Source organism: Ips typographus, linkage group LG4, assembly GCF_016097725.1.
Source record: "Ips typographus isolate SLU linkage group LG4, UJ_Ityp_2.0, whole genome shotgun sequence".
Taxonomy (NCBI): domain Eukaryota; kingdom Metazoa; phylum Arthropoda; class Insecta; order Coleoptera; family Curculionidae; genus Ips; species Ips typographus.
Genome location: NC_138425.1, coordinates 4080420 through 4313509, shown reverse-complemented (window position 1 = coordinate 4313509; position 233090 = coordinate 4080420). Strand labels below are relative to the sequence as shown.

Here is a 233090-nt window from a genome sequence, read left to right as displayed (position 1 = left end):
AGTTAACTGTTACGACCAATGCAAAATGTTAAGAATTCTTGTGCATAAACGTGACATTCTATTTCAGTCGTTTACTATAAATATTACATGTAATTTGAATATCTAACTAGTTAAGAAAATGAAAAATTTAACTATAACTTTTTGATGGAACAAACTTATAGGAAAAACACAATGTTGAATTGCCTTTTAAGATAATTATTAAACTAGAAACTTAACAACTTCATTAAAAATATTTGCTTAGGGTTGTTTTAGAAACTTTATTATTCCTTTTCCCTCGAGTCAGTTTAAGGGTTTCAGAGAAAATTAAGTGCAGCTGTTGTTTGAGAACTTATTTATAGCCTACGGTTAATCATGGTATTAATCTAACTTTTTTCGTAATTACACTGTAAATCAATCAAACTTTATAAGCAGAAGATGTAAGTCAGTCTTGAATGAATATGTAAGTACGTGTATTTTTTTGAATTCTATTACAAGATCCACTTAAGTTGTAACCTTGTAACAGTTCCAATCAACTAAACCTATAAAGCAGATCTTCTTTCAAATTACCGATTAAAAACTACGCTAATTAAAAATGTTATGGATAATACTTCCTGCATAAAAATGCAAAAACTAGAATCGTTATCTATGAAAAAAGTAGAAACTTTGTCACTGCAACGTAGCACAACAAAATAACTTATTATATGATTATTAAAGTTAACGAAGCTTAAGCAAATTGCAAGTATTTGTGTTGAGCTAATAACGTAAAATATCACGCTTTTATACGCTGCTAGCTGAAAATTAACATAACTCAAGTCGAATAATGCAAGTAAGTTGGGTAAATGCAGTTCCCTGGTGCAAGCGAGCTTTAATAAGTTTTAGTTGAGTTCTCTGTTATATGTGTCATGCAAAAATTAAGAAGTTTTAATTTACCGGTTGTCCATTAATTAGGTAGAATAATTTGGAAGTGAAAATATGGTACAAAGGTCACATGTGTTTTTTGTTGTTGTTTCGAGTTTTCTTGTACTTTAATCTAGTAACTATTTAAAGTTTTAATTAATACATGGCACAGTTTAACCTGAATCCTACCTGAAAAAAATTTCAATGTTTGTATAGATAACATTTTTCTTGAAACTTTTCCATATAATTCTAAGTGTAATTTCCACTTTTAAACATAAATCAGATTACTAAATTTTGTTGCGAGCTGTCGAATCTTCTATCGAATGTGAATCACCTGGTATTACATTAACTAATAAGTTAAGTTTCCTGACAGAACAGTGTCAGGAAACTATTCTAAGTAAAAACCCGATGTTTCATGGTCACTAATTTGGTCTGATATAAATCTCCAATTAAAATAATGGATTATTATTGTTTGTTTTTCTCAAAGAAGAGAATTTGACAAAAAAGGTCTCAGCATAACAATATATTTTAATTCAATCAAGGTTTTTTTTTTATGTTATTAATTAATTTCTATTCTAAATAATGGTTGCGAGTTTTTAAGAGTTTAAAATAAAGGCAAATAATTAATTGTATATTATGTTAACAATATTTTTGTTTCGAAAATTTACCGAGTGTGAATCGTTGAAAATGTTAACTATGTAATATAATAAATTAAAAAACAATTTTTTTATAAACTTTCTCAGGCTGACTGATTGCAGTAATTATGGCAAAATACTTTCTAATGCTAAAGGACTGTAAACTACAAACATCTTTCTGAAACAAAAAATAAGTGATAATAACGAAGCCGAACAAATAGAACGACTAGGACGAATTAGCTGGTTTTACTACAAAAAGATGGGGGATTTACTACTTTCTGACAAAAACTGTACATAATTACTTCAACAATACATGAAATGACTGAAGTGCCAAACAAATTCCAGAAACCTCAAAGATGCTAAAGGACAAACTAGAGAAGTTTAGAAAACTTTCCTTTCCAATTTTTTTATCATTCATTGTTAGTGCACAAATCTGTCGTATCCTTTAATATTAATTCATCATTAACATTTCCTCTAGTAGAAAGTGTTAAAACCTGAAAGACTGTGCCACGTAAAAAGCATAAAAATCTTTAAAAAAATTTTACTTTCAAAAAATGATATAGAATTTAATTTGTGTTTAATCATAATTTCTAAGACAGTTTTATATCATCAAGTTTTAGAATTCAAGTCAAAATACCTGTCTAGACAGCTCTCCCTCTCACCACATCAGACTTGCTAATTCTGTAAATTACAATTTCGTCTTCACAACAAATTGTCTTAATTTAAATGTTAAAATATTATGGGACAGTGTTGCAAATAATTTTATCTACAACAGTTACATAATATCGTAATTTCGCACTATTTTCAGTGTCATAATGACCTTCATTACCGCACTAGTGCTTTTTTGAATATATTACCGCACTAGTGCGTTAATAATCGGTGAACAATTTGTTTGTACATCTGGAGTTCTGTTGCCTCCACTATCTTGCTTGAAAATTCCGTTCTTAACATCGAATAATAGCACCAAAGAGATGATGCCTTATGTTTTTTGCTTAAATCGTTGAAATATACTAGTAGTCCTTTCTCGCTGGTTATGTTGAGGATCTTTTTTCACTACACCATTTTTGGTAACGTTCAAACGCATCGTGATATTTTCTTCTTGATTTTTGTGGCGTAAGGTTTGAAACAACATTGAAAGCTTCGTTTTCAATGTCTGATGGCAGATCTTCGCTTGAACTCATTTTAAAATGTAAACTTTGACTACGGTTGACATAAGCAATTTATTAACAATCGTACCTACGCCTGTTGCCACAGTAATCCAATTTTTTTTACCTGTATTCAGTATTCTATATTTAAACTAAATAAATTTACTCAATTAATCATTAAAATTATAACCGTTGTAGATAAAATGTTGTACGTAACACGTAGGATATGTTATTGACGCACTGTGTGATTACACGACTTGGCCTGCGGCCTCGTCGTGCAAATTTTCACATGCGTGCGTTAATAACATTCATATCCTACTTGTTACGTAAATAACTATTAGAATCTATTTATCAACTTAGCTGTCAAAACTACAAAACAAATTTCCGGAAAGGCATTAAAAACCGAATTTTCCTCAATAGCTTGAATGACTTTTGTTCAAGCTAAAACTTTAAATAGTCATCGAAATACACAATTGGCACCCTTAAGCATCTAGCTGGTGGTTGTTTATCAAAACCTCCAAACTTTGCTTATTACCGGCTTTCCTAAAACACTTATTTCAGCAGGAACAACTCTGGTACACTTTGCTTTTAACTTTTAAAAGGCAGCAAGGAATTGGAATTTCACGAAGAATGCGTAGCGAGTCGAAATTATCCCAATTCCGGGATTCAAAACCTCAAATAAGTTTACCATTTCGTTTTCGCCTTCCTAATATGAGACGAAGTATGCATAAACGAAAAGGTAACTTTATGAGTTTGAGGTTTCGGAAAATGCCAAACTTGAAAACAGCGCTTTAAAGTTTCTTCATTTTTATTTAGGTTGATGGAGTTTAGGAGGAATTGTTATTAAATGGTACTTTTGGGGTAAATGATATTTTGAAATTAAATAAAGTTTGAATTTATGTTTCTGTTTTTTTTTTAAATAAAAATTATATACAATTTTAGTTATTACCGTTTTTTTACCAAGAGAAAAGCAGTGTATATCACTCCATCTCATCAGTTGAGCCATGTCCTCCACGTCCTCGATCCACTTCTCAACAGGGTAACACTTTCCTCCATCAAAGAGACGAATAGATTCCTCAATGTCTCGAAAATTCATTGAAAAATGTGTCTGTTCAAATCCATTTTCCAAAGCAGTACGAGTTGCTTCATGATCGTCACTACTAATATTTCTAGTTAGTTTTTGCTCAGAATTACCACTGGGTACATTCAAAGGAAACGTAACCTATTCACGGTGTTGAGGATGTACTGAAATTCTGTCATTATCCTCTTCAATCTCTGATTTTTCTTCTTCATTTTCCGATTCATCTTCAGAATAAACAACTTCCTCCAAACCTTCAAGTTTGATAAAGTTGAGCAAATATTTTCAATCAGAGGTTCTTTTTCTATATTATAGTCAATATGCAAAATATTTCCAATACCATTTAAATCATTTGTTGACAAATTATCCTGTTTCAATTTCAGTGTCGAGAATGTTCGAATTAAATTGTCAAGTCCGCGTCGTAAGTAATAAACAATTTAATATCGATCTACTTCATTCACACTCCTCGTTATTGAACAGTTCATTAAATACAGTCTTTAAATACACAACATTACAACTGCCTATAGTCTTTTTAGTCTACCATTATAACTTTCAAACAAAACGTATTGCAAACGTTTTCAACTAAATCAAGGCCACGTACCTTAATCGTCGTCAGCGTTGATTTCTAAACGTTTACCTTCCTTTTTGAAGTCTACTTACAGCTTTTCTATCCTATGAGGTGAGTTCACTTGTTCATCGTCGTAAAAGTCCACATCAAAGTCATCAAATTAGGTTAAATAAAAAAAAAACAAACAATGCCGTTATTTTCCATCAAAATCCCTTGCAATATCACAGTTGAATCATCGTCAAATCACAGCCCAGTCCTGATTGAAACCCGGTAGAAATCCTGGTTTAAATCGCGGTCGAGCTCCCAATATTTGTGGGGATTTTAAGTAAAGGCAACACGGCAAGTAGTTTTACTGATTGTATTAAATAAGATATGTAAAGTGTTTGCATAAAAAGAAAAGAAAACTCAGAACACGTGGTTATCGTCGTTAATCGTCGTGTAAACGTCGTGTACCGGACGTTAGCTCAGGCGCGCCGGCTAAGCTGTCTTGCTTCGTATCTTCGACTTCGCTGTTATTCTTAGTATTCAATTAATTATACTATAGCCATTTACAAACCCTACAATCCTAAAAATATTTTTATTTTCACCTGCTATAGAAGCTTTAAAACTACCTACAAAAAATAATCCAAAATTTGTGGACGCCGAATAATAACAACTAGACCCAAAATAATTAAAACTATGGACATATTTCAAGTGCATATTTTTGACACCATCCTCAAAAGTTCAAAGTTCTCAAATAAAAATGATACAAAAACTACTAATAATTACTTATTATTTTCTGTCTTATTTTGTTGAGAAAATGTAAAATTAGTGCTTCTTCTCTAAATTCAAAATTGTAATAGATAATACCTATAATGCCTATTGTAATAAAGCCTTCAACTTCTAGTACAATTGTACTAGGTGGAATAACACTGACTCCTGAAGTTTAACAAAAACTAATATTACTGGAAACCTCCCAAAAATTGTTAGAAACCTATAAGAGCGTCATAAACCTTCTGCATTGTCAGAAACATCTAAACACAAAATGTATTTAAAACTACCAGAGTCCTCTAAAATCATTTTGGCAATTCGAAATGCTTATTAACTAAGTTTGACAAAAATAAAAAATTACTGAAAACCTCCCAAAAACTGTTAGAAACTTTCTGTTATGTCAGAAACATCTAAACACTACTGAAACCCTACCAAAAATGGATTTAAAACTGCCAGAGTCCACTAGAATTGGACTTTGACAGTTTTAAGGAAATTCCAAATGCTTTTATGAACTAAGTTTGACAACCTCCCAAAAAATGTCAAAAGCCTATAAGAGCGTCATAAACCTTCGGCAATGTCAGAAACATCTTAATACTATTGAACTGAAAACCCTTCTATAATGTATTTCAAACTACCAGAGTCCTCAAGAATCATTTTGGACATTCCAAATGCTTTTATAAACTGTTTGACAAAAACACAGCAACGTCAAAGATTTCAGCTATATGTAATTATATACATAACATCGCTCATTACTATCATTTTGATGTATTCAAACAATAGTGAGGTCATACCAATTTTATTTTTTAATTTCGAAAAACGTACTAAAAGCTTTGACTACAATTTTGTTAATATTAGGTTAAGTTAAAAACGTTCTTTCAATTAAATTTTGGTACATTGTATGCTGCACATTGTGAATAACCTAATCAATATGATAAATTATATCAACTTGACTATACGAAATGACCCAATAAACCATTCTTCCTTCACTGTTCTTTTTTATTGCAACATTGTCAATATAAGTTTGTGTACGTGTGTATATTCAGCTCGCCTTAGGGAAATAACAGATATATCCAGAACACCTGCCTCTATTTCCTCCATTTCAAATTGTAACCTTCAGCGGTAAAACGACAGTAACTTATGCTGAGCATTATTCATCAGTAAGGTCAAGTATATTTGTTTTGGACAGGGTATTTTATCAACGATTATTGATATAACTTTCGCTTGGAAAGGTTACGGAATTTTATTTATTTAGGAACCCATCCAAAGTCAGCGTTCTGTATGAAACTTTCTTGGAAATTCAAACTTGCAGGAATATTTTACAAGTGCTCCAACCTAACCTAATTCAAAATTACTATTTGTCCTGAACTCTCTCAGTGAATTTATAAATCAAACAGAACAACCAACTTTGATAATAGTTGAACAGGTCGTTTCGCGTTTCAGGAAAGTGGCTAAGAAGCTGCAAAGCGAGGCTATTAAATTCGTCTATTTGAATCTACACAGACCAATGCTAAATGAATTACAAATTCCATGTAGACTTCGAATCTGATTAAATGGAGTACAAATTTACATTCGAAATAACGGAAATCGTCTTCTGTGCATCCCTCGGCTAGTTTCCAACAAAATTGCATACGATTGCCTGCACTAATTTCACAGAGGAATTGATAATGCAAACAGAGAACTGACTACAGTAATATTTTAAAACCGTACGATTTTTGTCGAGAAATTAATGCGTGGCGAAATATAAAAATTGCATTGTGTGCACGTGTGATTTATTGTCGATGATAAAGGTTCTGACAGTAAAAGAAAAGTTTATTAGAGCGCATAATAAAAACAAAATGCGAGAAATGATAAATTACAGAAATGCAGTAGGTACTTTTCGAGTTTGCTCTGGTTTGTTTTTGTCTTGTTCGAGCTAATTTATCTTAATTTAGATATATTGCCAGGAAATATACTATAGAGAATATCAACGTTGTTTTAAGACTTTTGAAGTTTTAATTGTTGTATGTAGGTAGGTAATTAATAAATTGCTGGTTATTTCCATTCGATTATGCATAACAGATTTTACACTTTTTTTACAATACAAATATGACATTAAAAAAAGTCCGTCCATCAATTTCAACACTCTAAACTTCAATATTTTTCAAGAAAAAAAGAGAGTGCATCTTTAGCATCCACTTCAATTTAGACCCTATAAAGAACCCCAACCTGAGAAGATGGTTTTCATTACCCTAACCAAAAACCACTGAATAACTTAGATTTTGTGTTCCAGTTTTCCAAGTGATTGATAACCTGTTTGCAAGCTGATTTGTAAAGCTAGATCGATTTCCCTCAATATTACTTAATGGAACTGAGGGGTAAAACCAAGTAGCCCCATTGAAATTGTAACTTACGTAGTGTAATTAGATTCTGCAGTTTCTTGTTCATGTGTCCACTTTTTTGAGTCTCTCACATTAATCATTTTATGGTAATGTTATAACACAAGAGAATAACACTCTTTCCAGGAAATAATGAACGAACAGGTGAACAGCTTAATTACGACCAAAATTTATTCAGAAGCTTCTAATACAAAAAAAAACTGGTTTGTATAGACTAAACCTACCTGAATAATTACCTGCAAACTGATGCGAAGAAAAACTTGCTCAATCAAAAATCGTTTATAAAACCATTTTTCAGTTGCTTTACTTCCAAAAGGTTCTTTTAGTGGCAAACATCAACAGACAAACCCACTAGAAATCTTGAAAGCGTCGTTTTCCTCGAGTAATCTGAAAATATCGTCACACAACGGCCAAAGGGTTGTTTTTTGCGGTCGTTTCGCAATTAACCCTCATCAAGGGTAATAAAATTGACAGCTGCCCATCGATTTTCTTTTCTTTACTAAAGTAGGGAATCGTCGCCGCTACTAATGGAACTTCAGTTGGTCCTTTTCAATCATGGAATCGTGCAAAGTAGTCTCCGCAGGCATATTTACGAAAAGGTGTTTTTTCTTTGATTTATAACAAGACCTGTTTGCCAAAATCTTCGATCGAAGCCATTTATTTTATATTACACTCATTAACTTGGGACAATAAGCCAAGGGGAAATTAATTAACTTTGGTAAACTTTCACCAAAAAACAATCGATAAATTAAAGAAAATGTCTGGAAGTGGAAAATAGATAATGAAATTGGTCTAACAACAAACCATTGCATAGAGTGTAAACTTTTCCGTATAAATTCATTAAAGCAATATCAAGTGGACCTCAGGCGTACAATTACGAGTTCCATAGTAAGCATTTAAAGTTTCTGAGGAATAATTGCTCGAATTGCAAGTTAATTTATCGGCTGGGTAACTGGATGTTAAAGCTATTACCACACACTTTGAGAACCCGACCTGATTTAACCACTTCCTGCTAGAAATTTAGAATTGCTTCCCTTTCCAACTCCCATTCGTTCTAGCAACTACATCCTAATATTTAATCCATAAAGTTGACCAACAATTGATTAATTTATCACAAAACCGTTTGAAATAGAACGTAACGAGTTTCAGATAATTGGATAACTTGAAGCTTACTTTACTAATATTCTTAATGGATTTGTTCCATTAGGTGGCAGTTTCTTTAATAAATCTTCCTGCAAGAATCTCGAAACGCTTGTTGCTTGAATTAGGGTTGAGTGTAATCTGAGACAGCGACTTTAACACAATTTGTTCTCCAAAAGTAATGAGCCAAAGTTAGGAACAAATCGATTGCTGACAAGGTCACTTTAATACTATTCCGTCCTTTAGTCGAACTATTTGGGTTGTTATCGAACTACACAGGAACTTTGCTTATTATCTACTTCCGGAAATAGTTTCTTTCTCAGCACTACAACTATAAACATATTTAGTTAACTTTCAGGAGCGAAATGAAATTTGAGGAAGAATGCGGTTACAGTGTATGCAATTTAAGCCTAAATCACTGTTTTAGTTTGATGAGAATCTAGTTTATTACTTTAGACAATCAACTGTGAAAAAGTTCAAGGTTTGCCCTAGTTATTTAGTTGTTAAGAAATCTTTGAGCTGTGATTTTAGTCAAGAGAAAGTTCCGCACGAGATTTTAGTAATTCTCAGAACAGAGACAGGAAGAGATTTAGGTGCAGAGGCATAAGTCGTAGAGATAAAGAGAAAAATAAGGACAAATACAAAAAATTAGTGAACTTTAAATAAATTTCCTTTTAACACTGTCTTACATACTTACTTAATTACAAGAAGTAGCAAAGAGATAAAGAAGTCAAGCAGGAAACACTCAAATACAAAATTTAAATCACCTCAAAAGAAAGATGATGACAAATAGTCAAAATTTACCTTTTTACTGTAACTCTTGATAAGGTTTGTAAATTTAAGAAAAAGAGCATAAAAACAATAAAAAATCACTGAAACTTTCAGTGATGATGATAATCCTAGAGGAGAAATTGAAGAGAAAATAATTGAAATTAAAGAATATGTTAAAAAATGCAAATCAGAAACGGTAAAAAGTTTTGATAAGGTTGATCTTTTACAAACGGTATTGTATATACCCTTTTTAAAAGATTACATATTGTATATGGTAAAATGTACTAAGGATCCTATGGTTATTTTTCACTATTCTACCTAAAACTGAATAACGTTAAAAAATACAAAAATCTACTTATTATTATTAGTATAGTACCCGTAAAAAATCTGCTGATAATTGCAAAATTATTGATGAAACGAGATTTCTTCAGCTTAAATGGTAATTTTTGTCTTACGTCCATTATTCTCAATGTTGGATGTTTGAAGGATAATGGTAGTTTAACGTTTCCTGCTTTGGAAAACATAATAAAAGCAAAGTGATATTTTTGTTTTGTATGTATAATATACTGTGGTATAATCTAAAATATGTGTAATCAAAACATTTCAAAAGGGAGAGTTCAAATATTTTTACATATTTAATATTATTATGCCGTTTGATTCGGAACAAAAAGAAATAAAATAAATCAACATCACCATATATTTCCATTATCAGCCTCCTTTACAATGTCTGCATTTTTTTCTATTCCGTCTTCTTATCTTAAAAAATTGCTTTTTCACTTGACTGAATTCTATAAATTGTCGTCTAAATATTTTGACGCACTGAGATAAGCCAAATAATAAAAGAAGTAAATAACCTACTACACAAAAAGATGCACAATCTAACATAACCAAGATTACAATAATTATAATAGAAAATAGAAAAACAATTTTTTCTATTAACAGCAAGAAGAGTCCAGTGACCGTCAAGATTCCATTCGATGCTTGAAAATAGTCACGTGACATTTGTAGGTGAATTTGATAGTTGAAATCAATAACGTGACCTTTAGACATTCCTGTCAATAGTAAAAATGGTCAGAACAAAATTTTGACCTTAAATATGGGCATCTGACTACAAGAATACTATTTTAACCGTAAGAAGAGTCAAGTAACCATTAAGATTCCATTCGACGCTTGAAAATAATCACATGATCTTCGGAACTGAATTTGATAATTGAAACCAATCACATGACCTACAGAATAGTTATTTTCCTAACAAGTGCGGAAAGTGATACCTTCCCGAACTCGAATGTGTCGCAGTCAGTGCGGGAAAATGATTTCTTTACGCACTAGTGCGGAAAAGTCTATATTTCAATAACAAAAATTGCGCAGGAATGTTATCATTCACACACGCTCGTAGAAAAAATAATTTTAGTAGTAAAAATGATCACGTAACCTTCAGAGTTTATTTTATTCTTAACTTTAGTGTCAGTCTTAATTCATATTCTTGCTATCTTTAAACTAATGTCAACTCAAAAAAACAATTAAATTGCAAACAATTTTAAAATAAATAAAAACCGACGTTCTTTTTTGCGTTTTAGTAAACCTTTCTAGGTTAATTTAGAATAGATTGTATTTGCAAATTATGCAATATTTGAAATTTAATAGTGTAAATTCTCAGAAATTCTAATGGCGCTACATTATAATATTTAACAAGAAACATGGCATTTTGCTGTAGTTTCGCAACTTCCAAGCGCAGGAGTTCTGGACCGCTCTTCTGTACTCTGGAATCGAAAATGCCGAGCAGTTGACGCGACGAGCGCTTATTTTCCACACGGAAAATACGAGCCGGAAGTTTTCGGACGCGGGAAAGTTTTGCAAAGTTTTCGTGTTTTTCTCTTGGTTCGAGTTATTCGATCGCGTATCAAAGTGCAAACGGACATGTCAGTTTAGAAAAAAACCAACATGACTATGGTAATCGAATAAATTTTTTCTGGTTGTTGTTATTCTGAAAACTTTTTTTTACAGGTAAGTTGGTTTTACCATAAGTTTAATTAGTAAAATTGTTGACTAGTAAATCCTCTAGTGCTTTAATGAGCTTCTAGAGCAAAGGGAATTAGTCAATATCATGTGTTACAAATTAAATTGGAAACAGATTAGCTTCAGGGTGGAAATCAGGCAATAATCTGAAGGGTGATACAGCCACGTGTTTATGGCTTACAAGCAATTATAGTAGAAGATATTAAAATCAAAGCTACTGTATTTAGTACTTACAATATTTTATAGAAAATAGTAATGATTATTTAGTTAACACAAAATTTTAAGATTTACTTGATTGTGAAATTGAAAGATATGAACGTGAGCATCGAATTAAACTTTAGTAAAACGTGACCAGAAAAAGGAACGGGTCTAAAATGTGTGTCCCTTATAGGTGTAGAGCCAAAAACTTTTATACGTATCAACAAAGTTTTTAATGACTTTTCAGCTTTCTGAAAAACTGAAAAAATGTTTTAACACGGTGAAAAGTTTCTCGGAGGTTAACCTAGTCTTAGCGAGTCAATCACTTTCGACTGGCTTTGACAAAGATAAATTACGTCCTCGGAGGACTGAAACGGTTTCTATGAAATGCAGTAACATCAAAGTTTTGTTTTATGGATAAAATGAAAAAATGTTGAAATGAAATTTAGTTCATTCATCAGTTTTAAGATTTCAGTTCAGTCAGATTGTACTTTAAATCAAAGAAAATAATTTTGTTTAGATCTTAAAATTACCAAATTGACTACAAAAGCATTTGCTGTCTTGGAGTTGTCAAGTGAGGTTACAAATGGTTTTTCCTGTCTTATTTACTTAAAATTTTTTGTTTGTAGCTGTTTGTTTTAAAACTATTGTAATTTTTGATAAAGTTGTAATTCTCTCCTGGTTGGCTAAAACTACGCGTTTACGTGAAAGTGATTGGCTATTACCTCATTGAATGTCATAATATGAGTTTTGCAACTTAAAAAAAATACATAATTTGTTGCAGTAGGACACACACTTGATTGTTTCAGGAATATAAGACGTTTCCAACCATTTTGCAATTACATTCCTGGCACAATTTTAATACCCAAAAAATGTTCATCTCGCTCAGTTCACATGTAATAAAAAAGAAACCAAAATTATTACGTCACTGCCACTAGCTCTGAGACGGATTTTACATTACTCAAGTTATAAAATTTCTCGGCCTCTTCCTCTTACAGAAATACTTTGTGTATTTACCTAAATAAACTTTAACCTAATATATTGATCTATCCAAAAAGCAGACACTGAAGTAAAACTGTTAAAAAGCAGCCACATTTCAAAAGTGTAAACTTTTCAGCAAACTCATCGATCTAATTTACCCTTGCCAAAACCAGTGAAATGTGATTGACTTGTTTGATTCCTCTACACTTTAAAACTTTTCGTGTTGGCAAAAGTAATTTTAGATGGCGTTAGCCACTCGGAAGTTTTCAATGAGTATAGGTGGGAACCATTTATAAAGTTGGTTTTTCCGTTTTGAGCCTTCAAAATGATAACCACATATTTTGAATTAGGTCAGAAAGTTCTGAAGAGTTTGGTAAAACTAATGTCTATTGGCACATTTACAGAAAATTGTTTCTGTTCTTAAAGTTTTTTACCTTGTTTTGGTATCACAGTCACGTTTATCCAAGAATTCATTGACATGGACACACCTTTTCTTGAATTTTTTATTCAGGTCAAACGAAACTACAACATTTTTAAATGTTTTAGGTCAAACTTAATAAAGTATATTGGAACATTAAATTTTGAATTATTAGATAATAACAGCGTTGCAGCTTCCGACTACTAAAAATTCAAAAGTTGTAAAACGCCTGGTGGCGGAAATTTTATTGGCCCAGACAAAGTAACACAAGAATGTGAAAAATCAATGAATATTCTTAATATCGCTATGATTGCCTGACTGGAATATGAAACAGTATTTTATCTGAAATTTTATTTGAATATTACACCGAAATGCTCAATGCAGCGGGCGTGTTGAGTTCGTACCTATTTCAAATCGCTCGATCACAAACGAGTTTTGGGAATTTGTCGAGCGAAACTTTGCAGAACGTGAAAACTAGGAATGCAAAAAAAAAAGTCAAAAGTTTTTACTGTGGGTTTTCATCAATCATGTTGGTAAAAATGTCGGATGCAATCCAGTTTAGCTGAATAGCCTTACTATGCAAGCTAATCGTTTGCTTTACATCCAATGCAGAAAACTACTGTCAGTAACAAAAAAGGGATTATTTTTAAACCGTTGACTAAAACAAGAGTAGATGATAAGTAATGGTCTTCTATCAGGACTAGAATGTTCCCTGTAACTATAAATCGGTGTAAGGTTATTCAAGATAAGGAGGGTTGAACTTACGTAAAACTAAATGATAAATTATTGGGGCAATGGGAGAAGTTGAATATCTGGAACTTACTTTAAGATGAAGTTCAATACGACTGATTTGAACTAACCCTTTTTATGAAAAACTCTTTTATTTGACATCAAATAATATGGGTAAATGAACTTTGTATCAAAACAGGACATGACACCAAGATTGTGTAAGAAGCATTTCTTATATCATGTATGTCGCGTTTTTGCCAGTGTATCGAGGATATAATACGGTCCCAAAATTTATTAGCTTCATACATCAGTACACCCAGCTTCAACAAAATCGATTCATTCACAATCATTCACTTTTTCATAGCGAAACAGGATGATATATGATCGAACTTTTGCGGTTGCCTCAAGAAAATCACGAGGACAAGTTAAACAGTTCATCTATAGATACTTATTTTATTATACTGGTTGTGCTTTTATAAGTATTAATGGCAATATCTTGAAATTTATAAGTCTATTAAAAATTCATCGTAATGAGAATTACGATGCTAAATCCATGTCTTTTATTTTCTAGTGTTTTTTTCAGGTTATTGAAAAGGAAATTTAATGAGGATTCCAAAAATGTAATTAAAACAGTCAGTTTCTTACTCCAAATGAGTTTTACAAGCGATTTTGTTCCTGACTTTCAGGTTATTGAAAAGGAAATTTAATGAGGATTAAAAAAATGCGCTCCAAGTGAATCACATGTAGCTAAAATATCCTATAATATCACGTAATATCTGTTACTCAGAACTGTCAAAATTCGACTAGAATTTACAATTTAACACAGTTTTTGAAACGTGGCGTGTTTTTGAGATTTATGACAGTTATTCCGACAATTGTCACATCACCGTCTGGCTAAATAGTGTTCTCGAACCACGTGAGCTGTCTCTAACGTGAAAACTGTCAAACTGTGCTTAAAAGTTGAAAAAATCAGGGTTTAGAAAAGTTTTCTTGCAGTAATTGATATGAAACTTATTTTTGAGATTTATGACAGTTATTTTGATAGTAGTCACGTGTGACTGTCTAGCTAAATTCTCCTCTAAAACCACGTAATATTAGTCACTAATGTTAAAGCTTAGAAAACAAGTCATAAGTTTTGGTTGACACATGGCAACCATCGTCCATAAATCCAGATTATAATTTATTAAAACATTCTGTTTTGGTTTAAGAGAGTAATTCATTTTAATCGTTGTTCATAACAAATTACAGCCAATCTGGACATTTCAGCCGTGATTTGAGTAAATCCAGTAAAAACATGTTTCCTCGCAAATCATAACGACCATATTCCATTAGGATAGGAGTTAGCGGCATTCATATACACGATTTACGTTTTGTTTACCCAAAAATTCGATCCAGTTTGCTGTAGAAAGGACAACAAGGCTTTATACCTCCAACTAACAAAAACAGAATATGAGGACGAGGGCTTGCATAAAATTATACTCACTTTTTGTACCGTAGTAATTTGGATTGTGTTTTAATTGAAGTATTCGCTGAAAAAGCTTCTTTTGTCACTAACCAACAATTATTGTCGCCCAGTTTAATATTAAATTTTTCTTGCCGGAAAATACGAAATATGTTGTTTCCTAAACCAATATCCGGGGTCTTTTTGCTCCGAGATCCCACTGAGCTTAAAGGAAAGTTTCATTTTGATTTTCTTGTTTTCAGAGCTAAAAACTACGAGATCAGCAACTCACGTCTCTATAGGATCTAAATCAAGATATTGATCTGCGATTGGATACATAAAATAAAATGATGAAAATCTCTCTAGAGAAAGTAATTTAATCAAATTTATTTTGTAATCTCATCAGAATTTCTATGGTTTGCATCAACATATTAGTAATCACAAAACCAGGTCTTTTACACTGAAAAGTCATAACTTACATTCCTAATATTTCCTTGATAGCAACTGAAAAATATGGTTTTTGGAAGTTTATACGGTTATGAGAGGGAAAACCGTAATATAAATGCATTTCCTTTCCAAGACTATGACGAGAAAATCGACCATTTATTTCGCTTTATCTTCAACTGCATGTCCATATAGTAAACAGAGTGGAAATTGTCATTTTGTGATAGCGATAAACTTGCATATTTTACATTGTATTCATATATCAAAGTTGCTTTTATCCATCAAAATACATATACATACACGAAATTTAATAAAATTCATAGTGAAACGGGAAAAAGATAACATGTTCAGAATGCGACAAATAAAGAAGCAAACGTCGTTCAAAGTGACGTACAGTGGGGCAATATTAATTTCTAGATTGGTTTGTTCCAATTTTTACGGTTTTTTGGGTTTTTGTAAGCTACAAAACGTTTAAAGCGTTTTTTTTGGAGGGGTGTTTTTTGTAAGGTGTTGTCAAAAAAAAATATGGTAAATCGGTCATAATTAATATTTTTCGATTACTAAATTATTTCATGTTTTGTTTTTGAGTTGAGTGTTATTTACAGTGTCTTGTTTAATTTCTAAGAAAATGGGTTTAGTACAAAAATGTGAACATACCTACTTGTTGAAATGTGCTCCTATCAAAAAAAATTACAAATTGAGCGTTTATAAAAAACGATTTTTGAGAGTTACAACATACATGCATTACATAGTTAAACCCTTATAACACACTTTACTATAGTTTAAAGTATACGCACCGAAAAGTAAACTAATGATAATATCTGACATTACTTCAAATACCCGAAAGAATTTCAAATATTTAACGGTATTTTAAGTAAGCCAAATAGCGGTAATTGCTCAATGGTAGTTGGTATTTCAAATATTGATACTGAATATTTTGTCTAGCTGTAAACAAATAGAGCTTAGATAACTGGCAATAATCCTAAATAAAATTCTTATTTATTTTGAACATTAATCGGTATGGCGAATAATAGCAAAATGTTTGAACTAAGTATATTATTACAATTTTATGTACTGATTTATTTTATGTAATTTTGTATTGGAATTTGTGAGACACCTTACTTTATTTTGATTCTTCATATTATCTTAGAACAAGGAAATTCCTGACAGAATTGGAAAACATGCAAATTTTGATGAAATGGCTTACAAGACCTTCGGAACGAACTTTTCTTTTAATTATTATGAAAATTAAGGTTAAAATCTGTTTTTTTTTAATATAAGTCATCGAAATGCATACGTATACCACTTCAAACCGACAATCTCCTGTAAAATGGCAATATTACCCGAAATAAAACCCCCCAATCTGTCGCAATTTGCAGTATTAGTTCAAAAAGCTCGTGCACTCGGAAATGCTTCCATGCAACCTTTAATGGATCCGACTAAAAAGTTGGAAAGTGGCCATTGTTTCGTACAGTTGATAGCTGTGGAAAACCCAATCAATATATTGAGACAGAGATGTCGTGCTAAGCCGTAATTTACCGCCAATCTTATAGTTTTTAGTGTTGAAAGAACGAGGAAATGAAATTTTCTTTGCTCAATGAGATCCCGAGCACTTTAAAGCGAACGACGGCGGATATCGCTTTAAAGAACATATTTTGCTTTTCCAGTAAGAAAAACTCAAACCTTTAAAAAGAAACTGCAATGTAGTAACACGATCTGTTATAAATATTTTTTAAAAATATTCGAAAATCAAATAACAAGGATGAATTATTGATTATATTTACAGACTTTTTAGCCTGCTAGCCAAGAGTGAGGCAATGCAGAAGCTCTTTAGATGACAAGCAGTTTGTAAAACTTACGATAATACGTAAAATATTATCAGAAAACGATGTTTTCCACTCTAGTTGCGATATGCACATGCAGCCACGCAGATAAAGCAAAATAGATGGCTTTCCGATCTTCTCTCCATGAGGTAAAACATTTCTTGCCAACAGTAAATTTGAAGATCCATTAAGGAAAACTACGTTGAGTTACCACGGAGATGGGCTTAGAACTTGCATTCTACTGTAGATTGTAAAATGTTTGACTTTATTGAACATTACTATTACTAACAATTGAACTTGAATCATATCATGTCAATTAATTTCACTTAGTTTATACGATTGAATTGCTTTTTTTTTATAATTCGATTGGAAACACTCGGCAGATCAAAATGATCTAGCAAACTTACTTTTATTTTACACTTAAATGCTACTAAATAATAAACAACGATAATTGTACCAATGTGAGAAACGATTTCCGAAAGTCCATATAAAATTTATATCATAATTTTGAACTCGAGAAAACAAACAAACTTTAAGTTTTAACTCAATAAAATGTGCAACATTTCGAAAATAGATGGCAGATAGTTTGATAGTTTGTTTGTTGATGGTAAGTTTCTTGAATCAATTAAATTAACTCATTCTTGTCATAATTTAACTTTATTCCTTAGAGAGGTTTGAGAATGTGGCAGTTTCTATAATTCTTATAATTAGTTGTGAAAGTGAAGTTTAAAATCACTTGTTAAGAGACCTACAGAACTTTGTATAATTTTTGTAATAAATTAAACTATTTCATTTTTTACCCATTTTTCGACTCAACTAGAAGTACACACTTTTCTATCTCCTAACCCTAAAAGTTATATCAGACACAAGTTGTTAAATTTTCTTTTTAATTGTTTAAGCATTCCTAATAACAAAGTAAACTGTGTAGTTCATATCTGAACTTTAGCCAGTTTTTGTACCTAATTGAACTTATAATGTAAACTTGTACCTAATTGAGCTAATAATCTGGTTAAAACTGGCTTTCAAACATCATCATTTAAAACAGTGTTTTCAGTTGAAAAGTTAAATGAAGAGTTAAAGACGTCTTAACAAAAAGTAACACAAAACTTAATTAAAAATAACACAAAACTTTATGAAATCTGGAAAATCGAGGTATGTTGTACAAAATTCATAGTGAAGCAAGATAAGGTATTAATGTCATAAAAAAAGATTAAAAATTAAACTTGTCTTGTTTGGTTAAATTTGGTTAATTAAGCACAGATTGTTCTACGTTATACATTCATATTTAAATTCTTTATTGAAGAAAACTACAAATAAATGCACAAAAATTGAACAACTCCTAAATTAATAATCAATATTTAATATAAGAAATTCAAATTCAAAGCTGGGACTGCTTTGGCACACAACCAGATTTCTTCGCCTAACAATTAAAAATTCTGCCCAAAGCTTACTTTTTAACACTTAAAAAAAATAATGTAAACTTAATTGCAACTTTATACTTGGTCAAAGGTGTGTTCCAATTTTAAAATTCGTTTATTACTGGTAATGTGACTTTAAGTTGCAAACAAAGAGTCTTTTGTCAATAGCATGTTAAAAGTTTATCAAAACTTAAATACAGTAATGTTAGGGTTTTGGCCTACCACAATCCTACTAAAAATCAGGATATTATATAAAAAGTTAATATATAATAAAAAGTTAATTTAAGTAAAGTTTCAAACGAGTATTAAATTGCATTTCCATACAGTCATTTTTGATGGGCATTGGCAACATCCTTTTCTTTTTTACTAAAAACCATAAGTTAGCCTTTCCAGGTAAAAATCTAATAGAGTTAGGTCACGAGCACTTGGAAGCCAGTCAAAACCAACTAGTACTTGCTAATTCCATCACACGTGTCTTAAAATAGCATATTACTAAGGTGTAAACCATCACTTGCTAACACTATTTTACATATGATAGAACATCCGACACGTTGTAAACGCAATTTCAGATGCGTAATTTAGTTTAATTTAGCTGGAATATTATGAGCTTGTCGAGAACTCGGGAATTACTCGTAACGTGATATTTTACGATTCAGATGATCTTTCAGCTCGAATAATGTTCCTACTGTAATTACATGATCTTAAATTCACTTAAAATTTTAAATATGTTACTATTGTAAAGTTCTTGCAGTGAAAAAGAATATTTTTTTTGTGCATTCATGTAATTTTTTGTATTCAGGTTTTCCTAAATAATTCTTCAATGAGTAGTTTTGTTGTGCTACTAATCCATGCAACATTCATATTGTTCTGGCATATAGGGCTAATACCTGAGTGGCTTTGGACTAAATGGCCTCTATTGTTCAATTTATTCGGATAATAAGTGGAGCTCCTCTATAAAACAGAGTTTCGCTGTCATTGTAATATCAAAACATGCCACATATTCAACCAACCTCGAATTTCCCGTATCTAGAACGGAAATATCACGTTTTTCTTTGGTGACGGTAGAATCGAGAGACTCATTCTTTTTATTTTATCTCGTAGCTGTGTGCTCGTATAACAAGGAAATAGAGTGGAAGACATCTTTTTCATTAGAAGTTTAAACATTTCCAGATACAATTGCAACTTAACATCTTCAACATTAACTACTTTTAAGATATTGTTGCTTACTATCTTCACATTCATTAACTTTTCCCTGAGTTAATCTCATTATAAGAAACAAATCAAGTTTTGAAGTAGAATTAACATGGATAAATCTTTCCAGAAACAGACATTTCGTGGCTGTCTTCAAAAAGACAACTTTTAACCTCCGTCAAATTCTTTGCAAGCTTTTTACTGGCAATGTACGTTCGAACAAAAGACCCGTTCCAAACGTTTCTCACACGCGACATAAAATATGGAATTAATCCTCGAGTTGTCATACATCTTACATAAAAAAAAAACTAACAAAAACTCGGTTGATTGTTGTAATAAATTGCAGACGGTCGAGCTAACAAAAAGTGACCCACATAAATTTCAACAGGGGATCGTTTGTTGTATGGCATAGTTTCCGACGTTTTACGTTTATGAATCTGCTAAAGCATGCTCAAATTGTCCTTGGAAATTCTTAGGATGGATCATACTGTATGATTTATTATAAGTGATGTTAAACCAGGAACTGGAAAACAGTTTTTAGTCCAAAATTACTTTTGTAATGACATGGGACAGAGGAACCAGCAAAACAGTTAGTATTGTCAAGTAGTATGTCATTAAAATATGTTTCAATGACCTCATAATACAAAAGCGACCATTTTTTCTCTTTGCTCAACTGGGACAAGTTAGGGAAATGAAAATTATTTGTTTGCGTTGTTTCAAACTTTTTCAATTTCCTGTTTTCTTCAGTTTAGTGACTTTGGGCGTTCTCCAAAACCTGTAACAGACACATGACAAGAGAATTATCTTATATATAAATTGTGGACATTTACTAAGTATTCAGCATAGAAGTTCATTCCCAAATTTTCTGCATTAATTTACTATAATATTAGCTAGCCTTTTCAGCTTATTTTTTCAAGTCAGAATTTTATCGAAAGTTTGCTCTGATGGTTATAAAATTCATTACATCCTAGCAATTAACATTTTGACATACATTTTTCATCTTCAAGATTGGTCATTAAGGTTACTTTCTGTTTTTTCTAAATTTAATTAGATCTAGTGTTAGTCAAGGAATAGAATTAAATCCGAAAATGCACAAGAAGTTTAGGTTTAAAGAGAAGGGAAAAACTCTACTAAATCAAGCTTGAAGTGGGTAACACCACTTCGGGGTCGTAAAGGGGACATTTCTTTTAAAAACACAACTAAACGCCGTGGGATATTACTGTGGGAGGCATCGCACACAAAGCACTCCATTCTGCTTTTAGGACATGTTATATTACGTTCGGGTATATTTCAACACCAAAGTCCGATGCTATTTTCTAGGTTAAAATATTTAGATTTAAAAATATGTCAGTGACCACGTCGGATCCTGGAATCGGATTAAGCTCTATCCACTTGAAAAACATTACAATTCAGTCCAATACTCTGTCAAGTGGATTGGACCAACGGATTGACGATCATGATTTCAGCGATGTGTACAGGTTTGAAAACTAATCCGGATTGAAATGACAATAATCAAATGTGACCACCACAGTAGTAAATAGATCACACCTATCATTTTCCAACCTAATTTAAAGAAAAGAGGGTTCCTGGATCGGATTGAATAACAAATTCGATACCATACCACATAGACAAGAATGAATCAAGATAATTTCAATCCAACTGAAGAATTGGATCGAGTTGTATACGCTGTGTAGTGTGTATGGTCTTATAGATAATAAGTCAGTAAATTTTATTGGTTTTGCAGTCTTGTAGAAGTGCATAGTACTGTGTGGGTACGGACTGCCGTTTCCCACTATTTTATCATTTATTTTAATTATATAAACATTTGTTAGCTACTCCAAGATTTTGAAAATGTATTATTTTCTTCTTCAGATACAATGTAGAATCAAAAGCAGTATAAGCAAATTTCTAAGTTGTACAACACGATAAATATTTAAAGGATGACTGAAAAAATTACAAAGATTCAGAAGCAATGTGGCATGCCTTCAAAGCAACTATTGAGGCCAAAGTGGAAGAAGAACAACAGAGAATCACAGAGACCAAAAAAAGCAGTGAATGACTGGAAAACAGGAAACAGGAATTTTTCTAACTACTCTAGCAATGAGAAATGGAACGCTGTAATCATGTTCGTTTACCACTCTAAATTCTATATCGGAATCATAATTATTGAACGCAGAAAGAATTTTATTTATTTGTTTAAACGAAATCGCTGTGATTAAGTAATTAACATATTTTTTGATAAAATGAAATGTGAAGCTTAATTTAGGAATACAAGAGTCAAGAAAATCATCCATTACATTGTTGCTCCTATAGGAGTTTTCTGAATTTGTAAACACAATTTATCATCAAAACTGAAAAAAGTAGTGTTAAAAACGAATGCTAACATGACAAGAAAGTGTAATTTTAGTTGTAAGTTGTAAGTGATCGTATGGGTTCTTGATGATGGCTTAAGCAGCAAAATCCGGTTTACGTTAGGTTAGATTTTTACTACATCCATCCTGGAAAGAATATAATTATTCTTCTCATCTTTGTGGTTCATTCTTTCAGTATTTCCTTGCTTTTTTTCTCTTAGGGACACATAAGTTCTTACAGCAGTCCTGCCATTCTTTTCTCTCTAACAGTGGATTATTGGTATATTATTTTCCTCTTCACATTTCTTTTACTGCTAGTTTCATTACATTTTTCCATTGATGTTTTGTCTTAGTTTACGTCTTGTATTACATCCTTGCTCAGTAGAGTGGGAAGTCTCTTATAAAGAAAAGACATAAAAAGCAATATAAAAACGTCTCTGAACAAACAAGACACAAATCTATCAAACATCAAAAAAAGTGCAAATTTAGCTTGAAACTTACTTCATTCCATTAATAAACTAACTGGTAAGAAAACCTATAAGTCAACCACTCTACATCATTCGAAAGATCCCCAAAAGATGAGATGAGAAAGCCCAAGAAATTTTCCTCTCCACTTAATAATTTAGAGCGTTCATTTGGGGTCGAAACGTTCATCGAGATCAAATGGCATCGGCTTTAATGAGGATTAACACGGTTTTCCGTAATTTCTTTTTAATAAGAGTGGTGGCTCGTTCTCGCAATCAATTTCCCATTGTCGTAAATTTTCGTTTAATCAGGCACGAAATTAGATCTTATTGTGCGAAATTTTATTGTGCTTATTGGAAAATCTCATTAAAAATTCGAACAAGAGAAATAAGAGGAATTATTTGCAGAGAAACAGTTTTTGAGTGTAATTGAAATTAACTTCAATCACCTCTCAGAGTTTTTACTATACGAAAGAATTGCTACAAAACAGAATCATGCTTAATCATTATACAATCTCCCCAAAATAGGTTACCAAATAAATCACGAACCAAATTATATTGCTATTCTCGAGAAAGTCTTATACTCGACCAAATCCTCCAAAGATTTAAAGGAACAAAGCCGTTTATACAATTGTCTTTTAGGAATGCAATTTGTCTTCATATACGATAGCCCAGTTATTTCTCCAATCTCCGAAATATGTTCTTTAAGTTTAATATATGATTTAAGTGCATGGTTATCCATAAATTTTGATCCACCAGCAAAAGTAATTTACAATTTATAGTTGAAGAATTATTATCTCCTTCATTTGCTAAAGGTAGAATGTGGATATAAAGACAGAGAATAAAAATTATGCAACTAATGGAATGATACTTTTATTCAATTTAATTTCTTAAAAGGAAATCTAATGTGCCAATCTGTTTACCTAAAATCCGCAAATTCTACATCCTTTTAGAAAAGGACCAAACTATATAGTAGAATTACGAAAAGAGCAAAACCATGTACCCAATCCTCAGCAAGAAAATCAGTTATATTTATTGCGTAGTAAGTCACGGGGCTGAACAAAAGCACGAAACAGCCTACATTTCAATATAATAAGCGACTTTTCCAAAACGGCAAAAGAAACACACTAATAGGCTGTTCTGAAAAGGCCTATTCAAAAATGTAAATAGTCGCGCCACATCTCGCTAAAAAGCAGCATTTTCATCTTGACAAATTGAACATGTCGTCGTGATCGATGCTCACAATTTGTTACGTCTTTTAAGACATTTCACAGGACGACATTAAAAAGCGTTAAGGCGATTTAATAGAGGTCTCGTCAACTATGGCTAGACGTCTGTGGCTTTTACTGTCTTCTGCAATTCTAGAATAATTGAATAATGACCAAATTAAACTCTGTACAAGAGATGCATTTCGTCGTTTACTGATTAGTATTGGCATGAGTAATTTGCAACAATTTATTAACTTACTACCAAAAATTGACATAATATAAAACAAAACATAGATATGGCAATTTGAATTCGAAATAAAATGATGATAGAGTATAAATCTTTGGGCTAGCAATTTATCGAACTCCTAAATCGGATTTCCACCCGTTTTGCCAACAATAAATTTCCTACCTGCCAATAAGTCTGGAAAAAATTATTTTTTAATGCCCTTTATTGAAATCGTGAGATCGAAACCATATTGGCAAAGAGATATTGGAAACGATTTACTAATTTTTTTTGTTATTGTCATGTTTATCGGTTTCGTGAAACTGGTATTGGAAAACGACATTCAAGGTTATAAATCAGTGAGAAAAAACCATATACTATAAATAATACTTTTTTTATTAAACGCATCTTGCTCCTAGAATTATACTAAGTTCAACCAAACGTAAATAGGAAAGTGTTTTACCACGTTTACTAGCTGTTTCTCAAAAATAAATCCTTTGGACCCCAACCCTTCCGGATTTAATTTATCTTCATTGCTGTTTTTGACAGAAAAAAATGGCCGATAAGGACACAAATGTCAGCGAGCAGTTAACAAACTTCCTAAAAAGCAATCTGTTTAAAAGGACTTGAAGATTAAACTTGGCATTGGCATTGGCTTACCGAAAACATTTTCCTAAATCTGTTGGATGGTGCGTTTCCCCTCTATAAACACAATCATTTTGTTCGTTTTACAAAAGGAGAGCCGATCATATTTTTCTTGTTATTCACAGAAGAATGAATTTAAGTTTTAGATAAATCCATGTAGAAATTTACCTCATTTTGGTGTAGGTATAAAGACAGGAAGTTTATTATGGTGGTTATCCTGTTCTTTTGTGTTATTGTTCCAGATTCAATATTTGTAAGTGTGTCTACTTAAAGTGAAAATATAGAGTTATGAATTTTTATAGCATGCCACCACTCTTTCTTGAAAATTGAACAAACTCGATGTGTGGAAAAATGGATGAAAGTTTCATATCTGCTTTGCATTTGACGAGTTTCACGGCAAGAATGTTTGCGTCCGCAAAAATGAATAAAATAAGTCAAGACACAACTTCTACTCTATTCTAGTTCTATTTTAAAAATGTAGTCAAATACCTTTATCACTCAAGTGTTTTATATACAGGGTAGTCCAAATTTTCTGCAACGGTCTACCTTTTTCCACAAAGTAAAAACTGCAAAGTTGGAATTTTGGAATATTACGTAATTTAAAGAAGTTTTAAAGCAAAATGCTACTTTGACTTTAGAAAAAATGCCCTGTAGCAGAATAAATTCAAAAATTTATTTTTCTAATTGAGGCACTGATTAAAATTGTATCCAAGCAACAAAGCATACAATGTTAAACAGAATACAAACCAAATTTGATGAACACATTTGAGTTTTAATAACTTTTTTTACCGAATTAGCCCATCCCGTAAAGCAACATTTCCATATTCTCATTAATAAAACAAATTGAACAGCGTTCAACCTATTGTGCCAAAACATTGGCTATCAAATAGAATTATGCTCAGGATTTGCTATCTCTGTTTGACTGCTGTAAAATTATTTATTGCCCAGTTTCGTATGGGATTTTGTGTTCAATTTAAATAGGGATTTATAGTTCATATTAGATATTATTGTTTTAGCGTCACTCTTTGTTTTTAAACTTGTGAAAACAGACCTCAAAAAAATACTAAAACCCTTTAGTAATTAAAGTCATTTAATCCAGCAGATGGGTAACTTTCCTGCTCTGGCTTTGTTACACATTATATGTGATAAAGGGACTATTTCCACATGCCTTCACTTACCCACGTTACAGAATATATGTTTTAGGGAGACTGGCTTTCATGTTGACCAAAACCATCGTGAGTTTTATTTGCTAAACTAGCTTAATGGCTGTACCTGATGTGTTGCTGGTGATACAGCAAATACGAGCCAACACACATGGTCATGCAGCAAAAGTGCCAAGTCTTTGAATTCTTTTGCGTAAACAGAGCGAAAAGCGTAAACTAGATAATGGTAGCAGGCTCAAGGAAAAAAAGCATCTTTTAAATTATTACGAATGGGGCGAAAAAGCTCGGCTCACAACAGCCGAGTTCGTGAATAAAAAAGTGCATGAATAAGAGGCTCGTTTTTCTAGGACTACTACGAAATTCGACCTACTGAAAAGTTGCTAAAAGATTGTTCCAGAAATGTTTTATTCAAGTTCAGCCTATGCTGTTAATACTAAATGAAAAAGTTCCAAGGTGTTTTAGAAAACCCTGAATTATAAAACTTAAATTACAGTGTAAGAGTTCAGACAAATTAATCATTATTTTAGCGATGGTACGTACGATATTTATAGCCAAAACACTCACCCGGAAAATTTTAGACCATAAAGCTTTGTCAATACCTTTCAAACCCATTAATCATGAAGTTAGAAGATAATAAGAACAAGCCTTCGTGGCCGCGATAACTTGAAAAAGTTACTCGACTTTCGTAATGTGTAATAGAACAAAATGTGAGAAAATACTTTCTGACATGCAGGTAACTAAAAACTTTGAAAAGTTTCTAGTTTAGCTGTTGTTTATTGCAGAAGTTGCTTGTTTGATTTATTACCACAATATCTATAGAAGATCAAAATTGATCATTACACAGACTTATAAAAGATAATTTTGAGTGCTTCCTGTTACAGAAACGTTTCGACAATTGATTGTTTACACTATTAAGAGCCTTTGGCCAAATTTAAATATTTAACTGAGTGTTTTTAAGATTTTTAGACATGGCTTACACAGTTTTAACATGTTTATCTAACTAAACTTCCATAACTCCCTAGTGAGTTATAGATTACTCACGTTCCTATTTAAAGTAGTATTCTCTTTATTTATTACTATTACAAGCAGAATTTATCAAGCCACTTTCATCTACAGATTTGACGATGAGTCTATTTTTTTGCAAATGTAAAATATCTGTACATAAGAGTAACTTTTTTGTAAGTTTTGTTTCCACTTTATATACATAATAACGATTTCTAGGCAATTATAGACAAAAAATTACATTTAATCATTTTGGTATGCATTAGTTGACCTGTTTATTGACAGAAAAAATAAACATTTTGAATGGCCTTGATTAGTTTTTTGCTAATAATTATTGCAAGTTTAACATTTTGATGGTTACTGTTTCCCGGAAATTTGATAGCCATAACACATTTGGAGAGAGACTTTTTACAAGGCAAGTATTAACAAAAAAAATTGTTTCGTTTCAAGCAATTTTCGACTTTGTAGCCAGCAATTAGGGTGCAGCAGGTTTGCGTAAATTAAGTTGAACATAACAGTGATTTCCAAAATGTTTTGATTTTGCCTTAAATCATATAACAACAAGCGACTAATTTACTAAAAATGGTAAGTAAAAACCACACATTTGATTGTCATTTCTACTAAGCAATATATCCCAAACCAAACTGGTTTCAATTCATATTTGGAACGGAATAAAATTGGACCATCCTGTAGAAATCAATTTCCTAGTGACATTGTAATAAACACGAAATTGCTTTGTACCAAAAAACCTTGACCTGCCCTATCCAGCTGTATAAAAATTCATGTAATATTTTTTGCTGGCGGTTACTATAAATTGTAATAGGAAACAACGACAAAGACCTTCCTTATCCGGCCTACTCCTTTTGAAACAGAGAGCAAAAGCAACGGTGGCATAGTTATGGAATAATTATGGAGCTTCCCATTTTCGGCTCGGCATACGAATAACGTCATTTTTCAAACTTGGCATTTTATGAAGTTTGCGCTTTAGTCGCTACTTCGTATCGTACTGTTCTAAGTTGGGACAGATTCTTCTGGTTTTGCGATGAACGATCCATTTAAAAATAGAGCTGAAAAAATACAGAGCAAACACGGTAAAACCAGATAAAGGTATTTGACATTGAAGCGTGCTCTGGGAGTATCGATTAACTCCCATGTTATACGAGAAAATTAAATTAAACGAATCCTGAGACACTGACGGAAAGAAAATTGGATAATCTACCTGCGACAGTCACGATTGGCTAAAATTCGGATGTACTAGGGTAGTTTAATTCGGTTTAGATTGTATTATTATAATCTGGATAAAATGATATGCAGTAGGTAAAAGATAATTACAAGATAAGCACAAAGGAAAGATAATCAAGTTTAAAATCGCCAACGTTTTGGCTTGTTTTTGCCAAAAACAGATTTAAAAATATTTACTTTATATACTACAAATTGTCATGAGATAGACATAACTTACTGGAATTTCACGGCGTAACCTTTGGAGTAGCTTGACTAAAATTTCACATCAAATTTAAGTTACACCTGAGGGAAGAATTATCAAGTCAAATCAAGTACGTGAGTGTAGAAATTCAGGTAGTGTAAATAATTGTCAGGATATTGTAAAATACAAATTGGTTTTCCACGATGTTGTTTAAAATGTTTCCCTATTCCAATTTTCTTATTAAGTTTTTTTCAAATTACTTTTTCTGTAATATATTAAGCAGGAGTCACAGTTGTACGTTGTATGTATTGATCCATTTTAATTTTCATAAGTACCATTACTACATGGCTGTCTTAAGTGAATAAAAATACGGTGTAATCCATTTCCTCTTACAATCCGTTAAGCCCTAATATATTTTGGAGGCAAATTCGACCCTTTAAAAGCAAGTCCTACATAATATCCCCATAATTCCCTTTCAAATTTGAATAAAACACTCTTGTAGGGAAGTTTTACCTCTAAATGGGGTTTTACGAGTTTACAAAACAAGGATTCTCTATACTGATTTGTCTTGAGAAAATGCGGCATTTTAACCATAAGTTTCGGGGTATTTTGTACTGATCAATAAAAAAGTTTTCTTAAACCCAAATAATCCGCGGCAACGACTTTGTTTAGGTTTGTCACATACTTTGCATTTGTAATCGCCCCAATCCCTGCCACTATCTTGCTCATGGGAATTTCAACACGATTGTCAGCGGTTTGACCATAACATCCAGGGATGCATTTAAAACTTTATACATAACGGTTTATGCGTTTAATCCACTTTCATAACATTGAAGTACGCGTATATTTCGTAGTTGAATCAGTATTCTACACCTACGTTAATTTGATTCCACTTATATGTCTCAGGTAAGTTTCTGTGGCAAAGCGTGTATGTACTGCTAAATTGGTTATTATTTAATAATTTTATAAAGTAATAGTGGAAATAATATTTTATTATTAAAGCTTGAATTATACTTCTAATAGGACTGTTATGGTCTGGAGTAAAATATAAATTTTTCTTTAACTGCTGCCAAACGTTATGCCTTTAATTTTGCTTGCTCTAAAATATTTGTTTTAACTATCAAAGTTTCCTATTTAGGAATTCAGGTGAGAAAATTAGCAAAGAAGTTACAACAAACTTTTCTGCACGCTCTATGTAAATGAAAATGCAAACTACATGTAAAAACTCTTTATTAAACACTCTGTTTAGTCCTTTCCTTCTTTAAAAAAGTCATATTTGAGTCCCCTTCAGGGCGCGCTTATATTTGCCCAGACTGTTACTACACATTTCACCTTTCCATTGGTTTGCCTAAGTGTGTAAAGCAAGCACTCACCGCCTTTTGTAATAGCCCCAAAGCCCCAAGATATTTTAAGCTCCGTTAATTATTCAGGAAGGTTTGACGTCAGAATATTCAACGTGATCAAACGACTTGAATGGATGAAAAGAATTACTAGCAGTGTGATTTTTACATTTGCAAAAGTGCAGAATGGCTTAGTTGAAAAGCTTTTGTTTGCTATTAAAGAAAATTAATGCAGAAATGCAAGAAAAGCAAAATTAAAGAGTGCTATTAGAAAAGTAACTAATTACTGTCACGAACACAATTTAGGTCTCTTAAGTGGTTGCAATTTGTTTTAATCCCAGTAAATGTAAGATTTTTAGGGTTTTTATCCCCTATTAGTAAACATTTATGATATTTTTTAACTTAAATCTCCTCTACATTCACGAATAATTTAGCATCTTGAAATTAACACTAAACAGTTAATGTTACGCCTTCCACAAATAATTCAATTTATTGTAACAACAGAAACAAAGTTATTAGGAGTTAACCAAAGTATTTTTTCTATGACTGTTTAATAATATGCTTATTACTCACTAGTTTTGAATAGATAATAACACCCATTACCTACCTTTCTTCTGTCTGTCTTCCACTCAGTTCCCATGCAGACACCACCAATATAGGTATAGCAAAAATCAAAGTAAAATGGAGTGACGTTACAGTTAATAGTTACATAAATACTTTGAATGGAACGTTTGCTTCTTCATTTGTCAAATTTAAAATATCACCTTCCTGTGGCGACGTTACAGTTCTGTCTTTTGTTCTGTTTTAAACCTGAAAACTGTCATAATCCCATAAAAGTACAAAAAAAAACATCCTTCCAAAGTAACGAAATCAGTTTGACTTTGGTTGAATGCATTTTATACCTTCATCAGTGTATTTTTGACATTTAGTTTCTGACTTAGCATACTGCAAATGATAATAACTAGTTACAAACCATTTTGTATAAAGGAAGTAGATGTAGAAAAATCAAAGAGGAGCTGGAAAAACAAAAATATAGAACAAACGGAAATAATAAAAAAGCAGAACAAGAAAAAAGTAGAGAGGACAAAGATAGAAACGATATTTAGAGAGAGAAAGAGGTAAAAGTTTGAGAGAAAGGACAAAAGAAAAGACCCCAACAATAGAGTTAAGGAAAATAAAGATGTGTGTAAAAAACCACCAAAAAAATGGAAGCAAAATGCTATTTCACAGAAACTCCAGTGTAAAGTAACAAAAGCAATAAAAAACTGCGAATATTTTCAGAGTGACCAAGGGTGCGAGTTTTGTAATTTGTTCAGCGTTCTGCACTTTTTTTAGGTGCAAAAATCCGGTCAAATTTTTGCTGATTTGTATTAAAACTTTAAGCAACAAAATATAAAAACTATAATTTTTGATTGATACGGAATCTCATAATTTTGGCAGTCTTCTTATACTTCGGAAATTACGATTTAACAGAGTTTTTTTATAGAGAAACTGTGGTTAAATAACGAAAAACAGCAGAGTTATTCAAAAAAACCTGATTTTATATTCCTTCGTAACAAGTGTATGGTCGTTACCTACATAAATCTTTCAAATGTCCTACGACTGTATTTTCGCTCTGTCGCATTACAATAGTTGTTCTCTGGAATGAAAAATTGAAGAGCTTATTTCAGACATGTCCGTATTCGTTCAAAATATTTTTGGCTTAACTAGCAATATTTTCGACACTTACTTGACATAAAAATAGCTTTTTCCCATAATACTTGCCTTTATGGTCTGCTACGATTTATTCAGTTCAACACAAACTTCGATTTGTCTTATCTAACAAGACGATAAAACAGGAGCTATTCATAAATCAAACGTGCCATAAATACGGGTTTAATCTATATAATATGTAATTCCTGGAGGCCGTTCTTCGGGATTTGGCTTCCGAATATTGCTGATGCTCTCTATTCCTATCTGGCCTTAGTTTAACGATGCAATCAAAACCTTGTTTGCCTTATTAAGATCCAATCAGTGGCCCTAACTGCAAATTGTTGACTGAGTGGGTCCATCTAATCATCAAAGGACGGAAGTCTAATCCCTATCCAGATTGACTGTAAAAATAACTTACACTTTCACATCAATGGAAAGTCAGTATTAAACGTAATATGGATGTGGAATGTTTTGCATACGGTGCCAGATTAGCCGGAGCTTGAAGCTGATTTTTATTCCAGTTTATCTCAGCCACAAAAACGATAGCGAGGCTAAAACAATGCCAGAGCCAAGCCAAATGGGTTTATCTTTAAACTGTAAATTTTATTAAATTTTGAATGCCTTTGTTGTCTGGTTTGCTGGCGCAAATTTACTTAAAACGACGAGGATAAAGAAAATCTGATTGACAGATGAATAATATTTAAGAAGTATTATGCAATCGAAATTATTTGGCTTTTCACATAAAATTTTATTATCTGGATGGTACTACCACTTTTAGTTCTAATGCCAAAACCCATTAGAACAGCGATTTATTTCAAGCAAATTTGAATCATAACAATTGTTGTTTCTGTTTTAATTAAAACTTTTTAAAGAAATTGAAAATCTGAAAGGATATAAAATTGTTAAACCTGCTGAATATTACGTTTATAGCAATCTGAAGAAATACCACAAATGTAAACATCATGATCCCAACTCCTGATCATTTCTAAACTAATAACAAAATCATTTTCAGTATTTCTTCGATATCTCAAAAACGAAAAAAAATCGATAAATAATTTGAAGCCAAATTTGAAATCAGCACTCAAGGGCTTCTAAAACTTTTTCGGTATCTATTATAGTTTTTGAGATCTCAATGAATCGAATTTGAGACATAATTTCAGTTCATTGAGTAATATGCAGTACTGTTGAAGCAGGCGTTTAGACGATTAATTGGTTTTTATTTTTTTGGCTTTATAAGTCATCAATTAAGACGGAAAATCCAACTAAATTAAGATTACGAAACAGAACAAATTAGCCTATCAAATTATTTAAAAATTTGACAGAAAATTTTAAAATGCTTCAATCTTTCCAGGAAAGTTTTATTATTGCCACATGCCTCTAAAATTATTGTCAGAGAGATATAAAAACCTGGCAATGGCATTCGATAAATTTTTTTTGAAAAACTGAATTATTTATGTGTTTTATTTAAGATGTAATGTCATTTTCCGTATGAAATATAACCAGTTTTGTGAAAACTAAATTTTCAGCACATAAAACACCTAAGCGTAAAGTTTGACAACACTAGAAATTTACCCGGTTAAAGTCCACTGGGTGCAGAAAGTCATTCTGAACATTTTTCGTATTTTGCAATATTTCCGTAACTCTAACCGTTTCTCAGATATTTGACTTTATTTACTTTTCATTGAAAATGACATAAAACATTTGAAAATTTTGTACCTTTCGTTCTTTCACTTCGTACTAACCGCAATGCGATTAAACATATATACAGGGTGTTCAAAATACAATTAAATTTGAAACTAATGCACTTCTAGTTGTGGCCGCATTTACCAGGTTCGCAGTAAGAATGATGTCTCCTAGGTGCAGTAAGTCGTTTTGAATATTGTTGGTTCCTTGTATAATTTTCGTAACTCTAATCGTTTCTAAGATATACGATATATTTTTTTAAATTGCATCAAAATTTAGAAAATTTTGTATTTCCCCTGTTTTAGGGGTTTCAGCGTCGGTAAGAATCTCAAAATGTTCGTCCTGCTACTTTATCACCCTGTGCTAACCGCAACACGATTAAACATACACAGGTTGTTCAGAAAAACAATAACAGTTAAATAATTTAGCTAAAAAGTTTCTCACTTGAGACAAAAAATGAACGTTATTCTTAAAATCCATAATGATCTCGGCAAGATCTCTCTGGTATTTGTCCTCCAATTGGACGTGGTGCAAGACAGAGTTTGTAGAACGATTTCACTTCTTTTGGATTCAGAATTTAAATAAACTGACATATCAGTTGTAAGGGATATCATGATAGCATCTAAAACAGACTTTAATCTAACGCATACGTTATCAGACAGAATCAAATTATTATGCTTAGCTATTAGTGCGGCACTAATCCTGCTTTCAGGTCGATCCATAAGCAAGAACCATAATTTGTCGTGCATATTGCAAATTTGAATGGATATTTGATGAACATGCATTAATTGTTCATTACCGTGATATTTCCTGGGTTATATAGTGTTGTGAAATATGCAAGCCGTTGACCTGGACTTAAATCGCTGAAAGGCAAAATATGAAAGTTATATTATGCATCTAAAAGTACACAAATTAAGTTTGTGGGTCAGCACGTATTAAATGATAAATGGAACGTCAGGGTTGTGATATGTCACTGAAGCGTGGCAATTTAGCTAGACGAAAATGATATGCCCAATTTGCATAGCGACATACCTATAATCGTGTTCTCGTTCACTTTTGATCTTTTAATGGGCAAGTTAATCACATTTTCCATATAAATCTCCACGGGAAGGATAGTGCAAGCGGATTAATCTTTAAAAATACTTGAATGCAACCTCATCTCATAAATCTCTTGCAAGTGTGGCCTTACTAAGGAAAAACCTCAATAATAGATCTCCATCTGAATAAAGTACAACCTTGCTGCAGTATTATAATTCTCTCTTGCTCTCACGTACCTCGCTCGACAATTCGTGTCTAAATGAGAAAAGTTGATTCGTCCATGAAAGCGTCATTCATTTTAATCACAATCATGACGGGGGAATTAAAGTTAGAGATGAAAAATGATGAATAACTTGAATCACACGCCTTGCGATTTTATCATCTGCTATCTGAGTGTTTTAAAGGCGCTTGGGGAATATGCCGAGGGACTGATTGACTAATTGAGTTTTCGGTGACAAAGACCGTTGTTATTGGTAAATTTTTTTCGCTGATTTAACGTTACCGTAATAATTGCAGCAGAAAACTGCATATTTTTATTACTTTCTTCCTCTGTTGTCGCAATGCATGAATAATTTAAATTTACATAACCTAGACGCATTACTATAAATTGAACGTTTACACAAAGTGTTGGTTCAAAATTGAAGAGGAATAAGAAATTGATTTATGAAGAGTTTTAAATAAGTCGCAGATATCACTTTATAACTCGAATATCAAAACATGGAAGGAAAAACTAACAGATTATGGCAAGAAAAATACTTCACTGATGATGATAATGAATTTAAAGAGGGTAATTCTTTTCCATTTATAGTATCCAAAACAGCTTAACATGATCATTGGAGCAGCATCGTTGATGATTTATTTATGCTGCATTCTTTAGATTTTTGGCAAAGCAAGGTGAGAGGCAAATGTTTTGTTGGTCAGAACGTATATTGTAATTGAGTTTTGGTTAAATTGAATATCTTGAACCAAAACAGAATTATGCTACCAAAAATGTATGGCTAACCTAAATTAACCGAGTATCTAGTTCATTTCAACCATTTTAAAACTGATGTCAGAAAATATTGTCCTCTATCAAAAATCACCATTGAAATATACTAATAAAAAGGTTTCAGATTGATCTAAAATCACTAACTCGCTTGAAAATTTGTGAATAGTAAACAAATGTGTATTAATATAAATATATATCAAATGTAAATTTTACCGGTTGTTACAGTTTCTTTTAGATATTAGAAGCATCAAATTGTGTGAAGTAAGTGCTTAAAACTACTTGTATTTCCAGATGTATATTCCAGACTTTTTGGACACCCTGTATAATTATTAGAGACACAGTCCAACTATGAAATTGAAGCAGTAACTTGCAAGCAAAAAACCGAAACTTGAGGAAAAATCAGTTTAGAATCCTATACTCAAAAGGATTGTAAAAAAATATTATTTAAAAAAGTGCTTAAGTTCGGCGAAGAAAGTATGATGTATTGAAGAAAAAAATAACCCTCTTTTTTAATAGAAAAATGAAAAAACGTTCAAATAAACTGAGTTATTGGTCCAATAAAGTATGTTTGGCGATTGATATACACCACTAAGTTTTATTTATCTAATATATTTACTAGAAAAAGTATGAGCAGATGAAAATACCGTCCTTTGGAGTAATTAGAGGAACAGAGCTTTGTTATGTTTAAATAAGTTTGGTTTTTCCATTTAATCAAACACAATTTGTAAAACTTTCTCAATTACGTGTACTTTTAATTACAACTTCATTTACACGACTACCATTTCCTATTTAACGAGAAAATAAATTGCAGGTTGTATTCTATGCAGCCGTCAAGCTAACAGCTCAGTATATCTTTCAAACAAATAGTTTATTGGCCCCCATGTAAAATTCCTATTTCTCATAGCTTGGCACTAATGAAATACCATACATTTAGCATTTCTCTGCGGAAATTTATTAAATGGATTTGCAATCCCCCAAATTCGTATCGCGGAATGCCAAACCCAAATTCTTCTATTCAGGTATTTTCCCACAACTCGCTTTAATTGAGAAATAATACGAATTTCTTTTTAGGACAATAATGAGAAGGGTGCGTATCTTTAAAAGGGATTAGTCGACATGAAAAAGCTTTCCACAAGGAACTTATCTGAATTGAAAAGTTATTTGTTGTATACTGTTATAGTGAGTAGTGGATAACGGTGTGAATAACGTTAGATGGTAAACCTATAAAGGAAAATTTATTAGTCAAGGAAAGCTGTACGGTTTTTCTTCGACGGATGCTATTGTAGTAAATCTCCTTGCCATAAATACGCCTATAAAGATTGCAGCGTCAAACGTCTCCCAGCCAGCTCAATGTTATCGCCTTTGTTGATTTTAAAAAACTTTGATAAAGCAATTAAACAGCCAAACAGTTTGAGTCAATGTTTCTGTAACAGATTTTCACTTCCCTCGTGTTGCTCGTTCAACACTCTAATTGGATAACTGAGCTTTAATGGACCTTGTGTCCTAAAAGTCACTTTATACAACAATAAATTACTCGGGGAGTGTTGAAGTTTAAATTCTGAGCTGGTTACCTCTGTTTATTCTTGAACATCCTTACAAGAAATAAATCCCTTAACTTTGTTGGGAATAAACGTTATAGAAAATTAATCTTGTGTCTTGGAGGATAATCTATCTTGCACTTTAATCACCCATTACGTTATAAAGGAAAATGTATATACCGCTAGTTTGGCAAAGCCCCAAAATTGGGTTATCTGCGAGTAAATTAAGTTTTATTAGTAATTAGCTAGTAATATTTACTGGTTTATGATGCTAATTGATTTTGTTGATGGTAGCTAATTATGAAAGCTAATTTTGTGCTACAGGTGAACGATGTTCAAGATGTTCAAGCTGAATTTTACCCTTAAATTATGTATCAACAATAATCTTCTTAAATGCAGCGTTCCTACTGGAAATGAGTTAGTTTCCACCACAAGTTTCTAAATAAAGCTGCTTTTTGCTCACCCAGTGATAAATGATTCCTATTCTTAAATCCTTTTTAGAAATTTATTAAACAGACAAAAATTTTGAATCCTTTCAACAGCCAAATGCTGCATCCGATTGCTGTTTCCTCACCTATTTTGAAAAGCGTAACATGTCACAAGCTTTGCCAGTTTATATTACAAGAGACTCGATATCAATCATGGGCTTTTACACGAATTGAAACTGAAACCAGTTGCCTGTATAGGCAATAGTGTTCCAGTTTGAAAAAATTGCAAAACCGATTTGACAATAGTTCAAAGACTATTAAATAAAACGGATTAGAAGCCAGATTGCTTTGATGTGTTTTAGAAGTGTATTTGTGTGTGCTGCTATACAAATATTTGTTCAAAACATAACTTCAGTATAAAACAAACTCACTTACGTAATAACCTGGCAGAAAAAACACACGTTTTTTACTTGAAAAAACATTGATATCTCTAAAACCCGAGCAATATGAAATACTAAAGAAAAACCAATTAAGGTAATGATTTCAATATGAAATAACGCAGAATGTATAAGTAATGTCAAATCCCTTCTTTTTTAGGGTATTTATTCAAATACAGTTTGAAAGCCCTGAACAGGCATGTTGGTGTCGAAAAGGTCCAGAGATATTGAAATGATGTAAAACGAAGATTGAATGTTAAGCAGATTTCGAAATGTTTGTTGGCATTATTTTCAGTCAGTCAAGGAAATTCATGATACTACCCAAAAAATTGCAAGGCCTTAAAATAACTTATGGAAACAATTTGTATAGATTATCTTAGAAACGTTTTACGATATATAATTAATATTTTAGAGAGGCATAGTGCATTAAAAATAACCCAAGAAAATTGATTGTGATTGATGATTAAATTGATAAAACTAGTTTATTTGGCTATTTAGAGAGTGATTACGAGTATAGTGAACTATTTTCTGTTAGAGGGAAAAGTAGACTTACTTGGCAACTGTAGAATAAAATAGCAAGCGATCTAAAATATGCTTATTATTGACGTGTGTGATTTCTCTACATTAATTAAACTCTTCATATGTGCTTCATATACATTTTAATATACTCGAGATAATTATTATTATAGCATTGTACTTTTTGGCAGAATACCACTATTAAATTAAAATAATATTTTGTTTCTATTAAAATAATAATCATATTTTGGTAAGGAAGCATTTGCGTACCCATGTTTATAGGATATTTTTGACCCAAATTTACCTAAAGAACACATAGTGAAATTTTGTCCCTTACCTCGCAGGACATCCTGTATATTACAAAATGTATTTCAACATTCAACATTGAATTCAAATTCTAACATTTAATTCAAATTTATTTTCAAACAATTTTGTTGTCATCTTTATAGGATTATATAGGTCAAAATTTGAGTTTTATACCATCAGAAACAATGACATACAATTTGTATAGAAAAAGAAATATTTTAGAGCAATTGATATGACATTATCAAAGCTATAGAAATTTATGTAGAATCCAAATGTTGATTAAAAAGTAGGATGTTCCATTACTTAGAAAAAATTAAATAAAAATTTACGCTCTTTTTAGATCTTCTCGATTTATGGAATTCTCACATTTGGTCTATTTTTGTCAAGTGAATTTCCTTTAAGGATATAATAATGTAACAATTTTCTTTTAATTTTCTGAACCACGTTTTTTATTTAATAATAACTAATCCAACAGCATTAATAAACAATGTAGTTTTAAAATAATGTTTTGCAGCTAAATGATGATATCTTTTGGTTATAATTTATTAATATAATCATGACATCATTATACGCTTGTTGAAGAACATACTCATCGTTAATATGCATGTTTTTAAAATTTCAACATGTTTAAACTGTTGATGTCTGTGAAAATTTAGTAGTCTTTCAATTATATTATTTATTGTTACTTCTTGGGTTTTTTAATCTTTATAACTCTTTTTTTTAAGTTCTATTTAATTTCCTTGCTTACAGTAATTTGTTACAACTTGGATAATTAGATTATCCGAGAGTATAAAATCTATAAAATTTCCAAAACTTTCGCACGAATACAATACTGGAATGAACAGTTATACAATGTGTTTCCAATTGGGTTTATACCGCTCTATTACAACCAGTAAAAATTACCTTAATGAAAAAAGGTATCACAGAAAACTAACAAGTTTTAAATTGGTTTTAAAAAGAGAAAAAAAAAACAAAAATTGACTTTGTAAAGAACAAACGTAATGTGAAACCCACAAACAATTCAATGTTAAGTGTTATGTTACTTTTTTCCCGGATGTCGACTGTTCATTCTAAAAAAAGCTGACGCAGTAATCCAAACAAAATTTGCTGTCGACAGTCCCGTGGTTTCAAAAATAATTGCCCTTTTGGTACACTGTTGGAAATTGATTGCAATCACTTGCTCACAGGTTAAAATCGTTTTTTTAAATTTCCGGTCGTCCTTCAATGTTTAGCTGGACAACTGGATTGATGACAACACAGATATTATTTTGGCTTTGCATTTATCGATTTGGATAAACCACACTAATTTCCGTCATCCATACAATATACACATACCGTGATTATGTGTAATTTCTAGTTGGCACAGAATTTCCATTTCCGATAATATCAACATGTTTTGGTAGTAAGGTAAACCTCTTCGCAATAATCACTTAACCTAAGGCTGTGAAATTCAAAGGGCAGAAAAATCTCGACTTACCCAAGCAAATAAATTTTCTTTTATGCCTTCGCTTTGATAGGTTATTCGGTAAGCAAGCCCATTTTCAATGTCGGAGACGAGAGTTTACGATTTGTGAGGTCGTAACTTTTTTTGGGTTACAAACCGTTTTGAATTTTTTATGGTAATACAAACTGGTTTTATAGTCAAATCATATTTTAAAATTAAGTTTATTTTTTCAGGAATAAAGATGAGATGAATCCTTTTTCAACAAACCAAATAACAAGATGATGCGCCTTGCAGCTTTAGTTGTAATATTTGGAGCTGTTCTAACCATTTCACCATCAAATGACAGTTCTTCCATTACCAGTCCAGTTGAACAAGAAACTGTTACAGAAAGTTGGACGGAAGAAGTGACTAAAGTATTTTCAACTCCAGATAAATTAGGTAAGTCATTTTTATGTCAAATTTCTTTCTATTGTTGTGGCCTTTTCATAAACTAGAGTTATAGGAAGACCATTAAAACTTTTATTATAATAAGCCTTTCCATAACTCAAACTTTACTAATATCAGCTAGTTTTCAATCATAAAGGAGGACACTCAGCAACTTTCCTTTGTACAATGATGGACCTAATATCTCATTAATAACCTCACTCAACAATGCCTTAAGTCTCATTAACCTAGAAAATTATTTGATAGCAAATTAAACTGCGTCGTACTGCGAACGATGAATATCAATTACCGAACTATTTGCTTTTGTCCCCCAAAGTAATTAAGTTGGACATCAATTTTTTGGGGCGTCAAATCTCAGACGAGAAACTAGGTCATAAAGTCAGAGCCCACGCGTAGTTTTCGGCAAAGACCTGGTTCGACACAACATTTGATTGCATAAGACATTTCCGTCGTCTAATGTAGGCTGAGACATAATTAGAGCAAGAGCAAATTGGGACCAATTAATCACAGAAATTAAGATGCCTTTAACACAGTTTCTCACTCACAGAAAACGGTAATGGCTTTTTTGCGTGAACTGGCTCAGTTTGCCCTCTAATTTCGCTTTGTGGGTTGCCTCTCTTTTTTTTTGTTAACAATGCTTATCCGCCTATTTAGAGTCTTTTACGCCTTGTCAGTGTTACTTACGTTTTGATGTCATTCTTATGCCGGATTTAAACTGCTATTATGAAGGCAGTTTTTATTAAAAAAAATGCCCAATATTTTATTAAATTATTTGCATTATTACTTTCTATAAACGACCACAAGTCAGGCTGAAATTGAGTAACTTTTAATAAATTACCTACGTACCTTTACCTTACGTACTTACATAAATTTAACAATTACTAATGTAAAAACTAAAGTTATGCTGTTATACTGATGACCATTAATAGGATTTACCTAAATAATAAATTAACTGAACAGAATTCAGGACATTACATGATTAAAAGGTAATCTAATCACCCTGAGCGAATGCTATTCCCTACATAATCTATTTACTAACTATATAAAAACTGTTTTCCAGCCCTTCAGCTATTTACATTTTATGGTCATTAAGGCAGCTTTATTCATTTATCAAGAGGCCTAAAAAAGTACTTTAATACCTCTGCTTAGTATTTCGGCATGACTTTTTGGCAATGAATAATGGGGTTTCACAAAGTAAAGTTTTATTGCATTTTTTCCACTATAATCCTATCTCGAGTAAACGATTTTACCCGAACTTTGGTTTATTCAAAATCTTTTAACTTTGTTGTGTTGTGAAATTATCTGCACCGTTCAGCGTATAAATTAAGTGGTAAATAGGTCAACGAGAAACCGAAAACTATAAATCTGGAATGCTTAAGGGCGCTTGGAAAGTTATGTGCTGCATTTAAAATATCACCGTCCTCTGTAGGGGTCAGAAAAAATATGAATTAAAATCTCGGTGAGGGATTTTGGCGAGTTTGCCAAAATATGTTTAATAGCCCATTAAAAATTCAGACAAGACTCTCAAAGTGCTTTTAGTCTTGTGGTAACTTTGTTTCATTTAAATTTGAAGTCATAAACTGCAGCAGTGCTTTAAAATGCATGTTTTTAAGATTCTTTTAAAAAAATTATGGGAAAGAACAGTAAATTTAAGTAAAACTCGTTTTATCCAGTACGTGCCTCATAAATACATCGAGTATCAATGCATATGTTGACAGTTTAGTCGAATCCACACTTATATGCAATATTGGCAAATAACCAACAATCTACCGTTAATAAGAACAACGTTTTCACCTGTAAATGCTTTTTTTTAATTAGTGACGACTGAAAAACCCTTAATAATTTTCATGAGGTCAATCAATGCCCAAAGTGATTTGGAACTCTATACATACTACATCCACGTCAATAATATGCTTTGCACACACCTCATCACATATTCAACAGAATCATGTAAATAACGGGGATGGGAAGAAAACGTATTCCATTCAGCACAAGATAATATAATAAATTTACATCAACTTTCACTTAGGACCAGGGCCATAAATTTGATGTCCTAAGGACAGACGTTGTCATGATATTTATTTTCTTGTTTTGCATTTCGTTTCTGTAAATGGAGAATATGATTGTGTTGTGTTTGAACAGGTCTATTAACTAATTTTTTTATTTAATGTGTTCAAAATCAAATACCTACTTGGTTCTAGCAGCTCTCAGGACAACGGCTATCGCAAACATGATATTGCGATTCTGACCGATATTAGATTATTTTAGAGCAATACTCAGCTCTAAAATGGTATGGGAATAGAAGTGAAAATTGAAAAAAAAAAAAACAAAAAGGTAAAGTTCTGGGAACAACTCTCGGCATAGGCGCACCCAAATTTCTTGAAGGTTGCAACCCAGAAAGGCTTTTACATTCTCTGACAGATTGAGAGGTTACTGCCCCTTGAAAGGTTAATGTAAGAAGATCATCATCATCTTCAGCTGATTTCCGTCCATCTCCAGACATAAGCCTCTTCAATTCGTCGCCATTTGCTTCTGTCGGTAATCTGACTTATACATTGCATATCCACCAGTTTCTGGATGTCATCTTTCCTCCTTGTTCTCGGTCATCCTGGGTTCCTTTTAGTTGTTCTTTTATCTTCCTGGTCCATCTACAATCATCTGTACTCATCAAATTGCTAGCCCACTTTAATTTTAGCCTTGCCACCCGTTCTGCGATATTTATCACTTTCGTCTTTCATCTGATCCATTCGTTTCTCTTCCTGTCTTGCAGTCGTATTCCTAGCATTTTCCTCTTCATTTTTCCTTGAATAATCCAAGCATTTTTCCTCATTTAGGCTCCATGTTTCTGTGTCTTACGTCAAGGTCAGTAGGACACATTGGTCAAAGACCCGTGTTTAAAGGTTTTGTAGAAATTCAGTTTTTCATATGTGTCTATCCAACCTGAATTCTTCAGGAGATCTCCGCTCGCTGGAGGATAGACCTAGAAAATCACGGAGACTTCAGATTCTCTGACGATGAGAAAAACCACCTAACTATTTTGGTAACATCATCAATGACAAGGAGATTCCTGGTCTAAAGTAGACTTAGTTGCTAGTGGAGCTAACCTCAGTCAAGAAGAAACTGGTAGATGGTCTCAAATGCCTCAAAGTACTTTTCTACCATCCTACAATGTCTTACAATCTACAGTAATGATAAAGACTTTCACTAAGAAAAGTCTGGCAGTATTTGTAACGTGATATTGACACATGCACAAAATACCGCATACAGCATGTTTCGTGTTTGATGCATTTTTGTTGTTCAACCGTTGGTCGCCAAACTGACAAATTTTTGAAAGTTTTTTTGTCAAATAACTTAAAATTCTAGCAGTATAAGAATTTTATAAAAGCTTCTACGTCGAGACGTAAAAAACATTTCAGGACTGAAATTTTGCGACAATTTACCGAGTTCCTCTTAAAAACTTTAAGCGTTTTAGTATCACCAATAAATCGAGAAAAATTCAATTTTACGGCGTCGTTCACTATTATCGGTAGTTGGAAAAGACGACGGAATAATTTATTTTATCCAATGGACCTATAAAAGGTTTAAGTAAATAATTACTTGGAAAATGTTTTCAAACTTTTAATAGATTTCTCCACCGTTTCGATGATCGAAAGACGTTTGATAAATGTGTATCGAGTTGCATTGGATTCAGAAGAATGCCAGAAATTCGTCAAAATTTCGCCAATTCTGCGAAGGAGAGAGAGAGAGGCAAATGGAAGGGGAGCTGAATTGGTGAAAGGCACGGAAGGAGCACGATAATTAGTGGAAAGCGAAGACGCAATTAATTTTTTTTCAGCGTACGTAACATTTTCGAAGACAGTTTAGTTTACATCATTACTTCCCAAAAGAGGATGTGTGAGAACCAGGTCAGAACGTGTGCTGCTTTGATACGTATATTTTGAGTAGAACTATTATGTCAAATGTGTGAAAGTTGAATGATAAAGGATGTCAAAATTTCCCTCAAAAATTAAAAAAAAAAATTAACTGATACATTCCGGAATAAGCCAACAAATCTGATAGTGTTTCCTGCACTACAATCTCATAAACTGCTCATTCGAGAATCACTTTTCGCACTTAGCAATAACAGTAATTTTCATTATATAAAATCCTTTTATAATAAAATGTATCGTAAAATTTTTCCTGCTAAACTTTTAAAGGCAAGATATTAACTCGTTAAAATCCTGACCCTGATGTTTATCTCGTTTTAAAAGCATATTTGCCTTTACGCCTCCATATCCACGTCCCCATTACGGGTCGCTAGATCGCTTTAATGCCTCCCTTTCCTCAACAGTAATGTTAAGCGACCGTGATTCAATCAAAATGACTTCTCATCAACTTAATTGCATAAAATTCCCCTTTTTAACAAGGTAGAAAACATGTGGTAAAGATCATAAAACAAAGCGTGAGGTGCAATTAAAATAACTGTCTTGTAGGAACAAATTTTAGTTTAATTACCGCTATTTTTGTTAATTTTTTTGTATTCATTGAAGGTTAAACAATATTAACTGCAAAGGGTGTTTTCACGTTTAGTTCCAGTTCCAAGTCAGAATAAAACATGTTTTTTTCGAAAAGTTTTGTGCTGAAAGGCATACGCCCCCAGCAATTTTAACTCCTTGTTTCATATTCCGACCAAGTTTAATATGGTCTTGAATATTAGAGTCGCAAAATTGCGTGCTAATGACGACAACAATAGAAAAGTTACAGAATGGTGCGAACGAGCAAAACAAGTTGACGTAGAAATGGACAGTTTGTCTGTAGTTTGCCAGGAATGTTTAAACCAGTTTTGTCACCTGGAAACCAACGAATTTTTTGACAAACTTTATAATATCGTCAAGTCAAAAGTCTAAAGTAATATTAGTGCTTTGGGTTAATTTTTTTATACAAACTTTTAAAACTTTAATTTTGAGTTTAGTAGGTATATTGTGCCAAAACTAATAATCCCATGTTAGCAAAATATATTAGCTGAAACGAGATTAGTCTTCTATTATATTCATTTTTAATCATGTTTTAATTCATGCTTGCTGTGATGCATGTATGGGGATTATGTTTATTTTTAGAAAGTAGGTTAAATATAAAAAGTTTTAGAGAACTTTATGACAAACACATACCTGGTTTCCAAATTAAATTATCTTTACCAGATTTCTAAAAAAAATGAGATATTATGCAGCAGTATACGTATTGAAGTCAAAAGCAGTTTTAAAGTTATTAAAGCACTTGCCTACATAGAATTCAATAACGTTTTCCAACAAGATATGTTTCCTAGTTATATCTGATTTGACTTTTTTAAGTAGGTTTTGAAAAGTTGTCAATTTATACTAATTTGTGGTGCAACCTCATAGTCATACACTCAATTTACCATAAAGTTTAATGCACTTTTCAGTTGAAATTAGTTTCATTTAGTTTTGTTCACATTTCAATTAACTGCCATAAAAATGATAAATATTCAATTGGTGGAACGTCGAATTGATTTGCTAATTTACAATGTGCAATAACGGCAAAGTATACAGCGCAATCCAACATATTAATTTGATTTTGTAGATTTTAGCTATAACTCTACCAACTTTGAATGTTTACTTTCACGCCTATGCATGTACAAATAAAACATAGCGTATTGCTGAAATTTTCAACAATAATTTAATCAGTCAAATGAAAGGTAATTGAATAATATATCTCTGATCAAACTCGTGTAATACGGAATGAATTATAGTAGGATTTACAAAATTTTAGAGTTTGGATAGCACTACTAACACATTGTCATAGTTAGGTTGACCGTAAATTATTTCAGACAGTTTACACAGTGTTTTAACAAAAAGGTTTATCTTGTATTAGGTGCTTTAGTTTCAAATTACGGTGGATGAAAATGATACAAGTGACTTGCCATTTGAAATATTTTTGCCATTAAAAATAATTCTTTATTTGACCGAAACATTTTTCGTTACAGTAAACAGATTTTGAGGAAAATGTTACCTGGATTATGACGTGTCATGGAAAGATTTAGGTAAAATTAATACATTTAACAGATTTGAGCAACAAAGTTTTTTTATAATATTAAGTCTTTTTGTTGCTCTACCTTATAATAACTTTCTGGCAGTTCCAGAAATGCAACAATGTTAGTCATCTTTGTGATACGTTTCTGAGATATATTTCTACCGTTTCATACTTTTGTTACACTTTGTGTAACAACTTTTAAAACAAACAACACTTTCCTTCATTATACCTATCTTAATTCTTATAAAGACCTTTAACAACTTATATTAACGACAATTTCCAGTTACAAGGGTATAAATGTAAAGTTCCACCTATACGTTGAACAGCAGTTTATTACAGAAACCTTACCTCAACTACAGTTATAATATGAAAAGTTTTGCCGTCACTGGCAGTGGAAATTAATTAAAATTAAAACTTATGTAGGACTTTATTGTAAAAGCAGTGGGTTGGTTTATATGGAGTACATTTTATAATGGCAACGGTTTCGGAAAAATTCAGAGATAAAACAGCTTTGAAGTCTCTTACGTTAAGGATTTTCAGAAAAAAAGTGGAACTTCTGGCAATTGAGAGTTATTGAGCAGCACTGTATATGTATCCTTTTTCTTCCTGTGTTCAGTTTTAAAAGAAGAGTTAGTTTCTAGTTTTTTCCAGTCTGGCATAGGTAATACTAGCTGAACGTAACGATCACGTTTTTTTTTTAAATCACATTATATCATAAAATATTTGAGAATCTCGACTGGTCGAACTTTTTTATGTCTGAGTATGTTACGAGAATAATTTGCTTTCTCATATAAAATTCAAAGTTAAAGCCGAATTTTCCCAACATTTTAAAATTTTAGCCACCCTAAAAGAAAATAATATTAAAATACTTAAATATGCAAACTAAAAAAAATATTAAATTAGTAAAACGAGAAGCTGATTGGGGTTGTTCTCACTGAACCTAGTGAAAATAAGTGTTTTTATACAAGAGTATTTTATTTCAGTCGCATAGTTAGAATGGAAGGTAGGACAAAATGTTGGAAAATTAAGTTTTTTTGTTTTAAGTGATAACTGATCAAATTTAGCAAAAAGCAAATTATGTGATACCTATGCTTAAATCTGATTTACTCTACTACATTAAAAATTAATTAGAATAATTTCCCTCAAATTAAACTTTACAAAGAATGCACTAAATTTCCATACAAAATGAAAATTGAAAAGCATTTGCCAAATAATTGGGTACTGTGCTTAAAACTCTCTACTAATCAAAGCTAAAGCAGAACGAAGGTATATTTTATCAGCCACATTGGTTTGTTATGTATAATTTAAATTTAAAACAATTCAATTTTGTCAAATGTAGTTGATGAGTGTTTTCCATTGAATTTCCTGTTGGTCCAAATCACGTGGTAATATTAAATGGGGCTATTTAATTTTGTTATTAAGCTTGTAAATTCGCTTAAATGGATTTTGATTAAATTAGTATTCAGAGTTGATTAGTTTTTGTTAACTGATATGAACAGGACAAGAGTAACTGAGGATGGTGCAAAAACTCGGATCGAACGTGATTAATGAGTAGCAATTTACTGGGTCAAGTTACGACTAATTCAAAATTGCATTCAGTCGCGTGAAAAACAGCTTCAATCTTAAAACGAAAAGCACATCACAAAATTAAATTCCAGGATTTCCTGAAACAATTGAGTTAACGATATTGTGAAGTTGAACGAAACTCAGACAGAACTCAGAGAACAAAATTGATTTACAATTATGGACACTTGAGTGTAAATAAATCTTTAAATTTATTTAAACAGAAACATTTTTTATTATTTTTAGATGTATCTGTTATGCCAGCCTCAAGAAATGTTAACCAGACTACCACAGGAATAAGTTATGAAAATGATACTGGAGAAACACAAACAGTGGGGGTGAGTTACTTAATGAACCATTGTTATACATAAATTTCTTCTGAAAAGCATTCTATAAGGGATGGTTGGTATCATCAGACAAATTAAATCCAAATCCCAAGGCGTGAAAAATTCGATACATCAATTAACTTCCCAAAACAATATCCGTCGTATTTTATTTCCGCTCTCCGAATTTCGCTTTTCTAATGAAAAATCTATTGGCCAAGTAAACAAAGGGTATTTTATTTAGTTTGCTCTGTCGGGTGCTCAATCTGCCCTAATCAGATAAGAAGGAAAGCCCGGACGTAGAAATGCTCGAAGATCCTTTATTGAAATATTCAATAAAAGGAAACGACGGGTTATTATTTTTGTTTGCCAAAGTTTCATACTTAAGATTGTTATTATTATTATTTCTTTTCAGGCAGCGTACTTAATAATCCGTTTATTTTAGATTTTGCCAGTGTACGAAAATACGGAATTTCCACAATCCACTCCCTTTTTCCAGTCTTCTAGTGGAAGCGTCAAAGATTCCTGGCAAGAGTCAGGGGATATTATGTCGACAACCCCGAAAGCATCTGAAAACTTTGTTAAAGTCAGGAATGGGGACGAGGAAAACCACTCTTTGAACAGGAAAAGCAGAATACACGACATTTTGAAGCTAGTCAACGGTCAGTATTTGCGACTGGTAACCAAATTTTCTTTCAACCAAAAAGTTGGAAAGTTCTATAATTTGAAAACTTTTTTAAAAGAGTTTTAAAACTTTTATAAACAGCAGTAGGGTCAGAGGACCTAAATATGATTTTCATAGCTTTACCCCTGATAAAGATCACTTCTAGATAATTTTTCTTAATCATTGGGAATTATTGTATTAATTACACTACCCAGGAAAAATGTCCACATTTCACATTGTAGAAGTCCTCTCTTAATAAACCACACAATAAATTCAGAAAATTTTAGTTGATTTTGTGCTCATTCACACTACAGTGATAAAGATTACTTTTTAATGAGGTAGTGGAGTGAATTTGAATGGTAATTACAGTTAAGCTACTTAAATAAAATTCTGATATCAAAGCATTTGTGATGAGATGTTATTGCAGTATCGTGAATATCTGAGTCACTTAATTCGATTACTCAAGTTTCCCTCTATGCCGCCTTACATTATCAGATTAAACTTACACAGTTCTGTCACGTAATTCTATTAGAACTCTCCCACTAACCTCGCAGGTGTTCCTTCCAATATGGAATTAAAAATTACCTTTTGCAGCTCGATTTCAAATTTCTTAATTTATCTCCTTTTGCACTTTTTAGCATAACGTAAGCTCACGTTCACGTAGGTACTCAAATGATAATAATTTAAATTGCTCCACGCTCTGTGTGGAGCTCTTTTTAAAACTTTTATTGCTGTGGAACATAACACACTTTAAAAAGTTTTGAAGGCAGCGAAATAGGCCCCAGGCACGATTATATTTCTTCCAGTCTCAGGTTAGTAACTTCTGCCGTATTATTGTAAGTGGTGCCCCTTTCGTTCGACTCGTTCTATTGAAAAAGTTTCAGCCAGAAAATCTGGCGCAAGTTGTTTTTTGAGAGAACTTCAAGTTATTTGATGTAGGTGTAGTTTTTGGCTTACAACTTAACTAAATATTTTTTTTATAGGTATTTTCCTAAAGAAGCTTTCTAAATTCAAAAACCTGTGTCCGTTTTATCCACTGTTAACAAAGTAATGGAGATGATAAATAATTGTAGTGATAGGTAAATTATTACTAGTAGAGTAAATATTTTACTTTAGCAGAAAATTTAATAAGGATTTCAAAAATAGGCTTAATACAGTCAACTTGTTACTCCAAGTGAGTTTTACAGGCAATTTTGTCTCCGACAGTCCTCTTAAGCTGTGTTTCTGGCAGTTCAAACTTTACCATCTCTTTTCTTACTGACTGTGTCCAAATTTTGTGGTGTTTTTTCAGGTTAATGGATAGAAAATTTAATGAGAATTTAAAAAATGTGCTTAAAACTGACATTTTCTCACTCCAAGTGGGTTTGACAAGCAATTTTGTCCCTGACTGTCAAATGGTCAAACGACTGCGCTCAAAAGTTGCAAAAATCAGGGTTTAGAAAAGTTTTCTTGCAGTGTTCGATATAAAACGTATTTTTGAGATTTATGACAGTTATTTTGACAATGGTCACGTGACAGTCAAGCTAAATTCTCCTCTAAAAATTACGTGATATATATCACTATGGTCAACTGTCAAAATTTGCAAGAATTACAGTTTAAGACTTTCTTCCAATTTGCTTCCAGTTTTCGAAACAGGACGTGTTTCTGAGATTTATGACAATTATTTTGACAATTGTCAGTAAATTACTGGTAAATTACTAATTGTTCAAATAATAATATCATCAGATTCGCGTCATTTTTCTCATATCAAAAACATATTAATTGTCATAATTTAAACAGGAGATAATAAAGAAAAAGGACAAAAAGCTGAAAACGCTATTTTTTTTTAAAAAACGCAACTTTTTCATAAACAAGTTAAAAGATTGTCACTCATTTGGAACAAGAATCACTTTGTCAGAAAAGTTTTACTTTATTTACTTTATAATTGATAAACCAAAATCTCTAAAACATTAAATAACGAATCAAAACAGCCTTTTTTCAGTGTTTTTATTTTTTACGATTCAGTCTTGACAATATTGACCAAAAATGACTTTTTATAAAATCGTGCAAAAAATTACACTTTTTTAATGATTTTTAGTTCAAAAAGTTCTTTTTTTTTGCACTAGATGTTTTTATTTTTTAATGATTTTAAGTGCAAAATGTTCCTCTTTGGTTGCAAAGTCCTTTTTCGCACTTCGGTTTCGTATAACAACTTTTACTTGTCTGCAAAAAAGATGTACTTTTTGCACTTGTTGCATAACTATTAATGGAATTAATCAGCCATAACAGGACAATGATATTTTTGTAGCAAATTTCAATTAGACCCTTAAATTTACTGCACAAATTTAAATTAAATTTTACTTTTTAAAAATGATGTTTTCAGACAGATAAAATGGATTTTGAAGGAAAAAAGTACAACTATTGTATATTCGATGTTTTGAGCACGAAAAGCTATAATCTTGCACTCTAAACCTTTCAAAAGCGTTCGAAACCGTAAACAATAAACTTAGAGAAAATGATAAATATGAATTCTAAAGATGTAGAAAGAATATTTATCTTGCAGAAACGATGTAACAATATTTTATATAGACTTTTGCAGCAGTGCTTTTATTCATAAAAATATATTAACTGTGGCAAGTCTTTGTATTTTTGCATGTGTAGGTAATGTTTTTTGCTAGAAACTGGCACTTATTTAAAGGATGTCTAACTCTTCATAGTTACCCAACCAGAAATGTGTCTAGGCTTTATATCTAATCTTGTCCTTTTTATTTAACAGATAGAGCAAGTGGACAACATTGTAGGTGCTTTTATAGGAAGACGCAGCAAAGATACAAAAAAACATAATTATAATACTAATACAGTGCTCTTTGATTGAGGTGAGGAAAATACGTCTGTTATAACCTTATTCAACTTCTTTATATAGGAAAATATGAATTAAAGCCATAATTTAAAGAAAACATTACTAAAATAAACCAGAATAATCGGATTTATTTTGCAATAATTAAATAAACTAGTATAAATTGATTTTATTAAATATAACAATAACAACTTGGTTCGCTGGATTATTTCAAACTTGGACTGCGTTACAGAGCATCCAAGTTAGACTGACAGCTGTGAATTACACATGTAGTGGACTAAGTTCAAAAATTGCTTGTAAATTACTTGTTTCCCACTAGTTCTGACATTATTCGTAATGTCTTTAGTGTCAGTTTTCCGGCCTCTCAACTTGCTGGTGTGTTAGACAATATGTTTGAAGGCAAACGGAACTAAATTCCAAGTAGGTACGTGCCAAATAGAGTATATAATGAAGTTTCATAGGTTGTTGGTTGGTATTATTCAAATTAGTGTAAACCACTTACTAGCATAGTTATCAAAGTGAATATTCAAGTAATTCAAAAATAATTCAATTTGGTATATTTTAATCATCTAAAAGTATCTAAAGATAAACAACATTTTTCTACATTTGATTTTCTGACACTGTATAACAAGGCAACTTTAAAAAATTGTAATAAAAACTTAGGATTTTTATTTCTTTCAACCCTTCTGAAGTAAACCGCAGTTTAACGAACTAGTTCAGAAAATAGTATTACACACAACTGGCGGTTTTCTTAAATGTGGGAAATGTAATAGAGACCGAATGATTTATTGCTTTTAATTTTGTTTGTTTTAATGAAGTTCCGAATTTAATTATCTGAAAAGGGCAGAACAGCTGCAATCTTGTGAGAAAGTTCCGAGTCCAGTGCGCATTTTGAAACAATACATTTCCGGCGTAAATCATAACAATTATTTCGTGTAAATTTTTGGTTTAAAGACTGCCAAAGATAAGGTTACAGTGACGGCATTACGTTATTTATGCAATACAACAATATATTTATTATTCTTGTGGGTAGCATATTGCTGCTGAATTTGTATTGGTGTAATAATTGTTTCATATAATCTCAAAAATTGACAGAGTCTTCTAGAATCGTTTTGGAAGGACAGAAGCCTCTAAATACTACAGAACTTTCGAAAAATTGCCAGAGAATCATTTTAGAAATGCCGGAAACCTCTAATTACTAGAGGGAACTTCCCAAAAAATGCCAAATGTTTTTACAAGTGTCCTATACTTTCCAAATTTGTGTTTAGATTGCCACAGGGCTTTAAAGTAATTTTGTAAATATTTAAGGCCTCTAAATACTACTTAAGACATCCCAAAAATTCCCAATGTTTACCCCTACAAGTATTCTAAACCTCCCAATTCCTTTAAATGGTAGAGGCATATTCTTCTAATTGGAGATGCCCTACATAACAAGTAATCCTGACAATCGCAAAAGTATTTTAAACCCTCCCAAGAATTTGTAACGTCATACCAATTTCGTGTGAATTTTGGTATCTAGTCACGTGTACAACTTACGTTTTAACTGTCAAATAAACCTCTTCGCCACAACCAGGTGCGCATTTATTGGTTATTATGTAACACAGTATTACAATCTTAAATATGTTTAATTTTAACTATATTTACGTACATAGATATTAGAATAAAAAAGGATTTGATAAACTAGCAAGTAACTACCTAACTAACTAAGCTAGCCCAACCTACATTTCCTAACAAAGTTGTACTTCAAATCAAATCAGAATCAGTAAATCCCTAGAAACTTTCAGCTTCGAATCTGTATTTGAAATACCTCTTACTGTTAAAGTAGAGTATATTGTTTGAAATCAATAGGCTGAAAAGGACTTATATTGAAAATTCAGGTTTCCTGTCAGCGAATATTTTCGTGCTACACAAAAGCACGCTTTCGCTCCCCAAATTGCAATTTACGCCCTTCTCGGAAACTTTCCAGTTTGATTTATCCCGTTATGAAAACGTAGTCACTGTCTCTTTTTTTGATTTGGTACCTATAGTATGCCAAGGTAGCAAACTATATCTCCACTAAAAAACCCTTTGTTATTTTTATTCTTCCTTAGTTGTGTCAGAGCAATTTCTCGCAACTAATCTTAAAAGTAATCTTAAAGTGCACTGAAACATTTTCGCTCGAAAGTTTTCAATGCGGCTGTTTAACTAACCGCTTGGAAACTTTCAAAACAAACAATATCTGTCAATTGCTCAAATTGTAATTAATTTTGCTCAGCAATTGTTTCCTGAAGCATTAAAATGGAAGTTGTATTTTACGGCTTAATTGAAACGCATTTTCAGTTTCGGAAATGGGTAAATTGGAGAGGTATTGCCGCATTTCAAGTCTAAAACACCAGCTGCAGACTATTTTAATCTCACTTTATAGTGTTGCTTTGATTTTCTCATATTATTAAATATTGATCGTCTGTTGTCAAGTGAAGTCTTATTTACTAAGATAGGTAATTAATTTGCAGTTTTATGGTTCAAATGTGTTTTTATGGTTTTTTTTTGTCAAGAAATTACTATTTAGACAGCATTGGGGTCCAACTTTGAACAAAACAGTGCGAAATAGTATCAAATTGACAAAAATAATCAAAATCAAACCGATCAGATGGTTCGTTTATTGATAACATTTGAGAAAATATCAAAAGGGGAAAGTTGTAAGAATTCTCTCCTTCAAGAATTCTGGAAAAAGTTTTAGTCCTAAAAGGTCCTGAAAGGAAACTATGGCCTAAAATAAAAATGCTTTGCCTTAATCTGATCCGCAGAACTTGAAAGTATTGTGAATTCCGTAAATATTTACAATTTGTCTATTCACAGTTTTAATGAAATGTGACTGGTTGGTATAGTCTTCTACCAACTTGTAATAGTCTTCAAAAAATGCCAATTTCAATTTATTCAGCTGAATCTGGATACTAGGCTCTTTTTTATAATGTATAGTAACCCAACAAGTATTTCCAACAAGAAAAATATTAAACTATTTTGGTTTTTTTCCTGAATCGGAGAAAATCTTGTAAAATATAACCTAATTTTTTTCAAAATTTATAGCGTTTTTGATTTACAACCATCGGACTGCTAGAAAAGAGATCATGTGACGTCAATGATCAATATGAGATTGTTTACGATTAGTTCTCGACCTACTTGATATATGTGCAGGAAATCGAACACAATTTTGATGAATCTGACAATCATCAGCGAGCGCAAAAAATTCCACAGGTGGGCTAATTAAAACAATTTTCAATAATAAAAAAGTTGGCAGTGGTGCGCACTTAATTTAGAACACCCTGTATATTATCTTTGAAGGCACTTTGTCACAACGAATTAAGTTTTTTCGATCAAAAGTTAGATTGGAGTGGTAAGTATAGCTGAAAATTTTGTCTATCAGTATTTTTAAAAAATCCTTTATGGGGGACTTAAAAGTTCTAACACGTCTTGTTCTTGATTCATATTGCAATTCTCTTCCAAAATTGCGTGTAGAGGTTCTGCGGATTCAACTAAAAATAAATTAACACTTTGAATATACATATAGGTTCTTTGGTTGGGTAAATTAAATTTGAAATTGTATTGCTTGTTTCAAATAAATTTAAAATGGGCCTTGATCCTACTAGCAACATATTTTCAGTGTTGTTGACTTCATTAAACCAATTCATGTTTCATTAATTGGTTTAATGAAGCAAAGTTGTTGTTTCAGTAACGTGTCGTTTTCATAATAAGTTCACAGAAATACCATATCCACTCCTTTCTGAATTATTTAGTTACATGAATACTATTTAGTTATCAACTATGTAATTAAGCACTTAAACAAGTTTGAATTGTTTACAGGATCAAACTCCAGTCCACGTCCGAATACGACCACCACATTCGGAAAAATAAAATATTCGCAACCTCAACATACTTTCGCCAACTCCAGCTCGTTCAAGAACGGGTCAAGCATCAAAGTTCAGTCGACACTATCTGAACTTTTTTCCACACCCAGACCGAGTCACGAAATTACGATCAGCCTGGAAAGTTCTCTGCAAACTTCCACGGTCGCCGCAATATCCGACTTGGCTACGTTTAATAACTCGAGACAAAATGGGACCATTGATAAGGTGAGTTTGTAATTTTAACACCCTGTCTGCCAAACAACACTTAAATCTTTCCAAACAAACTTTACCGATAGACTTTGAGGTCAATAAGACGACTGTAGGAATTTATCTGTAGTTTTAATGGAGCGAATAAATCGGTTAGGGAGTGATATATGCTCATGCCCTGTGTCATCCAGATAAATGTAGTTTAATGGAAAACTCCTAGTTATAGGTCGTCGACTTTTAGGTTTTGTCCTCTATATTGATCGGGCAAATCCATCAAAATATAATCTGAATTTCGTCCTCTTTTACAATTTGACAAAAATAATTGTAGTCTGAAGGAAGTTTACTTTAAACATTTATTACCAAACTATGTGTCAATAAAGTTTAAATCTCTTTCAGTAGACATTCAACTTGATTTATATTGAAACTTTGTCGACTCCGTTTTCGATAAAACTAAGTCCTTCCTAAGTCAATTTGTCGTTAGAAATACTAACTTAACTATTTTCACACGTTGCGCATAAGGCAAAATTCAAAGTAAAACTAGATGACTTAACAATGCAATGCATTTTTTAACAGTTACGTACGTAATGCAATATACCACGTTTTGTGCATAAATGAACTTTGAACGAAAAAGCAAAGTTTTACTTTACCGCCCGTTGTCAATAACAACGGGATTTTTTGTAACTTTACAGCCCATTGTTCAGAGAGGCAGGCCGGAAAATGATCAAAAGCGCTAGGGTATAAAGCCATGGTTTTTGCAATAAAAACAGACCTAAATAAACATTACAGAGAATAAAATTATTTCCGATGTTTACGATTTTTGGAAGTTTTAACTCCCAAAAACCAAAACTACCTATCAAGAACAAAAAAACAATCATTATTTCTGTTGGTTATCGTTAAACTTAATTATTCTTTTTTTTTGCTGTAGGTGTGTTCCCTTACTAACTTTTTTCTTCTTATCTTAATATATTAGTATGTTTATTAGAAATTACTATCCAAAGAGCAACTAATTTTCCGGTTGTTTAACAAAACAAATAAAAATTCTTGTTTGTACGTACAATAAATAAGGCTTTTAGTGCCATTCGTAGCAAAGTATTGGAGTATAATGCTTCTAGTTTTATGGTCGTATAAGTGGAATATTTATCTCGTTTAAGTTTTCCCTAATTCGGTTTGTTTTCCGATCCAAAAATCTTATTATTGCTTTAACTCGAAATCACTTAAAGTTCCTATTACCTAAATTATTGCACGTCAGTGTAACTGTTGTAGTATTTTATTCAGAAAAAAGTTTTTCCCTGTATGCACGGAATTTTCTCCGTTTAATAAAATTATACAACATCTCAAAGCGTCAACATCTTTATCTTCCTTTTAAAAGTTTCACCTTGTATATCTTGAGAACTGTATTGTTTCCAGAAATTCCAAAAAATGTTAAATACAAGAATGTTAGAGAAGTTTTAGATTCATTATAAAATACTAAAACTTTTTTGTTATTAATGTCATATACCTAACATAACCTAAGTTTTTTCATAAAAATATTAGTTTTTACTATATTAAAAAATTGAAAAAAATACTCATTTGATACAAACGTTCCACAGTAAACAAACGTTTGATCCTACAGAACGTTCATTATTTTTACATATACAGCGTGATTCAGAGTTAAATGTATATACTTCATCAAGTATTACTTTCTCATGATTGGAAATCACCCATATATCATATATCCATCTCGATGCAAGTGTTGTCATACTTGAGAAATAAGTAAGTTATAGTAAGTTTAAGCTTTGTTGTAAGTGACGTACAAAAATACAACAATTATGGAATTTTTTTAAACTGAATTATTTCCATATATTTTTCTAGAAAAACCTAAAATATACGTTATATTGCGTTTGTATTTACAGTTTTGCTATTGTAAAATTGTTATATTATGATAATTAATGAAGATTTACTTAATAATTTCAAAAGTCAAATCAGTAAAGCCGCATTGTATTTTGTTTTAGCAAGAAATTTGCAAAATATTGATTTATTATTAGCTTAATTCTACATACAACTATCTCAGGACTGAGAAAGGCTCAACGTCCAATTTTGGACGTTAACTGCCCAAATCACTAATTTTGCCCCTAACGTAACTATTGTTAAATTAATACATTTAACTCTGACGTAATTATTTAATAGCAGAGAAGACACTGAGTCAATACCTAACTTTGATGACTTATTAAAACAATTATCATTACTAAGGTTTTTCTAATTTGTAAAAATAACTAATTGACAAAGACTTGTGAAAGAAGTAAAAACAAAATGATAAGAAGAAAACTGAACCTTACATGCCCTAAAGCACGAACCGAAACGTTTTCACGCCCGGTGAAGCTACAATTTGAAATGCTTTCCAGGCTATTAAACCTTTGTCCAATAGAATTACTACTGGACATTTCGTCCACAGCTGCATTAGACATTATCAAAGACGATAAGGTAACGGTCGAAGTGCTCTACCTTGCTTCAATGCATTGACGCAAGCGACAATTCGATTGTTTGGAGCAATACAGTTGAATTCGATTAGTTATTCAAGCTAAAAATTCAGAAAAACATTAGATTTTTAAGTAGTAAATTATGTTATCAATTAATTTAGTAACAGACATTTCGTAGTAATGAGGAATTTATTCTAGTTTTATTATATTTATTTAAACCAATTGCATTTCTTTTATAATACACTCTCTTTGCTTTCCAATGTCAAAGCATCTTTTACAGAGCATTAAAGTCCAGAGTTCTCTTGAAAATGCATTAACGACAGGAAAACTACCACTTTAAACAATGCCAAGCACATAAGAGCAAACTACTAGACTCAGGAAGTCTGCATTTAATATCATTTTAAGTACAAGCCTGTATATCTTCAACAAGTTTGGCACCCAAATCTTTACGTAACTTTGTATTGTATTGCTTAATTTGAGTGTTAAACATATCCCTAGTTGGAAATTAGAAGCTGTACTTCCAGTTACTTGCTACTCTGAATTGGCGTTTTTCCAACGTCATTGAACGTTTAATTTCGTATTCGTTTTATAAATTCAGTACCAAGAAAGTTGTACAAAACAGACTGGCTAAAATGCTCCTAGAAGATAATAAGAAACCACTTTGTAAACTAAAACAGTAAACTGCTTCCTAAATGGCTATAAAAACGAGCAAGTTCCTTAAATGGGACATAAACTGTGGAAGCCGTAAGATATACTTCAATCCTGATGGTGCAATGAAAAATGCCTTTAATGGAACGCGTCTTCCGGCTCCAACCCATTAAATTCCTTCAATTTTCTTTCGTTTATGATGAGTGTCTTATTGAGAAGCAATTCAAAATTGGAAAAGCTTTGTCGCTTTAGAGTGATTTAAAATTGTCTTCAACGTTTAATAGACGATTCGAACTTCTAGGACTCTCATTTAGCGTATTCAAGAGTTTTTTAAACTAGATGTGACTTGCATAAATATTTACACTCCAGCTTCATAAATCATCAAAGCGAATTACGATGTTGCGTATTAATTAGCAAGTAGCATTAATCAATCACCTCTGTAGTACACGGTACATAGAAAAAAAGCGTAAATGTTAAATAAAAGTTTTGATGTTCGAACTGGAAACGAAAAGTATTAATCTTGCCAAAACTGCCAGATGAGGAATTGATCGTTCTCGGTAAGAACTATGACAAAGTGGAACAATTTTTTAGGATTACAGCGTGGAGGTAGGTGATTTGGTAAATAGCCAGGTAATATTGGTGTTAGAAGGCCTATAATTTCGAAAATTGCAACTCAAATGTTTTATTTCGTATTACTACAGTTCTCATAGTGTAGTAAGTGTTTGAACAATGTATTACATTGATTTTTATTAATGGATGATTTTCTTGTTATCCAACTGAATTGTTACTGTATGTAATGTAAAATGCTTTAACCTAATCAGCTGAAATTGCAGTACAGTACGTTTAGTGTGTTTGTCTAAAGTAAAAAAATGAACAGTTCATAGTATTTTGTGCATTTTCCTATATTGATTGAAAATTGTCCCCATTTGGGAATATTATAAATTTACTACTATTCTCTTCCAAACAAAGTTATATGAAACTTATTTGGTGCACTCAAATCAAATCTATATATACCAATATTTTGTAACATATTCCATTATTTGATTCCATAAACATCGCCTCACGAAAGCGATTTTTCAATTTTTATTACCTAACTATGAATATATGAATTGTTCCTCAATATTTTCAACCTCGTTTTCAACCCAGTGAAATAGTTAACTTCCAAAAATATATTTTTATGATGTAAGTTCAATATTGACAATTTTGATTGAATAATTGAATTACTGTTATTACTATTATTGACGTAAATACCTACTACTACTAATAGTAATAATAATAATAATAGCCGTCAGTAATACAGTGCTGGTATAATAAAACTGTATTGAGAATTCAGACCAAGCTAACAATAAATTTTTAACAAAATCTTACTTGAAAATCCGTTTACTAATAAAGTGAATTTTGAATGTCAGTAAAGAAAACGTCTAGAACAGTACATTTACCAGGTTTTATACTAAAAGCACGCAACAAAAATTAGATCAGTTATAACTTCCTAAAAGAGTTTAGACCTAAGGAAGAAGACTTAAATTATGTGCTAAAGCTGGCTAAACTTTTACCACAATCTGGTATCTATTTATTAATCCAAGTAAAACTACTTTTCTAGATAATAAGAGAAGGCGAAGCCCAAAAGTTATATACTAAGTTTTCTTAATCGTTATCAGATGGATTTAATTGACGTTAGAAAATAATTTGAATGTCAAATATGATATTATCAAGAATACTAATGGCCAGAGCTGTAAAATATACTATGAAAAAGTATCTACATATTTGAAAGATACTGGTTTTAAAAATGTAACTAGTTAAGATATTTAGTTTTAACCTAACCTAACCTAACCTAACTTATTTCATTTAATTAGGCACTCCAATGAAATGACAGTTGTGATGTATCTGACAGATATCACGTGACATTAAGATTGCAACAGTCAAAAAATCCCTCTCATAAAGCTGCGAAATGCATTTTACTCTTAACAATTCAAAACAAGCTGACACTTTGATAGCTCTACGTCCTGAATGAGGTCCAATTTGACAGTTGTGAGCTAATATAAAAATACAATAATACTCTTCAATATTATGCCTACGTCCCAACTGGCAAAAAACCCTACCATGACGCTATAAAGTCCATTTTACCCTTCACAACTAGAAAAATTTGAAATTTTTACTTTGATAACTCTATGTCTTGAATGAGGCCCAGTTCGACAGTTTTTGCGTGATGTTAAGACACTTTTGCCCATAAAGCTATAAAACTCATTTTATATGTCAGTACAGAACTAGTTAAAATTTTCACTTTTATGACTCTACCTCCTAAGGGAGGGAAATTTTGACAGTTATCATGAAGTACTAAGACACTTTTTAATCTAAGAATTACGTCACAACTGTAAAAAAATCTTCCCAGGAAGCTCTAAAGTCAAGTTCAGAATTCAGAAACAAATTTTGACAGTTGTGACGTACCGGACAGATGTACACTAAAATAGTTTTTAACCTGACAGTTACGTCTCAGCCGTCAAAAACTCCTTTCCATAAAGCTGCAAGGTGCATTTTTTCGGGGGTAATATCCCTAGTGCATTTAATTTTTTCCGGAAAAATTCGGAAAAACGAGTTTCTAAGTAATTTGTTTTAACAAATAGCATTAGCGAAAGTGGTTCATCATCCGAGTCGAAGACGAGGATTTTTAAAACCACTCTCGCTCATGCTATTTGTTAAAACAAATTACTTAGAAACGAGTATTCCAATTTTTCCACAGGAAAAATTAGATGCACGAGAGATATTTGGTAAGATTATTTCCTGAGTTAAATAAACATTATATTTTAATTAAAACAATAAGAACAATAATTAATAAGAACAATAACTTTCAAGCTAGAAAGGGTAACACTATTCTTTATGTTGCTGTGAGGAGTGTGAAATTTTTTCGATTTTTTTTCCGGAAAAACTGCTGACAGTTGTCAAGTGATTTTTCCACTTAAAATTTACATTTGTTATACTAATTCTTGATAGCGATTGGTCAAAATTGATAGGAAGGAAATAATCCTTAAAAATTGAAAAGAAATTGATACTTTCACTTTGATAGCACTACATTCTGGATGGGGCACAATTTGACAGTTGTGACCTATTACTATGATATACTCTTCGATATTATGTCTACTAACTATCTCTTTAAAACTTGTCCCATAAAGCTATAAAAATCAATTTTTTTACCAGTACACTGCTAGTTAAAACCTTCACTTCTATGGCTCTACGTCCTAAGCAAGGTAAATTTCATCAATCATATAAACTTAAATTAAACAAATATGCCATAGTTACTAGGCCGATTTGTTTTACAACATAACTCATAACATTATTATTAAGTTCAATAATTATTGAGCAAAATATGGTTCTATTCAGATCAAGAATAAAAATGAGATTCTAATACCTCATTGCAGTTAGTAGGGCAGTTATCTATTTATAACTCGATGATTAAGTTAAAATTTGACTTGATACAGTCTTTTAGTCAAATGTACAATAACTATGTAATGACAAAATAGAATTTTAGGACTAATTAACTTAATAATATCACCTAACACCAACTTGACTAGAAATCGACTTGATTACTGTATAAACAATACGATACATTCTAGAATCTCTAAACCGTAACACTAGTTCACTGTCACCCCGTTAATGTGGCAATAAATACATGGTTTGGTAGGACAGTAAATTTTCCAAATTGCTAATAGCAACGACCAGAGCACCAGATACTCCAGATTTTATCGCGGTAATTAAGGACCAGCCCTGTAATAGCCTTAACACTCTCTGACACCATTGATAGTGTGAACTTTCACCGAACACGAATTGTGCTTTTATTTGTCCCATTTTTCCAGCTCAATCAGGAAATCCCTTGGCCTGTCAAAAAAGAGGCTCTCGTCGAGGGAGACATCATTCTAGGTGGTTTGATGATGGTCCACGAACGAGAAGATAGTATAACGTGCGGTCCGGTTATGCCCCAAGGTGGAATTCAGGCTCTTGAAGCTATGCTGTATACTTTAGATCAACTCAACTCATCCCCGGAGCCTTTACCACCTAATATTACTCTAGGAGCCCATATACTTGATGATTGCGACAAGGATACTTACGGTCTGGAAATGGCGGTGGACTTCATTAAAGGTAAATACATTAAACCACAATTTACTCATCGTAATTCCGTGTTAAAACGTGAGACGTTTTAAAAGTTTTCCTGCACTCAATAATTACATATTTTGCATACGAAGGAATTTCTCCACAATTCTAATTAAAAATTACTGTGCGCTTTGGCCTTTCTACCCGGATAATGCACAACTTCCTTAATAACTCCCAGACCTAGTAGCAATAATACCTAAAGGTGTGCAAGAACCAAATTACTCCAGCAGCATATGTAATATGTAAAGAATATGCAAAGAAAGAAATTCAATAAACTCGCTTTACTCCAAGTGTGCACGTGGGTATATGGCACTAGGATAAAGTGGATTCCGCATTCAACATGTTTGCTCATAAAATTTCAATGCACTTCTACCTAAATATGCAAAGAAAAGTTCTTATATCTCTACATTTCAAAGTTATATTGAACAGTTATCCTGTAGTCACAAAGCTCTTTAACACTAAACTTTTTTATTGCTTTACTAAAATAAACTGTCTTAAACTGGGTAAATACACGAAAACTGTCTTGGAAAATTTCTGGCTTAGTGGCGCCATCTATACAGTTTCCACTTGACAACCGGCCATCGATTTTCCGTAATGGAACACGCCATCTTCTGGAAGCTTTCCGACTTTTACCGGATTTCCATTTCTGATATTCTAGTTTTGACGTGAACGAAAAGTGGTAGTTTTAACAGAGTGTTGCAGATGCTGCTAATAGTCTAGTCGAATAGTAGTTATTAATTTTAAAGAATAAATTTAGCTATAAAGTAAATAATATAAGTAAATAGTACTTTTTCCAAAGAAACAAAAACAACCAAAGTATTCTTGTATTTTGGGAAAATGCAACAATATTGAGTATCCTGAGTAGAAATACGACATCAATGCCTCAGTTGATTGTTGAAATCAAGTTTTTACTTGCAGTTGAATAATTTTTAGAGATTTTCCAGCTTTGGTAAAATTTTTTCAACACAAATTTTTTCTTACCTAATATAACCTAAAGTATAATAAGAAGATTTACGGTACTTAATTAATACTATAAACATTCATTATACAGGATGGTGCAAATGTATGGAATATCTCCAATTTAAATTTAACTGTTAGTTTTTTCAAAAAACTATTGGACACGATGATGGTTATTTCTGACTGCGTTTTTTTTTCTGAGAATTTCATGTAGGATACAAGGTAGTCCAAAAAAATAAGTTACGGTCATCAAGTAAAGATTTTCAAATACAAACCAACAAAATATATGGGAGGTATCCCATACATTTTCACCATACTGTATACATAATATTATTAATAAATAAGAAAAGGGGTGTTCTGGGTAACAAACGTAATTTTTGGGATTTCTACTGACTGGAAGAAAAATAATTCATAGCTGGACTAGACTAGTTCTACATGGTTGGTACACATGATTACAGAAGGCAGTTTAGCTTAATTAGAGGTTGATTGCAATTCTGATTATACAAAAGATACAGGGTGTATGATTTGAAATAACAAAGTTTCTGCTACTTTTAAATACCAACGTTGCAATAAGGAAAGTATTTTAGCTTATTACTTAAAAACGCCAATTTTCAGAATTCCATGATAGGCACCCTGTATGTCAACCAAATAGTGTGGCTTTTAATATTTAATTAAAAAATATCTGATTTGATACTTATTTCACTCTATAGGAAAAGTTTGATGATAGACTAGATACAAAAACATAAACAGAGTACTTAAGCAGGGCATTACATAAATATGTGTTTTGTATGGTTGAAAACTGAACACTGCAGTAAAAATTATATTAATAGCAATGGCTGAACTAAACACGAACTTAATTAAACATTATACAGTAAGAAGGTCATTTGTCGCAATTACGGCTTAAGAAACCCCTTATCAGTACCTGATTTATGGCAAGCAAAAACGTTAACCTAATGGTCCTAGGTTAATAACGCTTTCTCATCAGTTTCATGACAGTTTCACGTTAATTTAGCTTTTAAAAAAACTTTACGTTAATCAAATCCGAGAAATTTGTCTGGACTGTTCCATGAAGTTTACCTTGGAAATTATGAGTAAGTTTCCAAACTTACGGATTAAAGATTAAGTTTTTTAAAAGGTTACTGTTTGTGAGATTAAATAAAGCAATCGAAGAAATATTGATTCACATCAAGAGCAGAACAAATTTATTGCCGGTTTGTCAGAGAGAGTTTGAACATTCAAACTTTCAAGATATTTTATTCGTTAAGTTCAGTCAAGGAAATTTACAAACTTTTTGTAAACTCGTTGCGAACAGGAAAAGTTTATTTTTTATCAAATTAACTGCCGTATAAAAATCAGACGCAACGAAAACACCGATAACATTAAAAAATTAATTAGGGTTTTTCTTCAGTTAATTGGACGTCGCTTCCATATTTTTTGAATTTACCTTGAAGAACCTTTATTCTCCCGCACATATTTCCTTCGCAAAATCTCATCGGACTACTTCGTTCCGTATACTTAATTAATTTTCTAATAAAGTATGACAACGTCTGCAAAGAGCGGGCAAATACACAAAGGGGGAGCTTATCAAATTTTGTCATCTGGATTTACAGCTGCATTTATAGCTGGGAAAACTTTCCCGGAAAGGAGTTAATCTAGAATCATCTTTGACAAGGAAGATTACTTGCATTCGCACTTGAAAAGGTCCTACTGGCTTGGAAAGTTTATTAGACGGATTAGGCGAGTTTTGAGTTTCTTTTATCTTCATGCTCACTTGATCAGACGCATTTTCACTATATAATTGTGAATATTAGTTACTCAGTTAATAGTGCCATATAATAATCATATTAAGCTTCTGAGAAAAAATATACTTTAGTTATATACAAAATTACATAATTTAAGTTTACTTTACCTATATAAATCTGCAACTAGCCATTCTTTCATTCATCAAAAAGGGTGAGGCATATTTGTTTACTGTTTTAGTTCAATTATTGTGGTCTGCAACATGTATGTATACAGGGATGACTAAATAATTAAGCAATATGGCGTGCTAGGTTGCACTGAACCGCGTGAATATGCCCCTCTAGGGAGGTATAGCACATTGTTCCTGTTTTGGGTGTGTGTTTAATTTCAAAAGGTTGGAAACTAGACAAACAGACAAATTTTAAGGTGTTTAGTATTGTACAGTTGCATGCAGTAAACGGATTAGGTAATAATAGTAAAAATGAGAACATTGAAGGGATAGTTTATAATTTATTATTACTAGACATGAAAGAGCCTAGATTTGTTTAATCAATGCGTATATTTTACATTTTTTTATTATTTTTTTATTAAACACGTTACGCCTGAAATGTTTAAACGTCTGAACGCTCTGAGAGTGTCAAATTGTCACTTTTTTGGCTACCAAACACGTTATAGCGAATTACATCAAAACATAAATGCGACAATCATTCAAAACAAAGCTCAACAATGTTTTAATGAAGCTAGATTCAAACAAAAGTACGCAGAAATACTAACGTAAAAATAAAAAAAAAATCAAAAGTAAAAACTTTATTTGTATTTGTATACTACTGTTAAAGCAACAATCAAACCAGAGATTATTGGGATTAAATTTCACTTCATTTCTTTCTTTTTTTTATTTTTTCAAATTCCAGTATTGACTTGGCTGTACAATTATTGTTTCAAGCTTACAAAATGTATTGATTAAGCTAGATTTGGTCAACGATTTAGCCAAAACTTGTAGGAATATAATCACGTGACCGTAATGATTTACTTCCTGAATTGGAAATAGCCCTTTTCAAAATTTATGCAAAAAAGGTTGACTTTGACTTATTAGGAGCTTAAAAAATCTGCAATTAAAACTAAAATGTTATATAAAGGTGGTGTGAAAGATTTCAAAAACTTACCTGATTATGGAGAAAAAAAAAGCTTCAAACTATCAACTAATTGTAGCACTAAAATAATTAATTAACTAAACATTACATTGCCCCCGACCTATTACATTTGGTAATGTTTAGTTAATTAATTGTTTTAGTGCTACAATTAGTTGTTAGTTTGATGCTTTTTCTTTTCTCCATAATAAGGTACATTTTTGAAATCTTTCACACCACCTTAAGCCGATTTACTGAAATATGATAAAGTTAGGTTATTGTCAATAATGGGGTTAATACGTTTTTGTCTGACGCCAACTGTACTTAGATTCGTCTGATGGAGTATTCAAAAATCTCACAAAATATAGTGTTTTATTTAAAATAAGCAAGTTCCTACCTCCAATGAAAGTATATATTGAATAATAATGTTTATTAATGGATGTAGGCAGAGATGGATTACTTCAATTAAAAAATGTTATTTATTACTTTCAAGTATTAATACTTAGACTCATTCATCTATACTTTTCAAATAAACGAACTACTTCAAAAAGCTTAACAATTCGTGAGTAGTTTAACGACTTTACGCAAGTAACTCACTAGTAGTTGTAGTAGTAGTAGTAGTATTACAAAACTACTTTTTAAAATTACTGATAATTGAATTCGCTCACAATTTTTGGAGAAATTACATTCACAATCACAATTACTTTTTTTGAGCAATTGTGGTAAGCAAATGCCGGATGTGGGTTAGCTTCTAAGTAAACTGTCAACTTCAAGAGAGAAGGATCATATTTAATTTGTCCGTAGAAAGTTGTAGTAGTTGAAGAAAACCGTTAAAAGCGTCTTGAATAGTGTAGATACACAAACAATCGTGAACAGACTTTTTAAAAGCGCCTGCAACATATTTTATAAAAATCTGATTTTTTACTTTAATTCTTATCTCTTGCTAACTTATAACTTGACCCACCAAGTTCATTAATTTTGATATAAACTTTATTTACCGCGCAATACATATTAGGCTAATGACTTTATAATTACTTCAAACACACACGAAACTTCTAAGACCCTTTTCTAAATTAATATATTAATGTGGGTGTGAGTCCTGATCTAGAAGACTATATCAGTAGATTGGATGATTCCATTAAACTTATCTTATATAGGAAGTGCATAATTTAGTTACTCTAACCTTAAATGTTGTTAAGTTGTCGAAAATTCGTACAAAACTTTAGAAGGTCAGTAACTTTAACGTATCATTTACGTTATGCACTTAAATATTTAACATGCAAATGGCAAGGGTTACTCGTAAACACGTTACGTCTGAAATAATAAAATATTTTGATTTTATCGCTAAAAAACTGGACAAAACCATAAAATTATGACGAGTATAAATCAGTTTCATTACAAGAACTCATAAAATATTAGAGCCATACGTTAACCTAGTTTTAAGAAAAGGTATATTTCACAAAGAAGTATGTACCATATAAATTCTTATTAAAACTTTGTTAATTACTTCCACACTTTAATCCTTTACTTAACAACTTCATGTTAATTTTGAAACTTTACCAATCCCTCGACAATAAACTTATCAATAAACAAATCGATTTGACAGGAGGCCAGGTCTGGACTATTAAGCTGTGATATTCGGGCATTAAATTATAATCAAAGTCGTATTGGAGGCGCCTAATTCCAGAACTAGGATATCCAGACCCTTTGCTCCAAACTTTGGCGAGATTAATCAGAGGTTTGCGGACGAGGGTAATAAGAAATAATTTCCATTTCTCTGTTGTGGTTTATTAATTAATTGTTTTCTTGGACATACACGTTACGCATTTGATAAATCATCCCACAGTCACGTAATAATGTGATAAAATTCGTGTTATCTTGTTATTATTTAAGAAAAGTTTCAATCAATTTACTATTTGGTGCTTGAATACATATCACAGAATTTGAAGAGTTTCAAGCATTTTTGATGGTGTCAAGAAACAGGCTGTAAAATTGAAATTATTATTTTTTAATCGAGTTGTGTAAATTCTTTGCTGTTTTCGGTGCTAAAATGTAATTTCATAAACCAGAAACTAGTCGTAAAAAACCAAAATCTTTTATCGGATTATTGCAACTTCTAACTGAAATAATATACAAAAATTGATTAGAAAAACTTTCTCTCGGTACTTTTATTGGTCTGCAAAAACAAAACTTTTTTCATTCTAGTAATTTAAGTACTTAAAACTATTTCTTACAGTTTACAAGCCACGTGTACGTGAAAAATTACCTACAATATTATTATCGACAGAGCAGGAAATATTGGAAGTTTCTGAAAGTTGAACCATGCATCAAGGCAGTCACCGTAACAAACGAGGTTGTTTAAGGTTACGGTTATACTTGACTTTTTTGGAGTTTTTGCTCTCGTATTAATTTTGTTACTGACTATTTGGTTTCTGATTGTTTCTTAAAAGAGTTCAGTTCAACAGTTTCTTTTCAGAGAATTATAATGAGATTTTTATCAATCATCCAGCTAACTTACAAATAATGACTGATTAATTATTTAAACGTACGACAATAACTGTGAAATCCATTATCTCCTCTCCTTAAATTATTACAAAATGTGTGTACGTTTTATGAAATATTTTTCAGTTAAACATCAATTTAAAGGCTTATTATCAAATAATAAAACAACAGGGTGATTCCAAAGTTGGGGCTTTCCTTTCACCTGCGAATAGGACTTTTTCGAAATATGAACAATAACGAAGATACATACAAGATTTTCTCATTATATACCTTTTCTTTTTTTCTGTGTTTTGTTAATTGTTAAAGTAACTTAAAAACTCTGAGAAAATCATAAATCATCTTCGTTATTAGTTACTAATCCTTGGTTGATAATTGTTAATTTTTGATTATGTTTTTGCAAACCAGCAATTTGTGCTTAAAATACTATACTGTGAAGAGAACCTAATAATTTTAAACACTTTTAAATAACCGAAAAACCAGAGTTTAGGTTACAAAAAAATAAATAAGCAGTTTCAAAGTGATGAGGGATAGGATTTTTATAAATCTATATTATTAGCATACAAAACTTGAAGTATTTTTTAATTTGTCTTTTATCAATCACTGATATGAACTTATCCAAACAGTTAAAACAAATTTATTATTCATTAAAGGTAGGTATTACAAAGTTGAGGTAATATTTAAGTCTCAATGACATTCAGAACTTCATGACTTGAGTGTGAACATTATTTATGCTTTTCTCCTCTAATTTTAACCAAAATAAATATTTTTTAAGTTTTATGTGAGAGTAATTAAAGGGCAAAATCGTCCACTAAAAATAATAAACAAAACACTGGCTGAATATGCAACGTGGTGGACCACGTTGGCAAGGGGGCGTCGCGACGCTCCAAGGGCGCGCAATCTCACGAAGAAGTCGACAACTTCCAACTTCCAAACTCTTCTGGCGATGATTACAGTTGTCGGCGCGGTCCAACCTGAACGGATCTCCTTGTTTGAGTTACCTTTATAAAATCGACGAGCAAACCGCGTAAACTTTTACAACCCTTACCTGTTACGTGCCGATGTTGGTTGATGAGTTTTGAAATGGCTGAAACCTTGGACTTTTATGCTTTTTGAGGTAAATGTTAAAGTTGTTTTTATTAGTCATCACCAATATTGCGCATCGAGAAGACTTGATTGTATCCCCTTAAAATTTTAGTGGTCACTTTATTCTCAAAAATGGATTATCCTGATCAAATTTTTGAGAATTAACAAGCATTAAAATAGTACACTAGTGAGGTCGTAAATTATATTCACCTCTCGTAGTACCGAAAATCTTTAAGGATGACTTTGTTATGGGATTAAAAATTTACGCAGACGCCCTCTGAAGGCTGCTAAGCAGATTAAATTATTAATAACGGCCAATTTTGTTGCGGGATTCTGTCTTGGGATTAAGAAGGGTTTAGGAGTATAATTTAAATTTGAAATTAAAAAAAAACCTAATCTTTTTTTGCAAAAATTAATTTTCAGGTCTTGGTTATGCGGTAATAAAGCAGGCCAGAAAAAACTTAAAAAAAGTAAATAAATATTAGCACTAAACAGTTTTTGGAATTTCTTGTATACGTGTGTCAAAACAGTCAAGTGAGGCAGTTTTTGCTGCAGAATTGAAAAAGTAAACAAAAATGTATGTTTTTTTTATTTTTTGTAAGTAGTCTCTACAACGGATCATAGAAAATATCCATTTAATTCTAAATATGTTACAAAAATGTGTTTAAAAAAATTGAAACCAATAACCAGTAATACATTCTCTTAAGACATGTTTATCGTCGGCATTTTGTCTGTACAAACTTTTTTTCTCTCAGTTTTTGCAGAAAAAATGCACCACATGCTCTATACTGAACAAAAGACTGAAGGCTGTCCTTTATACAAAGAAATTTAAAAACAACGTTGAGTTTTCCAGTCCATCCAATCCATTGATAATCATTATTAACATTGCTGCTTTTTTCAACGCATATTATGTTACGTTTCTTTGTTTTTCTATATTTTTCAGATCGTTTTTGTTCAGCGTTTTTCCGCATATTTGTTGTTTTCATTTTAATTTAATTTTTCCAAATATTTTCTCCAAAGTTGCACAATAAACTGGTTTTTTTAATTACAACCAACATCATAAAATAGCTGAGTCAGAATCAGTGTTCAAATTCATCAAATTTTTCAACCCAAGTTAAATTTTTCCCCACAATTAATAAGATACACAAAGTATTTGTCAAATTAAAGCTCGCCAAGACTAGTGTAACCAGAAAACATTTTGTAATTTAAAATTAAAAAATATTAAATTATCATTTATAATAAAAAAATCCGTTTAACAAATTTAATGAAAATTATTTTAGGGGTCGTCAATTTGTTGAGAGTAAAATAAAGTTATAATGTAGACGAAACGTATTTCAAATTCCTGTTGTGACTGCAACTTGATTAATTCACTTCAGCAGTCTAAATATTTGTCTTTAGAATGTAATTTAACTTTTAAAGGCTAATTAAGATAATTTAGAAATCGGAACAATTTTAAGTGGAATTTTACTTTATTTTCTTCAGAAATCGTCAACGTTGAAGACTGTACTATTTAATTCAAAATACTGTGCATTAATTTTAAAAACGTGGTTTTTATCCGAATGAAAATACAGAAAACAAATATTACAAACAAAGGTAGACAAGGCGCCTTGTTTTTAACATACATTTTTTTTTATTTTTTTTTATTTAAAGGTTAGAGTTATAGAAATATTTGCCTATAATAGGAAGTATAGCTAATTATGCCAAATTAATCACTTTACAAACGTGTTAATGTTTCTAGCGTCATACTTAATGTAAAAATAAGCCAGTTGGGAGGTTTTCCCAAACACCCAAAATTAGGTAAAACATAACACATTTTAAAAGTTTTTCAAAATATACAGGATTCCAAAATGTGTAAACAACTGGCCCGTACGTCCAGAGAAGACGGGAAAAAGCTACCAAAGAAGAACAACGAAAGGAGCTGTTGAGTGCTCCTAGTCTTAATAACGAAGCTACGCTCAGTCGAAATAGAGTTCGTAAAAAAGCAGTTTTGTGCACCCTGCCACTTTTTCCCTTGTAACTCATTGAAACGGTCCTTAATGACAAAAACACTTAATAAAATCTTGTAGAGGATAAAATTTCCTACAACTTTCCTTATTCACAGATTTTTGTAACCCCTCAAATTACGGAGCTACGCTCAGTCAAAATGGAGTTAGTTGAAAGCAGTTTGATGCATACTGTCACTTTTTGCCTTGTAACTCCTTAAGGAGGCCCTTAAGGGCAAAAACACCTTCATACAATCTTGTAGATGTAGAGGATAAAATTTCCATTTTTATTTCTAAAAAAAAACTCAATACAGTCCACTCATAAATATACAATGTACAGTACTAAATCAGTAATTTTACCTCAAACAAAATACTGATTAATTTATACAAACTAAAACCAGGAGGCTTAAATTACAAGCTATTGAACTGATATGTAAAATTTTGATGATTTGACCAAAATGTAGTATGGTGGCCATAAGAAAAGTAAGGGCTTTCTACAATATCTGAAAAACCGATTACTATAAGAAAAAATCACTGGTTGTTCTTGAAAATGCCCCATTTTCTTTAATTCGTTTTTGAATATCAGATCTCCCTAAAAATATCTGTGACCTTTTGTAGTCCAACATTAGACTGAATGGTCCACAACTTTGTGGAGTCTGGAGTTTTTGAAAATTCCAGAAAATTCTAAAAACATCAAAGTTCAACTCTCAAGTGGTCACTTTCTTCCCAAAAATGGGTAATGTATAAGAGTAAAAAATATCTAATTTTAAAGTAATTTGCAATTGCCGAAAGCATCCAAAAGGGGTCATATATTTATCTACAGTATCAATTTTAACCACCATTTAACTTAAATTGACCAGTGTTTTACTGAAACGCAGAAATGCTTAACACTTGGAAATGTCAGAAGCTGCAGAAAACTTTTCAATATACTTTTAAAAAAGCAGAAAAAGGACTAGACTGATTCCAACTGACCATACAGCTATAACCATCTATAGTTCCACTAAAAGCTACAAGTGTTCAACATTACAGTCATTCAGAAACGCCAGAAGCCTCTATAATAATCTCCAACAGATTATTTATCTTTATTATAAAAATGTAGCATCAGAACATCTTAATGCACCTATTTGCCTCATTTTAGTTAACTCGGTAACTGTTTCTGATATTTATCTACTCATCTTCAAGTTATTTCCGGAGTGTCATGTGAGTTCTCTTCTTTAGTCCTGTGACCAAACTTATTAACACATTCACTGAGAATATACTTTGAAAAATTTATTGAACTTTCTTGCAGGCAAACTTGATCCCCACTAAAAATTTATTATAATCAGACAGTTTTATCAAACTATATAAAAAGTAATTGTATCTACTTTCCAGAAGCTGGCAACGTGTATTTCAAATTAACTGGGTTTTATCGTTCGCCCGTTTCCAATTTCTCCAACTTCTTTAGAACTATAGGAAAAAGAATCATCACCCTCTATCAAAGTTGTCGAACAGTGTTTTAAAGTAGTAAAAGTTACTGTTAAGCAGTCAGAGAAACGAACTTCCGATCTCAGCACGTCGTTTCTCATTTGTTAAATCTTTTTACTGGCGCTAGACAGATCAAAGCATTTCACCTTCTTCACTTTTATCTCATTTTCCAAACCGACGAGTTAAGAAGGCTTAGAAATAAAAACCATCTGCCCCAGAAAAGTATACAGAAAGAATGGATAGTAACAGTCAAAAGTATTCTCTGTCAACAACCGCTTTCATTCACCAAATATGATATGAAATATGTATACTATGTGGGTCAGTGTAATCGATCCGCTTACCTTTTGACCGTGTTTAAAAGTAATCCCAGTCATTCCAAGTTTGTTTTTTATTCGTGTCATTTCCGAAATTAATAAAGTTTATGTAGCCATTTATAAAACATTCATTACAAACGTAACCAGCTTAATTACTTTTTTGATGTAACTGGATTAATTAAATTAGCAAAGACATTCAATTAAACTAATGGATTATCTTAATCAATTTTACTCGTAAGCTGAACCCGACAGAAAATGTCAATTTTATTACTAAATGCATTTATTTTCATTGCTCCTTAGTGACAATGATAAAAACCCTGGAGCGAAAGTAATCGCGTTATTATTGGATTTTATAAAAAAAGTTTCAATTTGTTTTCGTTTCTGTGCTAATAACCTGAAGTAATAAAATCCTGTTCAATGAAAGCATTTTGCACAGGGTTGCGTGCAAACGCCTAATAAAATCAGCTGTCGATACGCTGATATAGTGGCGATAAAATTCCAATTATATCAGCCAAAACAAGCGGAAGCTTATTCAATTTTCTGAAGGCCGTTGTGATAATGGCGAAAGAAAACCTATTTATAACGGGGGTTGGACAGTCGTAGTCGATCAGATATCAGATTTATCAGTAAACGTTTTCTGCTGTGTTTACCCTCTTAATGGACACAATGTGGCACTATCGTAAAACGGACTTTTCTGCTGATATATGGTGTCTAATGATGTTCATTATATTTTTTTCAGTGCAGTTATAATCATTTTGTTGTAAATGATTATGTAGAAAGAATAAAATTGTCAACCATTTAGTGTGTAGGAGACCTAACAAGGATCACAAAATTATGTTCACTCACCCACACCTGAATGCGTTGAAACTTCTACAGTGTGTACAAGATAAAAACGATTAATATAGGAAATAATCGCGTAAATTAGAAATACTGTGTATCTGGCAGCTCAAATTTTGACATCTCCCTGACTGTACCAAATTTTGTAATATTTTTTCATGATATTGGATAGGAAATTTGTGATAATTGTGCTTTTAACAGTCACAAATCGGTTTTGCAGGCAATTTTCCCCTTCACTGTCCTTCTGACAGTAAATACTTTGACACCACTTTTCTCCCTGACTTTACCTGATTTTGTAGTGCTTTTTTATTTCGTTAGATAGGAAATTTAATCAGGATTCCAGAAATTTGATTAAAAACATGATTCGGTCACTCCAAGTGGGTTCCTGTCTATCCCTTAAACCGTGTTCAAATTTCAGACCATAATTTCAACTGATTTAAATATTTGTTGCACCAAACCAATTTTTCTTAAATAATTCAGAAACGGTAAAAGTTACAAAAAAATTGCAATATATCAAAAATGTTCCTAATCCACTCCTTAATTCAGCATTGTAAGTTTACAGGACCGTTTTTGCTTCTAGTATACAAGGTGTGCATGAAAATTATGGTGAATGACTGTTTTTGATCACCCTGTACGCAAATTTTAAGTTAGAATTTTTTACTTTACACCACTAGAAAGAGGAGCTCAGAACGGTTACTTTAAGTGGTTTAACTACTCTGAATTTCCAAAAATAACCGAGTTAGAGGGTGTTCAAATTTCAAACCACAATTTAAACTGATTTGAAAATTTGTTGCATCAAACCAGTTTTTGCTAAATAACTCGAAAACGGTGAAAGTTACAAAAAATTTGCAAGAGACCAAAAATATTCCTAATCAACTCCTTACTCAGCGCCGTAAGTGGCAGGATCGTTTCTGTTTAAAACATACAGGGTGTGCAAGAAAATTATAGTGGTTCACTATTTTCGTTACCCTGTACGAAATTTGTAAGCTAAAATTTTTTACTCTACATTACTACAAAGACGGGCTCAAAATAGTTCTTTGAAGTGGTTGAACCATCCTGAACTCCCAAAAATAACCAAGTTATAGGGTGTTCAAATTTCAAACCACAATTTCAACTGATATCAAAATTTGTTGCTATGAGGCCCCTCAATTTTTAATTAGGCCATTTGAAAATTACATATTAGAGAGTAGTCGGAAATCGCCAGCAATTTGAACAAATAATTTTATTTCATGGAGAACTTACCGCAAACTAATCACTTAATTAAATATTATGTAAATGGTAATTTAGGAATGTCCCATTAGCATAATTAGTTAGGTAGAGTATATTCGACAAGTTTAGATAAGCTGGTGACAACGCCGCAGCAAAATTCATGGCAAACTTACTTTTTTGACTAGTTTTCCATCTTTTATTCGTGCATTAATTAGTAATGTTTCTCTGTCTGTTACATGGATTTCCTTTAGCCAGTTTTAGAAGTGAATCAGGTAAAGAAATTCAAGTTTAACATTCAATTTTTATGTTTATGTTAGTTAAACCTTTAATATAACTTTCATTTATCTAACCTAAACATCAACAACCCTACGCCAATGTCACCCAAACCCATAAATAAAATCTAGAGATTTTCTTTAACCTTTTTCTTGTGTAAGTATAGTAAGTCTCGTTTTCTGTTTCAATTTCTCTAATTTATGCCCATTTTTCGAGCTATATTTCGAGAGATATTTCGAAAACTGCAAATAATACCTTTTTTGAAAAATTTAGTAATTTATTTCACCCAAAATATGTTTACTTTTGAGGTATCACCGTAAGTTCCCAAAGTTGGTACCAGCTTCACAATTTTAAGTAAACCACCCTATATAATAAACTAAGTAATATCAAGACCATAAACCCTATTTATTTTGTTTTAATCTTAGTTAATGTGTTTTTTTAAAATAATTCAAATTTAAATTCTTGCGTTTCTACATTGCCTTGACGGACTGTTTTTTTCCATTTTTTAAGAAGGCCTTAATGAGTCTCGAAACGTCAGTAAATAATTCTACTTAACCTGACTATATTAACTATTACCACAATTTTATGTATAAAATTGCGAAGAATACTATGACAAAAATTTAAATTCTGTCAGGGTAAAAAACATTGAAGCGCTTACTATAAGCCAGTTACGATATTGCTTAGTATTCAAAATGTCTACCCATCAACCCTTATCAACAGACGCTTTGTGCCTGTTAACTGTTAATTTTTATTTCGTTAACATTGCCTGCCTGACGTTCGGAAATTAAATCCCGGTTTTTGCTTTATTCGCCAAACGATCTGAATTATTACATTTTGTTTATTATTTTTTCGTTTAAAACTTTCAGCAAAAAACTTCTCAATTCACTGGATTGTTCAAATATTTACCAACCTGTACGTATCTACACGTGGTCTATTATTAAAATACGAACCACGAAAGCTGAGTTTATTCATTCCTCTTGAGAGTCGGAAGCTAAATTTGCATAACAATAGGGGGTTAATTATGCATGCTGGTGATTTTTCCTTTTTTCGACAATGACCCGTTTATTCTGCCTCAACTTTCTTTCGACTAAATGCATGTTTGCCTAAGCGGCACTTAGTGAATAATATTAAAATCAAATTCCCTCGCTAAATTACTGTAAATTTTCCCAGCTCACGAATTTGATACCGAATTAATGGGTCCCGAGTTTCTTCTTGCATGCCTTCCACTTCTAAGATATTGCAAATTAGGTTGCATTTAATGCCAGCAGGCTACTGGCAGTTCGTAACGTGATATCGGTAAACATGTCGAGATTTATGTACAATTGTTTTGTGGGACAGATCAGCCGCATAAAGATAAAGTCTCATAAAATCTAATGGCTTTAGGTTATTTATGGTAACGTAAACCGGGATTACACGTACGCGGTAGGATATTAGTTATATTGGAAATTCATAAGCATAATCCAAACTGCCTGCAGCGATAGCCCATTTTAATGAAAAATGTATACAGTGATAATGAAACAGAGTTTTTTAATAAACAAATATAAGCGGATTTTGCTGTTTATAACCTACAACGTTATAAGGCTTTAAAGGTCAAATTTAGAAAAACATGAAGCATGGTTTGTTTTTATTTTTGCTATTTTAATTATTGCTTCTTAGAAGTAGATTAGAAAAAGTAACATCATGTCGTAGCTTCGAAAGCTTATTGTATTGTATTTAAATATCATTTAACTTATTACTTGAATTTCAAAATAAATTCAGATAAATCCTTTGTAATTGCAAATGTACCCATACATCTTCTCGGCATTAATAATTAGTATTATTGAAACGGTAAAATTGTAACACACATTTTTCCATAAAAATGTAAAATTTTTAAACACCAGCCATTAAAGCATAATTAAACAAAATTTTTACTGGTGCGGGTCAAAAATAAAACTGCATTTTGTATGTCCTACTTTGAAAAAATACATGCACGCTTTCTAAATTAGCGACACACTAGTCGTTTCACATTGCACCTAGCACAAAGTGCTCTTTGATGTTTTATTCGGCGAGAAAAAGGGTTTTAAAATGTGTTTTCCTCTTCAAAATTCATATCGCCACTTACAAGGGCCGTTTACCGGAAAAATTGTTTAGTTTACCTCGTAGTATAATACAAAGTAACAGATTTTAGATGGAAAAATATATATTTTTCCAACCTTAGCGCTTTTAAAAGGGTCGTCTGCGAACTGTAAGGCTCTGCAAACTAAAATGCAATAAGCGATAGAATTAGATTTTAAATTGAGTTTTCGTTCCAATGCGTACAAACTTTGTTAGTAATAGTTTTAGCTAAACACTTGTCAGCGGAAATTTAATTTCAATTCCATTCAATTAAATATCCATTTCAATTAAATGCTTTTGTTGGTCATAAAAATATACAAATTTAATTAGTTACATGGTAAATATATTCAATTAATTAAATTGCTGCAGAATCCCGGTTTGGTTGAGCTTTAAAATGCAATCAGTAAGGGATTTGAGATGCGTTTTGTTCAAACTAAATACGAGCGAAAAAGCAAAACTAATATACTGAACAAAAAAATTCTACATAATATCGGTTGTTGACCAAAAACTTTGTTTTGCCAGCTATTTGCTTAGGTGAATTTTGTTACAAAGCGGATGAAAATTAGTTACAGTGAAACTGGGATTGTCAAAGCTGAAAGCTTTTAATAAATAATTGCAAATAAATTTTGGAGGTAATTTGTAATAGCAACAATTAATTCGATTAATTAAGTTCTAAAATTTTCCTGTTTGCACACAAATGTTTACTCTGTGAATGATATTCATGGCGTAGTAATTGGGTAGATTGCAATATCATTCGTTTAAAATGGTTATTTATTTAGTGTGAGTATCTTTGTTTGTTCATTTTTAGTACTACTTATTAGATATCATGTTTTGCTCAGCTGAACGGGAAGTAAAATGCAAGGTTCGGATTTATCTTGAATCCAAAATTTTCAAATTTCTATAAATATTTACCTAACCTAACAAAATTTTAATGGATAGTTTGTGTGGCTAATTTCTTAAAAACTTTTGTATCTATATTTTCTGGCACTGCCATTTACAGTTATTTTTTAGCGTCGGTTATAAGTCAAACAAACATTTCTAAGTAAAAAAGTATAAGCTTGTTTTAATCCAAGAGTAAAATCATTCCTGCAATCAATCGAGTAAATCTTACAAAATGTGAAAAATGTCTGCACAGCTCAAGAACGTATTTATCACAAACTTATTAAAAGGTTACTGAATTAGGTCCCACAAAATTTTAGATTAGAGCAGATCATCCATATTTTTGCTGACTCGATGATTTCCCTTCTCGATTTTATTGAGAGATTATGTACTCACATTAAGTAATATGTAGTTGTTCAAAATATGTGGTGGAAAATAAAATATTATACTATATTCGATGATAATTGTTTTATTGTTTAGAGAGTTAATAAATGAATTTAATGAATAATGAAACATTTTCTAGCTTGTATTGTAATATTCTATTTTACAAAGACAGCTCTTTCAAGGACAGCTATAACCACGTGTCTGAATAACGATGTTTCATAAACACGAAACCAAACTTACACTCCAGAAAATCATCAGATCCACTTAGTGGTCGCTTAATAAAACGCCTCAGGAAAAAACTTAATCAAGACGATCCAGGAAAATGGCAAAGAGCTACCAACGTAGCCAGATAATTAACTTTTAACGTTGGATGATATGAGACCCTGAAAGCAGCAAGGGACTTGCAGCAATATGGCTTGTGACACTGATATGTAGGTGGGCAAGCAAATTAATTGGACCCGTATATGGCATATTAAGTTTGTCACAATAAATTTATTTGTACGTCGAATTTAATATTTCCTGTATATGTGGTGATTCAAACGTGAAGAGTGTCACTGAAGGTTAGTGCCCGAAATTGGGCAATTTATCATTGGCGAACAACATTAATCAGATAAGCTTTATCTAATAAAGACCTAGTTTAGTAAAGCCAAAGGGTGACATTATGTGAATAAATTGAATTTAGAAAATGCACATATTCAATCACTGGCGTTAAATCCAGTAGACCCGCAAATAAATCGAACCGCTTTAAAAACAGAACTCGATTACACAAACTGCATGTCCATCCAATTAGTCCAAAATTGAGATTTTAAAACAAATAACCACATGCTATTATAGTTACATTGACAAAGTGAGAAAAACTACACTAAAGACGTACTTTTTCGTGACATCAGCTCAAACGCTTAAGAGCTTAGAACTGGCTTTATGCGGCTTCGTTTTAACATTCTCAAACAACAGCTATTACTTCGTGTTAAGGGGAGTTTACGTGAAAAAGATACCATGCAGAAAATGTGATGAAAAAAAGTACATAAAAATCATACAGTCTATATTAAAAATAATGTGTTCTGTCTCCATTCCGAGAATATACGATTCATATCTGCACAATATGTCTTTTACGACGTAGAAAATATATATTGCACTCCCTTGGGAAAGTATTCAAAGAATTCATAGGTGAGATAGCTTAATTTTAGAAGTGACGTACGTGTGGGGTAATAAAAATAGTATCTACTGGGTGTTAGTTCGAAATTGTATAGTATTATTGATGTTGTTGAACAAAATTTGAATTTAATTTGTACTTAATTTTTTTTTCAGAAAGAAAATAGTTATTTTTTATATTTCACTCTAACTTTTTTGTACATGTTGTTGAAGGGAAAGTGGTTGATGATTGGCTCATCGAATCTGGATATAGTATTGAATTTAGTCTTAATACTTGAGAAGTAGCAGTTTATTTCGAATCATTTTAGATGACCACGATTGGCAAATAAATCATATTTCAATTCATCCTAACCTAACCACAATCAGAAAGAAGCATTAACTGACAACTTCTGTATTGATAAAATACGCAATAACTTACCAGATTCCACTTTTCATAGAAGAGAAAGGCCTTTATCAGATTTGACTGTTTATTTTATAAGTTCGATTTAGAATTCTTTATCCAGTCCTCCTAATTTAAAGAATAGACTTAATAAGAACTGTGATACTGATTAAACGTTAATCACAGATTTCTATTTTACATCTTACAATCTTACAAAACTGTTACGAGATTTTGCCGATACAAAATGAAACGAGTGCATGTTTTTCGTTAAAAATGTATCAATTTCCTCAAATAAATGTTTTGAGTTTGAATGAAAGGAAAATGTCTAAAACTTGCAATTTACTAACAGAAAGTTTTCTTCGTGTTTTAATATACCTCGAGGCTATCACCGAACCATAAGTCGTAATTATTACAGGACATAAGTCACTATACATTTATCATTCTTTTACATTGAATTGGAAGACTATTGTGCTTATCAACACTTTATTAATATAATAATACTTCTAATTTATAGAAAAAAACATATTTTGTTGTTCAGGAATGTTTAATTTTCTCTTATTTTATAATTAAGGAAAGTTTTCAGAATAGTGTTTTACAATTTAATTATGTGTTTTCTTGGAAAGCATTTTTTGAACATAATCGTTATTCCCCCTAATTTTTCATTTGAAAAACAAAGTCATATTTAACAATAAACCAAGTTCAATCAACTGCAAACAACCTTGACTGTAACATTTCCATAAATATTGTTGCGACAGTAAAATAAAAGGGAATACGAGGATGCAGTGAAATAACAGACGTAAAATAAACTGGCTTTCAAACTGTTAGTTGCAGATCTGAAAGTCTGAACCAGAGCCAGATAGTAAGACACGTTAAACAATCCAAAATGCAAATAGTTTCCAAGTAGATGTTACACGAGTACCTGCAGTCTGCAGTAAATGGCTTTAGGCTAATTTATCGTGCATTTACTCCTCAATGTAACTTGAATAAACCTTTTAACAAACAAAATGAATCTCCTCCACGTCACAACTCTACATGGCATAAACCTCTTGTTTATTGGCTTAATATGATCTGATTTACAGTCATTTTAGCTTGACGGATTATGTCAGGTGGGTGTATATCTTGCTTATGCCTGGATAAAATCTATACAGACCGAAAGGTTTGTGATTTATAGCACGCATTTGGTTGTGACGTTATTAATTGGACGTTATCCATTAAGTGAATATATGCATGGATTCAAACTATGGAGTTCCGCAGATTTATCTCTGTGGTAAAAAAATCAGTGTTGGTTGTGACGTGACGAAAAATGATTAAGACGTATCTTTATTCATTTTTAGTGGTGTGTGCAGGATTTCAGTATGATACATTGCTCTTATGTTTTGTGTGGGTATTCAAAACACATTTCGTAAAGAATATATAATAAGTGTCTAGATTGCATTTGCTCCATATTTTTATATTGCAGTGGTAAATTTCGTTTGACACTGAGAACAGCATTTACTTTGAAAAACAATTCACTAAATAAACAACAAGTATATTACTTGAACTTAAAAAATTTAATCAAAGTTTGATGTAACGTTGCAATGCTTTAGTTTGACCAACCAGTTGAAAACCAGTTGAACTGTAAATCGTTTAACTTTAACAGAGAAAAATAATCTTTTTTGTTGCAGCTATAGAAAATCAGTTTTTTATACAGGGTGGCCCATCGAAAATAAACCACGGCTGTTTCAAGAAGCTCTGTGGATTAATTTTTGAAATCGTTATTGTCGAAGGTGACATTTTTTATGAAGTATCCATTATACAGGGTATTAAAAAAATCGGTTCTTACATCAAAGGAATACTCCTTGTAATTTTGAGTTAAGTATATTTTCTGCAATCTAAGCTGCAAATTACCAAGTTAAAACCAAATTGTAGACCTTTATTGTAATTCTGTCAAATTAATTATTTTAAAGGTTGAAAGCAGAATTTGTATTAATATAAATCCGCTTAGCCTGATTTGTCTTCCAGTCCTGGCACTTAGTTATTCAAAAAGTGAAAAAGTCACTGTAAGTAATCAGCAAAGCTAGCATAAGCAGACAGGATTTTTAAAGTTGAAAACTAGTTTTCTTATCTATAACAAGCTCTTCGTCTGTTATGCAGATTCATTGTAATGTGATTTCCATAACGCAGTTGCCTTTTAAAATAGAGATGATATTTGGATCATCTAGTTTAAAAATGTAGTCAGTGTTAGATAATATCAGTTTTAAAATACTGGATTAATCTGAAAGGTCAAAAGGTTACTAGGTTCTGGTTTTTTTAGCATTTGTGTGGTATGCCAACGTATTGCCCCATCTCATGTGTTGACAAGAGTCTTCCAGTAGGCCATCAATATTCGTGGCAAGTGCGTGCTAAAATTAAATAAAATTCGCAATAGCTCCCTGTCAATAAAATAGATAGGCTTACGCCTGGGTTTCGTGAGGAGCAGAAATAGACCCTTATTTATTCAGGATACAGAGACAGGCGTCTGTAGATACGGCCAAACTATTCGTATCTATCAACAGTTTTTGCCATCACGTCTTTTACATTCCATTAAAATGATATCTATCAAAGTTGAAGCTATTTAAAAACGTATAATAACGCTGACAGTATACGATTATACTAGATGTCCAGGAGAACCCTGGACATAGGAGATTAACATGGGAAATCACTTTTTATTTTTTGCGCCTGTACGGTACATTTAATAGAAAAACTTTTTAGATAAAAGTTGTAGAGCACCTTGTTGGCTATCAACGTATTTTTTTTAATATTGTAGGTTTGACCATTAAGACGCTAAATGGCTCTAAAATTCGGAAATTTAAAATCTCGCCCCAAATTACGGTATTGAAAAAATGGCACAAGTTTTTCAGGACAGGCGGTATGTAAATATACAGGGTGGTCCAGTTTTAAATGTCAATAATTCACTAGCCGATAGTCCATCAAAAAATAAGTTGACATGCATTATGTCGTTTTGCTGAAAAACGATTCCTAAGGAAGGTACAGTCCTCCAAAAAAATTTAGTTTAAAAATCGTTATTTTGCTATAACTGTCAGACCGTTGGAGCAATTTTGATCAAATTTTAAACAAGTACTTACGAAATGAATGTTCGTTATGTGATGTGAATGACGTTTGTCAAACAAAAACAGGCAAAAATTGTGAAATTTTATTTTATAAAAATAAATCTACAAGAAGTGGTTTCTCCTTCAAAAAATAAGTTGACATGTATGTTGTCATTTTCTATAAGGCCTCATTCTAAGAGAAACAAAGCCCTCTAAAGTTCAGAAAAATCGTGGGTGTCATAATTAATTTGTCATAATCTCAGACCATTAAAAGTAAATACCGATCAAATTTGATACAATGGCTTGAAACTGATGCTCTTTACCGGGTCTTAAAGCCCCCTACAAAAACCTTTCATTATAATCAATTATCATCCTTTTGAACGAAGTCCAGAGGTATAAAAGTTAATGTAGCTCAAAATAAGTGAACCAATTCTCTTATACCGACACGGACAGCTTAGAAGAAAAAAAAAGAAGCAACATTTACAAAAACTGTCTCTCAACTTATTTTTTGATAGGCTATCAAATCATTAACATTTAAAACTGGACCACCCAGTAGATATAATAATGCGTATTGTCAAATGCTTATTCGAAAATTTGCGTATAATTTTCATACGTTTCTAAAGGTGGTGTATGGTCAAAAATAGGCTCCCTGCTGCTATTATTGGACGTGACTGTACCAGATAAAAAAAACATGGAGATTTTGAAATGTAGGGGCTGTTCCAAGTGGAATTCGGCTTTATATTTATTCATGTAAAAGTAAGCTGTGGCTTAATTAAGTCAATCCCAAAGAGATAGAAGACGCTATAAATTTTCGAGAAATTAATATTTATTGTGCGTGCTGTCTTTGTTACGCTAATATATGGCCTCTGAACCTCCCTCACAAACCATCTAAGTACATTTTTATGCCCCCCACGGCATAATATCCTTAATCTAATTTAGTTTTATACGGCATAACGTGACAAATGTACTACCGTCTTTTTTTCGGTAACATTTTTTCGCAGCGTCACATTCTCCTCAATTCGATTAGTTTAGGCACAGGATTTATTCCTTTTCTCTATCGATTTGTTTGCTTTGGGATAACCCGCGGCTTAACTTCATACATAACACACTTTATTGGCCGACCAAGTCGTGAAATTTAACTCTCTTATTAAGTCAAAACGGGAACGTGGTTTTAAGCTTTCCTCTCCATTAATGCAAACTGTTTCGCTTCATTTGATAATGCTCTTTCTCGATATTCAAATACTGTTTGGCAGATTGCTGTTACTCCATTAGTGTTTGAATGCAAACGCCTGACTGGTCTCGGAAAGTTTTTAAATATTTGAGCGTTCTATATTAAAAAGCACTTAAACTGAATTTTATTTAAATAATCAGATTTTAAAATATTATGTAGTGATTTTTTATGCACCAGCCACATTTACAAAATGATAGATGTTATTCTAAATTTTCATTTAGGTGATGTTATTTAATGCCACAATCGTATTGAGGATGATTCAACAGAACTGCGTGCAAAATATCTTGTGGTCCTTTGTGCACCGGTCTACTAGGTCTACTAGGCCAGGAATAACGTAGTTGAGCGTCACGTGACAACTGTCAAACAAGTATGAACTGTCAAAATTTGACTGAATGACTCAGCAGTATAAAATTGTTTTTCCAAATAGTAAGAAACTGATCAATAAATCAGTAGTATTTTACAGCTTCATTGACTGAATTTTGACAGTTAGCCAACGAGCAGTCTAGTGTCACGTCATAACTATCACTCACGTAAAACGTTACGACTGAGAGTACGTAACATAGAGCTGTCAACCCAAATGTAACAAAACCCAAATAAATTATAAATTTTGATTCTTTACAGGGCAAAATTTTGACTTCAAGGACAGGAAACTAATAAGTATTATTTTATAGCTTCATGAGCGGGATTTTGACAGTTGTAGCATCCACGTATAATAAGCGAGTAGTCCAGTGTCACATGATAGCAGTCACTCAAGTGGCAACTGCCAAAATTTGACAGTTGTGGCATGCTACTACTTCTTACGTGACAAAATGTAACTGGAAATACTTAACATAGACTTATCAACCCAACTTTGACAAAGTCCTGATAAAATATAAATTTTATGCTTTACAGACAAAATTTTGACAGTTTTGAAGTATCTTAGTGAATAACGTCAAATGACAACTGTCAAACAAGTACCACCCAAATCGTCAGGTCAATGTACAGGGTGTCCCGAATTGTACTTGCTTAATTTTAACAGCGTATTCTATATTAAAAAATAATGCTAGTTTGCCACATAAACTATAGTAGAAAAATCCATCGTTAGAGAAATACAGGGTGTTAAAGTTTGAATAGAAGAAACACTAATTTTTGCTTATTATTCCAAAACGACTGAACGTGCTATAATGTGTCAATAATCACAAATTTCAATTATACTTACATAAGTACAACGTAATAACTCAAAAAATTAAAAAATCAAATTAACAACACTGCTATCTAATTTTGATTTTCCAATGTGGAGTGCATGTAAACTTTTATTTTTTACTCAAAAATTGTGCCTTTATAAAAAAAGAAAAGAGAACTTTTTTCAGCTAAATTCAATGGAGAATACAAAATTTTGTAAAAAATCAGTGGTGTACCTACTTTGTAGTGATTTTGGACTTAAGTTTATGTAGCATTAGATTTATTTTTTATGTAGAATATATTGTTAAAATTACGCGGGACACCCTGTATATACCGGGTATACAAAATGTCAATTTGCAGCATTTCGACCCACTACATTTGCTAGCTGGAAAAAATTTAAACCCTCCGCTTAGATGATATAATCCACTTGAGGGATATCTCGAGACATGTTTGCCGGCTTTTCAATATTTGGCTTACCAAAAAAATAGTGTTTTTTACGGAATTTATCCAAAAAACGTTTTCCTGACATTAATATTTTATTAAACTATCCAATAATAACTGTTACACTTCAGTGTAAGCTAAATGGAAATCGGAGTATCTGAAGTGTAAAATTGAATTTATATCAAATGGAATTCATTTCAGATATAATTATTCCATAAATCGCATTCACTAAAAATAAATCTCCTGAATATAATTTTTCGTAATTTATAGTGTTTTGAACTCTTAAAATGGTAATTTGTAATAAAAGCTCTTTTCATCTAAATGTTGCTTTATAATGCGGAGTATTTGGTAAGGGACTAAAATTATCGTGATGTTAATAAAAATGGGTAATATATGGGATATAGATTTTGCTGCAACTATTATGGGACTTTAATATTTTTAGATAATATTGAGTATTATGTAACATAACTAGTGTCCGAATTGTAGGCCAAATAACTTTCATAGTTCAACGCTCATTTATTTCGTCCTAAACACCTATTTTAACCAAAAACAAAATTTTACCCCTGTTTCGTAGTTTTTTAGCCCGTAGTTTGTTAGCATGAACAAGTTTTAATGCCGTGCAAACGGGTATTAATATCTATTTAAAATTAAAAATACATTTTGTATTCAATTATTATTTTTTGCAAAACCTAATTTTGTAATATTTTACTACGGATAATAAATAAAAATTTACCATTTTTTCTGCCTAAATTAGCAATTTTTTATGCTATATTTGGCTAGTATTCTAATAGTTTTGGGCTCTAAATTCGGTCCTTAATGATATTTTAATGTTTTTAAGAAACTTAATTATTAAATAAAAATGTTCATTCAATTTATATAGCAGCTTAAATCAATGGCTCTCGTAACGCTTTTAAAATGGCAATCCAAAATTTACAACCGGTAAAACCATAAATAATTTTATGACTTCTGCAAAGTTTATTTATTGTTTAGAATTTGCCACGTTTTACAACTTTGTACATTTACAACTGGTTTAAGTCTAACTTGGTAAAATTATTATTATTACCAGCTTTACTTAAACTAACTTTGCTAGAAATACATTTAATTGCCGGGCTATTTTGCAAAATAAAGCTATTTTCCGGCTAAATAATAATGCTCTCCACCGAGATTATTCTAAAGGAACATTTCGGTCCTAGTTTGAAGTTTTCTGATATTAATCGTAGGGTTAGGACCCCGAGACATATTTCTTGTAAATCCGGCTGTGACCCTTGAATTGATTGCCTCGGAGATTCCTTAAACTTCCACTCGGTAAACATTTGCATTTTGTTCTTTTCCTCCGTCCGGAAATCTCTTTTAAAAATGTGACATTACATTAATTTTCCAACGATGAGAGTGATATTTCTAATGCTATCCGAGGTTTATTGCGGCATAAATCCGAAAGAAAGTTTCAGAAAATTAAAACTTACAAGGCAGTAACTCTCACGGAGATAAAGACAAAAAAATTGAGTAATAAAAACTTTGGCGCTTCCGTTGTGGAAAGCGTTAAATTTTTATTGCTCACAATTTGTTTGAAAGTCTCTGGAAGGTGCCACTGAACAAGTCAACTTTTGTGAAAAATACCACTAAAAAAATTACAAATAACATCGAGTTTCCAGTTTAATCTTCGTGCAACTGAAGCAATTTACTTAGACGTTGACTAAACAGTTGCAAAATTTAGGTACGTAGTGTAATATTTATGGAAAAAGTTAATCTACCAACTTTGTATACACTTTTTAAGTATTAAGAATGTTCTATCAATCTCCAAGCTATCCTAAAACCACATAAACATCACCGAAATCAATTTTTCCATTTCAAAAACGCCAATACTTAAAATCGTCCCGGAAAAAACGATTGACCTGGTTAATGCGTCAAACAGTTTGTTATACTTCTTCCAATTCTGAAGATCGAAACAAAAAAGGAACTCACAAAATTAATTACCGTCAGGACAAGATAGGTATCGGTAATAAAATTTGATATCCGTTGCTTTATGTGTTTCAAAGCATTTTATTACAAAGTTTTATAGCCTTGTTGTCAAATGTCAATTTATAAGTGTTGCTCGTAAAGTCGGAAATCAATGAAAAGTTAATCTCTTGATCTACAGGGTGTCCCTAAAATGTGCGGAAAAAATGTTATCACATGGTTCCTGAGACTTAAATATGACGATCTAACCCAACATTAGTCCCAAAGTAGATAATATCGGAGATACAGAGTGTCTAAAATACAAATTAGTTTTAGTTTTTCGTAAATAATTTTTTTAATAATAATTATCGTATGGTAAGATTTAGAGAAAGCTTCGTAACTTTTTTGAAACACTCTGTATTTAACTCTAAATTAAAAATATTTATTTACACTTTACTCTTTACACCGAGAAAATGCGTTTGTGGCAATGGTAAAAATATGATGTAATATGCCAAATAGGGTGCCCTTATAAGGGAGCCACGCCCTGAAACTGTTAAAAATCGTTTACTTTCAAAGTCACTCCGAAAACAGTGGTACCTGGAGCAATTTGTATACCAGATTCGAGTTTCTAAGGTCCAAATTGCTATATAAAACTAAAAAAAAAAACAAAAAATACCATGGAAAAAGCCTCATTTGGACAAAATTTTGGTGCATCATCCATTAAATCGTGAATTACTCGATTATTTGAAACTTTTACTATAAACAAATCACATGTTCATAGATAGGTAATCAATAGGGCTATCACATGACGTTGAACAGGCGTCGCTGTCTCATTGGCCGCAAGGATGCCTCAAAATTGATTGATTTTTTTGTACATTTTTGCAGATATCTTGAAAACTGTTTAATGAATCAAATCATCAACAAGGTACACTTTTTTATGTAAAATTAGAGAATCATAATTTTTCATTTTAATTTTAATTTTTCATTATTCACCATAGAAAATTGGGCTGAATTTTGAAGCCAATCTTCAGATATAGTTAGATCTTCATATATTTAAGTCTCAAGAACATTGTGGTAGCATTTCTTCCGCACATTTTATACAGAAAATGAGCTCTGGCGTATGCTTAAAGGACTTTAAAAAATTCACTTTCTTGGAGTTTGGTTATACAGTAAATTTTAATATACTCTTAACTGTTATTCCTTCCTTAAGTCTCTATTTTCTTTAAATCACTTCTTATAGGTTACCGCAAGGGAAACCTTATAAAGTGCCATAAATTCAAATAATATTCAGGGCTATCACGTATACGTAGGGGACTACTTTAAAATTCGTGTTCTCCGTAAGCAAAGATTACTTCTTTAGGGCCAGGTAGGAAGTTAGTATCTTTAGAAAAGCTTGAAAATATTTTCAAGAGAATTAGTAAACGCGATATTCATAATTTATGGTCTTGGCTCAAATTGTCTGCTACATTAAGGTTCGTTTTGATGACTAAGATATAATTCTTCTTCAAATTAGCCTTTGTACGAGTGATGCGGCATTATGTTGACCTGTTATGGTGCGTCATACTCTAATAAGTTATGCTACTAAATCTTCAAAATCACTAAGTAAAATTTAATAGTGTTTTTGCTTCAATGAGTTCCTTACACGCCAGTACAATTTAAGAAATTGCATATTACTCAATTACTAACAATTTTACCGTTATAAAGCATGTGTTGTTACATTTCACGTAGCTAACGATCACTTATTAATAACGAGGAAAATAATTTTAATGAAGGAAAGTTACATGCTACAAGTAATTATTAGACCATCGGCCTTCACCTTCTTGCATTTCCAGCTACGTTTGTCAACCGATCTTAATCTATAGCATTTTTAATGAGGCGAATAATTTATACCCATCGGAAACAATTTTCCTGTTCGTGAGGCAACATAAATAGAATCGCAATATCATGGTTAGACCACACGGTTTTGTGGTAAGAAATTATTAAAACACTAAGCAAACTACACTTCTTTTAGCTATGCTAATTATCTGTATATTAAATTCTTCGTCATTATGTTTTCTACTTGAACTGATTGCATTTTTAATTGATCGTAATTTATTCCGGGTAAGAGCACTTGGTGTAGCCCTGTGGGATTCAAGATAACGAGAGAATGATTAATGACTGGATTCCCTTATTTCATAGGGTGTAATTAAAAATAGCATTTCTCTCGATATTTTTCGCTTTTAATGCACTAATATTAGACTTTTTGTATCAAAATCAACTGTTGTTTTGTTAACTTTATTAACAGTTAATGAAAAAAGTTACTAAACAGTTTAATGATTAAAAAGCCCATAAACGTATATCTTGTAAATCCTTAAAAGAACATTGAGACTGTTTTTGCTCGAGAATCTCTTTATTTGCAATTTAAATACACCCCAATGATTTAAGATGGATTTTTACGGCCTTCCAGACGACTTGATTTCTATTTCAATTGCATTAGTATAAAAAGGGAATCAGGGAAAAAAACCTTAAAGACGTAATAGTGATTGTAAAAAAAAATATTTGGTTTAATTGACTTTTGCTATAAAAAAAAGTCAAAACAAACATTAACACGCATTAATGTGCGAAATTTGGAATATACAAAGTGTTTTATGTACGTCTATATAAACTATATTTCAAAAATGCTTCGTACAGAAATACAGAGTGTTAAAGTTTTTATTTTCTTTTTAGTTTTTTCTTTATAATTTTTACAGTTTTTGAGATATTTAGCTTAAATTTGGACTATATGTATCTTGTCATGAATGTGGTTAGAAGAACTTTTTTCAAAACTTTACAGGATGTTATTTGTTGGGCTCCATTTTTCCTTCCAAAACAATTTTCTGTTGCGCCAATGATTTTCTTAATTATTTTTTTCTGTACCAGTCACTGTTTTCGAAAAAATTGCAAACTTTTGCACTAAAATTAATAAAAAAAGTGTACTCTTTTGCACGATTTTATAAAAAACATATTTCAAAGTAATTCAAATCAAACATGGGCAATCATTTTTGCATTTTCATTCAATATTGAAGATATTAATATTGTACCAATATTGTCATAACGTATTAATATTGTTACAATGTTTCAATATTGTTTAAGTATTGCAAAAACAATTTAGCAACATGAAGTGCTATTAGGGTGCCTTTACGATAAACGCACATCTTTTAATAAAATCTTGTATATTCATTAATTATTGTAGTGGATTAAAATAATGTGTTTTTGTTTATTGAATTAAAAATAATGTATTTATTTAGAAAGCAGTCCTTTCTGAAATTGAATAAATTTTAATGGTCTGATTTGATTATACCCTGTAACGGCTAAGAGAATAAGAGATTGTTAATTTTGAGATAATTGTTTCCATTTCCAATGGTTCTCTCTTCTTAGAACATGTGTAATTTGGCAACTTTTACACCTGTAAAGGCTTGTATGGATTTCAGGACATACGCGAACATTTATGAAATCAGCTTTCTCTCTTACTGTTAAATCAATGACATAAGTCTCTCTTATTAGCCTAAACAATACAATATACTATTAAACTAACTACTAATACAGGAAAAACTTGTTTTGCAACACGATACACAAAGTCTTTAATATTTATTTCCGTAAAAAAACAACTTTCTTCACAATTTTTCCCCCAAGTTGCACTTTATGGGCACTTTATTTTAACTGTTTTCAACTTAGTTAAAGCACAGATATCATCCTTCATTTCAGATCCGTCAGTCTAATACCTAATAGGTGGGTAAAGTTTTACTCTTAACATCTAAAGTTTAAAAGTTGCCGTTGCTAAAATCACAACCCAGAAAGTTATATTGATTGAAATTATTGTTAAAGGGAAAACAGTGTAATTTCTGTTTCCGGATTACGAGCTTTGTGGGTTTGACACATAAGGTTATAGATTTTTTAGATGGTAAGAGTTATTAGTATACTCTAGAGGAAAATGTTAAGTCAAGAGATTAGAGGGAAAGTTGTGATTGTTTCAAAGTAAATCACATTTTTAAGATAAACGTTAATAAGTATCATGATAGTCAAAGTGAAGACTATTTGCGAAACCACTTCAAAATTAATGTCTACTATACAATAATTAATAATTCGATTTTATACTCGTTTATTAACTTTTTAGAACCTATAAATTAATGCAGCAATCGGTTTCACACTTGCGGCTAATGGTGAATATTATAATTAATTTTCATTAAGCCTCATAAAATATAATACAATCATAAATTATTACGAGTGTTTGGATTACCGACTAGCAGAATATTTCTCTTATTAATGAACCTCATTATGGCAAATTGAAACGGTAAAATAATGCATTTAGTTTACTATTAGGCATAGTTTTGTTTTTTAATTTATTCCCACCAGAAACATAATATTAGTCGTTGGAGACACAATTATGCATGGTGTCTTCTGTGAATTCTGTGAAAATATGGCTATTTTAAAAAAAATGTAGAGCTCAAGAAGCAAAATATTTTCATAGTTTTATGGAAAAACTATGTGTTTTTAATACAAATGTATGTAAGTGTCACTGTTTTAGAATTGTCCTTAATAATGGCAAGCCAATATGTGCAGTATTTACGTAAATCTTAGTACAATGCGTAGTTGTTGGTGATTGGCCAAAAAACCAGCTTTCAGCTTGCTGCTGAAAAAATATTGCTGTATTACCATTGTTATTACCCAAGTCGTTAACGTTAGTACTCTGAAACCCGAAACAACCCTGCATATTTCTATATAATTTCCTGAAATTATGTAGCACAGCTAGCGGTATTTTCATCCTTAAACATAGCGAACTTACTCCAAACAAACTCTAATTACCTTCCTACTTAAAATATCAATTTCTAAATTAAATATACCCCATTATGGTAAGAATAATATGGTAGTAAAATATTCCATTCGGGTGCAATGTTTGTATACATGTTTTGCTTTTATTCGGTTTACGTTTGATACAAAACAGAACTCGAACAATGGAAAACTCGTTTTGCCCAAACTCGGTTTGAAGCTCATTTTCGTAGTTTTGACATATTTCATGGATTGTTTAGGAAACATTTTAAAATGCTCTAAAATGTATGTCTGTTATGGTTCACTTTTGCTTGCTAATAAGCTTTTAGTTCATATAGCAAAAATTCTTTGCACAAATTTGGACAAAAATGATGTTTATTTATTGTTTAAATTAAAGCTATTTCGATCTTAATATCCAAACTAAAATGTTTATAATTACAAGCTACCAAGCAAAGATGAACCATAATAATACTTAAAAAAATCAAGTTGTCGCTGCCACTTATGTCAAAATTGTCAAAAATTATAATAAAAATACAAAGATCAAGGAGTCTAGTATCCAGTACTTGCAGTTTGCATTGTTACAAAATGTTTTCTGATTTGCACTATAATGATCATCAGTTTGACAGTTGTCATGTGACTATTATTTCTACATGTAAATGGTGTTTTAGTCCCGTGACAACTGTCTTATACGTCAAAATGTTATGTACTTTATAATTTTATGGTTTCATTTTGACTGCTGGTGAGGTCTGAGGTCTGAAATATCCTGTGATATGTGACAACTGTCAGAATACCTTTCCATAAAGTGAAAACTGTTACTACTTGATGTTTCTATACAGATCAAATTTGCATAGTTTTTCAAGTCTATCGCTTCATGAAAAATATTTATTATAAGTAAAATAAGTAAATTATAAGTAAATGGTGTTCCAGTATTATGTGACTTTTCCAGAAAAATTTCATGGAAAGTCTAGTCAGTTAGTTTACTTGCAAGGCAAAATTGCAGCAAATACACTGATATCTAAATAGAGTGTTTACTATAGCAGATTTGAATATCTTAAATCTTGATAGATCTCTCAGAGTAGGCAAAGTCTTTACTCAACATCAATAAACTTTATATTGTACTATTACAACTAAGATTTTATTGTAGGTTTATAAGAGCACCCTGGTATTTCATAGAAGCACTGAACTTTTAGTTCAATTATCTAATATGACGGTTGGAAACTAGACCGTGCTGCATAATAATCCACAACGAGTCTTCTCGATGGGCTAACCTAAAATAAATCAAATAGCGGAGCAACAGTTAAATTTTCTTGCAGATGAATTATACACATTATCCAGTATTCAACCTGTAGGATCGTAGGCAGTAAAATGGAAATGAACAGCTACTTTTTTTGTACTATAATTCTGCTAGTCCACTGCAGTTTCGGAAAGAAGGGCTTAGACAAAAACTATAGACATTATCACTCTTTAAAACATATGCACTTCAGAAGTGATAATCCATTTTTCAATGAAAACTACGAGTATAGCAATCCGTTAAACGAGTTCAGAAACGAAAGGCACAAAATACGACACCAACACGAGGAACTGCATTGGCCTATAAAGAAAATTGCGGTAGTTGAAGGAGATATCATACTTGGAGGACTTATGATGGTTCACGAACGTGAAGATACGTACACTTGCGGACCAGTAATGCCTCAGGGTGGTATACAAGCTCTCGAAGCTATGCTATACACATTAGACAAACTAAATTATGCAGAAAACAAGCTGCTTCCGAACATTTCGCTTGGAGCGCACATCCTGGACGATTGCGACAAGGACACTTACGGACTGGAAATGGCCGTGGATTTCATCAAAGGTAAGTCCAATTAAGTAAATTAGCCATTAGGGAGGCGCACTTTTCGGCTTAAAACGTCCGGATAATTCTTAATAGAGTGCGCGTTCGGTATGCAGAACCGCCAAGTTTCAGACTTAACCAAACCGCAATACACATAGATTAAGTGGTTTAGTGCGCTAAATGTTAACCTCAATATTTGCCCGACTTAAAGCGAGGATAGGAGTCGACAAATATTTGAATATGCATGTGGGGCTCTATTTTCGATGTAGCTTCGACTATGAATGGTTTAGGACGGTTTAAGGGACCTTCTGTCAATAATAGTAACCCAATTAGGCAACCTCATAGATATGGAGATTTATGTCGCGTTGATCTACGGTCAGTATCGAAAGGTAAACAAGAACCTTAACCTGGAGATTTTAGACGAATAAAAGCCAATTACTGACAAACGTGGAAATGTATAGAGCAGTAACATACATCTATAGAGTAAAAATTGATTTTTTGTTATCCGGAAGCCAGTTCAAAACAAACCTCTTACATGTGTTTCCTCAAGGAGTTTTATAGGGTCGATATGGTTGTTTACATGTTATGAGAGGATTGACCTAGTTAGAAACATTGTCTGTTAAAACTTTCAGTATAAATTAAATATAAATTGTCACAGTTTGATGGTTAATCCATTGTAAGAAAAAGTACAACGAAACTTTGCTGCTTGATAATTTAGGTTAGGTTACAGTTCTTTTTAATGAACCTTTAAATTGTAGAATTTGTTCGGTTAAAGCATTTATTAAATTTTTATACATTTATCTGTAATTTAATAATTTTCCGGTCTTTTAAAAGGCGTAGCACACAATAAGGTATTTCAGATTAGCAGAATTATATTTGTTAAAATTTTTGGTCACACCACAGTCAGTAATAAATTATAGTCAATAATAAAATAGTCAATAATAATATTTTTTTTTGTAAATCGTTCGAACACTTTTGACGTAGGGCGCATGAAAAACGCATTGAAGAAATCTATTCAAACTTCAACATTTCCACAATTTGTATATTTACAATCATCTTTTAAAGCACATGTTCAATTGATTTCAATTATTTGCTTTCACACATCATGGAAATAAAAACTGCAATAATACAAGAACTCTGAAGAAAACTAAAACTTTCTTACATCATTTTGTAGGAATATGTCACAGTTTCCCATTTCAGAATGTGTCAAGTTGCCCATTTTTAACAAAGAAAAGACAGAAAAATCCAAGTTGTTTTCCTTTTTGATAAGCACTCATTTTACACAGTACAACTAAACCAACCAAATATACAATACCACATTAAAATATGTTAATTACAGGTTATTACCGGTTTCTCAAACTTCGAAACGAACTGATCTAGTTAAGTAGCTTATGTAGAGTTCTAGATTTGGAAAATTATTGTCATTGGGAAATATGCGACCCCAAAGCGCATCGTTGCGGACATAGTTTTCAGGACAAATTAACCCCAACCCTGAGCACAGTTGAAACAATAGATCGCAGTTTATTTTAGAAATTAGTTTGTGCGAAAGTTTGCAGCTTGCTTAATAGAAGCACGTAGCAATGATAGTCTTTATTCAAAGTAGTTAATAAACGGTATTCAATAACCGTATAATCAACACTGAATAAAATATGAATACTAACTATGAGCTGAAATTACAGTGGTTTTAGAGGAGTGGATATAACTAGTTTTCTGCATTACAGATTTTCAAATATATTAACATCAAATTTTTACTAGAAAAAAGAGGCAAAAAAGGCCATTTTTATGAAAATTTATAGGTTGCCAAGTTCTCTACGGAAATAGCTTAGTATTGATTTATTGTTACTAAATATAAGTAACCCTTAAATTCAGCAAAAGATACGTAATATGAAGGACAGTTTGGCTCTGCCATTTTAAAGACCAACAAATTTATATCAAAAATATATAAAATTATGATAAAAACAGGTTTTTACTTCTCCTGATTGTGAAAGCACCGCCTGCATGTTACATGAAAATCGTTACCAGCGAAAATGTCATTTCATTAATTATTGTTTAAAAACATTTATTAGTAGACATGAAAGCAGAGTAAAAAATTATTCCGGTTGCAACGATACTGCAAATATTCCGCAAATACTATAATTGGCTAGAACATAAATAAACAAATTATCAGTCCAAATTTATAGCATTTTAATAATATGTTCATTTATTATTCATGTGCATTAAAACCATATTGAAAGGGGTGTAGGTCCTATATCTGGTAAAAAAAAAATCTGAAAATTTTGGTCCTCTGTATGGTAACCAACCAAACTTAATTAACTTCGTGCATATTCAGTTTAACAAAAATCTCCATGATTAATGTTTATCTAACATGACAAACTTCTTGCATACAGGTTACAGCTTTCACAACATTATTAATTTACGTAAACTGTTACAATCACTAACTACTTTCAGCTCTGAACTGAACTAAACGTGTGTTGACCTATTTATGACCGAAATTCTCTGTGTGTAAAGTTCAAAGTCATCTAGAGCAGTTTATAACATTTCCGTGAAAACAAAGAGTATTCTGAACCACAATTTCTGTTTCAAGTTTTTCGGTTACAATTTCAAGCTTGAATGTTGTCTATTCCTTGATTTTTTTAACACTTTTAAAAGTTTAAAAAATATACGAGTAACAAATGTATTTTAAATAAAAAAAATCAAATGGATAAACACGTTTGACATTTCGTATTGGTAATAAATTCTCTGATATTGAATGCTAAACACTCGGATTTTGCTGGGGGCAATTGATTTCTGAACGTGATTGACGCTTTGACTTCCATCATAACATTTTTATAGCTGCTCATATTTTTGCTGCGTTTCATTAAACAGATGTTTCATAGATTATTTTCGGGCACAAAACTCAAAAAATAACATAAAACGAAAGCTATTAATAAATGTTTCGCAGTTTTCTTTTTTGACGTTTTTGCACAAATTTAAAACTAAACATTTAATAAGACTTTTATGATTGTTCTTAAACGATTAAGCAAAGTTAAGTAGCAAATTGAATTTGTAGAAAAACTAATTTTGCTTATTTACTGGCACAGTATACAAGAATTTACCCGACAGAATAAATACACTTTTAAGTAGGTCATGTGACTGGTTTGGACCAATTTTATCTTGATAATTTTTAGTTTGTATACTTTAAAAAGGTAAAATTTGTAATTTTGAATTTCACTTTTTTCAAAAGTTTTTCTTTCTGTTTTACACTGGATTTCCCATGTGTGCCTATTTAAAAACTGCGCTTTGGATTCCACAAATGACATTCATGATATCATTAATTTTGGATTTGTAGATTAGTAACTTTTGAAAATTAAAAATGCTTTTTTGAACTCATGTGATTGATTTTTAACAATTTTTTGCCACACGTGACTGATTTTACAACTCACCATACATTTTACTATACTATAAAGTCGCGAACTTTAGATTTACAGATATCACTATTTTTTAAATAGAAGTCTCGTGAATCTTCTTGGTCAATCCTGTTTTCGTAGATTAGTACAATTGCAACCCAAAAATTGTAGCGGAGAAAACGTGACTGACTTTCCGACGCCACTTGAATTTTGCCATACAAAACGCCCATTTTGAGTTACTATACAAATATAGAAATGTAGTTTTTATGGTCACGTGACTGTTTTAAAGCAGTTTGTGACCTGGATTTACTTTTAGGCTAACATAAAAATAGCATTGTGCTGGTCAGTTGACTTAACTACTAAAAGTCAATATAAATTTGTCTTGCAAATTCGTTAAATTTGGATTTGTAAATTTTGCAAAATTAAAAATGGAAATGTTTTTGACCAGATTTGCTTCAGATTGACAATTATTATACTGACAAGAAAATTCCATTTTGAACGTCACGTGACCGATATTTATTCCAAATCATCTAAAATTTTGCTTTATAAAATTTCTTATTAATTTGAGTTATAAAGTTTTAATTTTAATAATTTAAAAATTTAATTTAATAAAGTTTTTAGTTTTAAGTTTTTTAAGTTAATTAAGCCTATAGAAAATAATTGTATTTTGTAGGTCACGTGACTGATTTTGCTCAAAAAAAAATCGGAAATTCCTAATTTGTAAATTTTACGAGCTCAAAATGGAAATTTTTAAATCACGTCATTTATCCAATTTTAACTCGAATAGTGCGAGTAAAAAGAATGCATTTTAGAGGTCACGTAGTTGATTTTACTATTTACCTTCAATTTTGCCTTAAAAAATTGCTGGTTTTAAATTTTTACACAATCCATTCTCAAAGCTACAAAAAAATTAAAACTTTATGTTAATATTTTCCTCTTATTTAGGAGTAATTATTCATATTATACTTGTTCATCTCTTTTGTATTTATTGCTTTTTTAATGTAAAATTTTGAATTTTAAAAATTTTCTCCTTGTAAAAATCTAAGATAGGTTTAACATAACTCGTATATTTAAAAACAATAACATCATTTGTATTGTATTTGACTTCAAAAAGGTGTTATTTGAAGGTGCAATTAAATTTATGAAAATTTAATATCAGAACACAACGGGGCCTTCGCTACAAAAGCTGTCACTCTGGGATTCATATTATTTATTAGAATCTGGGATTATTAAAATTAAGGGAATTTTGTTGTGAAAGGAAACGTTGACATGTTTATGAATAGATGCTAATGCTGATTTATCGATGTTTTGTTGAGGTTGGGACAGACATCAATTGATTTCAGGTTACGGTAAAGTTGATTTCTAAATTGAATCAGTTCAGTCCATTGTTGGATATTTAAATAGTGCTTTTTGTGTACAGTACCGTATTTTAATGGTGCATTTATAAAGAAAGTCACCAAAAAGAAACAAAACTAAAATTCGGATTAAAAGTTGCGCTACTATTTCCGTTTAATGACATTTTGTAAAATAAGGTATTTTGAAAATTTGATTTTACTGGTAAGCAACATGCTGATGGACCTTTCAACAATATATTTTAGACTGTAATGTACAATAGAATTGAAATGGTATATTTCAAAGTATTTGTATATTCAAACATGTTTTATTACTGTGATAATTCCACTTTTATTGAGTTTTTCTGTTATTTCAGTGAAAAACTGACAGGACGTTATAAAATATAATATTATTGCTAAAATGCATTGTTTGACGTAAATTCTAAAACGATATTATGAAAATAAAATAAAATTAACTCGGGTGTTCTACTTTGAAAAACTCAAATATGGATTGTCAGAGTTTTATGAGATACCCTGTAACTATCCAAATATTTGATTTAATCACTGTTTACTTATCTAGATAAATTGCTACAACTTTTGTATTTAGTTGATTCATTATCTTTTTGGATCTACCCTATTCCTGGAGTTTTGACAGTATTGCTCCTTGTATGTTTGTAAAAATGTTTTTTTTAAGGTTATATGACAATTTTTTATGCCTGATTGTCAACTTTCAAAGGAGATATTGAATATTATGAGCGCTACTTTTCTCTTACAAAATTATAAAATCAAAATCTGTAGGTAGTTATGTTATAATCACAAAACTAGAATCATTATGTCTTTATAACGTGTTAAATCGATAGTTTATCAAAACGATTAAAAATTTATCTTTATATTATAATATCCTTTGTTTAAAAAGTAGACAAATGCACTTTGTCTAGGAAATTACACTAGAAATCCTTTAACGGCCAAAAGTACATTATTTTAAATAGGCTACCTTGTATATTATTGCAAAATTAGATTCAGATTAAGATGACCTACTTTACAGCCTGTTATATTCTGTGCAAAGAACGTACAGATCTCAAAATATACAGGGTGAAAGCTTTTAGAGGAATTTAGGAAAGAACACAAAAAGTGAACTATTTTTAATGGGCACTCCCTATATTATTACGTCATTCAATTTAACTGGTCATGAGCTACGCTACAGCCTATCATGTGAGTAACAAAAAATGATATACAGGGTGAAAGTTTCAACTGGAAGCAGTAGGAAGAAGACGACAACGTTCAGAATGAAAAGCGCAGAATGTACAGGAAAGTAAAATAAAGCGAATCACCCTGTACAAGAATTATCCTTCCTCATGTAATCAGTATTAATTTATCTCTAGTGAAGCTTTGTAGAGCAGTTTGTATAGAAACTGAGATTTAGAGTTATGAGATTCATGTCTAGATTAACTAAGGCTAAGAGTTTTTAAACAGATGCATATGAGAAGTTTAATTGTTGTGTGCGATTTTCGAGTTGATATTATAGTCTCAGTTCCATATTTTGGTGTATTCCAAATTGAAAATCAATGCTCTTAGCCACTCAAATCATACCTATTTTATTATACACTCTCCAAAGCTATTAGGGCAATAGTACCAGCAACCAGTGTCATATAAGGTTTAATGTTGTTTTCACCCAGGTTCTCTCATAAAAGTAAGCAAGTTTTATAACACCATAGAGAAAGAGTTGTATTTTTCTCGCATTATAATAGGTATTATTCTCTCAGATGCAATTTCCATCTTCCGGAATATTTGTTATCATTATATGCTCGTTGAACAATATACTGTTACTCGACAATGTTAGATCTTTCCACAATAATCTTGCTTCCTTTGAAATAAAGTTTCACCTTTTGTAAGACGCCAGAGTACGTATGCTTGCAGTAAACCAGGAAAAACTGTTAGTCTGCATCATTGCGTTCTCATAAATCCAATCTTAAGCAAAGTGATTAATCACGCCCTGACCTATGCCATTCTCAGATATTAATTTAAGAATATTAATGGCGACAGCGCCACAAACACCAGTATTTGTAACCGGCATACCCTAATTACAATTTCAGCTGCCAGCAACTTTGTTGCTGAATGAAACATCGAGTGGGGGGCGATATAATTTTGTGTCAGTCCGGGCAATTTCCTAAGAAAGCTTTGTTTGTGCCGGAACAAAGCTTTCAAGAGGCGTAATTGCTTATCGTGCTATTGCTCGATAAAATTTCTTATTTAATAACTTAAGGGTAGCATTTAGAAGGGTTGACAATCTAGACTATAATGGAGTGCACCGGAAGGGTAGATTCAATTAAATGCAGTGTATGAAGCCTGGCTTTTTTCACTAGATATAACATATTTTATAGTTTAACAAAATATGTTTACATGTAAAGACATGGTTTAATAAAACATCCTGGTTGAGGCTTAACGATCAGTTACATGCAGCCGGTATATGTTGAATGCCCATACATACGAGATTAATGTCACGAGTTTATCTTCAATTATAAATTACAGTTCTTTGTAAAGTCCGAAGTTATGTATGATCGCTGAACTGAAAGCATGAATTATAGCGTGAAAGCAATAGCCACGTTTGCACAAACCATGACAAATCGAGGATCGCCATGACATGTGCTTTTTTCGGGATTATTCCCATCCGTTACCCTGAAATCAGATTAATCCAAGATACTTTGTTAGGCCTCACTTCATTAAAGTCTAATCCTTTCTTAATTAACATTGGGTGACGTTTCTCCTGGGTTGCGTAAAAGCAATTAACTGGATAGGTTATTGATAGTGCTTGAAAGTAACAGTAAACAATTGAGATAAAAGCACTTTAAAGGTTTGTATATTTTTAAATTAGGTATGAACACCGTTGAGGTTAATAGAAATTTATAAATTTGAAGTGTCTAGTCTAAAATAAAGTGTTTAATCCTGATAAAATATTCAAACTTTAACATTACAAAATTAATTTAAACAAACAGATGCACCTCTGAGAGATTTAATTCAGGAAATTTTATGTATCAGCACTTCAAAAGTGAGATTTATCAGAACGAAATATCCAACTAGTACAGGAATTAAAAATGACATGTCTTCTTACTTACTTTAGTGACTAAAAAACTAAGAAAAATCCTTCACTATTGTTGTAATAAAAACCCTACTTGTTATAAGTATAATGTTATTAATGTAGGTTATTGCAATTTTTTGATATTTTAGTATCAGTCAGAGTCTATTCATATCTTCTACAGCTGTTGTCCCTTTGTAATAAATCAACTGTATCATTATTTAATAAATAATTCTGGTTTCATAAAAAACTTACTTTTCAAACTAGCCTGGAGGGAAGGAAGAGAAAAACTTTAGAAAGCATAATCAAAACCTTTGATTACCTTTCTAAATAAACAAAAAAGTTATTTTACACTGCACAAAACCTTATATCTTACAAATACCGTCCAAACAAAATAAAAATGCTTGAATATATAAAATTTAGAGCATGTAGAAAACGTCGTAAAACTTTAAACAGTTTACCGTCATTTTGGGCTCTAAAAATGTGACCTAGAATGTAAAGCATTTTACATAGCTTTACACCATGAAATGTAAAACGTCGCTTAAAATGCAAACGGTTCTACATGAATTAATGACCGCCAACCACAGTGATGATAAAGTGTTCTGAGGTAATGTAAAATTTACAAGTTTTTTTGGTGTGCCAAAGTTTTACAGTAATATTTTGAGGTTTGCCCTTTAAATTACAAATTATCATTTTGCATGCTCAAGCCCGTAAGAAATTCGGTTCTTTACATTTAAAATCGATAGTTTTAACAAGTCGCCCCATCATCATGTAAAAGAATTCAAATTAGGGCACTAAGGGCTGATTTGCCTGACTCGACAGGAAGATTGACGATAATTTTAGAGATTGTTACTGCTAATGTTCAGTTTTTAGCATAACAAAGAGTTTGTGAGACCCATTTTCATTTTTCACCCAAATCTTTATCCATTTCCTGGAAATTTTTGAGGAAATTAAAGCACTCACTAGTATCGCTAAAGGTTTCTGACGTTAAAATCCGGTGGAGAACATAACAACAAAGGCGGTATGCATTCCTCCTCCAAATGCAATTTCGAAACGGATGCCAGAGCAAAACATACTCGAATATGGATCGTAAATTCCATATTTGTGCAACACATTATTTCTTTCTGGCTCAATTGACAGGGTCTACATAAAGAAAAAGATGTACACGTATATTCGACATATATACTTCAAATATTGTATCTATAAAATACATTTCATGTTATCCAGAGATAAACTATTCGGGAAGCACTTGGGTTGTCGAGGCCCAAACTTTTAAAGTAAACGTATCGCTACCCTTAAATTCAGTCCACAGGCTGATCTTAAATTGGAACTTTTCCGTTAACTGAAGAGGAGGTTCTATTTAATTAAATACAAAATATAATCCAATTAACGATCGAAAGTCATTAAATATTCTACTGATTTGGGACGTAATCTAATGTAAACGTATCTCTAAGATAAAACATTGGTATAATTCTCAAGATTGTCTCAAGGGCAATAAAACACCTATTTTTCTATTTCTACAAGGATATTGGGTAATTCCTTAAGAGTTTAGAAAAGGGATAAGTAGGCAATTGCCACCGGCTGAACGAATATGTAATCGTAGACTTTTCGCAACTGTGAGATATGAAATAGATCAATCACAGACAATCTTCAACGTGCGATATGAAATACATCATTTACAGCTAATTGTCATCAGCGTCAAAACTGATTGTAAACACGCCGAACCTTTTCATCATTTGAGTGTTTCACCATCATCATCATCATCATCATCTCTGGCATCACAACCCTAGTTGGGTCTTAGCCTTCTGAAGCATCTTCCTCCATTCCTTCATTTTTTGCCCTTCGCTTGTATTGTGTTTTAGTACCTTGATTTCCAATTGTGTGCAATAGTATTTTTGTTCATATTAATACAAACAACCACATTGACAAATTTTCTACTAGTCTGGTTTGAATAATGATAGAAAAACTGTATCAAATCATGTGAAATATATGAAGCACTTGCTCGTTTGCACGTTTTTAAAGGAAAAGTTGTCTCTTGCGCTGTTCCTGAAACTTGGTTTTGTATAAATCCATCATTTTCAGTGTGATTTGTTTACTGGATAATAATTTAGCCAGCAAGGGTAAAGTCAGTGATCTTATTGTGGTATTTTCAAAAAATCATAATATAGAGAGGCCTCAGCATTGTCAGACAAAACAAAAATACTGGAATGCTAATCTGCGAGAATGGTTTAACATTGTCTTCTGCAGATTTATTCAAAGCAGACGTTTCTAAGGTCAATTTTGCCACCATGTTAACAAACCTTTGATAGAAGCTACATGAAAAAGAAGATAATGAGATTGGATGACAGTTTTACCTTGAAAGAAAGCAAATTCGGTTACCAGACAATAAATACTAAGCAGTTAATTGAAGCGTATAGCTACTATATCGGGTCCATCGAAGCATAAAATGTAGTTCATCTTAGAAGATTTGAAACAGTTTTATTTAACAGTTAATCAGTCTCCGATAGCCGTGATCGTCTAGTGGTTAGGACCCTACGTTGTGGCCGTAGTAACCCAGGTTCGAATCCTGGTCACGGCAATGTGTAAGTAAACATTGTCACGGTGGAGCAATTTTTTGACTTTTTTTGCTAACTAATCTATTTTTTCTGCATTTTTCTAAGTCAGCATAGCTTTTACAATCAATTTTCAAAGCATTGGATAATGCAATGGTACAATAAATTGAACCCAGAAAACTTAAATGGCACTAAATGCTGAATAATCTCTTTCAAATAAACTTTACCAAATTGATTGCTTGTGGAAATCCTGTATAATAGTCGAATAAATTCCTCGTTAAAATCAATGAATGCCTTAATCAGTATTATACCATGTAATTTTAGACATTAAGTTTAGAATGTAGCTGAACTGCACAAGTTGCACAAACTGAAATTTTGTAATCCTACAGAGGGACTTGAATTGATATTGCAGCTACAATAATAAACTTTGTGTTTACTGAACAATTTCATAGAGAAAATACAATCTTTAGATCAGGATTTTGAGAAGATTTTTAATTACCTACAGTTTAAAAAGTTTTAACTGTTAAATAAATCTGGATTAGAGTGAAAAAAGAAAGAAGTTATGTACAGAAGTGTAGGTTGAAATCATCCTTCTGGATTTCCTGCAACTCTTGTTCTTAACCTTAAATCTAAATGATTTCTTACAAATGCTTTTTCAGCTTTATTCTTTCGTGTATTTTCTTGAACTTGTTTATTTTTACAAAAGGCTCCAACTTGATAAAGCAAACATTGAAACCAATCTTTTTAGATTTGAATGTTCTCCTAAAACTTGGGAAAGAATGTCTCTATTACCTTATTGTTGCTATGATTTCTTAGGTGTAATTTTTAAGATACGCACTCATACACCAATTTGTAATTTAATTCAATATGTTTAATTTGTTTCAGGTAAAAGCTTTATACTTAAAACTCCATGAATAAAAATCGCAGACAGGTAAGTTCCCTTCGCACACTTCTCTAATAATTTGTCCAGGAATACAAGATCATTTTTATGAAACAAAACTCCAACACATTTGCCAGCATACACGCCAATATTTGAAGAACGAAGGTTGTAATTATTTTACAGTTACCCTCCTTTGTTTGTCAGGAACTGCAGTGTAATTAGCACACCATTTTTTATGCACTTTAGCACGCCAAGATTTTGGTCATTAAAACTATTAACGGTGCAAAAAGCCGTTGTCATTATAGATTTGACCAAAAAATTTAATTCACTTTTTAGTTTGCGTAGTAAAAGTGAGCCAAAAATTGTTCGTTCTAAGCTGATTATTTTCCATAGAAAAAGCCGCTACATGAAGGAAACCAGACGATGAAGTGGCAGGAATCAATATTCATTCAGACACTCGGGCAAAGCTGAAGAAGCCACAGGCTAATGGCAAAAAATATGCATTGTCGGGAAATTTTAATTAAAAGGCAGTGCGCTAAATTACAAAGGCTTTTTAATGGTTAATTAGGAAAAGTGTTGATTACAATAGATTTCTTGCGGTCTTGGAATAATCGTTGGGGTTGCTCGCTGAAGGCCCATTAAGTTATGTTAGAATTCATTATTTTAATTTTAGGGCCGTGATACACTTGACGTGAGTTGGTTGATTTAATTTATTATTATTACCGGAATATTGTTGTCTAATAAGGTAGTGCTTACTTACAGTATAGAAGCTGTAGTATGTTAACGATTCAAATATGATTGACAAACATTCCCTTAAGGCTTTTTCTAGTATGTATTAGAGAATGCAGCAAAAAAGCCTTTAAATTTAGATTCTTTTAAACAGAAAATTAGTAACAAAGACACAAGCCAAAAACTTCTCTCCTAGTTGCATTGTGATGTTTTTTTAATATAGGTATTTTAAACTTGCAAAACTAAAAATGTACATTCTGCTGTAGCAATTATAAAAAAGTTTCGATTTCATTCAATAAAGTTAATTACAGTTTCCTCTTAGAAACCCACCACAAAGTGGAAAATAAAACCTTAAAATCCCCTACCAAAAAAAAACGGAAAATAAATTATCTTAATAAAGCGGGGCAAAACTTAAGAACAGAAAAGAAAAGCACCGAATTCAATAAATCTTGCTTTGTAACCCGTCTGCCAATTCTCGCATTCCCGAATGAAATCTATTTTACAAAGTTTAAGCCGTTTGATAAATTTCAAGTGCAATTTAAACCGAAACCTTAAGAAGTTGTATCAACAAGCTGTCGCGAATTCAATGAAGAACGGAAATACTCAATACTGTATATATTTTAAAGCAGTATTTCTGGAGAGTTTTCTGCGGAATACGATGATAAATGAATGTTCCAGTCACAATTTGTAACCGCACCGAAAACCAATAAATCTTTCCCGTTTTCGCTTCAACAATGTTTGGATTTCTTTGATCCTAATCTTGGAGAAAAACCTCTACACTCTAGATGCGAATTTGAAATTTTCCTCGAACCAAACACTCGCTTTATAACCAAGTGATGACCACAATAAATTTTCGTTTGAAGAAAAGTAGCAAATTTGATCACTAAGTAAAAATCTTTTAATATCAAATGCATCAATTTTCCGTTAGCCTGCTAAAAAAATAGCACTGACAACGTTGCAACCAGTAGCACAGAGTGTGAATATAAAGCTGTGTAGAATGTTCAATGTCTAACTAAAATTAAGGTTTACTAGTGATATCTATTACGAAAAAAAGTATTATTAAAACTTAAGAATATGCCAGGGCGGGCTACTGTTAAAACGGTATATTTACCGTTTTTGTTGGTTGATCTACCGTTCTCCTCTTTTTTTTTCTACACAATCTACCGTTTTTGTTGTGAAACATTTTATGTATGTACTGCGAATTGCCAAATGTTAGAGGATTTTAAAAATTTTATTAAAACCGTTATTTTCTTACTACAAGCTGATTTTACCAACGAGTCAATGAATATTTTTAAAGTTATTAGACAGAAAATTAAATGAGGATTCTAAAAATGTGCTTAAAATAGTATTTTTTTACTCCCAGTGGGTTTTGCAGGCGTTTTGGTATCTGACTGTCCTTTCAAACTATGTTTTTGGCAGTTCAAAATTTAATACCGCTATTTTCCCTGAATGAAATTTTGCAGTGTTTTTTTTCAGGTTACTGAATAGGAAATTGAATGAGGATTTCAAAAATATGCTTAAAACAGTCATTTTCTTACTACAAGTGGGTTTTACAGGCGATTTCTTCCCTGACTGTCCTTTCAAACTGTGTTTATGGCAATTTAAAATTTGACACCGCTTTACTCCCTGAATGTACCAAATTTTGTACTGTTTTTTAGGTTATTGGATAGGAAATTGATTGAGGATTGTAAAAATACAACAATAGAGGGACAAAACCCATATGACACTTGTTAATGCAAGCAGATCAAAAATTCGTTTTTTTAACCGCTGTCTGCTTCTCCCAAATAAATAAGTTGAGTTTCGTAGATACAAACTTTTCCAACCATCTAAATTTGATTGCAACTTCCCGCAACAATAGTCATAATTGCGTTCAAAATCAAAAATTAGTAAAAATAGGGTTTCTCATTATTTTATTGCACAAAATGTTTTCAAGACATTTTTGGACTCAATCCTTAAAAATAACAAAATTCGTGGTGGGTTCAAAAAAAAATACTGAATTATTTTTATGCCAGATACTAAAAATATGCTTTTAAGTTACTAAAAAACGAATAGGCTGTTAGTGTTTATTACCATCGTTCCATTTACTCTTATTTACACTTACCTAGTTAATTCTAAAAGCATTACCACAGAAAATGTAATTATTACGGTAGTATCATATTTACAAATTATATTAAGTGCTAGCTTGGAAGCATTTCAATTAGGGCTGAAAAGATCCTTCTATCTCGGCTATTAATTTCCATGAAAAAGATGTCAAGAAGGAAAATATTTACTGCTGTTGCATTGTATTACCACCCACCTGACACGGAAATAGACGCATTCTGGGAAATCGAATGGATAATAACGAAAATTATTGAAAAATGCAACGTTATTGTGTATGTACAGTCACGCTGTTTGATCATTAAACTAGTGGGTTTATTATTTTTGTGCAATTTTCTAACCTAACGCAAGCCAGTTCATTAATCATCAAAGTACACGTCTTTGAGTTGCCACGTTCTCTGCAGCTTTTATGACTTGAAAAGTTTACCGCATGCATAACCATTAAGTGGCGTTTGCAGACTCAAATGACAGCTTGGAAACCAAAATTTTTAAACACCAAGACAATAAAATATTCTAGGTTTTAATTAAATTGTTTAACGGATTTAATGCCTTCAGGAATGTAATTAAATTTTCCAAGAAATAAGTTTTCATTTCGAAACCCTGGAACTGTCCCGAACAAGAGCTTTATGATAATGAACTCTTCACTTTTTTAGCTGAAACGTCTTGGAAACTGATTTACTGCTTTTTAAGATGCATGTTGCTTATTCAGAATCAGTCGGTTTGTAGCGAACTATCAGAAACTTCGATCCTTTAATACCAGTTTCTCCAATAAAGATCTTTGGGGTCCACTTCTGGATCGGATTGCAATATCTAAAACCGATCCCTGGTTTATCCCTTTCAAATACCTTTTAGAAGTTTGTCGGATGCAAGACTGAAGAAGGGATTAGCTTTTTAGTGGGAAGCGGCAATGTTCCAATTTTTTGTTTAAAGCTCTAACTTTAAAACTATTGTTTGTGTGTCTCTAGAAAGCGTTTAATAATGAAGTTTAGTTTAACGCTGAGAAAAGTCTATTTGTCTACAATTCTATAGAGTTTTATCGTTATTAAGAAAGTAGGTCAAAACTGTGTTTCCTTTACACTCTTAAGGTTAAACTCTACTAAATTGAAAACGTCTAAATTATTTTAACAAAAATAATATAAATAATAAGTTTGGTAATTTCAATGAAATCCATTGAAAAACAACAAAAAGTTATGAATTTCGTAATTTTACTTTTAAAAATCTTGACGCTCTCTAGCGGCGAAACCGTACCACTCATTTTATTGGCTATCCATTGACATATAAAAGTTCATACAAAGTGTTGCAAATAAGCAAGTTATTGACGATTGAACAAAAAATGCACCAAAAACGTCATAAAAAATGAGTCAACTTTACCGCCCTCTAGCGATCAAATCGTCCAACCTATCAACCCAAGTTGGGATACTTTTATAAAGCTCAATTCATTGGATATCCATTGGCGTATAAAACTCCACTAAAAATGATGCAAATAATCGAGTTATTCAAGATTGACCAGAAAATTGGTCTGGTCATTGTTGACGCCCTCTAGTGGCCAAACGGTACCACTAACTAATCGACTTTTATACGTCAATGGAAAGCTCATTTCATTAGCTGTCTATCGACATATAAAAGTGTATCCCAAGTGTTACAAATACGTGCGATAATTACCGTTTAGTAACAGGGTGCACCAAAAACATATATTTTGACGTTTTTCTGCACCCACTCTTAGAACAAAGCGTCAAACTTGTTTGACACGACAAAACACAAAAACCTAGAAAAAAGCGCTCCCTGATATGTGTAAATTAAAATTGTTTTGGAGACTGAAAATATTAAATTTCACATAAAATGGTAAATATCTCAAAAACGGATATCTACAAATAGGCGTATGACATTAATATACGAAATATATCTAGAATTTGACGTAGAATCTAAAAATGAAAAATATTCAGGTTGTCCCATTTAAAAGAAGCATTAGTTGATATCTACTTCCGGTTAAATCCGCTTAATTAAAAAAAAATTTAAATTCTCCAGTCGTGACTCGTGGTAATTCAGAAAATTAGTGAGTAGGTTAGGTTAGGTTAGTTATTGGGAATTATTAAGAATTACTGGGCATTACAAGAAATTAGTGGGCATTATTGGCATATTAGAAATTACGGAAACGGTTTACCCGTCGACTGTAACAATAATTAATTACTATAAAACTTAGTGACTGGACATAGCATTTATTGCGATATTGGACTGCCAATTACGAGATATCCGAACGGACCAATCAGCAAATGAACGTATGAAACGAAAAAAATGAACGGCACGTCCTATTGTAAAACTTCACAAAAAATAGGAAAACAGTATTAAAAATTTGCATTCTACCAATGGCTTCATTAATTTTCCGTTTTTTCGAATAAAAGGTGTAGGTAAAAATCAGGTATTTATCATTCGTTTGATTGTCCATTATGTTCCATTATGTTGCTTCTAATTAAAACAATTACAAGCTACTCTCAACAGGAACGTAAAAACAAAAATTTAGATAGAAACTGGCATTTGTAATTAGCCAAATGGATTGTCCAAATAATTCCCATTTATTAGAGTAGTTCAATTTGTTTATTGAAATTGAAGGGGGAGTTAAAATTGTGTTTTATAGTTTGAACGTTTTTATGGTAAACTCTGTTCGTTTTGTTTTCTTTCTAAAGTGATAATTAAATATTTGCGGACAATTATAGTCATCATAAATGCTGAAATTTGTACAGAACATAATTTGAATTTAAGGTCACAGGTGAGAGGCTGAAAATGATTAACAGCCACAATAAGCAATTACAATTATTTTATTAATTTTATAGTGTAATCATAATGTCAATCCTAAACTAATGCATTAAGCTTGATGAATAAAATGTAAACATTTGCTTTGAATTTCTAAGCAAACGCTTGATTTGATATGAACAAAACGTTAAGGAATTGCTTAATTAAACTCTTGCTTATAAATAGAAAAATCTGCAAAATCGTGATTTTTGAAGCTTATGCTTTTGCTGAAAAAAACATTTACTTCAAGCAATTACTCAAACTTTATTTATTAGACTTAACGAGTTATCAATGTAACGTCTCTGATCTTAAAGTAATTGAAGCAATCTCATCATCAGTTTCTGATATTTACGTTCTTAACAAGCAAAGATAATGGAGAACATGGAAAGTTTAGATGGAAATCATTATTTAAATGTCTGTTTTAACTGTCCGAAATTTGAAGGGGCACACAAACGCAGGATTTTAGATATTAAATGAGGGAGTAAGGGTTTAAGTTTTTGGACAAATAATTCCTTATTGAAACTAAGACTTATGAAGGTATACACCAGCTTGAAACCTAATTAATCACCTGGAATGTACCCTAATTTAAAATAAAATATTAAATTTACTAAAGTGACCGTCATTTTGTAAAAAAAAAAAAAACGTTAAAACCTGGCAAGTGGCCTAAAACCGACCAAATTAACCAACGTTATTAACATCACAATCTGTGGAAAGAACCTTGTTTTAGTACGCAAACTCGAAAATGCCCAATTTAGTCTAAATGGAAACTTGTTTTTCCTTGATGTGTTATCAAAACTAACTAAATATGATATCAGATACTAAAATTACCGAGTCACTGACCGGCAACTACATTAACGTTATATCCATAAACCCTAAATTTGTTCCAAAAGTTTTCTCATGAATCACGTTTCACTGTTCACTTTGTTCAAAAAGCTTTGTCGGCACGAACTGATAGGTTAATGGAAAAGTTGCTACCGGAATTAATTGATTAGGAGTCGGCACAATTTATTTATCGTTAGAACGGACGCTACCCTGCCAAACTACCAGCTAATTAGGTAGTTTTTAGTGTTAGGTTCACTGAAATATGCATTTGAGGTATAGGAAACAGTTTGCGGAATTCGGTTTTAATTTAAATTCATTCGGCGGCTTTCTGTAGAGCAGAAACAGTTGTGTCATCCAACAATTGGCCGATGTACAGGCAGTTAAATTGAAAATATATGGCAAGTGCAAAACCAGAATGAATATCGTGTTTTGTGCGCCATACGGGAGAACAACAAAATTGTACTCTATTTGTCTTTAAAGAATCATTGTAAATATCAAACAAACAAAAAATTTGGTAACCACTGAACCTATCAATTCAGGTTTTCTGCATTATATCGGAGTAAGGAAATCGTAATTTCAGGGTTCGACTCCATCCAAGCAAAACTAGGAGCACATTCGGGTTTCCGGATATAAGGCCATGACAATTTTTAATCAATCCTCGAACATATCATTCACTTCAACGGAAAGTCCGCACGTGTGTGAGGAAACGTGCAGATGACATTAAATTTATTTTCGGGTCGATTTGAGATGCTGAAAAATTAGGAGAATTTGGCAGTTGCCAATAATTTTCATATACACTGAATGCAATTAATTTATGAATTGATAATTCATACAAAATAAATAGTTCACGCAGGTGTAAGGTGTAAGTTACTGAGAGAATCAGTAGATTTTATAAAATATGAGTAGCATAGTATTGGATTTATGACTGTAGATAAGTCCTTGTGACAAAGAGTTCTTGAAGAACAATTTCTCCCTCAACTTATCTAAAAGTCGTAAATTAGTCGGTTTCTGTGTTTTCTGAAATCTACTGATGAAGAGGCCAGTCAACCTGAAAACGTTTGTACTTTTGTAATTTCCACCTGTTGAACCTTGTTTATTTCTTTCACTGGACCTGTACTGTTAACGTAACCATATCACAATAGTTGGCTAAAATGTATGATTTGCACTAATAATGGCTACAATATATTGATTCAGGCAGTAGAAATTACCAGGAAATAAGCGTAGAAGAGTAATGACACTGAGACAGATTTTGTCTTTTTTGTTTAAGAAAGTTCTGTTGAACTATGGAATTTCATTTTCTTCTCACTCAAATTTGTATGGCCCAATGAAGCAATTTTCTGTTATTTTGGTTAAGTGTGTTGCTCCCCAAAAAAACAAGACTTTTATAAAGTTTCTTTAGCACAATCAATGGTTTAGAAAGTTGTAGTGTTTTTCTGATCTACTGTCAAATGAGTTCGTTACTTCCTAAAGATACTACTACATAAGTACCAGAACTTGATTATCGCAGTCTACAAGTATCTCATAAAACTTTCAAATAACTACTTTTCTCGTTCAAAATATTCACCTTGGACAAGTTCTTTATGTACAGCGTGTTTCATAATATATGCGCAGGACTTCAGGATATGGTAGCTCGTCCAAAAATATGAAACAATGTTTCTTTGTTTCTTCAGAAATGGTGCATTTTTTAGATGCAGAGTGTTGATTAAAATAATAAGTAAATATCTCCAAAATCAACTTTTATGTTGCATAACATACATGGTAATGACAATGTCATACTGTATCTCTAAACTGCACCAATTTAGAGGGTAAGTTAGTCGAAACTTTTTTCATATTTTTGAACGAGCTACCAAGTCCTGCGCATATATTATGAAACACCCTGTATCGCAACTCTAATTGGTGCTATTAGTACACTGGAAACCAATGAAAAAGACGTTGACAAAATGTGTAACTGAATGTTTCGACAGATACATTAAGCAAGAGGTTAAAAGAAGTTAGTATGTATAAAATAGGAATAATTAGTTTAGGACAGTATAATCTATAATAAAATAAAGTAAAGTAAGTAAGTAAGAAAACTATAATTTTTAACTTTTGTATACAAAAAAACAAAATTTTTACGCATATAAGCAAAAAGGTTAGATTAGAAGACGTCAATAATACATGGGACTAAACTGGAGATAATAAACAAGAAACATTTTCTGTATAATTTCAGCAACTACAACTCTCTTCTATAAAGTAATAAAAGCCGAGTCAGCGCTTTGGCAAACCTTTATACCCATAAAATCTAAAATATCCTCTAAAGTCTTAACCGAACCTTAATAAACGTACTTTACCACCTCCTAACAGCGAACGTGACCAGAATTCTTTACATTTGGGCATGTCTGTCACCCAAAATTTTAACAAAGTGTGATAATGAAAGGGCCATATTGTGGCCAAGTTTTAATTAAAGGCAAACCCTTACACAATGGCGGTGGCTGAATAAAAGCAGACGATAATAAAGGTGTTTTTCTTTAGGTATGTTCGAAATGACTATTAGATTTTATCAGAACAGATAACGCTTTACTGTGTTTCAGCCCTTAATAGAGTTTTCTACTAGAGAAAGTTACCGTAAGCAGAACCCGTGTGAATCTTGATGTAATAAAAGATAAGAAAATGTTCACATTAATCTTAATACAAAATTAGCTTCAGTTGCTACATCCAAAGTTATCCAAATCAAATTGCAGCTTTTCGGTATTCTCTCGACGACTATTTATTTCTATTCCAAACAGTTTGGCATGAATCTCACGTATTCGCTTTCGGGACATGAAGTGTTTCACTATTTTAGAGTGAAAAGCGAAAATTAAATAGAACGGGCAAACACGGGATTTAGGTTGAAAAGAACCGAAAATTTTTATTTTGTTCGAGTGCAGTTTGAATACTCACCACTTTTTAAAGTTTGTTTAAAAATTTGCAGGGAAATAGAAGCGTGACATTGTTTGAGGCCACCTTTGTGTTTGAGGTTATTTAGTTATGTTGATAATAAAAGTAAACTAAATTCCAACTTCAATTTAAACTAGCTTCAATCGGAACTTATCAGGTAAAAATATAGTTTTGGTAGGATTGTTAATAGTTCACTTTAATTAATACAAGAGAGCAATTAACGTAATAATTTGATGTTTCTAACCCAAAATACCAACTCATAAGACAATTTGTACTTATAGAAAGTGTTTGGTGGGATCCTTATTACAAAGGGTCGCTGTAAATACGTGATAGAAGAGCAAAGGGCTGAATCTATTTTTGGCAAATTACCTACAGGCAACACTCGAAACCAGTCAAAGGAAATGGAAATTGCTAAATTTGAATCTTGGGAATGTTTATATCAGAAAATCTGTGTTTTTTGTTCGTTGATTCACTGCTTTATTTCTATCTTAGTCATTTGTGATCTACTGCTGAAACGTCAAGTTTAAAAATTAATTATGTATGAGTAATAAGAAGTTTGGTATGGTGGCAATTGTGTTAATAAGCTGTGAAACTGATAATTGAATTAATATCTAACTTTTTTTTATAAAAAGTAGGGTTAGTAAGGTTTTAAAAGTTTAGGATATTCAAATTTATTTCGGATCCTTATTATATAAGGAAATTCATTAAATATTACTAATATTACATTAACCTTAAAGTACGTTGCTTTGAAATAGATTAGATTAGACAGATAACTTCAAAGCCTTTTAGAGCATGTTATACAGATTGAAAAGACTTAGGCAAATTTGGAGTTTCCAGCAAGTTTAATCTACTTACTTAATTAATGTAAATGTTTCTTTTATTAATAAATATAATTAACGTTTTTTATTATTTTGGCATTTAACATGTGATTTTGTAAATCATGGATATAAGAATAGCTGTCTTACAACAATCAAAATATAGAGTGTTTTTGTGTGCTGTTTTGCTTCAGAAACAAAAATAGAAATTAAATCATGTTCGTGAAAATGTAAGAAGAGAGACAAAGGCAATTTCCTTAAAGGATCCCACAGAAAATGGTGATACAGTGAAGGAAAGATCAATGTGGAACATTGCGAGCATGTGGGACTTAATCTCCTATTAGTTCCTCCTTCAGACAGTCTCCGTGCCGTCCAGACTTAGTTCCATAAAACGTTTGACTGTTTTGATCATTATGGCGCAGTCTTGAGGATAATAAAACTGGCGCATTTACCGAAAAAATCCACTAAAACTCCCTCAATTAACAGGGGAAACAATCAGACACACAGTTGCCAGATTGTGGTGAAAATTAAAATCAGTTCAAGAACAACCTTCGTAAATATCCAATCTATATTAATATTCTTTATATGTAATATTTTTTTTGGTTTCATATTATTTTTTAATAATGGTTTAGAGCGCCAAAAATAGTACAAGTTTCAGCTAATTTGACTAAAACTAAAGTGATTTCTGTTTTTTTAAGAATGTCCGATAAATTTATGTAATTACGTAATAACTATTATTTTAAACATTACAAGAGCTCTAAAGTTCTTTTGTAAAAAGTATAAACTGGTTTGTTAGTGTGGGGCGCAGTTTGACACTTGACACTCTCCAGGGAGCAGACAACCTGGAAGAAGTGAAGCTTTTTGACGTTTGGAGTCTTAAATGGGCAAATGTGCTTTACTCTTAGCCTAAAAAAGTCTTGGTGTTACGTGATAACTGTTAAATACGTCATAATTGTCAAATTTGGCACATCAGTAGACTAAAAAGTGTCTTATAGTGTCAGGTGATAATTGTCAGATACATCACAACCGTCATAATAATATTAAAACTAAGCCTCAGTCAGCTTTGTCACTTTATTTTAAACAAAATTGGATTTATAACTTTATGGAAGGGTTTTTTGAGCGTTGTGACATCATCATCAAAGTGAAACTCTACTCTCGTTGAAAGTCTTAAAGGAAAAATTACTGTTACCCTTTCATGGCACTTAATAACTTTATTACGTCTATTTTCTGCTTCGATTGCATAAAAGGGTTTTACCAAAAGCTGAAAAAATATTGTTAGATTGTTTTTAATTATCAATCATACTGTTCATAGTATGGTCAGCACGAACTTTGAATCTTAGTCATCACTAATTTCTTTGTTGCTATTTTAATCAAAATAATAAAACCATCTAATAAACATTTATTGTAATGTATTCGACGAAAATAATTTGGTCTGGGAATAAGCCTTTATCGCTGAGATCTAAACGAATGGCAACAAATCGGGCAGTCCGCGGGGAACAGAAATTGTTCCAGAATCCTCAGCGGCGTTTGTTTTTCTTGTTCCCAACTCCCCTCGGAATTAAACCTTTCCTTTTAGCGACTGTTTTGAGGTTTTGTCCTTTTCACCAAATGAAAATACTTACGACGGCTTTTTTTCATCAGCAGAGGTTGTTATTAAGAAAAACTCACCTTTATAATGGTAAAACAATATTGTTCTGCTTGAATATTCTACGCACACTGACTAAATTCATTCAAGCCAATATTCAGTCCGCATTTCAATTGATTGAGTTTTAGTAGTTTGTTACTAGAACGTAACTGAATAAAATGATGAGAAAAAGCTTTTAGTATTGCCTTTATAGTAATTCATTATACTGGGAACTAAGGTTTCAATTTAAGGCGTCATTTAGAAGAACGTGGCAAGAAATATTTCTGGCTAATCTATTTGCAAATTCGAGCATGCGATTTGCAAAAGCTTTTAAATTCAACATCTCAAGGCAAGGAAAAACGGCCCCGATTAAACCTGGCATTTCATTATTCATTGATATTTTTTATTCTAATTCCAGTTGAAGGACGCGAGAAAGGCACTTCATAATGCTTGAATTTTATGATAAAACTTTGTGAGTCCAGCAATATTCTACTATAAACCCTTTATATTTCATTTCGAATTGGAAATTTTGATTCCGCCATCAAAATCAGAAATAGAAACTGTATTCACGTATGCTATACATAGAGATTACTGTTGTCACTCCGGAACTTGCTCTTCTGCACTAGCGTATGTTCTCAAAGACGTATTTCAAAGTGCTTGTAACGTTTTGCAATTCAATCGAATATTGATCGTTTCGGATAAGATACTGACACTCGAAAGCCAGCTTTCGAAACGATATTAAATTGTAATGAATGAAAGCCCAGAAATCCAATAAACACTTCACGGAAATTGAAAAGGACGCTAGACTTGTTTTATTGCAAGCACTTTTAATTTTTAAGGGTAAGCGCGTTTTTTCAACAAGGTAAGTGCTCCTCACTTGATGTTCGGTACCGTAATTGAAACTGTGGCCAAAGAGCTCGGTTCTGTTCATTGTTGTTATTTATACATTAATTTTTTTACTGGTTAGAGCAGGATGTTCGAGTTTTAAATTGCATTTGTCAAGTGATTATGTTGGTTTGAGGGTGGTTGCACTCGAACAGACAGTTTTAAGAACGCAGAAACAGGTTGTTTTTGAATGCTATCATGATTTTTAATTTCTACTTTTTTTGTTTGTTTATCATGTTTTAATGCAAATTGTATCTGTATACTGAAAATCAAACAATATAAAAATGATGTCACAGTTACAAACTGGAATCGTGTCGAGTTAAGGAAAACCAACAAACTGCTTATTTGCTTTTTTGTACAGTAAAAACGGCTTTTAAAAAAGCATTTTTTTAAGGTTCTAAACGAATAAATTCCTTTAAGCTTCGATATAAGCCTAATAGAAAATTTAAAGTTTTTTTACGTATATTTTTTTAAATTTAAATTTTTGATTTCCAACATAAAATAGCACTAAATTCAAAACAAAAATAAAAAAAATATATTTTGACTATCTTTTTTTCATTCTTTACTGCTTTTTTAACCTAGCTTTTTGGCACAGTTCAAGGTGATTGTTTATATTTTTCTCAATAGCTAACCCTGTTAATTTTGATCTGACAGCATAGTTTACATTAACAAGGTTACAGTATTTTTACAGACATATGCCAATCACGTGTCAAATTCATGACACATGTTTTGATTATTTTAAATGGAACATCCTATACAGGGTTAACCACCCAAACCGTTCATTAAAATTTTATTAGGATTCAATATTAATAGAAATTTGAAATTTTGGAATTAAAAGAAATGCTATGAAAAGTGCTATGGTTTTAGAATATTTTCATTTTTCCGTCACTTCCGGTTTAACCAGAAGTTGACCTCAACTTGCTTATTTTAATTGGAACACCCTGTATAATGTTGTAGTATATTGTAGTCCTATCGATTTCAAATATGTTTTGAATTTGAATTTGACACGTGTTCATAACCTATATCTATCTACAACGGTTTTCGAGATATTGACGTTTGAAAAATGACACTTTCAAGTTTTCAAGTGTTATAAGTCCTAACCAGAATAAGATAGAGCAAAACGGCTTGCATGTTCTTATCATAATTTTTTGATATCTATCATTTGGAAATATTTTTAATTTTGACAGGTGTCAAAAATTTTATATCAGTTAAAAAATTGACACCTTTTAAATTTTCTAATATGACGGCAATAGATCTCAAAAAGTTAAAATAAGAACATGCAAAACGTTTTGCTCTATCTTATTCAGATCAGGAGGTATGACACTCCTGATCTGAATATGATACCTGACTTAAAAATTTTAAAATTTAAAAAATTTTTATATTATTATATTGTTCTGCTATCGATTTCAAATTTGTTTTATGCATCAGAACCTATGTCTAATTGCAACAGTTATTGACAAAAATAAAAAAACATTTTTAGATTTTGGAGTATCATAGCTCCTAACCAGAATGAGATAGAGCAAAAAAGCTTGTATGTTCTTCAATTTTTGAACACAAAACTTATTTAAATTATACTGGATGTCCCAAAAATGTGTGGCAGAGATCAAACTTATGGTTTTTTAAAGCAACACAATGTATATTATTCAACTGAATCAGTCGAGACGATTTCAATGATATAATATTGTTGGATTGGCTTATTTTTATAATTTTCTCAAAAGAAAAGAGAAACTGCTAGTTATTAACAAACAATTCAACATTTTCCATCAAAAACACCTTATTCAATATTATTTCTTTATAATATTACCTTATTTCATCAGTACCTAATAAAATACCCTTAAAAATTCATTTTTTACTGACTTACTATTAACTGAGAAGTTTTACTATAAAAAAAGAGGTTTTTATGTTACTTCCAGGAACAAGACTATATAAACTATAAAAATACGTTTTTAGCGGATAAAACAAAAGTTTTGTTAGTCGTTTTAGAAACCAGTGTATTCATAAACTCTACACTTTCTAACTCCTATAAACTTAAGCCTATCTATGTTTACCTCCTTTAAGTCTTAGAGACATTTAAAAGTTTGTACGTAAAGCCAGTGGGTATAACAGAAAAGTGTCAAACTTACTTGCACAAAACTCTTAAGGACTAGTTTTAACTAGTCCTTAAAAATGTGGGTATTTACATGGCCTGCAACAAAGAAGGACGCATTATGCTATTCTTAAGCATTTTGTTTTTTAAATTACGGTTAATTCGGTAATTTTCGGTTATGTTAGATTAAATGACAGCCATAAATGCTCTCAAATGAACTGAGAAAAATGTAGCTCTCAATGGCCGAATTGCTCAGAAATTTTAAATGCTAATACATGATAGTGAAGAAAGAGATTAGTTTCCCTCATCGAAGAGACCAAGATTTTTTGTGATATCAGATTTTTCCTTAGGTATTGGAGGGGTAAAGACAAAGTTATTAAATTCATAAAATAGTCGTTTGTGTCATTTGACTGTCATCATGGTTTTGCCACTTCCTAATATAATATTCGACTGCAACATTTTATACTGTTTCATGTAGTTAAATAATAATATAAATGTTCGTTTTTTATAGCAAATTAAACAATCATCATACAGAATAGTGATCTTAAGGGACCTATCAAAACTTTTTGAGCCGTAACGATCATCTAGCAAAATATGGTGAAAGGATAAAGACGCCCATATTGCCAAAATGACGATCATTGTGTGAAATCGGTGACCCAGTAAAGACTTGGGGTGCGAATCATTGAAAACGCACGCCAAAGCGGATAATTTATTGAACTACCGAAGGGACTAAGGGAGTTGATTCGAGTTATGCGTGAAAGTCGGTATATGTATTTCCTCGTTTCTTGTTGTTCAAAAACCACAAATCTGTTTTCCCGGGCAATGTTAATATTTCAAATTCAAAGATTGCGGTATAAGCGAATTTGCATAATCGCATTTCCTCCCGCGTGATCCGAACATAAAATAATTTCCTTTCTTACGTTTTCTCCTTCGTTCGCTCAAAAAATGCTTGTTTTTTACATCAGAGATGCGGTATTAACGTTTTTGTTGAACATTCTCATTATGGACAATACGGTATCTCTTTACAAAAGGGTTTGTTTTTTGAAGCTTGTTTGCGTGGCTTTAGTTTCGAAAAATGTAAAAGAATTCGGACAGAACAAGTGAAAAATGTTATTCATGTGCCGGCAATGGCAGGCACGTGAAAAGTATGTAATTTCCTTTGGTTGTTAAACTGAATTAATGGCAGTGTGGCTCGTTTTAAAGTCCTTCCGCGTTACGCGAATTTTCGCGTAAAGTAATTTGAATATCATTTCTCTTAGTTGTGACTTTATCGAACGTTTTTGTTGTATGCAACATTGTACCCCTTATGCAGGAAACAGGAAGTTAATTTGAATGCACATTGGTCAAAACCTCATCAATTACATTTATTATAACCGGTAATGTGTTGTGAATGCAAATCAGGTCAACAAAGTAGGCAGTATTGATTTTTGGTTTACCAATTCACATCATTTATTTACTGTTTTCTTTTAAAGCACAGATCATTATAGGTAGTTTTAATTTTTTTTATTATATTTTAATTAATTTTTACTAAAATTCTTCACACTGCAACTTTTACAACCGTATACAGGGTTGATAGTTGTTGTGCAACATGTTTTGATTTTTTTTACCAAATTATTTAGCAATAAAATGCGCAACTTTGCCTCCATTTAACCAAAACTCTATCAACTATAGTTTCTGAGATAGCAATGCTAATGCCTCGAATTTGTAACACCCTGTATACTCTTTGAACTTGCTTCAACCTTTTTACGTCATTGCTGCTGATTCTCAGAAGTTCTCAGAAACAACGTATTTCTCTAATTTGATCATAAATGCAAAACATTTCAGGAAAAATTAGCCTCTATAACAAGAAAGGCAAATACCAAATCGATATTGGATAATACTACAACTAATTTGAATCCCAAAATAGTTAAATAAAGGCAATTAGTTTAGTTATTAGTTAAACTTTTTTGGAGCAAGTTTTGCATTTACCAACCATTGTTAATTCAGACAGTTGGACAATTACCATTTACGATAATAGTCAGGAATATTCTGGATAATAATAACAATAACGTTGGCTTTAATGAAATGCATATCATATCTCTACAAAGTATGAATCTACTGACAACTTTTGCAATTATATTAGTCAACATGTTTTCCTGAATTGACTTCGAACATCTGGAATATTTACAGTAAGATCAGTGACAATGCTCTTTATTTACTCCAATAATTAAATTGAATTGTTGGATTATGTACAGTTCAACTATTACTAATAAAGTGAAATTAATAGCGCTCTCAATATCTGCTAATGAGAAAAGTTTTAGTACAAAAACCTTTGGAGCAAACTGTCAAATATCTCTTGTTGACTACATCTAAAGCAGATAATTAGTTTAGGTCTGGAAGTTCAAAGCAAACTTGCCTTTAAATATAAATATTTATCTTTAAGGTTTTAGTCTGGTCTGACCCAACCTTTGGATTGAAATATAACTAAGATCAAAAGGAGAACTTAATCGGCTTTATAATATTACATGAAGGTAGAAATGAGGATGGTTTTTTTATACTGTAACCTATACATGACCTAGAAGAGTAAAATTGATTCTTAGCTGATTTCGAATTCTTCGCTACTACTTAGACCCTTTTTAAACAGTTGTGTCACGTTTCCTTGTTGGCGGCATTATAAAACACGACTCTGTTTTCCGACGTTTGAACGTAAATTTAGCTTTGTAAGGAAATGGAGGACCGAATGCAATGTTGCGGCCAAGAAAGACACGTACAAGGTTTACTAATTATTCTAATTTGCCAACCTCGTGTTACGAACGTAACGGTAAAAACTTGTTTATATTCTCATTCAGTCGCAATTATCCACATAAACCAACGTGATGGAATAATGGAGAGGGTTTTAGTATACGGATCTAATGAAGAAAGTTTCTATTATGAGCTTTTAATTACTTTATATTTCAACTCCACGATTTTCTTAGATATATCTGGAAAGTTTTCTTTTCATTGAAGCACTTTCTGTTTACTAAGTAAGTCAAGTTTTGATTGTTTCTCTAATTCTGTTGTTACAAGACAGCCATCTTAAAGTTTGTAACATATGTAACTTTGAATATGTTCACTACAATCAAATAGTGTCTCAGATCTAATTTAACTCAATCCAAGTTAATGCATTCATATTTATGAACAGGATAAGTACTCAATTTTAAATACAAAATATCATACAGTCCCAAAATAAAGCAAGAGAAATGACGGTTGCAAACTCATATTTGTTTTTAAACAAAATTGCAGTTTTAAATTCCACTTTATATGGATTTAGAATCTTGTTTGCCAAACAGAAAACTCTATTTATTTTTTAGTATAAATGCAATATTATGCTGTGCATTGTAAACACGTGTATTAAATTCAGGAAAATTACTTCAATAATATTGTAAAAATTCAAATGTTCAGTAAATTGATAACAGAAATATTATAGAGCAAACTGTTTTGTCTAGTTGTGAACTAGATGATAGTTTGATATTAATTCTACTACAAAGTATAAAAAACACAAATTTATTTGTTTAATTTATTATGATTATTATATTTTTAATTTAATTTGTTTGTCAAACGCTTTAAAGAAGAGTCTATTTAAAGTCATAATTAAGAAAGTTAGTCTATCGTGCTTAATTCTTATAAAATTTGGTTCAATTGCCGGAATATTGATAAAAGCATATCTTATCACATTTTCATGGAAAGATTTTCGAGCAGGTAAGTCTTAATGAGTTGCCGAACAAACTTTAGGTATATCCGGGAAACGGAAGTTGCTTGTAAACATTGAAGTTTTCCCACTAGGGAGTCTTTAAAAAAATTTAAAAAAACTTAGGGTTGGATGAAACGAAAACCTTTAAAAAAGAAGAAAATTTATTCCGAACAATATTTTGATCATTATACTGAACGTACAATCAAATAAGTTGTAATCTTCTTACTACGTATTAAAACTTTAAAAGAACATACAATAAATCCAATTACGTCAGAGTACTAAGTTTAAATCAGTTTCTATCATTTAAGACGATCCTTGGAAAGTTGCATCTCACTCAAGTTACATTTAAGAAATTTTGCTAAATAAACTTTTCAGATAAATCTGCAACTGATTGGCTTGAAACTTATGTTCCGCTTGTTCGAATTTCAATTAGTTGCTAAACATTACCGCTAAACTGTTACGCCGTGTTAAGTCAATTTGGACAACAATTATAGCACCTGATTTGACAATAACAAATCTATGTGAAACCCTTACCAGATTATGTTACAAGATTGAATAAATCTTACTTTGAACGCAGATTAATGTGTCTAGCTGCAAGCGGTTAAATCGTAATTTGAAACGACTCTAATAGCTAACTGCGACAAATTTCGTTTGCTAGACTCAAAAGGAATTCCATAGTAACACTTTGCGACATCACCCTTTGACACTCTCGCTTCAAAATTAATTATTTAATTTCAAATATTTGAGAGCCCTACTCTAGTATTAAATTATTTTTACCCAATAGGAAATGTGACAGTTTGTGGTGTAGGCTGAAGTTTAATAACTACATCATAAGTCTTAAATTATTCTCGTCATATTCCCTTTTCTTTAAACCGCACTTCCTGCTTTAATTTCACATTCCTCCTTCCGTAGTTTTAGAGGAGGCTTTAAGTTGGGATTAATTTGCATAACCACGACCGGTTGCACTAAAAACCTTATCTTTAAAAACCTACAGGTGAGATAGGCAATAGGCATTATTATAAAAGCCCATTTATAGCCAAAAACAGTACTTGAATCTACTGGCTACAAAAACATTTTCCTGGAGAAGTCTGACTATATTTTTCCTTTTATTTGTTAGCCAGACAAGCACTTTAAAACTCCGCATTTCTTTAACTCAAAAGTTCCGGCATTTCTCGACCTCGTGCTATGCATAGGTACACAGTTTGACCTAGTTGGTAGCACTAAAAGCCAACAGGAAAATCTATTATATAACGGTTTTAAATTGCGATCATCTGAAATCAAGTGGATGCACGCAACGACATCGCGGTTATCTCCGTTCACCAAGCAGTCTCCCTTCTGCTTTATTTATACCAAAACTTATTTTATACTCCTTTCATTTATCGAGCCCACTTCATCAATTTCTCTAAAGTGTTTCGGTATTTTTATCGTACACTTTTCACGGCCAATGGATGTTTAATGGAAAGATGGGCGTAACCGTGATTCGCTTTGATGTCAGTTAAATCGCATTGTTTATGAAAATTTTCGATTTAAATAGAAAATCGGTGAATTGGAAAACAATATGCCAGTATTAGAAATCCAAGTTGTGATGAGGGAAAGTTTTTGTAAAAGCATAAAATTCAGTTTTAGAAAGTCTGCAATATATGGATTTTTAGTTACATACTGTAAAACAACTGTTGCAAAAAATATTAATGTTACATATGTATAGAACTGTTTGCAGATGACACGATGATTTATATGATTGGGAAGAATTTACATGAAATGCAGTCAATAATGATTCAGAAAGACTGTTCGTATGGCTTTATAATAATAGTTTAAGTGTTAATGTATCTAAATTGAAATAGTGTTTATTTGGAACAAAAAGGCAAATTGATTAATTTTAATTACGTTAACCTAAGAATAAAAATTGATAATGAAGAAGAAAGAAGATTTTGTTCCGGTTTTTTAGATCGATAGCCGCTAACGTCGATACCACTGCATTTGTGAGCAGTGCTAAAAACAAATAACAAAACAACCCTAAACACAGTTTAAAATTTGAACAAATCGGTCAAAATGGTTAATAAAAATATTGTTTTCTTTGAATCCTCTGATTCAGATACTGATTTGGATGATTTTTTATTACTGGAAGTTTTAAATTCAAATATGAATGAGAATAGGGCTGAATTATGTGGGGTCTTTGATTTATTTAGAGAACCTATTTGAAAATAAATGTAAAAGGTATCTTGGCTTTAAAAAAGATGATATTCTAAATGGCTCAACTGAGAATCCCTGAGAATGTACACATCACAGCCCAAGAAGGACTGCTCGGCCACAAAGACTCTGCAATCTCTTAAGAAGACTTGCATACCCAAACAGGCTGATGGATTGATTTGGAACGCTTGTTTAGCAGATCAGCACGATCTTTATCAAAAAGGATTATGTGGTAAACCACACATATAATAACTTTGGACATTTATTATCAAACTTAACAAACATGCAATGACTTAATCTGGGAAGGTTTAAACTTTATGCCGGCGCAGTTGAAGCAAAAGGAGGACCAATTCCAAATCGTTTTGGTTTTATTGATGGTTTTTACCAGTGGTTTGGCAAAAATTTGAATGTATAAATCTACATAGAGATTGTTTGCTACAATTGGCATTAGGAGTATTTGAGCATCTTCGCTGAATCTGACTCTGCACCTTTTCGGACTGTTTAAGACACCAGACACCAGTCTTGAAAAAAGTGTGTCCAACCAAAAAACAATGTGTAATTTAAAAAACATAATCTGATTAAATTTGTAATATTTATGATTGACCGCTGAAATTGACAGTCAAGCCAAGTTGTTTGGGAACGGATTTGACTATCGTCCCTAATGTACTGACGGAAATGATAAACGTTAATCAACATTTCATAGGTTCAAATTGTCGAATAGTGTTAAGCGGATTAATATTTAATTGGTAACGAAAACTGTCTATTACCTATCTAAGTATTAAGTAATGTTGGTTCATTATTTTTCATGACAGATAATGTAGAGTTTATCTAGCCACGTTTGATATGGTTTTTTTGAGACGCCCCACAGTGGGGTATTGTGAAATCAGTCAGTAATATTAAATATATTAAGGACCAGTACTTTCACTTCAGATTAATTTTATTTCAAAGAAAATGTTCATAGAAACCTTGAAACCAGACGCTATATTGGTCAATTCTGTCATTTCTACAAAAATTATCCAAAGAATAATTAATATTACTGATTATTATTCTTCAAATTATGATTGTGTTAACAGTCTGATCATAAGACTCATTTTTACTTAAGATTTAGCTAACTTTGTTGTAGATAGAACAGGTTGCAGTAGCAAGCTTTTAGACTATTCTAAAAGCTTTTGAAAGCTTCTATGCTGTTTTAGAAGCAGTTGGCAGCTTCTAACACAGTTTCGGAAGCTTTTGGAGTTTTTATAGTGTTTATGAAGCTTTCGATATTTTTTAGACTACTTCAGGAGAATTTAGGAGGTTTTAGGACAATTTAATGAGCATGTTGTAGGTTCTGGACTGCTTTGAAGGCATTTGGAAATTTCAGACAGTTTATGAAAGTGTTGAAAGCTTTTAAACTGCTCTAGAACCATACGGAAGCTTTTAGACCATTTTGAAATTTTTTGAAAGCTTCTAGACTAGTCAAACAGCATTCGAAATCTTTTAGACTGTTTCTAAAGCCTTTGGAAGCTGACATTCTGCTTCAGGAGCATTTGAAAGCTTCTAGACACTGTTTTGGAAGCTTTCAATATGTTTTCAGATTATTTCAGAAGCATTTAAAATGTTTTAGGACAATTTAAAGAGCATATTGAAAATTCTGGACTGCTTTAGAGCCAACTGGAAATCTTAGACGATCTTAGAACTTAGAATCGCTTTTTTAGAGTGTTATAAAATTTGTTGGAAGCTTCTAGACTAGTTGAAAAATATTTGATATCTTTTAGACTGTTCCAAAGGGTTTTGGAAGCTCCTATACTGTTTCAAGAGCATTTTGGAAGCTTTTAGAGTTTCAATAGTGTTTTAGAAGAATCTTTTTAGATTACTTCAGGAGCATTGGAATATAGGCTGTTTCCGCAGCAATTGGAAGCTTCTAGACTGTTTTGGAAGCATTTTTGTATTTAAAGAGTAGGTAAAGGATTATTTAAACATTTAAATCATCTGCATGATGCTTTGATTCATTACTCAAATTCACTATCATATTCTGGGAAAACAGCCCTAACGTAAACTTGCTGTTCACCCACCAAAAAGTTGCACTGAGAATTGCATTTAGAAATCTACTAACTTTGCCAGCAATATCTATTGTTGAACACATTATGTTTCTGAAACGAACGATATTTAGTTAGTAATTTTAAGTGAAAAATAGTGTACGTATTTTCCAATAAAATGCTTTAATACTTTACCCAGAAAACTCTGTGAAACACAGTTAATGTCATTATTTATTTTAAATGAAAAATGTTATCTAACTATCTTTATTAGAACTCCATTCCATTTTTTGTAAAAACTCTCTGTTGATTGGCAGTTTTACATGACAAATTTATTATATTGCACGTCTGTCAAATTTCAATCAACACAATGTGCCGTCCACATGCAAATATTTTAAACAATATAAAAACAGGAAATGCATTACAAAATTGCAAGTATAACATTGAATTAATTCACAGCGTCTCTCTATTGATATCTTCGTTTAAAGTTAAGTTCGATAAGCATACGTACTAAACCGACGCTTCCTAATTAATTCAAAATTTACACGAAATAGCCACAAGTGTTAAGGTAATCGAACAAAATATCTGGCAAACCAAGTGAACATGAGACTAATTTAACCTAGACATGCTATAAGGCATTGCCCTTCGTGCGGGGGTGATGTAGACAACGACTGGATAACAAACACACTCAACAAATTAGAGGAGCTTCAAGCTATTTATAGAATTGTAAGTACTAAAGTGCCTCTTTTATATTGGCTTTTTATAAAATTACATGTTTATTTAGGTGTAACTCGCTTTTAATGAGCATTTTTAAAGTGAAAGTGACTGGTTACTTAACGTAAAAAGTTGGATCTATATTTGATGAGGCACTAAACAAGCTGCTCGAATTTCAAAGAAATAAGCGAATTGAGTGTTTTCTACCAAAGTAGCATTAATAATTTAAGGCAGGGAATATCCATTTTCCGTTTTAATATACTCAATTTTGTTGATCTAAAATTTCAATTCCTTATACGTAGGAGCGGAAGAGATGAAAGCATTTGTTGTGCTTCTCTACATTTAGGCTTAAATTTAAACCCATCGAATATTAATGTATTTTGACAAAAATTTGCTCCCAAAACACTGAAATCCCTATACAAATGAATACGAAGAACCTTGAACAGTCTAATTCGCAATAGCTGGAGCATTGAAATTTTAAGTCAGCGAACGCGAGAAATAATACAGCTGATGATTTATCGCTAAATCTGAAAAACGTCGATTTCTCGTAGGAATATTTTATTAAATTTGCAAGATATATGGTTTTACATTTCGCTTGCCCTGTGTTGCTCGGTTAGGAAAAAAAACCGTAATTTATTATCCCGGCACATATTGACACACAAAACTGAAAAATGTATCAATTTTTCCACAATACTTCAAAGCTTCAACCTCATGCTTCGAGCTTATAGTGCGGATATGCAGCCCGCTTAACCGAACATTTATTATAAATCGTTTTCTAAATTTGATCACTGATGCGTTTTTAGCTTAAGATAAATTGTCTTGGTATTGACAGATTTTGTCTGGAAAGTTATAATCAAAATGTGATTTTTACTATTTTGTAACTACAAAGCACTTTATCAAGGAACCAATTATTTGTAGTAAAACTGTTTGTAAAACGTGGTACAAGTTAAAGCTGATAGAAGAAAAAATCTATTATGAGGCAAGTAATAAAATCACAACAAATAGAATAATTTACGTAAAAGAACATGAACTGGACATGAAACTATAACACCAGCTGGTTAATATTTAATTATAATATATATCTAAGTTATAAAAAAGTCAAACCTTAATTTATGAAAACTGTACATCTATCAACTATAGTTTCTGAGATAGCAATGCTAATGCCTCGAATTTGTAACACCCTGTATTCATACATACAACATAATACTGTTTTTATATACAAAAATATATACAGGTATGGAAATTTCAAAATCCCATAAGAAAATAGAACTATTGCAAAACAATGTTTATCATCAAATCATCAGATTACTATGTAAAATTTTGAAATTCCCATACCTGTATCTTAAAACTATACACTGTACTATATCCGTTGTCACATTCTGTTGTCTCCTTTATGTCAAATCCCTCTACTACTTCCCTGTCAAAACGAAATAAAAACACCTTAATAATTATCTCACTTCTAATAAAGTATTGATTTGCTTACCTTAACCTCCCTCCTATCTGAAAAAATTTCTTCGTCACTCAAATCTAAAATATCATCCAAGTTTTCAATATTTAAGTTTTCGAAGATTTTCCATCTCCTCAAAGGATGGTCATCAAATTCTTCTTCTACTAGATCAGCGTTGTCTTCCTCTGATGACTCATACGATAGAGTCAATAAATCGATACAGGAAGATGTGAGTTGTGGTTCAAAATTGGCATAGTCTAGTGAAATTAAGCTAATTTGTGAACCACTGTCTTGATTCTCGTTGGCCTGTAGAAAGAATAAGTAATTTAAACAATTGATTGAGAAATATTTTGTGACTTACACTTTCCTTTAAATTGAGGATTAGCGTTTTCTGCAGCTGTTCCATCTACATATTGTCAATAAAATATTATCAAGGTCTTGAAAGCAGACGGTTATTACCTCAAAACATTTTACTTCTACTAGGGTTGCAAACTGCTTATCTGCAGTAGCCGATTCAACAAAAACATGTTCTGGATCATGATTTTGGTTGTGGCAGATCTTTTGACGTGAAGTTTGACCTAAAAAATAATTCGTATTTATTGTAGTTCTATAAAAACTATCAATTCAAATGTTTCTATTGTTCACTTGTGCAGAGTCTTAAGACAAGTAAACCTAACAAAAATTTTACAAAAAGAAAAATCAGATTTAAGAAACAGTATTTAAGTTTAACGTAATTTTTTTAACACTATGAAACACATTTTTTGTTCAAAACATTACTTACCTTGGCTGTTTCCAAATTTTCCCAACGATTCACGGCTAAAGCAGAAATTTTTTACGATATTTTTAAACATTATCACTAGAAGTTCCATTTTATTTTTTTAAAGCAAGTAGTAAATGGTGTGCTCACTACTAAAGTTCAGAACTGAATAACAAATTTTAGACTCCATAAATACTTTTATACATTTTAGACTACATACCTTAATAATATAGGTACCCTACTGTGACTAAGTTATTTTTATTAGGGTAATAAATAGTCATCTTTCTTTTGAACCAAACTGGATGACTAGTTGGTAAACAGATTATTTAGCAATTTGCAAGGGTTTTCAGGTAAAAAATTATTCTATTACATAGTAAACAAAACTAGAAGTATGATTTGGTCAAGAAAATATTTTAAATTTATGGAACCTTGAAAATCCATCTAAAATCTACATTTAAATTCCAACCAATAACGATTTAGACATTGAAAATTTATAAAAGAACTTCCACTCCATAGAGTTTCTCGATTGGATTGCTGTCATGGGCTGAATATTGCTTCTATCAAACTTTTCAGACGATTTCTTTTCAACAGACATATGAAAATATAAAAGCTATTTAAGTACTATCGCCTTCCCCATCGTCCAGACACAAAAAAATAGAAGGCAAATTAGTTTTTATTGCGCCGGAAAAGTTAATATAACTTTCTGTGTCTCGAATCAGAAAAGTTTTTCTTCTTTACAAGAAGTTTTTGCATATTGTTGTGCTGTCGTACAGGTTGAGAGTAAAAAGATACAGTTTTCAGGAAGTCGCATTAGCCAGGGTTTTCCTGACATGTTTTGCTGAAAAGCCAAGAGTGAAATCAAAAAGTTTTAGTTTTAATTTTGATCAGCAAGTTTGTTCTAAACTTGTGTTGTGTTGGGGTATTTATCTTTGATACTAGGAAAACTGATTTGCATGTCCATAACTATTGACTGATATTTCATGCTGTTAGGCAGCGAAATTGACGCATTACTCTATTAAACCCATGACCCATTGCTTTAGGATAATTAGTTGATTGGATTGGTAAACTTTGAGCATTTAATCTGGATGAGTAATAGAAACAAACGGGTGACATTGTGAACTCGTCTATCTAGTTTTAGTCTAATTGTACAGGTTTTACGTAAAAAACCAAGCCTTTTTTACCTATCTAGATTTAGTTCGGTTCATGTAACATCTTACGAAACAAATGACTTATGGTAGTTTAATAGAAGAGCAAATTATTTAGGGGAGTAAATCAAGTGGCTAAAAAATCAAAATTAGAGCACTTGCAGAATTCTTTGGAAATTTTTGGGAGGTGTGTCGTAGTATTTAGAAGCGTCTGGAATTTTCAAACTAGTTCTAGATTATTCTGTCAATGTTAAACAGTTCTTGTTTAAGACACTTGTGCCAATGTTTGGGAGGATATCAGTAGCATTGAGATATTTCAATCTAGATGTCTGTGCCATTTGATGGGAAGCTTCCAGTAGTAGGTATTTAGAGACCTCTGGCAACTCTAAAATGATTCTAGAGGCCTTTGAAAATTTTAAAAAATGCTTCAAATGTGTATAACCTTTTTGGACGTCTCTGACAATTTTCAGTATTATTTAGAGGCCCTCGGCATTTCAAAAGTGATTCTAGAGATCTCTGGCAATTTTCTGAGGTTTTGATCTCCAAACCTTAGGCATTTCTTAAACGATTCTAAAGACCTCTGACAATTCTAGGAAGATTTTGAGTATTCGACTAATTCAAGAATTAGCAGTGATGTACACAATATTAAACCGTTTCAATCTAAGTTTTGCTCTATACTGTCTCCACCCTTTCATATTCCAATTTTATCACCACTTGGTTTATAAGGTAAAATAAAAATCATCCGCATTAAGTCATAAATATTTAAAACTTAAAACCATGTGTACAACAAACATAAGGATTATCCCCTTGGTAAACGTGCCATAAAACAATGTGTTTCAGTAAAAATCTGGCACATTACATTTGTGCATGTGAATAGTGCATTTGGATTAACGACGTTGTTTAAATGTGTGTAACTATAAGCTTTGCTACATCTGAACTAAAGTAAAATAAAGCTTTTGCAAAAAATCGATATTCTTGCTATCATAAAAACCCTTTAACCCATTTACAACATCGTTCCTTTCGGCATGAAAGTGTCTTAAGTGAAAAATTGCACTAAGAAGCAAGTGTTTAGCTTTATTCCTAAATTGCAAAACAACGGAAAAACTAAATTAATCAATTCCACAATGGTAAAATTCACTTTTGTATCTGATTCTTATTTGACTATTCTTAAAAATACTTGAATGTAAATAAACAAACTTGTTTTGCATGCCAACAGCACGTTCTTTGTCGTTAAATAAGATTTTCTAAGGAAGTTCTTTATAAATTAAATTGTCTCTTTCAAATTCAAAGAAGTCATACAGCAGTTATTACCTTTACCAAGTAACTGAAAAGATTCAATTATGCGACCCTTTTCATAGTTCTTTTGGTAAAAATAGACTTTTCAAATTGCATTACCACTAGATACATTTTTCATATTTTCTTGTTGGGTATAGGTATTGTGAATAGAAGTTTGAAAGTAAATTTCTCTCTGTCACTGTTAATTTTATTTTCAGGGAGCATAAGTAACATCGACGGAGCTGAGTATCACTGTAACAAAACTCAAGTCCGGAAAGTTATATCCGGAGTAGTTGGAGCAGCGTCCAGCGTAACTTCCATCCAAGTGGCTAACTTACTTCGACTTTTCAAAATACCCCAGGTAAGCAGATCGAGTTTTACGTATGCACCACAATATCCTCGGTTATCAAACTGAATTTCGTCAATCATAGTTACGAAAACGACATATAAATAATTCCCTATCATAACAGCCTTTACCCAGTTCATAAATTTTTATTTCGCCCACACCGAGCTGTCTGTTTGAATAAGGCGAACAGTCAGTGCAAATTGCTGGCACGTTATTATCTGGAAAAAAAAGTAGATTTTCGCGGAAATGTGCGAGACAAACATTTCAACAGAGTAGAAGATATCTGAAATAAGGTGATAAATTCGCATTTTTGAAACGAGAGGTATAAATTAAATCAAAACCTCTTGCCAATTAAACTTCGGTTATTCATACACAGAAACTCCCCAATTTGTCGCTTGCGTTTACAGCACTTTAAATAAATATTTGAAAAAGCGTCTAATTACCGGTTTCAAAATTCCCACCCTGAATTGTGGCAAAAGTAATAATAACCCATTTAAAACGTGGAACATGTTATGGAGCGTGAAATTGCGAATTTCGCGTTAAGTGCAAATTAGGAAATTTATACTCGCGTATAGCATTTAGAATAAGGGTATAATATAGTAAACGGAATAATGGGACTATCTTGTTAAAATTCTGCTAACTTAAGCGGTTTAAAAGCATGGGGAAAGTACTTGCTGCTCAATTAAATTCACAGCTGATAAATCGTAATTTTCTATAATAATTACGTTAATAAGGCATCTAACGAGCTTTTATATGTCAACAATATTGATAATTAAATAAATTAAACGTAGTTAGTAGGGCTTTTAAAAATCATTGAAGATGCCTTTAAAGCATAATAGAGCCCTGTTGACATTAACCCTTAAGGCTTCAAACTTCTAAGCCCGCTTCGCTCGCCTAATTCGTCTTTTCCTGAAGAAACAATGTTTAAGTCACTTTTTGTATAAATAACTAATTTGCCCCGCCTTTACAAACCATCCTGTACACAGTGTCGGCTTGGGGTGCTGATAGTACTAAAAGCAACCGGCAGCAAATTGTAGAATGCGGTGTAAAGAGGAAAAACAGAAATTAACTATAAATATAGTTAAAAGTCATATGAATAATATTTCTCATTAGGCCTCATGAGAATGTAGAAATATTAAAATAGTACAAGAGAAAACAAGAAATGTCACGTCTTATAGCTATTTGTGTACCAAGGGCGTTACAGAAAACATAATGTTCTGAAGGCGTCCCTCGGGCTGTTTCGGCCTGATGGACATTATACTCTCCCTAACGCCTGTGGTGCATACAATGTATGTTTCACCTAATTCAGCAATTATTTACTGTTTCTGGCATTAGTAAGTAAGGTATACTTTTACCGGTATGTTGTTTCCTGTTTATTTTCTTGAATGATGTGACTATCGTAGTACTGTGGTGGTAGTGTCACTCAGGGAAAATGCCAAAAGCTGGACAAAATTTTAGAAAACATAAAAGAAAATGGACTAACGAAAATTTATTACCTAAAAAGTCAAGAGCATCCTGGGAAAGGAAATATCTACGTAGTTTTTATGGCATGGAAGTATAAAAATTCCATTGTTATGTAATATAAAAAAAGGTTTCAGGGCGTTATGATAACGCCAGCCTATAATACCCTCAGGTTGTTATAGACACTACAACCTCCACCGTTTTCAAGGTATCATTTCTTCATAATGTTTAGGTGAAACATAACATAAACTATATTACATTAAAAGTAAAGGTGATAACATAACTCTACTCTGCAGTCGAAATGGAGTTAGTTTTAAAAAAAGGAGTTTGGTGAATTTTGTCACTTTTTGTCTTATAACTCCTTAAGAAAGCTCTTAAATGCAAAAACATCTTATACAATCTTGTAGAGGATAAAATTTCCTGCAACTTTCCTTACTTACATTTTTTTGTAACTCCTCAAAACGCGGCTACGCTTAGTCAAAATGGAGTTAGTTTAAAAAAACAGCTTGGTGCATCCGGTCACTTTTTGCCTTGTAACTCCTTAAGGAGGCCCCTAATTTAATTTTAAAAGTCACGCGAGACTTTTTTAACGTCAAAAGGGAATCTGAAGATCACGTGATTGATTTAAATCTCAGAATATTATTTGAAGGGACCGTTTTTCAGTTTAATCTGATATTTTCAAAGTCACGTGACTGTTTTTACAGTAAAATTAATTAATAGTTATTAAGAAAAATTAATGTTCGAAAAAAATTTAAGAATAAAAATGGAATTTATGTATTATGTATAAAATTTAGCACTTTTTTACATGTTTTTAGATTATTTGAAAAGGAAAAATTTTTTTTTTTTTTCATTCTTTTTGAATAGTTCTGGAAGTTTCCATATAAAAACAAACAAATTAGGCCACCCTGTACAGTCAGAAATAATTAACTACACATCTTGATATTCTATAATTTTTTTGTATTTCCCGAAACAAATGAGATAATAAACTTTACTCTATCATTGACTCACCCTGTACAATAAAAAGTAATATTATTTTCCACTGTTATGCGTACGACATCGAGCTAATTAAATTAGCAAAGTGTAACCAGTTTCATAATAAATTGGTTAGGTCTAGCAACTTTCCCTATAAATCATGACTAATTAAATAAAGTTGGAAGTTCTGAAATACATAAAAAACTATAATAATGAAGCAGCTGGAATATACAAACTACTTACAAAATATTTATTTTAATGCCTTTAGTTTCATGGTTTTGGATGAGGTTCATTACGAACTTGAACCTACTTCAGAATACCAAAGTGAGTAGGTTACTCCATGGTCGTAAAACGGGAATGACCCTCATATATTACAATATCTCTATTGCTCGGATATTTACTGAATAAACAGGGTTCGGTAAGAGAATAATGGCAAAGGCAATTATAGGCACGCAACCTGGATTTATCGATGATTACATTGCTTTTGAAAATTCTGAATGTTTGCTCAAAATGCTACCACGCTCGTGTATAACTCTCGGCTTAAGAGAGGAAAATAATAAAAAAAACGTAGGAACATAATCATTAAGCGGAAATTTGCAAGTAAAGCTCGCGAGGCAAATTGTAAAGTTATACGAGCGGTATAGTATTTTTCACTACCCTTATTGCACTTAACACGTACAAATTGCATGCGCCCTATTATGTTTGCAGTTAACTTAATGGCCAAAAGTATTTTAAGCCGGGAACAACAGCGCTCGGTCAAGTCTCGGGAAAACTTACGGTGTATTTGCTCATGTTCTTAAAGCAGACACTTTAGACTGATTGATGTTTGTGCATCAACATGTTAAATCGAATTCGGCTGAGGCGATTTAGTTTACTGATCCGGAGGGCCGATTTAAATTGTTTGCAGGTCTAATGTTAGGGAAATTATCTGAAGTTGGTAGTCGGTTTAGTGTCTGTTTGATGTAATCCCGCAATTTAGTTTACCAATTGCAACTTGACCAAGCTAGCTGAAAAGCAAAAGTACAAAGAAGGAAGCTGAATTGATTTAATAACATTACCTTTTTGTTTTAATTAATGATGTTTGTTTCTATACAAAGTGAGCAACCTTCAGTTAAGGCACTTTATCAAAAATCTGTTCAGTGACATCATAAGTTCGGCTGTCGATTGAAAATCTGTATGTAAAGAAGTTTTCAACAAGATGATGGACTGGGTTGGCCACCACTATCGCCAGATTTAACACCTTTGGATTTTTTTATGTGAGGTCACTTGAATTATAATTTATGTAAGCAAACAAGCAGTAAACTAGACGAGGTTCTCAAATAACAATTTCTTGCATCCGCTTTAACATCTTCAAGATGTTGGGTTGAAAGTGTTTTCATTGGATTCAAACCCTAAAAAACCGTTATTTTAAATGGGACAACCCTTTTATTATTAGGTCATTTTGTAGTACAAATTTAGAGCTGTTTAATGAACTAATAAGGGCTACTAAATATTAAGGAAGGCTGAGATTTTTCAGGTCTAATTTGTCGCTTTACCTTCTTTAAAAAGTTGCGTTGAAAATGTTTTTATTAAGATCAAACCCCGAAAAAAACCGAATTGATTTAGAATATTCATTTAAATAACGCAATTCAAAGTTTTATGGTGAATGTCTATGGAACAGTTTATAGGAGCCACAAATATATGTACGTTTTAACTCATAGAGTTAAGAACAAATGTCACCAGTTGTTGCACAACAACTATCAGCACTAATAATACTAATGGAGGAAAATTGCAACTTTATTATTTACTTTACTATTATAACTCGGTTCATGCATGAAGTAATAATTTTTTTTTTTAAATTGTTGCTCAACTTTTTTGACTTTTCCTATATATTTATTTTTAATCAACTGTTAATGTATAAAATTAAAACTATAACCAACCAATTATTTTATTTATTTTAGGTTTTTTTAGTGAGTATAAGTAAAACCCATACCTAATACTTAGCAATCCTGTATAGTAACTAACAGTGAGTTTAAAAAGTGAAAGAACCCTATTTACAAATTACATTGTTGCAAGGTAAAAAATGGCTGGTGCGACGTTGTCAGATATATATTTTGCATCCTTAAGACGACAAATTGTTATTTGGCATTATTATTGCTTTATATTTCTTATTCTCTGTTTCTACAGGAATTTTTCCATTCCTGTATTCTCACGCTAGTAATTGCAGACAAAATCTAAATTAACCCGTTAAGCTCATATTCAAAGCTGCAATGCCTAAATATCAAAGAGCTGGGATCCATCCACTTGTTCCTAGCGAAATTTGCTTTAAAGCGAGTGGTAAAGTTGAGATGTGGCGCAACACCTTCTAATCTTTATCATTCATAATTAGCGCTGCACAGTAAATTGCAGACGAATCCTCATCCAGTCTTTCTTTAAGAGTTTTAATTAGTTCCCGACCTTGTTAGTGGAGTAAATGAATTATTTAGAATGCTTTGGTCCATAAATTTGGTGCGGCACCCGCTTTACTACAGCTTACCTTTAACGAGGAAATGCTTCAATTAAGAAGGAGTTTGCTCTATGCGTAAAGCTTATAGGAGTACCACTTAATAAGCAGATTATTTCCTATAGAACTGGTAATTTTAATTTGGAGTTGAACGGTAATTCTGTGGAATCGGCTTATTTTTAAGACCTGAAAGTTAACAACTAAACTGTAATACCGCATGGATTTGTTCATAGCAAACGCGTAATTCATAATTTCAATTGACACTTACTAATTAGTTTAATATGATGGAGTATGAAATAATGAACAAACAGTCAAACCTGTGGCTATTTTCGTATAACATCCATTAATAATTTAATTACAGCATGTCCCTACATTTGAACCTAAATATTAGGTGATACATCAAGTTAATAACTTTGTCTGACTGTTTATTTAGTACCTGCTGGCAAACTGTGAGTGGAATGTATTTTAATTGAATTACTTACATTTGTTTTCAAGATATTTTCAATTTTAATATTGCATAAATTTCTGTATGCTAATACAATTGTAGGGTTCAAAAGTAAAGTAAATTTAGGACACTTTTTAGGTAAATCACATAACAAATTTCGCATATTAAAACGAATTAACTGTCTATTGCATTGTTTCGTCATTCTATTTTTGTGTAATTTTTGTTATACTTATTAGGAATCTAATGTTCTGTCAGCACTCAGGTTATTATAATACAATAGAGTACATGCAGACAGTTTAGAAATAAATATTTTAAGTACGTATAGGTATAACTAGAGCTTATTTTGAGTGAATTTGGAGCTCATTTGGTTTGGAGATGAAAATCCTGGTAACTATGTTATAATATTTCAAATACGTAAATATGCAAGCTGGTTCAGACCTCACTGAATAAATTTAAATTTTCTATTAAAGCAAATATGTATAATTAGATGAACAAACAGATATGTTTATATTTGGTTTATTTTACATATTTTAATTACCCGCCGAACAAACGGACAAGTTGTGCTTTGTTTGACTGAATGTTTAACTACTACTAGGTCCTAAAAGTTGATTGTCTACTAATAATCTCTTCAAGACAAATCTTCAAAAATTATCCAAGACAAGAAAAAGTGCATTTCAGTGGTTAAAGGAATTAGATTATTGACGAAAGTAAACACTAATTAGCAGTAATAATGGCACAAATGACTATCATAGAAAATTATATAGTTTAGAAACCACTTTTAGCTTAAGAAGAAATGTCTAAATACGAATTTGTAAATACTGATACAGTTCTACAAAATTTTTAATTGTGCTGGGTGTTTCAAAATAACGTGGTCAATCATCTTTTTTTAAAAAATAGACTTATTGATTAACATGTTCTGTATTAAAATGGATTTGTTTTGTCTCTAATAAGCTCTATTGATTAAGCTTAGAGCACCCAAGCTTTATTTTTAGTTTTAAAAGAAAATTTGGAATAAGGAACTTGTCCACCCGAATGTCTTATATTTTAAAACACATTTTAGTTATACAGGATATCTCAAAAATACAAATTTGTATAACTTGTTCAATGGAAGACACTGTTGAAAATATTAAACAATGGCAGCAACCTGAATTTAATAATTATTATTTTTATTTTTAATTTTAATAAGTAGAGCTTCTTAGACAAATAATAATTTAATATTGATACAAAATATTTGCAAAAAAATAGGGCATTGTAAGTAAGCAAAACTGAGTTTTGTTGAGTACATTATTTTGAGACAACATCCAAAATTTTGATTTTGATTATTGAGGTTTTCTCATATAATGTTAGGTAATTTTGTTTTTCAATGTACTATTTACGTTCTCCAACGTCGTAGTTCATCTGTTTGAGGAAGAGAGGAACTTATGTCATGGTTTGAAGGGTGAGAGAGAGAAGGCTAATTTTATGAATATTAATTTAGTGAAGCAAACAGAGACAGCAACTTAGAAGAAACGAAAGTAATTAAAGATCAAGAGATAGAAAAGGTAACAGTTGGAAAAGATGACAAGATAAAAAAAAATGCTCTTTGAACCAAAAGGCAACAAGTTCAAAGAAGACCATTTGGTAGAAGCCGTAAGTGAAGACGATAAGTTAGAAAACACAAAAGTAAACCAAGACGAGCAGTTTGAAAAAATGAAACAAGCCAAGAAGAACTGGAGGAAAACCCATATCGTAAGTTTGAAGAACCGAAATTAAGCCAAGTAAATCATCAAGACGAAACGAGTGACGAAAACAAGTTCGAAGAGATGAAAATATGAATCATGGAGTGTATTGCTAAATTTTAATAGTAGTGGTAGATTTGGGCTTATTGATATCAACCAAACTGTGACTGTGAAACTTAAGATGAAGTGAAGAAAGATCCCAAAAGGCAAGAAGTAAAATATAGGAACGCCTCGTTCACACATCAAACTTCCTGATTGTCGTGGACGTGCCTGCATGATTTTTTGATACCAACACCAGCCTGTTTTATGTTCTGAAAACGGTTTTAATTGTCGATGGATCTCAAAATTGAGCAACCAAACTACACTTTACATTAAAAGCTTGTTGTCGAGTTTGGAGTCGCGTTTGGAGATGATCCATCTGGATTAGTCTGCAAGGATTAGACTAAAAGCTATGACATCCGAACCAGTAGCAGTGAATTCAAAGCAAGTGATCGAGTGTGCTTAAATCATCCGACCAAACCAACGTAAACCACTTAAAACACGAGAACGAAAAAGATCTCAAAGAAAAATGAAACTTGTTCACTTTTCCGCTCTTCCAAGTTGGCAAAAGTAATAGTCGGAACAATCAACTTTATGAGGGAGGCAGTTTTACAAAAGTAGTTAGTAGTTCCGTGTATAATGTTGGTTAATTTGACGCTACTCTGCATTTCAACAGTTGGTAAAAGAAAGAAACTTATGTCATTGTTTGAAAGATGATGAGAGAGAGTAGAGAAGTTGGACTAAGACGAGAGCCCTAATTCTTGAAAGCAGAGAACGGAATTCTCAAGAGAAGTATTGATACAATGAGACAGAAAAAGCTGACAATGGCGGGTTCCTATCACATTCTACACACCTTTACCTTGATGTCCAACTTCCTTCAAAACAATGTTATCCACAAATGTTATCCGCTATACAACAATGAAGTAAGTTCAGCTGATCTATCTTTTAGAATGCTTTTTTCAATCTATAAATTAAACTTGATTTGCCAACCAAAAACTTCCTGATAATACATTAACTGTAATTAACATAGTTAATTTATAATTTCTAAATTTGAAGGGCTTTCAGCGAAACTGCATTTATCTGATGCTGTTCATGTCATTTTATTCATTAACTCAATAATTAATACTTCAACGTCTGGCATTGATTTAGTGAAATTTTGATATAGCTTTCAAATTAAATTGTATTTTAAACTGGAACAATAAATCTTCTTTTGCATATTGTCCCAAAACGCCACCAGCATAGCTCGGTGAGAAATAAAGGAAAACATAGTTTAAATTTTGCCGGAATTTGTAACCCAGAAGAGAAACAGCTGAAAAGGGTTTCTACTATCAAGACATTTCTATTTTACTCCAACTTTTATTTATGGTGATGTGGTGAGTAAAAGGATTCTGATAAATTACCACGTTTTCCCGCAGCTTTGATTTATCACTATGTTATCCAGAAAATGTCGCAAGAGAAATAGAAACACTAATTATTATGGCGTGTGTAGGATGTACCATATATGAAAACGTTAATAATTAAAAGGATTATTATTATTATTATTTTAATAGGAAAGTTTTGGTTCTACTATTGTGGCCGATACGTTTTTGGTTCATTAAACTCATAACGCTTACACAAGGCTTAATAAGTTTCCTTTATTGTTGCGGCTAAATGTGTAAGCCATTCAAATCGTTATTATGAATGTGCTGTTTTGCTGCTGGTAACGACCTACACCAAATTTCATCCATAAATAGAATTGGAGAGAGTGTATTGTTTAATACAATGTTTGAGTTACGTTCATTCGAGTTGTTTTACCCTACCAAAAGAAATATTTGGTAAGAATTTCCATTGTTCAAAACACTCCTAAGTTCTCCAATGTTCTCTATGTAGTTGTAGTGGGGTATTAGGTTAGTTTTATTTGAACAGCCCACCAAATTGAATGACAACGTCAATAAAGTATTGTCTCAAAAAAACATTGTGTTGCTTTCACTTGAAATTCTTTACCCAATTCAGAATTAGCAACAAAAGACTGTAAACTAAAACCCCTTATTATCCTTTTCGCTTCGAAACAGCTTGAAGAACAATTTAAACTTTCCTTTTATCGTAAATTTTCGCCACTGAAACTTATTTATGTATACTTTGGAGTACTATTACGGCTTGAAAAGATAAAACTGACTTACTGTTACAATTATTTTAACGTTGTTCAGCTTTGATTCCAGCTTTTAGAGGATTACGGTCATGCTGTAATAAAACTGCAAAGTGATTAGCGGTTAAACCTTACAAAACAATCCCCATCATAGTGGGGTAACGGAAGTTTTTTTTATGTTCAATTAGAGAATTTAGTTCTTCGTTTGAGTGCCTTAGAGCAAATTGTTCTTAATTTCCTCAACAGAGGGTAACAGGATCACGTTGCTAGTTAAACAGCGTTTCCTCATAATGATGCGGGCTAGCAAGCACTAGTTTGATGGGAGTTTCAAGAATTACTCGAAATACGTACAGTATAAAAGAAAAGGGGGATTTGGAGATGTGCCAAGTAATGTATAGCCAAAATTGCTTGCAGCACCCTTAAATTTTTAACCTCCAATTACGAAGAAATATCCCCTAGTTACTAATACTCAATAGTAGTTCTGAAATAGTTATTTACATTACTATGTGGTATACCTATACATTTTTATAGTCACGAGTGGAAAGTATTGCTGTGGTGCCTTTCTGCCATTCCACACGAGTAATGTACAGGGTGTCTCAAATTCCTCGGTTTTACCGGGTAACTCCAAAACTAGGAAAGGTAGAGAAATGAGGTTTTCACGAACCTGTGCTCGATTTTTGTAAAAAGAACGATGCAGCAGTTTCTGAGCTACAGGGTGAATTTGAAAATATGACAATTTGGAACCCCCTAATATTTTGTTTATCATTAGCGCCACAGAAAAGCTACAAATGGCTTCCAATAAATATTAAAAATAAAATCCAATTATTTACTCCGTTTTTATCTGGTGCACATCGTTTTTAAGATATGAATTAAACATACTTTTTTTAAATGTGACACCCTATATCTATATTATTGCAGATTTCAAATAAGCTAAAAATAATCATTTCAAAAATATATATAACACTATGGAATTTAATTGAAAAACAAAGTAGAAATCGCTGATTTTAATTTGCAATCGAGCCAACTAGTCGCATTCACGTTTTCACGCTCCATGGATAATTTTACGGAATATCTCCCGGAGGAGGCCCTTTAGGGAAAAAGTGCCCTAATGCAATCCTGTAAAGAGTAAAATTTTCTACAACCTTAATCTGTTATACATTTTTGATATTTTTCGAAATAACCTAACACGCACGATTTGGTAAAATGTCACGTGACTTTTTACAGACATTTTGACTTTTTCTTTTCATTATTACCCAACCATTTTTTCTACGTGTTTTCTAGATCACTTAACACAATTTGCTAAATTTACGTGTTTTGAAACTTTTCATGCTCTCTTTCATTCAATCGTGAATAACTATCATTTGACTCATTATACATGGACTTTTATATGTCGATGGGTAGCCAATGAAATGGGCTTTTCGACGATTAAACTACTTTGTTTGACCGGTTGAATCATTTTGCCACTAAAGCGGCTTGAAAGTTGCACAATGTTTTCTGTTAAATTTGTATGCACTGTTTTGTTTGAACCTAAATAACTTCCTTATTGGACTGACATGATAAGGACTTTAATACGTCGATGGATAGCCAATAAAATAGGCTTTGTAAAAATATGACAACTTTAGTTAATTGGTTTGACGGTTTGGCCGCTAGAGGGCGTCAAAATTGACCAAATTTCTTTTTGATGCATTATTTCACTCAATCATAAATAACTCGCCAATTTGGTACACTCTGCGTAGACTTTTATATATCAATGGATAGCTAATGAAACGGGCTCTCCAATGATATGGCAAACACTGGTCAGATGATGCCATATCGGTTGGGCCGCTAGAGGGCGTCAAAGTTGATTTGACATTTTTTAGTGCAGTGTTTCATTCAATCGTAAATAACTCGCTTATTTGTTCCACACTATATAAACTTTTGTACTTCAATAGATAACCAATGAAACGGACTTTCTAAAGATATGACAACACTGGTTAGTAGGTTATACCGTTTGGCCGCTAGAAGTCTTCAAACTTAACCAATTTTTCTCTCAACCTCGAGAATCTAAGCAACTGAAAACAGTTTTCAAACTTTTGGTGACATTTTAATGGATCAGAATGCCATTTTGGTGTTTCTGACCTGCAAAAACCCTTTAAAAACCTCTTGTAATACTTTTAAGACTCAAAAGACCTTTTGTTATTTCTGAGCTGGAAAACTTTTTAAATCTGAAGACAGTTTTGGAGCCACTAATACCATTTTGGTGTTTCTGAGCTGCAAAAAAACCTCTGCAAAAAGACTTTATATCATCAAATAATAGAAAAACCTTAACACGTTGACACCTCTTAAAAGATTGTTTGCTCCAATCAGGAATGAAAGTAAATATTGTTATTTTAACATAACATTTATTTGAAACATTCAAAGTTTATAGCTTTGCATAATTTTATTCTTATAAACAGCAAAAACAAGACTACCAATCCAGAAAACAAAACTAATTTACTTAAAAAAAAAATGTTGTTTTAGTAAGTTTTTTAATTCCAATCTAAAACTGTGTATTTTTTGTTAAACAAAAAGGCTCTTTGTCTTAAAATTGCCATATGAATGCCTCATAACTTACCAGAATTAGGATAATAGATCTCAGCCAAGTCAAAAAATTTAGGAGCTAAAGCTCACACGCATATCTCCTTTGACTTGGGTTTAACCCCATTAATAACCTCGGGATGATTCATGGAATGCTTTAACTTAAAAAGCCTGACATTCCCTAGACGCAATTTCAATTTAGGAATATTAATTATTTCGACTGTTTTGCTCGAAATAAATTAAATTTGGTTTAACTTTTTTCAGTGAGAGACTGGAAAAAAGCCTAATCAAGTCTAAAGTAAACATTTCTGGAACTAATTTTAGCTGACCCAGACTAACATTGTTCTCTCCGGCATAATATTGGCGGTGAACTTCTCAAAACTTGAGCTTGGGCGTTTCGTGGGCAGAAAATTAAGTTATGGGGTACTTTACTCTGTATTCTTAATAAATTCGGACTTGAAAGTGTTTTTACAATAAAGTGTCTCGATTGTATGTATTTTTCCTTCAAGTTCACTACCCCTAAAGTATGGAGAATGGAAAAATCTTTAAATTTAAAACAGCTCTTAATAATACACCATTTAACTGAATATTGTAATATTACTTATGGTGACAGTGTCTTATCAAAGCTATGCATGCTACGGGGTTATCTTAAGCTTCAGCTACATTATTCTAATAAGCGAAACGAGGTTCGTTGCTTTGGGGATGCTGAATATTGTTTTTCCTAAATAACGAATGGTTCTGAATCATGAATGATGAGGTAATTTTCTTAAGATTGCAAATTTAGATACATTTTTCTTTCTGCCTTGAATCAGTTATAAATTTCAGGATCGCCAGATTGGATAAGTTTGTCAAAAGTGAAACAATTCAAGATTAAATTGATCAAAGTAGTGCTGCTCTTTTAAAACCTTGCCATTTAAAGTATCGGTGTTACAATAACTGTTAACCAGAAAACATTTTATCTTTGTGTCATGGATCTTCAGGTAATATTATGTTACTTTAATTGATATTTTATGGAAATTTTTCCTATGCACCTACAGGGACATCCTGTATAAGTCTGAACTATCATGACTTTGAAAAGTAAAATTTTTTAACCCTGACGTTGTTTCAGCACGTTTCACGAAACAAGTTGAAAAACTAGAAAGAAAACTCGGTAACAAATAGTGTTGACACGCGATACGTATAAATAAGACCTGACATTGTTTCCTCCCAAGTGAAAACTTAAAACTTTTAAAGGTTTCCTCTTTAAAGTTACGTAATAAATTATTTTCAATCAATTGCAAAACTTCAAAAGCCATATAGAGTAGTGCAGCTGTTTTTTGTTGGAAAATTTCATGTTTCTGATTTAGCCAACCATTAGAGAATTTTCTTTCTGGTAAACTGCTTCATGAATAACGCAAAAATCAACAATAAGAAAGGAAATTGTCCTGAAATTTTCTACAGCATTGCAGTAGTGCACATACACAAACGTGGAGTCAATAAGGGAATAATCTAATACCTTAAAAAGCTATTATCGACTAATATTTCCGATACATCATATTGTCGATAACTCTCATAGTAAACAAATTTATCACGAAAACCTGGCACTCTCGATACCTAATCCCACCTTAATATATCTTCTAAAAATACCCCCATATTGATATTAAAATTTGTAACAGCAAGGACTATCGATAAAACAGAAGAAGCAATTTACATAAAATGGCTACATTGGAAGTTTCCATAACTTAGTAAAGAAGCGTAAAATATTCATTTATAAAATCTTTCCAACTCTGGATTTGCGTCTATTAAAGACGTAATATCTAACAGGAAACTTTTAACTGCAATACTGAAGACGAATTAACGCAGACGAAATCTGCTCGCGAAGTCCCTTAATTGATTTTGTTAATGAAGAAATGATTAATATTTAATTCCAAAAAGAACTAAATCAAGCTGAAAGAAACCAACCATTAAAGTTTCATGTTTTTAGGAGTAGAATAGTTTATTACAGTTAGAAAATTCATATGTGAATATATTACAATATCTGCATAGCAAATAATAAAAGTTTATACTTTAATCTAATACGGCTCGGTTGGTTGAAACAAATTTATGATGCCATTAGCTTTATAAGAGATTTTCCTTACAGAAAAAAAGCTAAACAACTCTCAACAAGCTTTAGGTATATTACGTTAAGACCCTCAGCTAACATTGTGCAATAATTCTTCATTTATTTTTGTCGTAGTCTTAAAAACACCTGACACGTGTCTAGAAAATACGTTATAAGGTATAATGTTAGGTAAAAAACTGTTTGCAGTAGTTACTCTGTTAAAGCAGAGTGCAAAATTCTTAAAATCAGTTTCATTGCTAATAAATTGTATATCGTATTGTATTGAATTATGTTTTATAGTCATAGATAAATGGTTGTTACGTAGTGCTTTTTGCTTTCTTGTGATTATGTAATTATTAGTTAAAAATTATTAGCGAATCTAACCTAAATTTAACCATTACTGACATACATGTACAGGGGGATTGTTTATATTTTACTCAATAGCTAACTCCGTTAATTTTGATCTGATAGTTCTGTAAATACCATGGTTTGATAATTGCAATAATATAATCGTTAAGCATCTAGTGTGCAACATTGACGTTTGAAGTTTCAAATCTAGCTATTCCCACTTTTACTTTAATTGTTCTTTGTTTTCAATTCTTACGAAAAAACCTTTTTTTTTGGGCCACCCTGTATGAAATTAGAGTGGGATTTTTGTCGCTTATTGGCCGTAATCACCTTCTCCAGAAATTTTTCCCCTTGAACTGTTTCCATTTTATCTACTATTTTCGGAGATATCGATTTTGGGGACCAAAAAATTGATTTTTTTGAAAAAGTGCCTCCAAATTTTATCTGTTTATTATGCTCCACTTTTTTTGAGATGCACCAACGGTAAATTACTCAAAAGTACCGTTTTTTTCTCTTTTTTCAAATATTGTGCTATAAAATCACCTTGGTAGCTTTTGGTGTACAGGATGAGTCAAAAAAGTGAAGGTTGTTAAAGTTTGGTCATCCTGTACGCAGGTTCAGTGAGAATTGGTCGGTTTAAAGTTTAGATTTAGTTTTCTTGGCTTTTTCTACGCAATTGTTATCCTGTGCACTTTTTCCGTATCTCTACTAGGTTAGGAATTATTCCACAAAATCTAATTTTAAAGACCGGAAAATTCATTTTTTTGAAAAAGTACTTCCAAGTTTTTCCTGTCTGTTATGCTCAACTGTGTTTTGAAGTACAGCAACGGTAAATCACTCAAAAATACCGTTTTTTTCCTTTTTTCAAATATTGTGCTACAAAACCACCTTTGGTGTACAGGTTGAGTCCAAAACTTGAAGGTTGTTCAGGTGTGGTCACCCTGTATGCAGTTTTATTGAGAATTTGTCGGTTTAAAGTTCAGATTCAGTTTCCTTGGCCTTTGTCAGCAAATTTTCATCCTTTGCACATTTCCCGTATCTCTGCTAGGATTTATACCACAAAATCTAGTTTGGTGAACAAAAACTCCTTTTTTATTATTTAATTTTTTTTTAAATGTGCTTCTTATCAACAATTTTGACACTTGTGGCTTTGGCCTTGAATTACTTGCGTATTTGATACACTTTGTTATAAATTTTTGTCTATAGCCCATAAAACGGACTTTCCATCGACGTATTAAAGTTGGTTGGTTGGCTTTAGAGTTTGTCCGCTAGAGAGCGTCAAAGTAAAGCGAGTTATCCAGCTCAACCTTAACACTCTTTGCTAAGACTTGCTTATTTCCTTTTAACAAAACACTTTTATGCATCAACGGATAGCCAATGAAACAAGCTTTCCATTGATGTATAAAGGTTGGTCGGTGGGTGGTAAAGTTTTGCCGATATAGGGCCTCAAAATCAAGCGAGTTTTCCGAGTCTACACATTTGACACTCTTTGTTTTAACTTTGAATAACTCAATTATTTCAGACACTTCTCTAAGACTTTTATACCTCTATGAAGAGCTAATAAAACAGGTTATTCAACGACGCATAAAAGTTGGGAGTTTTATTGGGAGACATATTTTTTTAAAAGTAAATAAATATACTTACTTCTAACATTAATTTAGGTTAGCATAGGTTAGTCAGATTGAGAATCTCTTGATTAAAAAAATGATGTTTCAGCATGATGATATTTTTTTACGACACCAACTCGTGGATAAAACGAAGAGAGCTGATTGGCTCATTGGTCTTCCAACTATAAATATCTAGGATTTTTTTTAGAAAGTACCTCAGAAAAAAAACAAACCCTCAGCCTTTTTTATGTGCCAAATAATTTGGAGTGGTTGAGAGAGAGAATCTGGAGGAAAGTATTTGGTGGAAATCTCCGGAAATGATTGAAAATATACAAAAGAAAGTTTGTTGATCGTCTTGGACATTTTCATGCCTGTCAGTGGCTCCAGTTATTGCGCAAAAATGAATGTTAGTAGTAGAATAGAAATAAATTAAAGTCACTGCGGCAACACCGCAACTGCTGCCTGAACGAAACGAATGACGATAGGGGCCGCGAGATGTCAGAAACGAATGCGAGAGTTGTTGTTGTTCAAAAATCAAGCATGTAACTTATCACATTTTTGTAAACCTAAAGTTGTGTTTTATTAATACATAATAATGGTGTTATTAGTAAATGGAGTGTTTTAATCAAGAAGAAAAGCAAAATTCTGCAGCTAAGGATATATTCCTTACAATTAGTAAGTAAGTAACTTATCATTTTTTTGAAAACGGTTAAGGATACCTATTATGCAAGATGAAAAATATTCAATAATCTAATCAAAATACAAAAAAATTAAGAAATTGCATTTGAGAAATGGAAGTTATTGGTTGTAACCTTGTATACATGATGGTAAACAAAAATGTGATCTAAAAAAAAGAAACCGGCGACTCCGACCACCGCCTACTATACTAGAAAACCTAGAGGGTGCTTGTCAAAAATTCCAATATGGCGGAAATAGTGGTGACAGTTTGCGTTTGTTTGTATTGTGGAAATTGAGTTTTTTGAGGATTAGATGAATTTTTACGGTTTAAAATCAGAACTTGAGGTTATTTGCGTAAGATATTTTTGTTTGCTGCCGTTCATAAGTGTTTCAAGCCACATTGTAAGAGCAATTTAGGAAAAAACCTAACCGTGTCAGTTTTACTTTACAAAAAACCGGATCTAACTCAACAGTGGTTGAACACTTTGAAGTGGGATGATTTTACTCCAACACTTTACTCAATGGTAGGTACAAGTGCTTTCTAGTACAGTAAACTTATTAGGTACTTGTTACATGCGCAGGTATGTGAGTTTTATTTTAAAGCATCCTTCATTGTGAGAGCAACAAAAATAATTTTGAATGAGTGTTCTTGGTAATAACATAAGAACCATTTACCAATTTTGCTTATCTAGTTTCAAGGATTTACAAGAAGCAGAGCTTTTTTGACGTCACAATGGCGTAATTTGACAATTGGTCAAATTATGGTTTTGCCAAATTACGTCATCGTGACGTCAAAAACGCTCTGCTCGCTCCATGGAGCTTGAAAACGAATGCGGCTTGTATAAAGTTTCCTATTCTTGATAGTAAACAAACTTCGTATACTATTCGGACGTAAATCGTGGACAAAGCATAGTATCCCACTTTTTTTAAGGCTATAATTCCTTTGATGGCTTACACCATGTCACCTGCATGTTGAATAATATACTATTAAATTACATATTCAAAAGAAAGAAACTAAAAAAAATGTGATTACCCTTGGCATATGTTTCAATTCGCCCCTTTCACGTCCAACAAAATACACATTTGTGTTATGCTCCACACAAAAACCCGATTTTTAAAGTAAAACTTTGGAGGGCAGACCAGACAATATACTAAATGGAAAAATGTCTGCCAGACTGAATACAAGATAACCTTTTCAGTCAATAAAATCCTCCTGAAGTTTACAAATGATCTTTGACAGAATGCGTGACCCACGTAAAAGTCTGGCTACCTCCAGGGGTCATTATTGGACAAAGGGTAAATTTAACAGGCTAAACGTTTACTCGTCTCGATTAGTAACGCATAGTTGATTAGAATAGAATTTGATCTTCCTTCTCTCTTGATTACAGGTTTCGTTTTTCTCGACCAGTCCCGAGCTAAGTAATAAGCAACGTTTCGAGTACTTTGCCAGGACTATACCTTCCGATCATCATCAGGTGAAAGCTATGGTGGAAATTGTAAGGCGAATGGGATGGAGTTACGTGTCTATAATATACGAAGAATCCAATTATGGTATTAAGGTGAGAACTTCTCAAAACATGAAAATTTGCATTTAAATCAAACTTAAACTCTTATGTGTTCAGTTTTCCGAGTCGAATCGTCTCTATTGAGAGGTATGCACCTATATTATTCGAGAAACCAAAATGAAATGTAAAACAGTTTCCAGGGAAATACCCAATCTAAAAATTTATTTTCCGCAAAGAAAATCTTCGACTCGCATTTTTAGAGTTTTACGTTTTACACCAGACTCGTTCGTATTGCAGATTACACATATTGTTTGTCTATTACCAGCTATCTAAATTTGCATGATATTGGATAGTGAATTGAAATGTCGTTCTTTTCAAGTTCAAACTCAAACGATACGACATTGTCTATTTCAGCAAATATTTAAACTAAAATGGGAATCTTGCATTCACTTAACCTGGACTCTTTTTTCTCTTGACTTTAATTACCAGCGATTTGCATTTTAAGTAAAAAGTCGCCCATTTCAATATAAAAGTTATAATTTTTATACGGTTTCAGACGGATTAAGAAGTGGAAACTTTAATTACTGAGCCGCTTCAAGATTTCATAGCAAAATTAGATTTGCGTTTCGTGTCCACCAAAATCCCAGTACCATTAAATAGAGCTTAATACGAAATTTATTTTGCAATATTCCTTTGTACTCACGCTTTTTAACGCTCAAAGATTAATCCTGCAAAAGATATTCTAAGGGAATAGCGATTCTCTTGGTATAACCGAATATCTTTTTTTCTTTCAGGCCTTTGAAGTTCTCGAGGAGCTTTTGACAAAAAATAAAATATGCATCGCCGTAAAGGAAAAACTAGTTAAAGATTCAGGTGTCGCAAATATATCAGTCTACGACCACATTGTGGAGAAGCTACAAACGAAACCGAGAGCCAAAGGTATGTTTTGTTAGTTTTTTCTTTTACTTTTTAGTGACCGTCATGCTGTTATTATACCTACGGAATTTATAATAAGCGGGGTGTATTCAGAAAAATTGTTCGTTTTTTGAGCCACACCAAAGGAAACTAAGTTGTTTGAAGTTGAGAGAGGTAAAATAAGGGCAAAGTTGCACGACTTAGTGAAATGCCGCAAGTTTCAATAGTATTTAGAGGCCTCAGTGATTTACAATTTGACTCTAGAGGGCAATTTAAAAAAAATCTTGGAGGGTTTAGAACATTTGTATGGTAGGTTCTCTGGCAAATTATGGGATGAGTTCCGTATTTTTCTTCTTTATCTTTAGAGATCTAGACACTTCTGGTAATATTAAATCTTGGATGGTTTAGGACACTTGTACAGGCTTCTGCCAATTTTTTCCAAACTGATTCCAGAGGTATCAGGCTATGCTATACTGGTAATAACCTCTGACAGCTTTTTGGAGATCTTCAGTGATAATGAGAAGCCTCTGGTATTTCCAAAATGTTAAGTTTTAACACTCTTGGCAATTTTAAATAATTCTTGGAATGTATTTAAGGTTCTTGCAAAAACCTTTCTCAAAACTCCGAATTGTCCAACTTTGCTCTAATTTAACCTTTGTTGTATCTCTTCAAATATCTCAAACAAACCTATATTTTGCGTATCAAGAATAAGAAGAAGCATTAATTTTAAATTATCCTTCTTTGGAGACGAGAAATTAGAAATACAAACATAAGATTGGCCACTGGACAAAAACGGTCACGTAGACTGAAAATGGAAAATCCACTCTGAATTTTAAACGACGATTGGAAGGATTGTGGTAAAAAGTAATCAGGCTTTTACAAAACGCTCATCAGAATTTTCGAGACTAAATTGGAATTCAAATGATCCCTAATCGAAGTGTATAGTGAACACTGACAAGGGTTTAGCAACATTCATTTTTCCATTGCGTGTATCCAATTAATGTTTTAAACTACAAATCGAATTAAGTGATACATTTTGACACAACTAGTAAACAAAGCTAGAGCACAATTCATAAAGTGTAACACAAAACTGTGAGCAGCTCTAACTTTAATTTTTACCATCCCTCAGGCACATTAAACTAAAAGGAAAGCTTTTTCCATTTCTCATTAGATAACATAAAAAGTGAGTTTTCCATTACCACTCTGAAAGGTTGACCGGATATTTTTTTTCCTTCAGGCTGAATTAATTTAATACTGGGGATTGATATGTTTTTTCAATTAGATTTTATTCAGTTTGGTGACCCTTTTGTTTCCTCTAACCACACTCTCAGACTGTCACTTAAATTGATTAGCTAAACTCTCCAATTTCGTTACGTATGGATAAAAAGTTAATCCATCTGATGTAAAAAATGATTACAATTTATAACCGGGACACCAAATTCCCAGTTTAATTTTGAAAAATCCCAAAGGCGCATCAAGAGAAGAGACAGCACTTTTGTTATTTGTCATAGTCCGAGGTGAATTTATTGCGTGTCTTCCCTACCTGAGAACGTAGCAAAAGTTAATGACGTTTATAAAAGTTATATCAAGAATTTGTGGCTAGAAGAAAATAATACTTTGCAGTGAATAGAGTAATATAGTTGGTTTTAAAAATTTAGAAAGGATTATGTTAATAATTCACAGAATATAACGCAACTGTACTTAAAGTGGGTCATTACGTAACTGAAAACGATACGAAATTGGCTATTTACACTAACGGTCGTATATAAAATATAGTACATATTTGTACCGCTTGTAAATCAATACTACCATAACTATTAAGTATAAATACCAAACTAATTTCTAAAATAAAAATTATAAAAGTTTTTCAAGCATTTGGAAACAAAATAATAAACCACAATTTTTAACAATCCTCACTTTTAGTGAAAACTTCTATTTTTTTTTTGAAAATCACCTTTACGTACGTTCTTTTCTTTCGATATTAATAAAGAACTTCCAGCTTTACCTATTGTTTTTTTTTTTTTCGGGAGTTTTTAATCTTCTGTCCTATTGTTTCGTACGTTTGACACTCGGATAGTTGTCGGACAAATAAATATAACGGTACACTCCCACTTTAATATCGACAAATCCCTCATTATAAAGAAAGCGGAGAGTCGCTTTGTCATTTTTGTCAACCCAAAGCGCAAAAAAGATGATCATTCTGATTATAGCACCTCAAAATTTGGCACTGAAAAACCTCCGGAGAAACGTAAATAATTGCCCTTTGTTCGTTTGCCAAATGTAAGAAAGGGACTTTTTTATGTACGTTTGTTTCTTGCAGTTGCTGAAACCTGCAAATAGAAATTTACTAACCGTTATGTAAGTGGATCACGTTTGGGTAGTACACTTTTTAAAAACCTCGTAAACTGGCTGAGGTTTAGATGAAAAACTCACTTTATTCATAGGTAGTTAGATCCTTATTACGGCTCTTTTCAAGTCGTAAAAAGTGAAGATTTTTATCAGGAAATTGGATTCCAGTTAATAATATCTGACCGTATTGGACGGAAGCATTCCATGAAGAAACGAGAAAATTCAATTTCCTTAACTTCCTGAAATTCGTCTCTCCATAAGATATTGTCTCCTATATCAAAATAATCTTTAACATTTAAACCGGAAATTTCTGATCTTCCAGGATGCATAATTTTCGGTTCGGATCAAGAAGTTGCCGAACTAATGAAAGCAGTACGAAGACGTAATGCAAGCGGTTCATTCTCTTGGATTGGTTCTGATGGTTGGAGTGCTCGTTCTTTGGTTTCTGATGGGAACGAAGCGGAAGTTGAAGGAACCCTTTCGGTTCAACCACAAGCCAACCCTGTAAAAGGCTTTAAGGACTACTTTCTCTCACTAACTGTAGAGAATAACTTACGAAATCCCTGGTTCGTCGGTAAGTTTTTACAAACTTTTTTAATTAGCAAAAATATGTTAGAATTATGCCGCTGTCTAAAGGTTGAATTCTGGAAATTGAAATAACCCCAATAACAGCTTGTTTGAATTTTAATTTCAAAATTAGGCACTCGACTGTAGAATCGGAATCTCTCTAAAAAATGTTTCCAGTCTGCTCGAGCGGATTATACTTTCGATATCCGAACGTTTTAATTAAAATTTCACCTTAGGGTGCGTTTTAAGGCGAGCTTTCTGCTCAGTTCGCGGAGATTATGTGTCTAAAAGCACGTGACTACGGCGGATTGAACACTTTTAGAATTAAAATGGGGATTATCGGTGCTTTGTCGCGAGTAAAAGTGATAAAGTCAGTCAGAATATTAATGCAACCTTACATATTGCGGACAAAATCGATTTCTTTGATCTTTTCCACTTTATTCAAACTTGTATCTAAAACCAAACGCAAGTGTCGTACTAATGACCTAGTTATGTAAATGTACAGGACGCAATTTAAGCTCGTGGATTCGACTTGGCAAAATAATAATTGCGAAATTATTCAGGCCAACGGATTTCAAAACCCTTTCCAGCTTTAAAACCTATATTTAAAATCCGTTTTCCACCATTCCGGTTTTTATCTGCTCAAATTGGACTGTCGCTTTGAAATAGAAAAGTTTTACTACCTAGTGTGATGTAATTTATAACTTTCAATCTGTTTTTGCAACTTCCATATGGGAATATACTATACACACACAGATAAAAATATTGCATTTTATTTCCTCTTTCAGTCTTTCCTTTAAAATGAGGGTTTTCAATTTAGTTTTATATAAAGTCATGTTAGTATATTTCTGTAGTTTTTCTTCATGTGTTATGTAAAAGTCAAATAGTTTTTCTACAGATTACACTCATTTTGTGTAATTTCCAGGTAATAGTGGTTATACGGTTCTATCACACAACTTTCATGCCACAAGTCTAATCAGTGGGTAGTTTGTCAAAAAAAAGCAGCTTTTAGCTTGCTGCTTTTTCTTGACCAATCACAAAGTCAAAGTTTAAAGAGACGAAAATTGTGATATTTGAGTTTACCTTTTAAATACTTAATAACATATTAAATATAATAAATGAAGGTATACGCAGAGTAACTGCACTTTTTGCTTGAAATACACGAAAAAGTAAACCTCGTTTTCAATTTCCTCAATTGACCTTAGAGCTACTAAGAGCATGAAAATAATTTGTACTAAAAACGTTGAAGTAATTGTGAAACCTGTGTAGAACATCTAGTATAACAGAAAATTTTGTTTTTTCATCGTTCATCATTACACAGTGGAACATTTGAAATATGTGTAGTGTATAGAAAGAAGTTCCTAGATTGTTGGAAATTTAATCTATAGGATTCATAGTATTTTTGAAAGTTTTTCTTTTTGTGAGGAAAATCAAACTAAGATGACGCTTTTTTTAAACTCTGAATATGTAAGTATATTTTGTAATTTCTAACAAAAACATTTCATTGTAAACAAGTATCAGCATTTTAAATATAACTAAGATTTTAATTAAATTGCTTTACGTTTATGTTTACGTCTTTCTTATGTTAACGTCCATTTTGCACGAAATGAAGTTTTAGTGGACAAGAAACTGAAATTCAATTACAAATTGTAAAAACAAAACAGTCAAAGTTAACCAAAATTAAGACATTGTGGAGAAATTCTCGCATATATTCTTAAAGCAACTCCATTATTCCAGGGGTTGAAATTACCCTTGCTTTCATCTAGGCCATAAAAAATCCTTAGTTAGGATCGCTTAAGTGCGAATGTCTCTGCAGCCATTAAAATGTTCATACCAGTTACCACCTTAAGTTATAGGCCACTTAAGCTCTAACTTTCAAATTTTGTCCCTTTTGTGATTGAAAATTGTTGTTTGAAACTGCTGGTATTTAAAAACAGAGCCAAAGACTATCTTCTATTAAATTTAACTTTAAAAAACCTTAATTTGAAACTAAAGCAGGTACAATCCATTTGAGGCTAATGTGGCTTTCTAGAACAGTAACAAACACATTCTGGATTAATACTGCACTGGTGCATTAAGGCCATAACAAAGAAACTCAGGATTGAATGCAAAGACAAATCAGGCTCATTGTCTCTAATTACGAAGTTCAAAGAAGTACAGCTTCTAAGTAGACCGTTATTTACTTCGTCAAAAAAAATGCATTCAATCCAGCCTGTGTATTAATTAAAGCAGCTGGTAATGGATTTGCTGTTTTACAAAGAGATTTATGAGTTTGTGGAGTATAATGCATGGGAATTTAAGGACTGTAGTTCGTTTTTACGAAAATGGACGATTTGGCAACATTGCGATAATTTCGCACTAAATTAGAAAAATTGTTAGTTTTGCAACACTGGAGAAATGTAATTATTGTTTGTTGCCTTGAAAATGGTTGATTTGGCAATATTGCAATTATTTCTTATTGCATTAGATGAATTGTTCATTTTGCAAAACTGTAGAAATGTAATGTTTGTTTCTTTCTACGTAATTGGTCGATCTGGTGGCATTGCGACCATTTCTTACTAGATTAGGAGAATGGTTAGTTTGGCAACACTGTAAAAATATAATTATTATTCGTTTTTTTTTTTGGCAACATTTTATACTAAATTAGAAGAATATAATTATAATTCTAAAATTAAAAAAAATAGTTAGTTTGGCAACGTTGTAGAAATGTAATTATTGTTCGTTTCCACAAAAATGGTCAATTTGTTAAGATTACCCTTAATTCGTACTAAACCAGAAAAGTTGTTAGTTTGGCAACATTGCAATGATATATTACTTATATTAAGTTAGAAAAATTGTTAGTTTGGTAGCGTTGTAAAGATGTAATTATTATTATTTTCTACAAAAGTGGTCGATTTGGCAAGATTCAAAAATATGCAGAATATACACGGTTACTTTAAAATTCCTGAAAAGATGGCGGCTATTGTAACAACATCCAGTTTACAGTTTAGAGTAGACCAAAAACCCTGTTCAAACCTAAAAACTCTGTTTAGGCCTCACTTAAATTAATGGCTTCTCTTTCGTTACTGGCTAAAAACCATTATTTCCAACATTAAAACTTCATTTTTACTCTAAAATATCACAACATGTACTATCCCAATTGACACAGTTCCTACAAAACGTTGTCTTCTCGTCCCCATTAAACAGATTAAGTTACATTTGGCAGCAGCTGCTCGGCAATGTAGTAATTTGAATCTATTTGAGGCGGATAGGACCAATTGGTTAAAAATTAAATCAACTCGATCCCTTCACTGTAATGGAAAGCCCGGATTTAATTAACAGGAAATTCAGTTTATAGCCCAAATTTAAATTGGACACTCAGCTTTGAAGTTATCGGATATAATTTGTCCAATTTTTGCTTTGTCAGTATTTTCATAGTCAAAGATAGGTCATCCGGTGATGGCTGAAAAGCACTAGACTCGACTTAATTGGCACTCACTTCAAACCTACACTTATAACGTGTGTTTTTTTTAAATATCACACGTGTAATAATCAGAGGTTTGATATTGATTCCTTGTGCTTCGATTGAAAAAATTCTATTAAACCCCCCCCCACTTGTAAATCGATATTTCAATTGAACTGGAAAAATACATTTAAGTATTCCAGTCCTATTACTTTTCTTTGATTGGGCTTTATTGGCTTCAGAAAATTTATTGGGTTGTTTTTTATTGTTACAAGGTCTTGATTAACTTAAGGAATATTTCGATTCGATTCGATATCTGCATAATATGGGCGTGATTATGCCGAACAATCATTTTGGCAATTGCGGTGAGTCCCTAGTTGATTTCCATAATTCGGCCATCACAAACCTTGGCAGCTCAGTAATGACTATGAGAAAGTTTATCTAAATATTGATGTTATTCCTAATTAAGAGCAGTTTGCGACACAAAATACCTCTGCGAAAAGGGAGGTTGGGAAGGTTCAACTTAAGTTATTAATACGGCAAATTATATACAAAGTGAAATGTCTTGAATACAGAATAATATCTACCCTAAGTTGTTATACAGATTATTCTTTAAATATCTAAAGTTTGTAAAATTGTACAAATGTGACTGAATAATTAAAAAGTAAAGTAAAAAATTGTAGAGTTTAATGGGGACAAAGTGTCCTGAATGCCCACTTACAGAACATCAATCCTATATATTTTTGGTAAATATTTACAAATATACGTAAATAGAGTATGTAACACAGGTTTACCATATGTAACTTATTTGCAAGTACCTAATCCATCGATTCCTGAGCAGGTAAATTAATTTGAGTAGTTTATCAACTACTTTACAGAAATAATTGGTAATTCAATTAATTTTTTGGAGTAATCGCGACAGTTCTTTCACTTATATTATCATCAATCTGTCTTGGCCCAAGTCAACCTATCATCCCAGTTTTTCTTTAAAACAATCCTAACTGGCTAACCAGAGATTTACCCCTTTGCTTCCGAACCATCTGGTGTTGTCACAAGAAGCCCCAAACAGAGCCTAAACCCTTACGAGGGTTGAGTTCAAAGGACAGCAACTATAAATTTTCATAACTAGAGTAATAGTTGTTTGCCTTCAAGTTTTAGATCCTAGATACATTTTAAAAAAGAAGATATTTTTTTAATTAAGTTAGTCAGTTAGTATAGTAAGCTTTGATGGAACATAAGAATTATGGAAAAAGTGTTTTTACTTCATAGTGACCTCTTTTTCTTTGTGCTTTTTAACTTTGACATCTATAGAGATTAGAATTAGCATATTAGCCATTTCGGGCCATTGGTATAGCGAGAGATTGAAGTAATGGAATAAAAATATGCTTAAAAAAAGTTTCATTAAAATCCTAAAAATAATCAAATGATATCGAAAGCCTTGTACGTTAAATAAACCGATTTAATTTACTTACCCAGAATACTTTATTTTTTGGTAACATGTTAGACGTTTTGACCAATATTCTATTAGATACATAATATATTTTAGATCACAAACATGTTCATTTGCTCTTGTTTGTATTTGATTCTACATTTGGTTTAATTAGCAAAGTCAATAATAATGTAGGGTCGTTTGTTCGTACGCAATAGACAAATGAACTAAATTAACTTTGGCATCAGTGGTTTCTGTTGCAATACCGCGACTACGACGATCAATTAAAATTAATAGCCGAACTGTTTTTAATTCAATATCGCTGCATTGGTTGCCCTAAAAACCATACTCCCGAATGAATTAATGCGTTTCGATGCCCAACAATATTTCACATGGAAAATGAAAAAAATTAAAATCATTTTTTGGTTGTTATTCTAATTGGCTATTGTTGACGATGGCCATATATTTCCAATTAATAAAACAATATTGGCACGCTCAATAGATTACACTGAAGTTTAATTAATTTTTTTGTAATAAAACTCGTGAATAATATTTATTATGAGAAAATATGAGGTTTATCGACATTTGATGCCCTATTTAATTAAAACAAAAACAGGTTACAATAATAATAATATTGTGAGAATGTTAAGTGAAATGAACGTAATAATTATTACAAAGAACACACATAAGTAACTATATGTCTACCCAGGCAATAAAATAGTCAACTACAAGTTATGAATATTCCAATATTGACAAGTGCAAAGGCAAGTGTTTAAATTTGCGAAATAAACTTAATCAAACCAGCGAATTAAACCAACATAACCTAAATTACTTTATGCACATGACGAATACATTCCCGACAATGTAAATCGGTATGTTTACACCAACAGACTCAAGCTGGTTTTATAAACTCTGTTGCTCCAAGTAATCTATTACTGTAAAGAGTAAATATTCTGAGTTAACTGGTCGATCACAATAGTGATATATTAACGCAAATGGGCATCTTAGCCTAACGGGGGTGGAAAAATACAAAGATACAATAAATGTAGGTTCTGCCACTACGAAAATGAATTTTTGACAACAGGAGGCACCAAGTTATGCTAAATTACCCCTGTCAAGTTTATGGTAAAGTCATGTAACTAAAGAAGCACCATCGGATACTAAAGGATCTATATTAAAAAATGCATTTCAACGTTGGTTCTTTTCCTTTTCACTAGTCAAATAAATCAGTAATTTAAATTTTTTACAATAATTTTTTATAGTAAGTAATAATAAACTCAATTGCTTTTTAAACACACAAATTGTTCAATTCTGGGTGGCACTAAATAAAAATGTAGATCTAAAACATCACTTCCAAATATTGGATTCGTTTTACGCTTTTTTTTCTCCTTTCGCCTTGGGATGTTTAGCCGGTTCGGTTACATTTAGGGAAAGGTAAATTAGCTTCCACAAACTTCGTTTGGGATAGTAACCGAAATATTACGAAAACGTTGATTATGCACGACCCGCAAAGTTGATACAACAAACCGCATCACAAGGTACCATTTCAATTAGCGCTTGTAAAAACAGCGCTTTTCCATTAAATTAACGAAGGTTGTTTTTGTTACAGAGTTTTGGGAGCATCATTTTTCTTGTCGATATCCAAACAGCTCGACGACCCCGTACAATAACCGCTATTCCAAAAATTGCACCGGAAAGGAGGAGTTAACGGAAGAAAATACAGTTTTCGAAGATCAGCTTCAGTTCGTTTCTGATGCAGTTATGGCTTTTGCATACGCAATTAGGTAAGAACCATTTTGTTGGACGTTGCTAGTTTCCAAACCAGAACCGATATATAAATCTTGTTTCCGAAATGGAAACTTTTAACGAGATTGCACAATTTGTATCTCGTTTTACGGTTTTCGATTCCAGGCACCTTTCTTTCACGACCAGGTTCACCGCGGACAAACCTAAACTAATTTACTCTTCGGCCGTTACGTATTTGAAGGAAATTTTCAATTTTTGACTTACGTAAGTTTGCGAGAAGCACGGTAAATTTTTTAGTGCCGGTAACGCTGTACGCGAGCTGCTTTTGCTTTTTTTAGAGCTTTTTTATTACAACATAAAGAGCCGGAACAAGGGGGAAATCGCAATCCCCATTTTTTCGTTCTTTGTCTCTTGTCAAATGTTCTGCACCATGATTTTAGTACCTATTGTTCTGACTGCTGTGTTTTTATAAAGAAGTTTTTTTCGATTTCTTGATACCTGAACAATAATAATTGATGGTGTGATAAGTAGTATTACATGAGATTTTTCTATAATTTCTCACGATTTTTTGCTTATTACCAAATGGTAGATCTCAAAAAGTTAAAACAAGAACATGAAAGCCGTTTTGCTCTACCGCATTCTGGTTAGGAATTATGACACTCCGATATCTAAAAATGTAATTTTTCAAACCACCGATAGACCGCACCGGAGGTGTCATAACATTGAAAATATTTTAGTTGAATTTTTCAAAACATTCGTATCGGTAATTTTTCTTGCATCGTTTGATATTTTTCGTCGTTGGACACCCTGTATAACTATGTATTTCAATTCTCATGATAAGTTTTACATGTGTAGGCAACAAGCTCTCATAACCTCAAGAAAGTTCTTTCGTAATTTTACTATTATTCTGAAAAAGATGCATTAAGATATATTTGTCTACCTTGAACACCAAAATTAACTGATGTCATTAACCAAGGATCACATTCTTTTATTTCTACAGTCCCAACTGAAAAGTTCTGCTTCAATTGGCCAGAATTTTATTTGAAAAATAATTATAGAAAATATTACTCTACCAAGTTCAATAAGTGGAAAGCAGTAATAAAAATTTATATAAAAGCAAACGTCAATACCAAAACCGTGTCCGATAATAAAACTGAAACGCCTCTGTAGCATTTTCCTAAAGTTTCCCGACAAATTCGAATAAAACAAATTTGCCTTCGGGACTTAATTTCCGATATTGCAAACATCCTTCTGAGAGTTTTTTTCTTATGCTTTCAGGCTGGTTTTTCACTTTCAAAAACATTTTTATTATTAATACGGCTTTAGGGAGCAAATGATGAACCGAGTCTATATAAAAATATTAAACTGTTTTGTTGAGGGGTGGAATGTAAACGTCGCAGAAGATAAAAAAGTTCCTTAACTGTGCCGAAATTTATTTTAAGCTGACACGAAAACCTGTTCGATGGGCGCTAAAAAGGTTGTTTAACTATTTCCCACTCTGGGGCGATATTTCTTCGCTGATATCCTGGCAATTTCACGTTTCTCGACGTTTCCAATATCGCCCATAAATATTGCGGTTCTTTGCTTTATCATTTAAGACGGACGCAGATTTACTGCAAACTTATTGATATGGGGACGGCCATAACTTTTCGTCCGGGTTTAAGTAAAAAAAAGAATTTGTCAGTCGATCAGTAAGGACGTTTTCATATAAATCGCTTATTTGGGTTTTTTCATTTATATCGAAAAAATATTTGTTTCAGGGACCTTCATGAGGATTTTTGCAAAAAACCAGGACTATGTGACGCTATGAAACCAACCAAAGGAAGTGATCTGTTGAGATATCTCAATAAAGTCAGTTTTACAGGTAAGACATTTCAATTTTTAATATGTTAAGTCATTATTCACAGGGACTTTTATTTGTAAATAAGAATTTTTTGCATCAGCAAAGGTAAATACGGACTAACCTAACGGTTTTTGCTAACTTTTTAAGCATCTGGTATTGTCTAACTAACACCAGAAGGTAAATGGGTTACATTAACAAACTCTCAAAAATTCAAGTATTGTTTCTATAAAGCCAAACAAGTAAAGTACAAGAAGAATTACTAAGCAAAGTTAGAGAAAATCATAAATGGTATTAAATAAACCCTTTGAAAGGAAGTTGGTACTTTTGTTAATTGAAGAGTGTAGAGATCATCAAAAATAATTTCACATTAAAAAAAAAATTGTTGAACCGCTCTCTAGAGACTTCTAATTATTATTAATTAAGCCTTAACATTTTGGTGCATATTATATTATATTAGAAATGTTGAAGACTTGAAGCAAAAGAAAACAAGACATCTTCAAGATTTTAGCAAATGTTTTTAAAGAGAACGATATCAAAAATTGCTCGAAGAAAATGTATATATCGTTTAATCCGGAAATGACTTAATAATCAATCAATCAATAGCTAAATCTGTTAATTTTGATCTGACAGCAATAATTTAAATTAGCAAAGTTGTAGTGTAGCAGTATTTTTCCTGAATCAATCTGACTTCAGAATTGACATAATATGTCAAACACGCTGTATTTTGTATTTTGTTAGCTCAATTTCTCACAAATATATATATTTTTTTGGCTCACATTGCTTACTTTTCGAAAAATATCAGGTTTTATCAATTTTTTCGTCTATATACCTGCCAAACACTAAATGGAGATTTATAAAAGCTGTTGTTATGCAATTTTTTTTTTAACTTGGAAGGTGTAAAGACCAGTTGACATCTGACAAATTAGTCAGGAAAAATATAGTTTAATCGTTGAAAATATGGTAAATTAACTTTAGACAGTTGCAAAAATGTTAAATGTTATAGACATGTCACGTGACTTTAATAATCCAATTTTCAGCTTGCAAAACTGTAAAAGCCTGTCAAAACACGTCATGTGACCATAAAAATAATTTAAACTGCGAAAATGTACTAAATCAAAATTAGACAGTTGTCAAAGTTGAAATTTTAAAATACACGAAGGGTAACCTTGATATTGCAATTTTAAACTTGCAATACTGTAAATGCCAGAGAACCGAGAACTGCTTTTAATGGGGTTTACCCTGTAACTCTAAAGATAAAACAAATCCCCATACATGCATAACAAATTTAGCCCACCCTGTATTGTTTGTTGACGTTTGTAAGTGTTCTGGCTCAGCTGCTTGAGAAAATTGCTTCCAAGTGTTTTTTTTTGTGGAGTACAAACTGATGTCAGAAATGAGATGAAAATGCAGAGACAAAACAGAAAAGAAAAACGACAAAACCAAAAAATACCTAACTGTTAAATGTCTCTGTAAATACAGACCAAAAAAAAAGGCAAATCATGGAAGGTCAGGAAGTCAAAGAAGTTAATCATCAAGGTGAGAAAGAAACGTAGCAAAAATAAAATTAAGTCAATTTAGTCAAGAACATGATGGAAGCGAAATCTGGAGAAATGCAAAAGCAAGCCAAGATCGCCAGTTAAATGAAAAGAGAAAATGAAAAGGAATGAAAGAGAGAAAGTAAGTCAAAACCACATATTAGAAGAATTAGGAAAAAGTCAAAACAGCATGTTGGAAAAAGTGAAAAGTCATGGAGAACCGTTGGCAAATTGGTCAGAAGTCAGAGAGAAAGCGAATGACAGATTCGTCAACAGTAGTAGACCATTTACAGATAACCGGACATGAAGAAAACTAAACTAGAGAAAAATCCACTAAAACAAGATATGAGCCAGTAACCAGTAGCATCGGATTGCAAGCAGGCCACCAAGTATCTTTCATATCGGAAGCAGGAAAAATTGCCCAAACTAAAAAAGTTCCAAGAAGAAAACTTCCAGCAAAATTAAGTTGGCTCGACTTACACTTTACCGCTCATTCAAAGCTGGTCAAACTGATGATCAACTTTCAAAGGAGGATATTGGAACAAAAGAAAAGTTTGTAGAAAGGTGATACTGTTTACGTCATGAATGTTCTGGCTTAACTACTTCGAAAATATAGGACAGAATTATGTCTCTGTGTATGAAAGAGAAAGCCAATTTTGTGAAATTTTCAATATTTTTGACAATTTCTAGGTTGGATAGCAGTTGGTCTAAAAAAAGGAATGGACAGAAGAAACGTCTACATGAGTACAACGCTACAATAATGGATAGAGTTACAAAGGGAGCTGCAGATGATCTATCATTAAGTTTTACTGTTAGGCACCAAATACCATCGATTTAAAATAATAGACTTGAAATAACAAAGAAAGAGTAATCATTTTTTCACAAAATAATTAATTACATTTAAAACGACAAACATTTAAAACTTGCAGATTTTTCCACCGCTTGATAATAACTCTAAATAATCAGATTTTCTTTTGCCGCTACCTTGCCCTTTTTATTTTGCGCTTCATTAAGCCGGGGTCAAAAACTTTTTCCCTTGAATCCATTTATAAGAATTGCTGATCTGGGCTAATCTGCATTGACTCTGAAAAACGACTTCTTAATGCTTTCGCGGAGGTTTTTTTTACAAAAAAAAAGGGTCGATGTTTTTCGGGCCTTAATATAAAATGAGTTAGGCAAAAGCAAAATTATGTTATCTTAATAGCTCGAAGTAAATTTTACAGGACCATATTTTGCATACTGATGCAAGTCATCAGAGAAATTCCCACAAGGACTGAAGTAAACTAGTTCAATTACTAACTTAATTTAAAGTTAATCTCCTTATCCGTGAAATTGACCAAGTGAATGATATGCCAATTTGAGAAGTTGCGCCAAAAGAGCAAAAAGTTTTACCGTTGCGTATTTGAAAGTTAATTATATTTCTACTTAAAATGTCTCAGATTTCTCTAGGAGAATATCAATGTTATGTTTCAGGTTTACTGTTCAAAATGCTTTCTCCATGGAGACAGATCCCCACATAATGATTTTCCTGAAGGAAGTTTCGAGTTATAAAGCTGTCAATAAAATAAGGAAGCTCACGTAACAAAGTTATGTTTTCATATCCTTGCAGAGGCAGAATGTATAAAATATCCTATCATGGTGTATTTCAAGCAAATTGGATAAATTTCTCGATCATGTATTATGCATTAAAGGAATACGCTTAAGCGACGCTTTATTTTTTGATGTGAAATCTCAAAACATGACAACCCAGTGCTTTTAACAAAAATCATAAACCGACGTGAATTTGTTTTTTATTTTTATGCGTGAGAAAACACTTCATAGATTTAAAAGTAAACGGCAATAAATTTTGATTAAATGCTTTCCTCTCGAGTACCATCATATACCTTTATTACCTACCTCCGGAAGAGTAAAAAAGGAAACATTATGAATTTATATATGAGGCACTCCCATTTTGGTTATTAAACGTCTGTGCTAAGCTTTCATTGCATTTTTCCTCTCTCATTTTGTTTAAAATTATTATCGTGTACGTCGAGCAAAACTTTGGTGATCATACGCGTATAAACGTCAACTTTAAATCTCAACGGCATTTTTCATGTTAATGAACTAGCGAGTAACGGTCCTGATAAACGACTTTCCATATAACAAGTTGCCATTGTGTGGGCGTAAATAATAATAAATATTAAATTTTAAACTCCAATGGACGGGAAATCGATGGATATTCTACCCGCCATCATCTAAATTAAATTGTGTGCGACAGTGTAAAATTTCATTTTATGCATTCACTTTTTGGCCTCTATGCAAATGTTCTCTCCTCAAATAGAATTTTCCCTAGTTCAATTTAAAGTGAAATTACTTTAGATTGGATTTGCATTGGTTTGTACGCCAATCGACCCACGATACATTCCGGGATATTTAAATTGCGAAAAATTGACAGTTACCATGTGAAAAACTATTCTTAGTTGTAAAATTATTTTTTTGTAGGAAAAACGTAAATGCAAAATAGCAGGAAATCAAACACCCACCACGAATTTACGTGTTATTTGCTATACAAATGAAATTTAATTTTGGGGATGAATATAAAAGTAGTGAAGGCATAATTGGAAATTAGTCAGGTCAGGCCGGTAACTCAATTCAAGTAATTGATAAGCCAAAAACTGCCAGAAAATCAAAAAGCGTTAATGATTCAAGCTAAAACACACAGAGTATGCACTTCGATTCACTTACTTTCCAGTACTTAAGCCTTTGTTTTTGCTTGGTTTGTTGTTGAACGGTCCGTCGTTAACCACTTGCATTGAAAGTATGCCGCAATTACCGCACTAAAAGGAAAGTGCTTTTTGTCTTGTTTTCCTCTACAACAAGCGGTTTTATCTCAAAATACCATTTTGTTTGGACTAATTTCCCATATGCGACAGGTAAGATTTACAACAATTGAGTGGTTTAAACTCTCGAGTACCGAAAACCAAGTTTATAAGTGGGTTTTGCTTTGAAAACCGCAATTTTGCTGGTAATGTTCATGCCAGAGAAATGCATTTCTTGTTTTGAAGTTTTCAGTTGTTAATATCCACGTGCGGATTTCAGGAAACATAATTCCGGGTCATACCGGAAACGTTAGTTCCAAAGTGCAAAAGGCATCTGGAATCTGTTGGATACACTTGCGCCACTTATGAAATACGTGCCGGTGATACTAAGTTTTGTAAACACGTCAAAAATCTTTGCTATTAAACCAGGAACTTGTAGTGGTGTTTGGTTTATATCAGAATTTTTCCTTCCAATCCTTAAATATTCCATTTTTATCTGTCGACGATAAATTTTGGTTGATAACGCCCTTTTTTCCTGTTAAGGGCAGCAATGCTAGATTCGCCATCCGATTTTCTTAAAGTTTTTATGCTTTGCCTACATAAATATCATGCCCAGACGCCCTAAAGTGGAAGCACTCAATAGAGCCCCAATTTTTTTTCCCTCCTAAAACGGTCGTATATTTTTTATTACCGATAGAAAACACTGTTATTATAGTTATTGTTTTCGTCTTGGTAACGGTTTTTTTATAAACGTTTTATGATGTTTCGTAAACTTGGAAAATTGCCATAAACTTTCTGATATGCCAAATAGTTTTTTACGGATATTTAATGATTTTAACTATTTGTCCAACAACTTTGGAAAGTGTTACTTTTCACCGTATGTTTTTCTGCGAGTTTCAGGTTACATAAACTTAAAAGTAAATATACAGGGTGTTTGTTTATATTTTACTCAATAGCTAACTCTATTAGTCCAGTAGTTTTGATCTGTGAGCTTTGTTTAAATTAGCAAAGTTGCAATATTTTTTCTGAATGGTATGAAACTGTTTTCAGAATTGACATATGTCAATCACTTGTCAAATTTTTGACACATCGATAATTTTTTTATCACAAAATCTCTTTTTTCTGATTAAAAATTTTTTTTTTTCGCTTATACTGGTACTTTTCGAAAAATATAGAGTTTTAAACTATTCCAAACGCTGAATGAAATTTAGACAGTTGGAAAAGCTGTTGTTATGCATTTTTGTACGTGCAACACTGTAAAGGTCAGATGACACCTGTCAAAGCACTCACGTAACCATACTAATACATAAAAGTTTGAAATGTGATAAATCAAATTTAGTCAGTTGAAAAAGCTGAAACTGTCAAATACGCGTCACGTGACGTTAGTAATGCAATTCTGGGCTTGCAACAGTGTAAAGGCTAATTAACACTTGTCAAAATCATTCACGTGATTTTTAAAATGTAGTTTAAACGTTGAAAGTTCCGTAAATCCAATTTAGATTTAAAAGCTAAAATTGCAAGAGCCAACTCACGTGACGTTGATAATGCAATTTTGAGCTTGCAACATCGTAAAAGCAAGTCAAAAAAACTGACGTGACTTTTAAAATGTAGTTAAAACGTTGCAAATTTGGTAAATCAAATTTAGACAGTTGTGAAAGTTGAAGTTGCAAGAGACATGTCACGTGATTTTGATAATCTAATTTTTGAGCTTGCAACGCTGTAAAATCCAGTTGACACCTGTCAAAACAATCACGTAACCATACAAAATAGGTTGAAATGTGCAAATTTGCGACATCAATAATTGTAAGAGCTGAAATTGTAAAATACCTGTCAGGTGACGTGGATAATGCAAATCTGAGCTGGTAATACCATTAAGGGTAGTTGACACATGTCAAAATCAGACACGTGACTTTTAAAATGTAGTTTAAACCTTGAAAATTTGGTAATTTAAATTTTGACAGTTGTAAAAACTGAAATTGCAAGAGCCAACTCAGGTGACGTTGATAATGCAATTTCGAACTTGCAACACTGTAAAGGCCAGTTGACAGTTGACACCAAGCAAAATCCATCACGTGGTCATAAAAAAAACCAATTTGAACTAAGAAAATTTGGTGAATCAAATTTTTATGATAATTTGACATCTTTTATAAACTACTTGTTTTAGAACTAAAATTACAAACATATACCTTATTACTATATTTGCCATCTAAGCTGAGTTTGTTTGGAAAATGATTTCGTAGTTGATTATCAACTAGAAAAAAAACTCATATTTTAATTTAGGGGTCATTTATACCCTTCCAGTTGTCTGTAAATTAGAAGTTAAGCAAAAATGGTCTTAACTTGTGATTGTATGATTAGCATTTATTTTAAAGAAAGTGATTTTTAATAAAGTACGCATCAGCTGGGAGAGTAAATTTTTGTCGACTGTGAATAGAATATTATCTGTTACATAATTTGAAAACAACCCCCCTGGATGCTACAATTATAGTTCCAAAAAGTTGTTTCCGTCAGCCAAAATCCAATAAATCAAGCCCAATCATAGTCCAAATCGCATACAAAACTGTTGATTCGTTTTAAAAATGTCCCAAAAAATTTGTCCCGGTTCAGGTAACAGACAGTACTCACAGACAAACTGGTTTAAATTAGCAACTGCATTTTCCACATATCTCTGAAAAATTGCTATTATGTAAACGTTCATCTGATACGTTCTTTATACTCCAAATATGGACAATACCTACCGCATTACAAAGGAAATGACCATGCCTTTGAAAGATGCGTAACAAACCGTATAATGAGGCATGTAATTGCTTGTTGCAGGACTCAGCGGAGACCGATTCCACTTTGATGAAAACGGAGACGGTCCAGCCCGTTACAACATTATACATTTCAAGCAAGTAACGCCCGGAAAATATCAATGGGTCCGAGTCGGCGAATACCTGGAAGGCAGCTTGAGACTTAATATGCCAGGTGAATACGAAGGGCAAAAGTAGATTCATTACTATCCGACTTACTAAGAGATCCTATTCGTTTCCTAGATATTCAGTTTAAATTAGGACAACCCACACCACCTGAATCAGTATGCAGTCTTGAATGTGACGTCGGCCAAGCTAAAAAGTACGTGGAAAAAGAAAGTTGCTGTTGGCATTGCTTTAACTGCTCCCAATATCAGGTAATATTAACTATTTAAGTAAATTTTTTCGACTTGAAGTACGTTTGAAAAATCCAGGACCTGCATACAAAACACGGTTTTTATTTTTAAGTTGAAATTTCGGCTTTGTATGGAAACGTCGTATTGTAAAGGCAAGAAGGACAATACGTATTACTCGAGTCATTCGTCTTTCCTAGCAAAAATACTTACGATGCTTTATCGTAACGAGCATTTCAAATTGCAGAGCGCCAGAAGTCCTCGAGAATGCAAAATAGCGATTTAACAATTCCAGTAGTTTCATTTGCGAAGTGTGTTAGTATAAAGGCGGGGAGTTTAGTTTAAAGAGGTAACGGATTTGTGTCAGTTTTTCATAAATTATTCTCTTTCACTTTCTAAGGGCGCACATTTGCCTAAATCAAATGATTCAATTCGAGGCGCATTTAGGTTTAAAAACAGTGCTAGAAATGCTTAGTGGTGTGATGTAATAAAAGAGCACAAGACTGTTTGTTCTGCAATTTGATTCGCATTAAAACGTAACCCAACTAACTCTTCCTAAAATTTTTAACATAAAAACTAAATAATGGCATAATTACCTTATCAATAATTACCTAATTGAAAAGGATTTTTAAGCGTTTGGTAACAATATAAAAATAGTAGTATTGTCCATAAAAATTTACAAAATCATCACTCATAAATGAAATTAACCTGTAAGTCTGCCTACTATTTTTACTATGCTAAACTGAAAACAATTTTTGAATGAAATGACTTCTTGTTTACACTGTGTAGTTTTACTAAATGAACCCAAATTGCAATTTATTAACAGTTGAAATAAAAAACTCCAACCCAGCAAAATAAGCAGCAGCACAAAGCTACCACATTTTGTAACATAAGCACGTTGAAAAATGAGAAAAAGTAAACGAAATAGGTAACTTCAAAGCATGAGCAAATTACCATACTACGGCCAGTTAAATGGAAATACGCCGGCTGTTTCTTACATAATTTCGATTTGCGCTTTATAGGAACGGCTTGAAATGCGAAAATAAAGAGGTAAATCTGATTTTAAAGTCGTTTACCACCTAATCTGTTATACTGGCAAGAAGCTATGTGTAAATCAGTGTTGTTCGTATATGCAATCAATTGATAACCGAAGAAATAAAAATTCATCTAGATAATAAAAGATAATTTGCTACACTTGCTTTTATTAGTTTGTCCACCAATATGTAAGCGCTATCTAAAACAAAAAAAAATACTTTTCTACAAACTGAAATTCAGAACTTTAATGCCTCAGTATAAAAAACGTTTTTCGTCAAAATATATTCGCCGTAAAAATACAAAAACTCTAATAAAGTTAATACTCTGCGAAAAACAATTTGTCCTCTGTCATATTGTTGGATGTGTTCGTTGGGGAATTTAATATAACGTTACTTAAAAACACCTAAGGCATTATTTTTTTTCTCGTTAACTTATAAAGACTGAACAGGATCTTGCTATGCTGAAAAAACTTTATGAATAATAAAAAATAAGCCGGCGCCATGTTGAGAAGGTTTTTATGTTTCACTTTATTGACCTATAATATACCTTAAAAAAAGAAAATATAAATCCCCTAAGAAACCACACATTATCATGCTTTATAAATAATGCCCCTCTATAACCCTTATGTTTCATTTCATAGTTTTGATGTTTACTTAATATACCATTCTCCATTAAAAACTGTTATTAAAAGTGCTCTGTTAGTGGCGGCTTACCCAGCACTACCAATCTGAATATTTTAAAAGATAAAAATGCTTTCGCAAAGCTCCTCCTTCTTAACACAAAAATGATTCTTGTAATCCCTGGTCAATTTATCAGAAAAAAGATCTTTTGACTTTTCGTGTTAAAATGCATGATTTTTCCGGAAAAAAATTAAAACATTTTAGGTCATTTGACTGCTGTTAACTATGGATTATCTTAGTTGAAAAGTAATAATTTGCGGTCATTACTTTATTAATCACACTAGTATTATTTTTAATTAGGTATAACTCTTTTCATTTTGACAGCACATTTTGTAAACATTCTGTATATTTTAATAGCTTAATAGTTTTTTTATTACGGTTATTGATACTGCCTTTATAAGATTTTCTGTAAATTTTTCCATAATTTTTCTTTTCACATATCATGATTTTTTTTGTAGTTATATTGGTTACTCATCACGTTGATAATTCAATTGCAACACGTTAAATCTAGTTGACACCTGTCAAAATCGCTTACGTGACTTTGAAAATGTAGTTTAAAAACGTTAAAAATGTAGTTAATTCAATTTAGACAGTTGATATTCTAAGAAACAATTTTTGAGCTTACTACACTGTAAACGCCAGTTGACACCTGTCAAAACAGTCACATGACCATAAAAAATAGTTTGAACTGTGAAAATTTGCTAAATGAAATTTAGACAGTTGTAAAAGCTGAAATTGTAAAATACACGTTACGTGACGTTGATAGTGCAATTTTGAGCTTGCAATACTGTAAAAGCTAGTTGACACCTGTCAAAATCAGTCACGTGACTTTTAAAATGTAGTTTAAACGTTGAAAATTTGGTAAATTAAATTTAGATAATTGCAAAAATATAAAAATTGTAAGAGCCTTATCACGTGACTTTGATAATCCAAGTTTTGAAGCTTGCAGCACTGTAAAGGCCAGTTGACAACAGTCGAAATCAATCGCATATCACACACACATCATGGCAACAACACTATTCTGTTTGATAACTACAATTTATATTTTTTAATATAAAATTACAATAAGTTAATATTTGAAATCAGAAAAAAGGTCTTCCGATTGTGCAAATATAATACAGCGTGATCTATTTAAAATAAGAAAAAACATATCAAAAATTGACAAACGAATGGAATACTTCAATTTTTTGCCTACATGAAATCGCTATCAAAAAATTTACATTTGAAAATAAAAACCGTTGTATCAAATCGCTCTCTCGGAATCAAAATCTCCTAAACTCGAAATTGATTTGATATTCGTTCTCAGTGTATTCTAACTGATGTTTTTTTTGTATTCCAAATACAGATACGATCGCCAATCGACCCTACTCAATGCATATCCTGCCCTATGGGTGAGTTGCCCGATTTGCAACACGTCATATGCATTCCCATTCCTGAAGAATACATGCAAATCGACAGCGGATGGGCGATTGGAGCCATGGCTTTTAGTTCCACCGGTATGCTTATCACTTTATTCGTGTTCGGGGTGTTTATTAAACATAACACCACCCCGGTCGTGAGAGCCTCAGGAAGGGAGCTCAGCTACACTTTACTAGCCGGTATAATGATGTGCTACAGCGTGACGTACGCCCTTGTTTTAAAACCCACCGACATCGTCTGTGGAGTGCAAAGGTAATTAAAGTTAGCACAAACTTTTTAAATCGAGTTAATTAAAGTGTTTTATTGACAACTTGGGGTCGTTTAAAACGGCTAATTGCTTTGTCCTGTTCCTTTATCCTACTAATTTCAAGCTGGACTGATTCACTAGATAAACTAAATTTATTCTCACTTTTTCCCTTATCCAACTAAACTTGTGCTAAACAGTCAAATGTAAAAAAATTTCTAAACGGTCAGACAAGCGGCCTCAATATTTCATATTTCAGGTTTGGGGCCGGTTTTTGCTTTACGGTCGTTTACGCGGCTTTGCTCACCAAAACCAATCGGATTTCCCGCATTTTCAAAGCTGGAAAACATTCGGCGAAAAGGCCCAATTTCATATCCCCAAGGTCTCAGCTTATTATTTGCACAGGGCTTGTCGGGGTCCAGGTATGTAATGAAATATGCTTTATTCACTTTACCGATATTTGCACGTGATATATTTGGGTTGGAATTTCTTTTGCAAGAAATACGAACTAATTGGAATAATAATTCCGTCAATTAAAAGTTTTAACAAGAAAAACTTTATCTTCTTTAGTTTGATATTAATTAGGTCTTTAAAACTGTGAAGGTTTCAAATTCTGTTACTCAAAGAAAAAAAATGAGACAGTTAGATTACAATAAATGAATAAAATTAGATAATTTTGTTATATCTACAATTTTTATTAAGAAAGTATACATTACTGTACATTTACATAATGTTTTGGTAAGGGACAATTTAAGGCCTTTTCATAACATTAACATTACACTGCTGTGTGTCCTAATTATCCAAATAAAAACCAGAAAAACATAATCTTACAACTTCCATCATGTGTTTTGTCCATTATCTATACTTTTTTGCAAAAACTGTATTTTGGTCTTAAAATAGGAAAGTAACGTAGACAAACGATCTATACAGATTACAAAATGTTCCAATTTTTAAGAAACAATGCATAATTTTACGTTTGCGGATGTACACATGTATGTATTACTTACTAATTGTTTAAAATGCAGACTCTGACGTTTTTTCAATTTTCCGGAAAACGGAAAAAGATAATTTAATTTGGAAACCGGGAATAAGTTTTACGTAAAATTCTCTAAAAGTTTCCCCATTTAACCGACTCTGTAGCTCTGACAGTTACCGAATTTCCAATACATGTAAAACCAATTTGGGACACACTGTATAAGCCGCCAATGGAATCTACGTTAAAATCCCTATAAGTGGGCGTTCTCAGTTTTTGATTAACTTAGATAACACCTGAGATATTGCAAGATTCAAATATGGCCAATTTCCAAAAATCCTCTGTATATTCAAAACAAATAACGACAGCTCAATTCTGATTGGACCAGCAGAAACTCGAAAATCGAACTCGCAACATCTTTCTTACTTTTTTTCTATCTATTACCGTTTGCTCTCTGTACCCCGTAAAGCCCACGAAAAGTGGCCACCCTGTACAAATTTCAACTGAAATGTCCGTAACTGACTCTGAATGAAGAAAATCAGACTTTAAGTGTATTATTACTTTCTTATAAATTATTTTTATTTACTAAACACACAAATTATAAAGATAGGTAGATAGAAGAATGATAATTTTTGTAAGGATTCCCCCTTGGTGTTTGGTTGTTTCACATGGTTTCACACAGAATTTTTGGTCGTGGAGTATTAACAACTTAGCTTTTAAGTCGCGCACAATGGATGATTTGTAAGATCGATATTTTTACCTTCCTAAAACTTTATAGGTAGTTAATTTCGGTTTTCCAATTTTGCAGTGCGAGTGGATGTTGAGAGAACGGTCATAACTCCGTTTTCGTCAGATACGTTATAGTATAAAGCTGAAAACTTGGGCTTTATTCATAATTTACGATCAATGGTTTCTTGGTCTGGAAATAGACGTTAAATGCAACTTTGCTTGCGACTAGTAGTAGTAATAGTCAATAGCAAAAAAATATTAGGATCATTAAACAATCACTGTATGAAATTTAATTTTGTCACGTTTTTCGACAAACTCATAAAGAACATCTGTGTGGTCCTAAAGTTCCCCAGTAAAAGAAAAGATTAAATGCAATAAACCTTCTCATTTACGATGGCCCGTGAAACGCTGAAACTTCCATGGCGTAAAAGACGTAAGATTTTGTAAATGTCTCTCTTCACCCAGTAGGTAGTTAGGCGTGATCAATTTCCACTACTTAATCTTTCAGGAGAAAAAATCCGTAAAATAACGTAAGAAAAAAAAATCATCTTACACTGACATTTTACTTGAAGAGCCGCATGCGGGAGCCCCCAACTCCATTAACTCGGCTACAAGATTTTTCTTTCGGTTATCAGATTTTCCACAGGCCGAGCACTATTAAAAAGCACTTTGTCACAAGACGGGAGCTCTCACATAAACCTACCCACAGGGTCATTTTTCAGGTACTTAGACATCCTGTTTTCTAGAAGAACGTATTGGCGCAAACCATCCATGATCAAAAAACAAAATTAAAGCTTCGAATGTTGATTAAAGATTAATTACTTTTTCCTCCTACAACTGGGAGTTTTAATAAATTCATGTCCCTTTCAGGTTCTGATAAATGGAATTTGGATGATAATTTCTCCTCCTAAAGCAATACACCACTACCGAACGCGAGAGGATAATCTACTGGCCTGCACCTCCCACATAGACGCCTCCTACATGATTGCCTTTACATATCCGATTCTTCTTATAGTTGTGTGTACTTTGTATGCAATTTTAACGAGAAAAATACCGGAGGCATTCAACGAATCAAAGCATATCGGTAAGATCATTTACTTTGAACAATAAACACAATTTCAATGGAAACTACTCCAAAATTAAATTAACTGTACCGCCCTATAAACCCCCCACTTCAAATAACAACACCTCCTGCTTAGGGATAATAATATATTTTGTCAGATATGTAAAATACTCAATTTAGTTTAGTAGGTTTCTCTGGAGGGTCGTGATTTTCTTGATAGGATTGTCTCTAATAACAAAAGAGAGGAAATCTATTTCTGTTGTTTCCGACTCCCTTTTATTTAATCAATGACTAGCCAATTTGTTTTACGTTGGATTTATCACCGGATCTGTAAATACGGCTTTGTAGTCGACCCATCCAGTTAAAAATGCCAAAAAAGCAGATAGTTACGTTTAAGAATCGTAAATGGGATGGTTTTGTGTAAAAAAGCCTAAATAAATATGAAATTTCGAATTTATTGGTTTCCACATTTTAGATGTTGTTGGCATAACGTTTTTTCGGTATAATTAAAACTGCAGCCCCACTCAAAATTTTTTTTAAAAATATTGAACAGCATGGCACAAATTGTATTAAGTTTACATTTTGAACCTTAACTGCAGTATGGTAGACCCTATTGTGGTACATGGGTGCTTTATACACCCAGTATGTACTGTGTCGCGGATAAAGAGAGGGTTTTTGAAAAATTATGTAAATGATAGATGTAATGTGTGACTAATCCTATTGCACATATTAAACAAAACACCAACTTATTTTCTTAAAAAAAAACAATGTTATTGTAAAAAAAATACGCCATTATGACATTAATTTGTTTTTTGCAACATGCATTTTCGGTTATGATTTGATATGGCTAGCTGCCTATTCAAAAAATGAAAACTAAATAAATAAATAAAAAATGATATACAGATCCGTAATAGAAATTTGCTTTTTTAAGGCCGAAACGAAATAAAAGTTAAACAGGGCTTTTGGAATGTAATATCAGAAGATAAGTAACGTAATTAAAAAAAACCTTTTCTTCAAAGTAACGCAAAAAAACTTCAATAAGGAAATACAGGGTACTCAAATGCTTACAAGATACAGTACAAGCGCAATAATGTGATTTAGATTTGTTGATTGTTGATTTAGTGAGACTGTACACGTTAGGGAGAGAGGTACAAAGTCACGTTACAATTAGCACAGAACAGAGATATTAAAATAATGTGTAATCTTATTGAAAAACAGACAAACAGAAATAAGTTATTTAAAAATGGAATTAGTTTTTCTTTGTTTTAAGTGACAAAATGTCTTCAATATCCACTCAGTTTTGTTGAAATAAGAAAGTTTCAGAGCTTAAATGAAATGTAGAAGAAAGCAGAAAATGTATTATCACTTGGCAGTCATTTTCTTCCTCTGAAGAATCATCGTTACTGTCAAAGTTATCAACATCCTTATTCCATTCTGCTACATCCAGTATAGTTAGTCTGCAAACAAATTTGGAAAACTTACAACGTTTAGTCCGTGGAAAATCACTTCGATTTCTTATTGTTGCAAAGAACTTGCTTGTTCGACTTCTGTAGTTTTTTTTTACGTAAATAAGAAAGTTAAATCAGCGTCCTAAAAAATACTGTGGTATTTAGCTCAAATATCTAAAAATGAGTAAAGGCTAACATTCAGTATCTACATAATGACAGACTAGGCAATATACAGAATGATATGTCCTCTTAAGACAAGCCTCTCTTCTTCCTTCTCTTTTAAGCCTGTACTCCACAGAGAATTTCACATTTTCGCATTCACAAACCATGTTTTTTCGAATACAATTTACACAAAAAACTAGGCTTATTTTTAAAAGACATTGTTATGGTCCTCTCATCTCATATATGGTTATTTTTGCCCTGTTTGGAACATTATAGCGACTTGAAAATTGTATCTTACTTAGTTTCAAAGTCGCCAAAAAATAAATCTGCAGATGTTAAACCTGGTAAACACACAGGCCAGTTTTAAAACAATGCAAACACTAGACAACAAAACTAATTATCCACTTTACTTATAACTTATAACATTACTTTACAGGATTTACAATGTATACGACGTGTGTAATTTGGCTGGCTTTCGTCCCGCTTTACTTCTCAACAGCGAATCACGTAGCAATGCGAATTACTAGCATGTCAGTTACGATCAGCTTGTCAGCTACAGTAACGTTAGCTTGTCTATTCTCTCCTAAGGTATTATCACATCTACACTAATGTAAATAGATAGTTAATTTATCTTAATTCCAGCTTTACATAATTCTGATTCGTCCGGAACGGAACGTAAGGCAAAGTATGATGCCCATGAGGTACAGTGCGATCAATAAAAGCTCGGTAAACACCGGAAGTGGCAGTATGATGGCTGCGGTGGTGGTAACGGCCGCTACTTGTGATCAAAATCAAAAAATTCAAAAGGCTGTTACTCCAGTAGATAATTGTAAGTGTGATTCAAACTACATCTACTGAAACTCTTACAATGTCTAACTTTAGCTGTATTGGAAATAGGTAAAGAAAAGGTGGAAGTGAAAAACACGAGCACTCAGACGAGTCCGGCGACGAGTACAAACAATCTGAACGGTTGCTCAGTAGACAACAACCTAGGAAAAATCAACAATAACTGTAATCTTAATGGACCAGTATCGGTTGTTCCAGCACAAATCAAAGACACCACCTTATAGCAGAGACCAGTGAGCAGATCTTCCAGTTTAAAATGTAGAAGAAACCCCATACAGGTGTAGACGATAAGAATTTAGAAGCTTTTAAGATGTTTTTTACGAGAGATAACTTAGAAGTGTAAGTAAAGAGATTTAGTTAGGTAATAAATTACTGATTAGGCTGTACAAATATTGAAATACTACAAATGGAAGATAAATGGAACTTAAGGCTGGATAAGGCTGAAAATTAGTGAAGTTGTAACAGTTAATTGTCAAACACGCAACAATTAGATATTTTGATTATAGTATTCTAAGTTTGATTGTACTAAAAGTATTATTTATCACTTATCAATATTCCATTTTTAAATTATAACAAACTGACAATGTTGCCAAATATGACTGCAAAAATTGGAAATATAAGAAAGTAGGTGTACAAGGAGTTTACATAGTAAACGGGCCTGGAAACGAGAAGATAATACGTTTTTGAATGCTTAGAAGCACATAATCTACAATACACCAGATATAATACCTATACACAAAAGGCGATCTCCTAATAATGGTGTTTAATGCTACGTAATTGAGAATGCAACTTAAATCTTCAAACATGTAAAAAGTCACTCTCATTTTGTACAAAAAATGATTAGAAGAGCATAACAAAGAAATTTATGAAATTAAAAATAAAGTCTCTCCAATACCTTTTGGATGTTTTCAGTTGTTGGTCAGTTCTCCCCATTGTTTATTTCAAGATAATTTATTTTTATATATTTACTAACTTTTATTTAAGAAAACACACCATCTCAGATTCTAGTTATAATTTTCTTTTATTAACTCTCTACTTAACTTTATAAAACTGGGAATAATTGGAACAATGAAAAGAACTATTAACTATACTAAAGTAATTTCAACATTACTCAATTTGCACATAAATAATAATTGATGCAGTAATACCAGCACAAATTGTATATTTTCAAAAATCCTTCCATTACTTGGAAAATATTACACCAATGATATTGTAGTGGTTAAGACGAGAATATTAATGGTTTATACAGGGTACCTACTTTATCTCAAATTAGGCCACTTAAGGTTATAAGAAAGCAACACTAAAATGCTTTAACTTGTATAATTATTATTAAATATAAGTTTTATTCAGTCAAAATAACAGTTGTTACAAACGGACCACTGAAAGAGGACTTAATAAAAAAAGCAGCGATAAGTGACATATTGAAATTTGTATAATAAAGATATAATAATCATGAGAGACCAGGAACATTAGTAGAGCGTCACCTCAGCAGCTACAAATGTTTCTACAGTTTTCTCAAACAAAAAGTAAGTACAATTTGTACTCTGTTGTGAATAACTACATAAGTTACATATAGAGATAATAAATGTGTACGTGTACACACAAACGACAAAATATCTGCTTATCTTTGATTGAGCCCAAAGATAAGCCATACTAAGTGTAAAAATATTGTATTAAGGCAAAGGGCTAGAAAACCAAGCAACATGTTTCTGTTGTTGTGTATCTTAAGTGATATGACGGTTGTTTGATGTAAAAATGTGTTGCTTGGTATTTCTTAAATGTTGTGAGATATACTGTATAAACTTCCAGTTAAGGCATTGTACCTGTTTTGTTAAATGTTTTAAAAGTACTTAATAAATATATATGAATGATTTTAGTTTTGTGTTTTAAATTATAGTCGAAAGAGTATAAAAAAAAAATTAGTGTAGGCATACCCAAAAAAAAATATTAGAATGCTTCTAAAAGAGTGTACCTTGTACTTTAGTTGAAATGAATGAATTTTTATTAATAATTACGGTTTTTGTATAAATATTAAATTCACAGCCAGCCTGAAAAATTGAAAAATTTGTTTTATTGGGTGTTACTTAAAAAAAATAATAGAGACAATTCAAAACAGACAATCAGCGCATTAACTGATGGTTAAGGAGGTGACAGAAGTTTTGTAAAAGTAAAATTACGAAATTCATAATTTTTTATTGGATTCCAACGGAATTCATTGAAATTACCAAACTTTATTTATGTTTAAATTAGAATGGTAGATGTATAAAAAAAATTATATTGTTTTTTTATAATATAATTTAGACGTTCACAATTCTATTAATAGTTTTCAAAATACTAATATGTACCTCCAGTAATGCCCATTAATTCCTAAAGTTTGTACACCATAATGCCCCAGCAGTTTACCCCTCGGTATAACCAAATATGGTAAGATATTGCTTATGGGATAAATTCTCGCCAATTTTGGTAAAAATATTCAGAGTGATTCAGAGTTAAATGTACAAACTTCACCAAAACTTAGAGTAGATTTGAAATCACCCATACCTATATCCTAAGCAAAATAATTCATTAGATAGATACCAAGTAAGCTGCAAATGTATTGCATATTTTTTGAAAAATCGCTCAAACCCGTCGATTTTTGTTTTTAGTTGCGCATCTTTGAAACCAATTTTTATTTATACAGGGTGACCAAAAAAAAATTATCAAAGCCAACTTATTTTAAATAGAAAGCAAAAAAAAAAATTCTTATCATTTTTTATGTAACATTTTTAACAGGTTTCCAGAAAATGGTGTATGAAATTTACTGTTTTGCACAATTTTTAAAACAAAAAGTAAATTACTATTCTTAAATACTTGAAAATGCAAAGAAATAGGTTATTAACACTCAACTGACTTTGACATCACCAACTATTTGGTTCTTAAAAGCTTAAAAAAGATCTTTTTTTCTACGATTTTCAGAGGTCATTTTATCTAGAACCATTAAGGTATAAAGTATGTTACATAAAAAATAATTAGAAGTTGATAGAGAACTGAATACAAAATTACAAAAAGCAGAGTATCTATTTAAAAAAGTTGGTCTTGACATCAAAACTTTATTTTGGACCACCCTGTATAAATAAAAATTAGTTTCAAAAATGCGCAATAAAATAAAAAACTGACGGGTCCAATACTTGACTTTTTAAACATTATATGGCTTAGGAAAATGTTGTTATACAATTTACCTTTCAAATGGATGTATCAAAGTATCAAACAGAAAAGTAAATTGATGGTATTGGATGGTAAAAGTGCTAGTGATGATGAAAAATAAGAAGCATACATTTGAGCAATTTATTAAAACACTATGAAGGTACAATCATGTGAAAAATAAATGTAATTAAGAAACAATAAAGTAAACATGAATGAGTAATACATGTAATGTGAAAGCTTCCAGTGCTGATTCCAAAGCCTCAACGAAGAAGCTTTATACCTACAAAAATATGGTGATAATCTGGTTATTAAAGGCCCATTAATCAACGTATGAGAGTAAAAAATTTATATTGATATGAACACTAATAGGCTACTTAAAACACAAAGCCTTTAGGAACTATTCCTTTATTTCTAAAAATTCTAAATTTCAACCAACATTCAATAAATAACAACCAATTTAAATAAGTGCTCAACACTGGACATTTAAGACTTTGACCAAAATTTAGTAGAATGTTTACCTTTGCTGACTTTCTGTCCTTTTTTGCCTTTATCACCACTGGATGCAGCTTCTCTACTTTCAACCACCATTACCTCATCAGTTCCATCAGACCTTTCTTGCATCTGAGTTTTTAAGGTCTTCCTAATATTCAATATCTAAAAAATATACCAAAAAGCATAGAAATAAAAGCAAAAACATGTACAAAACTACCTCTTGCTCAATTTCCATCTGCCTAACCATAGCATTGTTTTTCTCAGAATTTGCTCTGTGAATTTGAGTTTCCACACTACTAAGTACTTTTTCACAGGCAGAACACCAGTCTTGAAGACAATTAACTATGACATCAATGTCTTCAGGCCTAATGTCTCTACCAATTGCATAGTCAATTTCAAGCTGACCATTTTTCTGATCCAGTTTACCATGAATGATATCTGAACATTGAACATCACTAACCTAACCCATATATTGTAGTAAGCAAAATTACCTGCATAAATAGCTTCAATAATCAAGTCCTCTAGGTCACGTAAATTTTTAATTTGCAATTCTTCTAAGAGTGTTTCATAAGGTATGCACTGAAAAGGATATTAGTGCAAGTCACAAGAAACCCACCACTGGAGTGTCTTACTTTTGATTTAGTGGCCAAGGTAACAATAGTTAAGTGTTGCAACTTCTTTTTCTGGGCTGGAGACAGTTCAATAAAGTTTTGCACATTGGCCAAGTAGTCTTTAAAGGTTCCATAAGCAAATAGGTTGAGTGTGTTTAAAAAAACTTTATGAGTGTTGGCAAGCTATTAGAAAAATGTGTTTTATACGTTTAAACGCTTTATAAGCAAAATAACAACCTCTTGTATGTTAGGACTGTCCAGAAGTTCCCCAAAGACGTAAACACCGGGTGCTTCTAGTGCTTGTTTCACTAATTCGGTGCAGGCGGCCCCTTTAGTAGATTTTGCTAGAATTACGAATTGCTCTAAAGCATTAGATGATGTAGTGTTTTTATCGACTACCATAGTGAATACTTAACGAAATTACAATCAAAAATCACACAAAATATAATGATTTCTTTCAATTTTCAATTAAATAATTAAATTTAACTTTATTTATATTGTGCTGTCATCTGTCTGTTTCCGGAATGCAAAGTGTCAAATGTCAGCTGTGCTGTCAAAAAAATTAAAACACCGGTTGGGTAGTAGAGTATCGACCTGTGTTATCGAAAGTTTCGCCGAAATTTTACCCAGATTTTTTTTAATTGCCTTGCCAGAGGCGTCAAGTGTAATTTTGAGAATGCAACAAGGCTCAAACGATTTTTCAAATTTTCCAGAAGGCTTTAGAGTCATTTCGGAAATGCCAGAGGCCTCCAAATACTATTGAAAACCACCTAAAATTTTTCAGAAACCTCTACAAGATCCTAAACGTTCCAAGAAAATTTGAAAATTATCAGAAGTTTCAAGAGTAATTTTGAAAATGCCACAAGACTCAAACATTTTTTCAAATTTCCCAGAAGGCTCTAGAGATTTCGGAAATGCCATAAGCCTCTAAATACTATTGAAAACCATCTAAAATTTGCTAGCAGGCCAGAAGCCCCTACAAGGTCCTAAAACTCTAGTAAATTTTAAAATTGCCATAGGCTTCAAGAAGTGTCCTACCTAAATCATCTAAGAAATTTAGTTAGAGAGTTAAGCTTCAGGTTGATGGATAACTTACCGATACAATCTGATCTTCAAGCCATTTGGTGTATTTAAATAATTTTTTACTCACAGCAATTGTTTTGTTTGTTTTGCCAATTAGGAAAGGCCTTTTTGGTAGTACGATAATTAATTAATAATAATGAATTTACTTCAAAATTATTATCGAAGTTGATCGATCTAGTTTGCCCAACCTTAGTTGAAAGAAAAATACCATTGTCCTGTCAAAAGTCATATGTTTTTTGCTTGACAAGATTTATTGAGGTTATAAATTATGATAATTAAAGGTGGAATAACATTAGAACTTCCTTTCAAAACATTTGGGTACTTTTGTAGTATTAATGGCTAAATTATGAATAATGATGAAAACGACTTATGCTGTTGTGAATATTACGATTTCTACAACGAAAGAAATCATATTTTGGCTTGTTTATGCAATTGTGTTGACCTAGACCAGGCTGTGGACAAGTAAGTTTGCATACTGTAAACAATCCAGTTTTTATTTAAACAAAATAAGTACCTAGCACAAATGTTTTGAATTTATTCGATATTGATCAAACATTCATGCTTGTGAGCATTTCCTTCCAACATTTAAGGCAAGAGATTTATGTTATTGATTTACTACTTGTTTTGTCTTATGGTGCTTACTTAACTGAAAATAATAAGTGGATAAAGTTGGTATGTACCACATGCTTAAATATAAAATCCAATTAACTTTTGGGAGTTTACTTAAGTTTTGAGGCAAAATATTTTACTTGATAATCAGATATTAAGTAAAAGTGAGGAATTTTATCAAAAGTTGTTTAAGTGTTTCTGAAGTGTTTTAAAATATACATTGTAATTTCAGCTTGATAAAAGGGCGCCAAGTACCAGAACAGAACAAATCAGGACTATTAAGCACAATGAGGGATAGATTGAGGGTTCCATGGATTGGGGGTGCAAAACAAGTGGCCTTTGACACAATCTTACCCATTTTCATTGTGCCTATAATGTTTCTGCTAGCCTCACTATCTCTTTGGTGGACTGTATTTTCATTTTCAACAGTTGCCATGTTTCTTTCTGTAATATTTAATTTTCTTATTAGAACCATACCAAAAACAAAATTTTTCTTCATGTGGACAATTACTTCAATAGCTTTGCTTTATTTTATTTTTGAGTTTATTGTAATACCTTTCCTTGAAATTCTGGTAGAAGAAAATATAGCTCTGAGTATTCTTATATTTGGATTTATAATGTCTCTGTATTTCACCAAAATAAGAGCCAATCAGCTGACAGCTTTTTTGGAAAGTGAAATGGATTCAAGTTTAAATGGAAGAGAGGTTGGGGGGTTTTATCCTTGTAGTATCTGTGAGGCTAGAATACCTGATAAAGATCATCATTGTGTATGGTGAGTTGTAGACAGGACATCCTGAATGATGTTGCTAAACTTGTGTTGGTGTTACTTTTTTCAGGTTTGACTGTTGCATCAGCAAACATAATCAAGGATTATTTATTATGTCTTTGATATTTGCCATTGCTGCATTGCTATATAGTTCAAACTTAACCCTAACCTCTGTTTGTCATCCCTTTGAGTTTCTAAGAAAAATACTGTTGCCAGATGATTGCTCAGATGTATATTACCAATTTGAGTAAGTATTGTTTGGTTTATTCACTTATGTTTTTGTAGAATAAATGTGTCTGTGTTTGATTAAATAGTTCTTTCAGATTGGGATTGGCTTTTGTGTCTGCAGTTTACAGTCTTTTGATTGCTTTGCTCCTTGGGCTATTACTCCTACAACAAGTTATGCTGATATCACTAGGTATTCCCTTAAAAGACTGGAGAAATCTTTCTTGGAAATCTAAATTGTGTTTTGGATTAAATGAAAGTAGGCCCCATAATAGAGGAATTATTAGGAATTGGTCAAGAATTATTTGTCATAGTGCACCCAGATATTCATCAATAATAGACAGAACCGTATAGCATGAGTGAAATTAAGTTATAAAAACCACCATATATGACCTATAAAATGAAATTAGACTGAGGGTGCAATGATTTCATTTTTGGGGAGACTGATAGATTTAGCATTTGTATATAGCAAAGTGGGATGTGATAGATCATATAGTTCTAATATTAATTAGATTTGTGTGTCTAGCAATATGAATTTTAAACAATAAAGTATTTTTTTAAGCTTTTAAGAATTATTGGTATTTTTATTAAACCTTAAAAGTTTCTTATTCTGTAAAAAATCTAGATATTGTTTTATTGTGATCAGTTTTGGACCTAAGTGTTTTTTTTTTATTAATTGACTAAAATAATTTATGCATGAAGAAAAGAAAATGAAAGCGCCGCCTACACTCAGAACTTAACCCTAAGTTATTGAGGCATCAAGTAAATCATCAAAGCTGTTTGACTAGGAATGAGGACCAGAATACAAATTAGTTCTTGGTTATAAAAGACATAAAAAATGTTCTGCAAATTTCAACCCACTGTATTTGGTAGCCGGAGTAATTTAAGCATATCTTATTATGTCATAACTTACACTGGATGGACAAAATTAGCGCACCACTTATACATTATAGATCATATGTTGATTTCCTAAGTAGGGTGGTTAATAACATAACCATAATAACCGATGTGAACTTGAACAAAAACAAAATGTTTTTGGTTCTTTTCTGATCATTCCAATTCCAGTACAAGTCTTTACTTATTTTGCACCATTTTCATTATTTCCTCATTATTTGTGTCTATCAAGTTTTTCATATTTATTTTTTTTTAAATACTGGGAGTTTTGTTTGCTGATGAAGTCAGAGTGAGCTTAAAATCATCCGAGGGGCAAAGTTTTATCTGGAAAAGATTAGGAGAAAGATATAGTAGCCGTACCAAGCATGTATGATTTCTCAATTGGCTTTTTTTGAGTTGCTCAATAATGTTTTGGGGTGGCATTTCATTGGACGCCCATACGGACTTTTGTTATTCTCACATTTGTACTAAAAATCTGATTTACTGATCATTAGTTACTTGTATTTTTTACTTTTCGAAATATATCTTTGTTTTGGAAAACGACGTTTTTAGTTTTAATAAAAATTTTGAAGATCTGCAGGTGCTGCGCTAATTTAATCCGTCAGTGTAGTTACCAAACTCAAGGATTATGAAATTATTGTGATAGTTTCCTATTAATATAAGATATAGGAAAAAAGAAAGTTTTCTAATATTTATGTCCTCCTGGTGCTTACTTCTTTTAGAGTTCTTAGTTTTCAGGTTTTTAAAGAAAGGTGTTGAAAATGACCAAAAATTTTGTGATCCCCTGAGCAGTTTATTTTATTTTTTTAAGGTATGTACTCTATAAAAAGGATGGATTAGGATGACCAAAAACATTCTCATATTGACGAGAGTACTAAAAACAAAAGGATAATATCAAAATAAATATCAGAATTAACACATAGATATCTTTTATTTAAAAAAAAAACGCGGAATGTAATAAACAAGGTAAAAACTGGTTGAAGACTATAGAGAAACGCAATGTGCTAGAACGGTTTTAGCTTAATATAGCTAAGTACATTTCCTGATTAACCTTTAATATTTGCATATTTAAAAATTCAACACCTGTTTATGTACTTCATTTGTCATATACATACACAAAAACGACAACTTTACACATTTTGGGTGTGTAATCTATAGCATTTTTCTTGCTCGCAGATATATGTAATAAGTCGCGTAAAACAACGCAGTAATGGTAGATAAATATATCTACATGAATCAAAAATACAAATAAGCTTAATATATTATTTCTTATAAGTGAACTAATCTAATTATTAGAATTAATGCGTTAATTCTACAGATCATTATACACTCAATGACAGGTTATGACCTTATCCTAGTAAAACAAAAACATAGCCTCTGGATTTTAGACGTTTTTCAATAAGAACTTACTTTGTATGGTGTGTAAATTTGTGTTACTTTTCTGACCTCTGAACCTAAATAATGTGTTTATAAGCGTCAAATCCAGATCCACAAATACTGTTTGAGCTCCAAACTTACCATACACCCATAGAATTTCAACTCATATAGTAACTTTCATAATATTGTTATAACACCTAATTAATGATAAATCTTGTTAAGTTCCAACTAATACTAAAAACCAATCTAACCACATTTAAACAAATTATCACAATTATAGTTCAACTAAAACTGCACCCAATTTGTGTTAGGACTAGACTGAGGCGGCGCTGACCCACTAAAACACACATTTCTGTCAGTGTTGTGTAACAATATTGGTTTAACTAATGTTAAACAGTGAAATAAAAGGTTTTACTCAAAAGCTACTAACCTGGTTTGGGCAGAGGCAAATTCGCCCCAAGAATCTCCAGTTGCTGTCTCTGTTTTAGGAGCATGGGAAGGTGAACCTGCTGGAGAACTACCTGGAGGGGCAGGCAATTTATTACTTGGAGGAGGAGGTAACAACCCCAAACCTCCCGCTACTTCAGGTTTGCTCCTGGGTTTAGAATTATCATTCCCATCCTTTTTCTGTTTCATTTAGGTATATACTATATAGTTCATAAAAAAAATTTTTATAAAGCTTACAGTTATTTTCATGTTAATTTTAATAGTTTCTCCTTCCTTGAATCCAAGGTCTAAAGATGGACCACTAGCCGGCTCTTCACTAATTTGTTTTTCCTTTTTCAGCCACTTAAAGTGGTCTTGTAGCGCGACATTTAGGTCAAATGAGTCAGATCTGTCACCAAAACCAAGACCAATATAGGCAGTCCTGCCTGAGTACCAAAAAAAAAACATAAACCATAATGTTTATACTCCTTTTAAGTCAGTTGGTGTAAAATTATAAAAATAATTACTAATTAGTAATGAAAGGATAGCAAAGCTTTGTTGTCAATGTTTTAATTATAAACTGCTCACAAGATTGATACAGATAAATTTTTGTCAAATTTCAACCGTCATTTATCTCTGAAAACCCTCAGCCAAATTTAATGAATAAAAACGGTTTTAAAAGACTTTTGTGGAATTGGAGCTAGGAATTCATTTAGACTTGCAGAGATTGATTCACTGATATGCAGAGTAAAGAAAAAGATGGTGTAATTTTCTTGAATTTCTCTTGAGTGCATTTAATAGTTAGGGTAATTTTAGAACATTTTTTTGTGTCATATAATGTGTTTGGTTGATATTTCAGGACATGTTTTCTCGAAACAGACATACTTTTTTATAAATTACTCTGTATCTTCGGAATACTATGACTAATTTTAGTAATTCTAAGGAGATAAATCAAAACACTAAATGTGTAACATTTTTTTAGTGTTTGACAAAATGGAAAACATTTAATGGGGTTATAGGACAATAATTAACAAAAGTTTACATGTGACCCTGTACTGCAAGAATGCTGAAAATAATTTTAATCAAAAGATTGTATAATATATAAGTGATATTTTCAATTTTTGCTTTGAAATCCAAAGTTTACAACTGCATCCACAAAAAGTGTATGACATTTCAGTACAGTCTTTTGTTTTATGTGAGTTTAGTATACCTACCTATATTAATAATTAATTTATAATTTTTTTATAAGATTCAATTCCTTATGAAAACAAATTTAAATCAATGTTAACTCAAAAATTAGTTCCTACATGCTAATAAAATGTCTTAAAAGACCCTGGCTAGTTAGACAATTTTATGGAATAATAATAGAAATCCTGTCATTGTGGGTTAATTCCTTTCTACAAGAAAATATCCATTTGTACTTACTATAGTGATATCATTCATTTTTTTATAAAATAAGCTGTTGTAGCTACAGCTCAGCAAATTATAGAGACATTTTTATGTGTTTTGAAGTAAAGTGTGCTGTTTTTTTATTAAAATAATCATATAAAGGGGAGCACATTGTTGATGAAATATGCATAGGGGTAGTAGTAAAGTAAAAAAGAATATAAAAAAAATAGTCACCTACAAGAAAAAAACCAATAAGGCATTTTTAGGTTATAAGAGTATAATATATCATTATTTTTTATTTTAATTTTTGAGAAAATCAAAAAGTACTTGTCAGCAAAAGAAATAGTTATAAGTTATAACTATTTAATTTATGGCCATTTTTTTACAAGTCTCTCCATATTATGTTAAACATATTTACACATTGGGGAACAGTTTTTAACTGGTTTAAGAAGCTTAAAACCATAGCTTTTGTTGCTATTTTCTTATCAGAATCCCAATATTCTTTTGGTATTCTAAGAAGAAGCCAAAGATCCCAAAAAATCACATTTATGACACTGCTCATCATTTATTTAAATGGATGTAGGTACAATTATCATAATTTTTCAATATTCTTAGAAGTTGACTAATAACCATTTCACATACTTAGATCATAGATGACACTTAAAATGATTGCTAGTTGCTGTTTTTACCAATTTTAAAAAGAAATTAGATTTGTGTAGCAGTATAACCCAGTATCCAGTATTTCTCTTAAATAGACTTGGTTCTGATGACTGCTTTTTAACTGATATTGCCTACTAATCAATTAGAAAACAGTAATAGTAGCCCAAGGCCAAATTATATAAATTTTACTGTTGCAACACTTCTCACACATACATGGAAAACAATAACACACACATTACCCATAATTTTGTCAACAGTAAGTTAACACAAAGTTAAGAAAACTCACCATTGTCATCTTGAATTCTCAACACAAAATATCTTGAAGAATCAGTAACTGATTCAATAGCCACTCCTGGGTAAGCCTCAATAGGACACTTAGCAAATAACTCTCCTGTGTTCTTGTCCTCCAGTTTAATAGCCAACTCACTTCCTTTAGAAATAAGTCTCATTCGACCAGTCCATTGGGGCTCAGCTAAGTTCCAATCAGCAGCCCTGGACAAGCATGCAATTTTAGAAACCACTGATATATGATATCGGAAATAACTCTCAGTGGAAGTAGGCGGCAAGTACTTACCGATAACCACGATTTGTGTATCTGGGAGGTATATTGAACACATAAACTTCAGGTTTAACTAACACAACACTTTCGTACGTATCCATTCTAATATCGAACGTCCAGTTTATGTTAAGACAAACGCTTCAAAGGATTTTTGAAAATCTGTGTTAATATGTTAGTAAAAGCAATCAAAACTGTTGTTTTTGTTGATATTGACAGGACAACGAGGAACGAGGAGAAGCACAAATGTCCTAATATTTTTCTCTAATAATACCACAGGGCCACAGGACAAGAGACAATGTCATATATGACAATGACACGTGACAGTTTGCTGTCAAAATTTAAGAGGCATATGTAGGGATGTTTTTGCGCTCCATGGAACGAGTAGACCGAATGTGACGTCAAAATTGCGTAATTTGACGGTTGGTCCCATTATGAATTTGCTAAATTACGTCATCGTGACGTCACATAAGATCTGCTCCAACCATGGAGCGTGAAAAGAAATGTGGCCCTGGGTTTGTCCTTTTGATAGTTAATTGACAGATGACAGATGCCATTGTCACATTTTACATTGTAGGTAGGCTCATAGATAGACGTGTCCAAAAATGAATATTAGTTAAAAAAGTTGTAAAAACTGTTAAATTACCAATTTCAGGGGTTTCTAATTTAAAGTACAAGTTCTTAGGCATATTCAGTACCACTCCAACATTCAGCTACCTTAATTTCAGGCTTGTATTTGTGTACACAACACTATAACAGCCCTAAACTAGACATGGATGAAGAACTATTAGGAGGCTCAGGGGGAAGCAAAAGCAAAGTTTCTCAAGTTTATAATAGATTTTCACAGGTAAAACCACGATTTATTAACTTTATGAACGACTGTTGATTCAACCTATACAAAACTTGCTAACAAGTGCAAATTGTTATCTGAGACCATTGATTTGCTACTTTATGAGTGATGTTTTTAGATGTTTTGCCACACAAATCTATGATTTAAAAAGCTATGTACAAACTGAAATAGTTTTACTATAATTTGACTAGCAGTAGCATTTAAAGTTTTTGTTTTTACACTTTAAAAGAAAGCTTACCGAAAACAAGACTCCTTATGTTTATACTTTTACAGTACAATAATATACAGCCTTTAAAATTGTTACAGTAGATAATATATAATTGTTACAATAAATTGTTAAATTTTAAACATTAACATATTTACTGTTTTCATAGTTGTTTTTGTACTATTTGTGAGTAGTACCTTTGTGTCCCCATTTTTGCAAAGTTGGTATCCACAAAAGTGGATATTTAGGGTGATTTTCACATTTTGACATCACAGCAAGTACTTACATGAACAATTTTGGTCATAAAGAATGAACTAACTGTATGGTATAAAATTTTGTCATTATTTTTGAGTCACTAAAATACATTTACTCTGGCATTTACATATAAATCTATACTGTACTTTGAGCTACTGACAGAAAAATACAATACAATTGATTATTTCTTTCTTCAATAATTAATTTTGAAGTATGTATTTGAAATATCTTTTCTAGGTATTTTTTTCAGGCATTTTATTCTAAAGAGACTATTAAAGAATATATTATAGAATATTAAATCAGTGTTTATGTGTGCATTTTCAATATAAAATGTGTAGGTAAATTAAAAAACTTGATTAAGGTCTTAAGTGTGACTTCTAACACTTAAGTCATTACTTAAGACAATGTATAAGTTATTTTCTTATATTTTTCTATAAACATCACAGACTAGATTTGTGGGGCAAAAATAAAGACAAAACTTTATTACATAGTGGTATAATTGAGCAATTTTTATATATTTCTATACCTGTAGATATATCAGGCAACTTTAGACAAATGGACACCTTATAGCCAGATCCGTTGGATGGCAACTGGAGTCCTCCTAATTTTATTTGCACTGCGTGTCGTTTTGACACAGGTAACTTTTTTTGAGTGTTTTTTTCTGTGTTGTAGAGCTACCAAACCCTTTTGGACAAGACTGTACCTTGGCGGAAAGTGCGATGGCTTTTTGCAATTTTTTTGATCTTAGGGTTTATGGCCCGTATTGTTCTAGCTCAGGTATTTTATACTTTCTTTGTTAAGTTAAATTTGACGCAGGTTATTTCGAGTTATCATGTTCCAAGGTACAAGTTTATGATCAAAAATTCCATCCCATAAATTATTTTTTTAAGTAGATGTAAATATGTTTTAGTGTTTGTTTTATGCTAGAAAAAGTAGAGTGAGAGTTTATTTATGGATTAACAAAATTGAACTGATATTTTTTTCAAAGAGTTTTAATATGGAATAAATTTCTCCTAACTGTTATTTATTATTATGGGATGGATCCCCCTAATACTAAACTAAAACTTGTGACATAAAATCATAACATATTTGAATGTGAATGCAGTTTTCTAATATGCATGATTTAAGTGGTTTTTATGTTTTTTTCCCATATTTCTGAATTTTAATTGAGCTTTACTTAACCTGTGTTTTTGAGTAGATAACTAAAAATCTAATTAACGATTTTATGGCTTTGTATGATTTATTGTTAGTGGGTTTTTTTTTTGTTTTTTAGGGATGGTACATAGTCACATATGCATTAGGAATATACCACCTAAATTTATTCATAGCTTTCTTAACACCAAAAATTGATCCAGGAATGGATCTTGATGGTAAGAGAAATTAATTATACTGTTTTCTTAGGTACAGTTAGTGGTAAAAAAAAATCAAAGTTTAATCTCAAATCTTGATATCCAGATTTTTCACTTTTAGAAAATGTGTTTTCTTCACGAAGAATTTACGGAAAACAGAATTTTTATTTACGAATGTTCTCACAATTTTGAATACTTTTTTGTTTCTTAAATTCTCAGTATTTTACCGAGAGTATTCTCTTACTTTTCTTTTTGTCAATTGTAAATAAATACAATGTTTTTTAACAAAATCAAAACATGAAAAGTATGGCTGTGCAACAATTCAAGCAATGGAATTTTGGACGAGGGCTTTTGGCGTTCTAAACTCACCCCAAACCGAAAAAAACGTCAGCTTTTCAGACTAAAACCTTTTCCACAGGGAAAAGCTTGAAAATTACATTCAAATCAACGTTGCTAAAGGCCAAACTCGTGATTCAGTCATTTTGGCAACGTCGAAAAGCTCAAAAAGCTTTTAATTCTTGTGGTTGGAAAAACGTGAGCCACTTTAACGAACTGAACTAGCTACGACGTTTAATGATTAGGCTTATAGTCACCTGACAGCTGTGAAAACTCATTAAACAGTGCCGTGAAACTGTAAAATGTCAAATAGTCGCGTCTCTTTGAGGAATCATGCCGTAAATTGTTCTTCGTAATTCTGTGGAGTTAAATTTGACACTTGATGACACTTCACAACGTGGCTTCTTGGTCTGGTGTCACTTATATGTATATTATAACACTCATTCAGCAGTGACATGAAACTATCAAATGCAAAACCGTTGTAGCTTGTATTTACACCTCAATACAGGCCTTAAATCTAAATTGGTCATTTGTGAGTCTAATTGACACTGGTATGTTTCTTACGTCACCTGACAGCTGCCAAAAATCACGCAGCTGTGACGCGAAATAATTAACAATTCATAATTTTAGTTCTATCGCTCGGATGAATCACTTTGCACATGATATTTATAGCGAAACTTAACAGTTCTGACGCTAACGACCTAAAATGTCAAAACAAAATTATTAATCACAGTGCCCTAAAAATGACATAAATATCATTTGCGTAGTCTCTAAAGCGCAATTCACTAGTAAATACGTTTCAACGACTCTAATGTTGCCAAATTACCTTACCCTAAGTCAGGCAATTATGGCAAAATGGCGGAATTATGTATTTTCTCAGACATTCTAAATAAATAAATTTCTTATCTAACCTAACCAAAATGATGGATTTAGTTAAGGTCAGTCAATTTTGACAGGCACAACATCTATTTACGTGGTTAAGCTGAGAAATTGACTCGGATCACGTGAGCGTGAATAGTGAATGACGTTAGAATTCACGTGACCTTTTTTATATCTGTACTTTCGTATGGTGTTTTTTATGGCATTTAAGTATTAAAAAACGTATTTTCAAGCTATGGTGAGCTGAATCGGTATTAGACTGTAACACTTACACAGTCACAGTTAAACCTTAATAAAAATTTTACTTTTTTTTGTCTTATTTTATTTAGAAATTCCGAAAATTTAATTTAAATCGGTTAATTAGCATGGCCGTATTAGTCAGTAAGTTCACTTAATATCTCCATGAGGGTATGTTTGACTGTTGGAACTTTTGAATAATTAGCGAACCCCGCCCCAGCCTGTCCTAAATGTGAAAACTGTCAAAAATAGCTTCATGGAGGTATAAACCGTAATTTTTGGTTTTGATAGTTCAAAAATTTGTCAAAAAATGCAATGAATGCATGACAATCTATGGTTCTGTTTGACAGTTAATATTACAGAATTAAAATGTCAAAATTAGCTTTGTGAAGGTATAAAGCGCGTTTTTTGGTTTTAGTAATTTTTCAAATAAGTATTCACGCCTTAACATCAAAACTGTCAAGTTAGTTTTTACACATAAAACGCACTTTTAGGTTTAATAATTTTTCAGAAAAAGTTTAGTCAATAAATGCAATTAATTAATTGGTCCATGAGTTTATGTTAGTTTAGACACCTGGTTTGACACGCCCTAAATAACGTCAGAACTAGAAAAATTTGATTTCTAATTTTTCCAAGTTGAGTCAACGTATAGTTTAGTCCCTGAATATTTGTATGATTTTATGAAAAACTGTGTTTAATTCAGTTTTAAAATTGCTTTTTTTTTGTTTGAAACACTGTCACGTGACGTAAGGAAAGCATAAAAGTGTTCCTTAACGTCAGAATTCTAAACTGTGTTCGTTTTCCATTTTATAATTGCCAAATAGTTTAAATTCCTTTGCCTAAATTGTTGCTTTTGATGTGCATTTTCTCCAAAAATTAATTTCTTATAATTATCCATTTCTATGTGTGCCACTGACTGTATTAACAAATCTTCTGTTAGTTTACAATAAATATTAAGAAATTAATACTTTAAGATGAAACTGAGGGTCCTGAACTACCTACAAGAGCAAATGAGGAATTCAGGCCGTTTATTAGAAGGCTACCAGAGTTCAAATTTTGGTACTCAGTTACCAAGAGCACCATAATTGGTCTCATTTGTACCTTCTTTGAGTGCTTCAACATACCAGTGTTCTGGCCCATTTTAGTAATGTATTTCATCACTCTCTTCTGTATAACGATGAAGAGACAAATTAGGGTGAGTTTACAGTCTTGTTTAAAATAACGACTTTTCTAGCAAAAATTTTTTTGTGTTTACAGCATATGATTAAGTACAAATATCTGCCTTTCACTCATGGGAAGCCAAAGTATCAGACAGCTGAAACAGGTAAATCCTCAAAGTGACATCAGAGACACAATGTATATAGCAACTAAGTGAATTTCTAGTTCATAGGTTAGTTAAAGTTCAGTTTTTTCTTGTGGAAGTGTAAATGTTGCCGCACGGTATATTAATTAAAGTTGTTGAGGCAGCAGAATGAAAATGTTTTTGGTTTATTTTGTACATCACAGAGTAGGAATTAAAGCAATAAGGACAATGTTTTGCTGGCTGAACAGCTTTAAGAAAATATAAACCTTTAACTCTGTAATTTGGGCATTTATTAAGTTATTATTATTTAGGTGAAAATCTTTATTTCAGTATTTAATTATTAAAAGTAATGAAACTGAAGTGATGCTGCTTAAATTTAACCAAACCAATTAATTTTAAAAAAAATACCCTCCGTTTAACTCAAAATGAGCAACTTTCAATCAGGTTGTACACCATCATAGCGGAATTTAAGGATTTAAATATAAAGTTTGTGCATTAAAACGAGCTATTACGTCTTCCGCTTCAATATTACATCGCTAGTAATTCTATAAAAAGCTTAAAACGAGCCGGGCATGCTATGACGTAGTAAGGGACATTTAGAGTCAGAACGCGAATTACTTATTCCACAGGCCTTTCTCATAAAAATATGTTATTGGGGCTACTTATTGTTTGAATGTGATTGAACAACACATTGGCATTTTTTTCAGCAGAAGCTAACTTTTTAAACACTCATCACTATAAAATAAGCATGAACTGTTTTCATCCATGCTAGATTAAAATTGATATTACTATAAACTCAACTCACTATAAACAGAAAGGGCGCATGTCTCTTTCTACGTCACAGATATATGGTGTACCAAATAAGGTTTTTCATTGCCGTTTTTTAAAAACAGGTGTCAAATATTATTCTGTGTACTTCTAATTACCCCAAAAAAATGTTTTGGTTGAAGACCCCATTAGTAGCAGTGGTGAAAAATATCTACAGGGTTATTCAATTTATTGGAGATAAATTTCGATATGCAGAAAGTTCACACTAATTTTAAATTTTCCTAAATAAATCTAGTATTTTAAGAATGGTATTTACTTTCTCCTAACTCTTTTCAAAAATGTATATAATTTTGAAAATATTATAGATGTTTGAGTTTCTTCTTGAATTATAAAATTTTAATTGAAAACTTAGTAACTTTTACTAATGGATTTTCCCATTTTTTAGGCGAAGTGCAGAATATGTGATGCCGATTCCGACAAAAATGGGAAGCTCCTTGGTAAACAGCCACTTCGTTTCAATAACTACAACTTTCTATTATACTTCTAATAGTAAGCGTTATTTTTTACTTACTTTATTACACTATACACAAAAATATGAAATTTTTGAACTCGCGTATTACAATTTTTTATTTCCGCGTATATTTATATCTATTTATAAGCTAGAGTTTTGAGATAGAAAACTATTCTAATCTGCCTTATTGCCTCATGCATGTTTGATGTGGTGTGATTTTGACAGTTAAAAACAATCTTTACGGCATTAGTGCGGAATTATAGAGACAAAATGCAGGTCGTTTTTTTACTCCCAGATTTTTTCTCTTCTTTAATTGTTTAATTGGTAAACTATTAATTCAGCAGTTAGCCAGACTAATTTTACAGTGTAACCGAATACATGTGTGAGTGAACTAAACGATGAGTGTTGTACATAGTTGTATAGGAAATTATGATGCTATTTCAGTAATTTGATTTTTCTCTTATGTTCAGCATCAGAGTGCGAATGTAGCGGTATGTAACAATTTTGGGTTGTTTGTTTATTGATAAAATATTATGTCGTTAATATTACTGTGTTTTTTTTGTAATAAAATATTTTAACTATATTTAGGGTTTTATTTATTAATTAAATTATAAAATAGTTAAATATTGTGTGTTGTGTGTACAGAAGCTCAGTCTTGTAGATCTTAAGATATATGATCCAAAGACTTAACACACATAAATATATGTTTGAAACCTTTGTATATCGAAAATTAAAGTGCGGGGAGAAAATAAGAAAGTATTTTTTTCATGAAGAATCTACAGGGTGTTTCTAAGGTAAAGATATGCATTGCATGGGGATCTCCAAAACCGTAAGGGATACGGAGTCGGTTAAATAAAAAAAAGTTGCGCAATCAGGGGGCCATATACATGGCGCTTTTGAAAGTCAAGTATTTCTTTTAACTTTTGAGAGACGTGGAGAAAGGCGGAAGGGTGCAGACAAGCCAAGGAATTTGGAATTTTCCGCACTTGTTAGGTAAAGTAAGTATAATACTTTTAAGATGGCTTAACATATCCAGCGACAGAGTCCTGTATGTTTACTGTAGACCCTTTTTAATTGACATTATCCAACAGGTTTTCTTGGTGTAGTATAATATTTTCTGTAGGTAGGTTTTTTCTATTTTAACAAATTTGTATTAATAAACAAGTTGTTGACAACATGTAATCGAAAGTCAATTAATCAACTTGCTATTGCTAGAAGTAATTATATTTGTGACCGATTAGTTATATTAATATACAATTATTGGTGTATACTTTGATCAGTATTATTTTGTGTTCAGTTGGGTCGTAGCCAAAAGCTTTTGCTTCAAATTTTAACTGGAAAGCTAAAAGGAAAACAGGTATGATGTGTAAATTTGAAATTATTGTTTAAGCTAGATATGTTTTATAGATTATTTTTGTGCTTATTTGGGAATTTTTACAAACCTCTAGTACGAGTCCTGATCATTACACCTAAGTACCTCATCAAAGAAACCTTCAACTAATTATTTGATTAGTCTTACAAGGTACTAATTTGCAACCAATTACCTACCGTTTTCTTATATTCCATATTCCATATATCGTTCGCAAATGGTACCTAATCAATAAAGATCAATTCAAAATTAAGAAATATGTATGGCTACAAAGAATAGCATTCCCTACATTCAATAACACACATATCCTTTAAAAATCAGTTATACATTGCTAAATTGACGTTTTTATGCTAATTTGCATTAACAGAGAAAACATTTTTGTTTGTTGGAATGTTGCTTGCGCAGTAATTTTTTTTTCATAATGACTACGAAGTGTCGTTTTAGACAATTTCCTATTTAGTTCAATGTGATGAATACCACTTTGTATAAATCCTGCTAAATATTTTTAAAATAAACCAATAAATGACCATAATTGGTCAATACTACTTAAAACAGTTAATGAGTATTTATTGAAATTGCTCGATTAAAAACCAATTTAGCAACCTCAAGAATATGAAATTTTCTTCAGGTAGACACTAAAATTCCAAAAGTCACCAAGATCTAATTAAATACTGTTTAACGTGTACGTCTACCAACAATACTTGAAGGTGAAAGTCACTTTTGTCTGCCGGAGAAACGGTTCTTCACCAAAGCGGTGGAGGTCAGCGATTTTTCAGTGCTGGTCAACCGGTTATTGTTGCTCGTCGGTTGGCTTAAATGGGGTTTCCTTCGAAGTCGTGTTTCAATAATTAAAATTTTTATTATCAGTAGTTCAAATAAAGGTGCATCTCCAATAATTTGCTGTCATATTCGTTTATTGTGTAAGTGGAGACTTTGTTGGTGAGTGTAGACTTAGGTGAGTTCATGCACGAAGAGAAAATTTTAACAATTTAATTTGTTTAATATTGTGAAGAAGTTTAAATGCTAATTTGTGCTTATTAATATGAGTGCCTGTCAAGTTGCGGTGAAGGTATTACATAATAAGCAGTTGTATACAAAATGTGTGTCCAAATTTTTAAAAAAAATTATTTTTTTATTTTTGTAGTATAAATAAGTTAAATGTTTATTTTTCAGGATGATTATATTTGGATACGAAATTACCCCACTAGTTCAAGCCTTGATCACGCTCTTCGTTTTTGGACAATTGACTGTTATTGCCCTCCTTAAGTTATATTGCATTGTTAGTTTTCGTCGTTTCAGGTAAGAACATATTTGCATATAGTTAACATTTTTAATTAGGGAAACGTAAAAATGTTGCTAAAATTAATAAAAATTTGCAATCATGGTTAATTAATACATGTTTTGCAATATACTTCAGTTTCGCCAAAAAGTTGTTTTGTTATTACAGCGAAGCAAAGTAACACAGTAAACTTAAAATTAACAAACACTTCAGTAATACTCTCATTAACATGTAAAGCAAAATTTTTTTTTGTAAAGCAAAGTCTTTTTGCCACAGTGTACCTTGCAAAAAGAATCATTATAAATTTGTTTTCATAAATAAACCAATATTTAATTATTACCATTCATTTAATAATGTAGTTATTAAGTTTTTGAACATGTGGTATTTTGTATGAACCAACAACTGTTTTAAGCACAATAATAATTTCATTAAAAAACAAAAAACCACATCATACACGTGTTTTCAGTTTTAAATTAAAATTAATTATTAAGCATGTACATTTTGATCATTAGTAATTTTAAAACTCTATTATCATCATATACCATATCCATATAATCTGTCATATTTGTTTTTCAAGACTATATTGCAATCTCTACTGTATTAAAACACACAGTACAGTACAGCATATTCAAAATAACCATCAGTAATTTTGATACAGTTATGCAATTATATGTGAAAAATACGCATTGAATGGCAATTATACTGTACTTATTTAATGTAGTTTCTGATTTATCAGACAAAAGTCACTGGCAATGAATAATAAAGTTAAAACTTTAACATAATGTCATATCGTTATAGTGCAACATCATCATTAAAGTTGATGATTCAACTTAGTTGAACTTTTCCATGGTAGTTTTTTTTGTAGATTTTAAAATATGATTAAGGAGGAAAATTTATGACTCTGATGTGCTACGTAAATAAAATTGTTATGGCGTTGATGTTATTCTTTTTTTATTTGTTTTTAACCGAGTAAATTCTAGAAAATGGATCATCCCTTCCATTAGCTTAATAGAAAAAATTAAATAATTCAAGGGGTTTTGTATGGGCATTTCATTCTTTCTGTAGACATGGGGGTAAAGCGAGGCAAATCAGTCTTAAAACGTGTGACGAAATATATATTATATTATATTATATATATTATATTATTGATAACAGTTTAAACACTTTCGCATCAAACTGAACTAGAATTCTATACAAGAATCGGGAAAAGTCTCAACAGAGCAAATTATAAAATTATCTTTTGATTGAGGAAGGGAAGGTTATATTAACACTTTCATTGTTGTTAAATAGGGAAAAAGTAAATATGAACGGAAAAACAGTCATAGTTACTGGAGCTACTGGTGGCATAGGAAAGGAAACAGCCAGAGAACTTGCTACTAGAGGAGCCAGAGTTATTATGGCATGCAGAAACTTAGAAAATGCTGAAAAAGTTCGAGGTAAGCCTTCAAATGCTAGTTAATGTACAAATATTCAAACAACGAATTAAGAACAAAGAGTTGTTATTTTTCTGGTTCAATGTAGAGTCTATCTGCATTAAACACAAAGTAAACCATTTAATTTGTATTGATTAAACAGAAATAATGTTCACTCCTTTTCAGATGATATTGTCACACTGACAAAAAACGAAAACGTAATCATCAAGAAACTGGATCTAGCTACACAAAAATCAATCAGAGAATTTGCCGAAGACATTTTAAGAACTGAGCAGCGTCTCGACGTTTTAATCCACAACGCTGGAACTGCTGAGAAAAAAATCATCAAGACTGAAGATGGACTTGAACTCACCATGGCCACCAATCACTTTGGTCCCTTCCTACTTACCCACTTGCTTATTGGTTAGTTCATCAATTTAGTCAAAATTCACCAAAACTTACGTAGTTTTTCAGATTTGCTGAAACGTTCTGCTCCCTCTCGTATTGTGGTGGTAGCCTCGTCATTGTACCAGTTAACATCGTTGAATTTGAACAATTTGAACCCGTCTAGTTCCTGGTTTCCACCGTGGATTTACTATCCTTCGAAATACGCCAATATCTCCTTCACTTTGGAATTGGCTAGAAGATTAGAAGGATCTGGAGTGACGGCCAATTGCCTGCATCCTGGTTTGATTGACAGTGGGATTTGGAGAAATGTACCGGTACCACTTAATTGGCCCTTAAAAGTGATTGTAAAATGCTTCTTTAAAAGTCCAGAGCAAGGTAAGTTCGCTACTTTTTTGTATTGCTGCTTGCAAATATAAAACATTTGGTCCTTCGAACCACATTTAACCTTCAACTTTATTATTAGGTTGTCAAACATCGGTTTTCCTAGCTTGTTCAGAAGAGGTCAAGAATGTGACCGGAAAATATTTTGTGGAATGTCAAGAGCGTTCTCTCAACCGTGGAGTGTCGGATATGTCTAAAGCGAAAAAACTTTGGGAGTTATCGGAAGAATTTGTGAAATTGAAACCGACTGATCCAAAAATTTAAGCTAGTACTGAATTTACGTTGCGTGTGCAATAATTTTAATTTATTATTTACTTTTGTGTTAGTTTTTGGTATGATGTAATATTGATTATATTTGAATATACATACATCTCTCACGCACCTAGTTACATTATTTACATTCTTTCTCAGTTCTAGTACGAATTGATACATTTTTTGAGTTCAAATTAAAATAATTGTGGAAATGCACAAAAACTGTACTTAATGCAGCAATAGTACGGTACGTCTAAAAGGGCAAAATTAGTTAACACCTTTAAATTTTTGTCTGTTTTTTATTTATTCTTTATTTGAAAATTTTGAACAGTTAGCCATCTCAATCATTTTAACACTTCCTCTGCTCTTTACTTACTAGTTAGTCTTCTTTTCAAAAATTTGGGCAATTAGTAATCTCAATCATAACAACACATTTGTCCGCTCTTCTATTATCAGATAATCTTTTTATTAATTCTTTCGGCAATTAGCCATCCCAATCATATTAACTTCCGCTCTTCTAGCTGTTATCAGTTAGTTTCTATTTTGACTTTCTGGTCAATTTCCCAACTCAATCATTCCAACACATTCTACTGCTATTTTTTTATCAGTTCGACCTTTTTTACTTTTTTGGGCAATTAGCCAGTTCAATCATTTTAACACATTCTTCCGCTCTTCTGTTCTCAGATCATCATTATATTAATTCTCTGAGCAATTAGCCAACTTAATCATTTCAACACATTCATCCGCTCTTCTTTTATCAGTTTGTTTTTTTTTTATTGTCTGGGCAATTAGCCAGCTCTGAGTAGCCCCTTTTGAGCAATTTTGATTGAGCAGGGTGTGTATTCTTGAAAGGAGGGAAGGGAATTAGCAAGAGAAAGGTCTGTAGAATGTGACAGGAACCCTCAATTGTCTGCTGCTTCTGTCACATTCTATCAACATTTCTCTTGAGCATTCCGTTCCTTGTTTTCAAGAATTAGGGCCCTGGCTAATTCAATCATTTCTACACATTCCTCTGCTTAATTAGAGATGGGCACGTGGAAACAAATATGTCATATAACCACACACGAAAACTGCTAATTCCAAAGGTTCGGCTATCTTCCCGGAAAGTTTCGGAAGAAATACGAAAATTCACATATTTGCCAAACTTTACTCTTCTCTTCTGCTATCAGTTACCATCTTTTTAAAATTTTCTGGGCAATTAGCCACTTCAATCGTTTTCGCTCTTCTTCTATCAGTTAGTCTCTTTTTAAAACTTTCTGGACAATTAGCCAGCTCAATCGTTTAAACGGATTATATGAGTCGGAAACTATAGTCTGAAGTCACTATACATCGGGTCCTTATTCCTGGAATACTAACACAAGTCCATAAAAAAACACTTTTCTCAATCTTTGCCGATACTTACTCTTCAAACAAAAAGTCCAAAAACACATCAGGATAGTAAATAAAAAACGATTTAATTTAAAAATGTACAAAATTTATTACAACTGGTATTTATAAAAAATGTGCTAAGCATAAACATGAATAGAAAGTCACAAATTTCCGTAAACGTCCAAAACGTGGATATAATAATTATTTATGGTGCTAAATTTGCACTTAAATTCAAAAAATCAATATAAAATATGATTTGAATGATATGTTTTTAATTTGCCTTCTTTTCAATAATTCGAGACAGTACAAAAATATTTGCGTAAATAGTAAAAGTATATTTAAATATACAACTTAAAGTTAATTTCCATATTCCTACAAGAATGATGAGAGTTTTTAAGGCACTGTCGTAAATTTATTAACTCAATAATTCACAGGGCCTTGGAAACAAACTACACACGTACATATACAAAAAAATAAATTCTTTTAAATGCAAACTCATTAAATAAAAAATCCCTTAATTTCTCATAGAAACATAACAGGTAATAAAATTCTTAATAGATTAAATGCAATTTTGTTCGAATGTGCATGATATATGAGTATATAAACATCCTAATTTAAAAAAGGCACAGTAATCCTCTAGGTTAAAGCTATTCATACCGTTGTACGTGTAGGTAAAGTGCGACAGTGTAAGTCACTAATAACTGGAAATGCTCCTTCAAAAATTTGAAAAATGACTAGACTATCAATCTCTTTTGCATTTTTTTATTCACCCTACAAGTGAATCTAGTCAAATTAAAAATACGATCAAATGATACTTTGGTTTAATAGACTGGTGAGGAAAAGTACAAATTTTCAAACGAGCATTTTGCTTCAAGAAATTAATTTTCGTTGTTGCATTCAAGACGGTTTTTGGAAGACGTAATATTTCTACATTGGTAAACATCAAAATATGTTCAAATTTAAAAAAACCCTGCACATTATAAAGTGTTTGTCACCGAGAACTGGCCTTAAGCAAAATGTTAGTAAATATAAATTCAAGGAACCATAACGAAGCAAGACCAATTTATAGCTCAAGAAAGTATCCGTTTATAACAGTACTAAAGCTAGCTAATAATCTGTTAGTTAAATCAGCTGTAGGCAATGGATTAATCTGCATCAACAAATCTTAATTATCCTTAAATCTCTATTTCATCCATTGTTTTCGAGAGTCGATTGTTATCGATTTTTCTGCGTTGGCTTCGTCGGACGGCGTCCGCCCTTCGGTACGGTTCGCTTTTAAGCCCCAAAAGAATGTCCTCCAGGGCGCCATTATAAACTTCGTCTTGTTGTAACAGTTTCTTTTCTTGGACCATCTTCGTTTTTGTTTTAAGCTCATTGATTACGGCATCCTGTTAAATGATACTAGGTCAACATTTGTGATTTTGTTAACGTTTTATTTATACAAAAACAGACAATTGAAAGAATTGCAATTTTTGGATGGATATTCAAAAAATGGTAAAGAAAATCGTCGCCTTTCTATCAAAAAATCATTTGGACAAGAATTTACAGGAAAAAATGTCCAGTGTGCGCTGATACATTATATGTTTCATCATAATTTAGAATTAAAATGCACTAAAAGGTATAGTAATGAGCTTTTAAGAAAAAAATCTTGATTTTTAGTTGTAGAAAGATTTAGGGATTATAAAAACGTCATAACTTCTAAATTTCTAAAAATCAAAGCTTTTGATAGTAAGACGACGAAATAAAGAACCCAACAAAGTACTAATTTGAATGTCAAATAGGAATTGTTTAATATAAATTTATATAGTATAGAAAATTTAGAGATATAGGCATTTACTAAGTGCCATACCAAATATCAAAAGTTCAAGTTTTTAAAGTCTTTGTATAGCTATTTCTCTAGATATTGGCCTATACCAAAATTGAAGTATTTAGAACCACACAGATGCTATTTAACCAGGCTAATAGCAAAACGGATTTCATGTTCCTATATCTTAACTTTTTGAGCAACGATTTGGCAACATTTTTAATTTTGACACTAAACAGCAAACAAATTGACACCTGTCGAATTTTCCAATATAACCACGCAATAGATCTCAAAAAGTTAAGATAGGAACAGGCAAACCGTTTTGCTCTACCTCATTCTGGTTAGAGGCTATGACACTACAATTCCGATGGTGTATTCGTTTTCATTCTTCATGGAGCTAGTAGAGCAAATGTGACGTCACAATGACGTAATTTGACAGTTGACCAAATTATGGTTTTTGCCAAATTATGTCATCGTGACGTCACATTCGTTGTGTACCTTAAAAACCGTTGAAGATAGATAGATATAGGAAAAAGATAGACCATTGAACACGATACGTGAACAATATTTGAAACCATAGGAATATTGAAAACTATACAGGGTCTTCCATTTAAAATAAGCTACTTCCTGTATAACCGGAGGTGTAATAACATTTAAAATATTTTAGTTGTATTTGGTATACCTACTGACTTTACTATGCTAGCAAATTTCAAAAACTTTCCTATTATCGGAAGTCTTTATCATATCGATCGATGTCTTTCGTCGTGGGACACCCTGTATAACAATTCGGTTCAATTAAGAAAACTGGCCTTGTCAGCAAGGTTTTGGTATATGAATACAAAATGGTATATAAAAATCTTTTTGGTTTATTAAATTGGACCAAGGCATTTCGAAGATATAGAATGTTGAAAATGACAAAAAATTGGGCTCTCGATTATTTCCACGAGCGGTTTAGTTTATTTAACAATCTAGGCTAATATCTAGAAGATAGGTGGTTAAAACTCTGCTATATAAAAAACTTTCACACCAGATCTCAGCTTACTCTAAACTTGTAAGTAATAGAAACAAAATGAGACTCTGTTCGTTTTGAAGTTCCGTAGATCAAGTAGAGCTAATATAATATAATTTGACAGGTTTGCTGGTCAGATGACAATGGACATTCGCACATATGCAGTCTCAGCATTGTAATGTTTTTGACCAAAACAGGAAAATTACCAACATAAATCAAATTGGTTTGGACGCCCAATATCACATGGAAAAGTTAAAATGAAGAGTTCAGGGAAAAAACAACGGTTGGTTAGCATTTAAGAAAGGCCTGACACCTCTACAGACCCCAACACTCTATGGTTTTACACGGAATGCAAAGTATTACTCCACATCATTAATGAACGTTTGAAAACATTTCTACTCTCACATATAACGGATGAACAGAGAGGATTATTACTAGTTAAGGATACACGGGAGCAGCTACTTGATGATCGCAGATCATATAAAAAATCGAGGGCAAAAACTCAAAACTCTATTTGTGTTTTGTAGACTCTGTGAACTGTCACTTCTGTGGAGAGTGATGAGTGTTCCCAAACATTTGATGTTTTTAATTAAGAGACTCTACCATTACAGGTCAGAACAAGACAGTGTCCAAAGCTTTTAACATAGAGGCCAGTGTCAAACAGGGATGCATACTCTCCCCCACCCTTTACAACATATACAGCGAATACATCATGAGAAAAGTCTTTGACGATTGGGAAGGCGGAATATCAATTGAAAGAGAAAAATAAATAACCTGTGGTATGCGGACTATACCTTCATTATTGATGAAGATGAAGGACCACTAATAATGAAGAAATTTCGAAAAGGAATTGAAGGCTTCAAAGTATGGATGTCATGAAAGAGAAACCCATGAAAACAACAAATCCAAACACATAAAATAGTATCACTACACTACTATACAGGGTAAAAGGACTGAGAAGAAGAAAAATCATCCAGATAGCCATCCAGATTAATAAAACTTAAAATAAACCTACAACTTGTCTATCTCGAGTAGTATAAATTGAGACATTCCTGGTTTTTCTCCTGTACTCTTCGGAAAACGATGTTACTACAAGTTCTTTAGTAGTTGAAATAGTCCATATGGAAACCAGTAAGTTAGCAGATCTTTAAGTGTTGATAAAGTATAATCTAAAAATGTGACATAAATTTACAAGATACAATTGACTATTAAATTCAAAGAAAGTTGCAAGTAATATTTATTTTCAAATTGTCATTCATTATTGTGAATATTTGCGTACATTGTATAGATTATAAGAAAGGTAATATTCTGAAAAAGAAGAACTACCAAAAGTAGGGTTTTAGTTACTCCTTGTAATTATAGTAAATTTTTTAAAGACTTCGGTTTACTTTGGTGCAAATATTCAAACTAAAATGATTGCTAAAATTTTGTTTCATTTGCATAAAACCATTTTCAATCCATTTATATTGCAACAATTCTAAAGATACTAATTTTGCTAGAACCGTTTCTTATGACGTACAATTAACGTGATACTTACCTATCAATAAGCTAAATTCTGCAATTCGTTTATTTTATTTACAGTACTTCTTACAAATAGGAAAAACTCTCTTCCCTTTTAAGTGGTTAAGTTTGATTTACACATTAAGTTAACATCCTGACAATTTGTGTACTAAATCACAACATAATATATTGTCGTTCTGAGCAAAAAGCTTGATCCGTAGATTTAATCCATCATAGTAGTGATTTTAATGTTGTGAGAGGTTTCAGTTGTATTACCGCCCTTTGATTTCAAATCAAAACTCCTCACATTCTATTTTTCTACTGTTCTATTTAAAAAAAAACTACAAGTGCGAGTTTGTCTTTTTTTCAAGTCATTTTGACTGTGTTTTATAGTGCAAAAAGTAATAAACTGCAATTATCAATAAGTAGTCACTTAAACTTAGAATTCCAATACTTCTATGAACAAAACACTGACACAACAGAACCCCAACAAAACCACAAAACGACGGACTGACCAAACCATCAACAAATATACACAAAAACTTCACAAGTACAAAGCGCGATTGGTCGCCTCAACAAAATGTTTTTAGTGTCTTTAAATTAAGACTCGTTAATAGTTGATATATGAAACATGTGAAAAAAGTTAGGAAGGATGAGCACTGAAAGGAAAATGCATGATATAAGCAAAAACCATATAATCTATAAACAAGAGAAAAAATAAACAAAATGCAAAGTAATATAACCGCTATCTTAGGCATGCTTGTTTATGCTAATAGAAGCAATTTATTAATAGAGAACAGTAGTAAACATTATAAATAATTAATATCAAGTATGGCATATGAATTAAATTATTGTAGGATTAATGTGCCTAGACACTCTCTTACTCTCAATAAAAAAAAATTATATACAAAAAACAATTTTCACGTTTATCGTAAGCTAAGCCATTTGAAATTCAAAAAAAAAAGAGGGACCCTAACCTCAACCAAACTGAAGCGTTACGTCAGCAAGACTGCTATGGCCATTTTGAAGCGTGCAACCAAGTTCGCTAAACACTAATTTTTGTGCGAGTGCGTTTGTGAAACATACCTGCTGCTTTTTCGGATTGCATTTTGGCTTTTTGTATGCCTCCTCGTTAGTCTGAGTGTTAGCCGCATTTTGCGCTGCCAGTTCCAGTCTTCTTCTCTGTTCGTTTTCTTGGTCTGCAATCTAGAATAAGTTAGGAGAATTTACTAATAGGTAATTGGAAAAGCTCTGATACTAGATTAAACATTTCTGGTTTATTTCTCTTTGTTGTTACTTTTAAGAAATCCAATAGGATAATTATACAACTATAAAGGTGGGACAAAATTGCCTCTGCTGCAACAGAACGACATGTGAGGGATCTCACGTAATCTGACGGTTGGAGATGGTTTTGTGAGAAAGTGATTATATGACCAGGCGTTATGTGCTCCAACATATGTTCTTTATAAAGATTTGCAATGTTGATTGAAATTTCCGTCCCTTGTATAACAGATAGCATTTAGATGTCTTTCGCACATTCAAAACGGTTCTAGAGGCCTCTGACAATTTAAAAGAACTCTGGGAAGATTTAAGACACTTCTAGGGGCACTTTTTAGGTTCTCAATAGCATTTAGAAGTCTATGAAACTTTTAAAATGGTCCTAGAGGCCTCTAATAATATTAAACAGTTCTGGGAAAGTTTAAAACAGGTGTAGAGGGCTCCGAAACTTTTCAGTAGTATTTAAAGGTCTTTGGCACATTCAAAACACTTGTAGAGGCCTCTGGCACTTTTTAAAAGGTTCTAAATGGCATTTAGAGCTCTATGGTACTTTCAAAACGATCCTAGAAACCTCGGACAATTTCAAACCGTTGTGGGAACGTTTAAGACAGTTGGAAGTGTGCTCTGAAACTTTTCAGAAAGTTCTCAGTAGTATTTAGAAGTCTTTGGCACATTCAAAACGGTCCTGGAGGCCTCTGACAATTTAAAACAACACTGGGAAGATTTAAAACACTTGTAGAGGACTCTGGCACGTTTTAGAAGGTCCTCAATAGCATTTAGAGGGGCATGGAACTTTCAAAATGGTCCTGGAGGCCTCTGACAATTTGAAACAGTTCTGGGAAAATTTAAGACAGGTGTGGAGGGTTCTGGAACTTTTCAGAAAGTTTACAGTAGCATTTAGAGGTCTATGGCACATTCAGGGCCTCTGACAATTTAAAACAACTCTTGGCAGGTTTAAGACACTTGTAGAAGCTTCTGGCACTTTTTAGAAGGTTCTCAATAGAATTTAGAGCTCTATGGAACTTTCAAAACGATCCTAGAGACCTCGGGCAATTTCAAACAGTTCTGGGAACGTTTAAGACAGTTGGAAGTTTTCTCTCTGGGCTCTGGAACTTTTCAGAAAGTTCTCAGTAGTATTTAGAAGTCTTTAGCACATTCAAAACAGTCCTGGAGGCCTCTGACATCTTAAAACAACACTGGGAAGATTTAAAACACTTGTAGAGGCCTCTGGCACGTTTTACAAGGTCCTCAATAGCATTTAGAGGGGTATGGAACTTTCAAAACGGTCCTAGAGGCCTCTGACAATTCAAAACAACTCTGGGAAGGTTTAAGACACTTGTAGAAGCTTCTGGCACTTTTTAGAAGATTGTCAGTAGCATTTAGGGATCTCTGGCACTCAAAATGGCAATAGAGGTTTATAGGTCAAAATAGGACTAACATTAGGTGCTCCCAAATAGAAAATAGCTAGTATGATGTTAAAACACATTTCTATGACTTAAAATATTTATAGTAATACTGACTTACCTTAAAGGACTTCACAAAACGCACCAACAGAGAAAAGAACGTGTTGGCATCAGTCGTCCTGGCAGAATCCGCAAAATATTCCACGCATTCCCGGAAAGCCTGTATAAAATCAATTTTTTCAACACACACACACCCAGAAAATTTAATTGAACTTACCTCTTGACATAGCTTGAAATCACTTCTCAATCTTCGTAATTTATCCTCTGTGTTCGCCAAAAAATCTCTCAAAACCAAACTGTTATTTCCCCTTCCTCTAATTTCAGCTTCTTTCCGCACAGCGTCCATACCTTTTTCCAGTTCATGAACGTCGGTAGAGATGTTTTCAATGGATACTAGAAAACAAGATATTGCCAAAAATTTAGTGAAAACAAAAAATAAATAAATAGACGAACCCATAGCGGCTTTTTCTATGTAGTGCAACTCGCATTCGAAATTCAGCAAGTCGGGGAATTTCTGCCTTATCGTGGCAACTATGTAGTGCAAAAGACAGGTGCGTTTGTCTGACGATTTTGTGTCCAACAACGAGTCCAAGGAATGCAATTTGAACCCGTAGGCTGGTCCTCTTTTAGCGCTGTGAAAATGAATAATAAATACACATTTTAAGTGTTAAAAGTGCAAAATTACCTGTTTAAGTAGTTGCCGAAAGCTAGAACAACCTCCAAAACCGATCGTAGTTTTCTAGACGTTTTGACAGAGTTGGATGCTGATATTACAGCGTGTATTTGCTGAAAACAATCAACAATTTAATGCCTTTATAGCATTTTGTAGTAAAAACTTACAGGTTGTATTAAATGCAGACTATCAAAAAAATTGCCGATATAATTCATAATCGACAATTTGGCTGATATCCGGTCAACTTTAGTTAACTGCAACAAAAACTTATCCTCCTCAGTCAAAATGTTTATGTTCTTCTTTTCTTGCACGTATTCCTTGTAGGCTTTGGTTTCTTGCTCTGTGGGCACCATCCTTTGCAGTAGTTCCACATTTTCCAGAGATAACTGCTTTAGATCCAACATATTAATTGCTGTTATCACTTTTTCGGGCGTCATTTCTAATTTCCTGCGTGATATTGCTGTAACCACATTAGTTATTACTGAATTACAGTTCAGTTGGATGAACTTACCGATATTTCGAAGTCGGGTGTGCTCAAGCAATGTAATATTTTCAGGTTTTTTGAATCTGCAATGAGAGATTGTTTACAGTTTGATAATTAAAGTTTTTAAGGGTTTTACCGTTTGCTAGGGTAAGTCTGAAGTCCGTCGGTTTCAGAATCACCGTTAGCAAGATACCCGGCCGGACCAATTTTGAATTTCTCCTCAAATTCACCGAAATCAATGTGACTGTACAGTTTATCATCGTCCAGTTCGTTAAACACAGTGCCTCTAACCTGATTAGGTTTCAAAGCGATCCAGTTTATCGTCGGAAGTTTGTACTAAAAAAATAATTTGCTTTGTGGCTTTTGTGTGAGTTTTTTCCTCAATGAAAATACCTTGGTCTGAACTTTTCTCTTAATAGTCATAGCTCCCTCAGGCGCTTGCATAAAACCAGCTGGTGGTGGCGGTATGGGTGCTAATGGAATACCGACACTTGGTGGTTTTGGTGGGGGAGGTGGACAAGGAGGTGGCGGGGGAGCAACCACAACAGGTGGAGGAGGATCGGGTGGCGACGTTGGAGCAGTCGTTGAAGGTGAAGAAGATGAGTATTCAGATACTGAAGAGTCTGAAAAATATATTACAAAATTGTTCTTACTTTTTAATTACATATTTGCTTATTTTATATGCTATGCTATACAGGGCGAAATGAGTAAACCTAGAATTGGAAAATTTTTAAAAATTCATTTTTGGATCAAATTCCCAGAGAATATAAAGAATTTTTGGAAAATGATGAATAAAGGCACATCAAAATGCCATATAGATGTATTTCTTGGAGTAACCACACTGTAAGTAGCCTTTACAGCTCCACGGAGTCAAATTTGACAGTTCTGACGTTAAGAAACACTTTTATACTTTTCTTAAGTGACACGACAGCTGTCATAACTGTGGGAATTTTCATCAATAAATATATTAATAACTGGTCCTTACATATAACAAAACACAAAACTCAATGGAGTATGTTATGGTATTAGAATTGTTGGCAGATATATGAGCCAGAGAGCATGTAGGCAGTTGCATTTCGCAAATTTTGAGTCTTCGTTGAGATACGGAATAATATTCTGGGGTAAAAGAAGTCAGATGCAAAACATTTTTGTAACACAAAAACGAGTTATTAGGATAATAAATAAGATGGGCTACCACGAAACATGTAGAACAGTTTTTAAAAAAATGAGAATTCTTACGGCATATGCACTTTACATATATGAATGTTTAGTATTTTTTATTAGAAACAAACCCTTATTTAATCTTGTGGCCAAAACTAGCATGAGGTCACTAAATGTAAACTACCCACAGCCACGGCTAGCAGTAACTGAAACTTGTCCATACTACATGTGCATAAAATATATTACCAGATAAGTTTAAATTAATACAATCTGAGAAACTTTTCAAACGGGAAATCAAAGAAATGCTAATAAATCTGGAACCCTATTGCTTACAAGATTTTAATAATGAACTGTAATTTGAAAAGCCATCATTATTTTATTGTAACTCTAGAATAGGTTTTAGATGAAGTGAAAGTGTGTATCTTAGTTCTAAACTAAATCTTGTGACGCTTTTTCACTTTGTGTTGTATATAATATGTTATATGCGATCATCAATGTTGAACCAGAGCTGGGCAGTATTTGAAAAAGTATTTCAAGTCCTTTTAAGTTCTGGTATTTGGTATTTGAAATACTCAACTGCAGTATTTGGAATTGGAATTTGGTCTAGTTTAGTTATGAAATATTGTGTTATTTTATTTGAATTTTTGAACAGTTTAATGGAATTAAAGTAATCTTACTATCTTACTATTTTGGCAATAATGAAAATTCAAAATGGTATTCTGTCATTGCTTCTGACTTTGTGGTTTTTTCCTTATTCACCCTACTCACCTATCCTAGATATCTCTGGTTCTAATAATTACGATTGTAGCAAATACTAGAAATAAAAAAACACAAACTGTTTGCAACATGTAAGATCACACAAAAAAATAAAACTGCATATTATTATTGAGCTTATACCAACAGTTTCCAAGACTAACCTTAAAAAAGTCAAATTACAAATTAGTATACATTTTCTAATTAATTTTTTGAGGAATACTTTCTGATTTAATTTGGACAAAATTTACAAATCTTTCGCCAATGTTTTGACAGTATCATTTATTTTTTAAGACTTAGGTTTGAGAATTAAATAATTTTCTTTATACTTCTTTGAAAACCTTGTATTTTTATCTCTATTAGGACTAATAAAAAACGGGTTTCTCTGTGCGCCCGCACGAAAATGTTACTCCTTTTATTTATGCTGAGTAAAATGGCTTTAAAATAGAAACGTACAGCACAATACAGTGCGTTTTTTTTAACGCGCAACATAGGATTTTACGTGTTAAATTTTTAAGCCCATGTTAGACCATTTTATTTTGGAACTGCAAGTCTATAACTTGACGGGTGTGTCTTTAGTACCCTGAAGCTTAAGTAGGTCTACCAATTTGGTGTAAAAAGTGATTAAAACTGGAAAAAAATAATTTTTTCTCTAAAAGATTTTATCGTTCCATACTCCCTGTATGCATTGTTGTTCCTTGTTGTTTTTATACTGGCAGGGCAGGTAGCAAGTGACATATTTTGACTGCATCACGACCCGACATCTTTTGAACGTCAAAAGGGCATTTTATGATTGTTTGGAATACTGTTTGGCTTCAAAGGGAGGTCACTTTGAACAATTCACTTATCAAAATACTTCTTTTGTTCTTAACTTTCTTGATATAAAGTTAATGATCACCCTGTTTTACTTTCTACGCCAAATTTTACCTGCTACCTGCCGTGCCAGTATCAAAAACAACAAAGAACAACAATGCATACAGGGAGTATGAAAGGATAAAACCTTTTCGAAAAAAGATGATTTTTTGCAAGCTTTTTACACTTTTTAGGCCGATTTGGTAAACTTACTTAAGCTTCAGGGTACGAAACAGCCACCCGTCAAGTTTTATACTTGTAGTTCCAAAATAACATGGTCTAACATGGGCTTAAAAATTTAACCACGTGAAATCCTATGTTGCGCGTTAAAAAAAACGCACTGTATATTAAATTTAAGACAATTTATAAGCCGACAAATATTTAGTACAAACCTGCATTGTCATTTAATATGTAAATGCTGGAATATTTAGATTTTTGCAGTATTTTTTGACGTTTTATGGACATTGCCTGATAGTGATAACTTACAACAATGAATTCATCTTTGAACTACTTTAAACTAGTCATAGAAATTAGTCAAGTAATGTCTTTTTTTCTTAAGTCTCGTTTTCGTTAATAATTCGTCCAAAAATAGGTTTTCCGTGCTTGCATGACTTCCTGAATTGGTCATACGCGCACCGAAAAACCTTCCAATCAACCTTGGTAACGTTATGAAGCAAGAAAGGTATTAATAAACGGTAATTCAATAATTTTCGAAAAAAAAATAGAACGATAGCTTCACGTTGTTATGGAACAAAAACAAACACTGGAAACTTTTTCATTTAAGCGGTAATTATAAAGCTTTCGTGGTATTACCTCCGAATAAATTCCTATTCCCGATTATTTGTAAAAAATGTATGATTACTGAGAAATAGCCTGATTAAGTAAATCAGAATCAGTTTAGATAAGAAAGATCAATAAAATTACATTTATTGCAATGTCAACAAAAACATATTCATCCTAGCTTAAAACTCTGCTAGTTGGGCTTATAAAACCTGGTAGGAAATACACTTTTCAAATGATTACCAAGTTTCTTATTGATAAAAATAAAGCTTTTTAAGCTGTAATATACAGCCAAACCCATATATTAGGCGGAACATCAAGCCAAAATACGATGAGGTAGCAATGTAATAGACAAGTTTAATTTTCAGTATTATCTCACAGTACAATAAAAAACAACCATGCTTACCTGTATTGATAAGAGGAACTTGTTCGGTAGGAGACAATCCTTTACTTTGCAACTCGGCCAGTTTGTTTTCAAACTGGGACTGCCGATGTTTGGATTCCTGCTCATGGTTTTGAACTACCCTTCTAAGCGTACTGACCTCTTCATCCGCTTTCTTTTTAAATTCCAAAAGATCTTCTTTGTCTTGCCTGAAAACTATCACTTAATAAATAACATAAAAAGTGGTCACAACAACCAACCTCAGTTGAATTAATTCAGTTTCCAACATGGCAATTTTCTCTAAAGCTGCATGCTCGATATCTTGCATCCGCTCATGCATCTAAACAGATAGTTTCAAGTGAATTAAATTCTAGTTATGCACGTGTTTTGCTCTACCTGGGCTAGTTCATCTTCTAATTCAGTAACTTTTTCCAGAGCTGACGTTTTAGTTTCGCTGTCTTCCATCAAAGCCGCTACATCAAATACGTTATCCAAATAAGCAGATATCTGAACTTGCAGTTCTTCACTTTCAGTGAATCTCAATTTTTCTAAATAATTATCCAATCCGAGTGCGGTAAACTCGTATTGGAGATGCACCCGAAAATTCATGTCTTCAACTGAATGAACTATGATGTTTACAAATTGCATACAGGCTACCTAAAGCATTCACGTTAAACTTAAGCCATTGGCTTTCATTTGTACTTTAAAACCTTACCATAAACTCAATGTGAAAGACATCATAATTTAAAAAATAGTCCATTAAAGTTTGAAATCTGTGCGTCTCGTGACAGACTTCCTTAAAGTTGTCAAAGGCTGACAATATTATTTCATGTCCGCCTTTAACTAAACATATTGCTGCGAGTAATTCTAAAACTAAGGCTTTGGTTCTGAGACTTTTGTGCATTAAACTAAGTGATATGCAGTTGATTGCTTCCCGGTGCTGTATTACCATATTAAAACCGTACTGAAAAATCAAAATAAATGTTACAGTTCCGTTATTGTTGTTAGGTGTTAAATCAGCAATTTATCAGAAATAAAAATTAAGTCATTTATTTATCTGGAAAGCATTCAAACAGTTTAAATAATGACAGTAGCTGAATCATAAAAAAACCACAATAGACTTATTAATCAAGCAATTTCGTTTTTATTCCTTGATAGGAACTATTGTTATCTTAACACAGTTTCTGCAACGTTGTTATATTGTTTAAATACGTGCTAAATTTAGTCCAACATTCATTTTAACTTAGATCACTAAGATTCAATAAATCAACTTACCTTATTATTCATTATTGCTCTCATACACATAATACAAACATGAATATCATCTTTAGATTCACCCATATTTAATTTGGCGACATGTTTGGATCTCCTCTTCAAACTGGGACTGTCGCTAACATCCATTGACATCCGCATATACCCATTTGACCTACAATCGCACCGTAATCTCCAGAAATAAATAGGTAAAATAGTAAGTACCTATCAAACGTTTTATCTATGCTTTTTTCAAAAGTATTAGACCCTAAATTAGATTGAGTATTTGAAGTCAGTCTTTCCTCTGAAGAGGATCGCGACTCAGCGATCCTCTGTTCGTGTCTCATCATTCCTAGACGAAAGCTTAGATAGTCAATTAGCAAGTCCAAACCTTTGTTTTCGTCATTGAGAAACTCTCGCACCCATCTAAAATTTTAGTGGGTGACAGTTATTCACATTAAACTACAAAGGACCTGCATACTCTATGTGGTTCGTCCTGAGGGATATTTCAAGATCTCTTAACACTTGTGTGGATGTAGATTCTACCACCATTTTACGTTTCTAAAAAACCATTCATAACTCAGTTAAATTGCTGTAAATTTTATGCTTTAGTCTTACTCTATGACTTCTGGAAGCTTTTGGGTCTAGATAGGTTCTTAACTTGTTGAGATAGTAAGAAGGAGGGTCTTTTGCTTGTACCATTTCCTAAACATAGTAAAAGCCAGTTTGAGTTAATATTTATGTCATCTTTAGCACACAAACCTGATCACAGATAATGTCCCATTTTTTTTCAGAGTCATAACTTTTTAGTAGTTTGGCTTTATCAGGAGGAAGATCCATAGATGCCTAAAATAATTATTACACTTTGAAACTGACATATTTAATAAATATATACATTTGCAAAGATGAGTAATTGTTAAAAATATACCAAATTAGTTTCACAGATGTTAAGTCCTGGTAACAAAAATGTAAACAAATGCAGTCAAAATTATACAGAGTTTCGGTAAGCAAGTTTAGTTATTTCTTGTTCAGATTCAATAAACAATATCTTCTATTCAGGGTGTCCTAGCTGCGAATGAACCACTTTAACTTTAAAACCAAGTTAGCCTTATGTAGTTCTCACTCTCACTTTGTCTTAAGTATTTTTTTCTAAGGTCCAAGCAAAGAATAAACTGCTGGTGCATTAGTGTAGGTAAGAAATGTAAAATTTAGTGAGTGTTACTTGAGAATTGACAGCATTATTAGGAAATTGTAGGCATTGTCAGGGAATTAGTGAGCATTCTTGGGGTTTTTAGTCATGCGCATTTTACTAGCACAATTAAGTTTCAAAGCTAATAAGTTTTCTTTTGGATTGAACATGTTTTTAATTTTATATTATTTTTATCAATAATAATTAGTAATAAAGCTTAATTAAGTAACTAGAACAAAAACTCTAAGACAGGCTATAAAAAAGCTTATCTCTATGACTTTCCTATTATTTTTTTTACTCTTGTTTTAGGTGAAATTTTTATTGATTTATGGATACCTTGGACATTACTGATCATTACAGTGTTGTTATAATATACAATAGACGAAAAAAACTTTAGAATAAACGAATAGAAACAGAATTCTGCAGTTACAAGCTTTTAAAATCATTCTCAATTTATTTTCAGCTTTCATTCAATCAGTCTGATCTAGGACACCCTGTATATTAAAAAATGTAAAAAGGTTAGTAAATATACAGGTTAATACCCACAAATAAAAATAAACTAACCCATCCTTCTCAAGTAATTTTATTGTCAATTATTAAAAAAAAGTTCAAGCAGTCCAATGCCTTACATCCACTTAATACTTATTATTTATGGTCTGCACTTTGTTCACCATAGAAAATAACTTTAATAAATGTATCAAAATTTGTCAGCATTTCAAATAAAATGAGAAAATATAATGTATCTCATAACCATGAAAAGGTTAAGCACTACAGCTGCAGTGTTGCCACATTAAAAAAAATATGAATACATGTATAAATTTGGATCAACATCAACTAAAAGTTGTGCAAATAATCTTCAACAAATAATAAATTATGCAAACTACTTTCAATATACAAATATGTGATGGCATAGTAGTACTTCTAAGAGTATTTCTCGAGGTATTTCTTATATTGCTGTGTTCCTGTGTCTTTCAGAAGTTACAATAATACTACCACTTTTTTGCCATATTCTTTAAAACATGCAAACAGTGCAAACCCCTATGGGTGCAAATGGGAATAATGATAAGAAATCTAACATTCCCAGTTCAAGGAAGGTAATTTACAATAGGAGGTTACAAGCTTTTTTGAGTATACATAGCTCTGATAAGTAGCCCTATTTAAATTATCTCTCTATTTAACTCAATATCTGGTTTAATACAATAGGAAACACTAACCAGTTTCAAGTTTAAAAACTCATGTGGCAGCATTGACAGCTTCTAAATTTATCCTATACTTATACCAAATTATAATTTTTATTAGGTACTTTATGATACAACTAATCCCAATTATTAGAGTTGGGATTAACACATATCCAAGTAGTCATGTGGTATTTATGAGTGACAATTTCTCAGCAAAGTACATAAATGTGTTCAATTTCTAGAAATACAAGTAGAAATAGCATGACTTTTGCTCAACATATTCTACAATTTTACTCCATAAATTGTGAAACATGTAAATTTAACAAACATACTTATCAAACTTATTTGTTCAGACTTAGAACAACAAAATGTGGTTTGTTGTTTATATTTGCACAAAAGGGTTGAAAGAACCTTAAAAATACATTCCAGTTATTTCTTCTTAGTAAGATCAAATTCATAATTCGTTTTGCCTCAAATTTAGGAAATGTACCAAACTATTGCTCTTAAAATTTTATTTTTGCATTATTGATCTTGTAAGACTCTCCTGCAGTTTTGTCTGTAATGATCAAGCCTTTACAACTTCCTCGACAACTTCACAAGTTTTCTTTAAACAGTTTTAAAATTATATAGCCAATATGAATTATTCCTGCTGTTGTACATTTCATATCTCTTGATCTATTTTAAACTTAGTTTTAAATATCCTAGTGGAAAAAGAGAAAAACCTCCAGAAAAGCAGTTTCAAGGCTTAACCCATTTAAATAATTAGGCTTCTTGACTGGTAACATAGTTTTAAATAATTATAAAATAACCTACTGAACTGTATTAGTACTTGAACTAGTAGTAAAGTTAGTGTCAGTTGTGTTTTGAATATTATTTTAATCAAGATTTTAATACCATTGGAAAATGCTAGTACCTAAATAGTTGTTTATTAAATATAATAGAGATAGATAGATATTAGATGGGTGAAAAGCTGACATCATACATTTAATAAACAGCCTTGATTCTCCAATTAATTGCAGGAAGCAGGACAACATTACTCTGATTTGATATCAAACACAGTGACTGAGTTACACTGGAGACTTACACTGAAATATCCACATAATTTTGAAGTAAATATACAATAGGAAAGGAAAGGGATTCAACCCATTCATAAAAGTGATAACAACTATAAGAGAGCAACATAAATTATAATAACAATCTGCATTTAAAGTTAAAAAAATTGAATAGATTAGCACCTACACAGGACATTAAAATGTATAGATTCTTACCAAAACTTTGGTAAATCGGCGTTCCAACTCTCCTGGATCAGGCATGGCCTGTTTGGCCTTTGCTTTGATGGTACTTTGCCTGATGCTGGCTTGCCTGCCATGGAGCTTAGAGCCCACAATTGAAGAGTATTCAGTAGTTTCCGTCCCATTTTCTTCAGGTTCTTTTGTAAACGACAATCCCATTGTCTTTTACTGTATTAAAGCACTGGTTTTATAGCATATAGCTGCTAAGTAATAAACACTGCATCCCATTAAAAATATTTACTAAACATGCAACAGGTTTGTGTACTTGTAATAAAGGCGACTAAGGCGAGTCTTGCGTTTTCTACCATCATTCGACGAGTACCGCCTCACAATGTATGATTCACCGATGACGGATATATGCAAAAAACATTGGAAATTTGTAAAGAAACATCAATCTCTAGTACTATTGAACGTAAAAGTAAAAACCAAACTGAAAGAATTTCTGAATGAATAATCTAGTTGGATCCCAGATCCCACCTACTCCTCCTACACCCTACACTGACAGTGACATTTTACGAATGACGTTTTGTTCGAATTATGGATGTCATAAATTAATAACTTCCGCTGTCAACTGTTAAAATGTTATGAGTAATCTATTTGTATCAATCACAATCTCACGTGTAGGAAAATGTATTACGGGTTGCCTCAAAAAATAAAATTTCTTATTAATGTAACTTAAAAATTAATTTTACTAATGTAAAAATTCCACATCATTAGTTTCATTTATTCAAAAAAGGAGTTGCACAACCAGGTGCAGTCTTAGGTACTCTTAAATACGTCGGTTTAATCCGCCATTAATCAAGTGAATTATCTAATTGATGTTATTACAACATTATTTTTAAATCATACTTTAGCCATTCTTTAGCTTTCGCTATAATATAATAATATACAGTAAGGATTTTGACTTGCGCTGCTTTATACGCAACCATAGTTACACAGGGTGCAATAGAGTGTTGCCTACATATAATAAAATTTAATTTGGTTCCTGGGCTTTTCGAAATTGTCAAGTTCGTCTTGATTTGCTATCTTCCTTTCTCTTATTGAACTTTTGTATCTTTTATCTCGCTTGTTTGACGTAGTTAGATGAGATCGGCATGTTTCCTAACCCTAAATTTCATTAATGTCAAAAATGTTTTTTTATCATAATTTTTTTGTTTATCTTTTGTTGACCTCGAACTCCGAACATTAAAAACTGTCCAACATTCAAAGGTTGATATCTATGGTTGATATCAAGATGAAACTAGAAAAAAATTTGTGAATAGCCTGCACTTTATCGGTGTCCTCCGTTTTCTGTCGTTTATGTCGTCATGAACTTTGCCAATTAATTTTTGTTCCAATCCCTTGTTTAAAGTGTTTCTTCCACTTTTTAGAACAATACAAAGTAGTTTTGTTGGATTTTTAGGATAAAATGACTGAAGGGGTTCAAGTGGTTCGTAAACGAGCCCTCAGTGCCACAAAGGCTGAAGAAATCCAGGCTGTTGAGCAAAAAATTCGAAAAAATCAACCAGATAAACCGTAAGTGATTCCTAGTACCTCATACATTTCTTAATAAGACGCATGGTCCCTGTTAATTTATCTTTTTATAAAAAGATACGCATTTGAGGTCCAGATGAAAAGTCAGTTCCACTAAATTTTATTCTTTAGGTAACTACTGTTTAGGTTCAAACTTTCTGATTCCTAAATTTTCTGAACATGCTTACCTATTTAGTTTAGATTGATTGATTTCAAAAGATTTTATCTTGTATTAGGCAAATGACTTCAGCCAGGATTATTCTGGGTTAGAAATACGAAATACCTGAAATTAATGCACATTCAAAGACACTTAGGGCTGATTGAACCAACATATAAGAGCACCCTATGCTAATAAGTTTTAATTTGAGCCTAGAGTGCCCTTAAATATTTACAATCCACCATTAGGTACTCACTGTCCCAGCTATTGTCACTTACACAATTTTTAATTTTTTTTTAATAACTGAATGTGCAATTATAACCTTAATAACATGTCAGTAGATTTTACCAACTTATTTTAAAAAATGAAGCCCTTTAGACCATTACAAGGCATATTTCAATTACCTTAAAATATGTTTTATATTGAAATATTTTAATGGGAAAGTAGTAGAATTTTTTAGAACATTGAAAAATAAAAAGATGGTAAAATACTTCAATTCAAAGAGTCTTGTTGAGATGTCAAGAATAGATTAACTTTCTTGACAAGACACAAATTAGGTATACAAAATTTGGTTAAATTAAGACAAAATATTGCCATTTAAACAGTTATGGCGAATTCGACTGGGAAGCACTATCCGAGTGCACGGCCTACCCCAGTTCAATTCGTATTTTCTCAGTGCCATGTAAAAGTTGCTCTAACTCCGATTAGGTGCAGTTAGCACGCTGCACTAAGAAAGTGCGAGCCACACCAGTGCAGTTATTAAAACGAGGTTGATTCGACTGGGATTGACAATTAACAGAAAATTTATCTAATTTATCAAATTGTCCCAAGCAAGCTAACCACTCTTCACCATGACCTCCACCAGGATGACCAGCTGACGAAGAAAGAAGAATTCAAGACAAGAAGAGCGCAGAAGAGCCCCGTTGTCAGCCGGGGCACTCTCACCCAGGACAGGGGACACCGTTGCAACACTGGTAATTCCCGAAAGGGAAATATTTCAAGGGAAATACCAGTGACTGTTAACGGAGTCCTTCTTCCGGACCTTTCCTTTTGGTCTACAGCGATGGGAGGGTAAAAAGCAGTAGTCTTGCTTGACCCGCTTATCTGAGACCATTCTCTCCTGTCATGTATAATAACCACTCTTCATCTCAGGAATCACTCTTGCTGCTAGATGACGTGTTTATTAAAAATTCTTCAAGTAAAGCCGTTGACACCATTTCTATTTATTTGTTTTGTTTGTTTCTCTAGACAGAACTGAACTAGAACTATACTAGCAGCACAGTTCTAAAATTTTGCACTAAGTGCTAAAACACCGCACCAAATGCAACCCAGCCGAATTCTCACAGACCGCACTAAATCAGTGCATTTCCGAGACGAACATAAATATTTTCAAAACCAGTGCAGAACTTTGTCAGTCGAACAACCAGCACCGAGCGAGTGTGCTTTCAGTGCAGAATAGTGCGCACTAGTGCTGCCAGTCGAATTCGCTATTAGTAATGTGCTATTTTAATTGCAAAGAAGTCTGAAAAAAAAATTTGACTGTCTTTAGTTAAAGAAATATTACAACACAAAACTGAATAGGAGAGTATTCATTTATATTTATTCTGCTTTTTCTAGTTATTTTGAAATATGATCTCTACTTTGTTAGCAAAATTTGTGTTAAAAACACAAAAATTTACTTTAGCATTTACCTAGTGGAAATTACATGACATTTCAGCTTTATATAGGTACTTATTACTAGTAAATTGCATGTTCCCACTTTAGTGTTTTTAACATGAAAAGTCTGGAAGTGTGGTGTAGATAATCATTTATGCTGTACAAGAACCTGTTTCAACTGTTTTTTACTTTGGTTATATATAATGATTGCACACTTTACAGTCAAGTACATATTCTTAATAATAAGAATATTTTAACCAAGTTAAAACATTTTACACAAAACAGTAAATAGGACAAGGCAAGGGACAAGGAGTAGATCAATATTATGGTAAAACTATTTAGCTTTCAAACACATTAAAGTTTAGAAATTTAATATGGTTGTTAAAGGCTGATAGATAATTATCAAGTTTATCATTATATCCATTATATCTCATACGTTTGAGTTGTTTTATTTAGCAGGTAGGCCGGTTAATTATCCTGTATGTAAATGAAATATAAACAATACTTGGTACAATTATTATAATTTGTTGTTTGTGGACGTAAATTGAAATGAGCTGTTAAACTACATTTATGTCTTAATTGTATTACTTTATACATAACCAATAAAGTATATAGTATTTAGCATCATATTATTTAAAATATAACAGCTTGAAATAATAAGTGACTTGTAAAGTATTAGCACAGTCAAGTGTACAAACTTACCTAAATTATTAAACTTCCATTATTTTTTAAAAGCACAACTTTTATTGACTTGCTGTCCACAACATATTTTAATGTTAATTTTCTGTTCATTTTCTTTTTCTGTATTTTTCTTTGTTCTGTTCCTGATGAACCCTCTGCCCTTTAACTGTGTAACATTTGTTTCATGCCCATTTTTTTATTCCAAGTTTTGATTTATTGCATAACTATTCCAGCAATTTTACTAAAACAAACATAGACGTCTCACTAGACTTCTTATTTAGAAGGAGGTTTAAACACCTTACATTACTATATTTTAATTAAACTAACAATAATAACTTTAATTTCCACATTAGCATCACAATATCTAAAAAAAATCCTCCTATAATTGTAGTAATCGACCGATACCGATACTGATATCGGCTATATTGGCCGATATACATATAAAAAAATATCGGTCTGGAGGCTGATATAGTTTTAATAATTATTGTATAGTAAAAAAAGTAATATTTGTAATAAAAAAATCTGTGGTTAAAGGTTAAAATTAGATATTTATATCAATAAAACAAAAGTGAAAGTCACATTTAAAATAACAAAAACAAAAATGTATAACAATATGACGTACAATTATTGTTATCACATCATTCAGATCATTCCAGATTAAGTAACTTACAGGGGGACTAAGCAATTCACTTTGAGTCTCAGTATCCAGCAAGCCTAAAAATGTGAAATAACGTAATTCATATTGCATACTTTCACATTTTAATTGATTGAGACTTTGGTAGAAGATTTTTTCATCATGCACGAATTTTTTGTTGTTGATGGAGCTGGAACCTTCTCCTGCAAACCCTTCATAGATTTACAAAAAATACTGTGTGCTGATGGTAGAAAACACAGAAAAAGACCTTTTCTGGGGTGGAAAAAGACAGCCGATAGACCGAAATCGATCGGTATCGATTGTAGAATTATCTAAGTCAGTCTATCACTAATAAATTGCACAAAAAAATCTTTAAAACTGTTTGTGCTTTTATGTGTATTTTATGCTTTTATTAGTTTTATTACTGAATCAACAGGACACACTGTATACTAATATTTTTATGTGATTTTAGATGCCATCGACCCAGAGATTCTTTGTTCAGTTGGAATTCTGGATTCGATAATTTCACTGGTTTTATCAATTGGGCTTTTTTACTTTTGTCTATTGGAGGTTTAAGGCTTTTCTTAGAAAATTTCATCAAGTGAGTTAAACAATTTAAAATTGACAAGAATGTGCTAACTACTCTCATTTTTTAACATTTAGATACGGTATAAGAGTGGATCCAATACAATGGGTGTACGTTCTAATAAACCAGGAAAGTTCAGACTGCCCTACTTTAATGCTCATGTTGTGTAAGGATTTATTATTTTTTTGAGTAAGTTTCAGCTACAGTTAAATTAATCTGTATTTTCTTTCCAGATCACATTGTGCCAGTTTTCTTGTGCCTTATAATTGAAAAAGGTCTTTCGGTTGTAAGTTGTCTAATAAATTACTCACCTAATAGAGGGTAATAGAATAATAATTGTTTTAGGAAATTGTACCCAGCAACATTGGTATGCTTGCTCACATAATAAATCTTTTATCTGTGATATTAGTACCTATGGTGTTAATACATGTTAAAGAAGGTTTTGGTTTAAGTAAGTTACTGTAAAATTTATGCAAAAGTTGTCTAATTGTAACTAAACATTTTAGTTGGAGCCTCATTAGTTTGCATGCTTTATAGTGTTTTGTTCTTAAAAATGTGGTCATATATTCAAGTAAACTTATGGTGCCGCACTGCACGTCAACAAACCAACTCTAATACCCTTCGAAGGCAGTCAGTTTCGTTGAGTAACATGCAAAACGCCGAAAAAACCTTAAATAACAATAAAGATAGTTCTGAAAAAAGCTCAACAGAAACCCTTAGTGGCGGATTAGTGCAGTATCCAGAAAATTTGAATTTGATAGATTTTTATTACTTTTTATTGGCGCCCACATTGTGCTATGAATTGAATTTTCCCCGTACAGAAAGAATTAGAAAACGGTAAATGTTTTTGCTTTTAAATTTGTATGTTTTCTGATTGAAATCTAAAATTTAGATTTTTATTGAGGAGGGCGTTTGAGGTTTTAGCAGGCACTCAAATCATTTTGGCAGTGATCCAGCAGTGGATGATACCCTCGGTCAAAAATTCTTTAATACCTTTCAGCAACATGGATTACACAGTGGCTACCGAAAGATTATTGAAGTTATCTGTAAGTAAACCACCAAGTTTCCCTAACATTAATCATTATTAATTATTTTTTAATAGATTCCTAACCATTTGGCTTGGTTGGTAATGTTCTACATTTGCTTCCACTCTTGGTTGAACTTAATCGGTGAAGTGTTACAATTTGCCGATCGTAATTTCTACGCAGACTGGTGGAACTCTAATAACATTGATGTGTTTTGGAGGACCTGGAATTTGCCTGTTCATAGATGGGCTGTCAGACATTTGTACTGGCCTATTATTGATCAGGGTTATAGCCGAAGTACTGCCAGCATGATGGTGTTCTTTTTAAGCGCATTTTTTCACGAATATATGGTAAGTTTTTAGATTACTAAAAATAGTAAGTAAATAATTAAGTTGTAGTTTTTGTAAGGTAAGGTAAGTAGTAGTTTTTTATTTGATTTTAAATTCTTATTTCGTTATTTGTATTTTATTTCTCTTCTGCCCCAGCTTCAAGCCATTTATAAAATTTTTTTATCTAAATGCAATATTTAGTGATTTCACAGAAGGTAACCAAGCAAAAATAATTAACAAAACATGGGTCTAATTAAATTTTAGTTATTAAAAAGAAAACTACTTAAAGTTTGCAAACAAATTTGAAACGAATGAATGAAATGAAAATACATCTTCCAACCATATTTGTGTGTAGCTACATAATGAAATACTAAAATAGTATTATTATCGTAATTCAAAATGTTTTATTATAAAATATCATTATTTAAAAGTTACTTGATCACTGTTTTTTTTTTCTAGATAAGAAATCAATTTTCGATACAAATTTTGGTATTTTATAGCTTGATGGTAGGGCCAAGTTGTTACAGCTGTCACTTGACTGAAGAGAATGTCGTAAACTGTCAATAAATATCATATCTGTTAAACTTTGATCCATGGAGCTGTAAATACAACTTAAGCTGTTTTTACCTAAAATGATACACCATTATGAGACTTTATACCAACATGGCACTTTATAGTCAATTTTGGCAGCTATGAGAGCTGTCATGTAACAAAGCCAACGTCCCAAACTGTCAACTAATATCATATCTGTCAAACTTTGTTCCATGGAACTCTAAATACAACTTAAACTGTTTTTACCTAAAATGATACACCATTATGAGACTTTATACCAACAGGGCACTTTCTAGTCAATTTTGGCAGCTATGAGAGCTGTCATGTAACATAGCCAACGTCTCAAACTGTCAACTAATATCATATCTGTCAAACCTTGTTCCATGGAACTGTAAATACGACTTAAACTAAAACATTATACTATTCCGTACACGTATAATTCATTACCTATTAGAATTTGTTACTTTTAGGTCAGCGTCCCATTAGGAACGTACAAAATTTGGGCGTTTATGGGGATGATGGGTCAGTTGCCGCTGTCCTATCTTTCACGTTTCGTGGAAAAACGGTATGGTGAGCGATTTGGTAACATTGTCGTTTGGGCTTCAATAATCATTGGTCAACCGTTGTGCATTATGATGTATTACCATGACTACATGGTAATACACCATGTCTCTGCTATTGCCGAATCTACGTAAATTAAATAATTTTAGTCACAATATTTAGTTGGATACATTGTGTTGGTAAAAAAAATTCACTAAAGTAATAAGCATTGGTTCAAAGACTGGGCGTATTAAAAAAAGACCATATACATACCATAATTATACTATTTTTAAGAAATAGCTTTTTAAATGATTTTTAGATAATGTTTACTTGAGTGCCTTATTATTTAAGTGATATACATATACTTTAGAGGTCTTTATTGGGCATTAGTTAATATTTACTGTTGTTATTTTAATATGTTTATTATTATATGTTATTTGTTTTGAAAGGTTATACTTTTAAAAGAAAAAAATCGCTTCCATCAGGTGGTATGAACTAAAGTTAACAATCATTTAAATACAATTATTTTTGAGATCACTATAATCACATTTTTTATGTATCTACTACTATACCAGTTTTATATCAGTTTGCATTTATCAATTTAAGTTAGTTATTGCAATTTATTTTATATTTCTGTAATTGCATACCAAAGACATATTATGCATTAGTTTTTGCCAATAATTTTAGGGTTGAAATTAAAATGCATACTAATTTAAATTCTTCCAGAATGTTATTCAGTAAATTGATGAACCCGTAAAGACTGAAATAAAGCAGTTTTATTAGTATGGGGTGAAGGTTTTTTTTTACACCAATATTGAGCTGAATATTCTATTGCTGACGTGAACAAATATGATCATGAGAGATTTCTGAAAATTATTTTTTCTAAATCCGGTTCCAGGAGGATTTCTACCATAGCAATACAAAATAGCACCTTATTGTCATTGCAAACTTTAGATTATTCTGAGAGTGGTCCAAAGCTAGCTTTGAAAGAAATATTTCGAGTATTCATCTTTTCGGTATTTTAAGGTCCATTTAATATAGGACCTAGATAAAAAACTTATTTTG

The 233090-nt window shown here is 32.0% G+C and overlaps 9 protein-coding genes and 1 non-coding gene across 23 annotated transcripts; 6 read left to right on the top strand and 4 right to left on the bottom strand.

Annotated features, from left to right (window-relative positions):
- The first annotated feature begins 11176 nt into the window (after positions 1-11176).
- Positions 11177-183748, top strand: mtt (mangetout). Of its 3 annotated transcripts, none has more exons than XM_081979063.1 (20): positions 11177-11342; positions 40120-40324; positions 48167-48258; positions 48689-48905; positions 55584-55852; positions 62787-63069; positions 135360-135502; positions 153387-153557; positions 154298-154442; positions 157090-157341; positions 163815-163989; positions 165712-165815; positions 172945-173094; positions 173163-173296; positions 176333-176658; positions 176910-177072; positions 179223-179436; positions 181462-181613; positions 181668-181854; positions 181908-183748. In XM_081979063.1, exons 2-20 carry the CDS (start codon positions 40165-40167, stop codon positions 182093-182095), a joined length of 3525 nt encoding a protein of 1174 aa, XP_081835189.1. In that variant the 5' UTR covers positions 11177-11342; positions 40120-40164; the 3' UTR covers positions 182096-183748. The 3 variants fall into 3 exon arrangements, with proteins under 3 accessions (XP_081835189.1, XP_081835190.1, XP_081835191.1); XM_081979064.1 differs by having other exon boundaries at positions 11207-11342; positions 181923-183748; XM_081979065.1 differs by lacking the exons at positions 11177-11342; positions 40120-40324; positions 48167-48258; ... (1 more) ...; positions 55584-55852; positions 62787-63069 and adding exons at positions 70361-70521; positions 95392-95930.
- TRNAH-GUG (transfer RNA histidin (anticodon GUG)) lies at positions 106206-106277 on the top strand. Its single transcript has one exon. It is a non-coding gene; the product is annotated as a tRNA-His (tRNA).
- On the bottom strand, positions 131568-132920 carry LOC145728657 (uncharacterized). Its single transcript, XM_081979068.1, has 5 exons — positions 132746-132920; positions 132424-132542; positions 132326-132370; positions 132001-132270; positions 131568-131934 (listed from the first exon to the last, which is right to left on the bottom strand). The coding sequence occupies exons 1-5, from the start codon at positions 132831-132833 to the stop codon at positions 131914-131916; spliced, it is 543 nt and encodes a 180-aa protein (XP_081835194.1). The 5' UTR covers positions 132834-132920; the 3' UTR covers positions 131568-131913.
- A 1433-nt stretch (positions 183749-185181) lies between the features above and the next one.
- On the bottom strand, positions 185182-186688 carry CSN7 (COP9 signalosome subunit 7). 2 transcript variants are annotated; one of them, XM_081979067.1, is made up of 6 exons: positions 186395-186688; positions 186179-186340; positions 186038-186125; positions 185764-185984; positions 185573-185708; positions 185182-185334 (listed from the first exon to the last, which is right to left on the bottom strand). In XM_081979067.1, the coding sequence occupies exons 1-6, from the start codon at positions 186557-186559 to the stop codon at positions 185315-185317; spliced, it is 792 nt and encodes a 263-aa protein (XP_081835193.1). In that variant the 5' UTR covers positions 186560-186688; the 3' UTR covers positions 185182-185314. The 2 variants fall into 2 exon arrangements, with proteins under 2 accessions (XP_081835193.1, XP_081835192.1); XM_081979066.1 differs by lacking the exon at positions 185182-185334 and having other exon boundaries at positions 185443-185708.
- Positions 186689-187489: 801 nt separating this feature from the next.
- GABPI (zinc finger DHHC-type palmitoyltransferase GABPI) lies at positions 187490-189412 on the top strand. 4 transcript variants are annotated; one of them, XM_081979048.1, is made up of 4 exons: positions 187490-187702; positions 188082-188621; positions 188686-188862; positions 188930-189412. In XM_081979048.1, the coding sequence occupies exons 1-4, from the start codon at positions 187587-187589 to the stop codon at positions 189192-189194; spliced, it is 1098 nt and encodes a 365-aa protein (XP_081835174.1). In that variant the 5' UTR covers positions 187490-187586; the 3' UTR covers positions 189195-189412. The 4 variants fall into 4 exon arrangements, with proteins under 4 accessions (XP_081835174.1, XP_081835175.1, XP_081835176.1 ...); XM_081979049.1 differs by having other exon boundaries at positions 187492-187702; positions 188939-189412; XM_081979050.1 differs by lacking the exon at positions 187490-187702 and adding an exon at positions 187753-187912.
- A 1234-nt stretch (positions 189413-190646) lies between these two features.
- Positions 190647-194430, bottom strand: LOC145728652 (NECAP-like protein CG9132). Its single transcript, XM_081979055.1, has 5 exons — positions 194161-194430; positions 193873-194078; positions 191796-191983; positions 191542-191738; positions 190647-191448 (listed from the first exon to the last, which is right to left on the bottom strand). Exons 1-5 carry the CDS (start codon positions 194244-194246, stop codon positions 191397-191399), a joined length of 729 nt encoding a protein of 242 aa, XP_081835181.1. The 5' UTR covers positions 194247-194430; the 3' UTR covers positions 190647-191396.
- Positions 194431-194670: 240 nt separating this feature from the next.
- On the top strand, positions 194671-201418 carry LOC145728653 (protein RER1). Of its 6 annotated transcripts, none has more exons than XM_081979057.1 (7): positions 194671-194719; positions 194871-194989; positions 196125-196229; positions 196726-196822; positions 199228-199448; positions 199511-199577; positions 200770-201418. In XM_081979057.1, exons 1-7 carry the CDS (start codon positions 194686-194688, stop codon positions 200787-200789), a joined length of 663 nt encoding a protein of 220 aa, XP_081835183.1. In that variant the 5' UTR covers positions 194671-194685; the 3' UTR covers positions 200790-201418. The 6 variants fall into 6 exon arrangements, with proteins under 6 accessions (XP_081835183.1, XP_081835185.1, XP_081835184.1 ...); XM_081979059.1 differs by having other exon boundaries at positions 199511-199643; XM_081979058.1 differs by lacking the exon at positions 196125-196229 and adding an exon at positions 195985-196089.
- A 618-nt stretch (positions 201419-202036) lies between these two features.
- Positions 202037-206065, top strand: LOC145728651 (retinol dehydrogenase 14). 3 transcript variants are annotated; one of them, XM_081979053.1, is made up of 6 exons: positions 202037-202192; positions 203378-203503; positions 204774-204919; positions 205082-205318; positions 205370-205678; positions 205767-206065. In XM_081979053.1, exons 2-6 carry the CDS (start codon positions 203379-203381, stop codon positions 205946-205948), a joined length of 999 nt encoding a protein of 332 aa, XP_081835179.1. In that variant the 5' UTR covers positions 202037-202192; position 203378; the 3' UTR covers positions 205949-206065. The 3 variants fall into 3 exon arrangements, with proteins under 3 accessions (XP_081835179.1, XP_081835180.1, XP_081835178.1); XM_081979054.1 differs by lacking the exon at positions 202037-202192 and adding an exon at positions 202758-203143; XM_081979052.1 differs by lacking the exon at positions 202037-202192 and adding an exon at positions 202758-203159.
- A 1323-nt stretch (positions 206066-207388) lies between these two features.
- Positions 207389-224857, bottom strand: Frl (formin-like protein). The gene is made up of 20 exons (XM_081979215.1): positions 224330-224857; positions 221457-221540; positions 221313-221399; positions 221176-221255; positions 220920-221120; positions 220719-220869; positions 220159-220407; positions 219840-220100; positions 219704-219783; positions 219468-219652; positions 215909-216138; positions 215652-215851; positions 215543-215598; positions 215199-215491; positions 215044-215144; positions 214812-214990; positions 214576-214751; positions 214420-214518; positions 212704-212823; positions 207389-208692 (listed from the first exon to the last, which is right to left on the bottom strand). Exons 1-20 carry the CDS (start codon positions 224510-224512, stop codon positions 208480-208482), a joined length of 3228 nt encoding a protein of 1075 aa, XP_081835341.1. The 5' UTR covers positions 224513-224857; the 3' UTR covers positions 207389-208479.
- A 643-nt stretch (positions 224858-225500) lies between these two features.
- On the top strand, positions 225501-232810 carry mdy (diacylglycerol O-acyltransferase). The gene is made up of 9 exons (XM_081979216.1): positions 225501-225868; positions 229466-229594; positions 229657-229745; positions 229813-229865; positions 229925-230030; positions 230086-230416; positions 230472-230625; positions 230682-230954; positions 231956-232810. The coding sequence occupies exons 1-9, from the start codon at positions 225762-225764 to the stop codon at positions 232178-232180; spliced, it is 1467 nt and encodes a 488-aa protein (XP_081835342.1). The 5' UTR covers positions 225501-225761; the 3' UTR covers positions 232181-232810.
- Positions 232811-233090: the final 280 nt, after the last annotated feature.

What these genes read in the sequence shown, in the direction of transcription:
- Frl (XM_081979215.1), bottom strand. Translation starts at nt 224,512, where the DNA reads ATGGGATTGTCGTTTACAAAAGAACCTGAAGAAAATGGGACGGAAACT. An exon ending in TAGAAGATGAACTAGCCCAG is followed by an intron (nt 219,784 to 219,839) that starts GTAGAGCAAAAC and finishes CTATCTGTTTAG; the next exon opens with ATGCATGAGCGGATGCAAGA. An exon ending in AGAGAAAAGTTCAGACCAAG is followed by an intron (nt 215,852 to 215,908) that starts GTATTTTCATTG and finishes TTATTTTTTTAG; the next exon opens with TACAAACTTCCGACGATAAA.
- LOC145728657 (XM_081979068.1), bottom strand. Translation starts at nt 132,833, where the DNA reads ATGGAACTTCTAGTGATAATGTTTAAAAATATCGTAAAAAATTTCTGC. An exon ending in TAGAAGTAAAATGTTTTGAG is followed by an intron (nt 132,371 to 132,423) that starts GTAATAACCGTC and finishes GACAATATGTAG; the next exon opens with ATGGAACAGCTGCAGAAAAC. An exon ending in CAGATAGGAGGGAGGTTAAG is followed by an intron (nt 131,935 to 132,000) that starts GTAAGCAAATCA and finishes TCGTTTTGACAG; the next exon opens with GGAAGTAGTAGAGGGATTTG.
- mdy (XM_081979216.1), top strand. Translation starts at nt 225,762, where the DNA reads ATGACTGAAGGGGTTCAAGTGGTTCGTAAACGAGCCCTCAGTGCCACA. An exon ending in TAAAGAAGGTTTTGGTTTAA is followed by an intron (nt 230,031 to 230,085) that starts GTAAGTTACTGT and finishes TAAACATTTTAG; the next exon opens with TTGGAGCCTCATTAGTTTGC. An exon ending in CATTTTTTCACGAATATATG is followed by an intron (nt 230,955 to 231,955) that starts GTAAGTTTTTAG and finishes TGTTACTTTTAG; the next exon opens with GTCAGCGTCCCATTAGGAAC.
- LOC145728652 (XM_081979055.1), bottom strand. Translation starts at nt 194,246, where the DNA reads ATGGATACGTACGAAAGTGTTGTGTTAGTTAAACCTGAAGTTTATGTG. An exon ending in GAGAATTCAAGATGACAATG is followed by an intron (nt 191,984 to 193,872) that starts GTGAGTTTTCTT and finishes TTTGGTACTCAG; the next exon opens with GCAGGACTGCCTATATTGGT. An exon ending in AAATTAACATGAAAATAACT is followed by an intron (nt 191,739 to 191,795) that starts GTAAGCTTTATA and finishes TAAATGAAACAG; the next exon opens with AAAAAGGATGGGAATGATAA.
- mtt (XM_081979063.1), top strand. Translation starts at nt 40,165, where the DNA reads ATGATGCGCCTTGCAGCTTTAGTTGTAATATTTGGAGCTGTTCTAACC. An exon ending in GGCGGTGGACTTCATTAAAG is followed by an intron (nt 63,070 to 135,359) that starts GTAAATACATTA and finishes TTTTATTTTCAG; the next exon opens with GGAGCATAAGTAACATCGAC. An exon ending in ATCGTCTGTGGAGTGCAAAG is followed by an intron (nt 176,659 to 176,909) that starts GTAATTAAAGTT and finishes TTCATATTTCAG; the next exon opens with GTTTGGGGCCGGTTTTTGCT.
- GABPI (XM_081979048.1), top strand. Translation starts at nt 187,587, where the DNA reads ATGAATAATGATGAAAACGACTTATGCTGTTGTGAATATTACGATTTC. An exon ending in CTAGACCAGGCTGTGGACAA is followed by an intron (nt 187,703 to 188,081) that starts GTAAGTTTGCAT and finishes TTGTAATTTCAG; the next exon opens with CTTGATAAAAGGGCGCCAAG. An exon ending in GATGTATATTACCAATTTGA is followed by an intron (nt 188,863 to 188,929) that starts GTAAGTATTGTT and finishes TTGATTAAATAG; the next exon opens with TTCTTTCAGATTGGGATTGG.
- LOC145728651 (XM_081979053.1), top strand. Translation starts at nt 203,379, where the DNA reads ATGATTATATTTGGATACGAAATTACCCCACTAGTTCAAGCCTTGATC. An exon ending in GTTAGTTTTCGTCGTTTCAG is followed by an intron (nt 203,504 to 204,773) that starts GTAAGAACATAT and finishes GTTGTTAAATAG; the next exon opens with GGAAAAAGTAAATATGAACG. An exon ending in CTTTAAAAGTCCAGAGCAAG is followed by an intron (nt 205,679 to 205,766) that starts GTAAGTTCGCTA and finishes CTTTATTATTAG; the next exon opens with GTTGTCAAACATCGGTTTTC.
- CSN7 (XM_081979066.1), bottom strand. Translation starts at nt 186,559, where the DNA reads ATGGTAGTCGATAAAAACACTACATCATCTAATGCTTTAGAGCAATTC. An exon ending in ACAGTCCTAACATACAAGAG is followed by an intron (nt 186,341 to 186,394) that starts GTTGTTATTTTG and finishes TTTTTCTAATAG; the next exon opens with CTTGCCAACACTCATAAAGT. An exon ending in TATTGAAGCTATTTATGCAG is followed by an intron (nt 185,985 to 186,037) that starts GTAATTTTGCTT and finishes TTCAATGTTCAG; the next exon opens with ATATCATTCATGGTAAACTG.
- LOC145728653 (XM_081979057.1), top strand. Translation starts at nt 194,686, where the DNA reads ATGACAGATGCCATTGTCACATTTTACATTGTAG. An exon ending in TGTCACATTTTACATTGTAG is followed by an intron (nt 194,720 to 194,870) that starts GTAGGCTCATAG and finishes CCTTAATTTCAG; the next exon opens with GCTTGTATTTGTGTACACAA. An exon ending in TCCAGGAATGGATCTTGATG is followed by an intron (nt 196,823 to 199,227) that starts GTAAGAGAAATT and finishes TAATACTTTAAG; the next exon opens with ATGAAACTGAGGGTCCTGAA.